We start from the raw sequence: 286,669 nt of genomic DNA, 5'->3' as shown, positions 1-286,669 counted from the left end.
CACGACTGGGGAGATACTAGCTGAGAATGAAGACTAGGCAAAAGGGAGACAGATCACTGAAAACATCTCCAAGTACCTAGACCCAACTGTGTCTGAAGCCAACTTACCGCTAGGCTCAGGAGAGTCAGCCAATTCTCTTTTCTGCTCTGGCCAATGGAAATTTGATTTGTCATTTGTGGCTAAAAGAGACTTGTAGGTGCCAACTATAATGGAAAAAATAAAAATCATTTAAAATTAAAAATTAAAAAATTAAAAATAAAAGAGACTTGTAGGAGTTCCCATTGTGACTCAGTGGAAATGAATCTGCCAAGCATCCATGAAGATGCAGGTTCGATCCCTGGCCTTGCTCAGTGGGTTAAGGATCCGGCATTGCCATGAGCTGTGGTGTGGGTCGCAGACACAGCTCTAATTTGACACTGCTATGCCTGCGGTGGTAGATCATCAGCTACAGTCCCAATTCGACCCCTAGCCTGGGAACCTCCATAAGCCATAGGTGCGGCCCTAAAAAGACAAAAGAAAAAAAGGAGAGAGATGTGTAGTTTTCACAAGTCTCTGTTACAAATATGGTTTCCTTCTTTCCAGACAAGTGATAAGTCTGTACTCTGCATCCTCTTTGAAGTTAGGGATGGTTACAGGACCTGCTTTGACCAATTATGTGTGAGCAGGTGTTTTAAGAGCCAATACAGGGGAGTTCCCATTGTGGCACAGTGGAAATGAACCTGACTAGGAACCATGAGGTTGTGGGTTCGATCCCTGGCCTCGCTCAGTGGGTGAAGGATCCGGCATTGCTGTGAGCTGTGGTGTAGGTCACAGATGTGGCTCGGATCCCGCATTGCTGTGGCTCTGGTGTAGGCCGGCAGCTGTAGCTCTGATTAGACCCCTAGCCCGGGAACCTCCTTATACTGCAGGTCCAGCCCTAACAAGCAAAAAAAAAAAAAAAAAAAAAAAAAAAAAACAATACAAAATCTACCACTTTTTCTCCTGGTGTGGCAACCAGCAATACTCCAAATAGCATCTCTCTGATCAGCCTGGTTCCCACAGGGAGGGTCAGGTGGGACAGAGCCTCCGGCTGACCTGCAATGGACAAGTAGCATGAGTAAGAAACAAACCTGTATTTTTTTCAAGCTACTGAGATTTTGGCATTTTTTGTTGTTGTTGTTACTCCAGCACTAATAATGACTAGTTTAGCGAAGAAAGAGATCACAGCTTTGTTAATTTGTGTATCGTTTGAAAATCGTCAGCACACACAATAATGTGGATGTACTTAATGCCACCGAACTGTACTCTTAAAAACGGTTAAAATGGCACAGCCCCTTTAAGGGGGTTATAGTACCATCACCTTTGTGCCTCCAGCTGTGGTCCTAAGTACTGGAGCTGTGACATCAATCATCTTCTGAATGATGCGCTTCACTTATACTTTAAAAGTGTTCCCTCTTTGGAGTTCCTGTCGTGGCTCAGTGGTTAATGAATTCGACTAGGAATCATGAGGTTGCCGGTTCGATCCCTGGCCTCGCTCAGTGGGTTAAGGATCCGGCGTTGCCGTGAGCTGTGGTGTAGGTTGCAGATGCGGCTCGGATCCCGCGTGGCTGTGGCTCTGGCTTAGGCCGGCGGCTACAGCTCTGATTAGACCCCTAGCCTGGGAACCTCCATATGCTGCAGGAGCGGCCCTAGAAAAGGCAAAAAGACAAAAAATAAAATAAAATGTTCACTCTTAGAGTTCCTTTTATGGCTCAGTGGGATAGGAACCTGACTAGTATCCGTAAAGATGTGAGTTTGATCCCTGGCCTCAATCAGTGGGTTAAGGATCTGGCATTGCCACAAGCCGTGGTGGCTGTAATGTAGATCAGCAGCTGCAGCTCTGCTTTGACCCCTAGCTTGGGAACTTCCATGTGTCACAGGTGAAGCCCTAAAAAGCAAAAAACAAACAAACAAAATTCAAAAAAAAAACAAAACCCCAGAAAGTTCCTGTTGTGGCTCAGTGGTTAACGAACCTGACTGGCACCCATGAGGACTCGAGTTCGATCCCTGGCCTCGCTCAGTGGGATAAGGATCCAGCGTTGCCGTGAGCTATGGTGTAGGTTGAAGACACGGCTTGGATCTGGCGTTGCTGTGGCTGTGGTGTAGGCCAGCGGCTGCAGCTCTGATTGGACCCCTAGCCTGGGAACCTCCATATGCTGCTGGTGCAGCCTTAAAAAAGACAAAAGACAAAAAAAAAAAAAAAAAACCAACACTCTCTCTTGGTGTTCCCACTGGGGCACAGCAGGTTAAGGATCCCACACTGTCTCTTGCATTGTTGGCTGCAGCTCTACCACAGATAGCTTTGGGACCTGGGAAAGTGACTTCATTTCTCTAGGCTTCCACCTCTTCATTTATAAAATGGAGGTACAGGAGTTCCCATAGAGGCTCAGCTGTATTAAACCTGACTAGCATTTATGAGGATGTGGGTTCCGTCCCACCTCGATCAGTGGGTTAAGGATCCGGCATGGCTGTGAGCTGTGGTGAAGGCGGGCAGCTGCAGCTCTGATTCTGCTCCTAGCCTGGGACCTTCCACATGTCACGGTGTGGCCCTAAAAAGATTAAAAAAAAAAAAATGGAGGTTCAAATAGTACCTGCCTCATGGTCGTTGTAAAGATTAAATGACCTATCTCACATAGGCATTGTTCAATGCCTGTACAGAGTAAACTCCGAATAAATATTAGTTACTAATATCAATATTCATTGCCCTGGGATGCTCACATATCCAGCCCACTAGCAGAAGTTCCAGTCAAAGATTCTGTATCCCAGGTTTCTCCATGTTCTTCACGTCTGATACTTAGAGCTGGGCTCACACTTCGTTTTGTGTGTGTGTGTGTCTTTTTAGGGTTGCACAGGACATACATGGAAGTTCCCAAGCTAGTGTGGAAAACTAATGTCTTTTCTATCAAAGGAAATCTTACTCCATTGTGCTCCAGTTTTGGCTGAAACACCTTCCTGCGGCCCCCTGCCCCCTTCTCCAGTAACAATTTGTTTCAAATTAGCCAACGGAGAAGAATGTGTGCCCTGACCTGACCAATGGGGAGGGGACAGGTACATCACCTGCGTGAGGGATAAATAGGGAGAATCTTTTCTTCTTTGGCGGTGCTTTTTGAGTATCCGCGTCCTTCGCAGAAGTAAGGAGCCTTGTCGAGATCTCCCCGTGTTCATGTGTCTCATTTTCCAACACTGATGATCCGAGCCATCTCCCCAACACTAGGGATAGAATCAGAGTTACAGCTGCCGCCCTACACACAACAATGCAGGATCCAAGCCACATCTGCAACCTACACCCCAGCTCAAAGCAACACTGGGTCCTTAACCCACTGAGTGAGGCCAGGGATGGAACCTGTGTCCTCATGAATAGTAGTCAGTTCATTACCACTGAGCCACGTCGGGAACTCCTGGGCTCACACTTCTTGCATCTCTCTGCAGGGCACCACTGCTGGTCCACGGCCACTGGGGAGCACCCTTGAGTTAGATACAACCTGTTCCTCTTGACAGTTGGCTCAGTTCCCAGCCAGCAGAATTCCGTCAGAAGCTTTCACTTTCTCATTTCCTCAGAGCCAGGAACTGGGTGTGTCCTCCAGAGGTTTGGCAAGAAGCTGGTTCCCAGCAGTTAGTGGAAGCCACCCTGCTGCAGGAAGGCTTATAGGGGCTCAGTATCCCAACTTCCCAGCCTGTCAGCAGGGTTTGTAAGCACGGCTGCGTTGATATTCCCAAGTCCGGGACTTCCCGTCGTGGCACAGTGATTAATGAATCCGACTAGGAACCATGAGATGGCGGGTTCGATCCCTGGCCTTGCTCAGTGGGTTAAGGATCTGGCATTGCCTTGAGCTGGTCACAGACGCAGCTCGCATCCCGCGTTACTGTGGTTGTGGTGTAGGCTGGCAGCTACAGCTCCGATTCAACCCCTAGCCTGGGAACCAAGAAAATGGCAAAAAGACCAAAAAAAAGAAAAAAAAAATTTCCAAGTCCAGAGTTCCCATCGTGGTGATAAGGGTGGAGTAGGCACAGGTAGGTACGGAAGTACCAATAAAGGACCACAGATAACGAGGGAAACTTAGGGGATGTCGGGAGATCACTGTAAGGAAATAAATTGCTCAAAAAAGCCATCAGAACAAGACAGGCTCACTTGACTAGTGGAGGTGCAAGAATTGCCTCAGGTCGTTGGGTGGGGGATAGGATAAGGCCTGCATTCAGATTCAGACCAAGGGCAAGGGTTTGAGGACTCCTCTTCTGCTGATTTGAATACACACCTAACCGGATACCAAGGAGGAGCTGCTACTCCCAGAAAGGAAGAGGCTGGCTTTTCCAACACCCACCCCCCTTGGAGGATAAAACTGTAGCCCACTGGATCCTCGGGGCAGCACTTCCTTGCCTGCCTGCTTGCATCTCTCACAAGCGTCCTATCCTAATAAATCTATTTCTTTCCCATCACTTTGTCTCTTGCTGAATTCCTCCTGTGTGGAGACAGGAAGACCCTGAACCTCAGGGAGTCCAGACATGGGTTGAGTGAGTCTCATTTAAAACCTTAGGTTTAGGCTGGGTTCAAGCCCCGGCACATGGGATCAAGTCCTAATCTGGGTTTGGGCTGGGTTCAAGTCTCGGCACATGGGTTCAAGTCTCAGTCTGTGTTCTGGCTGGGTTCAGAACGTTAATACTGTCAGTTTCAGTGGCTCGGTGGTTAATGAACCTGACTAGTATTCACGAGGACGCGGGTTCAATCCCTGGCCTCACTCAGTAGGTTAAGGATCTGGCTCTGCCGTGAGCTGTGGTGTAGGTCGTAGTCATGGCTCGAATTCCACATTGCTGTGGCTGTGGTGTAGGCTTGCAGCTATAGCTCTGATTCGACCCCTAGCCTGGGAACCTCCATATGCTGCAGGTGCGGCCCTAAACAAATTAAAAAATTAAAAAAAAATTTTTTAATTGAAGTATGGTTGATCCACTGTGTTGTGCTATGGGTTTTGACAAATGTGTAACGTCATGCAGTCCCAGATAGCATAGGTTCACTGCCCTAAAAATCCCCTGTGTTCTATTGATTCATTCCTCCCCTCCCTCCAACCTCTGGCAATTACTGATCTTTCAGTGTCTCTATGGTTTTGCCTTTTCCTGAATGACTATATTTAGAATCATACAGTGTGTAGCCTTTTCAGATTGACTTCTTGCATTTAGCAAGATGCATTTAAGTCTCCTCCATCCTTATTTCTGGCTTGGTGGCTTCCTTCCTGCCTCCCTGCCTGCCTTATTGAGATATAAACTGACACATAACATTGTGTAATTTGAAGGTGTACAGTGCGTTGATCTGATATATTTATAAATCATAAATTGATAAGCACCATAATATTAGCTACCACCTCCAATCGTCACATAGTTAACTTTTTTTTTTAGCTGTGACTGTAGCATTCAGAAGTTTCCAGGCCAAGCATCCAACCCGAGCCATAGCAGTGACAATGCCGAAGCCTTAAGTACTAAGCCACCAGGGAAAGCCACCATTTTTATTTTTACTTTTGTTTTTTTGTGGTGAGAACATTTAGGATCTACGCTTTTAGCAACACCCAAGTGAATGTGATGGTATTATTAACCATCATCACGACGCTCTACTTTGGACTCCAAAAACTGTTGATCTTAAACCAGACTTTGTACTTTTTGACCATAATTCCCCATTGCCCCTACGCCCACCTGCAAGTGGCTCATTTCTTATTTTATTTTTTTATTTTTGATCTTTTTGCCTTTTTTTAGGGCCGCTCCCGCGGCATATGGAGGTTCCCAGGCTAGGGGTCTAATCGGAGCTGTAGCCGCCAGCCTATGCCAGAGCCACAGCAACTCAGGATCTGAGCTGCGTTTGCAACCTACACCACAGCTCATGGCACCACCAGATCCTTAACCCACTGAGCAAGGCCAGGGATCGAACCCGCAACCTCATGGTTCCTAGTCAGATTTGTTAACCACTGCGCCAGGACGGGAACTCCTCTTTTCTTTCTTTCTTTTTTTTTTTTTTTTTTTGGCTTTTTATCATTTCTTGGGCCACTCCCGCTGCGTATGGAGTTCCCAGGCTAAGGGTCTAATTGGAGCTATAGCCACTGGTCTACACCAGAGCCATAGCAATGTGGGATCCGAGCCGCATCTGCAACCTACACCACCACAGCTCACGGCAACGCCGGATCCTTAACCCACTGAGCAAGCCCAGGGATCAAACCCGCAACCTCATGGTTCCTAGTCAGATTCATTAACCACTGCGCCACGACGGAAACTCCTCACTTCTTTTTTTATCATTGAATAATATTACAATGTATGTCTGTACCACGATTTGTTTATCCCTTCACCTATCCCTACATCTTGCTTCGTTCCAAGTTTGGGAAGCTAAGAATAAAACTGCCATTGAATGGCCTACCAACAAAATCTTTGCCAGACCTGAGAGTGAGTATTCCTAGCCCCATGGGACAAAATGGCCATGAAATGCCTCCCAAAACTAGGTCAAGGATTAGCAATGACATCCTGCTGTGTAGCACTGGGAACTATGTCTAGTCACTTATGATGGAGCATGATCATGTGTGAAAATAGAATGTGTACGTGTATGTGTCACTGGGTCACCATGCTGTACAGTAGAAACAAAATGTATTGGGGAAATAACTATTAAAAAACAACAAAACAAAACGATGGTTGAATTTATGACCATGGGGTAGCCCTGTGAACTGAGGTTTGGCACTTGCCATCAGCCTCTACATGGAGTAAAACATGAGCCACTGCAGCTGCGGATCCACAGCACCCCCGTGAGTGGAGCTCAGGGGGAGACCAGGAGTGAGGCACTCTGTGCTCCGGGAAAGTTGGAAGAATGAGATTTCACACAGTTAGATAGTTTCGGGAGAAGATTATATGAGCCCGACTGTGCATCTCCTCATATCTAGGAAAACACTAAAATCTGACAATGACGGCTGATGTCTGTGACTAGTAGTAACCTTTACGAGACCAGCAACAAACTTCTATAAAATGTGTGTGTGGCCACATGCACCTCCCCTGTCCCCTTTATGATTTATATCTTGATCTTTCCCCTTTCTTCTTCTTCTTTTTTTTTTTTTTTTGGTCTTTTTGCCATTTCTAGGGCCGCTCCCACGAAGTATGGAGGTTCCCAGGCTAGGGGTCTAATCGGAGCTGTAGCCACCGGTCTACACCAGAGCCACAGCAACTAGGGATCCCAGCCACATCTTCAAACTACACCGCAGCTCACGGCAACGCCGGATCCTTAACCCACTGAGCAAGGCCAGGGATCCCACCCACAGCCTCATGGTTCCTAGTCGGATTCGTTAACCACTGAGCCACGACAGGAACTCCTCCCCTTTCTTCTTTGCTGCAGTATTTCAGATAGTTCTGAGGCTGTAGTTAGTGGGCAAAACAAAAGATGTCAGGGTCACCTGCCAGAGCAGCCACTCCCAAGGGTGGGCCAATGAGCCCCGAGGGAACTCAGGAAAGCACATCAAAGGAGCGAGTCCAGAAAGCCCAGAACGTTACGTCTTCCATAGAAATGGTTTTCTGTAAATCTGGTGATCTGTAAATCTTTTATTTCTACTACCTCCTCATTGTTGCAAAAACTCATCCATCCACCCAACTGCCCCCTCTCCTCCAGGAACCGTTTTTTTGGGGGGCTACCTGAGATGCTGTCTCCCAGGCTTAAGTCCTAATTTCACCCCCCCCCCATAGAATAAAGCTGCTATAAACACTTGTAGGCAGGTGTGTGGGTGGACATAAGTTTCCAACACGTTTGGGTTAATACCAAGAAATGTGATCACTGGATCATAGGGTAAGACTATGTTTAGCTTTTAAAAAACTGCCAGACTGTCTTCCAAGGTGGTTGTATCACTTTGCCGTTCAACTCTTTTGGATTCTCTTTTTTTTTTTTTTCATTAATATCCAATGAGCATTTGCAGTCACTTAGAGAAAAATCTGAACGTAGAATCTTTCCAGATAATAATTATCATCTAGTCATTCACAGTTATTGGAATCAAATCTAATTCCCTTTTTTTTTTCTTTTTTTCCTTAGCAGCTCTCTCTTATTGAGAAATCCTAAAACATTAAATTTGGAATTTTGTTCTTTTCTCCTCCCTTATCGTCTGTTGAAACCCTTTTTATTTTTTTATCTTATTTATTTATTTATTTATTTATTTTGTTTTTTGTCTTTTTTTTAGGGCCTCACCCCTGACATATGGAGGTTCCCAGGCTAGGGGTCTAATCAGAGCTGTAGCTGCTGGCCTACACCACAGCCACAGCAATTCTAGATCTGAGCCACGTCTGTGACCTACACCGCAGCTCACGGCAATGCCAAATCCTTAACCCACTGAGTGAGGCCAGGGATCGAACCCGAAATCTCATGGTTCCTAGTCGGATTCGTTTCCACTGCGCCACAACAGGAACTTCTGAAACTCTTTTTATTATGGAGAATTCTGAACATAAGAGCAGGTGGGCAGTGTAATGAGCCCCCTGGGTAAGCATCACCACCCACCAAGCAGGAGGAACTCACGGCCAACCCTGTCGCATCCATACCCCCAGTGATGTCCCTTCTATGTTTTAGTATTTCAACTAGTCCTTAGTCCTTTTATTGAGACATGCCCTTGTTGAGGTTATACCTTTATTAAGGTAAAATTGACGTAAAATACATTGCATCCATTTTAGTGTACACTTGGTTGAGATTTAACAGATATATACATCCTTGAAACCCCTGCCATAATCAAAGTACGAAACATTTCTATCATGCTCCGAATTTTCTCATCCCCTTTGCTGTTCATCCTTCCCTCTGCAGCCATTCCCAGGCAATTTGGACCTGCCACCCTCTCCCCCTTTCTTTCTTCTTTGGTTGCCCCTGGGCATATGAAGTTCCTTGGCCATGGGTCAGATCTGAGCCTTTGTTGTGACTCAAGCCACAGCCTCAGCAACGCTGGATCCTTAGACCCACTGTGCAGGACAGGGGATCAAACCCGTATCCCAGTGCTCCCAGACACCAACGATCCTGTTGTGCCACAGTGGGAACTCCATGATTGGTCTTTTTTTTTTTTTTTGGACAATATATATTCCTTTCTCATTACTTTGAAGCAAAAGTCAGATATTTTATCTGTAAATATTTTAGACTATATCTCTGAGACAAGACCTCCTTTAAAAACACGTCATTGTTGGAGTTCCTGTCGTGGTGCAGTGGTTAATGAATCCGACTAGGAACCATGAGGTTGGTTCAATCCCTGGCCTTGCTCAGTGGGTTAAGGATCCGGCATTGCCGTGAGCTGTGGTGTAGGTTGCAGGCGCGGCTCAGATCCCGCGTTGCTGTGGCTCTGGCGTGGGCTCCGATTAGACCCCTAGCCCGGGAACCTCCATATGCCATGCGAGCAGCCCTGGAAAAGGCAAAAAGACAAAAAACAAACAAAAAACTCATGTCATTGTTAGACAACATAATTAGCAATGATTCCTTAATATTATCAAGTATCCAGTGCAAAGCAGGTGTGTATCCTGCACACTAGGTAGAAGCCCCCAAAGCCTGGCAAAGAGAACAGAAATGTGAGCAGATCAAGCAAGCAGTAACCACTGCTGGCTGTACAAAGCCCAGGAGCATTTTTCCTGCATCCAGTTATCCCTCCCTTTGCAGGATCCTCAGTACCCTCTTCCCTAGGGTTGCTAAATAAATATAAAAATAGAGGCGTTCCCATCGTGGCACAGCGGAAACAAATCCAACTAAGAACTATGAGGTTGCAGATTCGATATCCCTGGCCTCATTCAGTGGGTTAAGGATCTGGTGTTGCCATGAGCTATGGTGTAAGTTGCAGACAAGGCTCTGATCTGGCGTTGCTGTGGCTATGGTGTAGGCCGGCAGCTGTAGCTCCAATTAGACTCCTGAGCCTGGGAACCTCCATATGCAGTGGGTGCGGCCCTAAAAAGCAAAAAAAAAAAAAAAAAGAAAGAAAAGAAAAGAAAAAAAGAAAGTAAAGAAAAAAAATACAAGACGCTCAGTTGAGTAGTTGGATTTGAATTTCATATAAACAATGAATAATTTTTTTTTTTTTTTTTTAATGACCACACTCGAGGCATATGGAAGTTCCTGGGCCAGGGGTTGAATCCGAGCCACAGCTGCAACCTACTCCCCAGTGCTGGATCCTTTTATACAGGACCAGGGATCAAACCTGTGCCTCCTGAGCCACTGCAGTCTGATTCTTAACCCACTGCACCACAGTGGGAACACCAATGAATAATTTTTTTAGTATAGGTATATCCCATGCAATACTTGGGGCATTCTAATACTAAAAAGTTATCCATTATTTATCTGAAATTCAGATTTAACAGTTGTCCGGTATTTCATCTGGCAACCTCTCTTGTAATTGATAGTGGAAGGATGCTGTCCTGAGCCCAGGGCATCTAAATAGCTGGTAACTCAGAGAGAAAAGCTCCATTTGACCAAGGTGGGACTGGTCAAAAATCCCCCTAAAGAGATAGGAAATTTCACAGTCCTCCCCCTACTCCTCCACTGCCCTATTCCTCCTGGTGGACAGAGGCTGGCTTCTGAATCCCTCTCTGATTTCACAGCCTCAAAACGAATCCAACCTAAAAGATTCATCTACTTTTTTGACAGGTCCTGAAAGGGACGAAATAGAGCCCATTTTCTTTTTTCCATTTTAGGGCCACACACGTGGCATATGGAAGTTCCCAGGCTAGGGGTGGGGGGTTGAATCAGAGCAGCAGCTGCAGGCCTGCAACACAGCCACAGCAACGCAGGATCTGAGCCGCATCTGCAGCCTACACCACAGCTCATGGCAACACTGGATCCTTAATCCACTGAGCAAGGCCAGGGATCGAACCTACAACCTCATGGTTACTAGCCCGGTTCGTGACCATTGAGCCACAACAGGAACTCTGACCTGAGGTACCCTAGGAGTGAGTTTTCCTTCGCACTTTTTTTTTTTTTTTTTTTTTTTTTTTTTGTCTTTTTGCCATTTCTTGGGCCGCTCTCGTGGCATATGGAGGTTCCCAGGCTAGGGGTCGAATCGGAGCTGTATCCACCGGCCTACACCACAGTTCACAGCAACTCGGGATCCGAGCCGAGTCAGCAACCTACACCACAGCTCACGGCAACGCCAGATCCTTAACCCACTGAGCAAGGCCAGAGATCGAACCCTCAACCTCATGGTTCCTAGTCCGATTCGTTAACCACTGCGCCACGACGGGAGCTCCTCCCTCGCACTTTTATACACAGTTGCTCTTTGCTTTGTAACAGTGTAAGCGGCCCCTGTTACAATGGGAATCCGATTTCCATCTCCAGCAGCCCTTTAAGGAATAGAAAAACCCCACTTGCTCAGATATGTATCAGATGGCAAGATGATCTCATCCTGTGCTGTCCTTCTCAGAGTTTATTTTGGGTGTAACACAGGTGAAGAATATGGTAGTGAGCCAGACTGTGATTCCAACTGTGCCAAAGGCAAAAAAGGTCATATGACCCTTGTGTCTGTACTAGAGACCTCTGTACCTGCCACGACAGGTGCCTACAGCTGGCACATAGCGTCCCACTCACCACAATTGTTTTTTATTTTCATTTTACTTATTGCAAGATATCTGATATATACAGATGCCTAAATAAAGACCTATGCACAGCTTCACATATTGTTATAAATTGAACACCCACATAACCACCAACCAAATCTCCAGGGCACTCAGCCCCCCAGAACCCCCCCACCCCAAGTCACATTCCCCTCCCGCAAATCAACTATACTTCCATTTAAAGAAAGAGAAAGAAGTAGAATAACGGGCAGACTCTTTCTCAAGGCTTAGAGGTTCTGCATGAACTGGCCCCTCCCCCATGTCTAGCTTGCTCTTGTCTTAGGACCATCCTGCACACCATCCCGCAGGCACTCTCTGGGTCCGGAGCTCTCCTCCGCCCATTCTGTGCATTGCAACCTCCTCTTCCTCCTAAAAATCTGAGCCTCAACATCACCTGCGAACTGCCTTCTCCAGCAAGTTCCATCATGCACCACATCCACCATCACGCTCAACCACCACATGCATGTCATAGCTTTCGCTGCATGTGTCTTCACTTTGTCAGGATGAATTTGTTTGTTTATGGAAGGTTTTTTCTGTTGATTTCAGTTTCTTCTCTTTCTTTTGCTTTTGTCTTTGTAGGGCCGCACCCACAGCAAGGGGTTGAATTGGAGCTGTAGCCCCTGGTCTATGCCACAGGCACAGCAATGCCAGATCCGAGCCATGTCTGCAACCTACACCGCAGCTCACAGCAACGCCGGTTCCTTAACCCACTGAGTGAGGCCAGGGATAAAACATGCGTCCTCATGGATACGGATCAGATTCATTTCCGCTGAGCCACAATGGGAACTCCCTGGTTCCAGTTTCTTTTTTCTTTTTAGCTGCAGTTCAGCGGCTCATTGTAGGATCTCAGTTCCCAGACCAGGTGTTAGACCCAGGTCATGGCAATGAAAACACCAAGTCCTAGCCACTAGACCACCAGGGAACTCCCTGTTGCCGTTTCTTTGAGGGCAGGGGTCCTATCCCTTTTGTTCAGCCAGTGCCATGCCCAGTGCTGGGTTCAATACAGTATTGATAAACATCTATTGGATGAACCTTCTGGCTAAGAATATCACCTTTCTTGTTAACAATTATTTCTCCCCTATTGCAAAAGCCATATTTTCATTGTAGAAAAGATTAGAAAGTACAGACTTTCAAAAACGTCATCTCGGGAGTTCCCACTGTGGCTCAGCAGAAACGAATCTGACTAGTACCCATGGGGATGCAGGTTCGATCCCTGTCCTCACTCAGTGGGTTGGGGATCTGGCCCTGTGGTGAGATGTGGTGTAGGTCACAGATGTGGCTTGGAGCCCATGTTGCTGTGGCTGTGGCATCAGCCGGCAGGTGCAGCTCTGATTGGACCCTTAGCCTGGGAACTTCCATATGCTGCAGATGTGGCTCTAAAGGGCAAAAAAAAAAAAAAAAAAGAAAGAAAAAAAGAAAAAAAGAAAAAAAGAGTCATCTCCTATTTAGAGATAGCTGCCATTAACCTTCTGATGCATAGGTTCTAGTCTAGGGCTAGTTCAATGCATCTCTACTCGCATATATAGGGATATGTAGGCTCCTACGTCCTTCAGCTTTCTCTGGTTACTCTTTCAACAGCCAAACAAAATGTCTCAGTCCCCAGGCCACACACTAAGGGACATCAAGTTTTCTGGAGGGGCTGTAATGGGACCTGACATCCTGGCATTAACATTACAGAGGGTGGCAGTCAGTGACCAAAGCCTTTGGGGACCTGCCTGGAAGGGGAGGAGGGACAGCTAACAGGGAGACCCTCCCGAAGCTGGAGGAAAAGGGGAAACATTTGGCTCATAATAAACGTGTTTGATTTAGTTCATTCCACCTTAGTCAATTTAGTTTTCCTAGCAGTCTCAAAACAACCTTTATCGTGGAAACCAATCCCATCATATTTCAACCAACCTGCCCAGCAAGATGCAAAGAAGAGGCCAACTGGGTTTCCAGACCACACACAGGGAACAATTCTCACTGAGTGAGTTTAGCTTAACTTCAGTCAAACTTAACCACATGTGAGAAAAATCTGATGTCCTAGGAGACCCCAAAGCTGTTTAGAATATGTGCGTAGGAGTTCCCATTGTGGCTCAGCGGTTAATGAACCCGACTAGCATCCATGAGGATGCCAGTTCGATCCCTGACCCTGCTCAGTGGGTTAAGGATGTGGTGGCATTGGAGTTCCTATTGTGGCACAGTGGTTAACAAATCCGACTAGGAACCATGAGGTTGCGGGTTCAATCCCTGGCCTTGCTCGGTGGGTTAAGGATCCAGCGTTGCCGTGAGCTGTGGTGCAGGACTCAGACGTGGCTCGGATCCCTAGTTGCTGTGGCTCTGGCGTAGGCGGGGGGCTACAGCTCCAATTAGACGCCTGGCCTGGGAACCTCCATATGCTGACAGAGCAGCCCTAGAAAAGGCATAAAGACAAAAAAAAAAAAAAAAAAAAAAAAAGGATGTGGTGGCATGATACTAAATTACTGTTAGAAGTAATGGTAACAGGGAGTACCCTCTGTGGCTCAGTGGTTAACAAATCCGACTAGGAACCATGAAGTTTTGGGTTTGATCCCTGGCCTTGCTCGGTGGGTTAAGGATCCGGCATTGCCGTGAGCTGTAGTGTAGGTCATAGACTTGACTCAGATCCTGTGTTGCTGTGGCTCTGGCGTACACCATCGGCTACAGCTCTGATTCAATTCCTAGCCTGGAAACATCCATATGCCATGGGTACAGCCCTAGAAGGACAAAAAAAAAAAAAAAAAAAAAAAAAAAAAAAAAAAAAAAAAGAAAAAAGAAAAAGAAAAAGAAGTAATGGTAACAGGAGTACCTGTCGTGGCTCAGCAGTTAACAAAACCAACTGGCATCCATGAGGAGGCAGGTTCGATCCCTGGCCTGTCTCAGTGGGTTAAGGATCTGGCATTGCCATAAGCTGTGGTGTAGGTTGCAGACACAATTCAGATCTGGTGTTGCTGTGGCTTTGGTGTAGGTTCTGATTGGATCCCTAACCTGGGAACCTCCATATGCTGTGGGTGAGACCCTAAAAAGAAGAAAGAAAGAAAGAAAGAAAAAAAGAAAGAAAGAAAGAAAGAGAAAAATAACTAATATTTAGCGCATTGTGCTAAAATTCATACGTGTATATCTCAATTACTTCCCCTGACACGTCTACAAAGAAGGCACTATTGTTGTCTTGCCTTTGCAAATAAGAAGATTGAGGTGCAAAGAATCTGAAAAAACTTGCCCTCGGTCGCACAACTAGCAAAGGATGAGCTAGGACTCAAACCCAGAGAGTTTGGCTCCCAAACCCACACATGTATGCCCCATGCTAGGCTTCTCCTACCAGAAACAGGGCCAGCAGCTCGCAGACACTAATTCCCACAGTCCCAAAGCCCTGGGCTGGTGCAGGAGAGGGATGGGACTAATACAGATAATTAAAGTATGAGCTTTGGAGTCCGGCACTTCCAAATTCACCTCTACTTTCACGCTGGGCACTTCGAGCCTCCTTTCTCCATCCCCAAACCAACTTTGGCTGTGTGAACTGGAGCTTGGCACTTGCCATCAGCCTCTACATGGATTACATCCTGAGCCACAGCAGCTGCGGATCGGCAGCACCCCCTGAGCAGAGCTCAGGGTGCAAGTCAGGACTGAGGCACTCTCTGCCCTGGGAAAACTGGAAGACCTGTTGGTCTTCAGTTAGTCAGATATGTTTTAGAAATTTTTTTTTTTTTGCCATTTCTAGGGCCGCTCCCCTGGCATATGGAGGTTCCCAGGCTAGGGGTCGAAACGGAACTGCAGCTATTGGCCTACGCCAGAGCCACAGCAACGTGGGATCCAAGCTGCGTCTGCAACCTGCACCACAGCTCACGGCAACGTCGGATCCTTAACCCACTGAGCAAGGGCAGGGATCAAACCGGCAACCTCATGGTTCCTAGTCAGATTCATTAACCACTGCACCACGACGGGAACTCCTGTTTTAAAGAATGTTATGTGCCCAATTCTCGGATCTCCTCCTACGTAGAAAAACTCTAAAATCTTTCAAGGTAGCAGGAACAAAAGAGGTCTGGGCTCACTGAAATCATTCCTTTGATATGCAGGTCAGCTATTGGGGCTATTATCCTGAGTCTTCACAGCCCTAGGGGCTCCCCTGCTCACCCTTGAGGGTGGCTGCACTCACAGATGACTGTGACATCCTTTGTTTTGTCCACTTAACAATAGCTTGTGGGGGCAGTATTTCAGATAGCTCTGAAATACCGCCCCAGAGAGGCGAGGGGAAAATAATTATCAGTGTATATGATAAAGGTGAGGGGGAGGTGCATGCAGCCAGGCACACACTTTGTAAAGGTTTGTGGCTGGTCTCATGAAGGTTACTGATAGTCACGAGGAACAGACATCACCTTGAAAGATTTTAGAGTTTTTCTAGATATGAGGAGATCCAAAAATTGGGCACATAAAATCTTCTAAAAAAAGTATCTCACCTGGGAGTTCCCTTCATGGCTCAGTGGTTAATGAATCCGAGTACGAACCATGAGGTTGCGGGTTCGATCCCTGGCCATGCTCAGTGGGTTAAGGATCCGGTGTTGCCGTGAGCTGTAGTGTAGGTTGCAGACTGCAGCTCAGATCCTGCATTGCTGTGGCTCTGGCATAGGCTGGCATCTACAGCTCCGGTTGGAACCCCTAGCCTGGGAACCTCCATGTGCTTCGGCAAGCTGTGCTAGAAAAGGCAAAAAGACAAAAAAAAAAAAAAAAGAAAAATCTCATCCAACAGCCACCCAGCAACACAACCTCTATGCTGGATTCTTAACTTGCTGAGCCACCAGGGAACTCCATCCATTCCATTTATATTCGTCAACATTTCTTTTTTTTTTTTTTTTTTTTTTTTTTGTCTTTTTGCTATTTCTTGGGCCGCTCCAGCGGCATATGGAGGTTCCCAGGTTAGGGGTCCAATCGGAGCTGTAGCCGTTGGCCTACACCAGAGCCACAGCAACTTGGGATCTGAGCTGCGTCTGTAACCTACACCACAGCTCACGGCAACGCCGGATCGTTAACCCACTGAGTAAGGGCAGGGACTGAACCCGCAACCTCATGGTTCCTAGTCGGATTCGTTAACCACTGCGCCACGATGGGAACTCCTCGTCAACATTTCTTTCCACCTGATGACCCATTCATTTGTCCCCTGCCAGGCTCCCTTCCTACCCCAACACGTCCCATGCCTGGGGTGGCCGGTGGTACTCAAACAGGACCTCCTTCTCTGTGTCTTTCTTTCTCACTCACCCTCTCTCATTCCCTGGATACAGAGATTCCTCGTGGAGCCCCCGCTCAGAGTCAACACTGTCTTTTCTCATCCAGCGCGTTCTTTGCATGTCTCCCTCAAGTCCATATGGTTTGCTAAAGCATTTATTCCAAATAAGTCGTGTTCTCTCCCTTCTTGGAACCCGGGTTATTGCATTAGCTCCCTCTACCAACCCTCCTTCTCTGAAGCCCTTTGGAGAAAGGAAGACAAATGTTGAGGCAGAGCTAGGTGCCTGATTTGGGGGGTGGGTTCATGGGTTCAGCTTCGGAGCTGGCCTTTTCCCCACTTCCTCCATTTCAAAAGGTCACTGGTTTCCAAAGTCTCAGTAAATCTGTTCCAAACTCCTGTTTTCCCCTCTCGGGGTTCCTAGCTCATCCTAACAGCTAGAGGGGTTCGTCTCTGGTGACGGCTGCCAAAGGTAGGGGCAGGAATCTCTCTGAGAGCAATTACGTGGAAGAACCCTCCCTGGAGAAAAGGCTTGCTCGCTTCCAAATTGGAAGAATCACACATCGTGCCAATTAGTCCAGAGGGCACTTGGACCTTCACCAGCTGAAACACGAACAGCTCTTAAAGGGGAATCGAGCAAAGAACAAGGGCAACCTTCCTGCCTCTGGGGCAGCAGGCAGGTGGTTTCAGAAAAAGCCCAAAGTAATAATGAGCACTGTCGCTGGTGGAGCACACTGGAATGTAATGACAAAACCCATCACCAATTACAATTACATCCAACTCTTTTTGTATATGTCCTAACTTGGTTTTGGGGGGAAAAAAAATCAAGAAAGTATAGATTTCATTGCTGAGATCTACAATTACCCTAGAGGTGAAATACCTATTTTTCTTTCTTTCTTTCTTTTTTTTTCTTTTTTCTTTTTGTCTTTCTAGGGCCGCACCTGCAGCATATGGAAGTTCCCAGGCTAGGGTTCTGATCAGAGCTATAGCTGCTGGCCTACACCACAACCACAGCAACAGCTCACGGCAACCCTGGATCCCTAACCCACTGAGGGAGGCCAGGGATCAAACTTGCAACCTCATGGTTCCTAGATGGATTTGTTTCTGCTGCGCCATGATGAGAACTCCGAAATATCTATCTATCTATTTATTTATTTATTTGGTCTTTTTAGAGCCACACTTGCGGCCCATGGAGTTTCCCAGGCTAGGGGTCAAATCGGAGCTACAGCTGCTGGCCTACACAACAGCCACAGCAACGCCAGATCCAAGCTGCGTCTGTGACCTACGCCATAGCTCATGGCAATGCCGGATACTTAACCCACCGAGCAGGGTCAGGGGTTGAAAAAACATCCTCATGGATGCTAGTCAGATTCCTTTCCGCTGAGCCACAACAGGAAATCCAAGAATCGCAGATGCGGCTCGGATCTGGCATGGCTTTGGCTGTGGTGTAGGCTGGTGGCTACAGCTCCGATTCGACCCCTAGCCTGGGAACCTCCATATGCCACAGGTGCAGCCCTAATGACACAAAATAAAATAAAATAAAGACTCATGACATAAGAACCCTCCTAAAGTCCGCTGTTAATGGAAAATTGCACCTGCTGAAGGTTAGTTGTTTATTATGATAATAGAATGGCTGAGGATGGTTGTAGGTTCCTTTTTTTTCCCATTTTTTAAAGACTTATTAAAGTAGAGCTGATTTACAATGCTGTGATTTTGCAGGCTTATTTTTAATCACGTAGCTTTGAGAGACACTGTATGATTTTTTTAGAAATAGATTTGCTACCTCTGTTAGGCTTTGACCAAGACAACGTTCATAAGCAAACAGGTCCTACTGTACAGCACAGGGAACAATATCCAATTTTTTGGAATAGAACAGGATATGAGAAAAAATGTATATCTATGTATGATTGAGTCGCGATGCTGTGCAGCAGAAATTGACACAACACTGTAAATCAACTATAATCTAATTACAAAATTAAGTATAAAAAATTGGGAGTTCCCTTTGTAGCTCAGCAGAAATGAATCCAACTAGTATCCCTAAAGATGTGGGTTCGATCCCTGGCCTCGTTCAGTGGGTCCGGGATCAGGAATTGCCATGAGCTGTGGGGTAGGTCGAGGATGTGGCTCAGACCTGGTGTTGCTGTGGCTGAGCTGTAGACCAGCAACTGTGGCTCTGATTTGACCCCTAGCCTGGGAATTTCCATATGCCATGGGTCGGGCCCTAAAAAAGAAAAAGAAAAAAAAGAGAAAAAAATTACCAAAAAAAAAAAAAAAAAGGATAGCATTCATCTTTGTTTTCTCTAACATTAATTGGAATATCTCGGATGTGTGCAGGCAGGAAGAAGCTGGCTTGGGTTCACCTCTGGCTATGTAATCATGAACTGGATGACCCTTCTCCAGCTCCCTTGAGAGGTGACTGCAAGCATCCAAAGCTTCGATCCAGGGTGAGTTAGAGGGAAAGAGTGGATCTTGCAGCAAGTGGCCAGACCCATCACGTGTGGTTTGGCAGAGAGGACAGTGGGCAGGGAGATCTGGTCCAGAGAGGGTTCTTTTCATCAGAGGACATCAAATTAAGAGACATCATTGATGACACTGTTTCATTCTGAGAGGGTCACCTACATGCAGCTCTTAGCTTTTGAATCTGATCATGATATTGACTGGGACAAATTACAATGTCAGGAAAGAATATGGGTAAGGACTGCTTCTAAACACCACAGCAAAATATTTTACCCCCCCCCCCCGAGAGGAACATTGTTTTTATTGTTTATTTATTTTGTCTTTTCTAGGGCCGCTCCCACGGCATATGGAGGTTCCCAGGCTAGGGGTCTAATCAGAGATGTAGCCGCCGGCCTGCACCACAGCCACAGCAACTCGGGATCCTTAACTCACAGAGCAAGGCCAGGGATCGAACCCGCAACCTCATGGTTGCTAGTCAGATTCGTTAACCACTGAGCCATGACGGACCCTCCAGAACGTTGTTTTATTGAACAGCAAGAACTTCAAAAAAATCTCTGGGAACTCCCATCGTGGCGCAGCAGAAACGAATCCGACTAGGAACCATGAGATTGTGGGTTCCATCCCTGGCCTCGTTCAGTGGGTTAAGGATCTGGTGATGCCATGAGCTGTGTCTGTGCCGTGTAGGTCACAGACACAGCTTGGATCCTGTGTTGCTGTGGCTCTGGTGTAGGCAGGCAGGTGTGGCTCCGATTTGACACCGGAAACCTCCATACTCTGTGGCTGGGGCCCTAAAAAGCAAAAAAATAAAAAATCTCTGATTCCCTGTTCCCAGCTTTGTGCCCCAAAGTGTCAGTGTTTCCACCAAAGTACATTCCAACACAACTCTCTTTTGACTTGGTATTTTGTTTCTCTTTTGTAGATGGACACTGTTTTGTTTTGTTTTGTTTATTTTTATGCACCAGCAGCACATGGAAGTCCCCAGGCTATGGGTCCAATCAGAGCTGTAGTTGCTGATCTACACCACAGCCAAGCAATGCCAGACCCGAGCCATGTCTGCGACCTACACCACAGCTCACAGCAGTGCTGGATCCCTAACCCACTGATTGAGGCCTGGGATCGAACCCTCAACCTCATGGTTCCTGCTGGATTTGTTTCCACTGCGCCACGATGGGAACCCCTTGGCATTTTTGTTTTGACTATTTCCTCAGTGATTTCTTTGTCCCAGCTCAGAGGTAAACAGGGCTAGACTTGGGCTTTAGCAAATTAAAACAGGTTATTCTTCTGCAGGGTTAAATACATACCCAGAGAGATGACAAATGCCACTTTATTTGCAGTTGCAGTTTTCTCAAGAGAGTATTTTGATGGTTCTTAGAGTAGGGTTGGTCATCTCTGGAAATAAGATAAATTTGGCTCCATCTCCCTTCTTTTCTTTACGCTAAACTGAAAGTTGGACAACACGAAACTTATAGTTTGACTTGGGTTTTCCTGCTGCTGACACGAAAGTTTTCTTCTCTTCCCCCTTTTTTTTCTCTTCCTTCCTCCTTTTCTCTCCCTTCCTTTCTTTCTTTTCTGTATCAGGAATGCTTAAGCCAAACCTAGTGACATGATCTCAAAGTACTTTTGAAATGCTTTTTCCTGGAGTTCCCATCGTGGTGCAGTGGTTAACGAATCCGACTAGGAAACATGAGGTTGCGGGTTCGGTCCCTGCCCTTGCTCAGTGGGTTAAGGATCTGGCTTTGCCGTGAGCTGTGGTATAGGTTGCAGACACGGCTCGGATCCCGAGTTGCTGTGGCTCTAGCATAGGCCAGTGGCTACAGCTCCGATTCGACCCCTAGCCTGGGGACCTCCAGATGCCGCGCGAGCATAAGAAATAGCAAAAAGACAAAAAAAAAAAAAAAAAAAGAAAAAAAAAAAAGAAATGCTTTTTCCCATGGCAGTAACTGTGCCCTTCTCTAGGCTGATGAAAAAGAGTAGCAGTGCTATTCCCAGCTTCTAAAACCACACTGTACTGAGTTAGAATTAGGTTTGGATGTGTGTAGTAGAAAACTCAAACCACCAGTGGCTTAAAAGGTGGAAATTCCTCCCATGCAAAGAGAGGGAAACGGAGGAAAAGTGGGATGGTGGGTTAACTCCTCAGAGTTATCAGATACCCTGGCCTCTTCCAGCTTGTCTCCCCATCAAGCGTATGCTTTTGTCCTTATGCTTCTTATCCCAAATGATGGCATCTATACTACTAGTCCATAACGTTTTAGAAAGAAGAACAAGGTGGCAAAAGACACCCATTGGGGAAGGCTTCCAGCAACTGCCCAGAGAACACCTCTACTGATATCCCATTGGCCAGAACTTAGTCACATGATCACACTTAGCTCCAAAGGAGGCTGGGAAAGGTAGTCCTTTATTCTGGATGCCTGTGTGCCTCATTAAAAATTATATTTGGGAGCTCCTGTCATGGTGCAGCAGAAATGAATCCGACTAGGAACCATGAGGTTATGGGTTTGATCCCTGGCCTCGCTCAGTGGGTTAAAATCCAGCATTGCCATGATGCGGTGGTGTAGTCGCAGATGAGGCTCAGATCTGGTGTTGCTGTGGCTATGGTATAAGCCAGGCGGCTACAGCTCTGATTAGACCCCTAGCCTGGGAACCTCCATGTGCCGCTGCTGCGGCACTACAAGGACAAAAAAAAAAAAAAAAAAAAAGAATTATATTTGTAGGGGTTCCTATCATGGCACAGCAGAAACAAATCTGACTAGGAACCATGAGGTTGTGGGTTAGATCCTTGGCCTCACTCAGTGGGTTAAGGATCTGGAGTTGTCGTGAGCTGTGATGTAGGTTACAGATGTGGCTTGGATCCTGCATTGCTGTGGCTGTGGTGTAGACTGGCAGCTGTACCTTCAATTTGACTCCCTAGCCTGGGAACCTCCATATGCTGCGAGTGAGGCCCTAGAAAGAAAAAAAAAAAAAAAATTATAGTTTTATAACATACATTTTAGGTCCTATGTTTATAAAATTCATCAATTTCTATCAATTTTACCTTAAGAATTTTGAATAACCTTGTGAGATAATATCATGAGATATTGTAAAATCAATATTAAAGAGGAATTCCCTGGTGGCTCAGTGGGTTAAGGATCTAGTGTGGTAACTCCTATGGCTTGGGTCACTATTGTGGCACAAACCTGTGGCCCAATCTTTGGCCTGGGAATTTTTTTTTCTTTTTATGGCTGCATCTGTGGCATATGGAAGTTCCTGGGCTAGGAGCTGAATCGGAGCTGCAGCTGCCAGCCTACACTGCAGTCACAGCAACACTAGATCTGAGCTGCCATCAGCAACCTACACCACAGCTTGTGACAACACTGGATCCTTAACTCACTGAGCAAGGCAGTGATCAAACCTGCATCCTTACAGACGCTATGTCAGGTCCTTTTTTTTAGGGCTGCATTCGCAGCACGTGAAAGTTCCCAGGCCAGGGGTTGAATCTGGCCTATACCACAGCCACAACAACACAGGATCTGAGCTGCATCTGTGACCTACACCACAGCTCAAAGCAACACTGGATCCTTAACCCACTGAGGGGGGCCAGGGATCAAACCTGCATCCTCATGGATCACAGTCAAGTTCCCTTCCACTAAGCTACAACAGGAACTCCACTATGTCAGGTTCTTAACCTGCTAAACTACACGAAGGGAACTCTAAGGCCCAGGAATTCATACACACACACACACACACACACACACACACACACACACACACACAATATATATATAATTATATCTCTATATACAAAAAAATTAGTAAATTATATCTCTATATACAAAAAAAATCAGTATTAGAAATGCCCCACTCTATAATGTTCACAGTCTTTCAACAGTAATTTTGCTTTTGGTGATCCCCACTAATTAATTAAGGCAAAAATTCGAAGTTTTTTTTCATTTTTGAAAGAGTTTATTGAAATATAGTTGATTTACAATGTTGGGCTAATTCCTGTTGTAAAGCAAAGTGATTCAGTTATACATATACACCTGTCAAATTCTTTTTCTGATTATTTTCCCATATAGATTATCAAGAATATTGAGGAGAATTCCAGTGCTATACGGCTGGTCCCCACTGGCCAGTAGGTTCATACACCATGGTGTGCATAAAGTTTTTCTTTCTTCCTTCCTTCCTTTCTTTTTCTTTTCTTTTCTTTTTTTTTTTTTTTTGTCTTTTTTTTTTTTTTTTTTGTCTTTTTAGGGCTGCACCTGCAGCATATGGAGGTTCCCAGGCTAGGGGTCAAATCAGAGCTGAAGCTACCAGCCTACACCACAGTTCACAGCAACGCCAAATCCTTAACCCACTGAGCAAGGCTAAGGATCGAAACTGCATCCTCATGGATATTAGTTAGATTCATTTCCTCTGAGCCACGATGGGAACTACAAAATTATATTTACAAAGAATCCACAGTAATTTAGAAAACTGCTTACCTTGCTAAAGAAAAGTATAGGTAGAGGGAGTGGGATGGACTGGGAGTTGGGGGTTAGTAGATGCAAACTATTGCATTTAGAGCAAATAAGCAATGAGATCCTGCTCTATGGATGGAACATTGTATATGTGTGTGTGGGTGGGTGTGTGAGACTGGGTCACTTTGCTGTATGGTAGAAATTGACAGAACACTGTAAATCAACTATAATGGAAAAGATAAAAATCATTAAAAAATTAAAAAAAAAACTATTGCATTTGGACTGGATAGGCAATGAGATCCTCCTGTATAGCACAGGGAACTATATACAACCATAAGTGGTGGAACATGGTGGAAGATTATGTAAGAAAAAGAAAAAAATATATAAAACTGGGTCACTTTGGTGTACAGCAGAAACTGACAGAACATTGTAAATCAACTGTAATAAACATTTTTTAAAATACAGGGGTATAAACTTGCAGTAAGTTACAACTGTTGTTAGACATAGAAAAACAAACAAACAAAAACAAAACAAAAGATACGCATTAAAATCCAAACACCCATGGCCTTTTGGTTAATAAGAATTTTAATGACTATTTTTCCTACATTCTTTTCTTTCCAATTTTTCTTACTATTACATTTATTATGTAGAAATTAAAAATAAATCCTATTTTTTAGTCTCTCTAGGTATCTATATTCTACTCATCTCACAGAGCTCAGTTTGATCCTCCTTCCTATACAAAAGCTTTTCCTGGGAGTTCCAGTCACAGCTCAGTGGTTAACGAATCTGAGCAGCATCCATGAGGACACGGGTTTGATCCCTGGCCTCGCTCAGTGGGTTAAGGATCCTGCATTGCGCTGAGCTGTGGTGTAGGTCCAGACACAGCTCAGATCCCGAGTTCCCCTGGCATAGGCTGGCTGCTACAGCTCCCATTAGACCCCTAGCCTGGAAACTTCCATATGCCAGGAGTGTGGCCCTAAAAAGACAAAAGGCAAAAGCTTCTCCTGACTACTTCCTCTCTCTTTTGCATCACTGTTAATACTACTAACAATGGAAAGTCAACTTTTTCTGACTTGCCACCATCAAGAGGGATCTTCTGCTTGGAGGAGGCTTGGGGTCTGAAGGGGTCTAGACTTTCCCTCTCCCTGCTCCTTGGAGATCATAGTCCTATGACCCAGGCACACTAATCAGACGAAATTAAGCATGGGATATGCTCTAAAATAGTCCATTTCAGGAGATGGAGGATAGAAGAGGTGAAACAAGTTTGTTCATGAATTGATGATTGTTGAAACAAAGAGATAGGAACGTAGCGGTTCATTACACTATCATTTATACTTTATTATTTGTTTGAAATTTTCCACAGTGTAATTTTTAAAAATAAGGTATCTAGGATTTACTCCAGTTTCTGAAACTGGCTAACTCTGCAACGTCAACAGTTCATTTAATTAGGCATTAAAGACTACAAAGAAAGCAGTTAGTAAATTTTAAAACAGGAGATTAATCGAATCACTTGCGTTATTTAGGGCTGTTTCAGTGGCAAGTGAAGGCAAATCTAACTCAAAATGGCTTAAGCAATTTATTGGATTCCATAAAAGAAAAGTTAAAAAAATACTTCTCTTTTCAGCTCATTAGTCTGAAACAATAAACGGCTATTTTTATCAGCAAAACAAGTTTATCTGGGAGTGGCAAAGAATTCCAATTTGGTACATGCAACTTTCGTAAACCACATGCAAGCCCAGGCAAAGCAAAGGAGAGGAAATTCTTTTAAAGAGAAGGGGAATTTGAGAGGAGGTATTACAAACAAAGAGTCCATTGGAGGAAAACTGGAAGTTTGAAGTATAGTGGCTTTTCATTGGCTGAGTTGTGGCAGACTCTCATTGGCTGAGCTGTTGCCAGGCAAGGAGAATCTTTTTCTTCCTTCTGGCAGTGGTAAAGCAGTATCACTTCCTGCTGGAGATGCAAGGTCCATGTCTTTCTGTTGGGATCCAAATTGCATATGTACAATATCTCCCCATTCTGGCCTCCTGACTCCCTTTTGGTAGGGTTTTCCTTTTTAACGATCACAAGGTAGTGATTGATCTAAGGCTCAAACATTCCACTGCACTGGGACTCTATGTCTCTCTCCTTCGGCTCTGCCTACGGCCAAGTTTGCTTCATCCTCAGGCTTTATGAGGTGCTTCCTCACGTTCATACTTGCCCTGGTTCATGTCCAGCAAAAACAAGACAGTAGCTGTTAGAGTTCCTGTCATGGCGCAGTGGTTAACGAATCCTACTAGGAACCATGAGGTTGAGGGTTTGATCCCTGGCCTTGCTCAGCGGGTTAAGGATCTGACGTTGCCGTGAGCTGTGGTATAGGTTGCAGATGCGGCTCGGGTCCTGCGTTGCTGTGGTTCTGGCGTAGGCTGGTGGCTACAGCTCCGTTTGGACCCCTAGCTTGGGAATCTCCATATGCTGCGAGAGCAGCCCAAGAAATGGCAAAAAGACAAAAAGACAAAAAAAAAAAAAAAAAAAAAAAAAAGACAGTAGCTGTTGCTCTTGCATCCCGCCCCCCACCGCCAACATGCATGCATTCACACAGACACACAGACACACACACACATTATATTACATTCATCTTTGTTTCCCACCATCATCCAACACAATCCTTTTGAGGCAGAATAATAACTCAGGTAGTCAGTGTAGGAGCATGGGTTTCGATGCATTCTTTGATATGGCCATTGATTAACATTTGCGGCTTAAGTGTTCTAGGGAGTAACATCCCCACAGGGATGTTTACTACAGGGATTGTACCTACGCCCAGATGGGCATTAATCCCTAACTCCCTGTGACTCAGTTTATGGGAAGAAAAGGGCAAAGAAACCATGAGACTTATGGGACATTTCCACCCCTACGACACCTATTGGACGAGGACTGATACAGGTAATTGGGCAAGGCCAACAGGAGAAAACCACATCTTTCTGGACCCAACGTTTGTACCCCCATCTTTTTTTTTTTTTTTTTTTTTTTTTTTTGGCTTTTTGCCTTTTCTTGGGCTGCACTACGGCATGTGGAGATTCCCAGGCTAGGGGTTGAATCAGAGCTGTCGCTGCCAGGCTATGCCACAGCCACAGCAACGTGGGATCCGAGCTACGTCTGCGACCTACACCACAGCTCACAGCAACGCCAGATCCTTAACCCACTGAGCGAGGTCAGGGATCGAACTCGCCACCTCATGGTTCCTGGTTGGATTCGTTAACCACTGCGCCACGATGGGAACGCCTATCCCTTTTATTGGGATAAAAACCCCTATAAGACAATGGGGGGGGCTCTTCTCCCCCCTCCCAGCTGTTTTGGGAGCTATTTGCTTTCCTGTAATAAAGACTTTGCTTGCTCACTGCCTGTGTGTTCGTTCAGTTCATTCTTTGGCTGTGTGAACAACAACCAGGATTCTGGCAACATCTTTCCGGCATCACTTGCACTTGAAAGGGGTTCAACAGATGCTTCTAAACGCTTCATTGAATGGAAAACCTGTTGCCAGGGCACAGCTACAGAACCAGCCCAGCTGACTGGGGAAAGGAATTTTGCCACAACATAGAAATTTCATCAGACTTATCTGATGACTAAAGTCTGATAATCCCCTGGAGGATAATACTATTTGCCAGGCTTCTCTAGAGATTAACCTTTATTAATTAAAAAAAGAATGTTTTTGTCTTTTTAGGGCCGCACCTGCAGCATATGGAGGTTCCCAGGCTCGGGGTCCAATCGGAGCTGTAGCTGCCAGCCTACACCACAGCCACAGCAACTCGGGATCTGAGCCACGTCTGTGAACTACACCATAGCTCATAGCAATGCCAGATCCTTAATCCACTGAGTGAGATCAGGGATCAAACCCATGTCCTCATGGATGCTAGTTGGGTTTGTTAACCATTGATGGGAACTCTTGTTAACCTGATGGGAACTCTTTTTTTTTTTTTTTTTTTTTTTTTTTTTAATCCACACAAAGTACAGGTCATTTATCTCCCTTCTAATCTTGGGCTCAGTCCATTGATGGCTTCTCCCCCCACGTTGGGCTGACAATTTACTCCAGGTTGCTGCTGATAATATGGTCAAGTTCAGCATAGAAGGTCCTCAGGTTCAGCACCATGGCCCTGAGCTCCTCATAGGCTGCCTCGTCTCGCTCGGGCACCAGGGCCCAGTGATCCACTACGTTGGTCTCCTTAGGGGCCTTGGCCGCAGCATCCCTGCTTTCTGAGAAGTACTTGGAAATGGTGTCTAGAAGGGCTTCTACTTTGGTCTTGACTTCATTTACCCCCTCCAGCACGTTTTCCTGGACTGCCACCCCAAAGTCATTTCCATCCTCAATTTTGGGGGTCAGGTGCTGGGTCCCTGTGCTCACCAGAATGCATTTTTCTTTGAGAGTCCAGACTTCTGGCTGAACCGGGGCAAGCCAGGCCAGGACCTTCTCATTCCCAGGGAGAAAGCCACACTTAGGGACTTCTTTCTTCTCCTGCTTCTCTGTTTCCATCTCATCATCCTTGGGTGGGAGTCTGGGATGGGGAGGTCCAGAGGGGCCCCGAGAGAAGTGAGGTCAGTCACATTGAGGGAGTCCTCTTGCAAGAGCTGATTCAGGTACATGATTTTCTTTTTTCTTTTTTTCTTTATGGCTGGACCCAAGGCATATGGAAGTTCCTAGGATAGAGGGTCAAATTTGAGCTGTAGCTACTAGCCTATGCCAGAGCCACAGCAACGCGGGATCCGAGCTGTGTCTGCGACCTACACCACAGCTCATGACAATGCCAGACCCTTAATCCACTGAGAGAGCCTGGGGATCGAACCCCTGTTCTCACGGATGTTAGTTGGATTCGTTACTGCTAAGCCACACGGGGAACTCCAGGTGTATGATTTTCTAAGGCAAAAATCTGTAGAGGAATTCCTCCGCCTCCTCGAAAAGATTTTACCCGGAGCCATCCATCTGTTTGGGGGCTTCCTTGATCAGACACACCCCATGAGGCTTGGCCATGCTCTTCCAGTTGCTGCTAGATCTCTGGTCTCCAATTATATCTCAGCTGAAAAAAAGAAAAAAAAGAAAAAAAATTATATTGGGGAAGCACCATGTATGTACCACTGACCCCAAACTTGTAATTCTATCTCAGACACCTGCACTAATTGAAGTTGAGTTCAGTTTTGCTCTTCCCTCTCTTCCCTGTTGCAATAGTATTACTGAATAAAATCTATGCCCAGGAGTTCCCGTTGTGGCGCAGTGGTTAACGAATCCGACTAGGAACCATGAGGTTGCGGGTTCGATCCCTGCCCTTGCTCAGTGGGTTAACGATCCGGCGTTGCCGTGAGCTGTGGTGTAGGTTGCAGACGCGGCTCGGATCCTGCCTTGCTGTGGCTCTGGCATAGGCGGCTACAGCTCCGATTCGACCCCTAGCCTGGGAACCTCCATATGCCGCAGGAGCGGCCCAAGAAATAGCTAAAAAGACAAAATAAAGAAATAAATAAAAATTAAAAAAAAAAATCTATGCCCAGCAGTTCAGCTAGTGTTCAGCTTTGCTTATCTTTCTTTCTCTTCCTTTCTCTCTCTCTTTCTTTCCTTCTTTTTTTCTTTCTTTCCTCTTTTTGAAGCCACACTCACGTGCATGGACGTTCCTAGGCGAGGGGTCGAATCAGAGCTGTAGCTGCTGGCCTAAGCCACAGCCACAGCAATGAAGGATGCGAGCCACAGCCTGAGACCTACACCGCAGCTTGCGGCAATGCTGGATTGTCGGGAGACATGTTTCTACCGTCTTTTCTTAGTCTCTCTGCTTCTGTTTTCTATGCTGAAAACACCATCTTGTCCTGATTTACTTTACCCTATATTCCTGCTGAAAGATAGTCGCAGTGCTGGTAAATAACTTAAGCTTAAGAACAAAGACCAAAAGGCATGTTATTCATGTGGTCAGCTGAACATGACATAATGCGTTGGTCTAGGCACGCAGGACCTGGGCAGATGCGTTGGTCTAGGCACACAGGACCTGGGCAGATAGGCATGCCGTTTGCACAGCATAATATGTCCTGTTAAAATAAGAGAAAGAGGAGCCTCGAGGCCCCAGAGGGTTTATGAGGGGTCATTAGTGGGATATGCATCAGCAAGGAGAATGAGGTGCAAACCTAGGCACACTCAGGTTGCTACAGATAGGCACCCCGTCTGTGGAAGCACAATGGTGATTCTCTAGATGCCATGCATAGACAGCTGATGCCAAGCTTCCCCAATGCTAATGATTGTTAAATGCCTAAAGGTCAGAGTAAAAGCTTAGCAAGCTACCAGCTATGTGACTTTTAAAATAATAAAAAAGCTATATCCTGCACCTGTAGCCCCCTCCTCACTTGACGTCATCTTATAGAGCACAATAACAACTTCGTGGTTTCTTGAGGCAATGCTCTTGGTCCCTGAGACCTTGGGTCCCCCGTTTCCCCCATTTGGTTAAGGTAAATGTCTCTGTGTCTTGTTTTATGTTCACCTTTTTTTTTTTGTCTTTTGTCTTTTTTGTTGTTGTTGTTGTTGCTATTTCTTGGGCCGCTCCCGCGGCATATGGAGGTTCCCAGGCTAGGGGTTGAATCGGAGCTGTAGCCACCGGCCTACGCCAGAGCCACAGCAACGCAGGATCCGAGCCGCGTCTGCAACCTACACCACAGCTCACGGCAACGCCGGATCGTTAACCCACTGAGCAAGGGCAGGGATCGAACCCGCAACCTCATGGTTCCTAGTCGGATTCGTTAACCACTGCGCCACGACGGGAACTCCTGTTCACCTTTTCTTAAGTTTCACAGCACCCCTTCTTCAGCCCTCACCTGCTGAGCTGGTCTGGGCACTGGATCTTTAACCCACTGAGTGAGGCCAGGGGTCAAACCTGCATCCTCATGGATAGTAGTCAGGTTTGTTACCGCTGAACCACAGCAGGAACTCCCCACCTTTGTTTAACTTTGATACCATCTACTGTTCAGGCACATATTCTCTGCCCTTTTCTTTTTTTTTTTTTTTTTTTTTTTTTTTTTTTTTTTTTGTCTTTTTGCCATTTCTTGGGCCGCTCCCACGGCGTATGGAGGTTCCCAGGCTAGGGGTACAATCGGAGCTATAGCTGCCAGCCTACGCCAGAGCCACAGCAACGCCGGATCTGAGCCGCGTCTGCGACCTACACCACAGCTCACGGCAACGCTGGATCGTTAACCCACTGAGCAAGGGCAGGGATCGAACCCGCAACCTCATGGTTCCTAGTTGGATTGGTTAACCACTGCGCCACAACGGGAACTCCTTCTCTGCCCTTTTCTTACAGGATCTTTTTGATCCTCAAGTGTCCTTTTCTTTACTTCCTTTCTTTTTTTTTTATAGCTCAGCTTTTTATTATTGAATGTGTTATAGAAGTTTAGTCAAAAAGACCAAAGCCCATATCATCATCAGACTCCTCAGATTTTTCTTTCTTTACGTCTACTTATTTCTCCTCAACTGGGGCAGGACCTCCTGCTGAAGCAGCACCAGCTGCTGGGGCAGGTCCACCAGTCCCCACATGGCAGATGAAGCTCCCGATGTTGACATTGGCCAGAGCCTTTGCAAACAAGCCTGGCCAGAATGGCTCAACATTTACACCTGCTGCTTTTTTTTTTTTTTTTTTTTTTTTTTGTCTTTTTGTCATTTCTTGGGCCCCTTCTGTGGTATATGGAGGTTCCCAGGCTAGGTAGGGGTCGAATTGGAGCTGTAGCTGCTGGCCTACACCACAGCTCACGGCAACGCTGGATCCTTAACCCACTGAGCAAAGCCAGGGATGGAACCCACAACCTCATGGTTCCTAGTAGGATTCATTAACCACTGAGCCATGACGGAAACTCCTACACCTGCTGCATTAATGAGGGCATTGATCTTATCCTCCGTGACCATCACCTCATCGTTGTTATGCAGGATGGGGGCAGAGTAGAGGCAGGCGAGCTCCAAGACAGAGGCCATGGTGCAGACAAATGTTAGATGGGGGCTGCCGGGTTTGGTGCTAGTCGCCGGATGAAGTGAGGGCCTCACCCCAACTTGGCCTTAGCTTCCTTGGAAGGACCGAGCACATTAGCGGCAGCTGAGAAAAGGTCAAGTGTCCTTTTCTATTGTAAAATCAAAAGTTGTGGTTTCCCAATGTGTCTTAGGTACACTTCTGGAGCTTAAGTTGGGAAGTCAAAAGCTAACTATTTCTTTCTGTTTACATTCCTTTCTTTTTCTTTTTTTTTTTTTTTTTTTTTTTTTTTGCTTTTTAGGGCTAAACCCATGGCATATGGAGGTTCCCAGGCTAGCAGTCCAGTTGGAACTGTAGCTGCCGGCCTACACCACAGCCACAGCAATGCCAGATCCAAGCTGTGTCTGCAACCTACACCACAGCTCACGGCAATGCCGGATCCTTAACCCACTAAGCAAAGCCAGGGATCGAACCCGCAACCTCATGGTTCCTAGTCGGATTCTTTCCCGCTGCACCACGACGGGAACTCCTACATTCCTATTTTAATAAATCCAATTCTTCCCAAGCCATTTAAGATGTCTCTGGATGATTAGCTGAAGGATCGCATACTCAATAGAATAGAGAAGAAAACCACAAAGATTAATATTTCAAAATATTATCTTGCTGTAGCTATAGAATGATTGTGGCAAACAATATAAAGAGAAGCTCACAATGGATGGATGACATAAATCATTATGCATCAATTTCATGGAATTACTATGAGTCAGTAAATTACAGGAGTTCCCTCATGGCTCAGTGGGTCAAGGATCCAGCATTGAAATGTCATTGCTCTGGTTACACCAGTGGCACAGGGTCAATCCCTGGACTGGGAATTTCCCAAGCCTTGGGCTTGGCAAAAATAAACAAATAAATAAATTACAGAAATTACATAGATAACTAGAAACATGGTTGTGGTTTTACTATTATTGGTTTATTATAAAGGCTACAAGCAGGAGCAGCCAGATAGAAGAGATGCACAGGGTAAAGCATGGAGCGAGGGGCACAGAGCTTTCGACCTGCTCTGGAGGTGTTGCCCTCCCAACACCTTCATGTGTTCATCAGTCTCGAAGCTCTCAGAATCCTCTTGTTTCTGAGGGGTTTTTTTTGTCTTTTTTTTTTTTTTTTGTCTTTTTGCCATTTCTTGGGCTGCTCCTGCAGCATATGGAGGTTCCCAGGCTAGGGGTCTAATCGGAGCTGTAGCTGCCGGCCTACACCAGAGCCACTGCAACAGGGAATCTGAACCGTGTCTGCAACCTACACCACAGCTCACGGCAACGCCGGATCCTTAACCCACTGAGCAAGGCCAGGGATCAAACCTGCAACCTCATGGTTTCTAGTTGGATTTGTTAACCACTGAGCCACAACGGGAACTCCTGATGTTTCTGAGTTTTGCAGAGGAATCATTACACAGGCGTAGGTCTTCGCCCATGAGTAGCTAGAACTGGAAACACAGGGGCTTTTTATCATTGTTCAGTTCTTCCATCGCTGCTAGGAAATCAGCATGCAAGTGAGCTGATCTGTTGTCACCTTCTCTGGTCGGAGTGGTGGCCTTCCAAACAATGTTGCCCATTCACCTTGGAGCTGCCATCCCCAAGCCAAACAGCTCTCTGTCCATCAGTTGAAAGCTGTTTGTGGGACACTGTCCAAGGGATGAGAGAATCTGGCAGCTCCTCATAGAGTTTCAAAGCCAGTCCTAGGAGGAATGAGGCTCCCTGCCTATGGGAACGTGATCCTTGCATTCCACAGATGGGATGATGCTGCGTAAACTATTGCTGCCATTTTATTATGGAACCTTCCTGGGTATTTCCCTCACCAAGAGAGGATTTTTCTGACATCATCCAAGACATGGTAGGTATTTCAAGTTTCAAGAGTATTTTTCCTCCTTCAGTCATAAGAGCAGTTGTAACCAAGGTCTCAGAGCAAGTTCCATAACTGCCCCTCGGATGAGAATCCTCTAGCCTAAAGACCTGGTAATTAAGGCTGAGAAGGGCTCGCAAGCTTTTGCAATAAACTCCAGTCTTGCTCCACACAGTTTCTGCAAAGTGAACTTGTCCATGTCAGCACTTCGGTTTGTACTTTATGGTATTTGAGCTCAGGCAATCTTATTGATTACCTCTTAGCATGTCCCATTAATACTGCCGGAAGAGCAGGAGTCCTTGCTGGGGTGCAGTGGATTAAGAGTTCAACTGCAGTGGCTCAGGTTGCTGCAGAGGTATAGGTTTGATCCCTTGCCTGGTGCAGTGGGTTAAAGGATCTGACACTGCTATAGCTGTAGCATAGTTTGCAATTGTGGCTCAGATTCAATCCCTGACCTGGAAACTACCATATGCAGTGGGTGTGACCATTTTAAAAAAATACTGGATTTCCCTTTGTGGTTCAGCTATAACAAACCCAACTAGTAACCATGAGGACGCAGGTTCGGTCTCTGGCCTTGCTCAGTGGATTAAGGATCTGGCTTTGCTCTGGCTGTGGCGTAGGCTGGTGGCTGTAGCTCTGATTCGACCCTTAGCCTGGGAGCCTCTATATGCTGCAGGTGCAGCTCTAAAATAAAAAATAAACAAAAACCGCCTGAAGGATGGATTTACAAACTTTCTGTTTTCAGAAACCGTGTCCTAGTTGGGCAAAATAATTGTAATCAAAATCCCCGTAATCATTTAGGTAAAAGATTCGATCACTTCAAACATACAAATTTTCATCTAAACTTTCACTATAAGACCAGTAATTCTTCATATTCCTATCTGGAGCTAGGGGAGGCATTCCCCAGCTAGACATGATATCCTCCCACAGGGCATTCATGTAGAGGAGACACAATCTCTTTACACAAAGCCTGTTTCAACTTTAACACTTTTCATCCATTCCTCCTTCTTATTCTATCAATCCTTTTGTTTCTATGTCCTCTCCATCTAACTGAAGCTGGCACCAGGGCTTCTCTGATGAGTTTTGATACCACGGCTCTTGGGGCTTCCATGACAAGGAGATCATTCTCTTTCACTCCCTCGTCATTTGACCCTCTCAACTCAAAAAGGTTTGAGTCTCCAGTAAGGAGATGAGCCTAGGGACCTTGGCCTATTACGAGTCATGTTTAAGGACAAAGTTCAACAGAGAACATTTTAAACATCTTGTTGGTTTTATTCAAAGATTCGTAACTTGCGGAGCATCAGTCAAGCAAGAGATAGGAACCTCAAAGAACTATACAAGCAAGACATTTTACAGGCAGAAGGAGCAGGAAGAAGGAGGTGAGTGTGGGCATTTGCTGATTGGGTAAAGCCCTCACATGGAGAAAATCGAAGGACTGGGCTAGGTAACTCATGCTGAGCAGGCAAGAGCTCCAGGCTTGGGCTAGGTTCCCCTTTGCCAAGAGAGTGCACTGTGAAAACTTAATGAAGTTTCGGTTTGCAGACCTATGGTTCAGCAAGAGTGACTCCATCTTGGGCCTAATCTGTTTACTTTAACAGTCTTTATCTTGGTTGCACCAACCTATTCCAGGTCAGGTTTCTCACTGTAATCTTTGTCTTCCAGCTTCTTAAATTAAAAAAAAAAAAAAAAAAAGTTCAAACTATTCAAAAGAGTGGAATTTGGCCTATCCAGACTTCGGTAGGGATGTTTCAATCCCATCAATATCCAGTTTTATTTATCTCGTTTCTTTCTTTCTCTCTTTCTCTCCCTTTCTTCCTTCCTTCCTTTCTTTCTCTCTCTCCTTTCTTTCTCTCTCTTTCTTTCTTCCTTCCTTCCTTCCTTCCTTCCTTCCTTTCTTTCTTTCTTTCTTTCTTTCTCTCTCTCTTTCTTTCTTTCTTTCTTTCTTTGTCTTTTCTAGGGCCGTACCTGTGGCATGTGGAGGTTCCCAGGCTAGGGGTCTAATCGGAGCCGTAGCTGCCAAGCCTTTGCCAGAGCCACAGCAATGTGGGATCCGAGCCGTGTCTGCAACCTACACCACAGCTCACGGCAACGCCAGATCCTTAACCCACTGAGCAAGGGGATCCTTAACCCACTGAGCAAGGCCAGGGATCGAGCCCGCAACCTCATGGTTACTAGTTGGATTCGTTAACCACTGAGCCCATGACGGGAACTCTTTATGATTCCTGGTTTATTCTAAAGGCTTCAACTCAGGAACAGGCAAATGGAAGAGACCTGTAGGGCAAGCTGTGGGGGTGGGAGCTTGGAGCTTCCAGGACTTTTCCAAGCACATCACCCTCCCAGCACCTTGATGTGTTCACCAATCCAGAAGTTCCAATAAATGGAAAGTTTTATATGATATATTGTTGTATGAAAATAGAGGGCAGGGCATAAAATAGAACTACAGGATGATTAAAAACGTAAAAATTAAATTTCCACATGGTGCATGAACTTGATCTCTCCCTCTTGATTCTAGATGGTAAGGTTGAAGTTAAGAAAGAAAGTGTGAGGCTCAGTGGATAAGGAATCCGACTAGGAACTATGAGGTTTTGGGTTCGATCTCTGGCCTTGCTCAGTGAGTTAAGGATCCGGTGTTGCTGTGAGCTGTGGTGTAGGTCGCAGACGCGGCTCGGAACCCACGTTGCTATGGCTCTGGCGTAGGCTGGTGGCTACAGCTCCGATTAGACCCCTAGCCTGGGAACCTCTATATGCCATGGGAGCAGCCCAAGAAATGGCAAAAAAAGAAGAAGAAGAAGAAGAAGAATAGGAAAGAAAGTGTGAAACAGTACCATGTATCCAGGGAAAGTATTTGGGGAGTTGGCTCTTCTTTACGACTGTTCCTGGACAGCACTCACCAAGTATAGAGATGGGTCACTGAAGAAATAATAGAGGAAATCAAAAAGAACCTGGAAACAAAGGAAAATGCAAACACAACAATTCAAAATCTGAAGTTCCCTTCGTGGCTCAGCAGTACCGAGCCCAACTAGGATCCATGAGGATGCGGGTTTGATCCCTGGCCTCACTTGGTGGGTTAAGGATCTGACCTTGCCGTAAGCTGTGGTGTAGGTTGCAGACACGGCTCAGATCCTGCATTGCTGCAACTGTGGTGTAGGCCGGCAGCTGTAGCTCCAATTCGACTCCTAGCCTGGGAACTTCCATGTGCCACTGGTGTGGCCCTAAAATGCAAACAACAACAAATAAAATCTATGGGACACAGAAAAAGCTGTTGCTTTTTTTTTTTTTTTCTCCTTTGGCCATGCCCACAGCATGTAGAAGTTCCCAGGCCAGCAAGCTTGAACCCACGCCACAGCAGTGACAATGCAAATCCTTTGCTGCTAGGCCACCAGAGAGCACCCAAAAGCAGTTCTAAAAGGAAAGTTTATAGGGAGTTCCCATCGTGGCACAGTGGTTAAAGAATCTGACTAGCAACCATGAGGTTGCGGGTTTGATCCCTGGCCTTGCTCAGTGGGTTAAGGATCCGGCGTTGCTGTGAGCTGTGGTGTAGGTCACAGACACTGCTTGGATCTCATGTTGCTGTGGCTCTGGCGTAGGCCAGTGGCTACAGCTCTGATTCAACCTCTAGCCTGGGAACCTCCATGTGCCATGAGAGCAGCCCAAGAAATGGCAAAAAGACAAAAAAAAAAAGGAAAGTTTATAGCTAACCTCAGGAAACAAGAAAAGTCTCAAATAAACAACCTAACTTTCTACCTAAAGAAACTAGAAAAAGAAGAATAGGAGCTGCCATTGTAGCCCAGTGGAAATGAATCCAAGTGGTATCCATGAGGATTCGAGTTCTTTCCCTAGCCTAACTCAGTGGGTTAAGGATCCAGTGTTGCTGCAAGCTACAGTGTAGATTGAAGATGAGGCTCAGATCCCACATTGCTGTGGTTGTGGTGTAGAATGGCAGCTGCAGCTCCAATCTGACACCTAGCCTGGGAACTTCCATATGCCATGGGTGCAGCCCTAAAAAGCCAAAAAAAAAAAAAAAAAAAAAAAAAAGTTAGTAGAAGGAGTGAAATCATAAAGATCAGGGCAGAAATAAATGAAATAACTGAAAAAAAAAACCCATAAAAAGAAGTTCCCACTGTGGAATCTGACCACAGAGGTTCAGGCTACCTCAGAGGCATGAGTTCAACCCCCAACCCAGTGTAGTGGGTTAAAGGGTATGGCAATGCTGCAGCTTCAGTGTAAGTTGCAGTTGTGGCTCTGATTCTCCCTGCCCTGTGAATTTCCTTATGACATGAATGCAGCCATTAAAAAAATTAATGAAACCAAGAGCTAGTTCTTTGAAAAGATAAACAAAACTGATAAACCTTTAGCCAGACTCATCCAGAAACAAAGAGAGAGGGTCCAAATTAATACATCAGAAATGAAAAAAGATGTCAAAACCAACACCACAGACATACAAAGGATCATAATAGAATTCTATGAACATTTTACACCAATAAAATAGACAACCTAGAAAAAATGGACAGATTTCTAGACATGTACAACCTCCCAAGATTGAATCAGAAAGAAATAGAAAATATGGACAGACCAAACCAGTAATGAAATTGAATCAGTAATTTAAAAACTTTAACAAATAAAAGTCCATGACCAGATGGCTTCATAGGTGAATTTCACCAAATGTTTAGAGAAGAGTTAACATCTATCCATCTCAAACTATCCCAAAAAATTGCAGAGGAAAAAATGTTTCTGAATTCATTCTACGAGGCCAGCATCACCTGATACCAAATCCAGACAAAGATATTGCAAAAAAAGAAAATTATACAGGTCAACATCACTGATGAACATAGATGCAAAATTCCTCAACAAAATATTAGCAAACTGAATTTAATAATACGTTGAAAGGATCATACACCATGATCAAGTGACATTTACCCCAGAAAGGCAAGGATGTTTCAATATCTGTTAATCAGTCAATGTGACAGATACCACATTAACAAATTGAAGAACAAAAATCCTAAAATCAGAGTTCATGTTATGGCTTAGCAGAAACAACTCTGACTAGCATCCATGAGGACAGAGATTTGATCCCTGACCTCGCTCAGTGGGGTAAGTATCTGGTGTTGCCACGAGCTGTGGTGTAGGTCACAGATGAGGCTGGGATCCTGTGTTGCTGTGGCTATGGTGTAGGCCAGCAGCTATAACTCCAATTTGACCCCTAGTCTGGGAACCTCCATATGCCTTGGGCATGGCCCTAAAAAGACCAAAAAATAAAATAAAATAAAATCATCTAAATAGATGCAAAAAAAGCTTTTTAACAAAATTTCAGGAGTTCCTGTCATGGCTCAGTGGTTAATGAATTCGACTAGGAACCATGAGGTTGTGGGTTCAATCCCTGGCCTTGCTCAGTGGGTTAAGGATCCAGCATTGCCGTGAGCTGTGATGTAGGTCAAAGACACGGTTCAGATCCCATGTTACTGTGGCTCTGGCATAGGCTGGTGGCTACAGCTCTGATTAGATCCCTAGCCTGGGAACCTCCATATGCCATGGGAGCAGCCCTAGAAAAGGCAAAAAGACAAAGAAAAAAAATCAAAATCCATTTATGACTAAAAACTCTCGAGAAAGTGGGCATAGAGGGAATATACCTCAACATAATAAAGGCTATATATAACTAGTTCACAGCTAACATCATGGTCAGTGGTTAAAAGCTGAAATCACGTCCTCTAAGATCAGGAACAAGACAAGGATGCCCACCGTCACCACTTTTATTCAACACAGTATTGAAAGTCCTAACCACAGCCACTAGAGAAGAAAAAGAAATAAAAGGAATCCAAATTGGAAAGGAAAAAGTAAAACTGTCACTGTTTGCAGACGATGTGATACTATACATAGAAAATCCTAAAGATGCCACCAAAACTAATAGAAATCATCAGTGAATTTGGTAGAGTTGCAATATATAAAATTAATATGCAGAAATCTGTTGTGTTTCTATACACTTACAAAACAAATGATCAGAGTGAGACATTAAGAAAATAATCTTAAAATTACTTCACAAAGAATACCTAAAAATAAATCTAACTAAGAAGGTAAAATATCAGTAGCTAGAAAACTATAAGACACTGATAAAAGAAATTAAAGACAACACAAAGAGATGGAACATGCTCATGGATTGGAAGAATTAGTATTGTTAAAATGGTCATAACACACAAAGCAATCTACAGGTACAATGAAATCCCTATCAAAATACCAATGGCATTTTTCACAGAACTAGAATAATTCTATAATTTTTAGGAAAACAAAACAATCTTGAGAAAGAAGAATGAAGCTGGAGGTACCATGTGCTCTGATTTCAAACTACACCACAAAGCTGCAGGAATCAAAACAGTATGGTATGGGCACAGAAACAGACACATAGGTGAATGGAACAGAATAGAGAGCCCAGAAATGAACCCACATTTATCTGGGAAATTAATCTGTGGCAAAGGAGGCAAGAATATATTTTGGGGAGGAGACTTTCTTTTCAATAAATGGTATTGGGAAAGCTGGACTGGTACATGCAAGCTGGAGTGTGTTCTCACACCATGCCCCAAAATAAACTCCAAAGGGATTCGAGACCTAAATGTAAGACTTGAAACAAAAGTCCCAGAAAAAAATATAACCAGTACACTTATACAGGAGTCTTAGTAATTTCTTTTGGATATGTCTACTCAGGCAAGGGAAACAAAATCAAAAAATTTTTTTAAATGGGCTATATCAAATTAAAAAGATTCTGCACATTGAAGGAAACTATCAACAAAATGAAGAGTCCACAGGAGTTCCCTTGTGGCACAGTGGATTAAGGATCCAGTGTTGTCACTATAGCATCCTGGGTTGCTGCTACAGTGAAGATTTGATCCCTGGGAACTTCCACACGCTGCAGGTGCAGCCAAAAATCCCGCAAACAACTCAACTGAAAAGTGGGCATTGCCGGAGTTCCCATTGTATCTCAGTGGGTAACAAACGGGACCAGGATCCATGATGGATCCATCCTTGGCCTCACTCAGTGAGTTAAGGCTCCAGCATTGCTTCGAGGTATGGTGTAGGTCGCAGATGTGGCTAGGATCCCACACTGATATGGCTGTGGTGTAAGCCTGCAGCTGTGGCTCCGATTCGACCCCTAGCCTGGGAACCTCCATCTGCTGTGGGTGCGGCCCTAAAAAGACCAAAAAAAAAAAAAATCAAATAAATAATAATAATAATAAAAAGACAGCAAATACCAAGTGTTGGAGAGGGTGCGTAGAAATGAGAGCCCTCATGAATTGTTGGTGGGAATGTAAATTGGTGTAGTTACTATGGAAAACAGTAAGGAGCTTCCTCAAGAAATTAAAAATAGAACTACCATATGACCCGGCAATTCCACTCCTGGGTACTTTTCTGAAGAAAACAAAAACACTAATTTGAAAAGATATATGCACCCCTATGTTCACTGTAGCACTATTTATAATAGCCAAAATATGGACGCTACCTAAGGGTCCATCCACAGATGAATGGATAAAGAAGATGTGATACATATACAATGAAATTTTACTTCGCCATAAAAAAGAATGAAATCTTGTCATTTGCAACAGCCTGGATAGATCTAAAGGGTATTAGGCTAAGTGAAATCAGTCAGACAGAGGAAGATAAATACTATATGATTTCACTTATATGTGAAATCCCCCAAAACAAGTGGACAAGCATGACAAAACAAAAGCAGAATCACAGATACAGAGAATAAATAGGTAGTTGCCAGATGGGAGGGGAGAGGGGGAGGGAAGAATTAGGCGAAAGAGATTAAGGTACATACTTTCGGTTGCAAAATAAATGAGTCACGGTGTGAAACGTACAGTGGGGGCAATCTGGTCAATAATTGTGTAATATCTGTGTATGGTGACGGATGGTAACTAGACATTGTAGTGATCGTTTTGAAATACATAGAAATATCAAATCATTATGTTGGGTAACAGGAACTAACATCGCTTCATAGGTTAATTACACTTCCAAACCAAACAGGCAATCTCATAGAGAAAGATCAGATCTGTGGTTACCAGAGGTGGAGGAGTCGGATGGGAACTGGATTAAAGCAATTAATTGGATTAAAAGTTACAAACTCCCAGTTATACGTAAGTAGAGGGATATAATGTACAACACAATTAACACTGTTGTATGTTTTATGTGACCTTTATGTGACACTTTTTTTTTTTTTTTTTTTTGTCTTTTTGCTATTTCTTGGGCCGCTCCCACGGCATATGGAGGTTCCTAGGCTAGGGGTCTATTCAGAGCTGTAGCCACCGGCCTACGCCAGAGCCACAGCAACGCAGGATCCGAGCTGCATCTGCGACCTACACCACAGCTCACGGCAACACCAGATCCTTAACCCACTGAGCAAGGGCAGGGATGGAACCCGAAACCTCATGGTTCCTAGTTGGATTCGTTAAACACTGAGCCACGACGGGAACTCCAATGTGACACTTGTTAAGAGAGTAAATCTTAAGCATTCTCCTCACAAGGGAGAAGCAATTTTTTTTTTTTTTTTGTCTTTCTGTCTTTTTTTTCTTTTCATTTATTTTTTATTTTTTGCTTTTTAGGCCTGCACCCATGGCATATGGAGGTTCCCAGGCTAGGGGTCCAGTTGGAGCTACAGCTGCCGGCCTAGGCCACAGCCACAGCCACAGCAACACCAGATCTGAGTCGCATCTGCAACCTACGCCACAGCTCACGGCAACCCCGGATCCTTAACCCACTGAGCGAGGCCAGGGATGGAACCCACAACCTCATGGTTCCTAGTCGGATTCATTAACCACTGAGCCACGACAGGAACTCCCCTGTCTTTTTGTCTTTTTAGGGCCGGCACCCACAGCCCATGGAGGTTCCCAGGCTAGGGGTCCAATTGGAGCTACAGCTGCCAGCCTACACCACAGGCACAGCAACACAGGATCCAAGCCATGGCTGCAAACTACACAAGAGCCCACGGCAACACCAGATCCTTAATTCACTGAGTCAGGCCAAGGATCAAACCTGCAACCTCATGGTTCCTCATCGGATTCATTTCCACTGCGCCATGATAGGAAGTCCTTGAGTCAGCTTTTTGAGACTGAGGGGAGGCCTGAGGGGCTAAAGGAAAAGCTTTTTCCTTCAAAATAAGGACACGGAGGCTTGTACATGGTTTCAACTCCTTCTCTGATGCTCCTTAATCTTGAGGAATAGGTGCGGAACAAGAAAGGTAATAAAGGCGTTCCCACTGCGACTCAGCAGAAACGAATCTGACTAGTACCCATAGGATGCGGGTTTGATCCCTGGCCTCGCTCAGAGGGTCAGGGATCCGGCGTTGGTGTGAGCTGGGGTGTAGGTCACAGACACTCCTTGGATCCTGTGTGGCTGTGGCTGTGACGCAGGCCGGCAGCTGCAGCTCCGATGCGACCCCAAGCCTGGGAACCTCCATATGCCATGGGCGTGGCCCTAAGATAAAACAGCAGCAAAACTAACAAAGAAAAGAAATAAAGTTTTAGGTTGAGAGGTTAATCATAAACTTAGCAGAGTATCTCAGTTTTAGCCCCATTTCTGTTTTGCCTGCAACAGAACAAACGCAAGTAGGCACAGAATACAGCTCAAAATTTGGAGGTGGGCCACTGTGTTCATGCCTCCATTGCCGGCCTGGAAGGCCAGCCACTGAAAGCCTACTATGTGCCAGGGCCAAAGGACGTAACCACAAGAAGACTGCGCATCAGGAAGTGCGGGTAGAGGGCTGTGGGAGCTGGAAGGGGGCTGCCAAGCCAGCCCGGGGGCTCAGGGGAGGTGAGAGAATGCCATGGCCTGAAAGATGAATAAGGTAGTAGCTGTGTGGGAAGGAACAAGAGGCTGAAATGGCACAGGTGAAGTCCAGCGCTGGGTGTGGAAGAGTGAGGATGGGAAAGGCCTCTTCCCTGTTGCTGGCTAAGCTGAATTATCAGATGGGTCTCTGTTTTGTGTCCATCTCAGCCTATTGAGAGTGATGCTATCTACCTGCTAGAGATGCCTGAGGGCCCTCACCTGGACCCCTGCTCAGTGTGGTGAGCCTTTTCTCTCCGCACTGGAGCTGATATTGTGGCTGGACCAGCTCTTGTGGTTATTTTTTTAGTTTTTTTTTTGGTCTTTTTGTCTTTTTAGGGCCACAACCCGTGGCATATGGAGGTTCCCAGGCTAGGGATCCAATTGGAGCTATAGCCGCCGGCCTACACCAGAGCCACAGCCACGTGGGATCCGAGTCACGTCTGCAACCTACGCTACAGCTCTCGCAGTGCTGATTCCTTAACCCACTGAGTGAGGTCAGGGATCGAACCTGCGTCCTCGAGGATGCTAGTCAGGTTCCCTAACTGCTGAGCCATATCGGGAACGCCTCTTCTGGTTCTTATTATGATTACAAGATGCACCTCATGACAACTTTGAAAAACAAGGTTGATTACTCGCAAGCCCTGGAGGGTACACAGCATGCCCAGGGCCACACACCGAGGTCATAGATGAAGAGAAGAGACTACTAACCTGGGTTCTGCCTTTACTGGGGTCAAGGTGGGGTGCCTAGGGTTTCATGAGTTCACTTTCTGTCTCTCTCTTTTTATAATTTAAAAAGGTGTACTATATGTTTGTTATTAAGCAACCATCAATCCTCCTGAATAATCTTATTTTTTTTTTAACTTGAGCAAAACCTTTAAATTACAAAAACCAAATATATCAACATAATACAATCATTATAATGCCAATGTAATTATTATAGTAAGCATAGATGAAGTACCTGCTTATCCTAAATACTGTGCCAAGTGCTTTACATTTTCTCATTTAATCCTCAGAACTAAAGAAAAAGGCTTAGGGAAGCAAATGATTTGCCCAAGGTCACACAACTGATTGGTGGTAGAAGTGACATTCAAACCCAGTTCTGTTGTCAAATGGCTCAAACAAATCTCTACTTTTATAAGAATGCTCCCTTTTATTTTCAACAGTTATCTTCATGCCTTTTCAGCTGCTCTATCCAACCTTAACAAACAATAGGCAAGAGTTCCCATTGTGGCTCAGCAGTTTAAGAACCCAACATAGTGTCCATGAGGATATGGGTTCGATCCCTTGCCTCCCTCAGTGGGTTAAGGATCCGCCATTGCTACAGGTTGTGGCATAGATCACAGATGTGGCTCAGATCCAACATTCCATGGCTGTGGCATAGGCCTGTGGCTGCAGCTCCAATTCAACCCTTAGCCCAGGAATTTCCATAGGCTGCAGATGTGGACCTACCTCCTGAATAATCTTAAACCAGGGAAAGATGTTACTGAAAAGTTAGAATCTACAAAAAAAAATATTGATACATTTATTTTCATTGATTGTGGAAAATAAGTGTAGCACAGAAGACGAATACATGCTATTCTTTTTAACATAGAAAGCATCCTCATATCAATACAAAAATAGTGACAATAGGCATTCCCATTGTGGCTCAGTAGAAATGAATCTGACTAGCATCCATGAGGACGTAGGATTGATCCCTGGCCTTGCTCAGTGGGTTAAGGATCTGGCGTTGCTGTGAGCTGTGGTGTAGGCCGGCAGCTGCAGCTCCAATTTGACCCCTAGCCTGGGAACATCCATATGCCTCGAGTGCAGCCCTAAAAAGAAAAAAAAAATAGTGACAATACAATACAGCTTTTATTTCCTTAGGATAAATTAGCAGGAGAAGATTTCTAAATCAAAAGAAATGTCAAGTTAAAAATATCAATATGTTTCCAAAATTATCCCCAGACATGTATGAATTTCTGTTTCACAACTTCATAATTATGGAATATTTGTTCTCTATTTCAAAAATTTCTTGCTACTTTTTTGGTTCCAAATATCATCTGGTTACTAGACAGACGTTACAGGGTACACATAGTATGTAGTAAATGAAACTACTAATTTCTACTTATTACTAACGAGATAATAAATTTCCAATTTTTTGCTAGTCATATTTATTCGTTGATGAATTTTGCATTAAATACTTATATTTTCTACTGAAGTATGAGTTAGCTCTTGGCAAATTAATTAATTTTGTCTTTTGTCTTTTTAGGGCTGCACCCGTGGCATATGGAGGTTCCCAGGCTAGGGGTTGAATCGGAGCTGCAGCTTCTGGCCTTCGCCACAGCCACAGCAACGCTGGATCCGAGCCACATCTATGACCTACACCACAGCTCATGGCAACGCCAGATCCCTAATCCACTGAGCGAGGCCAGGGATCGAACCCTCGTCCTCATGGATACTAGTCGGGTTCGTTAACCACTGAGCCACCATGGGAACTCCTCACTCTTGGCAAATTTAGAATCTTAATTTTTTATTGCATATAGATGATTTACAGTGTTGAGTTAATTTCCATTGTACACCAAAGTGATCCAATTATACACATATATACATCCTTTTTATATTCTTTTCCACTATGGTTTATCATAGGATATTGAATATAGTTCCCTGCACTATACAGGGCTTTGTTGTTTATCCATTCTATATATAATAGTTTGCCTCTGATTAACACCAAACTCCCACTCCACCCCTCCCCCATCCGCCTTCCCCCTTGTCAACCACAAGTCTCTTCTCTGTGAGTCTGTTTCTGCTTTGTAGGTAAGTTCATTTGTGCCATATTTTAGATTCTACATATGTGATATCATATGGTATTTGTCTTCCTCTTTCTGATTTACTTCACTTGGTATGAAAATTTCTAGTTGCATCCATGTTGCTGCAAATGGCATTGTTTCATTCTCCTTTATGGCTGAGTGGCATTCAATTTTATATATGTGCCCCATCTTCTTTATCCATTCATCTGCCAATGGACATTTAGGTTGTTTCCATGTCTTGGCTATTGCGAATAGTACTGCAGTGAACATTGTAACGCATGCATCTTTTCTAATCATAGTTTTTTCCAGATACATGCCCAGGAGCGGGATTGCTGGATCATACAGCAACATCATTTTTATTTTTTTGAGGACTGTCCTACTGTTTTTCTTTGTGGCTGCATCCACTTACATTCCCACCAACAGTGTAGGAGGAGTCCCTTTTCTCCACACCCTCTCCAGAAATTTGTTATTTGTAGACTTTTTAATGATGGCCCTTTTGACCAGGAGAAGTAGTACCTCATTGTAGTTTTGATTTGCATTTCTATAATAATTAGCGATGTTGAACATATTTTCATGTGCCTGTTGGCCATCTGTATGTCTTCTTTGGGGAAATGTCTATTTATTCCTTCTGCCCATTTTTGTTGTTGTTGCAGAATTGTATGAGCTGCTTGTATAGTTTGTAATTAAGCGTTTGTTGGTCAAAATATTTGCAAATATTTTCTCCCATTTCATGGGTTGTCTTTTCATTTTGTTTCCTTTGCTGTACAAAAGCTTGTAAGTTAATTAGGTTCTGTTGGTTTATTTTTGCTCTTCTTTCTTTCTTTCTTTCTTTCTTTTTTTTTTTTTGTATTTTTACGGCTGTACCCATGGCATATGGAGGTTCCCAGCCTAGGGGTCAAATCGGAACTGCAGCTGCCGGCCTATCTGAACCTCATCTGAGACCTACATCACAGCTCATGGCAGTGCTCAGTGGGATCCTTAACCCACTGAGCGAGGCCAAGGATCAAACCTGCATCCTCATGGATATTAGTCAGATTCATTTCCACTGAGCCATGATGGGAACTCCCACTTTTATTTCTATTGCCTTGGAAGACATTGGTTTTATTGGTGAAATTAAAACATGGGAGTGGGAAGTAATAAGCAGAAAGGGAAAAAGCAGAAACACTGAGGACTTATCCAGGTCACCCAGAGCTTTCTAAAGGGAGAACTTCATGGGTGGGGTGGCCTAGCTCTTTATGTAGTTGTGTAGCTGGTGATGTGTTTATTCAATCAAAAGTTGAGTGTCAGGCATTTAAGTTACAGTCACACAAGCTAATGTCAGCCCCTTAAACTACAGACTCATTCAAAGTGTAGTGCAGGAGAAAGCCACGGTAGATATTTTGGGGAGGAAAAGATTTATCAGTATCAATACTCGTCATTGGAAAGATTATAAGGAAGATAAGGATGGCGTGAGGATAAGCGTGAGGATAAGCTCTTCAGGGGTGAGTTCAGGAACATGGCAGAACTGGTCTACTGATGTTGCTCCTATCTCTGAGCCCTCCCCTGGAACCACTGATCAATAGAGAGCCCCCCTGCCCAGTTGTAAGTCAGGGTCCAGATGCCCTCAGTCAAGAAGCTACCACCACAGCACCCCTTTCTTCATAGGCAGGGAGGTGCTGGAATGTTGCTGCAGAAAAATCTCATGATGCTACAACCTGGCTTGCCAGGGGGAAAAAAAAAGAAAAAGAAAAAAAGGGCCACTATCTAATTTCCACATTATTTACGATCAGCACCCTAAGCTACAAAGGCATCTGTTGAGTACAGTTCTGGCTTTGGAGCTCTACCTTCAGGAAGGGGTTTATGAGTGTGGGCTGGAGCTTGAAAGCTAACCCATGGTATTTATCACGATGGAGCATGGATGTTGGTCTCGATTTCTTGCCTGGACAGAGCCAATCGAGCATCAATTCTGGCTTGGGGATTTGGGTTTTTTCCCCTCTCTCCCAGGATGACCAGGAGGCAGTGCGTGCCCTACAGGCAGCACCTTTTGCTTGGAGGGGCTGGTCCAAGATCAAGACCAGGGACAGGGAGTTAGCAAGTGCGTTTTGATGCCAACGCTGGGTTATGTCCTCTACTCTATTTTGGTTTTCTTACCTGCTGACTTTATCGTGTGGTTTTCCATTGTTTTGGAAGTTGGCTAAAGAAGAAGGGTACATGGGAGTTCCCATCGTGGCGCAGTGGTTAATGAATCTGACTAGGAACCATGAGGTTGTGGGTTCGATCCCTGGCCTTGCTCAGTGGGTTAAGGATCCGGCGTTGCTGTGGCTGTGGTGTAGGCTGACGGCTACAGCTCTGGTTAGACCCCTAGCCTGGGAACCTCCATATGCCGTGGGAGCGGCCTTAGAAAAAGGAAAAAAGATAAAAAAAGAAAAAGAAAAAAAAGAGGGGTACGGTTTCTAGGGCCCTCTCAAGGAACCCAGCTTCTAATACGGCTGCAGTGAAAAGAGCTAAGTGTAGACAGACACCAAGGAGCGGAGGAGGGCCCTGGTTCTATTAGGTCTTCTGGGTCTAGTTAAGGATTTTGACTAGAATCTAAGGCCATGGGGAAGCCCACTCCTCCACTGCAGGAGTGTGGGGCGTGGGGAACGACTACACATCACCATACTTTCTCCTCTGACCCTTTTCCTAATAAGAAAAGTTCACGGATGAGAAAATGAGTGTTGGAGTTCTTCCCATCATGGCTCAACTAGTATCCATGAGAACGCCGGTTCGATCCCTGGTCCCGCTCACTGGGTTAAGGATCTGGCATTGCTGTGAGCTCCAGTGTAGGTCACAGATGCAGCTCAGATCCCATTTGCTGTGGCTGTGGTGTAGGCTGGCAGCTGCAGCTCTGATGCAACCCCTAGCCTGGGAACTTCCATATGCCGCAGGTACGGCCCTAAATGAAAAGAAAATGAGTGTTGAGTCAACTGGTAGAAAGCCTCTAAATGGGCCCCAGTTGTGTTGGCCTCCTGTGTTCATGTGCCTGCATAATTCCCTCCACTTCAGCAGGGGAAGGGCCTACTGCCTTGCTTCTTAAGACAAGACCAAGCTGAGTTCCCATCATGGCTCAATGGTTAGCGAACCCAACTGGCATCCATGAGGATGTGGGTTCGATCCCTGGCCTCGCTCAGTAGTTTAAGGATCCGGCATCGCCGTGAGCTGTGCTACAGGTCGCAGATGCAGCTCGGATCCTGAGTTGCCGTGGCTGTGGTGTAGGTCAGTGGCTACAGCTCCAATTCGATCCCTAGCCTGGGAACTTCCATATGCCATGGGTGCAGCCCTGCAAAAAAGAAGAAGAGAATAAGCTAGGAGTTCCTACTGTGGCAAAGTGGGTTAAAGATCAGGGTTGTCTCTGTTGGGGCGCCCGTTCAATCCCCAGTCTGGCGCAGTGGGTTAAGGATCCAACATTGCTGTAGCTGTAGGTCACAGATATGGCTGGGATTTGATCCATGGCCTGGTAATGTCCATATGCCATGGGTGCAGCAGAAAATGAAAAAAAACAAACAAAAAAAAAGGAAGACTAGAATGGGCAAAGGTGATAAGATAGGTGCGCTGGGATTGGATAGTGACAAGTCTTGCTCACTTTCTCTCTCTCCCGCGTGCTCTAATGAACAAGCTGACCCATTGTGGGCTGACCTCTGAAGAGATTCACAAGGCAGGTAACGGAGGGAGGCCCTCAGTCCAACAGCCTGTGATGAAATGAGTCTTGCCAACAACCCCGTGAGTGAGGTTGGCAGCAGATCCTTCTCCAGTTGAGCCTGGAGCAGACTGTGACCTTGACTGACATCTGGCCAACACCTCGATGGCAACCTCCTCCTGAGAGACCCTAACTCAAACTTCAGAAACCGGCAGATAATAATGTCCTAAGTCGCTATATTTCTGGGTGATTCACTGCGCCACAATAGATAACTCATACTAACTCCTCAGATAAGGAGTCCCTAGGTCTCCTGGACTTTGCTTTTTACCAAAGCTGTTGGTCCATCCTGCAGCAGGGGACCACCACAAAATCTAGGTGGCGCTGCCATTAGTGAGTAAGGGCCACAGGGAATGTTCCCAATATAAAGTCCCCAACTTACAGTGGTCTGACTTATTTTTCAACTTTGGGTGGTGCAAAAATGATATGCATTCAGAGAAACCATATCCTGATTTTTTTTTTTTTTTTGGCCATACCTGTAGCATGCAGAAGTTTAGGAACCAAGGATGACACCTGCAGCACAGTAGCAACCTAAGCCACAGCAGTGAAAAATGCTGGGTCCTTAACTCTCTGAGCCACCAGGGAGCTCCCATATACTGAATTCTGAATTGTGATCTTTTCCAGGGCTGGCAACACCTGGCACAACACTCTCTTGTGAGGCTGGGCAGCAGCAGCAGCCACAGCTCCCAGCTGGCCATGTGATCCTGAGACTAAATAACCCTTGTGACAACCATTCCATTTTTCACTTTCGTAGTCAGGATTCAGCAAATAACACTTTATTATAAAGTAGGCTTTGTTTTAGATGATTTTGCCTCGCTGTAGGCTAAGGGAGGTGTTCTGAGCACGGTTAAGGTGAGCTAGGTTGGTTAGGTGTATCACATGTATTTTCAATTTATGGGAAGTATATCAGGTCCTAATCCCATCCTAAGTGGAGGAATATTTGTTATGACTGCCAAGACCCCAGCATCTACCTCCCTTAGGCAGCTGAAAGACTAAACAGACCATAGAGATCACAACATCCAACCTTCCTGAATAAGGACCACGTGGGAAATCTAAAAAGTGACCAAATGAACAGGATGGGGAATTAGACAATTCTGTAATGACCCTCATTCAAAGATACGTACGCATAAACAAACAAGCATGAAAAAAACATCTCAACTAAAATGGAGGAAATTAACATAAAATACAAAAGATGGATGAAACTGGAGTTCCCTGGAGGCTTAGCGGGTTAAGGATTGGCATTGTTAGTACAGTGGCTTGGGTTGCTGCTGCAGTGTGTGCCCAGTCTCTGGTCTGGGAGCTTCCACATGCTGCAGGCACGGCCTAAATAAATAGGGTTGTTGGAGTTCCCATTATGGTTCAGCGGTAACAAACCCAACTAGGATCCATGAGGATGCAAGTTCCATCCCCGGCTTCTCTCAGTGGGTTGAGGATCCGGCGTTGCCTTGAGCTGTGGTGTAGGTCACAGACACAGCTCAGATCCTAAGTTGCTGTGGCTGTGGTACAGGCCGGCAGCTGTAACCCCGATTGGATCCCTAGCCTGGGAACCGCCATATGCCGCAGGTGCGGCCCTAAGAAGGCAAAAATAATACATACATACATACATAATAGCGTTGTTGCAGTTTTCTCTTGACCATAATCAGAGGATCGGGGAGTATGAGGCACCCCAAAGGGTCTCCTGCAGCATCCCTTCTTGTCCCCATTGTGCAGTAGTCACCCAATTTCCCCTTGAGAGTCAATCACCCCAGCCAGTACTTTGCCTGCTGATTCAGTGCCCAAAAAGGCCAGATGGCAGCTTCAAGTTCCAATTTAATGCAATCTTTGCTGTGTCTCCTGGGGAAAACATTTTTCCCTTTGCAACTAAGACTTCTAGACCAGCAGATGCTAAAGCCGCAGAGATGGGAAGCAAAACTTTGGTGATTGGATCATTAGGGTTAATAGTGAGGACTGACTTTCTTTCTTTCTTCTTTTTATTTATTTATTTATTTTGCTTTTTTATGCACCTGCAGTATATGGAAGTTCCCAGGCTAGGGGTCCAATCTGAGCTACAGTTGCCGGTCTATGCCACAGCCACAGCAACAGCAACGAGAGATCCAAGCCACGTCTGCGACCTACACCACAGCTCATGGCAACGCTGGATCTTTAACCCACGGAGTGAGGCCAGGAATCGAACTCGCAACCTCATGGATGCCAGTCAGGTTCATTTACTGCTGAGCCACAAAGGCAACTCCCTTACTTCCACTTTTATCCCCTGATTCTTGAACTTCTGAATCCAGGGTATGGGAGAAACATAATCCTGATTTAGAGCATTTACACAAACTGAAGGACACCGCCCCAGCCCTGCACGTCGTCACCAACTGGCACTGTAACTGAATCTTCAAAAAGCCACTCAACCATCTGTCAAAGCAGTTGCTTCAAGATGACAGGGGACATGGTCAGACCAGTGAGTTCCAAGAGCATGAACCCACTGCTGCATTTCATTTGATGCGAATGCCATGATGGTGGATGAGGCATTCTGTAAGGCCACAGATGGTAATTTTGGCAGAAGCGCCATGGGCAGTGAAGCCAAATCTATGTCCAGAGCAAGTGTCAGTCCCAGCAAGAACTTGCTGCTTCTTCGTTATGAAAGTGGTCCAGTGTCATCAACCGAACACCAGGTAGCTGGCTGATCCTTTCGGGCAATGGTGCCACATTAGGGGCTTGGTCTTGGTCTCTGCTGCTGGCAGATTGGGCACACAGTGGGAGCTGTAGCCAGGGCAGTCTTGGTCAACCCAAGTTCATGTTTCTGAGCCCATGCATAGCCTCCATCACTGTCACCAGGGCCACTTGGTTCCCGAGTCCTCAGGAGTTGCTGGGGAAGGAAGCTACCTGAATGGCTACAGAATGGGTCATCAACCCACCTAATTATTAAAGCCTTTTCCTACCCTTTAGGGAGCATTCACGTGGAACCCAAATATCTCTGTATCCTGCCATTCAGAAAGCTCTACCCTCATCCCTCTCCTTCTGACCTTTTGATTTTCCAGCTGCGCTCCTTCCACTCCAACAACCCAGCTCAACTGTGACTCAGGGCACACCCTTTCTTCTGGCCATCTCTTCTTGGTGGCAAAGTGAAGAAACAGGTGCACTGCTCCAAGTGCTGTCCCCCGGGAGGTTCCCCTTCACCACCATCATTCAGGACGATCCCAGAGAGATGTTTTAGTGCCAAAGCTGATGCATGCATATCATGTAGAACCATCTATAAACCAAGCCTTAGCTTTTTTTTTTTTTTTTTTTTTTTCTTTTCCTTTTTTAGGGCTGCACCCACGGCATATGGAGGTGCCCAAACTAGGGGTTGAAGCGGAGCTATAGCTGCCAGCCTACACCACAGCCACAGCAATGCCAGATCCAAGCCGTGTCTGCGACCTACACCACAGCGCATGGCAATGTCAGATTCTTAGCCCACTGAGCGAGGCCAGGGATCAAACCTGTGTCCTCACGGATGCTAGTCAGATTTGTTAACCGCTGCACCATGACAGGAACTCCCCTGAGCCTTTTCTTCTTCTGCCAATTCAGCACAGGGAATCCGCACAGAAGGAAGGGGTGTGGATTGAGACTATCACGTGGCAGGAACAGGGGCCTCAGGCAAGTCTGGGAACTGGTTATAGGATCTCAGGGCCAAAGAGGAGATTAACTTGCTCAAGCAGCTTCCAGGTTCCAGTAGCAAAAAAGCTTGGGGTCCCAGTTTCCCTGGAATCTGCCCACATGCCACATCCTAATGTTCAAATTCGCATTCCTTCCCAACCAATACCCTAACCTCTAACCAAAAAGAGGTTGGGGAGTCAAAGGGGGTTGTAATTCAATGCCAGAAGGACTCACAAGACTCAGGAACTAGTTATACTCATAGGTAACGTTTTTTTCCACAAAGATACCCAGCAAAGTGATAAGCGTTGATGGAGCCCAGGGGGACACAGCACAAGCCTTTCATATTGTCCCTGGCCCGAGGGTACACAGGAGTACAGGTGAGCTTCTTCCCAGCAGCAAAACACAGGGCAAGGGTGGAGCAGCATCCAGGGAAGCCTGTCCTAGTCTCGGACCAGAAGTGGCTGGTCACGTGGGAATAACCTGCTCATCGCTCTTTCCTCACGCTCTGTAGGAAGAGACGCAGGGTTTGGTTTTCTATAGCTCAGCCCTGCAATTACAAGACGTAGTGTTTCAGGGTCATCATAAAAGGCCATCGGGTCCCTTCTGGAGACCCCTGGCCATGAATTAAAACTTAAAAGTCCCAAATTCAGGAGTTCCCATCGTGGCTCTGTGGTTAACGAATCTGACTAGAAACTATGAGGTTGTGGGTTCGATCCCTGGCCTCGCTCAGTGGGTTAAGGATCTGGCGTTGCCGTGAGCTGTGGTGTAGGTCGCAGATACAGCGTGGATCCCGCGTTGCTGTGGCTCTGGCGTAGGCTGGCGGCTACAGCTCCGATTTGACCCCTAGCCTGGGAACATTCATATGCTGTGGGAGCGGCCCAAGAAATGGCCAAAAGACAAAAAAAAAAAAAAAAAAAGTCCCAAATGCATCATTGTAATGTTAAAGAAATGTTGTAATCCTTTGACGAAGTTAAGTAGGCTTTTAGGAATTTATTGTAAGAAAATAAGGATGTGTTTCAAAACGTAATGATTAGGGAGTTCCCTGCTGGCTCAGCAGGTAAGAATCCAGTGTTGTCACTGCAGTGGCTTGGGTCACTGCTATGGCACGGGTTCAACTCCTGGCCTAAGAACTCCCGAATGCCATGGGTGCAGCACCCCCCCTCAATTTTTTTTAATTGAAAAAAAATATATAACTATCAGGATGAATCACTAAAGTACCATTTAGAAAGTGACAAACTAGGCATTGCTCATGGGAAACAACTGGGCATATGGCAGATAACATACGGTACATTCATAAAATGGGATGCTCGGAGTTCCTGATGTGGCTCAGCCGGAATGAATCCAACTAATATCCATGAGGACATAGGTTCGATCCCCAGCCTCACTCAGGGGGTTAAGGATCTGGCATTGCTGTGAGCTGCGGTCACAGACATGGCTCGGATCCCGCGTTGCTGTGGCTGTGTCATAGGCTGGCAGCTACAGCTCAGATTTGACCCCTAGCCTGGGAACCTCTATATACGCGGGTGCAGCCCTAAAAAAGAGACAAAAAACAAATAAATAAAATAAAATAAAATGGAATGCTCAGCAGATAAACATGCTATAGAAGAACATTTATTGACATGAAAAGGTGTTCAGGACATAGGGATGAGTGAAAAATGAAAGACCGTAAAATAACATAGCAATGACTCCGTTTTTGTAAAAAATAGATATGTATATATAGCAACAAAAAAGATTTGCAAGGATATATACTAAAGTGGTAACAGTGCTTATCCCTGGAAAGGGAGCCTGTGGGTGTTCATTTGTTCTTTGGTTACCTGTGTTTTCCTTTTTTCTATAAATCACATAATTGGCTTTTGTAAAGAGAAAATGTTCATCTATTTCAGCCCTTCATTCTGATTAAAACAAAACCAGTTGGAAAAAAAAAAAAAAAGGGCAAAAAAAAAAAAAAAACCCTTAGTTTTCAGAAACAGAAATGATTTCCAAGTTGCCACAGAGGCAACAATTTTGTTCTCTGTGGGAGCTGATGATAACCTTCACAATCACAGCCAAGGTCAGGTTCTTCCCCCAAGTCCGATTCAAAGGGAGAAGGATGCTTCCCGAGACCAAGAGGCTCACCTCCAGCCTGGGCCCCCCTCTTCTTGCTGAGTCACCAGCCTCAACATCTTCAGAGCCATGTCTCCTTGGTCGGAGGGAACCTAGAAGCAAGCAGTATTCGAGTTAGTGCTCCTGGTTCCATTTGGGGCCAGGTTCAGGGGCGGCAACCTGAGACTCTGCTCCCAAGAAAGGGGCCAGCTCTGTGACAGCAACCTGGGAGGACAGCTGCCCTTGGGTGCATCCCTTAAGAGAGCTTCCCGGAGTTCCCATTGTGGTGCAGTGGTTAACAAATCCGACTAGGAACCATGAGGTTGCGGGTTCGATCTCTGCCCTTGCTCAGTGGGTCCCTAGCCCCGGCGTTGCCGTGAGCTCTGGTGTAGGTTGCAGACTCGGCCCAGATCCCACATTGCTGTGGCTCTGGCGTAGGCCGGCGGCTACAGCTCTGATTAGACCCCTAGCCTGGGAACCTCCATATGCCACAGGTGCGGCCCTAGAAAAAGGCAAAAAGACAAAAAAAAAAAAAAAAAAAAGGAGAGCTTCCCTTCTGAGAAATGACCCTGAACTAGACAAAAGCTCTTCTGGGTCCCTACCCTGCTGGGCTCCAGGGGCTTAGAGAAGTGAGCATTTAGGAAAGCACCTTCTATTCCATTTTGGGCCGTTCTGTTGATTTCTTTCTTTCTTTATTTTTTTTCTTCTTTTTTTTACAGCCGAACCTGTGGCATAGAGAAGTTCCTGGGCTAGGTGTTAACTCAGAGCTATAGCTGCTGGCCTACACCACAGCCAAGGCAACACAGGATCGGAGCCACACCTGTGACTTTGTGGCAACGCCTGATCCTTAACCCATTGAGTAAGGCTAGGGATCAAACCTGCATCCTCACAGAGATCATGTTGGGTTCTGAAACCACTCAGCCACAGTGGGAACTCCCTGATTTCTTTCTTCCTTCCTTTTTCTTTCTTTCTTTCTTTTTTTTTTTTGTCTTTTTAGGGATGCATCTGAGGCATATGGAGGTTCCGAGGCTACGGGTAGAATTGGAGCTGTAGCTGCCAGCCTAACGCCACAGCCACAGCAATGCCAGATCCTTAACCCATTGAGCGAGGCGCAGGGATCAAACTTGTGTCCTCATGGATGCTAGTCGGGTTCATTAACCACTGAGCCACAAAGGAAACTCCCCTGATTTCTTTCTTTCTTTCCTTCTTTTTTTTTTTTTTTTTTTTGGTCTTTTTGTCTTTTTAGGGCCTCACCCACGGCATATGGAGGTTCCCAGGCTAGGGGTCTAATCGAAGCTGCCAGCTTACGCCAGAGCCACAGCAATGCCAGATCCAAGCCGCATCTGCGGCCTACACCACAGCTCATGGCAACACTGGATCGTTAATCCACTGAGTGAGGCCAGGGATCAAATCTGAAACCTCTTGGTTCCTAGTGTACTTGTTAACCACTGAGCCACGACGGGAACTCCCTGATTTCTTATACAAGGGCCCTGTGCTTGTGTTACTAAGGACCCAGCTATTCAAGGAAGAGGGAAGGTTCTGAACATTTTAAACATTTTAAAGGATTCTCTGTGTGGGAAGAATCCCATTCTGAGAAGGGGTAGGAAACAGCCATGGGGGAGGCTACCAGCAAATCTGTAACCAAATACAAACAAGACCCTTTGTTTGGGTGGCACTCCCACTTTTACATTGTTAAAACAATGGTTTATATTGTTCAGCTTTTGTTTTTCTCTAAGACTTTTCTTTCTTTTTTAAAGCCATACCCGGGGCCATTGGAGGTTCCCAGGACAGGGGTCAAATTGGAGCTGTGACTGCCAGCCTCACCACAGCCACAGCAATGCCAGATTCAAGCTGCGTCTGAGACCCACACCACAACTCACAGCAACGCCAGATCCTTAACCCACTGAGCAAGGCCAGGGATCGAACCTGAAACCTCATGGTTCCTAGTCGGATTCGTTTCCGCTGTGCCATAACGGGAACTCCTTCTCTAAGATTTTTCAAAGGATTCCTTAACAAAAAAAAACTTCCCCTAATGGATGAAAAGGAGGGGGGTGGGGTGCGCACAAGGCTCGGTTTCTCTTCCACAAAGATGGTGGGTAGAGTTGAGGGCTCCAAGTTCTGAAATCCTTGGGCTCCACGACTCTCTCACCCTCCTGCCCGGCAAGATCCTCAGAGAGCACATGCACGGTGAGGTAGACCAAAATGACATTTCATCAACTAAAAGGGAAGTGGTTGGGGATGATTTAGTAAGACTCTCCATGAGCTATTTTAAGGCTGCCCCCAACTGACGTCTTGTTCTGTCTGTGACAAACCAAGAGGAAAGGGGCCTGACCTCCAAGCACCCCTGACAGTCCACGGCTAGCTCCTCCCAACCCCCGCAGGGACCCCTCCAGACAACAGCGCTGTGCATTAAGACTTCCTCCTGCCTCTTCCGAGTCAATAGCGCAGGTACTCAGAGCCTGGACAAAAACACCTTCTTTTGTCTTCTAGGGCTGCACTTGTGGCATATGGAGGTTCCCAGGCTGGGGGTCAAATCAGCCTCCAGCCTATACCACAGCCACAGCAATGCCAGATCCAAGACGCATCTTCGATCTACACCACAGTTCACAGCAATGCCAGATCCTTAACCCACCAAGCAAGGCCAGGGATCGAACCTGCATCCTCTTGGATACTAGTCAAATTCATTAACCACTGAGCCAGGATGGGAACTCCAGAAAGATTTATTTTTTAAATGAAGTGCTAATAGCAGAGTTTCATTAGAGACACCGCCACGCCAAACCCAACACACTTCTAAGACCAGCCCAGGCAGTGCACACACACACCACCAATGCCTGCAGCTCCCTGTCCCCCCCTGATCCCGGCCGCTGCAGTAAGCCTAGAATAAATGCTGACTCTTACCATGTGCCCAGCTCTGAGAATCCAGTAGAAAGCCAGGTTCTTGTAGGACTTGACAAAAGCAGATGTTTCCGAAGACTTAGGGTCACTGTACAGCGGCTTCCATCTCAGCTGATTGAATTTGGGCAGCTCTGCCCACTTCAGTTTTCGTAACCAGGCCTCCTGACCTGGCCAGAGGGACAAAGAAGGGTGCGGCATTAAGAGCTGGGTGGAGCAGGAACAGAAATCTGGGTCCTATATCTTGGTGTGGAATTCCTAGGCTGGATGAGTTTCCTAGGATGAAACTCACGAATGCAAATTTCGGTGCAGTGGGTGTGGGCGGGGCCTGAGACCCTGTAATTTGCAGCTCGGAGTGAAAGGTAACACTGTGACCACTTTTTGCCTCTGACTCTCCCACTGCCCTACACTCTGCAGAAAGGAAATCTGGAGGCGGAGAGGCTGCCAGAAGGATGGAGAAGTCTCAAGGCAACGGACGGTCTCATGGATCACGTGGGTCAAACAAGGAAGAAACGCAGAATCTTTTCAAATGGCCCTCAGTGCCTTTGGCTTAAGAGTCGTAAAAACATCCAGTTCTGCTGATGCTGAGAAGCACTCGCACCTGCCAGACCACGTGCCTCGATTTGCCTGCCAGTTCTGAGAACCTGCCTGAGCCTCTCCCTGGCCCTCCTGAAACCTCCGACAGCCAATACGGCAGGGCCCCCACAAGGACCATTTCACTTGCATCCTCAGGTTTACAGAGTCACCTGGGTCTAGTGCTTATTCACTTGCAGAGCCTACTAGCTCCGGTGACACTGCCAAAAACAATGAGTTTTTTGTCCCCTCAGGTCCATGGTGCCTTTGTCCAGCGGCCAGGGAAATGTCCTCTTTTTGACTTTGGGGTGTCCTTTTCTTTAATCATATTTAAGTCCTCAAAAGCTGGCCAGGCCAGGCTTCTCTGAGGGGGTCACTACCTTCAGCTCTGCCCTCTTCAGAGAGTGAAGGTCAAGGGGTGGCGGTAGCAGGAAATGGCCTTCCTCCTGCATTTCAAAGTCACCAGCCCCAAAGGGCCACTTCCCCTGGAGCTCAAGCCATGACACTGCCTTCCCGCACCCCTCCGAGTGGTTCCTACCCATGGTGTCCACGATGAGGTCGAGCTGTCCGTTATACACGGTCACGTTGACCCCGGCTTCTAGCAACTCGTCTACAATGCTGATGACCGGCTTCATGAAGTCCCCCTCCATGTTCAGAAACACATTGGTAGCCTGGCCTGCACAAGGGGAAGGAGACAGAGGCAGCAGCTTGGAACTTGCCAGAACAAGAGGCATCTTGCAGCCCAGGGCACCCAGCATCCACAAGGAACCACCGGGTAACACCTAAGAAGACTGACATCCACCGACCCACCCAGAAATCTGTGCCTCGAGCTGGCTGTGTGCAAGGAAAGCACAGAGGGAGCTTGTGATGACAGCAGATTTGACAGCTTGTGAGGAAGGTTAATGAAACAGGGAGGTTCAGAAGATACGCTTTGGGCTGGTCCTCTCAGGATACAAGTCTCTTTGGAGCCACCATTGGTTTTCCTCCTTTGCTGAGTAACATGAAGGCCAAGTTGTTTTTTTGTGGGATTTTTTTTTTGGCTTTTTAGGGCCACATCTGCGGCATAGGGAGGTTCCCAGGCTAGGGGTCTAATCAGAGCTACAGCTGCCAGCCTACACCACAGCCACAGCAATGCCAGATCGAAGCCGCATCTGTAACCTACACCACAGCTCAGGGCAATGATGGATCCTTAACCCACTGAGCGAGGATAGGGATCGAACCCGTGTCCTCATGGATGCTAGTCGGGTTTGTTAACCACTGAGCCACAAAGGAAACTCCACGAGGGCCAAGTCTTAAGTTCTGAATGAGTAGGGCTGCCTCAGTAATAAAAAGGTCAGCTCGAGACCAATTTGGAGCTGGTGTTGGTAAAGTCACACGGATGACCACCCCAGGTGAGAAAGGAATTGGTCTGCGAGGCATTCTTGCTGGATCCCTAACTGATACCACCACGATGCTGAAAAACAACAGCACTTGCCATTGTTGATTTTTTAAAAATCTTTTTTGTCTTTTTAGGGCCTTACCCACGGCATATGGAAGTTCCCAGACTAAGGGTCCAAATGAAGCTGTAGCCACCGGCCTTACGCCATAGCCACAGCAATACCAGAGCTGAGTTGTGTCTGCGACCTACACCACAGCTCACGGCAATACCCGATCCTTAACCCTCTGAGCGAGGCCAGGGATCAAACCCGCACCTTCATGCATACTAGCCAGGTTCATTACCACTGAGCCACGATGGGAGCTCCGGGTATGGCTTTTCTAATCTCAATGGTTTCTTATGGAAAACATCAAACTGATACAGCAGTAAAGAGCAGACAGAGTGTGATGACTCCCGTGGACCCGCTCCTGCCTTCAGCCACGAGCAACTCATACCCAGTGGTTTCATTTCTCTCCCCATCCACTTCCCTTACCAAGCCCTTATTATGAACCAATTTTCAGTTGTTCTTTCCTGTCTCTGTGTGTGTGTTTGCTCCTCTATGAGTCATGGGTAGTGATACTGTTCTACCCGTAACCCACCATCGCCATCACCAAAACCCATCCTACAAATTAACTATTTCGAGTCTTTGATGTTTCACCTCTCTCGCCCCCCACCTCTACAAAAGGCACTTAATTAGGTCACACTAGTTACCTCCCCAGAAGCAGTCTTCAGGAATGATTTTGAGTTTCTTTCTGATGGGCCCATTCATGAGCTGACTCAAGGCATTCTGTTGTAGGTGTCTCACGTGGCGCTGGAAAAGACGAACTAAGACCAGCGGGTAAGCGGTGGGTTAAAGGACTGGAAATAAGACCAAGAGGAGCTCTTTTCTAAGCTGGGGATGCTATGCCTAAGAGGATGCTGTGCAAAAGGGGAGGCCTGCACCTGGAAAAGGAAAATCATCCACTCCCTGGCTCCCCGCCCCGGCTGGGGGGCAAAAGTCAGGAAGGTGACCAAAGGGGAGATGCTTTGTTAGTTTTGATTGCTGCATTTTATGTACTTGGGGGCCATGGAGATTATCTAGCACGGCCAAAGGCAATCAGCTGGGTGGAATCTAGCGGCCTCCGGCAGCTTCCATATGGAACGAGGATGCAAAGAAGTGGGCTCAGCTGGAAGACAACTCAATCCAGCCTTTAGATGATTGACACTCTAAATCAATGCGCAAGAGCAGGTTTTCCAACTTTAAAAACACTAAGGGCAAGAAGCCAGATGCAAAAGACTACCTAGGGCATAATTCCACTTCTATGAAATGTCCTGAAAAGGCAAATCTAGAGACACAGAAAGCAGATCAGTGGTTGCCTGGGGCTGGAAGTGGGAAGACCAATCGACTGCAGGCAGACATGTGGGTTCTCTCTGCAGTGATGAAAACCTTCTAAAACGCTCATGTGGGGATGAGTGTACAACTCCGTACGTAAACTAAAAGCCACGGAATGACACACTTAACATGGGCGAATGTTATGGCATATAAGCCATAAAGCCTTCTAAAACATCGGTTTCCTCTAGCATGGAGGCTGCGACAGGGTCTAGCAACTTCAAGGTCCACTCACCTAGGTGGCTCTGGGTGAATTCTAGACTCGACTCCACTGCAGACATGGGGGAGCTCTTCGTTAAGATGTTATAGAAGTTCACCCCATCTGTGTTCTGAAATACAGAAGCATGTTTGGCTGTTGGCTTTATTTATCCACTACCAGCGGGTAGGCGGTGGGTTAAAGGACTGGAAAGATGCGAAACAGACAGGCATCTGGCTCTCCATCCTATCCAAGGACAGGCTGCACTCGACATTTGCTCGGACCAAGAGAAATGCAGCTCTGGGAGTTCTCAGTGTAGCTCAATGGGATGGGTGGCGTCTCTGCAGCACCAGGATGCAGGATTGATCCCTGCGCTGGCACAGTGGGTTAGGGCATCCGGTGTTGCTGCAGCTGTGGCGTAGGTTGCAGCTGCGGCCCGGATCTGATCCCTGGCCTAGGAACTCGATATGCTGAGGGCTGGCCAAAAAGGGGAAGGAAGGAAGGAAGAAAGGTAGGAAGGAAAGAAGATATGCAGCTTTGAAGGGTCAACGACCAGGGGTGTGGTGTCAGCCTGGTTTCCTGAGGGGTAGTGAGCAGCTCATCTGAGTGGAATTCCGATGCTGCAGGAGCAAACCAAGGGCCTGTGTGTTCATTTCTGGGGAGAACTGCGAGGGTCCTATACACTCAAGTCATCAGCCTGTGCATTTTGCCCCCCAACTGGGGCCAGAATGTTCCTTGGCAAGGATTTAAACAGTGGCCTCTGCAAGACATTTTCTTTCTTACAGAAGGCGTACTTTTAATCGAGGGGCAGACAAGTCTTGCAGGATAGGGTGGCTTTCTCACCCTGTCCCTGCTCAGCCCCATCAGATTTCTCGTTTCTCTTCACATTATCTCCAGACTTGTGGGCAGTCTCAGGACAGACCCCAATCCTGACATCACCAACCAAGGTCCCTTTATTCCTGGGAGAAAGCCAAGCAGGTTGGCCCCGAGTGGGTCCCCTGTTACCTGTTCGACAACCATTTCGGCTTTCCCCCACAGGTCGGTGGCCTCTCTGTAGAGTCCCTTGTTGATGGCATCCAAGACTTGCTCTGCAACCTGAGACACCTCTGCCAGACCTTGGTCATCGAGAAGAGACTGGAAAGCAAACCAAGAACCAAACGGCCCACTTTGCTAGAGACACACATCTGGCACTGCTCCAGTCAGGGACAGGTAACAGAAAGGGGGGGGAGGAAGGAGAAAAGGGGAGCATCCATGCGAAAAGCACAGCTTTACAAGTGATGCGTTTACTGCTGAAGGAAATACAGCAAAATGTCATCTGAGTCTGGGTGATGGCTAGGTGGGTGTGGACCACAATGTTTCAACTATTCTGAGCATTTGAAAATGTATAATCAAAAGCTGGGGGGATTTTAGGAGTTCCCGCTGTGGCGCAGCGGGAATGAATCTGACTGGGAACTGTGAGGTTGCTGGTTCGATCCTTGGCCTTGCTCAGTGAATTAAGGATTCAGGGTTGCCGTGAGCTGTGGTACAGGTTGCAGACATGGCTCAGATCTGGCCTTGCTGTGGCTGTAGCCTAGGTTAGAGGCTCTAGCTCTGATTTGACCCCTAGCCTAGGAACCTCCATATGCTGCAGGTGCGACCCTAAAAAGCAAAAAAAAAAGCTGGGAGATTTTAAAATGTGCATTTCTGGGGAGGGGGAGGGAGTGGGATAGACCGGGAATTTGGAGTTAATAGATGCAAACTATTGCCTTAGGAATGGATAAGCAATGAGATCCTGCTGTGTAGCACTGGAAACTATATCTAGTCACTTATGATGCAGCATGATAATGTGAGAAAGTAGAATGTATACATGTATGTGTAACTGGGTCACCTTGCTGTACAGTAGAAAATTGACAGAACCCTGTAAACCAGCTATAACAGAAAAAAATAAAAATTATTAAAATCAATATCAATAAAAAATTAAAAAAAAATAAAATGTGCATTTCTTTTACGTGGAGAGATGGGATAATTGTGCTGATGTTTCTTTAAATTTGTCCCCAAGGTCAGCTTAGGGGCTTCAATTTGCTATGGATTATTTGATATATCCTTAGGGAACAGTGTCAACTGTAGGCAAACCCAGCTAGCACTGTCCTTCCTGGGGACAGAAGAGGTCAGCTGGGCTGTTTACCGGGGTGCAGGGTTGCATCTACTTACCATGCTGTACAGGTAAGGCCCCCAGGAGACCACCGAATCTAAAAGAAACCACATACTAGAAAATAAGTTGGTTGTGGCTCTGTCCTCCCAAAGAAAAACTTAATTCGATTTTCTCCCAAAGCAGGAGGCAGAAGTAAGAAGCCCACTGGTTGAAGTTTTCTGGTGGCCTACTGGTGAAGGATCCGGCGTTGCCACTAGTTCGATCCCTGTGCTGGGAACTTCTGCATGCCATGGGCCTGGCCAAAAAAGGAAACTCATGGCTTTGGGCTTGAAGCCCCCACACACTGCTTTTTGCTTTTTTTTGTTTTGGGCCACACCCACGGCATGTGGAGGTTCCCAGGCTAGGGGTCAAATCAGAGCTACAGCTGCTGGTCTACGCCACAGCCACAGCAACGTGGGATCTGAGCCGAGTCTGTGACCTACACCACAGCTCATGGCAACGCTGGATCCCTGACCCACTGAGTGAGGCCAGGGATCGAACCTGCATCCTCATTCCACTGAGACACAACAGGAATTCCTTTAAGGCCCTTTAACTCACCAGTGCCCATGCAGGGCTGATGTCTCAGTGGGAGGTGGGGCGAGGCTGTGGGGGCCTTTCTGTTGACTCAGGACTAATGGCACATTAATTTGGCCTGATACTGGCCCAGCAAGTGAGTCATGGCTGGTGATGGCACCACAGACAGGCTGTGCGTGTGCAGTGGAGGCTCTTATCTGCAGACTTCTAGACTTTTTGACAGCTTAAAATATTTCCCCGCCCCCACAGCTCTGCTCTGCATCCTGCCTGCTCCTCCAATTTGAGGACACTAGCTTCCGCCAAGGAGCTAATTAAGGAAGAAGATTAATGATTTCGCAACTCAAGTGTCTGTGGCTATGCTGCCAATCAACTCAATCCAAAAATATTGAGAATTTACTAAGAGACTGAAGCCAATAAAAAGCTTTATAAAATAAAGTTGGGCTTGGTTTGAACAAGTTCACAATCACCATAACGCTAAGAAAGGTTAGTGCTGGAGTTCCCGTCGTGGGTCAGTGGTTAACGAATCCCACTAGGAACCATGACGTGTGGGTTCAATCCCTGCCCTTGCTCAGTGGGGTTAATGATCCGGCATTGCCGTGAGCTGTGGTGTAGGTCGCAGATGTGGCTTGGATCCCGCGTTGCTGTGGCTCTGGCGTAGGCCGGGGGCTACAGCTCCGATTCGACCCCGAGCTTGGGAACCTCCATATGCTGCGGGATCGGCCCAAGAAATGGCAAAAAGACAAAAAAAAAAAAAAAAAAAAAAGAAGAAAGAAAGGTTAGTGCCATTGAGAGATGTCCCAACAAAGTATCAAGGACCATAAGCTTTTTTTTTTTCATGGCCACACCTGCGGCACATGAAGTTCCTGGGCTAGGGGTTGAATTTTGGAGCTGTCAGCCTATGCCACAACCAGTCTATGCCAGCAATGCCAGATCCAAGCCAAATCTGTGACCTATGCTGCACCTTGTGGCAATGTTGGATCCTTAACCCACTGAGCAAGGCCAGGGACCGAACCCGCAACCTCAGGGTTCCTAGTCAGATTTGTTAACCCCTGCGCCATGATGGGAACTCCTTTTTTTTTTTAAATTTTTCTTTTTTGGCTGTCCTATGGCATATGGAGTTCCAGGCCAGGGATCAGATCCGAGCCGCAGTTGTGATGCAAACTGCAGCGAGGTAATGGTTACGTTTGTGGATTGCTTGTGGCCTGGATGTGAATCCTGGCTTTAGCTGCGTGACTTTAGGAAAACTGCTTAACTTTTCTGAGTCTCAGTTTTATCATCTCCAAAACTGGGATAGTAACAGCATCCCATGGATGCTATTGTAAAGCAGCTGTTAAATGAAATGAGCACATCCTGTTATGGAGTTGGGATGAGCCCTAGAAGGAAGCGTGAGACTGTCACTCAGAGTGAGGCACGTGGCAGGCAACCTGCTGGCCCCTCACACCACGGGTCAAGGTCTCTGCAACACTGGGAAGTCCTAGGAGGTACATCCAGGAAGGAACACCAAAGAGCAGCTCTTCTCACCGTAGAGACTCTGCTCTCTGTTCTGTTCTTTCAGTCTTGCCCTGAAGATGCTGAGAATGAGGGCAAGAAATAACCATCCCAGGAGTTCCCGTCGTGGCGCAGTGGTTAACGAATCGACTAGGAACCATGAGGTTGCGGGTTCGGTCCCTGCCCTTGCTCAGTGGGTTAAGGATCCAGCGTTGCCGTGAGCTATGGTGTAGGTTGCAGACGCGGCTCAGATCCAGCATTGCTGTCGCTCTGGAGTAGGCTGGCGGCTACAGCTCCGAATAGACCCCTAGCCTGGGAACCTCCATATGCCGCGGGAGTGGCCCAAAGAAAGAGCAAAAAAAAAAAAAAGAAATAACCATCCCAAATGCCATCGGAATAACTTGAATCCAATAGGGACATGGCTCTGGAACAAACCAAATCTCCATCTTTTAGGGTGAAAATAGTACCTCTTCTAAATCATTTTTTTTTTAAAATGAGGCATAAGCAGCACACCTCACAAACCATAAACATACATTTAGAAAAGGTGATTAACATATACACTCATGGGAGTTCCCGTTGTGGTGCAGAGGTCACGAATCTGACTAGGAACCATGAGGTTTCGGGTTTGATCCCTGACCTTGCTCAGTGGGTTAAGGGTCTGGCGTTGCCGTGAGCTGTGGTGTAGGTCACAGATGTAGCTCAGATCCCACGTTGCTGTAGCTGTCTCGTAGGCCGGCAGCTGCAGCTCTGATTCAATCCCTAGCCTGGGAACTTCCATATGCCATGGATTTGGCCCTAAAAAGCAAAAAAAAAAAAAAAAAAAATGCAGTCATGTAACAACTACCCCAATGCAAGTATAGACCACAGAAAGCCTAGAAAGTTCCTTTGGCCCCCTTCTCCTCCCGCCTCAAGAGGCAACTTCTCTTCTAAAGGCTTCTGAAACAGTTTGGTTTCACCTGTGAACAGTCATGTTTTGTTAGGTAAGAGCAGTCTTTTTTCTTTTTTTCTTTCTTTTTTTTTTTTTGCCACACCCGCAGCATGTGGAAGTTCCCTGGCCAGGGATTGAACCCAAGCCACAGCAACAACCCAAGCTGCTGCAGTGATGCTGCTGGATCCTTAACCCACTGCACTGCAAGGGAGCTCCCTAGAGCAGTAATTCTGTTTTTTTTTTCTTTTTTTTCTTTTTTTGGCCATCCTGTGGCATATGGAGTTCCAGGGCCAGGGCTCAGATCCCAGCCACAGTTGTGACCTACACTGCAGCTGCAGCAACGCTGGTGCCTTTAACCCACTGCACCAGGCCAGGGTTCGAACCTGCATCATGGTGCTGCACCACAGCGGGAACTCCCAGAGTAGGGATTCTTAACCAGGGGTGATTTTGTCTGCCAGAGGACACTTAGTCATGTCTGGAGATATTATTGTCCACTGGCATCTAGATAAAGGGTAGAGAGGCTAACATCCTACATTGCATAGGACACCCCCCACAGCAAAGAATCACGTGACTCAAAATGTCACAGGGCTGAGATGCTGACATCCTCGCTAGAGTTAACCCCACCACGTGACTGTTTCCGATGCCTGAAGCCACATCCTGGCTGTCTGGCAATACAAGAAGCTTTAACCTAAACTCCCAACAGGGACACGTAGGTTATGAAACTGCAAGCCTCAGAGTTTTAGAACCAGATGGTAACCCTGTCCAGTAGCTGGGAACTTCACCCCAAATGTTGATGGAGGGGACAAGATGACAAACACCTGGGTTTGATTCCTGCCTGGGCCACTCATCCTGTGCATCAGAGAGCAAATACCATCACTTCCCTGAGTCTCTGGAATGTCTTTAGCTATAAAATTCAATGCTTTGGTTGAGAGAATTAAGTACGAGAATTCGGTCCAACCTGTAGCACCCCATGGTAAATGCTTTGTAAATGAGTTCTCACCCCCAAATTCTTTGGAAACTCCTGGGGCAAACGCTTCCTGTGCTGATCTCGCCAAGAACCCAGAAAATTCCACTGCCTTCTTCTTCGATCTGGACAACACAATCCAAAGCCCCAGCGAGGGGTAGAGAAAGGGAATTTTGAAATGTTTGAGTTTTCGTTGTGGCTTAGCAGGTTAAGAACCCAACATAGGCATTTCCGTCGTGGCTCAGCAGTAACAAACCCGACTAGTATCCATGAGGACTTGGGCTGGATCCCTGGCCTTGCTCAGCAGATTAAGGATCCAGCACTGCCATGAGCTGTGGTGTAGGTTGCAGACTTGGCTTGGATCTTACATTGCTGTGGCTGTGGTGTAGGCCGGCAGCTATAGCTCCGATTCAACCCCTAGCCTGGGAACGTCCATATGCTGCAGGTGCAGACTTAAAAAGAAAAAATTACAAAAAATAAAAAAACAAAATGTCTGAAAATATCCTACTTACCAAGGGGAGAGATCCAGGAGTCACCTAAAGCAACGCCGGCAAAGTTGCACTGGATGGTCCCTTGCTGAATGGCCTGAAAGAAGAAGAGCCAAGAAACATCCTTGTCAAGGGGGCCCAGGAGCCTCCATCCCTTTCTTGGCATGAAGGGTGCAAGCCTTTATCCACTGCCTTTCCTGAGCACAGAATACTCTGCCTACCTGGGGTAGTCTGGGCACCCAAAGGCATCAGACACCCAGAAGAGGGAGGCGTAACTCTTGCCATTTGCAAAATGAGTAGGACCTGTTTGAGTTTTTCTGCACTGTGTTCACAAGGGTGTTGGCAGGATGTGTGGGATCTGGTATGGCCCCTATCTTCCTTGCAAGGGACACGGGTCCCCTTCCCCCTTGAGGCCTGTGATTTCTCACAAGAAGCCCTGGGGACACTCTGGGTGAATGGTCACTGCCCAAGTGGCCATCATCAAAGAGCTGGGAGACCTCCTGGGGAGGTCCTCTCGGGTGGGATGGATGCCTCAGGACTGCAAGCTCATGCCCCCCTACTCCTTTTATTTATTTATTTATTTATTTTCTACTTATTTTTGTCTTATTCGGGCTGCACCTGCAGCATATGGAAGTTCCAGGGGGCTCGAATTGGAGTTGTAGGTGCCGGCCTACGCCACAGCCACAGCAATGTGGGATCCCAGCCGCATCTGCGACCTACACCACAGCTCATGGCAACGCTGGATCCTTAACCCACTGAGCGAGGCCAGGGATCAAACCTGTGTCCTCATGGATACTAGTCAGATTCGTCTCCACTAAGACATGGAGGGAACTCCTCCTTTTATTTATTTAAAAGGAATACATCTGCCCAGAAGCAGAACACTGGAAACAATCTAAATCAGTAGGATGGGCTAAAAGAATTATGGTTATTTTCATGCTGTATGATGCAACTTAAAAAAAGATTAAGAAGGTTTAGCTGATTTACTTCTATAAAGTGGAACACTTCCTCTTTTTTTTTTTTTTGTCTTTTTCTAGGGCCGCATCCACGGCATATAGAGGTTCCCAGGCTAGGGGTCGAATCGGAGCTGTAGCCACCGGCCTACACCACAGCCACAGCAACTCGGCATCTGAGCCGTGTCTGCAACCTACACCAGCTCACCGCAATGCCAGATCCTTAACCCACTGAGCAAGGCCAGGGGTCGAACCTGCAACCTCATGGATCCTAGTCGGATTTGTTAACCACTGAGCTACGACAGGAACTCCAAAGAACATTTCCTCTTCATCTGGGACTACTGATGTAACAAATTAAGTTCCTTTTGGGAAAGCCAGATAGGCATTCTCCTGCGTCGCAGCAGGTTAGCGACCTAACGTTGTCACTTTAGTAGACTGATTTGCTGCTATGGCTCAGTTTCCATCCCTGGGCCAGCAACTTCCATGTGTCGTGGGTCCAGCCAAAAAGAAAATGGAAAAAAGCAGATAAATGCCCAAATCTTCCCCTCTTATTACCCATGTTCAAAGCTGGTATATTCATTATTTTCTTATTTTAGATCTCTGATGTGGTGATCTCTTTCTTCATTTGTGCTTGCCGTATTTTCTTTTTTCTTAGATTTTTTTCCTAATTTTTGAATTTTTTTATTGTTATTTCCCCAATACAATTTTTTAACAGACAGATGTAGTTTCTAATTTCCTGTTATGTACATATACTGCTTCTTATCAAAGCTTCCATTTTAAAAAGAATTAGTAAAGTTTAAAAAAACATAGCTTAGGAGTTCCCGTCATGGCTCAGTGGTTAACGAATCCGACTAGGAACCATGAGGTTGCGGGTTCGATCCCTGGCCTTGCTCAGTGGGTTAAAGATCCGGTGCTGCCGAGAGCTGTGGTATAGGTCGTAGACGTGGCTCGGATCCCGCGTTGCTGTGGCTGTGGCATAGGCTGGTGGCTACAGCTCTGATTCGACCCCTAGCCTGGGAACCTCCATATGCCATGGGAGCGGCCCAAGAAAAGGCAAAAAGACCAAAAAAAAAAAAAGTATATATATATATATATATATATATAGCTTATATTATGTAACATGGAGAAGACAGGCAATGTTTTATAACTATCAATGGAGTCTAACTTTTAAAAATTATGAATCATGGAGTTCCCGTCGTGGCGCAGTGGTTAATGAATCCGACTAGGAAGCATGAGGTTGCGGGTTCGATCCCTGGCCTTGCTCAGTGGGTTAATGATCCGGTGTTGCCGTGAGCTGTGGTGTAGGTTGCAGACGTGGCTCAGATCCCACGTTGCTGTGGCTCTGGGGTAGGCTGGCGGCTACAGCTCCGATTGGACCCCTAGCCTAGGAATCTCCACATGCTGCAGGAGCGACCCAAGAAATGGCAAAAAGACAAAAAAAAAAAAAAAAAAAATTATGAATCACTATATACACATAAACCTGTAACTTACATAATAGTGTACATTTATAATTCAATTTTTAACAAACCTCATATAAGCTCACTATAAAACAATGAATCACAGAAGGAGACAGGAGAAAATGTGAAAAAACTTTTTACCTCTGCCCAACTACACCTTCACACTCACTAGTGAACCACAGTTAACGTGGTGTATGTCCTTCTAACTCCTTTTTTTGTGTTCACAGGCAAATATACACATACAAATAGGTATGTATACACAGATCTACCCATTCTTTCTGATGGCTGCAAAGTGTCCATACACATTCAAGTAACCCTCTATGAATAGCCACTGAGCTTGTTTTCCATTGATGGACATGATAAGCAATGATGAACTAAATATCCTCTGACACAAACGCATGTATAAGTATTCCCACAGGACAGATTCCTGGAAGTGAAGTTACTGGGTCAAAGGACACACAGACTTTTTTTTTTTCTTTTTTTTTTTTTGCTATTTAGGGCTGTAACCATGGCACGTGGAGCTTCCCAGGCTAGGGGTCAAATCAGAGCTATAGCTGCCGGCCTACACCACAGCCATACCAATGTGGGATCTGAGCCATGTCTGCAACCTACACCACAGCTCAAGGCAACACCAGATCCTTAACCCACTGATCGAGGCCAGGGATCAAACCTGCATCCTCATGGATGCTTAGTCAGATTCGTTAACCATTGAGCCATGACAGGAACTCCAAAGGGCACATACACTTTAAAAGATGATAGTACAGCCAAATTGCCCTTTTAAAATGATTTACCAATTTTCATTCCCATCAAAGATGCATGAGAGCATTTATTTCTCTGACTTCTTACCAAAACTGGGTGTTATTGATCTTTTAAATATTTGCAAATCTCATAGATTTGGCTAACAAAGGTTGAAGACTGTTCACTTGTCTGTTTGCATTTCTTCTATAAACTGCCCATATTTTTTGTCAATTTTCTATTAGTGTATTAGCCTTATTTAATAGATTACTAATATGAATGTTTTTTTCTATTATAGATTTGTATGTGAATGTACATCTATTATTTTCTTTCTTTCTCCCTTTTTTCTTCCTTCCTTTCTTTCTTATTGTCATCTTTTTAGGGCCACACCTGTGGCACATGTGCCATATGGAGGTTCCCAGGCTAGGAGTTGAAATGGAGCTACAGCTGCCAGCCTGCACCACAGCCACAGCAATGCGCAATCCAAGCCCCATCTGCGACCTACACCACAGGTCATGGCAACGCTGGATCCTTAACCCACTGAGCGAGGTCAGGGATCGAACCCGCATCCTCATAGATATTAGTCAGGTTCATTTCCACTGAGCCACAGCGGGAACTTCCCATGTTCACCTTTTATTTATTTATTTATTTATTTTTGTCTTTCTCTCTTTTTAGGGCTGCACGCACAACATATGGAGGTTCCCAGGCTAGGGGTCCAATTGGAGCTGTAGCCGCCAGCCTATGCCACAGCAATGCAGGATCAGAGCCGTGCCTGCGACCTACACCACAGCTCATGGCAATGCCGTATCCTTAACCCACTGGGCCTGAGCGAGGCCAGGGATCAAACCTGCATCCTCATGGATACCAGTCAGATTCGTTAACCGCTGAGCCATGACGGGAACTCCTACCTTTTAAATTTATTTGCGGAATTCTAAGAAGTTTTCAATTTCACTGTGGCCTAAAAATGTCCAAGTTATCCTTTTCGGTTTTTGGCTTTTTCATCTTATGAAGGAAAGCTTTTCCTACCCAAGATTAGACAACTTTTTTTCTATATGTTCAGGTTCTCTTATTGTTTTGATCTTTATGTTAAATTTTTTAAATCTATTGAGGACAGCTATTTTATGGAAGGCAAGAATCTAACTTTACTATTGTCCAAAGTGATAGCCATTTGTCTCCAAACCACTTATTGAATAGTCTATTGTTTTCTCAATGATTTGCAATGTCATCTTATTTATATATGATCATTTGTGAGATATATATGTGAGTTACATAAGACACATAGATGTATATACACACATATACATAAGTGTATATAAAATACGTTTCTAGATTCTTCAGCCTGCTGCATTTATCTGCACTTGCTTGTGGCCACACCAATACTGCATTGCTTTACTGGCTGTAGCTGTATAGCTTATCTGATATCTGATGGGACAACCTTCATTGATCTTCTCGAAACTTTTCATGGTTATTAATGACAGACTTACCCTGACTCTGTATGTACCAGGTCCTGCCCAAAGCATATTCCATTATCATCTGAGTATAACAAGGGGTAGAGTCAGTTTCTGGCTGAAACCGAAACGAAGTCATTGTCCCCATTACCTTGTGAAGTTCTAGAGCAATGCCCGCAGCCATTTTTCCTCCATAGGACTCTGAGAAAATGTAGAATGGAATCGTCTAGGAAGAAGAGGAATTTACAGAGAATTAAATACCCTGAATGCCTTTTAACTCATGTGAATTGATGTCAATTTTTTAGTGCACCGAACGGCCAGGCGAAACAAATCTGCTTCTGCTGGGCTTTCCTCCAATCCCCTATATCAGATTATTATGTTTGACCAAAATACTGGCTCCAGGGTCATGCTTTCAAGCCAAAACCACCTTTCTAGATGACTGAAATGAAAACCCACAACCTGATGCTGGATGCAAAAAGGCTTTCTCTGGAACCATCTGGGCACGGAGCCCTGGGGGAATTTAAGTGCCCTCTGATGGATGCAGTGCTGCAACTGTTAGCCCCTGGCTGAGCTGTTCCCGGCTTACCTGGAATTCTTTGTGGCGATCAAAGAAGGTCTTCAGGAGCACCATCATGTCTGATGCCACCGTGGCCAGGTCTTTGGCGTAGGCATTACTCCTGTTCACGTAACTGAACCCAGTGCCCACAGGGTTATCCACAAACAGGAGACTGGCTGCCTGAAGCTACACGCCATAGAGGAAAGTCAAATGTTGCAATCAGCCAGGCACTCATCAAGTTATCTTTTTTATTTTTTTCGTTTTTGGGCTGCAGTCAAGGCATATGGAAGTTCCCAGGCCAGGGATCGAATCTGAGCCAGAGTTGTGACCTATGCCACAGCTGTGGCAATGCCAGATCATTAACCCACGGTGCCACAGTGAGAACTCCTTTTTATTTTTGGTGCCCATGGCATGTGGTGGAAGTTCCCAGGCCAGGGATCAAGCTCTCGAAAACACTCAAGCTACTGCAGTGACAATGCTGGATCCTTAACCTGCTGTGTCATAAGAGAATTCCCACACCAATAATCTTTTGATCATCTTATATGAGCTAAAAACAGTAACAACAACAACATTTGTGAGAATATCAGTATGGTTATGATTCTGTCTGTAAAACAGACTTTTAGAAATTTGGAATGGGGGAGTTCCCTGGTGGGTCAGCATTAAGGACTAATGGTTAAGGATTCAGCATTGTCACTGCTGTGGCTCAGGTTGCTGCTGTGGTGCTGATTCAATCCCTGGCCCAGGGAACTTCTGCATCCCGTGGGTGCCACCAAAAAAAAAAAAAAAAAAAATTGGAACAGGAACACAGAGTACTATGGCAAAGAAAAGGATGACCCATGAGGTTGCAGGTTCAATCCCTGGCCTCACGCAGTGGGTTGGGGATTCGCTGTTGCTGTGAGCTGTGGTGTAGGTCGTAGATGCGGCTTGGATCCCATGTTGCTTTGGCTGTGGCATAGGCCAGTGGCTACAGCTCCAATTGGACTCCTAGCCTGGGAACCTCCATATGCCACGGGTGCAGCCCTAGAAAAGATACTCTTAGGTATATATGGCCCCTAAAATTGAAAATAGGGGCCCAGGAGTTCCTGTTGTGGCTGGCCCGAGAGGGGTTAGGTAAGAATGATGGGGCGGGGTGACAACTAGACGGACAACTAGAGAGACATTGAAAGGGCAGAGGACAGGAGTTCCCTTGTGGCACAGCGGGTTAAGGATCCAGTGTAGTCACGGCAGTGGCTGGGGTCGCTGCTGTGGCACAGATTCAATGCCTGCTCGGAAACTTCCACATGCTGCAGGTACGGCCAAACAAAAGGGAAAGGGGGGCCTGGGGAGAGGGCAAGGGGTGTGACGTCTCGATGAAGTCAAGAACCGAGGTAAGAGAGTAGGAGAGAGAGGAGAGGACTGGAGGCTCTGGCCAGAGGGTGGGACCTGATGTCTCGGATTGCAGGAATGGCTAATACATGGGTAATATTCAGGTCAAGGGTATCTGCTACAGTCGACAGAGGTTCCTGCAGGCAAGTGGCGCCAAAGGTCACTGAGTCAGGGAGGTGACTGTCCCAAGAAACAGAAGAGGCTGGCTAGAGAGGAAGCCCGCGTGGACAAGTGCCCAAGGCCCCGGGACCCAGAGGCAGAGAGGGTGGAGCGGCTCAACTTGGGACCCCACCCAGAGTGGGGCAGAGCCGGGTGGGGCTCCCTCTCTGGAAGGGCCACGTGGCAATCAGAGTGAGGGGCCTTCCTCACTGTACCCAAGTAGTTCTCCGTGGTTTGAGATCACTGTCAAGGGGCCCGATTTCCTCAAAGTTCCCGAATCCAGTGCTGGAACCACCCGGACCGCCCTGTGGAAGGAAAAACAGAGAAAACGTTACTCAAACCTTGGTCATCACAATGGTGACCACATGGGAGTTCCTGTCGTGGCACAGTGGTTAACGAATCCGACTAGGAACCATGAGGTGGTGGGTTTGATCCCTGGCCTCGCTCAGTGGGTTAAGGATCCGGCGTTGCCGTGAGCTGTGGTGTAGGTCGCAGATGTGGCTCGGATCCCGCATTGCGTGGCTCTGGCATAGGCTGGCAGCTACAGCTCTGATTAGACCCCCAGCCTGGGAACCTCCATATGCCACGGAAGCAGCCCTAGAAAAGGCAAAAAGACAAAAAAAAAAAAAAAAGATGACCACATTCACTCCAAATGATTTATGATTTAGTGATGGCCAGGTGAGCCAACCTTACATATAAGACACAATTGATCCAGTGAACCAGGTCCATCTGTACTAACTAAGCCCCCCTCCCAGGGACTCGAAAGTCTTTCTGAGAAAAGGAACCAGCCTGGGCTGAGAGTCCCCAGAGGGAACTATCCTAACTCTATTCTCTGAGCTTGAGCCTTGGCCTAATACAGGGCTCGCTGGCTTCCAACGCCTCTCATTTCAGAGATGAGAAGTAAGGCGCTGGAGTAGACAGGGCAATTAGGGGCTCTGCCAGGACTGGACCCAGGGCCTTGTGACTCTCAGCTACCCTCTCCTCAGTGTCTCTGAGGATATCTAAGGACCCTGACTGAGGGGCAGTTGGAGCAAGCTGGTCCCCCAGTGAGAATGAACAAATCCCAGGGCACGAAGCACTTCAATATTTCGGGTGTCCAGGACCAGGGGCGAGGCAGGATTCTGAATGTAAGCTCGGTGCTAGGGGCCTGGGTAGTGAAAGGCAGAGATTCTGCGGATTCTAAGGGCTAAGAGAGGGGAGGGGGCCTTTCAGAAAATGGTCAGGGGAAAGGATGGTGAGGCTTTTCTGGACCAGTTGAGCCAGGATACTGCCTCCCTCTGCAAGATGGGCAGGAAAGGGACATACACAAAGACGGAAGGGAATGGCTCAGGCAAAATAGAACTCAGAAAAAAATTTTTTAAATTAAAAAAAAATTTTTTTAGAAAGGTAAATTTGGGAGTTCCCACTGTAAAGCAGCAGGTTAAGAACCTGACTGGTATCCATGAGGTTGTAGGTTCAATCTCTGAGTGGGTTAAAGGATTAACCATCAAGTATGGTATAGGTTGCAGACATGGCTTGGATCTGGCATTGTTGTGGCTGTGGCGTAAGCCGGCAGCTGCCAGCTCTGATTTGACCTCTAGCCTGGGAACTTCCGTATGCCATAGGCCCTAAAAAGGAAAGAAAAAAGTAAAAAGAAAGGTTAAGTTTGGAGTTCCCTGGTGGCCTAATAGCTAAGGATCTGGCATTGTCACTGCAGTGGCTCAGGTTGCTTCTGAGGCGTAGGTTGGATCCCTGCCCTGGAACTTCCACATGCCGTGGGTGCAATCAAAAAAAAAAAAAAAAGGAAAAAAAGAAAAAAAAAGAAGACAACATAGAGTCAGGGCTCAGGGGTAGCTAGAGGACCTCAACAAGGAAAGACTATGAAACTATTTAATGTTTTGCATCTACACTAAGCTGACTATTATAAAACTGGGAGGCTATAAATCCCTCTAATTAATTACATGTACTCTGTATCTTATGATTTCCTAACACAGTAGTAAAGAGTCACAAACCAGAGGGAGCTGTTCATTGCAGTGTATTAATTACAGCAAAAGGATGCAATTCCAGTGTCTCCCATTAGGGGAATGAACTAGTAAATCAGGACATGTCTACAGGATGGAATGTGACACTGCCATTTGGAGTCACAAACTATGAGAATCTATGAGGCAACAGTGAAAAATGCTTATCATGTAACAGACAATAAATTAGGAGCAAGTGTCACCGCCATTAACAAAATGAAAAGACGAGCTACTGAATGGGAGAAAATATTTGCAAGTTATATGACCGATAAAGGATTAATATCCAACATGTATAAACAACTTATGCAACTCAACATCAAAAAAACAGGATTTCCCTTTTGGTTAAGGATCCAGTGTTGTCACTGCAGTGGCTCGGGTCACTGCTGTTGCGTGGGATCAATCCCTGGCCTGGAAACTTCCACATGCCTTGAGCATACAGCCAGCCCCCCGTCCCTCCAAAAAACAAGATCCAAAAATGGGCAGTAGAACTCAACGGCTATTTTCCAAAGAGAAAATGCAGATGGCCAGCAGGCACATGGAAAGATGCTCAACACTGCTAATCAACAGGGAAACAAATCAAAACTACAATGAAGTATCACCTCACATCTGTCAGAATGGCTATCATCAAAAGGAACACAAATGACAAATGTTGGAGAGGATGTAGAGAAAAGGGAATCCCCCTACACTGTTGGTGGGAATGTAAATTGGTGCAGCCACTATGGAAAACAGTATGGAGGTTCCTCAGAAAACTAAAAATAGAACTACCATATGGCCCAGCAATACCAGTCCTGAGTATCTATAAAGACACTAATTTTGAAAAGACACAAGCACCCCAAAGTTCGGAGCAGTATCGTTAACAATCGCCTAGATATGGAAGCAACCTAAGTGTCTATGAACAGATGAATGGATGAAGAAGACGTAGTAATACACGTACACACAGTGGAATACTACTCACACACAGTGGAATACTACTCAGTCATAAAAAAGAAATTTTGCCACTTGCAGCACCATGGATGGACTTGGAGAGTATTATGCTAAAGTGAAATAAGTCAGACAGAGAAAGACACATACACTATGATGTTACTTGCATGTGGAATCTAAAAAAATAAAACAAACTAGTAAACAAAACAAAAAAGAAACAGATATATAGACATAGAGAACTAGTGGTTACCAGTGGGGAGAAGAGAGTGGAGAGGGGCAAAATAGGGGAAGTGATTAAGAAGCACAAACTACTATGTATAAAATAAGCTACAAGACTATATTGTACAACACAGGGAATATAGCCAATGTTTTATAGAACTATAAATGGAGTATAATCCTTAAAATTGTGAATCACTGTATTATACATTTGTAACCTATATAATACTGCACATCAACTACAATTTAAAAAGAGTGGGGGGGTTCCCATCATGGCTCAGCAGAAATGAATCTGACTAGTATCCATGGGGATGCAAGTTTTGATCCCTGTAAGTCACAGACACAGCTCGGATCTGGTGTGCTGTGGTGTAGGCCGGCAGCTACAGCTCTGATTCGACCCCTAGCCTGGGAACTTCCATATGCCGAGGGTGCAACCCTAAAAAAAAAAAAAAAAAGAAAGAAAGAAAAAAGGAAAGAAAAGAGCAATGTTCTCAAGTAAAAGCTAGGCCCCCTTTTTCTGGTGGACTTAATGGGCTGAGATAGGACCAAAGTGAAAGGAGGGAAGCTGGAATCCTAGGAGCGTGGTCTGGGGAGAAATCCTATTTTCCTCTTCTATTCTATTTGAGAACATTCTATTCTTCTTTTGTCTAGAACTTTTGGATGGGCTTCTGTCATGGCCTGGGGCTATCCAATGACTCTGAAATATGGCAAAGGTGTCAGAGGACCAAGTGAAACGCTTAAAATGACTTGAAGGCATACCTACAGTAGCATGCGACATCACTCAGAGCTATTCCACGCAGATGGCATGACCTTGGTTCTCAAAGACCTGCCCTGAGAAGTCAATGCTTGTGTTCTCAGCAGGCTGCTAACATAGATCCCCTTTTAATCTGAATTAATGATTCCATCTTTAATTATACCCTTTTCCTCCTCCCTTGGGCCTCTGGGGAGATCAGCAGTGGTTGATAACCATCAAATAGCATCTCATAGTAACCAAAGGTCACAAACTGAATGGCCTCCAGGGGCCACAAGTGGTGCGGGCAGAGGGTCCCCTCCTCCAGGAGCTCCCACCTCTGTAAGGGCCCCTCCCCCGCCACTCAGCTCTGGGATCGCAGGTTCAGGCCCCAAGATGTTACACCTCCTGATTTTCTGGAAAAAGGAAGGAAATGTCTTGATTGTAAAGTACTGGCAACTCATTCAAATAAAACAACCATGCTGCTCCGCAATCGACTGAAAGGAAGGTTTGCAACTTCTGAAATTCAGTGGTTTTCAAGCTGTGTTCCTGGAAGCTCAGAACCTGCCCAAGGAACAGCATATGACAAAGGGGAGGCTGAACGGGTGAGACTTGGCACCCTGTCCCCACCGCAGCCCCAGGGCACTTACTTCTTCTGCTTTAGTTGGTCTGTAAGCTTTCACTTGGGGGTGGAAAAAGTTCTGCTGATTAATAAAAAGTTTGAAAACCACCGGAATCCCCCATGTGAGAAAACAAAGCCCAGAGAAGGGAAGTGTCTTGTTGCGGCTGTAAGTGGCAGGAAGGCACCAAGGACCCAGCTCTCCCTGGTAACCCTGCCACATCCTCATCTCCAGCCACTGAGGAGGGACAGAAGTTCCCTCGGGGACACAGCGGGCCTCTTCATCTGAGCCGTATCTGCACCCTCAGGCTGAGCCTCTCCCCAGCCTTGAAGGAAATACTTGCGATAATCCTAAGAGATAAAGGCCCCTCCCTGCAAACTGCTCCTCTCACTCTATCTCGCCAGAAAGTCTGCATCCACTGGCCTGGGAGGCAAAACTGGGGGCACCAACAATGCCTTTTTTTTTTTTTTTTTTTTTAAGAGCCTCACCCACGGCACATGGAAGTTCCCAGGCTAGGGGTCCCATCAGAGCTACAGCTGCTGGCCTACGCCAGAGCCACAGCAACAGAGGGATCTGAGCCACATCTGCGACCTACACCACAGCTCACAGCAACACCGAATCCCCAACCCACTGAGCGAGGCCAGGAATCGAACCCACATCCTCATGGATACTAGTCAGATTTGTTTCCACTGCGCCACAATGGGAATTCCCAATAATGACATTTTTGGAGAAAGTGACATTTACACCTCATGCAGGTGAGTACCAGGGTGCCCTATTTAGGAGGTGAACAACCTGGAGCCCCAGCCGGGCCATGCATAGAGTTTCCAGAAGCTGAAGCAAGACCTCGTTCCTCAACCCCTCCCTAGACCTTGGTCTCCCAGGAGGGTGTGGGCCACTTGGGGACAGATATTTTAGGAATGCAAGGAAGGCTCTTCTGCCTGCCCCCACATGCTGTTCAACCAGTTTTCCTGTCTTCCATTCTGCCACCAGAATTCAAGGTTAAGTTGCAAACACACTTTAGGGAGAAGCATAGGGCCCAACACTTAATGCAGATACAAAAAAGCTGAGTCCTTTCAAAAGATCAGGTTTTCTGGGGGCAAGGAGTTCGGTATTTCAGTCTTTCTTTGGAAGAGTCCATAAACTTTTTATTTATTTATTTATTTTTTTTGTCTTTTTAGGGTTTGTTACCTGCAGCACATGGAGGTTCCCAGGCTAGGGGTCCATTTGGAGCTATAGCCACCAGCCTACGCCACAGCCACAGCCACAGCCACTCAGGATCCAAGCCACATCTGTGATCTACATCACAGCTAATGGCAACACTGGATCCTTAACCCACTGAGCGAGGACAGCGATTGAACCTACGTCCTCATGGATGCTAGTCAGATTCGTTTCCGCTGAGCCACGACGGGAACTCCTTCATAAACTTTTTTTTTTTTTTTTTTGTCTTTTTGCCTTTTTCTAGAGCCGCACCTGCAGCATATGGAGGTTCCCAGGCTAGGGGTCGAATCAGAGCTGTAGCCACCGGCCTACACCAGAGCCACAGCAACATGGGATCCGAGCCATATATGCGATCTACACTACAGCCCACGGCAACGCCGGATCGTTAACCCACTAAGCAAGGGCAGAGATTGAACCTGCAACCTCATGGTTCCTAGTCGGATTTGTTAACCACTGTACCACAACGGGAACTCCTCCTTCATAAACTTTCTATCAGTCTATAGTCAAATGTGTCTTCAGGAGCTTCCAGTTAAGGTTCCTGCCACTGCCTGGCCTGGGTTCAGCAGAAAAATACCCCTGCAAAAGGCTAGAACTTCCCACTCTCTGATTTGGCTTCCTTGGCCTTTGCCTGCCTCAGAAGGATGCCAAATCCCCAAGCCTAGGAGATTCCTAGCAGGCTGCACCAGATCAGTTCTTTTTTTTTTTTTTTTTTTGTCTTTTGTACTTTTTAGAGCTGCACCTGCAGACATATGGAGGTTCCCCGGCTAGGGGTCCAATTGGAGCTACAGCTGCCAGCCACAGCCACAGCCACAGCCACGCCAGATCCGAGCCACGTCTGTGACTTACACCACAGCTCATGGCAACGCTGGATCCTTAACCCACTGAGTGAGACCAGGGATCGAACCTGCAACCTCATGGTTCCAAGTCTGATTCATTTCTACTGTGCCACGATGGGAACTCCCAGATCAGTTCTTTTTTTTTTTTGTCTTTTTGTTGTTGTTGTTATTGTTGCTATTTCTTGGGCCGCTCCCCCGGCATATGGAGGTTCCCAGGCTAGGGGTTGAATCGGAGCTGTAGCCACCGGCCTACGCCAGAGCCACAGCAACGCGGGATCCGAGCCGCGTCTGCAACCTACACCACAGCTCACGGCAACGCCGGATCGTTAACCCACTGAGCAAGGGCAGGGACCGAACCCGCAACCTCATGGTTCCTAGTCGGATTCGTTAACCACTGCGCCACGACGGGAACTCCCCAGATCAGTTCTTTACTGCTTAGCTGTGAGCCTTTAAGAGCAAGCAAAGCTGTGGAAACCTGGCCTCAGCCTCAGGCCAGGCAGTGAAACCTCTTTTACCTGAAGCCACATGACCAGGGGCAGTTCTGTGAAGTTCTTGCAGGGGTTGGTGGCATAATAGAGCCACCAGAACATGTGGGCATCTTTCCGGACAGTCACATAATCCCATGCTTCCTTGCCTTCCTCTGTGGACCAGTTGAGGACTGCTCCTGAAACAGAAGAACAATTTGATTTTCCTGAAGAATGTCTATGATCAGGTAAATTCCAAGCCCATTCCTAGTCTAGGGATGATCTGGTTTATATTTCAGGCAATTTACTTGTTTTCATACAAACCTCAGCAGTGAAAAAACAAACCAAACCCAGGGTAGTGGCACAGGGGGTTTGGATTCTGATGTAGGATCCTGAGATCCCGGGATGGAACCTGGGCTGCAGCAGTGAGTCCTAACCACTAGACCATTAGGGAACTTCCATGTAACATTTGGATTCTTAATAGTGAGCATGAAATATGTTTATAATACTGTTTTATTTGTCTTTTTAGGACCACACCTGTGGCATATCGAGGTTCCCAGGCTAGGGGTCCAATTGGAGCTGTTGCTGCCAGCCTACGCCAGAGCCACAGCAATGCAGGATCCGGGCCAAGTCTGCAACCTACACCACAGCTCACGGCAACGTTGGATCCTTAACCCACTAAGTGAGGCCAGGGGTCAAACCTGCAACCTCATGATTCCCAGTTCCGCTGCGCCACAACAGGAACTCCCTGTTTTTAAAAAGAGAGAGACTTACATTTTGCGGGGGCGGTGGAGGGGGGGAGTAAAAAAAAAAAAAATCTCAAAATGCAGCAAGCTGATTTTTCTTTCTATTTAATATAGGATTAAAGAGGAAGCACAAATTAGTTGGGCCAAGACTATTCGGTATGTTATGCTGGTGTAACTGTTAGCTTTTTTGAACGGAAAAAAAAAAAAAAGAATTGTAGGAGTTCCTGTCACGGCCCAGGGGTAATGAATCCAACTAGGATCCTTGAGGACATGGGTTTCACCCCTGGCATCGCTCAGTAGGTTAAGGATCCGGTATTGCAGTGAGCTATTATGTAGGTTGCAGATGCGGCTCAGATCCAGCATTACCGTGGCTGTGGTGTAGGCTGGCAGCTGCAACTCCGATTTGACCTATAGCCCAGGAACTTCCAAATGCCACAGGTGCAGCCCTGAAAAGCCAAAAAAAAAAAAAAAAAAAAAAGAAGAAGAAGGAAAAAAAAAAAGAAAAAAGAAATGTTGGTTTACTCTTAACACTATAAACCAAAATAAATTCCAAGTGGATCAAGTATTTTAAAATTCTGATGTGAAAAATAATACGAAAATACAGTTGAATGTTTTTCTGACCTCTGCATGGGGAAATGATTTAAGCATACCCCAGAGATTAGAAAGTAAAACATCAAGAGTTCAGAACAGAAACTTGTTACATTTCTGAGCAACAAAAAAGCCAAAAGAGCAAAGATCGGCAACAAATATGAAAAAGAGTAGCTCCTTAATCATTAAATCAATTAGAAATGTAAGATCTTGGAGTTCCCACTCTGGCGCAATGAAATCAGCAGCATCTTGGGATCGACAGGACACAGGTTCAATTCCCAGTCCTGCAGAGTGGGTTAAGGAACCAACGTTGCTGCAGCTGTGGCTTTGTGACTGAGGCTCAGACCTGATCCCTGGCTCTGGAACTCCATATGCTGCAGGGAGGCCAAAAAAGAAAAAGAAAGAAAAAAAAAAAAATCAAGCTCTTAATAATGAAATGGATAATTGCTGCGAGAAAGTAATTTATGAAAAAATAAATACATGCAGACTATTGCCTTTGGAATGGATTAGCAATGAGATCCTGCTGTGTAGCACTGGGAACTATATCTAGTCACTTATGATGGAGCATGATAATGTGACAAAAAAGAATATATATATATATATAAAACTGGGTCAGCATGCTGTACAGTAGAAAAAAAATAATATATTGGGGAAATAAAAAAAGAAAAGAAAACACACTTCAAAAAAAAAGAAAAAGGAAATACGAATGCCTGATAAATATGTGAAAGAATGTTTAACATCACTAATAAACACAGAAATTAAAATTAAAACAATAATGAGATCACTAAAAAAATCTTTGCTTATTTGACAATGCAGGGGTTCCGTGTCCACAAGGAGACAGGAGACGAGCCCTCAGCACTGTCAGCATAATTTCCTGGGAAGGCAATTTGGCAGAAAATTTATCAAAAGCCATATCTAGATTATTTCATCCCACAACTCCAATTTTCCTTAGCTAACTTTTCTAGCACCTGTAAAGCATACATCAGAAAAGAGTAGGTGGGAGTTCCCGTCATGGCGCAGCAGAAATGAATCCGACTAGGAACCATGAGGTTGCAGGTTCCATCCCTGGCCTCGCTCAGTGGGTTAAGGATCCAGCGTTGCCATAAACTGTGGTGTAGGTCACAGACGCAGCTTGGATCTGGCATTGCTGTGGCTGTGGTGTAGGCCTGCAGCAACAGCTCCGATTGGACCCCTAGCCTGGGAACCTCCAAATGTTGCAGGTGTGGCCCTAAAAAAAAAAAGGACAAAAGACAAAAAACAAACAACAAAAAAAGAGTAGGTGGGACACATTTTTTTCTTTTTTTTTCTTTTTGGCCACACCTGCAACATATGGACGTTCCAGGGCCAAGGATCAAACCCAAGCCATAGCAGAGACCTGAGCTACTGCAGTGACAATGCCAGACCCTTAACTCACTGCTCCACAAGAGAGCTGTTAAACACATTTTTCTATTTCACTTCTGCTGACTTAACAACTTCCAAGTATCTTTTTTCTCAAAGACTACTCTGTGGGTAAAAAAGGCTGATGTCAAAACGTGATGAGAGAGGAACCCTTGGGGACCGGAGTTTTTCTGTCTCTACTTCCTCCTTTTTTGAATTTCATGTTCCCGTGGCAAGCAAAAGGACAAAAACTGGTCCCAAAAAGGAGAGAAGGGAGTAGATGAGGAGACAATACTATTTTGTAACTTGATAAGGATGGACAACCAGAAAGTGGTTGGATGAACAAAACAGAATAGTTAGAATATTTATTACAGATGTGGCTATAAGGTGCTACATACAAGTAACACAAGATTACAGTTCCCTTGATAATGACAAATAAGGCTTGGTCCCTTTTGACCTAACCCCGAGCACTTCTCCCTTTCCTGCCAGTGATCACTGTTAAAATATGGGGGGCGACCTAGTTGCCATTTCCCTGACACAAGCTGAAGGGTCACGAGATCCCCATTTTACAAAAGGGAAAGCAAGTTAAGCAACTTGCCTAAGATCACAAGGCAAGTTTATGGCCAGAAGGAATTCTCAGTTCTTGATTCAGGCCAGGAGTCATTTTGCTTGCAAAAAAGACTGAAAATCAACGTGCAAGTCATCCTATTTAACACGAATTTGTTTTTGCCAGAAAGAACTGCGGTGAGGGGAGCTATTATCCTGTCTGTTCTGATCAAACAGAGGAAGAAAGTTTAATCTCAGTGAAATGCCCCACTCGTGGTAAGACTTTTCAGGGCCGTTTGGACCATGTGTTTCAGTTCAGTTCAAAGTAAAAAGACCTTATAACCTCATTTATCAGTCAATCACGACAGGAAAAGGGAGATGGCCTTAAGAGCATGGAAATCGCATTGATCAGCAGCTTCTCCTAATCTTTGAGAAACTACTTCTACATAGGTGCGGGGGAAAAAAGGAAGCACAGACCACCTAGGGCCAGAAAATAAAGTAGAAAAAGAACTTTGAATGAAAGAAAAAAAAAAGAGTGAGGTTCAAAAGCAAAATAATTATGCAAAGCAGAAACAAGGGGAAAGGAATGTGCTTTAAAAAGCACAAATCCACTAAAAGATTCTCATCCCTGGATAGAGGAGGCACCAGCCGCTGATGGACCTTTTGTCCGAACCTACCGGTGCTCAGGCCCAGAAGCAGCAGTAGCAACGGCACGGGACAGCTCCGCTGCGCCAGCTCCATGGCGAATACCCGGCGTCAGCATCAACTACAAGGCTGGACCCTGCGCCCCACCACGTGATCGTGGAGGGCGGGACAAGGCTGGGCGGGGCCTGGGCGGGTGGGCAGGGGCGGGGTCTGGTCTAGGGGCGGGGCTTAGGCGGTGACTTGGGCCAGGAGAGTCCCACGTGCCCTCTGCCAAGCGGGCCCACAGGGATCCGTGCAGCGGCGCCGCCTGGATGATCTTTTTACCTTACCCCGTCTTTCTTTGCCGTTTTGAGGACAAGCAGAAAAGAAGAGGTGTTTAATGCATTGATTTGACCTGGGTTGTGTAACAGGAGTGAGACGCTACAGAAAAATTATCAGGAGGACCGTCCTTCCTGCCCCGCCCATCTCTTCCCTCCTCAACAAAAGACCTGGCATTTCAAACTGCTGCATCTGCCCCAAATCAAGTTAAGCCTGATCAACTGGTCATTGGTAACTGGGGGATTCCATTTTCCCAGATTTATTTTTTAAATTGTTTTTCCTATAACATTACATATATTACGGTCATTTTGGAAAATTGGGAAAATTTTAGATCCTACATAACCATTGTCGGCATTTGGGATTATTTTTTGTCTCTAATGTTTTACATCATCATTTGAAATACAATAATAAAATGTTTTATTCTGTTTTTTTTTTCTCGATAAATTGTTATTGGCCTAATTCTGTGTTGTTAACATTACCTTCACAGCCGTCATTTAAAAGTGGGAATTACAGGTTTGGGAAGGAGAAGGGAGGGAAAGGATGGTAGAGATATTTTCATGTGTGTGTGTGTGTGTGTCTAAAGGTCATTTTTATCTTAGGGTGTCCTGAGTAACTTAACCTCAGCTAGGAAGCAAGCAGGGCTGTATGAGGGACAGATTACTTCTAAATACTCTGTTTCAAAAGTGCACAGGACAGAAAAACAAAGGACAGGTGACATCTCTGCCTTTCCCATCCCCCTCCCTAGCCCTCTGCCCCTGCCATCAAAAACAGAGGTTTTTATCTGCAGCCTTGTGAAATGACAGAGCCCTGGGAATGAAGGGGGACGGTGCTGAGATTTGGGCCAGAAAAAAGAAATATGCAACCAGGTTCTCTTAAGCTTTAATGTGGGGTGCTCCTTGAATGCTTACAATCCTATAATGCTGGTATTGGTGATAGCCTCTGGAAAAAACATTTGAGAGATACACTGTATATAAAAGGTACACCCTTAGGCAAACAGAAGTAACTTCGTAACAAACATTAACCTACACTTTTGGTATCTAAAGATTCAAAGTCTTGCGTTGCCAGGGTCTCACATACACATAACTAGTCCATAGTTAGACTTCTAGAGCTTCACTTTGTCACAGCAAAATAACACTATAATACCTATATTTTTTCAGATGGTATTTTTCATACTGGAATTATTTCTCTAAGGTAAAATAGAAGTGATACTATTACATTAACAGGAGTGATACTATTACATTAAAAGCTGCCAAGGTTATTACAGTCTGCCCTTGCTCACTATTCTACATCTGTGATTTTCACATCTGTGAATTCAACCAACAGTAGATCAAAAATATTTGGAAAAAAAATTCTAGAAAGTTACTAAAAGCAGAACTTGAATTTGCTGCATTCAGACAGCTATGTACATAGCATTTACATTGCATAGGCATACCTCGGAGATATGGTTTGGTTCCAGACCACCACAATAAAGGGAATATCACAATAAAGAGAGCCACCCAGGTGTTGGGGTTTCCCAGTGCAATAAAAGTTATGCCTACACTATATTATAGTCTATGAAGTGTGCAATAGCATTATGTCTACAAAAGGCATATGCCTTGGAGTTCCCATCGTGGCTCAGTGGTTAGCGAATCCGACTAGGAACCATGAGGTTGCAGGTTCGATCCCTGGCCTTGCTCAGTGGGTTAAGGATCTGGCGTTGGCCATGAGCTGTGGTGCAGGTTTCAGATGCGGCTCGGATCCCACGTTGCTGTGGCTCTGGCGTAGGCTGGTGGCTACAGCTCTGGTTCAACCCCTAGCCTGGGAACCTCCATATGCCACGGGAGTGGCCCCAAAATGGCAAAAAGACAAAAAAAAAAAAGTACATGCCTTTGAGTTCCTGCTGTGGTGCAGTGGGTTAATGATCTGGCTTGTCTCTAAGGCACTGCTGCTTTGATCGCTGGCCTGGAATAGTGGGTTAAGGATCTGGCATTGCTACAGCTGTGGCGTAGGTTGCAGATGTGGCTCAGATTCCATCCCCAGCCTAGGAACTTTCAAATGCTGCAGTTATGGTCAAAAACAGGAAAAAAAAAAAAAAAAAGCACCAACCTTAACTAAAAAAATTTGGGGGCATTTCCATGGTGGCTCAGTGGGTTAGTATCTGACTAGTATCAATGAGGATGTGGGTTCGATCCCTGGCCTTGCTCATTGGGTTAACTGGTGGGGGTTGGGAGGAGCTGTGCACTGTGGTATAGATTGCAGATATGGCTCGGATCCTGAGTTCCTGCGGCTGTGGTGTAGGCCGGCAGTTGCAACTCTGATTCGACCCCTAGCCTAGGAACTTCCATATGCCACGGGTACGGCCCTAAAAAGACAAAAAAAAAAAAAAAAAAAAAAAAAAAGTCCTTGGAATTCTCTTGTGGCACAGTGGGTTATGGATCTGCCATTGTCACTGCAGCAGTTCAGGTTGCAGATGTGGTGTGGGTTTGATCCTGGCCTGGGAACTTGCACATGCTGTGGGCATGGCCCTGGCCCAAACCCAAACCCAAACCAAAAAACTTTATTGCTTAAAATAATGCTAATCACTGGAGTTCCCTCATGGCTCAATGGATTAAGGACCTGGAGTTGTCACTGCTGTGGCACAGGTTTGATCCCTAGCTGGAAAACTTTCACACGCTGTACCCACCGCCAAAAAAAAAAAAAAAAAATGCTGTCATCTGAGCCTCCAGCGAGTCATAATCTTTTTGCAACTGTAATGTCAAAGATCACTGATCACCATAGCAAATAAAATAATAATGGAAAAGTTTGAACAATTGCCAAATGGTGAAGAATTACCAAAATGGGACGCAGAGATACAAAGTGAGAAAATGCTTTCGGAAAAATGGTACCAATAGACTTGCTTGAAACAGGGTTGCCACAAACCTTCAATTTGCGAAAGGCAATACCTGCAAAGCACAGTAAGTTGAAGCATATCTGGATTTACAACTATTTACTATTTACTGTGAGATTAGTTTTCACTGAGCCACTACACAATTTTATGTGAGAGAATTAATTATCCCTGGGATTTTGGTATGGGGGGGGCATTCTGGAACCAATCCCCCACAGACACCAAGGGATGATTGGTTACAACATGATAAATATTATTATTTTAAAATCTTGGGATGGGGAGTTCCCATTGTGGCTCAGCAGGTTAAGAATCTGACTAGTATCCATGAGGATGTGGAGTTGATCCTTGGCCTCTCTCAGGGGGTTAAAGGATCCAGCATTGCTGCAAGTTGTGGCTTAGACTGAAGATGCAGCTCAGATCCTACGTTGCTGTGGCTGTGGTATAGGCTGTTGGCTGCAGCTCCAATTCGACCCCTAGCCTGGGTATTTCCATATGTCATGGGTACAGCCCTAAGAAGAAAAAAATAAAAATAAAAAATAAATAAAGTCATGGGATGGGCTTATTTAGTAGAAAGGATGGAGGGGAGGAAATTGTCTAATAAAACACAGGAGTGAGAATCAACTAGAGGAATTCCCTGGGAGCCTAGATGTTAAGAATGTGGCCTTGTCACTGCAGTGGCTTGGGTCACTGCTGTGGTGAGGGTTCGATCCCTGACCTGGGAACATCTACATGCCAGGGTCTTGGCCAAAAATTAAAAACAAAAACAAAAATGACAATAACTAGAAAATATAGTTGATAAAAGGTGGAGATGAAAGGGGAGAAAAGTTGGTGAAGTAGTGGTAATGTGTATTTTGACAGGTGTGTTAATAAACAAAATTCAACTGGGTAAATTTTTAAGATCTTATTGGCTTTATTTTTTTTTAATTTTTTTTTTTCTCTTTTTGCCTTTTCTAGGGCTGCTCCCACGGCATATGCAGGTTCCAGGCTAGGGGTCTAATCGGAGCCGTAGCCTCTGGCCTACACCAGAGCCACAGCAATGGGGGATCCGAGTCAAATCCGCAACCTACACTACAGCTCATGGCAACACCGGATCCTTAACCCACTGAGCAAGGCCAGGGATCGAACCCTCAACCTCATGGTTCCTAGTTGGATTCGTTGACCACTGAGCCATGACCGGAACTCCTTACTGGCTTTATTCAATGTTTCATGAATCAGGCATCATCCAAGATAGCAGATAGAAAGGCGCTTCAAGGAGATGCACAAAATCAAAGACTCTTACAGGTGGAAGGGAGCAGAATGAGGAAGTTCTACTATGCAAAAACATAGGGTGGTTACTGCCAGGTTACTTGTCTTTGGGGGATGACAAGGATCTATCAGGCAAATTAATTAACTAGTGCTGGTTAGGCAATTCCTGAATGACTGGTTTAAAATTCCATTTCTGGGAGAGCCAAAATTGTAATTGTCTCAGTTTAGTGATGTGGGGCTTAGCATGAGTGACTCCATTTGGGGCCTGGTGTCTTGTTTTTATTAGGAGTTTGGATTACACAGATGTATACATATGTCAAAACTCAGTGTATGTACACTTAAGATTTGTACATTTCATAATAGGCAAATTTTGCTTGAAAAGGAAAAAAACTAGGAATTCCCGTCATGGCTCAGTGGAAACAAATCTGAATAGTATCCATGAGGATACAGTTTCGATCCCTGGCCTGGGCTCATCATAATTGTTTTGAGGTTTTGTTTTGTTTTGCTTTGTCTTTTTTTTAGGGCTGCACCCATGGCATATGGAGGTTCCCAGGCTAGGGGTCTAATCAGAGTCACAGCTGCCGGCCTATGCCACAGCCACAGTAACGCCAGATCTGAGCCGCATCTGCAACCTACACCACAGCTCTCAGCAATGTCGGATCCTTAACCCACTGATCGAGGCCAGGGATCGAGCTCACAACCTCATGGTTCCTAGTCGGACTTGCTTCCACTGCACCACGACAGGAACTCCCATAATTGTTTTTATTTTTATTTTTATTTATTTATTTATTTTGTCCTTTTGCCTTTTCTAGAGCCGCACCCACGGCATATGGAGGTTCCCAGGCTAGGGGTCGAATCAGAGCTGTAGCCACCAGCCTATGCCACAGCAACACGGGGATCTCATTGCATCGCCGGATCCTTCACCCACTGAATGAGGCCAGGGATCGAACTCACAACCTCATAGTTCCTAGTCGAATTCGTTTCCACTGCACCATGACGGGAACTCCCATAACTGTTTTTAAATAACCGTGTGTGGTTATTTATTTTAATTTTATTTTCCTTGCTGAACTGTGACCTCCACGTGGTTGAGGATCAAGGCTGTCCTGGGTAGTTGACTAAACAGACCCTGACCACAGAGCAGTATTTGAGAGTATCAGATGAGCCATGTGGCTTTGTGGAAACCACTCTACCATGATCTCAGAGAGCCAAATAGTCAGCATTTTGCCTTTTTTCCAAGTTTGGGATAAATTATTCTTTCATTGTGTGCAGAGTCCCAGAGGCCTCGGCATACTTAGGAAGCTACAAGTAACAGGGGAGTTGTTGGAGGATAAAGTATGAGGGCACTTGGGTAGAAATGCATGAGAACACAGGGTCCTGGAGTTCCCTTCATGGCTCAGTGGTTACCTAAACCGACGAGGAGCCATGAGGATGCAGGTTCGATCCCTGGCCTCGCTCAGTGGGATAAGGATCCGCTGTTGCCGTGAGCTGTGGTGTAGGTTGCAGACGCGGCTCGGATCCCGCGTTGCTGTGGCTGAATCCAGGGAAGAGGTTTGGGCCTGCAGTCACATGACCAATCTGTGGCTCAGGCAATTTTGTTACACTTTGGAGCAACAGAAGTGTCTTTTCTCTTCTTTAGTGCTAGTTTCTTGAAGGAACAGAGCTAATTGCCACAGTGAGTAATTGCCAAAACTCCTGGGATGCTTGCTGTCAGGGATTCATAACAAAGCCTCCAAGCCAAGGAGGAGGCAAGACATAAATGTGCTCCACAAAGCAGAGCGAAGGAAGGAAGATACCTGAGAAGAAAGGAAGTTCCCAGGTCAGGGATGGAATTGGAGCTACAGGTGCTGGCCTACGCCACAGGCACAGCAATGCCAGATCCTCAGAGCCATGTCTGAGACCTATACCACAGCTCACAGCAACACTGGATCCTTAACCGACTGACCGAGGCCAGGGACTGAACCCCCATCCTCATGGATACTAGTCAGGTCCTGACAGGAACTCTCCCACCCCCTTTTTTTTTTTTAGCATAAACATGTTTGAAATGAATGAAAGAATAAAAAATCTTGACAAAGGAATAGAAGATGCCAAGAAGAACCAAAGGAAATTCTAGAACTGAGAAATATAATTACCAAAATAAGAGGGGAGGGGACAGAGGAAATAATCAGTGATCTGAAAGACCAAACATGAGTTCCCGTCATGGCGCAGTGGTTAACGAAACCGACTAGGATCCATGAGGTTGCGGGTTCGATTCCTGGCCTTGCTCAGTGGGTTAAGGATCCAGTGTTGCTGTGAGCCCTGCTGTGGGTTGCAGACGCAGCTTGGATCCCACATTGCTGTGGCTATGGCGTAGGCCGGCAGCTACAGTACCAATTGGACCCCTGGCCTGGGAACCTCCATATGCCACAGGTGCAGCCCTAGAAAAGACAAAAAGACAAAATAAATAAAAATAATAACAAAAGACCAAACAATAGGGAGTTCCCATTTTAGCTCAGAGGGTTAAGGACCCAATGTGAGGATGTGGGTTTGATCCTGGCCTGGCTCAGTGGATTAAGGATCCAGCACTGCAGTAAACATAAGTCAAAGATGTGGCTTGGATCCAGTGTTGCCGTGGCTGTGGTATAGGCTGGCACAGGTGCGGCTGTAAAAAGGAAATAAAAATAAAACATGAAAGACCAAACAGTAGGACATACCTAGCCTGAACAACTGAGAGAAAATGAAGCTTAAAAGGAAAAAAAAAAGAGCCTCGAGGATCTGTGGGACTATTAGAGATCTAACATTTATAGCCACTGGAATCTTAGAAAGAGAGGCTGAAATAGTACCCAAAGAAATAATGGCTGAAAGTGCCCCAAATCTGACAAGAAGCATAAACTTACAGATTCCAGAAGCTGAGTGATTTCCAATAGGATAAACCTAAAGAATTCCATACTGGGACACATCATAATTAAATTTCGAAAACCAAAGACAAAACATCTTGAAAGCAGAGAAAAAATGATCCCTTATCTATGAGGTAGAAAAAATTCCAAAGATCAGAATTTTCACCAGAAACCACAGAGGACATGCTCAAGGTTCCCATACCAGGGGGAATGGTGGTGCTTTGCCTGTCTCCAGGAAGGAAACAAGAATAGCCAGGTAGGAGTTCCCTGGTGGCCTAACTAGTAAAGGACCCAGGATTGTCACTGCTATGGCACGAGTTTGCATACCAAGGGCACAGCCTAAAAAAAAAAAAAGGAGTTCCTGTCGTGGCTCAGTGGTTAACGAATCTGACTAGGAACCATGAGGTTGTGGGTTTGATCCCTGGCCTCGATCAGTGTGGGTTAAGGATCTGGCATTGCCGTGAGCTGTGGTATGGGTTGCAGATGTGGCTCAGATCCCATGTTGCTGTGGCTCTGGTGTAGGCTGGCGGCTACAGCTCCGATTAGACCCCTAGCCTGAGAACCTCCATATGCCATGGGAGTGGCCCTAGAAAAGACAAAAAGACCAAAAAAAAAAAAAAAAAAAAAAAGCCAGGTAAACAGTATTTAGGTAATTTTCCATGTTTTGGAGTAACAGTCTTCAGACTTGGGGGGTAAAATGTGTGGTGAAAATTGCTCACCAGTCTCTAAGGCAAGACAGCATATGTGGTTTTGTGAGAATCCAGTTCCTGGAGTTCCCGTTGTGGCTCAGTGGAAATGAAACCGACTGGGAACCATGAGGATGCAGGTTCAATCCCTGGCCTTGCTCATTGAGTTAAGGATCCAGTGTTGCCATGAGCTGTGGGGTAGGTCACAGACTCGGCTTGCATCCCATGTTGCTGTGCCTGTGGCAAAGGCTGGCAGTTGCAGCTCCAATTTGACCCCTAGCCTGGGAACTTCCACATGCCTCCGGTTCTGCTATAAAAAGCAAAAAATTAAAATTGAAAAAAAAAAGAAAAAAAAAAGGAGAGAATCCAGTTCCTCATCTCTTTCGCTCCACCTCCTTCCTAGATCTGATTGCCTGAGACTCCGCCTGTGCACTGCTTCTCTTCTCCCCAGAGAGAAATATCTTTCTCTCTTCTGATCCCATCTCCATGGCCTTATGACACCTACTATATTTATTTGTTTCCACCAGCTGCTACTAAATTTAGGTTAACTTTGGGGAAACGTGTACTGGATTCTGCTCTAAATCACGTTCCTGAGAGCAATCACTGATACATAAACTGTGGCAATGCCCTGAATTTGAGAAACCAGCTTCATTGTACTGGGATTAACTCTTCCTTCTTAGATGTTGATATGCTCTTCCAATTCTATCGAATGCTAATTTGTACACACAATTGACTTCAACTCTCAGATTAAACTGCTAACAAACCTATACATAATAGCTTATAAACATCCATCTCTCTGCCCTAAGTCTTTGATCACAATCCTCATTTTTACACAATTGGTATTTTTACGGAATGGTCATAGTTACTCCACTTTCATCTAATTTTAGCTGCATAGATAGGCATCTCCAAGTGTCAGAGATAAGAATCACTTATGTCTTCTGAGGTGTCCCAGATATTGAGAACGTGAACTCTAATGGCTGGATAAATATTTCCTTTGAAAGGCAAATAATTCTTTTTCTGGATTCTGCCCATGGCCCGTAGGAGTTCTGACCTGAGCCACAGCAGTGACAACGTTGATCCTTAACTGCGTGAACTGGAGTTTGGCACTTGCTGCCCCTTCTCACTCACCTCTACGTGGATTAGATCAGGAGCCGCAGCAGCTGCCGACCCACAGCGCCCCCCAGTGGAGGTCAGGGTGGAAATAGGAATGAAGCACCCTGTGCTCTGGGAAAACTGGAAGAACAGGTTTTTGGGTTTTTTCGTTTTTTTTTTTTTCTTTTTTGGATTTTCAGGGCTGCACCTGAGGCATATGGAGGTTCCCAGGCTAGGGGTCTAATCGGAGCTGTAGCTGCTGGCCTACGCCACAGCCACAGAAACGCAGGATCCAAGCCGCATCTGTGACCTACACCAGGGCTCATGGCAATGCCAGATCCTTCACCCACTGAGCAAGACCGGGGATCAACCCGCAACCTCAAGGTTCCTAGTCAGATTTGTTTCTGTTGTGCTATGACGGGAACTCCAAAACAGGTCTTCAGATAGATCTTTTCAGGAGAAGATTTTGTGTGCCCAATTCTTGCATCTCCATGTATCTAGAAAAACACCAAAATCCTTCAGGCGATGTCTGTTTCTATGACTAGTAGTAACTAGTAGTCACAAGACCAGCCACAAACTCTTGTAAGATGTGTGCACAGCTGCATGCATCTCTCCTTCACCTTTATCATATACGCTGATGTTATTTTTCCTTGCCTCTTTGGGGCAGTATTTCAGTCATTTGCAAATGCAGCCACCTGCAAGGGTGAGCCAGTGAGGGGTGGGGAAACTCAGGATACCCCCCACCCCCGATAGCTGAGGTGCATATCAAAGGAAATATTTTAGTGAGCCTAGACCACTTTGTTTGGAAAATTCCTGTGTATCAGCCCTTTGTTTGGAAAATTCCTGTGTATCCTAGCTCCCTCCTCGCCTTCTCTGAGTGGCTTCTCAGAGCTACCTGGGATGCCGTCTTCTGGGATTAAGCCCTAATTTTCCCACAAATAAAACTTAACTCTCAACTTTCAGGTTGTGTATTTTTTTTTTTTTAAAGTTGACAACTGCTAGGCCACCAGGGAACTATAATAATTATAACAATAATAATAATTTGAACCTAACTGAGTTTTTGGCTGATGGAGTACTGGGCATGAAGAGGCATGGCTTGGAATCTCAGTTCACAGACCAGGGACCACATTGGACCATACCTCTGGACCACAGTCCAAACCCCTGGACTACAAGGGATCCCCTCGAAAATAATTTTTAAAGAACAATCTCTAGGCGATTTTAGCATATAACTTGGAAAGAGTTTAAGGAATTGACTGACACTGCCAAAGACATATCTTTCCATTTTCATCTACTTATATAAATGAACAAGCTTTCTCAGGACTTAACATCAACTGAAAACAAACAAACAAAATAGGTCCAGAAATGATGGAAAGCCCTGTTTCAGTTAGCAATATCCATCCATAGAGACATGGATAGTTAAAAAACCCCCACACAGCTCCTTTTATTATATATATATATACATACATACATATATATACACACACACATAAATATATTTTTTTCTTTTTTAGGGGTGCACCCGCAGCATATGGAGATTCCCAGGCTAGGGGTCTAATCAGAGTCACAGCTGCCAGCCTATGCCACAGCCACAGCAATGCAGGATCCAAGCCACTTCTTCGACCTACACCACAGCTCACAGCAACGCCAGATCCTTAACCCACTGAGCGAGGCCAGGGATCGAACCTACGTCCTCATGGTTCCCAGTCGTATTCGTTTGCGCTGCACTACAACGGGAACTCTGCTGAGGGCTTATTTTTTATATTTTACTTAGGTATTACCGCTAAGGTATTTAAATTCCCCTGGATCCATTTGAAAGATTAATAGTGTTGCTTCAAAATGCCAATATTTACATTAGGAATTCCATCTTTTGCAACTCTGTATGATGAAAAATTTTGTGAACGAAATACATGGGGAGTCAATTTTTTGAAGTTATTTTATGTATATGAGTAAATACCTTAGAAGATCACCGCTGAGCGGTGCTGTTTTTATCTAGAAAGTTGCCTAAATTCGGACCCTACATAGCGCTTAGTCGGAAAAGAGTGAAGACATTTAGCTTATACTTTTGCCCTGCCTTGAACAATCGCATTGAATCAATCCCGTATCGCCTCCTTGCCCGTCCCCAAGCCTGTAGCAGTCGCTTGCCACCAACAGGTGGCACACGTTAGCAGGCTCTAGGGGGCGGGCCCCCGAGCACGCCTCTCGGTAGCCCGGTGGTGTCTCTCGGCTTCCGTTGCGCATCGAGCAAGATGGCAGCCTCCGAGACGGTTAGGCTACGGCTTCAATTTGATTACCCGCCGCCGGCCACCCCGCATTGCACGTCCTTCTGGCTTCTCATCGACTTGAACAGATGCCGATTTGTCACGGATCTCATCAGTCTCATCCGCCAGCGCTTCGGCTTCAGTTCTGGGGCCCTCCTGGGCCTCTACTTGGACGGGGGGCTCTTGCCCCCAGCCGAGAGCGCGCGCCTGGTACGAGACAACGACAGCCTCAGGTGCGCGGGCGGGCGGGCGGGGCGGGGGCGCGGGGCGTCGGGGACGCGCCTGCGCACGCCCGAGGCGCCTCAGGCCTCTGGAGACCGTCAGGGGAGGGGGGGGGGTGTGCCGGTTTGGGTGGCTGTCAAAGTGCACTGCCCCCAGAACCCCGGAGATTCTGATTGGTCTAGTCTGGTATGGGGGGCTCAGGAGTCTGCACTGTAACGAGCATCCTTCCCCAGGATGCTGCTGGTTCTGGAGGTTGTTGGACCAAACTTGGAGAAACCTTGATCTTGGGTTTGGGCAGAGCCTGCGTTCTTCGAGCTTTGGTTTAGTAGATGCTTCCTTCGCTAGGCACTGTGTTAGGCGTGCGGGGGTGCCTTCCCCTGGAGGCTAGCAGGGTCAGGTGCCTGAGACCCAAGCAAAAGGACCAGCAGTCTTGTTTTCGTCACCACGTGCGGCTCGTCCAACCTCAGTGCTCACGCGATACACCCCCCCCCCCCCCCGCAGACTGGTTGTGTGTCATTCTGGGTCTTACCTGGGTTCCCTTAAATAGGTGTTTGGGACCCTTTTGGGTCAAAATCGTTTTAAATATGCCTCTGGAAATTTGTTAAAAATGACACTGAGATGAGTATCAAGGAGCAGCTGTGGTATAAACTGCCTGCGTGTGATTGGTTTGTCTCAATAAAATGGTGAGACACGATCATTTCAGTTCGGATTCAAATCTTGGATTGATTTATTCAGGGTTGTTTTTAAAGCTTCAGCTACGTGAAAAAAATTCTAGAGCTGTGAACCAGGCTATTTCCTCCCTATGTTAAAGGCTGCGTATTCCTTTCCCCAGAGCATGTTCAGATTCCTAAGATTTCTTCAGAACATCAGGGAATTTCATTTCAAATAATTACTACATCTTTGAGTCTATGTGTGTATCTTTCTTTTAAAATCAGGTACACTATGATTGTCTAATAATGTTTAGGTGTTTCCAGTGACAATTTGAAGTAGTCCAAGTTTCAAAAAGTTCTTTTTCCTTCTAGTTCCCTGTGGAATAGGTTTTCATTCCCTCTGCAGTTCAGGGGCTCTTTAAATATTACAGTTGTAAGGACTGCAATGTCTCCTGTTTACTTTCTGATCTCCTGCCTAGTGAATTAATGACTTACCAATAACCAGCTGCAGTTACACTTCAATTCATGAATCCTCTAGACATGACACTCTTTATGATTAATGATGTCAAAAGCACACCTTGAAGACTGTTATAAGAAATAAATACAGCATAATGGCAGGCAGAATTCCTCCTGAACACCAAAATGCAAACTTGCATATGTCAAGAAATACCCGTGCAACTGGCTTCAGTAAGGGCAAGTCTTAGGAGAGGTTGCACTTGGAAGTTTTGTGTGTTTTTGTGGTTTGGTGTCCCCAGCCACTCACTGTCTTCCCGACAGACTCACTCTTCTTCAGAGCTACGGAAGGAAAACACTCTTTTCTCTGGAAAGTACTTAACATTGTTGGAATAGATCGAAAGAACCAGTGTTGTGTTTCTGTATGCTATCTTCTTGTGTCGTATGGACACTGCATAATTAAACCAGGTTTTGCTGCTAGTGGGGAAGATGGTTGAGAAAGGAGAGATCTTCGTGACACACAGATGGTCAGGGAATCTAGCAGTACCTTGAAGGATGAGTAGGAAATGTTGGGTGGCCCAGTGTGGTTGTGGAGGCAAAAGCTACCCTGGCTTGGTGAGGAGAGGAGAGTTTGTTTGTTTGTTTGTTTGCTTGTTGTCTTTTGAGGCTGTTCTGTGGCACATGGAGCTCCTAGGTCAGGGATCAAATCCCAGCCACACTTGCTGGGATTTGGCAAGTGGCAACGCTGGATCCTTAACCCACCCCTACGCCGGCTGGGATTGAACCTGCATCCTGGTGTTGCAGACCTGCCGCTGATCCTGTTGCACCACAGAGGGAACTCCCAAGAGAAGAGTTGGACCTTCAAAAGGACTTGTCGGGATTGCCAAGAGTGCTGAGAGGACTCTCTCGAGGGGCGTCTTCACACTTGTGTGTCTGTCACAGCCACTTCTTCACAGCCCCTTGTCTTGAGCCTCCAGAATCTTCCTTCCTCTGCTCCCAGGCTGCCGACAAACAGGGAGCTCCTGAAGGCCGTCTCCAACTCTCCTGGGAGGAGGAAGTGCTCCTGTTTGTCTGGAGCCCCAGAGTTCGTTTGCTAGGGCTGCTGTAACAGCATACCACCGATGGGCTGGCTTAGGCGACCGAAATTTCCCTCTCACATTTCTGGAGGCTGGAAGTCCAAGACCAAGATGTTGGCAGATGCAGTTTTTTTCCTGAGGCCTCTTTCCTTGGCTCACAGACATCTGTCTCCCTTCTTCCTGGGTTCTCACGTGGCCTTTTCTCTGTCCTCACAGAAAGACACATGACCTGGTGTCTCTGTGTGTCCAGATTTTCTCTCTCCTGAGGACACCAGTCAGACTGGATAAGGGCTCACTCTCACAGCCTTGTCCTCACTGTATTATCTCTTCCAAGGCCCTGTCATAGTCACAGGTACTGCGGGTTGGGGCTCCACATACACATTGTGAGGGGACACAGTTTAGTCCATGGCACCCCCTGAAGAGAGCGTCACAGAGGCCTGGGCGCAGCACCTGGTTTGGAGAAGGACCAGGTAGAGTGAGCCCTTCTGTGAGGAGACAAAGTGCCTTCTCTCCTCTTTCGCTCTTAATGCTGTGGCATTTAATAGTGATTCTTTGACACGGAACATTCGAGTTCTCCTTGCACATTGCTGTGATCAGTAGCTCCTTGGATAGTCAGCCAGCCCCCTCTGAAATGTCTGTGAGGCTGGCACTGGGCATGAAGAAGACAGTGTCTGAGCCAGGCTGGGGGCACATTGGGTTTCCTGAAACCTCACGTGCCAAAGCAGGTCCTTGCCGTTGAGACTGCTGATCTTTGTGCAGCTCTGGGTCTCTTGACATTAAGCCTCGTTTCATAGCCGGCTGATGGTTTTGGGATATAAAATACTGAGAGCTCTTCTCTCTCATACTGAGCAGCATGTTTGTCCAATGCCCGTGGGTAAATAGAGACCAATGGCAGGTAGGCCTGGGCTGCTTTCATTCTGGAGCGTTAGTCGTCCTTTCCTGTTCTTTTATTTATTTGATTAATTAATTAATTAATTAATTTTTGGTCTTTTTGTCCTTTTAGGGCCACACCCATGGCATATGGAGGTTCCCAGGCTAGGGGTCGAATTGGAGCTGTAGCCGCTGGCCTATGCTGGAGCCACAGCAACGTGGGATCCGAGCCATGTCTGAGACCTACACCACAGCTCATGGCAACACTGGATCCTTAACCCACTAAGCGAGGTCAGGGATCAAACCCACAACCTCATGGTTCCTAGTCGGATTTGTTTCTGCTGCACCACGACAGGAACTCTCCTGTTCTTTTATTAAAACAAACAAAAAGAAGGCTTGCTGTTTAGAAAAAGAGTTATACTTCATGAGTTCCCTGGTGGCTCAGTGGGTTAAGGCTCCAGTGTTGTCACTGCTGTGGCTTGGATCACTGCTGTGGTGCAGGTTTGATCCCTGGCCCAGAAACTTCCTCATGCTGTGACTGTGGCAAAAACAAAACAAACAAACAACAACTTGAAAATAGTTCACAGTGGGGAATTCCCATTGTGGCTCAGTGGAAACGAATCTGGCTAGTATCCATGAGGACGCAGATTCGATTCCCTAGCCTTGCTCAGTGGGTTAAGGATCCATTGTTGTGGTATAGGGCCCAGATGTGGCTCGGAACTGGCCTTGCTGTGGCTGTGGTATAGGCTGGCAGCTACAGCTCCAGTTTGACCCCTAGCCTGGAAACCTCCATATGGCCTGCGTGTGGCCCTAAAAAGCCAAAAACAAAAGTTGAAATTATTTCTTTTCTCATGTACTCTTTCCATGTCCCACTCTCCAGAAGTATCATCATTAAATTTGGGGTGTCTTTTCTATACATGTACAAACATATATAGTTATACTTTTTTTTTTTTGCTTTTAAAAGCCACACACCCGGCATATGGAGGTTCCCAGGCTAGGGGTCGAATTGGAGCTGTAGCCGCCGGCCTGAACCACAGCCACAGCAACACCAGATCTGAGCCACAACTGTGACCTGCACCATAGCTCACAACAATACTGGATCCTTAACCCACTGAGTGAGGCAGGGCTTGAACCTGCATCCTCACGGATCGTAGTCAGATTCGTTTCAGCTGTGCCACAACAGGAACTCCTATACTTTGAAAAGACACATGTCATTGTAACATAGACTTTGTCCGGAATCTTACTTTTTAACCTAATGTGTCTTGGGTATCTTTCATTTTAGTATGTATAATATGTGACATACATCGTTCTTTTTATTATTTACTTGTTTAGGCTGTGGTGTGCAGTGGCTTGATGTGGGATCTCAGTTCCCTGACCAGGGATTGAACTGAGGCTACAGCAGTGAAAATGCCACTAGACCTCCAGGGAGTTCTAACCATGATGTGCCTCATTCTTTTTCAGTGCCATATAGTATTCCTTTGTACAACCATATCCATTTAACCAGCCCTTTATTAATGGATACTTTAGGTTGTTATCATAGCTTGATTGGCCTACTATAATAAAAATACCATAAACTGGGTAGCTTATAAACAACAAAAATTTGTTTCTCACAGTTAGAGGCTGGGGAGTCCGAGATTGGGGTGCCAGCAGATTCACTGTCTGGTGAGGGCTTGCTTCCTGGTTCATAGGTGGCACTTTCTCCCTGTATCCTTACATGGAGGAAGAGGCCTAGGGAGCCCTGGGGGTCTCTTTTATAAGAGCACTGATCCCATTCACAAGAGCGCCACCTTATGAACAAATCACATCTTACTGGCCCCACCTCCTAATACCGTCACATTGGGGGGGGTTAGAATTTCAACATAGGAATGTAGGGGGGCACAAACATTCAGACCTTGGCATCAGTTGTCTGATTTTCCCTGTAACATACTTGTGTATCTTTGTGTACTTGGCAGTGATTCAGTAGGTACATTCCTGGAAGGGGCACACCCTCGTCAAATTTTAAAATTTGATGGGTACTGTCAAACTGGCCACTAGAATAGTTGTATAGGTCTGTATTTATGTCAACAATATATGAGCTACTTTGTTCAATATTGTATGAAAGGTAAGAGAGCAGAGTGATTAAGAGCTCAGGGCCTGGAGTCAGAGCCCTGGGTTCGAATCCAGGCTCTGTGCTCATTAACTGTGTGCCCTTGGTCAAAGAACTTAATTCTCTGAAGCTGGTAATGCAGGGCGCTGAGAGCAGCAGCCAGGCAGGAGGGAGGCTGCAGGGAACAGATGGGACCCAAAGAGATCTCAGATCCCTGCTTTCGAGCTCTTAGTTGAATTTCACCTCCATCTGATGGTGCAAGTTCACTGAAAACCCACCACCTCCTGCCCTCAGAGGATTAATCATAGTATTAATAAAAATTAGAGCTAACATTGGAAAGCACTTGCTCTGAGCCCAGCACTGCTCTAACTGAATATGAAAGCTCATTTGAGTTCTGTAATTATTTTATTTTATTTATTATTATTATTTTTTGTCTTTTTGCCTTTTCTAGGGCCACTCCCATGGCATATGGAGGTTCCCAGGCTAGGGGTCGAATCCGAGCTGTAGCCACCGGCCTACACCAGAGCCACAGCAACGCGGGATCCGAGCCGCGTCTGCAACCTACACCACAGCTCACGGCAACGCCGGATCGTTAACCCACTGAGCAAGGCCAGGGACCAAACCCGCAACCTCATGATTCCTATCGGGTTCGTTAACACTGCGCCACGATGGGAACTCCGAGTTCTATAATTGTTATCATAACCTCTGTTTTTACTGACAAGAAAGGTTTAGGTAACGATATTTTTAAAATGTAACGAAAGGCAGAAGAAGCATTTGAATCTAGACAATCACTTTGGCCTTGGCAGGCAATGGGGTGTGGGGGTGTGTGTGCCAGGCAGTGAGGATAAGCATGTCTGTATCTCTGTCTGATAGAATCCTAGAAGCAAAATCGCAAATGTAAAGGGAATACCTTGCATTTTGATAATACTACCCAGTTTGTCCTGTAAAGAGTTTGAATGGACAGTGGAGAGTCTGAAAACTTTCTTGGAATCAAATCTGTTTCATTGCTAATTGTACAGTTAATTTCACTTTTCGTTGCGAAAGAATGGCTAGAGTCACCTTTGTTTGTAAAAAGACAGTGATCCAAATGGAAAAACAAGGAGCATTGCCAGGGAAACTGTCCACCCCGAAAAGAATGGTACCTGAGCAGGCCCAGGTTGCCTGATCCTTGTTCTGCAGATGGCCTTTTGTTTCTCAATCTTAATATGTCCCAAACTGAAATTAGTCTCTTCAGGAATAGCCGATAGCAAGGCTGCAGCAATCATACGTCCAGTATCCACAGATCCACGGTCTGCACAAGCGGGTGAGATGATGCCAAGAGCTGCGTTTGAAAGCATGATGGTGTTGCAGACCCTTCTGAAAGCCACAGGTCCTGCCTACACCACAGGCAGCACGTGTGGTGTTCCAGTGAATTAACAGCCCACAGTGGCTGAACAGAAGGTCTTGCTGTCATTTTCAAAGTGTGATGGAAAGTTTGGCTCTAATTGAGCATCTCAGAATCGAAACTTGAATCGTAGCATTGCTACAAGTGAAAACAAATTAATCAAGAATGTTCGTATCAGACACAACTTAGAATAGATTTACAAGGAGATCCTGCTGAATAGCATTGAGAACTTTGTCTAGATACTCATGTTGCAACAGAACAAAGGGTGGGGGAAAAAATGTAATTGTAATGTATACATGTAAGGATAACCTGACCCCCTTGCTGTACAGTGGGAAAATAAAAAAAAAAATAAAAAAAAAAAAGAATGTTAAGGAAGGGAGTGCCCGTCGTGGCTCAGTGGTTAACGAATCTGACTAGGAACCAGGAGGTTTCGGGTTGGATCCCTGGCCTTGCTCAGTGGGTTAAGGACCTGGCGTTGCTGTGAGCTGTGGTGTAGGTTGCAGACACGGCTTGGATCCCATGTTGCTGTGGCTCTGGCGTAGGCTGGTGGCTGCAGCTCCGATTTGACCCCTAGCCTGGGAACCTCCATATGCTGCGGGAGTGGCCCAAGAAATGGCAAAAAGACAAAAAAAAAAAAAAAAAAAAAGAAAAAGAAAAAAAGAAAAAAAAGAATGTTAAGGAAGGGAAGGGTTGGATTGGGAGTTTGGGATTGGCATATGTACACTGTGGTATGTGAAATGACTGGCCCACAGGGACCTGCTGCATCGGGAGCTCTATTCAATATTCTGTGATAACCTATGTGGGAAAAAACTCTGAAAAATGAAGGATATGTGTATGTGTATATGTATAACTGGATCACTTTATTGTACAGCAGAAATTACCACAATATTGTAAATTGACTACACTTCAGTAAAATTTTAAAAAATGAAAAAATAAGGAGTTCCTGCTGTGGTGCAGTGGGTTAAGGATCTGATGTTGTCTCTGCAGCAGTGCAGGTTCAATCCCTGGTCCAGCACACAGTGGGCTAAGGATCCAGTGTTGCTGCTGCTGTGATGTAGGTCACAGCTGTGGCTTGAATTTCATCTCTGGCCCAGGAACTTCCACATGCTGTGGTATGGCTAAAAAATAAATAATTTAGGAGTTCCCATCATGGCGCAGTGGTTAATGAATCCGACTAGGAACCATGAGGTGGCGGGTTCGATCCCTGCCCTTGCTCAGTGGGTTAACGATCCAGCGTGGCTGTGAGCTGTGGTGTAGGTTGCAGACGCGGCTCGGATCCCGCGTTGCTGTGGCTCTGGTGTAGGCTGGCAGCTACAGCTCCGATTCGACCCCTAGCCTGGGAACCTCCATATGCCGCGGGAGCGGCCCAAGAAAGGCAAAAAGACAAAAAAAATAAGAATAAAAATAAAAAAAAATAAAATAATAAAAAAATAAATAATTTAAAAAGCAAGAAAAAAAAATTAAAGAAAGTTCCATATTCTAGAAATTCCTTAGTAGTTCTTAGAATCAGAGCATGCCAAACCAGCTTTTGCCAGTTTAAGAATTACTTCCTTGCTGCTAGATGCCCACGTCCACATTCGAGAATGGGGGGTGATGTGTTTTTATAATTTAAATCCCTGTTCTTTCAGTGTTTTATTTCTCTCTCCATCTTATTCCTCATATTGGTAGCTCTTATTTTGCCTCGATTTGCATGTGTCTGTGTGTTTGTGCATTCTGAAGAATAATTAAAGATTTTTTTCAACTATCACACTGAGATGAAGCTATAGGATTATTATACCTTAAAAAATTTAAAGAATGACGATAATAGATTTTCTTATTCACCAGTTGTACTTTATTTTCAAATATGATTGTCTACATCTTTCCCTGTAAAAGAAACTTGATGAAAGATGCAACTGGATGTAAATGTATTGAAAGAACAGTGTATGTTTTTAGCAGGCATTTTTTTAAGCACCCTCTGTGTGCTTGACACCAGGAACACTCCCTCACTTTCTGTCATTGGGCTGTACCTATTAGAATTGCCATTGTCAGCTCATGGAGGAAGAGAATTCCTTTACTGTAGTGAAGTAATTTTGGATGAATTGTGTATTAGGCTTCTCCAGAGAAACAGAAGTCATAGGAGACAATATAGATACATACATAGCTATGGCTATAGCTATAGATACGAGATTTATTATAAAGAATTGGCTCATGAGATTATAGAGGCTGTGAGGTCCCAGGGTCTGCAGTCGGCAGGCTGGGGAAGAGGGGAGGCTGCTGATAAAGCTCCAGCCCCAGTGCAAGCGCTGAGAACTGGGAGAGTTGATGGTGTGTTTCAGTCTGAGTCCTAGTCTGAAGGCAAGAGAAGCACTACTGATGTCCCAGCTTAAAGACAGTCAGGGGGAGTTCCCGTCGTGGCGCAGTGGTTAACGAATCCGACTAGGAACCATGAGGTTGCGGGTTCGGTCCCTGCCCTTGCTCAGTGGGTTAACGATCCGGCGTTGCCGTGAGCTGTGTAGGTTACAGACGCGGCTCGGATCCTGCGTTGCTGTGGCTCTGGCGTAGGCCGGTGGCTACAGCTCTGATTCAACCCCTAGCCTGGGAACCTCCATATGCCACGGGAGCGGCCCAAGAAATAGCAACAACAACAACAACAAAAGACAAAAAGACAAAAGACGGAAAAAAAAAAAAAAAAAAAAGACAGTCAGGGATCACGAGTTCCCTCTTATTCCATCTTTCATTCTATTTAGGCGGTCAATGGATTGGGCAAAGCCTACTCACATTGGGACCATCTGCTCACAAAGGCCATCTGCTTTATATAGTGTACAAGTTCAAATGTTAATATCACCCTCACAGACTCATCCAGAGTGGTCTATCCTCATTGTCGGAGTTGTTTCTGCTGCGCCACAATGGGAACTCCTCTATTCAGGTCGTTTGCCCATTTTTCATTTGGGTTGTTGGTTTTCATTTGGGTTGCTGTTGAGTTGTATAATTTGTTTTTGTTTTTGTGTTTTGCTTTTTTAGGACCACATATAGAGGTTCCCAGGCTAGGGGTTGAATTGGAGTTACAGCTGCCAGCCTATACCACAGCTACAGCAACATGAGATTTGAGCCATGTCTGTGACCTACACCACAGCTCACTGCAATACCGGATCCTCAGCCCACTGAGCGAGGCCAGAGATCAAACCTGTGTCCTCATGGGTGCTAGTTGGATTCATTTCCGCTGAGCCACAAGGGGACTCCTTGTGATCTGTTTTTATTTTATTTTATTTTATTTATTTTATTTTATTTTTGTCTTTTTGCCTTTTCTAGGGCCGCTCCTGTGGCACATGGAGGTTTCCAGGCTAAGGGTCTAATCAGAGCTGTAGCTGCCAGCCTACACCAGAGCCACAACAACGCAGGATCTGAGCCTCGTCTGCAACCTACACCACAGCTCACAGCCACGCCGGATCCTTAACCCACTGAGCAAGGCCAGGGATCGAACCCGCAACCTCATGGTTCCTAGTTGGATTCGTTAACCACTGAGCCACGACGGTAACTCTGTGACCTGTTTTTAAATGAAAGAGTGATGTTCACCACTTCGTGGTGGTATTCAGATTAGAGAAGATCTATAGAAAATGTTTAGGATGCAGCAGATGATCAGTGTGTAAAACTAGTCATCTGAAAGTTGACCATAAGTGATGCCATATGGGCCATTTTGTTAAAAAGAGAATTTTGTGGGGAATTCCCGTCATGGCTCAGTGGTTAACGAATCCAACTAGGAACCACGAGGTTGCAGGTTCGATCCCTGGCCTTGCTCAGTGGGTTAAGGATCCGGTGTTGCTGTGACCTGTGGTGTAGGTCACAGACATGGTTTAGATGTGGCATTGCTGTGGTTGTGGCATAGGCCAGTGGCTATAGCTCCTATTCGACCCCTAGCCTGGGAACCTCCATATGCTGCGGGTGTGGCCCTAGAAAAGACAAAAAAAAAAAAAAAAAAAAAAAAAAAAAGAGAGAGAGAGAGAGCCTTTTGTCCTTTTTAATTTTTTAGATTTTAAAACTTTTTTTACTTTTTAATTTGGTTTTTTTTTATTAATTGATGACAGTGACAGTTTTCAGTAATCTTAGTTTATAGCTACATCCTGGAGCCCTCTTACGAATTGCCTACTGAAGTTTTCTCTCTCTTGTTCTTTTGATAGAGTTAAATTAGAAGAGAGAGGAGTTGCTGACAGTCCTGTAGCAGTTAGTAATGGTGATAGTACTCCTTTAGTACCTAGAAAAGCCAAGAAGCGGGCATTTAAGTCGGAGGAGGATGAAGAAACCGAACTCGATTGCAGAAATTCAAAGAAGCCCTGGAAGAGGCACGAGAACATCAACAGTGAGAAGAACTTGGACCTGGAACCAAAAGCTGTCACAGATCAGAGTGGGAGTCAAAAAAACAAGAGGAGAAATAAAACTACGTGTAGTGTCATGGATGATGACAACGACGACGACGACGGAGAGACCGAAAGAAAATCCTCAAAGAAAAAGGAGAAACGTGAATACAAAAAACAGGCAAAGACGCCCAAGGCTCCTAAAGCACAGTCGGTGAAAGAGTGGCCCATCCAGAAGGGCACGTCCCCAAAAGGTCCTCCTGCCAGAAACAGCCTGGTGAAAGCCAAAAGGAAAAGTGGCGCAAGCCTTCGAACAAAAGATAGTCCCGCTTCCTCCTCAGAGTCCGAGTCCTCTGGCGAATCCACCAGTGATGGTCTCAGCAATGTCATCTCGGAGGTGCGACGTTCCTCGGGGAAAACGTCGACCGAGGCGTCAAAGGAAGGACCCTCTGTGCAAACCACAGCTGCAAACAAAGTGACGGCAAAAGCTGGCTGTACCTCTGCGCCCATCAAGGGCAAGACCACCGGCACATCCTCGTCTAGTTCCGACTCAAGTTCAGAGTCCGATGACCCGTGCGTGAGGGCCAAGAACGCCCGCGAGTGTGCGGCGGAGTCCTTAAAGCCTGGAGGCTTCTTGACGGGAAGAGCGTGCCCAGGGCCATCGTCGCAGATTCCAAATGCCCCTGGTGGCAGGCAGGCCCTTGGTCCTCCTCCCAACGTGACTGTCCCCACCAGTATGGGAAGAGGCTGGGGCAGAGGAGAGGACCTTCTTTCTTGGAAAGGGGCGAGGGGTCGGGGGATGCGGGGGCGAGGTCGAGGCCGGGGGCCCGCCGGTCCCTGTGTTTTAAATAGAAATGCTGAGTATCAGAAGCAACAGCAGTTGAATGAAATGGTGACAAACTCCTCTACGATTATCCAGGTTAGTCTTATTTATTGTGGGTTTACCTCTCCCCCTTCCCACACATAGTGCGTCTGGAGTTGATGTGGTGGGTTCACATTCTTCTCACCAGTAACAAATCACATCGAGAATCTGTTTTTCAGAATCCCGTCGAGACACGGAAGAGGGACTACAGTCTCTTACCGCTGTTAGCAGCTGCCCCTCAAGTTGGAGATAAGATTGCATTTAAGGTACAGTTTAGGAGGCCCCATTGTGGCTCAGTGGTTAACGAATCTGACTAGGAACCATGAGGTTGAGGGTTCGATCCTTGACCTTGCTCAGTGGGTTAAGGATCCGGTGAAGCTGTGAGCTGTGGTGTAGGTCACAGAGCGGCTTGGATCCGTGTTGCTGTGGCTCTGGCGTAGGCCGGCAGCTGTAGCTCTGATTAGACCCCTAGCCTGGGAACCTCCATATGCTGCGGCAGCAGCCCCAGGAAAGCCAGAAAAAAAAAAAAAAAGGTACAGTTTAAAACAATAGCAATTACAGCAAAAAAGATTATCTCCCCTTCCAGATAAACTTACTCATCAGCACATCAGATTACATTTATATTTATAATTTAATAGAATTTATAAATTATATTAATAAAATTTAAGACTTATTAAACTGTAATTCATAATTTTGTCATATTTATAAAAACCCTCCCTGGAGCATATTTTTCATATTCTCTTACCTGGCATGTAGTAGGTGCCCAGGAATTGTTTCCCAAATGAATAATAGTGGATCAGCCTGGTGTCTGGAACATAGAAGTGCTCAGTAAAAAAAACGTCCCACAGGAGTTCCCATCGTGGCTCAGAGGAAGCGAATCTGACTGGGAAATGTGAGGGTCCAGGCTCGGTCCCTGACCTTGCTCAGCGGGTTAAGGATCCAGCGTTGCCTTGAGCTGTGGTGTAGGTTGCAGACATGGCTTGGATCTAGCATTGCTGTGGCTGTGGCGTCGGCTGGCAGCTGTAGCTCCTATTAGACTCTTAGCCTAGGAACCTTCATATGCCGCAGGTGCAGCCTTAAAAAGCAAAAAAAAAAAAAAAGGGGGGGGGTCCCACATATCATCCAAAAAACCACCCAAAACCCCAATAAACCTTTCCTACTGGAACCCCCATTTTGCCATAGGCTCGCAGTAGGGCCCCTAGAGTGTCTAGGGGGCACCCAACACTGCCTGTTTTGCTTTCTCAGGAGTAGAAGGAAAGGAACCACAGGGCTTGGGTATTGATGAGGTTTTCTTCTTTTTTCAGCTTTTGGAACTGACATCCGATTATTTTCCTGATATCTCTGACTACAAGGTAAGATTCTTTATTTGAAAATAATCGTGTCAGTATGTTAAGAGAAGCTAAAGTCAGATTTAATACTGTCACTATGGATAATATGGATTTTTATGGAGTAAATAATGCCATAAAGTAGAAAATTAAAGTATTATCAAAATGCGAACTTTTTAATTTCATCACTTTGAAGTCTTCCAGTGTCATTTTTCTTAACACTTGGGAAGAATGTAGAATGGGAATGGCAGGTTATTTTTATTTACTCACTTGTTTAAAATAATCAGCTTAGATGCACAGTTGTTTGAGTACCTCTTCCCCATGATCCTAAACTGAAAGAAAATGATAAATAATCTCAGCCAGAAAATTTGATTATTTTCAGCATTGGAATCTATTTTGTGTATTTGTGAATTACTGCTGGTTATTATGGTCTATTATGTTTCTTTTGCATTACCAGTTAATCACAAGTGATTCACAAATATTATCCTTGGCATTTATTAATTTAATATTTATATGGAACTTCATATTGACATAAGAACTTTATCCAGCTGAGTAAAAGTTTGACTCAGTCAGTGGGATTATAGCATCACCTGTTTCCTTCCCTTTCTAACCCATTCAAAATTCTGTTAAAAATCTTGTTAAAAGGCACTTTTTTAGCTCAATGTGAGATTCAGTATGTAAGTCCATTTTTAAAAAGGTAATATAATAATTGGTAATATTAATATAGTAATATAGATAAGGTACAAGGAGATGTGATTTCATCTGAGTTGATACCTTGGAAGCCTTTTAAAATCTTGGTAAGAACCTTTCCTCAGAAGCAGGCTAGGAGTTCCTGTTGTGGCTCAGCGGTTAATGAATCCGAGAGCATCCATGAGCATCCATGAGGACTCGGGTTCGATTCCTGGCCTTCCTCAGTGGGTTAAAGGATCCAGCATTGCCGTGAGCTGTGGTATAGGTCGCAGACGCGGCTCGGATCTGGTGTTGCTGTGGCTCTGGTGTAGGCTGGTGGCTATAGCTCCAATTTGACCCCTAGCCTGGGAACCTCTATATGCTGAGGGTGCAATCCTAAAGAGACCAAAAAAAAAAAAAAAGGTGGGCTAGAAAAAGAATCAGTTCGTGAAGGGATCTGGTTGGTTAGTTCTGGGTAATTGGTGTTTCATCATCTTTTTCATCATCTTAGTTCCTTTATATAGGTGAACACATAATTTATCATTTAAATCAGCAGGCTCGTGAGTGAAAAGGATTAATGTTATATTAATAATTATACTGAAAGGATATGTAAATAGACCTGTCTCGGGCAAACCAGGATGTTTTGTCACCCTACCACAGATGGCTAATTTAACTCTGTGATATGTGAGGAAACGGAAATAAAATAGAATTGATACATTCCACAACCTCTCCCAATTATGATTCTAGATGATGTTGGTTATTTTAAAACATATTAAATGGATGTTGGTCATTATAGTTATATTAGAAGGCTCTTTGCCTTATTTACAGTATTTTTAGAACTTTTTGGAAATTGCTATCAAAACCATTTCAAGAGTAAAAATCAGTACCATTTTTTTTTGTTTTAATTGCGAGTGCTATTATCTAGCTCCATCACCACCTTTATTCATTGTTTTCCTTATTTTTAAAATCTATTAATGTTTATTAACATTGTCAAATTTGATTTTCATTAAAGTATCTTTAAATACTAAAGTTAACTTTTTTAAAAAATATTTTTAGTTTTTAAATTAAAGCATAATTGACTTACAATGTTGTGCCATTTTCTGCTGTACAGGTTTGTCTTTGAAAATTCAAATCTATCTTCAAAGAGTGTAGTCTTCTCAGTCCCTGACCTTTTCTCATTTGTATCTGTGGGATTTTAATTTATGGAGGTGACTGAGTGATGACGCAGAGACGTCAGTACTATTGAGAGAGGAATTTGTTATTCAGCTTTCTCAAGAGAAGGGGGAGTGTCCAGCCAGGCGGGACCACAAGGGGACAGTACCCAGGTGTGGCCAGGAGGCAGAAGCAGGGGTGAGGAGAAAGCCTAGGCTATAGCTTTGTTGGGGAGAGGGGGAAAGACTATTTAGGATTGGCTAGTTTGAATCATTAGCAGGCTTTGGGCTCTGGGGGCTGTCCTGAGTTGTGTGGTACCTACTCCTGGGATGACTTAGCCAAGGGAATACTGGCTTGGTGTGAGGGAGTTTTATTTCCCCTACAGGTTGATTTATTTAAAAACCTTTAAAAAATTTTGAGATAAAATTTATGTAACATAAATTTCACCACTTTGCCTATTTCAAAGTGTACAATTCAATGGTCTTAGTCTATTCAGGATATTGCACCTGTTGATTTTTAACTTGGACTTTTATTTTTGAAAGGAAGGAAAAATATTAAGCCATAATCCGGAGACCCAGCAAGTAGACATAGAAATTCTTTCATCCTTACCTGGTGAGTCTTCTAGAAAAGAATTAGAAAATGTAGGTTCTTCATATCTATGTTGGTTTTCTAAATAAGTTGTTGGATGTGTTCCAAAGCTGATAAGAACGTTGCTTTTATTACTGTAATTATGTAATTTCATAAAAATTACATAAATTTATGGAAATTGACAGCAAAAAAATATTTCTCTGAAACCCGAGTTGATTGCTGACTCAGGATTGTTACTGAAAAATTGGCTCTTGCATTCTCTGTGCGTGGTCAGCTATAAGAGATTGGGAGGAATTTGGGAAAAGTCTGGGAAGACTCTGCACTTAGATTGCACTCATAGCTTCTGCATTCTCGCATCACTTTAAACCTCAGAACTGGAGTTCCCGTCATGGCTTCAGTGGTTAACGAATCTGACTAGGAACCATGAGGTTGCCGGTTCGATCCCCAGCCTTGCTCAGTGGGTTAAGGATCTGGCGTTGCCATGAGCTGTGGCATAGGTCGCAGATGCGGCTCAGATCCCGAGTTGCTGTGTCTCTGGCGTAGGCTGGTGGCTACAGCTCCGATTTGACCCCTAAGCCTAGGTACCTCCATGTGCTGCGGGAGCGGCCCTAGAAAAGGCAAATAGACAAAAAATAGATAAGTAAATAAACCTCAGAACTCAAACATTGTGGAAATGCACGTAGATATTAAGGGTATGGTTTATAAAAGAAAGACAGCTCTCGTTTGTGGACTTATAAGACCTACCAGCTTTATTTCAAAAGATTGGCAAATGAACACGCTTCTCTGTGTTAAGTCAAAATAAAATGTCTAAAGTGTAAGTGTATACATACTCGCACACATTATTTTAAATCGTTCTCTGCTTTATCCCTGGTTTACCCCATCTATTATTGGTTCTGAAATCCTGGAATAGGGAGGCTTTTTCCTGTATGTGGCTTAACTTGGATTGTGTTTATAGAGGCCCCTGGCCAGAGAGTAGAGCAAGTCCCCCTTTTTATTGTTTGGCCATACCCATGGCATGGGGAAGTTCTCGGGCCGGGGATCGAACTCACACTGCAGTTTTGTCCTGTGCCACAGCTGCAGCAACACTGGATCCTTAACCTGCTGCAGCACAAGGGAACTTTCAAGATCCTTTTTTTTTTTTTTTTTTTTTAGCAGATTCTAAGGAATTATTTTATTTTCTGTTCATGTTTAAGTAAGGTAGTAAGTAAAAGATTCAGAACTCCAGTACATAGAAATCACTCAAAAAGGTTTTCCAACAAAGTCCCTTTATGGTATTAAGGAAATTACTAGATACAACTTATACTGGTTTTTCAGCTTTCTTGTGATTGAGCTTCATTTTAATTCATCCCCATCCCCACTTCTTAGGAATGGTGGACAGAGAAGTTTGTCTGTGGTCAAATTCTGGGGACGCAGCCTGATCACTTGTCAGGTGATTGACAGTGATGATGTCCAATTAGAACTTTTCTTCTTGGGAACATCAAGAAATAGTTTATCTGGAGTTCCGTTGTGGCGCAGTGGTTAACGAATCCGACTAGGAACCATGAGGTTGCAGGTTCCCTCCCTGGCCTTGCTCAGTGGGTTAAGGATCCGGCATGGCCGTGAGCTGTGGTGTAGGTCGCAGACACGGCTTGGATCTGGTGTTGCTGTGGCTCTGGTGTAGGCCAGTGGCTATAGCACTGATTAGACCCCTAGCCTGGGAACCTCCATATGCCGTGGGAAGCAGCCCTAGAAAAGGCAAAAAGACCAAAAAAAAAAAAAAAAAAAGAGTTTACGTGTTCTCTAAGAGAAATACAGGTAGTCCTCACTTTGCATGGTTCTGATGTACATGAACTTCAGTTACCCTGGTTTAGTTAAAGAAAAACCAGTCCCCCAGGGACATTGGGTATGTTACCTATTAACTGTAACTGCATAAAACACCGCTAGTTCACCATTGACTGCATAAATAGGATGCCCATCATGATGAGTGACCAGCGTCGCTTCTTTCAACGTCTCTTGGAGGTTGGTCACCGTGCATCTGCTACTCAGTTTCCATAACACCCTACGCAAAAATGCGTAGCTCTTTCTCAGTGATAAATCCACGTGACTTTTTACAAAAATGGATTCTTGAAATAGGAATTGGCCGACAGAGATGAAAACCACAACAAAGAAACAAAAGGGGATAGAATGCTAAAAGTGACATCCAGATCGAGTTTAGGTGGGATCATAGAAGAAAGAGCGAACCGTGGGAATGTTGACAGTGCAGTTGACATGGACTTCTTGACGTAAATGAGGAAAGTGGTTGTGATGAAAGGGTCGAGAAGTGACACCAGCAAAAAAACTTAGAAAGCTGTGAAAAAAAAAAAAAAAAAAACCGTCTCTGAGCTCTATCATGACGTCAGCAGCTCAAAGGATAACATACTGCAAGCTGTTCCAAACTGAGAAAGGAGGTATAGCAGAGATTCCCACTCTGTACTGTGGTTACATAACAAGAAGGCGAGCATCGTTCCACCTACCCTCGACATGTCTCTGACAGAGAAATAGAACACTTTAGGAGTTCCCTGGTGGGCTGGGGATCCAGTGTTGTCGCCACTGTGACATTGGGTCATGGCTGTGACATGGGTTCCAACCCTGGCCTGGGAACTTCTGCACTCCACGGATGCAGCTAAAAAAAATAATTTAAAAAGAAGTAGAGGAGTTCCTTTTGTGGCTCGGTGGAAACGAATCTGACTGGCCTCCCTGCGTGGGTTGAGGATCTGGCGTTGCCGTGAGCTGTGGTGTAGGTCACAGACATGGCTCGGATCTGGCATTGCTGTGGCTGTGGTGTAGGCTGGCAGCTACAGCTCCAATTGGACCCCTAGCCCAGGGGTAAGGCCCTAAAGTATAAAAAGAAAAAAAAAAAAAAAAAAAAAGAAAAAGCATTTTAATTCTCACTATCCTGTTGTAAATCACACCATACTACATCAATAGGCATCTACATAAATTGTATTTTTTTCATTTTCCCATAAAGGTTTTAATGTTTTGACAGAAGATTGTAAAGATCATAATTTTTCCCATTGATTAAGATGATTTTGCACGATTTTACCCTGCATGGTCACTTTAATGGCCCCACCCTACCCCGGGAAGTGAGGCCTTTATTCACACCTGGTAAGGTTGTGAGGGCACAGCAAGATACAAGAATTTTACAGAGGAGTTCCTATTGTGGCTCAGCAGTAATGAACCCTTCCAGTATCCACGAGGACACGGGTTCAATCCCTGGCCTTGCTCAGTGGATTAAGGATCCAGCGTTGCTGTGAGCTGTGGTGTAGGTCGAAGATGCAGCTCAGATCCCAAGTTGCTGTGGCTGTGGCTGTGGTGTAGGCTGGCGGCTACAGCTCCAATTGGACCCCTAACCTGGGAACCTCCATGTGCTGCAGGGTGCAGCCCTAAAAAGACAAAAAAAAAAAAAAAAAATGCAAACTCTTGTTTTTGGAATGGATTAACAATGAGATCCTGCTGTGAGAACTATGTCTAATTATGACGGAGCATGATAATTGGGAAAAAAAAGTATGTATACATGTATGTGTGACTGGGTCCCCATGCTGTACAGTGGAAAAAAGAAAATTGTGTTGGGGAAATAACAATTAAAAAAAATAATAAAAAAAAAGAATTTTGCAGAATTCATATTCCTTTTCCCATTGAAACATATTAGTTATTTGGGGGATTATCTCTGCTGGGACTGCTATTGGGAGTGCATGAAACTCGTTTCTTTATGATGAAGGAAAGCTTGCTGCTGATCAGTAGCCCAGAAGCTACTGGGGGTGCAGGGTTTTCAAAGGGTCTCCTGTCACCGAGCACTCCATGCTTTCATGTGTGTACCCAGCCTCCACATCGATGGCCAATTTGTTTGTGGTTGTTTTTCTAATGGTATGAATTCCCCGTAGAAGAACACTTTCACTACTGGGAAATGACTTCTTGTCTCTCCTCCCTGCCGTCTGGTTTCAGCCATGAAAGAACCTGGGAAATTTGATTTGGTTTATCACAACGAAAATGGAGCTGAGGTAGTGGAGTACGCTGTGACGCAGGAGAAGAGGGTAGGCGTGCTTCTCTTCTTGGGGTTGCTTGCTCGTCCATTCTCTCGACTGGCTCCTGGTGGTCTGGAAGGTGATGGTGCAGCTTCCGGAACTGCTTGGATTAAAAGTGTAAAGGATCTAGGCCTTGGGGCTCTCTGTCATGCCTACGGGGTGGCCATGACAGTGCCAAGTGCAAGCTAGAGTGTCATCTTGAACCTCAGAAAGCCCACATGACAAAATACACCGATGACAAATTGTATTTAAGACAGTTGCGTAAGTCACAGTTTTATAAAGGCTTCAGTAGAAAAGCGTAGTATATTTAAAAAATTTTTTACCGACGTGTACATTCAAAAAGGACACATAAATGTATTGTTTGAGTGATTTTCATGAAAGAACATGTAGGAACCAGCACCCAGATCGAGAAATAGAACATTGGCGTTCCTGTTGTGGCTCACTGGTAGTGAGCCTGACTAGGATCTGTGAGGACGCAGGTTCAATCCCTGGCCTTGCTCAGTGGGTTAAGGATCCCGCATTGCTGAGAGCTGCAGTGTAGGTTGCATACGCACACAGCTCTGGTGTTGCTGTGGCTCTGGTGTAGGCCAGCACCTTCAGCTCTGATTTGATCCCTAGCCTGGGAACTTCCATGTGCCGTTTCCGTGGCCCTAAAAAGCAAAAGAAAAAAAAGAAAAGCAAAAAAAAGAAAGAAAGAAAGCAAAGAAAAAGAACATAAGCAGACCTTCCAGAAATCTCCGTCACATCTCCTTGCATTCGCTACTCCCTCCCAAATGTTGCCACAATCCTGACCTATAATAGCACAGATATTTCTGAAGAATGAGGTAAAACGATGAATCTGTCTTTTAACTTTCTTTAAATCCTTAAGTTGCCATTTTCAGAAATATATGGTTTAAAGCTTTGGCAGCAGCCAGACTTCCAGAGTTGCTGGAATGGCAGCCACGGTAGAATATGGTAGCACTAAAGTGAATAGAATTTATATTTAAGAAAATTCTTCTTCTTAAGGTGTTTATACTTGACATGTTATGATATTAGTCTGAGTTTTAGTATTGCAAAGTCACGTTTTATCTAAAGTGTAAACCTGTGGAAACCCTCACCAGACTATATGTTTTGCTTTGTCTTTGGGATACATGACAGTCTTAGGGATTTATTCCAAAAGCACATTTTTAGGGTCTGTGGTAGGTTCAGCAGATTTGGCCCAGGCTCCTGTATTTCTTTATTTGCCATATACGCAGTCCCACTTTTTTGGTTGAAGTGTATTCTTGGAAACTACACTGGAACATTAAATGTTGGAGGTTTTCCTCTTAGAGGCCTTATTAAACAGAGGCCTGCAGAAGAGGCTGTAATTGCCTTTTCTGACACTAGATGGCCCTCGTTATTCATCCGTGGGGCCCATGTTCGCTTCACTTTCTCTTGGTAAAATGTGAACTACCTCCTGTTTTTAGGCAGCACAGGATAAAAACTACAGAGCTGCACGAAAGGGCATCCCCAGTCTAGCAATAACCTTTCTGGGCCAAGTCTGCTTCCCACGAGGTCTGCCGGCTGCCTGTCCGCAGAGGCTTGTTGGGCAAATCCTCCTGACCCCTTTGTAAGGAGCAACCCCACCCCCCGACAGCCCCTGCCCTAAACCAAAGAAAGATGAAATATGTTTAATGTAAAATTTAGCTGCATTCCAGGTAAACAGATTCTTCTACCCCCATGGAACTGCGTTTACCGGGACTCAAGTCACTCCGGGTCTTGGCGCATTCTGCACGAATGGAGATTGACTTGACTGAAGTTTTTAACGGACAGATTCATGCGATCTCAAAATGAAGTCTCTAAACTGAATATTTTCTGTTTTTTCTCAGATCACCGTTTTTTGGAGAGAGTTAATTGATCCAAGACTGATCATTGAATCTCCAAGTAACACGTAAAGCGTGGAGCCTGCCTGAGTATGACCTCTCCACCTTATGGTTTATAAATGTCTTATTTGTGAAAGTGACTATAACCTGAACTTTTTTTTTTAAAAAAAAAAAAGAAGATTTGAGAGTTGTATGCATTTTTGGTTATCTTCACTTTACTGCATAGAAAAAACTACCTCATTGTTTAAAAATAACAGGTGTTGCTTTTGTAGCACATCCCCCCACCCCTTCCAGGCTTAATTTTAGTAACAAAATCTAAAACGTGACGTCATTCCTTCAGGCATTGTTTATAAAGCAATATGTATGGTTTCTTCTCTTTCTCTCCTTTTTTTTTTTTTTTTTTTTTTTTTTTTTTAACCAACAAGTAGCCATCCTCATTAGGAGTTTATAACACCAAGTACAATAAATGCTGCATATCTTGTCTTCATAAGTTTTACTAAGTAACATTTTAAACCACAAAAGCATGTTGCTTAATTTTTGTTCACTTAAGTTGTTCCCTTCAAGGTGGGACATCTTATACCTTTCAAGTATTTGATACTTGTAATTGTCAAAAGTTGGCAGGTAGTTGGGTTTGTGGCAGGCGTTGAGTTACGGAATCCTTTCACACTTTGCTCAGCTTCGGAATGAAGGACTCTCAGGGCCTGCGGAGAGCAGTGGACATAAGAGTTCCCGTGTGCCTGGGGAAGAACAGGGGCGCCACTCGGGTGAGAGGATTGACCATCAGCTCAGACCAGGGTTCTCTTCCTGCAAGATCTTGAGCACCTGGCTAAGCGTGCTGGAGTGAGGATCTCACACAGAAACTTCCTTTTCTGTTATTATTCACACAAAGTGCTAAAAAGGCTAAAATATATACTGTGAAAATTGTTTTAACAAAACATCAGATCCCTCCTTCAGCTTTGCGTATTTTCAAATAAAATCATATTGAACTGAACTTCCATGCTGAGTCATCTATCAGTTGAGGTTTGCAGATTACCATCTTGTTTTACAATCATGAAAGGATTTTCTGGAACAAGTTTTGCCTTGACTAAAAGAAAAAAGGGGGAGTTCCTGTCGTGGCTCAGCAATAATGACTAGTATCCATGAGGATGCATATTCGATCCCTAGCCTTGCTCAGTGGGTTAAGGATCTGGCATTGCCGTGAGCTGTGGTGTAGGTTGCAGATGTGCCTCAGATCTGGTATTGCTGTGGCTGTGGTGTAGGCCGACAGCTGCAGCTCCGATTTGACCCCTAGCCTGGGAACTCCCGTATGCCTTGAGTGTGGCCCTAAAAAGCAAAAAAAATAAATAGAGAAAAGAAAAAAAGTGTAACCAAGTTTAGTCTAGTGGAGTTTGTAACATCTGGGAGCTATTGCAGCAAAAAAGATGCTGTCCAGTTTTAATTTGCATGGCATCGATGTGTATGAACATGTGTACTTAATTGATTTGAAATGAGAAGTATTACTTCAGAAGGAGTGAGATTGATGATGGATCTTGCCACTGGGGTTCTTGTATAGCACGATTTCTTTCCAGGGTTTGGAAAACAAGACAAATAATAAACACCAACAGGCCCACTCACAAGAACACATGTTCAGCATCCCTCCCCGTCAGGGAAATGCAAAATGGAAATGCAAATCAAAACCACCATGTTAGGATGTCTCTTCTCAAAAAACCCAATAACGCTTTTTGGAGAGGATGTTGAGAAAAGAGAACCCCATGCACTCTTGGGAATGTAGGTTGGTACCTCCACATGGAAAACAGTATGGAGGTTCCTTAAAAATTAAGAGCCGAACTACATATGGTCCAGCTTCTGGGTATTGATCTGGAGAAAAAAACGCTAGCTCGACAAGATATAATGCACCCCTGTGTTCATTGCAGCATTCCGTAACAGGCAAGATATGGAAACATTGGCGATGTCCATCCGTGGATGACGAGATGGAGAAAACGTAGTATGTGTGTACATGCATTACTCAGCCAAGAAGAAAATGAAGGCGCTCTCTTGCAGTGCAGTGGGTTAAGGCTCCTGCATTGTCATTGCAGCAGCTTGGATCGAAGCTGTGGCATGGGTTTAGTCCTTGGCCCAGGAACATGCCTATGCTGTAGGTGCAGCAAAGAAAGAAAAAGAAATCTTGGCATTTGTGATAACATGGATGGGACCTTGAGGGTGTTATGCTGAGTGAAATAAGTCAGAGAAAGAAAAATACCATATGAAAGCCCCTACACGTAGACTCTCAAAACCAAACAGAACACATTGGTGGTTGCCAGAGCCAAGGAGTGGATGGTGGACAAGATGGGTGAAGAGGGTTAAAAGATATAAACAACCACTTAAAAGATAATTAAGTCCTGGGGATGAAATGTACAGCGTGGTGACTCTAGTTACTAATACTGTATTGCAGGGAGTTCCTGTCATGGCACAGTGGTTAATGAATCCGACTAGGAACCATGAGGTTGCGGGTTCGATCCCTGGCCTTGCTCAGTGGGTGAAGGATCCGGCGTTGCCATGAGTTGTGGTGTAGGTCTCAGATGCGGCTCGGATCCCATGTTGCTGTGGCTCTGGCGTAGGCCGGCAGCTATAGCTCCGATTCGACTCCTAACCTGGGAACCTCCATGTGCTGTGGGTGTGGCCCTAAAAAGAACAGAAAGACAAAATAATAATAATAATAGTACTGTATTGCATGTTTGAAAGTTGCTAAGATAGTAGATCTTAGAGGTTTTCACAAGGAAAAAAAACTGTTACTACCTCTGGTGACAGATGTTAACTATTTGTGGTGATCAGTTCACAATGTCTACAAATATTGGCTATGGTATACCCCTGAAACTAATGTTATATGTCATTTGTACTTCACTTTTACAAAAAGATAACTAGTGAACCTTGACTAGATGAAAGGAAAGTGTTGACCTCAGCGTGTCTTTTCTTCAGATTATAATCAGTTTATGAGTCACCTTTGTCCTCTGTGTTGGTGTTTTTCAAACTATGAATAGCCATCTACCAGAATAGTCATGGTATTGACTTAGGGGAGCATGACTTGCATTTTGAAAAATGAAATACAATAGAAGGGAAAAATAAATAGTGCGGCACATTCAGCAAATTTGTTTGCTTTCTGAAACCTAATTTACATACAGCCGTGCATGTCCTGGATCACCAGGTAAAATGGAAGTGTGTTTCTTTCTGCTTGAAATCAGAGCTATAATCGTCAGACATGGAAATGCTAAATAATACTGTTTATTCTAGGAGTGGGAGAGGAGAGGTGAAAACATAGGTGCCAGGCGAACAGTCCATGCCAGGGACTGGATCTGCCTCTGCTCCTGGGCTAGGGGTTCACTGCCCTAGATGCCAGCCGCTATTATTCTAGGACTATTCCATAGGCTCCAAGTAGTGACTCATCTAACTCCCTCAACTCAGTACTGGAAAACTTGGCCAAGAACACTCAACCAGAAGCGTGTTGGTTGAGACACCAGACCAGCTGGTGTCTTTTCAGGGTGGCTGTCCCTAAAGTGCCTCTGTCCCGACCTGAGTGTAAGCAGCAGTGCCTCACCTTCTCCTGCTGCCTTCGTCCTTGGGAGCTCATAGGAACCTCTGGCTAATGACCTTTCTGCCCCACGACCCGGTTTTGTCCATCTTCAGGGTATCTGCTCACCATTAAATTCATTAAATTCTTTTTTTAAATTGAATTTTTATTAAAATTAAAAACAGCCAACTATAATAACATTTTACAATTAGATAAAAACATAGCTTTATTGAGATATAATCAATACATCAAAACCTGCACACAGTTAATGTATTCACTTTGATGGGTTTAGACATCTGCATCCAGACTCAACCACACCATCACCGCAACCAAAGTAATATCACCTTCAAAAGTTTCCCACACCCTTCTATTTTTGTTTTTGGGTAAAATCACTTAACATGAGGAGTTCCTGTCATGGCTCAGTGGAAACGAATCTGACCAGTATCCTTAAGGACGAAGGTTTGATCCCTGGTCTTTCTCAGTGGGTTAAGCATCCAGCGTTGCCATGAGCTGTCCTGTAGGTCAAAGATGCAGCTCCAATCCCACAGCTACAGCTCCGATTTGACCCCTAGCCTGGGAACTTCCATATGCCTCAGGTGCAGTCCTAAAAAGACAAAAAACCTAAAACCTCTTAACATGAGACCTACTCTCTGAACTTTTTTTTTTTTTTTTTTCTGCTTTTTAGGGCCGCACCCATGGCACATGAAAGTTCCCAGGCTAGGGGTCTAATCGGAGTGGCAGCTGCTTGCCTACACCACAGCCACGGCAATGCAGGATCCAAGCTGCATCTGCAAACTACCCCACAGCTCATGGCAATGCCGGATCCTTAACCTACTGAGTGAGGCCATGGATTGAACCCGAATCCTCATGGATACTCGTGAGGTTCGTAACCCTTTGAGTCACAACAGGAACTCCCTGAGCAAATTTTTTAAGTACACAATCCAGTATTGCTATCTATGTTGTAAAGTAGATCTCTGGAACGCAATTATCCTGCATTTCTGAAACTTTATATCCACTGAACAACTCCCCAATTCCCTACCTCCAGTCTCTGGAAGCCACCATTCTCTGCTTCTTGTTTGATTATTCTAGATACCTTATGTAAATGGAGTCATGCAATATTTGTCCCTCTGTGACTGGGTTAATACACTTAGCAAAATGCCCTTTGGTTCATCTATTTGTCATGTAAGGCAAGATTTCCTTCTTTTTTTATTTATTATTATTATTAATTTTTTGTCTTTTTAGGGCCACACCCGTGGCATATGGAGGTTTCCAGGCTAGGGATCGAATCAGAGCTACAGCTGCCGGCCTACACCGCAGCCACAGCAACGCAGGATCCGAGCCTCGTCTGTGACCTACACCACAGCTCACGGCAACGCTGGATCCTCAACCCACTAAGCGAGGCCAAGGATCAAACCTCATGGTTCCTAGTTGGATTCGTTTCTACTGCACCACAACGGGAACTCCAAGATTTCCTTCTTTTTAAAGCAGAATAATATGCCATTGTATGTATTACCACATATTTTATCCATTCATCCACGAATGGACACTTAGGTTGTTTCCACATCTTGGCTTCTATAAATAATGCTGCAGTGACCAGTCACCATTAAATTCTTTGTCTTCTTTTTTTTTTTGGCTGCATCCACAGCGCGTTCCCAGGCTAGGCATCAAACCTGCACCTCAGCAGTGACCATGCTCAGTCCTTAATCTGTTAAGCCACCAGGGAACTCCCACCATGAAGTTCTAAACTGCTTTAGTTCTCAGCTGTCCAACCTGACTTAGTCCAATATCACACTGGATCTTTTTTTTTTTTGCCTTTTGCCTTTTCTGGGTCCACTTCTGCAGCATATGGAGGTTCCCAGGCTAGGGGTTGAATCGGAGCTACAGCTGCTAGCCTACGCCAGAGCCACAGCAACGCAGGATCTGAACTGCGCCTGCGACCTACACTACAGCTCACGGCAACGCTGGATCATTAACCCACCGAGCAAGGTCAGGGATCGAACCCGCAACCTCATGGTTCCTAGTCGGATTCATCAACCACTGCGCCATGATGGGAACTCCCCCTTTAACTGTTCTGAAGGGATGATGTCACAAAAACTCTTCACAGGCAAAAGAACTAGCCCACTTGCGATGTGGGTACTATTTAGTTCTCATTTTCAAGTCATTATTTATATCTGAAAGCAGCCGTTTCACACATTCACTGTCCACCCCCTGCTTCCATGTCAAAGGTCTGTCTAGTTCTTGCTGTTGACCAGGATGGCGGGACGTGTCCCTCTCCTTGCTCCCTTCATAGCAGTGACTCTTCCAGTTGGGTTTTCATCCCAGGCAACTATCCTCAGCTCTTGCTTGCAGGCTCCGCTGTCTCAGTTTCAATCTTATCGGGAGAGAGACACCACACAGGAATTCAAACAGGAAAAATTTAAGATAAAGAATTACTATAGCAGAGGCAGGATTAATAAGGGACAAGCTATTAGGAAATAAAGGGAACTCTAAAAAAAATATGGGAATAGCAGATATGAGGTGTGGCTACAACCCCTGGGGCTGAGATAGAGCCCCCAAAGGAAGCCACCCCCGCAAGCTCCGAAACCCCTGGTTGTGATCAGACCTTACTGGGAGGGTTCCTGGAAATTCAGCATCTTTCAAAACCTGGTGCATTTAATGATTCAGGATTTAAAAACTACTTTTATTGGAGTTCTCTTTGTGGCTCAGTGGTTAACGAATACAACTAGGAACCATGAGGTTGCGGGTTCAATCCCTGGCCTCGCTTAGTGGGTTAAGGATCTGGTGTTGCCATGAGCTGTGGTGTAGGTTGCAGGCGTAGTTCGGATCCTGTGTTGCTGCGACTCTGGCATAGGCTGGAGGTTAGAGCTCCGATGGGACCCCTAGCCTGGGAATCTCCATATGCCGATGGTGCGGCCCTAGAAAAGGACAAAAAATAAAAATAAAAACTACATTTATTAATATTACCAAATGTCTGATCTCATCAGAAAAGTTTTGTTTTGTTTTGGCTGAGCCCTCAGCATATGGAAGTTCTTGGGCCACGAACCCAAGAAGTTCTTGGGCCAACTAACCCTAACCCTAACCCTAACCCTAACCCTGTGCCATAGCAGCGACCCCAACTGCTGCAGTGACAGTGCTGGATCCTTAGCCTGGTGCACTACAAGGGAACTCACCAAAATTCTAGTTTTTGCTCCAAAGCTCAATTTTTCTTCATTGGCAACTAATGCTGTCTGTTGTTTTCCTTGAAGTGGAGGTTCACTGCATTTATTGTCAAGACAAGCTCTGCCAATACCAATGTGTGAATGACCACTGGTCTTCCATCGGTAATGGTTTCAAGGAACACTGGTGTTCCACGGAGGATGGGGCAGTTCAGCTCACAGCATGACCAGTGGCATGAGTGGCTTTCCTTGAGACAACCATTGTACTATGGCATGCCGCAGAAGATGTGCCTTTAAGGGTTTTTTTTTTTTTTGCTTCACCTGTGGAATGTGGAAGTTCCCAGGCTAGGGGTAGAATCAGAGCTGCATCTGTGACCTACGCCACAGTTCACAGCAATGTCAGATCCTTAACCCACTGAGTGAGGCCAGAGATCGAACCCAAATCCTTAATGGGTACTAGTTGGGTTCTTTTTTTTTTTTGGCATTTCTTGGGCTGCTCCCACGGCATATGGAGGTTCCCAGGCTAGGGGTCTAATCGGAGCTGTAGCCACCAGCCTACGCCAGAGCCACAGCAACGCGGGATCCGAGCCTCGTCTGCAACCTACACCACAGCTCACGGCAACGCCGGATCGTTAACCCACTGAGCAAGGGCAGGGACCGAACCCGCAACCTCATGGTTCCTAGTCAGATTCGTTAACCACTGCGCCACGACGGGAACTCCTAGTTGGGTTCTTAATCTGATGAGCCACAACACGAACTCGTCATCATTTTTCCTTAAGACAAGTTATCTAACCTCTCAGAACCCCAGTATCCTTATCACGGTAACCACCAATAGGAGTGTGGTCAGGATTAAATGAGATAATGATGCCTCCAAAGCATTTCGCACAGGCCCTGGCGTGTGGTAAGCACTTGATGAGACATTCGTTATGATTTATGTTTCTATTATGTGATTTGCCCAAGGTCCTACTCCAAATTTTTGGTGGAATTTGAATCCCCTTCTTTTTAAGTTGTTTTTACCTGTTCGGAAAAACTTGTGCCGTATTTCATACTGTAATTGTCAGGTTGAGATTCTCTTTAATTACATCTTTAAGTAGGAGGAAGTCAATCACCTAATGCTCATTTGTGATGCTTGTTAGAATAGGAGGCTTGGGGATTTTTGCCAATGACTACATCCACCCATTATCTCCAAACTGTTATATCTTATCCTAACATTTGAGTGATACAGCTTTTTTCCCAGGGCTCTAGCCTCTTAGAACACATGAGCTCCACTTTCAAAGAGGTTATATTAAGAAAGAAATTCTGGGGAGCTCCTGTCATGGCTTAGTGGTACCAAACCTGACTGGTATCCATGAGGATTCAGGTTCAATCCCTGCCCTTGCTCCGTGGGTTGGGGATCTGGCGTTGCCCTGAGCTGTGGGTGTAGGTCGCAGACATGGCTCAGATCTGGCATTGCTTTGGCTGTTGTGTAGTCCAGCAGCTGCAGCTCCGATCTGAACCCTGGCCTGGGAAATTTTATATGCAGTTGGTGTGGCCCTAAAAAGGCAAAGAAAAGCCACTCTGGACTTTCCTCGTGGGACAGCTGGTTCAGGATCTGGTGTTGTCACTGCAGTGCCTTGGGTTGCTGCTGTGGCTTGGGTTCAGTCCCTGGCCTAGGAACTTCCAGAGGCTGCAGAGTTATGGCCAAAAAAAAAAAAAAAGCAACTCAAGTGGTTTTTTGGTTTTTGGTTCTGTTTTCAGCTCACAGAAAAGTCATCCAGAGAGGAACTGGTGACAGATTAGAGGGACATAAGAATAATGAAGCCCTAGAAAAAGGCACTTGGGATAGAATGGGATTGGCAGTTGGCTCTGCAGGACACTTGGGCCAGGCCAGTGGTTTTGTTGATCTTGCGGTAATGCAAGCCTGTGTGTTACGCCACAGTATGTACTGCGAGCAGTGCTTCGTGACCTTTTTACACACTAGGACTCACATCGAAGATGCCACTGGTAGGGCACCCTGGGAGAAGCAAATGATGCTGTTAGGGCCAGAGGCGACCACCCGTGGGTTCTGGCTGCCCCAGAGCCGGGGCGGGGGGGAGGATCCATGTCCTGGAACACAGATGCCATGTGCCATTTGAGTGCCCCACCTATTTGGACAGCAGTTCCTGACACAGCAGTTAGCTGAGGAACAGGAAATGGGCCCAGCTTGGCCTGAGCAGCTCTGAGCAGCTCCACCATCATGCTGGCCCGGTGACCTCAGAGCCTAGGAGGGGCCACCAATGCCATTCTGGCTCCTGACTGAAACCCACAGCTGCAGAGGCGAAGATCATGACAAAGCAGTTTGAGAGGCTGGGAATGATGGCAATCGCTCTGTGCCAGCTCTTTTTCTGAGCACTTTACTTGTGTGAATTTACTGACACAAGAACCTGATGAGATAGGTGTTGCTATTATTTCCATTTTACAGAAGAGGAAACTGAGGTACAGAGGGGAAGTTCCTGGCCCGTGATCACACAGCTTAGTGGAGGAAGGAACTGGGGTCCACCTCCAGATTGTTCCAGAGTCTGTCCTCTCAATCACCAAGTGTCACCATCTCTCCAGCAGTAGAAGATTCCAGGTGAAAATGCAAATTGTGGCACAATATATATTTATAGAGTGTATTTCCCACTTGCATTAAAAAAAGAGGCTCCTGAAAAAGTATGTATATATGTATGTGTAACTTGGTCCCCAGGCTGTACAGCGGAACAAATTTAAAAAAATAAAAAAAATTTAAAAAAAAAAGACAAAAAAAAAAAAAAAAAAAAGAGGCTCCTGATGCAGAATATGTAAAGAACATTCTGGAAGGACATTTGTGAAACTAAGTATAGTCATCTCTATACGTAGGAACTGAGGAAGAGGAGGCGTTTCGATTTTTTTACATCCTTCCTCTCTGTAACTTCTTGCCACAAGCATGCCATACCTGTGTAGTTTTGTAGTATGTTTGAAAGAGATATGGTATCCCTAGAACTGTTTCTTAGGAAAACATCAGCAAATAGAACTCTTGGGCAACAGGAAATAGAGAAGTTGTGTCTAAGGGGAAGCGGGATAAGAAGAGGATGCAGAAGTAGCTAGTAACATAGACCCTGATGGATTTCCAACATGAAGTAAGAAATGTACAGCACATCTTGACCTGCTGCTTCCCTCTTCCCAAGGCCCAGGGAGTGGGAGTGGGGGGGGGGGGAGAGAATAAGGAATCTGCAATTGTCCAAAAGTGTAGCCCTTCTGTGGGGGTGGAGAGGGTGGGAGCATCAAAGAAATGCAACCAGGGTCAGTAGCTGCCTCCATCATGCTGCCTCTGCAGACACCCAGGTGCCCCAGGTACCAGCTGAGACTCCATCTGCTCCCTGGGCTGATGGGGCGTGGCTCCCACCTCCCCATCAGCTGGTTAGAAACTGAGTGGGAGGAAACGAACACAAAAGTCCACCCTTAGACTGTGGGTTCAATTGAAAGAATGGGCTAGGAGTTTCCTGGTGGCTTAACAGTTAGGGATCCAGCGTTGTCACTTCTGTATAGGTTCAATCCCTGGCCCAGGGAACTGGCATGTGCCCTAGTGCAGCCAAAATGAAAAAAATAGAAAGAGAATGGGCTAATGTTCTAAAGATGGATGAACTCCAACAGCCTGGCTTTAGATGGCTTCATAACCAATGCAAACAACACATCTGCCCAGAAATTTCCCTAAGTTTCCTTTAGAGGGAGTTCCCTCTAGCATTTGTTTCATCCAGCACCATTTTGACTCCTAATGCACTTTTCAAAATAGACTTTTTGAAAAGTCTAGAGCAGTTTTAGGTTTACAGCAAAATAGAGCAGAAAGTACGAGAATGCCCAGGTATCTTCTAATGCTGCACAGGCACAGCCTCCCCACTGAGGAATTTGGGACCACAGTGGTGCATTTGTTACAACAGATGAACCTACATCAATGCATCATTATCACTCCAAGTCTACAGTTTTAGCACATTAGGGTTCACTTCTGGTGTCATACAATCTTTGAGTTTTTCTAAATGTATGACATGTACCCACCATTATGGTAACGCACAGAACGGTGTCACTGTCTTAAAAATCCCCTGGAAACCACAGTAAACATGTTTTTCCTGTCTCCGTACATTTTTGCTTTATCCGGACTATCACCTAGTTGGACTCAGATAATATGCAGCCTTTTCAGAGTGACTTCTTTCACTTAGCACACATTTAGTTCCTCCATGTCTTGACTCGATGGCTCATTTCTCTTTAGCACTGAATAATATTCCAGAGTCTGAAGGCATCAAAATTTATTAACCCATTCACCTACTGGAGGACTTCTTGATTGTTCCAAGTTATGGCAATTATGAATAAATACCTGTATGCAGGTTTTTGCGTGAACATAAATTTTCAAGTCCTTTGCGTAAATACCAATGAACAGGATTGCCGAATTGTATGGTAAGCGTTCAGTGAGAAACTGCCAACTGTCCTCCAAAGTAGCTGTACCATTTCTGCATTTCCATTGGCAACGAAGGAGCATTCCTACTGGACGTTGTCAGGGACCTAGATTTTGGCCATTCTAATCGATGTAGACTGGTAACTCATTGCTTTAATTTGCATCTCCCTGAAGATAGATCATAGGGTGTGCCTTTCCATATGCCTATTTGCCATCTGTGTATCTTCTTTGGTAAAGTGCTTGTTCAGCCCTTTTGCCTCCTCCCCCCTGCCTTTTTCCTTTTTAGCGCTGAACCTGCAGCATATGTAAGTTCCCAGGCCAGGGGCTGAATTGGAGCTACAGCTGCAGGCCTATGTCACAGCCAGATCTGAGCCACATCTGAGCAATGCTGGATCTTTAACCCACTGAGTGAGGCCAGGATTGAACCTGCATCCTCATCAACCCTATGTCAGGTTCTTCACCCACTGAGCCACAGTGGGAACTGCAACTTGTGCTCATTTTTTATTTGGGTTGTTTTTCTTTCTTACTTACTTTTTTTTTTTTAAGTTGCAGGTTTTATTTTTATTTATTTATTCATTTATTTTTTTGCTTTTTAGGGCCATACCCAAGGCATATGGATGTTCCCAGGCTAGGAGTCGAATAGGAGCTACAACTGCCAGCCTACACCACAGCCACAGCAAAGCGGGATCAGAGCTGCATCTGTGACATACACCACAGCTCACAGCATTGCCCATCCTTTAACCACTGAGCGAGGCCAGGGATCAAACCTGCATTGTCATGGATCCTAGTCAGGTTCATTACCAGTGAGCCACCGTGAGAACTCCTGTTTGTTTTCTTATTGTTGCATTTCAAGAGGTCTTTGTACATTTTGAGTAACAGTCCTTTGTCAGCTATGTGTTTTATCAATATTTTCTCCCACTCTGTGGCTTGTCTTCTTATTCTCTTGATACTAATCCATTTTTAGGATTAGAAGATGGAGAGAAAAAATGGAAAGAAAAAAAAGAATAGGAGACAGGATGGGGCTGGATTATCCAATTGGTGGACTAGGCCTAAGTTTAGGGCCTCAGTACAAAGGAGCATCAGACACGTGAGAAACAAAAAGTTCTGAAAGAAACTGATGTCAAAAAAGACATAATAGGGGAGTTCCCATCGTGGCTCAGTGGTTAACGAATCCGACTAGGAACCATGAGTTTGCGGGTTCAATCCCTGGCCTTGCTCAGTAGGTTAAGGATCTGGTGTTGCCATGAGCTGTGGTGTAGGTTGCAGATGTGGCTTGGATCCCATGTTGCTGTGGCTGTGGTATAGGCCCAAGGCTGTAGCTACGATTTGAGGCCTAGCCTGGGAACGTTCATAGGTGTTTCCCTAAAAAAGCAAAAAAAAAAAAAAAAAAAAAAAAAAGACATGATTATGTCATGTCCACCTCTGGACAGAAAGAGTAATTGGTTCAAGATTTCCTCCCCCTGAACAACAAAAGAACTGAACAAATATGTAACGCAAATTTTTTTTTTTTTTGTCTTTTTGCTATTTCTTGGGCCGCTCCCACGGCATATGGAGGTTCCCAGGCTAGGGGTCGAATCGGAGCTACAGCTGCCGGCCTACGCCAGAGCCACAGCAACACGGGATCCAAGTCGCTCTGTGACCTACACCACAGCTCACAGCTTCGCCAGATCCTTAACCCAATGAGCAAGGCCAGGGATCGAACCCGCAACCTCATGGTTCCTAGTCGGATTCGTTAACCACTGCGCCACGACGGGAACTCCAACGCAAAATTTTTTTGCAAGCAAAAAGTGGGTTGTTGTGGGCATATGACCCTGGAGAGATGGGAAACACGTGAGGTATGCTTCACGATTACTGCAGATTTCTGCTGTGATGCAGGGATGTGGGTCCTAAGTGCAAAAGCATCTTGCGGAGCTGGGGGCAGGTGGGGGGGGGGCCAGGGATGGGGTTAGTGAGCAGTAGCTTCAGGAGAGGCCGCTGAGAACTGGGGGCAGGTTACTGAAGAGGAGGAAGCTACGTAGGAATTCACCGTGGTCCTTGGCAGAGGGCTAGGCGGCAGAGGTGCAAAGCAAGGCTCTGTGAGACTGAGCAGAGCTAATCTGTTGGAATGTGGAGAGCCGAAAGTTGATCCCAGAGGCTGTGCAGTTCTGAGTGATGAGTTTCTGGCCCAGCCAGAGTACGGAGAGTTCTGTGAGCACCTTGGGCTTTGGGGTGAGACTCCAGAAAAGATAAGATTTAGGAATCAAGAAGGTGTCCTATTTTTTTATTTTTATTTTTTTAAGGTGGCACCTGCACCATGGGGAAGTTCCCAGGCTAGGGGTCTAAGCTGGAGCTGGAGCTGCTGGCCTACGCCACAGCCACAGCCATACCAGATCTGAGCTGCCTCTGTGACCTACGCCACAGTTCACAGCAATTGCTGGATCCTTAACCCACTGAGCAAGGCCAGGGATCAAACTCGAGTCCTTATGGATACGAGTTGAGTTCATGACTGCTGAGCCATAGTAGGAGCTCCAGAATCTGTCCTAGTTTAAGAGCTGAGCCCTAAAAAGACCTGAATAGACATTTCTCCAAAGAAGATATACAGATGGCCAACAAACACATGAAAAAATGCTCAACATCGCTGGTTATAAGAGAAATGCAAATCAAAACTACCATGAGATACCACCTCACACCAGTCAGAATGGCCATCATTAATACATCCACAAATAACAAGTGCTGGAGGGGCTGTGGAGAAAAGGGAACCCTCCTGCACTGCTAGTGGGAATGTAAACTGGTACAGCCACTATGGAGAACACTTTGGAGATACCTTAGAAATCTATACATAGAACTTCCATATGACCCTGCAATCCCACTTTGGGCATATATCTGGACAAACTCTACTTAAAAGAGACACATGCACCCGCATGTTCATTGCAGCACTGTTCACAAGAGCCAGGACATGGGAACAATCCAAATGTCCATCGACAGAGGATTGGATTCGGAAGATGTGGTATATATACACAATGGAATACTACTCAGCCATAAAAAAGGATGACATAATGCCATTTGCAGCAACATGGATGGAGCTAGAGAATCTCATACTGAGTGAAATGAGCCAGAAAGACAAAGACAAATACCATATGATATCACTTATAACTGGAATCTAATATCCAGCACAAATGAACCTTTCCACAGAAAAGAAAATCATGGACTTGGAAAAGAGACTTGTGGCTGCCTGATGGGAGGGGGAGGGAGTGGGAAGGATCGGGAGCTTGGGCTTATCAGACACAACTTAGAATAGATTTACAAGGAGATCCTGCTGAATAGCATTGAGAACTATGTCTAGATACTCATGTTGCAACAGAAGAAAGGGTGGGGGAAAAAATGTAATTGTAATGTATACATGTAAGGATAACCTGACCCCCTTGCTGTACAGTGGGAAAATTTAAAAAAAAAAAAAAAAAAAAAAGAGCTGAGCCCTAAGAGTAGAATCAAAACTAAAATACAGTCACTCTAATAGAAAATAAAACCAATGCTGACATGGCCACAAGGATATGCCTATAATTTAACTGCCTACCAAAACAAAAATCAATACCCTTCAAAGGCAGATAATATAATCCAGACTTCTCAAAATATATTGCCCATAATGTCCAGCATAAATTTTTTATTGTGAAAAAGTATTTATTTTTATTTTATTTTTTGTCTTTTGTCTTTTTAGGGCCACAGCTGTGGCCTACAGAGGTTCCCAGGATAGGGGTCTAATCAGAGCTGATGCTCCCAGCCTATGCCAGAGACACAGCAGTGCCAGATCCATGCCGTGTCTGCGACCTACACCACAGCTTATGGCAACGCCGGATCCTTAACCTACAAGTAGGGAGATGTGATCCCTGATTAAGAACAATAAACAACTAAAAATCAATAGAACAAGACTCCAAGTTCACCCAAATGTTGGCATTACAGACAAGGAAGTGAAATAACTATTATAAATATTTTATGGACTTAAAGGAAAATATAGTATGAGTACAGGGATGGTAAATTTCAGAAAAGCAATGGAAACTATAAAACAAAAAAATGGAGTTCCCTCTTGGCCTGGTGGGGTAAGGACCTGGTGTTGTCACTGCCGTGGCTCAGATTGCAGCTCTGGTGCAAGTTCAGTCCCTTGAACTTCTTCATGCTGTAGGCATAGCCAAAAAAATGTAAAAAAATAAAAATGAAAATAAAAGATGAAAAATTTTTAAAAAGAAATAAGTGGAAATTCTAGAATGGAAACATAAAATATTTGAAAATAAAATTTAATTGTAGGGGATTAAGAACAAATTGGAAACTTCAGAAGAAATGATTAGGAAACCTGAAATCAGATCAATAGAAATTACCTATGTAAAGAAGAGAAAGAAAGAAAATAAGAATTAGGAGTTCCCGTCGTGGCTCAGTGGTTAATGAATCCGACCAGGAACCATGAGGTTGTGGGTTTGATCCTTGGCCTTGCTCAGTGGGTTAAGGATCTGGCATTGCCGTGAGCTGTGGTGTAGGTTGCAGATGTGCCTCAGATCTGGTATTGCTGTGGCTGTGGTGTAGGCCGGTGACTACAGCTCCGATTAGACCCCCTAGCCTGGGAACCTCCATATGCCACGGGTGTGGCCCTAAAGAGAAAAAAAAAAAAAAAAAAAAAGAGAGAGAGAGAATCTCAAAACCCAGCAGCGGAAATATAATACATTACATAGGGAGTTCTGGCTGTGGTGTAATGGGATTGGCAGTGTTTTGGGAGCGATGGGACGCAGGTTCGATCTCCGGCCCGGCACTGTGGATTAAGGATCTGGTGTTGCCACAGCTGTATCATAGGTCACAGACGCTGCTCGACCTGGCATTGCTGTGAGCTGTGGTGTAGGCTGGAAGTTGGCAGCTCTGATTAGACCCCTTGTCTGGGGACTTCTATATGCCATGGGCGTGGCCCTAAAAAGACAACAACAACAAAAGGATGAAATAAAGACCTTTTCAAATAAACAAAAGCTGAAAGAATTCATTGCGGGCAGATCTGTACTACAGGATATGCTGATGTAAATTTGTAGCTGTAGGAAGGATGAAGAGTACTGGAAATGGTAAATATCTGGAGAATATAACTCTCTTTTTATGTATAACTGTATTATTATTATTATTATTATTTGCTTTTTAGGACCACACTTGCGGCATATGGAGGTTCCCAGCTAGGAGTCTAACTGGAGCTACACCTGTTGGCCTATGCCACAGACACAGCAACACGGGATCCGAGCAGAGTCTTTGACCTACACCACACGGCAACACTGGATCCCTAACCCACTGAGCAAGGCCAGGGATCAAAACTTCAACCTGGTGGTTCCTAGTCAGATTTGTTTCCACTGAGCCATGACAGGAACTCTGAGTTTTGATTTCTTAACCGTGAGGCATTTACAGGAATTGACTCTGGCTTAGGTTTTGGCGTGCTTACATTGGATGCTAGAGCATTAGAGTCATTTAGGCTAATGACTGCCTTGTTTAATGACTTTCACAGCCGTATGGGGTTTATGATGTATGCACATGTAAAATATATGCCAGCATTAGCAGAAGAGGTGGTAAATAAAGTTTTGTTTTGTTTTGTTTCTTTTTAGGGCCCCACCTGCAGCATCTGGAATTTCCCAGGCTAGGGGTCGAATCAGAACTGCAGCTGGGGCCTATGCCACAGCCACAGCAACACCAGATCCGAGCCTCATCATCTGCAACCTACGCCACAGCTTGCAGCAGCGCTGAATCCTTCACCCAGTGGATCTTCAGCACAGAACTGAGGCCAGGGATTGAACCCACATCCTCAGGGATACTAGTCAGGTTCTTAACCTGCTAAGCCACAATAGGAACTCAAAGAGGTGGTAAATGAAGTTGTTTTTTTTTTTGCTTTTGTGAATGAAGTTTAAATGTAATAAGAGTCTCCTATTTTATATATTCATTCTAAATACATTGTGGTAAATTAAGGATGCATTTTATAATCCCTAGAACAACCATCAGAAATATAATAAAAAGAAGTATGGGCACATGGCCCATAAGAGGAAATGAAAATGAAATGTATAGCCTACCTGATTAGTCCAAAGGAAGACTGGAAAAGAGGGACATAGGAACAAAAATCAAAGAGACAATGAAAGAAAAAACAGATAGAGTTTTATTAGGCCTAAAATTTATATGTTGAATACAAATGGACTAAACAGGAGTTCCCGTCGTGGCGCAGTGGTTAGCGAATCCGACTAGGAACCATGAGGTTGTGGGTTTGATCTCTGGCCTTGCTCAGGGGGTGAAGAATCTGGCATGGCCGTGAGCTGTGGTGTGGGTCGCAGATGTGGCTCGGATCCTGCGTTGCTGTGGCTCAGGTGTAGGCTGGCAGCTACAGCTCTGATTCGACCCCTAGCCTGGGAACCTCCATATGCCGCGGGAGCAGCCCAAGAAATGGCAAAAAGACAAAAAAAAAAAAAAAAAGAAAAAGAAACCACCAAAAAACAAAAAACAAAAAAAAAACAAATGGACTAAACACTCTAATTAAAAGGCTAAGATTGTTAGACTGAATAAAAAAGCAAGACCCAACCATGTTCAGTCTAGAAGAGACACATTTTAAAAATAAAGACACGGAGAAATAGAAAATTAACAGTATAGGAAGCTAGATCATGCAAACCATAAAAAAATTAGTGTGACCATATTGCTACAGGACAAAGTAGTTTTTTTTTTTTTTTGTCTTTTGTCTTTTGTTGTTGTTGCTATCTCTTGGGCCGCTTCCGAGGCATATGGAGGTTCCCACGCTAGGGGTTGAATCGGAGCTGTAGCCACCGGCCTACGCCAGAGCCACAGCAACGCGAGATCCGAGCCGCGTCTGCAACCTACACCACAGCTCACGGCAACGCCGGATCGTTAACCCACTGAGCAAGGGCAGGGACTGAACCCGCAACCTCATGGTTCCTAGTCGGATTCGTTAACCACTGCGCCACGATGGGAACTCCCCACAAAGTAGATTTTAAGTGAAAGATTATTGTGAGAGATAAGGGGCGACTTTTAATAAGAAATATATCAAATCTGTGATGTGTGTGTACTTGTATTAATTTCCTAGGGTTGGAGTTCCCATCGCAGCTCAGTGGTTAATGAATCCAACTAGGAACCATGACGTTGCGGGTTCGATCCCTGGCCTTGCTCAGTGGGTTAAGGATCTGGCATTGCTGTGAGCTGTGGTATGGGTTGCAGACTCGCCTCGGATCCCTCGTTACTGTGGCTGGGGTGTAGGCCAGGGGCTACAGCTCCGATTTGACCCCTAGCCTGGGAACCTCCATATGCTGAGGGAGCGGCCCAAGAAATGGCAAAAAGATAAAATAAATAAATAAATAAATAAATAAATAATTTCCTAGGGTTGCTATAACAAAGCACCACAAACAAGGAGACTTAAAACAGAAATTTATTCTCTCACAGTTCTAGAGGCTAAAAGTCTGAAATCAAGGTGTCAGAGGGCCATGCTTCCTCTGGGACCTGCAGGAAAATCTTTCTTGCTTTTTCCTTGCTGCATCCAGCGCTGCAGGGAAACGGGGAATCCTGGAAGAGAAGAGGGACAGCATGATATAAACAGAACACACAAGACTCTTACATTTAGAAAGTGGGGGACCAGGGGGCACTCTGTTCCGTAGAACAGAGGCGCCTAGGCTTTAGCCCACATGATTTTTATTAAGGAAGGTGATGAGATTATTATTATTAAGGGGATTAAGAAAGGTGACAAGATTAGTGGGCAGAGAGAGGCATTGGCAATAACGAGATTCTCATCTTAGTAACAGCAAAGGGGGTAGCCTTAGGACATAGTGGAGCTGTTTATAGAATAACATGGTTAATGCATAAGTCCTTCACCTTGTCTTTGAAGGAGACTCTGTACTTAAAACTCTGAGTCCATAGATATTTGCCTTCTGCAGAGTTCTGCTGTTCCGTGGTCTCCAACATTTCCCAGCTTATAATGATTTTCCAGTGATCTTTGGTGTCCCTTGGCTTGCAGCTACAGCTCTGCCTTCGGTGTCATCTGTGTTTGTCTCCAGATGGCATTTTCCATCTTAATTGATTACAACAGCAAAACTATTTTCAAATAGGGTCATATTTACAGATACCAGGGGTTAGGACTTGAACATATATTTTGGGAGGATACAATTCAGGGCATAATAGTGCCTAATAACAAAGCTTATAATACTTGGGGAGGGGGCACAAATACAAAGTGAGAAGGAGACAAGCTGTTATCATATCGGAGATATTAACATCCTGTCAGTCTCAACCTATTTCAAAAGACAAACATCTTAGGTCGTAGAGCTGGCTCAAATAGAATTGTGTTAGAAATCAGTAACAGTAAGATACCCAGGAAAGTGTTAAATATTTGGAAATGAAGCCATCTCCTTATAAGTAATTACAAATAAATAACAAAGGAAATTAGAAAATATTTTGAGTGGGAGTTCCCGTCGTGGCACAGTGGTTAACAAACCCGACTAGGAACCATGAGGTTGAGGGTTCGATCCCTGGCTTTGCTCAGTGGGTTAAGGATCCAGCCTTGCCGTGAGCTGTGGTGTAGGTTGCAGACGCGTCTCGGATCCCGCGTTGCTGTGGCTCTGGCGGAGGCAGAGGCTACGGCTCCGATTCGACCCCTAGCCTGGGTGGGAATCTCCACATGCCTCGGGAGCAGCCCTAGAAAAGGCAAAAAAAAAAAAAAAAAAAAAAAAAAAAAAAAAAAAAAAAAATTTTGAGTGAAATGATAATGAAAACACATATATCAAAACTTGTGGATGGAGTTCCTGGGTGGTGCAGCAGGGTAAAGATCTGGCGTTGTCAGAGCTGTGGTGCAGATTCAGTCCCTGGCGCTGTAACTTCTGCAGGCCAAGGGAGATTGACAATCTAGATTTATAGTTGTAAACATTTATATTAGAAAAGAAAAAAGTTTAACAGCAGCGATCCAATGTGCCAACTTAACGAATTTGAAAAAGAGCAAATTAAACCAAAAGTAAATAGAAGGAAATAAGAGACATGAGAAGAAATCAATGAAAAAAAGAGCAGAGAAGCCAAAAGTTGGATTTTTGGAAAAAATTAATAAAATCCATAAAATCTATTAGATGGCTTAAGAAAAGAAGGGAAACCCAGATTACTTAGATCAGGAATGAGAGAGCGGTGATTACTACAGATTCTACTGACATTACCCCCGGGTGTGACCCTGCCTGCAGAGATTGAAGGCCGATATGCCAGAGCCCAGGACCAGGGAAGAGGAAGGATGGGGTTTTTTTAAATAAGAAAAGGCAGCGAATACTTTACTGTTCCCACAGTTATTTTTGAAAGACCTGTCTTGATGAGACAGCCTTGCTCGCGGGGGCGGTGGGACAACTTGGGTCTGGACGAGTTTTCGGAAGGAACGGATCAGATCCAGGCGCGTTTGTGCTGTAGTCAGTCCCCTGACTGCTGGGATCCCGGCTTCTCCACGCAACGTGTCAGTTTTCTCATCCGCAGAGGGGCCGTAAGATCCCCCCTGGTGGTCCAGAGTCTCGTCTGAAACCCTGAGCCCAGCGCCCCGTACCCACACTCCGCGGGAGCCACCGGGATTCGAACGTCGCCAGTCGGACCTCAGCGACCCCTGGACCCCGCCCGCCCCGGGACCCCATGGGGCCCGTTCCACCTCCGCGCTCAACCCCACCCTACCCCACGTGACTTCCTGAAAGGCCGGGGGACCGCCCCTCCTGCAGCTCAGTTTCGTTTCCTTGGAGGCATCGGGGTGATAGCGCAGCAGTCGCGGCAGTTCCCGCGCGTCACGTCGGGTCCCCTCACGGAGCGCCATGGCGGAACTGTGCCCCCTGGCCGAGGAGCTGTCATGCTCCATCTGCCTGGAGCCCTTCAAGGTGCCGGTCACCACGCCGTGCGGCCACAACTTCTGCGGGTTGTGCCTGGATGAGACGTGGGCCGTCCAGGGCCCGCCGTACCTGTGCCCGCAGTGTCGCACGGGCTACGAGACGCGGCCGCAGCTGCGCAAGAACACCGTGTTGTGCGCGGTGGTGGAGCAGTTCCTGCAGGCCGAGCAAGCCCGGCCCGCGGTCCTCGACAGCGATGGCTGGACGCCGCCCGCCCGCGCCGCCGCCTCCAGCCCGGCCGGCCAAGTGGCCTGTGACCACTGCCTACAGGCGACCGCCGTCAAGACTTGTCTCGTGTGCATGGCCTCCTTCTGCCAGGAACACCTGAGGCCGCACCTCGACAGCCCCGCCTTCCGGGACCACCCGCTGCAGCCGCCGGTCCGAGACCTGATGCGCCGCAAGTGCCCCCAGCACAACCGGCTTCGAGACTTCTTCTGCCCTGAGCACAGCGAGTGCATCTGCCACGTCTGCCTGGTGGAGCACAAGACCTGCTCGCCTGCACCCCTGAGCCAGGCCAGCACCGACCTGGAGGTAGGAAGTGGTGGCCGAGGGCACAGAGGGGCAGCCTGGGGCTACTGGGTTGTGCAGAGGGCACCACAGTGGGCTACCTTGGATCACCCCGGGGCGAGGGAGGGGCCTTGCTGGGCCTGAGATGGGGCAGGGGCTTGGGGGTTTCAGGGTAGAAAGGGGCTGGGAGAAGGTACAAACTTCCTCTCATTCCGGGTTCACCTCCCCTATGCCCACCCCACTCACCCATTTTACAAAGGGAACCACTGACGACTCATGCTTGCCTTAAGCCTAGCACTTGTCTGATGATGTTTAGAAGAGGGTTTTGAAGGTCAGATATAGCGCTGGAGGTTACCTCTGTTCTCTCAATAAATCCTGATAGCACCTGGGAGGTGGGTACCATGAGTTCCATTTTACAGCTGAGGAAGTGGAGGTTCAGAGAAGGTCATTTAGCCTGAGCTAACCCTAGTGGCCAAGGGGGAATTGGGCTGCCATCTGGGCTGCCTCCACAGTTGCCTTTTCTCCCCATGGACCAGCCTCAAAACCAAGTCCGCAACATTCAGAGTGTGAGACACTTCTGGAGGTTTGTTGGGGGTCATGTGCGAAAAAGCCTTTGGTGAGCCAGAGACTTCTAGTGACCAGGGAGGATCGTGTTGAGTGGAAGGGTGGGCAGCGTCCCAGGAATTCTTGGATATGATGCACAGGGAGAGCCAGACTCTTGCGCCATAGAGCCCTCTCTCCTGCCTGGCCACTTTTCAGTCCGGGATTGGTCTTCATTCCTAAAGCGAGGAGGTGGGGCCAGGTGGATTCTTAAGAGGGCTTTTGGATCTGTGATGCTTTCAGTGGTTTTGGGATCATAATTTCTCCCTGTGGACTCAAGGCAGAGGCTGAAAAGGTGTAGGCAAAGTTTTGTTATCTAAGCTCAAAAGTGAGGCCTGATTTCCTTTCTCTCATGAGGACTTGTTAAGGGGAGCAAGAAGGGCTGTCCTTATGCTGGCAAAGGAGATATAAGGCCTGTGGCACCAGGACCTGGGTGCAGGCCTTGCTCCCAACTGGCCGCAGCCCACCCCTGGCCTGGTCTGCTTCTCCAGTCTGCCCTGGGTTCCTGTGGACTTTCTCCCTGAGTCCCAGGAGCCAGGCCTCAGGCAGTGCCTGGCCGGTGACTTTGGAGGTACAGTCATCTCAGGTCTGGCCCGCCCAGGTCTCCACCTGCTGCAGGGAAGACCCTGGCTGGTCTTTGGAGCCTGGAGCCCTGCTCTGCCCTGCCAGCGGTGGTTCAGGGCAAGTCCCTGTCGTTCTCTGAGCCTCAGCTTCTTCATCTGTAAAATGGGATTCCTAGCATTCCCTCCCCTGTTTTGGGTCATCTTGAGCTGTGTGGGAAGTGCTTTGTAGGCAGGCCCTACGGGTCAGGCTGCTTAACATGGGCTGTGACCAGAGCTGGATGTTGAGACCTGGGTTTGGATTCTGGCTCTGCTTCCTAGCTGGGAACTCATAAAAGGGGCCAATAGCAATACCTATCTCAGAAGGCTACCGGGAAGATTGAATGAGGCGACCCATAAGCTGGGTTTTACAGTGAATGCTTTGTAGAGCTGCCGTTATCATTTAAGCTGCTCAGAAATGCCCGGAAGAGAGTTTGCTGTGTGGACGGTGTCAGGCTGCCTGGATCCTCTTTGCCTCAGGGTGTGTGAGCCTGAGTTCTAGGGCAACCCGGCTCCTGTGGAGTGGCCTTCTAGGAAGTTCCGGTCATGGCTTAGCAGTAACGAATCCAGCTAGTATCCATGAGGACATGGGTTCGATCCCTGGCCTTACTCAGTGGGTTAAAGATCTGGCGTTGCCATGAGCTGTGGGGTAGGTCGCAGATGTGGCTCGGATCTGGCATTGCTGTGGCTGTGGTGCAGGCCAGCAGCTACAGCTCCAATTAGACCCCCAGCCTGAGAACTTCCGTATGCTCCTGGTGTGGCCCTAAAAAAAAAAAAAGAAGAGCCCTTCTAGAAGTTTTTGTCCAGGAGGCAGAAGGCAAGTAGGGGCAGAAAGGCCCTTCTCAGCCTGGTGTGGAGCCTCAGCTTCCTCAGCCTGCAGGGTCTGGAGCTGGAGTCTGTCACTGGATTATTTGTGTGCCCTACACGCTTGGCTTTTTAATCCTTGTCACAGGCCTTCCTCTGCCACCCGCCCCCCTCCCCCCACCTCCACTACCTCCCAGTGTCCTAGCTGGCTGTGACCTTTAACCCTCTCCTTTTCCAGCCCTACTGCTGGTCCGTACTGGTGGTGGAGCCAAAGCCGGCCCAGCTTGGCTCGGTCACTGGTGCGGGGTGGACTCGGGCCTCTGGGTCCCACATCGAGGCATCAAATCCCCAGTTTGTGAAGGGATCCTCAGAACTTCGAAAAATCCCCTTCCCTTGATTCGGGCATTGTCGCTGCTATCAACATCTTGGCGGCTTTCTTTTTGTCTGTAGCCGTCTACCATCAGGGAACTGTTGTATACAGTTGATTAATGGTGGGCAAAATCTTTCAGAATAATAAGTTCAGGGTCTTGCTAACAGTGGATCTTGGAGGTGAAACCGTTGGTAGCTCCCAGGTGTCCTGAGGTCTCTTCCAACTCCAAGACCAGTGAGACCAGATCTTCCTGGGCCTGACCTTTTTTTTTTAACGGCCACACCTGCGGTTTATGGAAGTTCCCAGGCTATGGGTGGAAGCGGAGCTGCAGCTGCTGGCCTACGCCACAGCCATAGCCACACAGGATCCCAGCCATGTCTGCGACCTATACCACAGCTCACGGCAACGCCGGATCCTTAACCCACTGAGCAAGGCCAGGGATCGAACCTGTGTCCTCTTGAATACCAGTGGGGTTCATTACCACGGCACCACCATGGGAACTCCTGGGCCTGACCTTCTGCCTTTGGCAATAGTTTATCTTGGCCACTGTTAGAGGCCAGGTCAAAGCACACTGTTACAGAGGTCACATCTGAAATGTCATCAGTGACTTGGGCTTTTGGGGTTGAATTAGGTTGGCCTTGGTCTCTTCCAGCTGTTACATGTGACTGTCACTGGGTTGTTCAAGAGTCAAGGTCAGGTTCAGCCCTGCAGAGCTCTGGTGGAGTGGGAAAGGCCATGAAATGGAAGAGAGGGCCAGAGTATTGTTGAGCCAGCCTGTTAGGGAACATATATTTTTTTTCCCTAGAAATTTCCCGTGTGCTTAGTTTGGACATGAGTCTGTAATTGTAACACCCATGAATCGCGATGTGACCTGGGGCAAGCCACTTAAATACTCTGTGCTTCAGTGATCATCTATAAAGGATGGATAACCCTTACCTCCTCGTGTTGTTTTTAGCTTTACATAGTTAATATGTGGAAAACCCGAGAACAATGCCTGGCTTGGAGTAAGTACATGATAAACATTAGCTGCCATTATTGTGGTGGTGATTTTCCTGCTCAGTTCTATGCCCCAACATTTTGCCTGAGAAGGGTGAAATTCAGATACTGATTATGGAAATTTATGGAAATACTAAGAGGCTTCAGATAGTATTAACTTCCATCTTGCATAATCTACCTTTGTATCTGAAGGTGGCTAGGGGCTTAGCAGCGATGCTGAATCCCCTTAATTCAGTTTCAGGGATTGAGCTGTTGGTGAGCCGGTCTTCTGCCGCTTCATCCTTATTCCTATGGTGTAGCCCTCCCTGCCTGTGGCCCTTACAAGTGAGCTTTGGACTCTGATTTGTGTCTCCCTGCCTCTCTGAGGCTGACATCGGAACGAGCAGGTGGTTCTGGGAGAACAACCCCTGAGGCCAGGCTTATCTCTGGGTTTCCTTCTCTTGGATTTTTTTTTTTTTGTCTTTTTAGGGCCACACCCACGGCATATGGAGGTTCCCAGGCTAGGGGTCGAATCAGAGCTCTAGCCTCTGGCCTAGACCACAGCCACAGCAACGCACGATCCAAGCCACGTCTGCGACCTACCCCACAGCTCACGGCAACACCAGATCCTTAACCCACTGAGTGAGGCCAGGTATTGAACCCACAACCTCATGGTTCCTAGTCCGATGCGTTTTCACTGAGCCCCAGTGGGAACTCCTTCTTGGATCTTATCACATAATCCTTCCCTGCTTTGTTAGCTCCTCACTGGTTTTTAGTAGGACCCCCTCCCCCCATATTGTGTCTGCCTTTCTGGCTGTTTGCAGTGGGAGGGTTGGTTTGAACACCCTCCTCTGCCCCTCACTGAAGCAGCTGTCCCAGCTCATTCTGTCTCTGTGAGCTTGGGCACCTTGCTGTCTTCTTTCCTCAGTTTCATCATCTGTGGAGAAGTCCAGAATAACCCAAGCTGAGATTTACTAAGGACATTTGTCCTTGTAGATCTAGGTGCTGTGCTACGGCCTCAGATAATCCCCCTACTAGCCCTGCAGGGTGGAAACAGTTGCATCTATTTCATGGCCAAGGACATAGGTGGGAGGCAGCTGGATAGCTGGGAGTCTAGACTGTCTGGCTCCAAATCCTATGCTTGTAACTTCTTTATTGTCCTGGCCCCCAGAAAGGATGAAGGGAGGGGGGTAAATATGAGAATGTTCCCCCCCTCCAAAAAAAAGCTACAACAGTCAAGACGTGGAAACATCTGTGGGGTAGACTCGGGGTGGTCCCTGGCGTCCAGTGCTGGTGGCGTCTGGGACGAGGTGTTTTCTCACCTGGTTTGTTTCCTCCATAGAACAAGCTGAGGCATAAACTGACTATCATGTACAGTCAGATCAACGGTGCATCGAGAGCGCTGGAGGACGTGAGAGCTAAACAGCAGGATGTGCGGGTGAGTGACGAGGCTTCCCACCAACAGCCTGGCTCTGCAGCCTCCCTCCTCCTCCAGGCAGGACAGGCTCAGCCCTGACTGCCCCATGGCTCATGTTGGGTTCACTCACAGTGTCAGACGTAAACATCAGCCTTTGAAAACATGCAAAAAGCTATGTGCTCAGAGAGATCCTTGACAGACCCAAAACCTTCCTACAGCCCAGCTTTGGGTGGAGGGAATCATTAAAAATTAGGGTTAGGCATTCCTCTTGTGGCTCCAAGGGTTAAGGACCCGATGTAGTCTCCATGAGGATGTGGGTTCCATCCCTGGCCTTGCTCAATAGGTTAAGCATCCCTCGTTGGCAGTGTAGGTCAAAAATGCGGCTTGGGGAGTTCCCGTAGTGGCTCAGTGGTTAATGAATCCGACCAGGAACCATGAGGTTGCGGGTTTGATCCCTGGCCTTGCTCAGTGGGTTAAGGATCCGGCGTTGCCGTGAGCTGTGGTGTAGGTCGCAGACTCGGCTCGGATCCTGCGTTGTTGTGGCTTTGGCGTAGGCTGGTGGCTACAGCTCCAATTCGACCCCTAGCCTGGGAACCTCCATGTGCCGTGGGAGCGGCCCAAGAAATGCCAAAAAGACAAAAAAAAAAAGAAAAAGAAAAAGAAAAAAAGAAAATGCGGCTTGGATCTGGCATTGCTGTGGCTGTGGTGTAGGCTGGCAACTGCAGCTCTGTTTTGACTCCTGGCCTGGGAATTTCCACATGCTGTGGGTGTGGCTATAAAATTAAAAAAAGAAAAAAGAAAAAAAAGTAGAGTGAAAACAGTAATATAAAAAGTGGTAATGAGTTAAGTGGGAGAAAGACAGGAAGGAAAAGTTGCATCTGTTTATTTTTTAAAGTGTATTCATTTTCTAGGGCTACTGAAACAACTTAGCACAAACTTGGCTTATGACAACGGAAGTGTGGTCTCTCACAGTTTTGGAGGCCAGACCTCCTAAGTGTCAACAGGGTCATACTCCTTCCAAAAGTTCTGGGGAAGAGTCCTTCCTTGCCTCTTGCAGCTTCTGATGGTTCAGGCGTTCCTTAGCCTGTGGCCGCATCACTCTAATCTCTGTCCTCATCTTCATATGTCCTCCTCCCGCCGTGTCTTCTCTCCTTTTATTTCTTTTTTTCTTTCTTTCTTTCTTTTTTTTTTTTTTTTGTTTGCTTTTTAGGGCCACATCCACAGCACGTGGAGGTTCCCAGGTGAGGAGTCCAATTGGAGCTACAGCTGCCGACCTACGCCAGAGCCACAGCAACATCAGATCCGAGCCTCGTCTACAACCTACACCACAGCTCACGGCAATGCCGGATCCTTAACCCACTGAGCAAGGCTAGGGATCGAACCCACAACCTCATGGTTCCTAGTCGGATTCGTTTCTGCTGTGCCATGACAGGACCTCCCATCTCCTTTTATTTCTAATAAGGATACCGGCCATTGGATTTAGGGTCCACCCTGGTAATCTAGGTGATTTCATCTGGGGATTCCTACTTTAATTGCATCTGCAAAGACTCCTTTTCTAGGTAAGGTCCCATTTACAGGTTCTGGAAAGTGGATGTATCTTTGGGGGCCACTATTCAACCCATTACAGGAAGTAGAGGAAAAAAGACTAGAAGGAAATAACGGTAAAGGAGGAGTAGTGCAAAGGTTGGAGTGGTGGGAATAGGGATGTTTTTTCCCCTCTAGTTTTCATAATTTTTGTAAAGTTATAATGTTCTTATATTGAAAGGAGAGTTGATTTTTAAGCAGCTCATTCTGAAGCTGCAGCATCCAGTTCTATTGCGGCAGCTGTGGTTCCATTAGATGACATCTGGGCTAGACTACTAGCCTCTGATACTTTGGTCATATCGGCAAATCTCCGAGCCTTAGTTTTCCCATCTGTGTGAAGGAATCACAACTTCTGTCCAAAGGTGACTCTGTGGGGAGTTCCCATTGCAGTGCAGCGGAAACAAACCTGACTCATATCCATGAAGATGTGGGTTCGATCCCTGGCCTTGCTCAGTGGGTCAGGGATACAGTGTTGGCATGAGCTGTGGTGTAGGTTGCAGACGTAGCTCAGATCCCGTGTTGCTGTGGCTGTGATGTAGGCTGGCAGCTGCAGCTCCAATTCGACCCCCAGCCTGGGAAGTTCCATATGCCACAGGTGCGACCTTAAAACAAACAAACAAACAAGCAAGCAAAAAACCAAAAAAAAGCCCCAAAACAAAGATGACTATGTGGCTTAAATGAAAGGATGCACATGAAAGTAGTTGTATCAGTCGGGGGGGGGTGGTGGTGCAGGCTAAACTGCTGTAACAAAGATACTCCCCAAATTCAGAGACTTAAGTTGGATAGATGTTTATTTTGCTCACTGTGACCATTCAAGGCCAGACCAGAACAACTCAGGCTAGAGGGGTAGCTCTGCTCCGTGTGATCTTTCAGGTTCCGGATCTTTCCTTCTTATTGTCCTTCCTCATCTCTTTGGTTGCAGCCGAATCACCATTACATGTTTTTTTGTTTTTTTTTTTTTTTCCCTGGCCTGTGAGCCTTGTCACAGGCTAGAAAGAAGGAAGGACGCTAGGAGGAAGAATATTGCATCTTATTATCACTTTTGCTTCTGTTTCATTCAGAACAGCTTAGTCACATGACCAAGCCCAGCTGCAGGGGAGGCTGGGAAATGTAGTCTGTGGTGGGACAGCCTCACGCCCATCTGAACCCCAGGGGCTGTTCTCTTACGGAAAAGAGGAGAAGGAGGATGAATCCTCAGGGGCATTGGTAGGCACACTGGGAGTGGCAAAGTGTTGGATAAAGAAATAATTAAATTCCAACCTCTCTGCCCCTCTTGTGTGTGTTTCTGTTTGTGATGTTTCATTCTGAGCTGCTGAGTTACCCAATGTGTAAAGTGAAACGGAAGCTTCTAGAGCAGAAATAGAAATAGAAAGTGAGCCATATATAACTTTAATTTGAAAAGCACATGAAATTAATTTTAATAACATATTTTACTTAACTCAGCATACCCCAGATATTTTAATCAATAAAGTGTTGAGATAGTTCATATTCCTTTCTTTTGTACCAAGTCTTTGAAAACCAGTGTGTGTTTTACACTTAGAGCACAGCTTGATTTGCATGAGCCATGTTTCAAGTGATTTGTAGCTAGAGGTAACAAGTGGCTATAGCATTGGATAGTGAAGTTCTAGAGGAAATTTTCTGAAGCAGCTTCATACCCTTAAAACTGCCCATGTACTGCTTCCCAGCTTGAGAAATAAAATATCACCGGAGTTCCCATCGTGGCTTAGTGGTTAACGAATCTGACTAGGACCCATGAGGTTGCGGGTTTGATCCCTGGCCTTGATCAGTGGGTGAAGGATCCGGCATTGCCATGAGCTGTGGTGTAGGTTGCAGACACGGCTCGGATCTGGCATTGCTGTGGCTCTGGTGTAGGCTGGTGGCTACAGCTCTGATTCGACCCCTAGCCTGGGAACCTCCATGTGCATATTTTCTGGAAAAAAAAAATCACCAAGGAAGATAAAACCTCCACTTTGCTTCTCCCTTTTTATATCCCCTTCCACTCTTCCAGAAGCAACTACTATCCTGAATTTATTGATCCATTCCCATGTGTTCCTCTCTGCTTTTATTACATAGTTTTCCTTTAGCAATAAATGATATCATTGTTTGTTTCTTTTCTTTTTTCTTTTTGTCTTTTTGCTATTACTTGGGCCGCTCCCACGGCATATGGAGGTTCCCAGGCTAGGGGTCCAATCAGAGCTGTAGCCACCGGCCTACGCCAGAGCCACAGCAACTCGGGATCCAAGCCGTGTCTGCAACCTACACCACAGCTCACGGCAACGCCGGATCGTTAACCCACTGAGCAAGGGCAGGGACCAAACCCGCAACCTCATGGTTCCTGGTCGGATTCGTTAACCACTGCGCCATGATGGGAACTCCCATTCTGTTTGTTTCTAAGCTTTGTATAAAGGCATCATACGGGCTGTCTTCTTCTACAAGTTGTTTCGCCCTCATTAGTGTTTAATATTCCATCCTGTGAATAATTTTCAGGCTTCCACTGAAGACATTCAGGTCGTTTCTAGGGTTTTGCTAATTCAGACAGTGCTGCTTCGAGCAGTCTTGTTCGTCTCAGGGGCAGAGGTCTGAGATTTTTTTTTCTCGAGTCTGTTCTTTGGCTTGAGTTGGGATCTTAGGGGATAAGCCCCTTCAAATCTACCGGATATTGCCAGATTGCTTTCCAGAGTGGTTGTGCCCATTTGTACTCCCACCAAGGACAGGTAGAGTTCCTGGTGCTCCATGTCTCACCAGCCCCTGGTCTTGCGGGTTAGCTTTTTTGCCCATCTAATGGGTTCCCTCTTGTTCTGGCGTCTCAGGAGGTTGCGCACAGGAAGATGGACCAGCTTAGACAAGAATACATGGAAATGAAGGCTCACATTGATGCTTATGAGGCCAACTCGACTCGAAAAATAAAAGAAGAAGAGAAGAGGGTCAACAGCAAGTTTGACCACATTTACCAGGTCCTCCTCAAGAAGAAGAGTGAGATCCAGACCCTGAAGGAGGAGGTGGAAGTTGCCCTGACTAAGGGGGACGAGTTTGAGTTTCTGGAGGTGGGTTGTAGGAGGACCTTGTTGAATCCTCTTTCTGCTTGGCGTGATGGTGTGGACTAGGCGGGTGTGGCGGGAGACCCTCCAGGACTTGGGGCTGTGGGAGGTCACGGGAAACATCCCTGGGACACATGCTGTCTTAGTTTTCAACATTTCTTTTTTTTCGTCTTTTGTCTTTTTAGTGCCGCACCCACAGCATAGGGAGGTTCCCAGGCTAGGGGTCGAATCGGAGCTGTAGCCCCCAGCCTACGCCAGAGCCACAGCACTGTGGGATCTGAGCCGCGTCTGCGACCTACACCACAGCTCACGGCAACACTGGATCCTTAACCCCCGGAGCAAGGCCAGGGATCGAACCCGCAACCTCATGGTTCCTAGTCAGATTTGTTAACCACTGAGCTACGACAGGAACTCCAGTTTTCAACATTTCATGACAACTTCCCACACATTGAGTGGCTCAGAAGAACGTCTGTCTGTTACCTCACACTTTCCATGGCTCAGGGTCATGGCTTAGGTCTCACCAGGCTACATTCTTTATGGAGCTCAGGGTTGTCTTCCAAGCTCACAAGCTTGTTGGCAGAATCCAGTCTCTTGTGGTGCAGGACCAGGGTCCCTGTGTCCCTGCTGGCAGTCAGCCAGGTCCCCTTAAAGTTCCTATAGACTGCCTTGATTCCTTGCCCCATGACCCTCTCTCAGCTTGGCAGCTTACTTCAAAACCAGCAGAAAGGAGTTCCCTGGTGGCTCAGTGGGTTAAGGACCTGGCATTGTCACTACTGTGGCTCGGGTTGCTGCTGCTGTGTGGGTTTAACCCCTGGCCTGGGAACTTCCAACTACTAGGGGCACTGCCAAAAAAAAAAGAATTTCTCCCTCCAGCCCAGTCCCTCTTTTAAGGACTTTTACCTGATTAAGCGAGGCCCACCCAGGAGAATCATCTTTCTGATTAACTCAAAGATTCAGGATCTTAGTAATATCTGTAGCTTTTTCTTTTTTTTTCTTTCTTTCTTTCTTTTTTCTTTTTTTTTTTTTTTTTTTTTGCCTTTAGAGCTGCCCAGGCTAGGGGTCAAATTGGAGCTGCAGCTGCTGGCCTATGGCCACAGTCACAGCAACACGGGATCCAAGCTGCATCTGTGACTTAACACCACAGCTCATGGCAACACCGGATCCATAACCCACTGAGCGAGACCAAGGATCGAACTTTTTTTTTATTATTATTATTACTCAGTGAATTTATTACATTTGTAGTTGTACAATGAATATCACATCCAATTTTATAGGATTTCAGGAATCGAACTCAAAGTGATACTTTAACCTCCAGTGACTTCTGGCTATAATTTGAGAGACCGATTGGACTTAGAACCTGTGGCAAAGGGAAACTCCTTCTGGGGCTCTCATATGAAGCCTGAGTCCTGGCCCCAGCTTCCCCAAAGTGGCCTGGACTAACCCCCTGGCTTGTTGCAGAAAGCAGCAAAACTACAAGGAATCACCACGAAGCCTGTCTACGTCCCCAAGGTGGAGCTGAACCATGAGCTGATAAAGGGCGTCTGTCAGGGCACCTCCGACCTCAAAAACGAGCTGAAGTGGTACCTCAGACAGTCCCAGGACAAGAAGCCCGAGGAGCCCACTGCCCCAGGTAGCCATCGGCAACCTCCCGGGCTCTCTCCCAGCACCCCAGAAATGGGGAGGGGTCCCTTTGGCGTCTTGGGGTGGGAGAGAGGCTCTTGATCTGAAGAACTGGGGCTTGAGTTTCAGGGGTTACAGGACAGTTGTCCTCCATCTAGGAGAGTCCTCCATCTAGGGAGTCTTGGCCTCATCCTGAGATTGTAGCCATCCTTCCTAAAACCTTTTTGGAGGCTGGATGTTGTGATGGGACTTTCTAGATGGGCTCTTTCTGTCTGAGTCATGTAACGGAACCAAACTTGGGTCTGCTTACCCGAGTGCGTTCAGGCCAAGTGACGAACACGGGGTCGTGATGATGGAAAGTGCGGTGTGTGTTGCAAGATACCAAACACGGAGTCTGGCTAGACTGGTAGCTAGTGCTTAAAAGGCCCCCCACTCCCCAAAGGCTTTCAGGGAAAGGTTTTTAAGAACAAAGTGAGGGAGTGGGGTTGTGGGCTGTGTGATTAGCTCGTGGACATCGTTTTGATTGGTGGGTGGTGAGATAAACATCAACCTTTTGGTTCCTGCCTGTCTGGGGTTTATGTGTTTGTGGGCAGCACACAGTTAACTTCCTCCTTCCAGTGGGGGTTTCAGTATCTGCAAAACAGCTCAAGGATCAGGCTCAGATTATTGTCTGTAGCCCTTGAGGAGGAGCTAAATGTCCTTGACTTTGTTTAATGACTAAACTCTTTTTTTTTTTGGTCTATTTTGTCTTTTTTTTTTTAGGGCCACACCCGAGGCATATGGAGAGTCCCAGTCTAGGGGTCCAATCAGAGCTACAGCTGCCAGCCTACACCACAGCCACAGCAACGCGGGTTCTGAGCTGCATCTGCAACCTACACCACAGCTCACAGCAACACCAGATCCTTAACGCACTGAGTGAGGTCAGGGATTGAACCTGCAACCTCATGGTTCCTAGTCGGATTCGTTTCCGCTGTGCCACAACAGGAACTCCTAAACTCTTATTGTTTTGTCTTGCTTGACTGTTTGCCTTTCTTTCTGCATTGTCTCACTTCTATGATTAAATTTACTCTTTGAGGGAAGGCCTAGGAGGTTAAAGGTTTTCTACAGAAGAGAGACCGGTGGAGAGTGCCTGTTTGGGTGGGGAGAAGGGTCTCTTTTGGGAAGAAGGACCCCATGGGGTCCTGCTCCATTACTGAGTCTGAGGTTGGCTCAGATGGGTTTTGAATGGATTCTGGGTTGTGGGGTGATTTGGTAGGGAAATGGCTAATTTGGGGGTCAGAGAAACATGGAATTCTTCCCCTACTCTTCCGCTTATATCCAACCCATTATCAGATTTGGCTTCTAAAATATATCCTGATGGAAGTTCCCATTGTGGCTCAGTGGAAATGAATCCGACTAGTATCCACGAAGATGCAAGTTCAATCCCCGGCCTCACTCAGTCGGTTAAGGATCTGGTGTTGCCGTGAGCTGTGATCTAGGTCGCAGACTGACTCGGATCTGTGTAGGCTAGCAGCTACACCTCGGATTTGACCCCTAGCCTGGGAACGTCCATACACTGCAGGTGCAGCCCTTAAAAAGCAAAAATAAAATAAAGCCCCAGTCCACACTGGCCTGCTGTCCATTGCAGCACCTGCGGTAGCTTCTTAACGAGCCCCTTCTGCGTCCACCCACCCCTGTTGCAGGTGGAGAGAGCTTTTCAGGATACAAATCTGATCTCTCAGGACCTTCTCCTCTACCTCCTCTTCAGAGAACTTCCATTGCTTTTAGATTATGGACCCGACTCCTTGACCCCAGCTTTCAAGCCCCTGCCTGGTCAGGCCCTGTCTATCTGTCCAGCCCCGAAGTACCTCCTCTTCCCATACATCCCTCTGCACTCAGTTCCTCAGATATGTTAAGCTCCCTGCCACAGGGCCTTTGTACGTGCTCCTCCTCCGGCCTTGAGGGCTCAGCTCAGACTCCACTATCTTCACCAAGCGGCTCCTCTCAGCCTTTAGAGATCAGCTGAAACATTACACTTAGCAAACTTCCTGTTGCCACTCTTGCGCTTTAGACTAGGTCCCAGGTTCCTTATCATACCCTGGGGCCCTTGGCACCCCTGGCATTTTTTTTTTTTGTCTTTTTTTTTTTTTTTTTTTTTTGTCTTTTTTGGGCCACATCCATGGCATATGGAGGTTCCCAGGCTAGGGGTCTAATTGGAGCTGTAGCTGCCGGCCTACGCCAGAGCCACAGCAATGCGGGATCCGAGCCGCATCTTCGACTTATACCACAGCTCACAGCAACGCCGGATCTTTAACCCACTGAGTGAGGCCAGGGATTGAACCTGCAATTTCATGGTTCCTAGTCAGATTCACTTCTGCTGCACCATAACGGGAACTCCCTGGCATTTTACTCTTGCCTGCCATTCCTGTCCCCTGCCAGATCGCGATCAGTGAGGGCAGGGGCTGGGTCTGTTTTCAAGCAACACTCCCTGGCGCCTGGCACAGAGCCTGGCACATGGTGGATCTTTGCTGTATAATCCAGAGGATGGGCCTGAGTCTTAGCCTGGACAGCTGGGTGGCTCTGCAGAAGGCATGACGCAGCCATGATGGAGGGGAAAGCTGTTGGTGAAGTAGCTGTGGTGTTTGCTTTAATGAGACATCAGCGATCACTGGTCTGGGGGAGGAGGGTTGAGAGAGACCAGAGGGCGGGAAAGGAACTTCTAATTACTGCCACTCACCAGGCATCTTTTTTGTTTGTTTGTTTGTTTTGGTTTTTTCTAGGGCCGCACCCACGGCATAGGGAGGTTCCCAGGCTAGGGGTCTAATTGGAGCTGTAGCCGCCAGCGTACACCACATCCACAGCAACGCGGGATCCGAGCCACATCTGTGATCTACACCACAGCTCACGGCAACGTCGATCCTTAACCCACTGAGTGAGACCAGGGGTCGAACCCGCAACCTCATGGCTCCTAGTCGGTTTGGTTAACCACTGAGCCACGATGGGAATGCCACTCACCAGGCATCTTGATCTCACTGCTAAGAGATTGTCTTACGTTGGAAGAAACCAAAGCTCCCAGAGGGTTCAGAGGTCACGGTCTGGGTGTTGGTGGGGAAAAGACTCCACCTTGGCTACATGTCAAGGCAGAGAAAAGAAGGAACACACCAGATTTGTCTGTTACCTTGTTTCTAGCGCTTGTAACTGAGTGGATGGGGAAGGCCAGCAGGGAGTATCTTTGTAAACCTCTCCCCTCCCACCCATGGCGAGGCGGTCCCTAGGCTTGGAGTGGAAGAGCCGTAAAAAATAACCCCTTCTTCTTTGGCACAGGGGACCCTGGAGGGTACAGCCTGCCGTCCATGCCGAAGCCTGCACGACCTGGGAAGAAGGTTCTGAGTAAGTAACCCCATAGCTGTTCCTATGGCAGCAGCATGGCTGTGGCTGGTGGTGCTCAGGCTGAGGCAGTGGTGGGTATCCGGCTCCTTGCAGGTGGGCACAGCCCATCCCGGGCACCGAGATGCAAGGGCCGCCCAGCCCCACTGAGGAGAGCTTGCAGGGCTGTTGCAGGAGTGCCCCTGGGGCACATGGGCTGACGGGCTATCAGCACTGGATTTTTTTTTGAGGGGGGTTTGGTCTTTTTAGGGCCACACCCACAGCATATGGTGGTTCCCAGTCTAGGGGTCCAATCAGAGCTGCAGTTGTCTATGGCAACAGCCACAGCAACGCAGGATCCGAGCCGAGTCTGCAACCTACCCCACAGCTCACGGCAACGCCAGCTCCTTAACCCACTGAGTGAGGCCAGGGATTGAACCTGCATTCTCATGGGTACTCCTTGGGCTCATTACCGCTGAGCCACAATGGGAACTCTAGCACTGGATATCTGAGGATCTGAACAGCGATACGACAGAAGCTGGCCTGTCTTGAGAAATACCTCTGACACCCGAGTTTGGCACTTGGATGGGGCCCCCGGCCCCTGCCCTGAGCAGAGGCTGAGCCTTGCTTGCTGTAGCACAGTGTTCGTCAGTCTCCCCCCGGCCCCCCTTGGCCAATTTATCCTTTATTACAATTTTTGAGATTTGAATCATTTCCTCATTGATCAGGATGATAAAATGATGGTTTTTGAAGATTCTGTGTCCTGAGAGGAAAAAATGGACTTCAAACTATAGTAAAATTTGTCTTTATAACTGCCAGTATTCACATAAAAGAACATCTGTATGTGGGGAAACTGTTTGTGTTAAATGATACCCACAAAGCCCACCAGAGATGCAGGGTGGACTTGCCTTGAAGTCTCTTTGAGTTCAGGCAGATCCAAGAGGGAGCACTTGAATGTTGATTAGGCTTCATGGGAAGGGACCTCTTTTTGACAGGGCTCTTTCACAGGCTGCTGTGGGAACTGGAGGTATTCTTTTCGTAAAAGCAGAGAGGCAATACCCTTGAGGCCATCACAGAGCTGATTTCTGTGTATCATTCTCGGTGGCTTGGGGGACGCTCAAGTTGCTCACGTTGTGTGCCAGTGCCTGGGCTGTCTCCAGAGCCTGAGTAATGCCTTCATCTTTTTTTTTTTTTTTAATATGTTAATTTTTTATTTTATTTTATTTTTTACCAGTTTATTTTTTTATTTTTTATTTTTTTACAGAATAACATACATATATTTAAACGCAATTTCATTCACACAGATGATTATATCATGGATCTTAAGAAACAAATTAAGTGACTCCCTCTGAAAAAGTAGAATGGAAAATATGCTGAGACAAATAGGAAATTTATTCTATACTTTATCCCATTTTGTATGGCTTTCGTCTTTACTATTTAGTATTACCTATTACATTTGAATTTTTCTTTAAAAATTAGCATTATATTAAAATGGTGTATATTATGCAACTAAAATTTATAAAGAAGAAAGCCTTATATACTATTAAATATTTTATATAGCATAATAAAAAGAATAACTGGTAAGAATAACAAAAATAATACACCCTCTGAAAATAAGTAAAATATAAAATGCATAAATTGGTTAAAAAGTAGTATAACTATACAAATATGTCCTCACAATTTGTTACATCTTATTGATTCTTCAATATAGGCATTACACCATTCTAGGTGATGTGATAAACAAGACATTATAGACCTTACATTGTACCATGGAGAGAAATGGTTATTAATAATACAATTATAGAACTGTATTATTTAATTGTACAGTTGCATTCTTTAATTATAATTATCATAAATTCTTTGATGGAGAGGAAATCAGAATCAGATCTAAGAAGACTTCAGCATTCCAAGAATGATGTCAAATGACCCCCTTCATGGTGGATTATGCACTTATTTACTAAGTGATATATTTCTTCTCCAGAGATTCCTTGTTTGAGTATCAATTATAGATTTTTGGTTTGCAGTTATTCTGAAGTTTTGGTATAAGAGTCTCTATGTATATGAGATTGTTTTAAGTTGTTGGTCTCTTAATTGTAAGTTCATCTCCAGTGTCTTGCATTTGTACCCACCTCTTCTCATGATTTCTGATTTTGGTGGTATAATTGTGCACGGATGATTTCATACCTTTACTGGTGAGCCTTGTTATTTGTGGAATTTTTGTTCCCTGTTGCGGCCTTTTCTTTTCTGCTTAGAGAAGATCCTTTAGTATTTGTTGTAAGGCTGGTTTAGTGTTGCTGAATTCTCTCAACTTTTGCTTCTCTGTGAAGGTTTTGATTTCTTCTTCAAATCTTAATGAGAGCCTTGCTGGGTAGAGGAATCTTGGTTGGAGGTTTTTCCCTTTCATCACGTTAAGTATATCATGCCACTCCCTTCTGGCCTGCAGAGTTTCTGCTGAGAAATCTGCTGATAACCTTATTGGAGTTCCCATGTATGTTACTTGTTTCTTTTCCCTAGACACTTTCAAGATTTTCTCTTTGTCTTTAATTTTGGTCAGTTTGATTAATATATGTCTTGGTGTATTCCTCCTTGGGTTTATTTTATATGGTACTCATTGCGCTTCCTGGATTTGAGTGAGTGGTTCCTTTCCCATGTTAGGGGCATTTTTAGCTATTATCACTTGGAATATTTTTTCTGTCCCCTTCTCTCTCTCTTCTCCTTCTGGCACCCCTATAATACGGATGTTGGTGTGTTTAACGTTGTTCCAGAGTTCTCTGAGACTCTCTTCATTTGTTTTCAATCTTTTTTCTCTTTTCTGTTCTGTATCCATAATTTCCACTCATCTGTTCTCCACCTCGCTTATTGGTTCTTCTGCTTCCTGTATTCTGCTGTTAGCTGCTTCTAGTGAATTTTTTTATTTCAGTTATTGTATTTTGCATCTCTTTCTTGTTTAAGTTGTATATCTTGTATCTCTTTGGTCAGTGTTTCCTGTAAGTTATCCATCTTTGCCTCCAGTTTATTTCCAATGTCTTGCATCATCTTTATCATCAACAATCTAAAGTCTTTTTCCTGGATGCTGAGAATCTCGTCATCACTATTCTTCAGTCTTGATGTGTTTCTGCCCTCACAGAGCTTCTCAACCTTTTCTCTGTCATTGTCCTCCTTTGCTCTTACCCCTCAAGCCCTTTTAGAAATTTTAGCCTCTAATCACCCCCATCCATGAAATTTTAATACCACACCAGTAGTATATCTGTTTATATAGTGTGCTTTTATACATAAAAAGAACTAGTTTTTTCATCCTTCCCTCCTTTGTCTCCTAAGAATCAATTTTTGTACTTCTTGGGGACAGCAAAGATCACCCTTGTTGAGGTGGGGGGTGGGGCGTCGGATGGTCCCCAACTTCCTCATCTATCAAATTTGGGCCATAGTGATGTCGCCCTTACAGGATTACGGAGACACTGATTTTATGTTCCATGGTGTGTCCCTCATGAGATACTGTGAAGGTTTTTGTTTTTGTTTTTCCTTTTTACGGCCGCATCTGTGGCCTATGGAAGTTCCCAGGCTAGAGTTGAATTGGATCTGCAGCTGCCGGCCTATGCCACAGCCACAGCAACCCCATATCCGAGACGCATCTGAGACCTGAGCCACCGCTCACGGCCACGCCAGGTCCTCAACCTACTGATGGAGGCCAGGGATCGAACCCGCATCCTCACAGAGACAAAGTGGGGTCTTTAACTCGCTGAGGCACCACAGGACCTCCTGAAAGCTCTTTAAAGGCCATGCACATAGCCCTGAACCGTTGGCCAAAAGGTCAGTGGGGATGTCGTAGTGATGCTTTCAGAGAACTCTGGGTTGGTTTTTGTTGTTGTTGGCGTGTTGTTCGCGTTTAGACTGTTTTCGGCAGACACATGGGTGGTACTAGTTCCTGAGTGGAGTGAAGTGGATTCTGAGCCTTCGGGGCCTGGGGCAAGTGGAGGAGGAAGCTGGCAGCTCAGCTGGAAAACATGGAAAGGCTTTTTGTGTGAAGGAGGAAGTGGAGGAGTGGGTGTCTCTAAGGCTGGGTCCTTCTCAAGGCACAGCCCTGAAAGCCCCCTGCCCGCTGCCCCACATCCCAAGCCCCACTCTTGGTGTGACTGAGCTGTGGATGCGGCGAAGTTGGCAAGGAATGCGTGGTGGGCTCGTCAGAGTGTGGATAAGGCTCCTGAGAATTGTGATGACGGGGAGGGGGCCCTGTGCCTGAGGCCAAGGTCATGGCCCGCGGTCTGTTGAAGATGCTGGTCCAATGGGAGTGGTCGAGAAAGGAGTAGAAGGTGGGGAGGTGATGGGGATTGAAATGGCTAAGAAATAGCGCTCTGAGGTGGGAGGCAGGGGCAGCCAGGGGCCCATGAGGGGCCGAGGGAGAGTCTGATGGGGAGACAGCAGGCTTGGTCGGGAAGCTAAAGGATCCTACAGGTAGGCAGGCAGGCAGGTAATGTTAGCATCTAAAACACCCCCCCCCCTTTTTTTTGTCTTTTTAGGGCTGCATCTGTGGCGCATGGAGGTTCCCAGGCTAGGGGTCTAATCAGAGCTACAACTGCCGGCCTACACCACAGCCACAGCAATGCCAGATCTGAGCCATGTCTGTGATCTACACCACAGCTCACGGCAATGCCAGATCCTTAACCCACTGATCGAGGCCAGGGATCGAGCCCCTCAGCCTCACGGTTCCTAGTCAGATTCGTTTCTGCTGCACCACGACGGGAACTCCCCAAACACCCCTTTTCATTTCAGTGGTGGGGACGGTGGCAAAGAAGGAACCTGAAATCTTCTAGCCCGCTTGAACTTGAGCACCTGCCAGAATCCCAGGGAATCTGAAAACCATAACACCAGTTTCTATCACCATAGATTACTTTGCCTTTTGACCCTTTATTTCTTTCAAGTTAAAACATCCTAGCTTTATTCGTATGGGTCACATTCATGCAATGATTGAAAATGATCGAAAGAAAAGTATCACTGTGCTTTAAAATATCTTAATTCTGAAAATTGTCTTTTTCGGAAGAAAAAGAAAAGTTCCATAAACTCCTGGGCCTCACCCCCACACTCAGATTCAACAGGTCTGGGTGGGCCTGAGAATTTGCACTCCCTACAGCTTCCCAGCTGATGCCGATGCTGCTGGTGTGGGGATCACACTTCGAGGACCATTGTTTTAGCCAAATTCAGTTCCCATGCGCGCATACGCCAGCTACTTTTTAAAGGCCATTATGATGGGAGTTCCCTTCGTGGCTCGGTGGTTCGTTAACGAACCCAGCTAGGATCCATGAAGATTCAGGTTCGATCCCTGGCTTCACTCGTGGGTTAAGGATCCGGTGTTGCCGTGAGCGGTGGTGTAGGTGGCAGACGCCGCTTGCATCCCATGTTGCTATGACTATGGTATAGGCTGGCAGCTGTACCTCCCATTGGACCTGTAGCCTGGAAACTTCCATATCCCATGGGTGCAGCCCTAAAAACAAAAAGCAAAAAAAAAAAAAAAAAAAAAGCCTTGTGATATTTGGCAAGCACATTTTGTTGGCTGACTCCCTATGTGTGTGTGTGTATATATATATATTTAAAATATATTTGGTTTTGCATTGTGTTTGTGTGTGTGTAGATATCCTTTACCTACAGTCAGGTGTTCCTTGATGGCCTAGTGGTTAGGACTCGGCATTTTCACTGCTGCAGCCCAGGTTCAATGCCTGGTCTGAGAACCAAGATCCCACGTCAAGCCAAGGCGCACCACAGCCAAAAAGAAAGAGAGAAACGTGTTAAACATTATTATTAAAAAAAATTAGGAGTTCCTGTTGTGGCTCAGTGGGGACAAACCAGCTGGTATCCATGGGGACGCGGGTTCGATCCCTGGCCTCCCTCAGTGGGTTAAGGATCCAGCATTGCTGTGAGCTGTGGTGTAGTTTACAAGGCTCACATCTGGTGTTGCTGTGGCTATGGCATGGGCCGGCAGCAGCAGCTCTGATTCAACCCCTGCCATGGGAACTTCCACAGGCTGCCCTTGCAGCCCTAAAAGACCCGCCCTCAAAAAAAAAGTTACTTAAGGAAAATGCGCAGATCCTAAATGTACAGTTCGATAATTTTGACACACGCATATTTCACTGTTGCCATTACCCAAATCAGGATAAAGAATTTTCATTACCCCACTAAATTCCTTCAGCCCCTCCCACCAAAACCATGATGCCAGTTTCTATCGCGTAGATTAATTTGTCCACTGACCCTTTCTATTTTTCAGGTGAAAACATCCTAGCTTTATTTGTATGGGTCACATTCATGCAGTCATTGTTGTTATTCTGGTGTTTTGAGAGTGTCACTGTGCTGTGCTTTAAAATATCTGAATTCTGGGAGTTCCCGTCGTGGCGCAGTGGTTAACGAATCCGACTAGGAACCATGAGGTTGAGGGTTCGGTCCCTGCCCTTGCTCAGTGGGTTAACGATCCGGCGTTGCTGTGAGCTGTGGTGTAGGTTGCAGATGCAGCTCAGATCCTGAGTTGCTGTGGTTCTGGCGTAGTCTGGCAGCTACAGCTCTGATTGGACCCCTAGCCTGGGAACCCCCATATGCCGTGGCAGCGGCCCAAGAAATAGCAAAAAAGACAAAATAAATAAATAGAACACAAAAGGAAAGTTTAAAAAAAAATATCTGAATTCTGAAAATGTTCTTTTTCAGAAGAAGAAAAGAAAACCAAGAAACCTGGTAAGTTATGCATTTCTGCATCTTTGTGTGTCCTGAGTGCCCGGATGCAGAACTCAAGGCCTGCAGGGAGAGCTGAGCAGGGGGGTTGGAGGTCTGTGATGGGGGCCTGGGCTCCGTGACGGTGTCCTGTGCTGGCAGCCGGGCCTGGGCTTGGACGAAAGGACAAGTGTAAATGCATAAGACTAGCCAGATGAGGGTCGCCCTGGGCGGAACGGTGTCGCCCTGGCTGTCCAAGTGTGTGTTTGCAGAAGCGTGGGAGGGAGGGAGGCCATCAGAGAGGTCCCTGTGTCATGTCCTCAGCTCCCACTTCTCCTCCCTCCTCCCCAGCCACTGCCTCATCCAGCAAGATCAGCTTTGGTGCCCCGGAACACTTGGATATCAAAGAAACTGGCCAGGAGGGTGAGTGACGGTGGGCTGGGGGCCGTGGGGTGCCTGCTCTGAATTTGTTCTGAAAACGACGCTCTGTTCCTCATGCAGGTGCAGCCAAAGTCCCCCTCGAGCCATCGACCTCGGTGCCTCTCAGCGGGAAGGTGCTGGAAACCTTTCTCGCCAAGTCCAGGCCCGAGCTCCTGGAGTGTGAGTAGCTTTGAGCTGCTGGCTCGCTTGCCCTGGCCTCTGTCCTACTTGGTGTGTCTCTCCCCTAGTGGACTTACTGTCCTCTGCTTTGTTATGCCTCCCTTCCGGCTTCCTGGCCAGCAGAGACACTGCCCAGAAATGGTGGGAGTTCCTTCCTCCAGGCCAGGCCTCGGGGCCTCGCCTGGTACCTTTCCCCATGGGCACCTTCCTCTCGTGCCCACTTCACAGGCAGCGGGCAAGACCCATCTCTGCAAAGTATGCTCTGGCCCTCCTCTCCCCACAGCCGCAGCAGGCTTGCCTGGGAGCAGTGGGTGCCTGGGTTCTTGGTGCTGGCCTCCCCAGAGCTTCCTGCAGTCCTGGCCCCTGGACGAGGGCCAGGCCTGGCCCGGGGCTGGTGTCACCGTGCTGCCAGGCTGCTGGTGGCGGTGCTGAGTTTCGTGTTTCAGGAGCCCCCGGTGCTTCGTGGCACTGCCATGTAAGCAGGGAAAGTAAGGGCTGGGGACTTAGGGCCATAGTGGACATTTTGCCAGGCCATTCCTTTTGCCCAGAGGGAAGCCCAGGACCCGGTGAAAAGGACCCTTTGCAGAGCCACCGAGCCAGCGAGTGGCAGAGAACCCCAGTCTCTCGTTTCCCAGGTTCCCAAGCTAGGGATTGTCTACTGTCTCCCCCTGGTCCGGGGTCCCCTGTGAGGGGAGGGGCAGAGATGGGTGTGTCCTGGGAGCAGGTGGAGGAGAGTGGGGGTGGCACTCAGCTTGGCTCAGGCTTCAGACTTCCCTGACTTGGCTGGAAGGGTGGCAGGAAGGGCAGGGAGGCCATGCTCGTGTCCCAACCGAAGGTCATATTCAGGTCCTCAAGATTCCGATGGGCTCCGTGCTGCCACCACCTAAAGTCTAGACCCCTTAGCTCTCCACTCTGTGGCCCCACGTGTCCCTCTGCCCCTGCTGTGGCCTCTGTGCTCCCAGCTGCCCAGCCTTCCCTGAGGCCAGCACGTGTCCACCATCCCCTTGACTCTGCATTTGACTCTTGTCTCTGCCCAGCACAGGCTTTCTCCCTCCGCTGCTCTCCTCCGTTTCATTCTCATCTTTCTATTGCTTGGCTCAGATTCCAGCCCTCTGGTGAAATGTTCCCCTGGGCTCTCCCCAGTGTTCAAGGAGCGTTTGTGGCCCCGTGTCTGTGTCCCTTTGACAGTGTGCCTGCCCTTGCGCAGAGTGTGGGGCTCACAAGTGTTGTGACTTGACGGGTTTGCTTTGCGTGGGGGAGGATGACCTCCAGGAGGCCAGACACCACGTCTGGCTCATGGTTGTGCATCCAGCACAGAATGTGGCGATGAGCCAGGGGTGCAATAAATGGCCTTGGATGGCGGAATAGACAGAATAGATGGACAGATGGTTGGACTGATGGATAGACGGATAGACAAATGTCTGTCTGGACAGAATGGATGGCATGTGCCAAGGGCTCCATAAATAGTTTTGGATGGGAGTTCCCATCGTGGCGCAGTGGTTGACGAATCCAACTAGGAACCACGAGGTTGCGGGTTCGATCCCTGGCCTCGCTCAGTGGGTTAAGGATCCAGCATTGCTGTAAGCTGTGGTGTAAGTCGCCGACGAGGCTCAGATCCTGCATTGCTGTGACTCTGGCATAGGCCGCTGGCTATAGCTCCGATTCAACCCCTAGCCTGGGAACCTCCATATGCCGTGGGAGTGGCCCTAGAAAAGGCAAAAAGACAAAAAAAAAAAAAAAAGACAAAAAAAAAGTTTGGATGGTGGAATAGACAGAGAGATGGACAGATGGTTGGATTGATGGATAGACAGGTGGACAAATGTCTGGCTGGCTGGACAGGATGGATAGATGGATGGATGGATGGAAGGATGGATGAATAGATAAAACCAACGAACAAATATTACATTTAGGGAAAGTTTGAAAAGTGAGAGCCCTTCGGGCACCTTGTCCCTGACCCCTTGGGGTGATGCTTTCTTAGATGCCGTTAAAGTCATCCTGGACTACAACACCGCCCACAACAAGGTGGCCCTGTCCCAGAACTTCACCGTCGCTTCTGCGGCCGACACGTCCCAGGACTACCAGCCACATCCCCAGAGGTTCACCTACTGCTCGCAGGTGTTGGGCCTGCACTGCTACAAGAAAGGGATCCACTACTGGGAGGTGGAGCTGCAGAAGAACAACTTCTGCGGGGTAGGCGTCTGCTACGGCAGCATGCCGCGCCACGGCCCCGAGAGCCGGCTTGGCCGCAACAGCGCCTCCTGGTGCGTGGAGTGGTTCAACACCAAGATCTCGGCCTGGCACAACAACGTGGAGAAAACCCTGCCCTCCACCAAGTCCACGCGGGTGGGGGTGCTTCTCAACTGCGATCACGGCTTCGTCATCTTCTTCGCCGTGGCCGACAAGGTCCACTTGCTGTATAAGTTCAAGGTGGCCTTTGCGGAGGCGTTGTACCCGGCCTTCTGGGTGTTCTCCGCAGGTGCCACGCTCTCCATCTGCTCCACCAGGTAGGCAGGCTGGGGACCCTTGGCTTGACTGCCTGGGCTGTGCTGGAGACCCTAATGAAATTGCTGCAGGTGGGACTCTCAGGGAGCTGCCCTGAGCGTCCCCAGGGGTTGCAAGGATGGGAGGGGAGTGGGTGAGGGTGAGAGGGTGGGAAGACGGGGTAAGAGGAGGCTGTTGGCCAGGGCAAGGGGTGGGGTGATTGTGATGTGGGCAGGGAAGCCCTTCTGCTTCCTGGTGCCCTTCAGGGGAGGGACAGGATGTTTCCCCCCCGACACCCCCGACTTGTTCTCTGGACAGCTGGGTGGGGCTTTGAGAATAAAATCATTAGCACCCTTTTCCTCTTAGAGATAATCCATAGCCACTCTGGGTTCTTCCTTAGGCTGCTGGTGTCTGCCTCTTTGCTCTCTGGAGGAGCCTTCAAATCTTAGTGTTCGGATGACTCTCTGTAGAGCTGTTCGACTCTCTAGATTTAAAAAAAATAACTTCCAAAGTCACTGAGTTTCAATATGACTCGCCCTCCACTACCTACACGTGGAGGTTGGGGTGAATGCTCAGACTTCTGGTTATTGGCTGTGCCCGAGGGAAGTGACCCACAGGGGGTCTCCAGCCAGACCAGAGGATTCCCAAAGAAGGATGGCCTCTTTCTGCACTGGCACATAGCCCTGTTTCCCTTCCTGTCCTGCACATCTCATCACCCCATCCGTGGTGTTAAAATGTGTAGGCAAACAGGAACCTTTTCAGTGTCAGATTTCAAACCCTGATCTGAATCAACCTGGGTTGAATATGCGATTCAAGGTCAAGGTGACCCAGGTCCCACGTGGATGGAAACACCCCCTCCCCCACTTGCGCCCCGTCAAACATTACGAAAGGCATCTTGGCCGAGATGCCTTGGCTGCAGCCATGGAGCCTTCTTCCCCTAGCCCAGGCTTTGGGGCAAAGGACTCCGCTAGGCAAGAGGGACCCTCACGGGGTTCACAGTTGGTGGTCTTGCTCTCGTTAGCGTCTCTTGCCTTCTAACTCATCACTGTCCTCAGTGAGAGCCTCCCCTCTCCTGGACTGTGAGAGTCTGGACTGGCTGGGAGAGCCACATCCACTGTGGCCAGCACTGTTGAACAGTCAGCCTAGCCTGCTGTCACGCAGACAGGCCCTCTGTCTCGGGGACCACACTAGGTCACCTGCTGGGGTGACTCCCTACGGCCAGAAGGGCCTTCCAGTGAATCCATGGGAAATGGCACCATGCCTCCCCAACCCAGGCGGTCCTTGCATGAGACAGAGGCCTGTCACCAGCCCTAGCCCCGTCCGTTCTCCTTGGCTGAGCCAATTCCAGGTGTAGATTGTCTTGACCTGGTGAAGAATCAGGAAGACTTAGGGACTTAAGCTGTCAGGCTTAAGCACGAGGGGCTATTTTTCCTGCAGGGTTTCTGTGCAGTGAAAAGACCCCTGGTCCACTAAGGGCGGGAGTGAATGGATGCTGGGATTTCCGCAGCTCTTTATATCCTGATGTTTTCAGGACATACATTCTCATCCCCAGAGTGGAAGAACTTTCACCCTTTGTGGTGAAATGAGTCCTGCTCTGGGCTTTTCCCCAAGAAGAGAGCCGAGGTCAGGCTTCTTGTGGAAAAAAGAGGGTCCCACTGGGGCAGGGAGGACCCCAGACCTTTTCCTAGGGGTGTTTGAGAAGTTAGCGCATCTCTGGCCTTGTGCCAGGCCTCCAGGACGCTCTGGTCAGAGGACTTGCTGTTCCTGACCATTGTGTAGATCTGTGTCACCCAGAAATCAACTTTGTAGGGAAGACCTCCCAGCAATGGCTGAAATGTGGTTTCGAAACGTTTTCTTCCCTTGCTCCTGGGAAGGAAAGTTCTTGGGTGATTCTCCTCTGCTTTGGGAGATGGTCAAAGGCATCTTCGTTGACCTCCTGAAACCAAAGCCTGATTCAAAGCCAGTTCACCCTCGGGAACCGGCTGGGTTGAGAGGAGGAGAACACCGAAGGTTAAACCACGTGTCCTGCTCTGGCTCTTCTGCAGAAACAAGGGCCGCAGAGAGGGCTTGTTCCCTGGCGATCTGTGGGACAGCTCAGGAGAGGCAAGCCCGAGCCCCTCTGTTGAAGAGAGGCAAGCAGGTAGCCCAGGCTGAGCACTGTGCAGGTGCTTTGGAGCCAGGAACTGAAGGGGCACAGCCTCACTGTCTCTAAACCATTCTGTTTGCAATGGCGAGACTTAAGGTCCTCTCCCTGGCCTGGCGGGGCTGCCGCCTGGCACTAGATCCTAGAGCTGGAGAGACTTTGTATTCATCTGACTTCCTGTTTTGCAGAGCAGGTCAGATGGGGAGGTATTGAAAGACTCCGCTCACTACTCCAGCTGTCCCATGATGGAGGAGGTGCCCCCTAGACACCCCTGGTCCCCTGGGGAAAGATCAGACCCCCTCCAGATACATAAACATAAAAACAGTCTCCCAGCCCAGGTATCAGGGGCTGTCTCAGTCACTCGAGCATGATAAACCGAAGATCAGGGTCAAATTTTTGTGACGATTCAAGACTGGTCTATCGGCTCCCCTGTTTTGATCACTCTAAAATGGGTCTGTGATCTATAACTAATACTACTCCGTTATCGCTTAGTTTCTTCTGCTCCCTGTGCTGATTTTAATTAGAAGTATTTGAGCTTCTATGCTCGAGCTTATAGTTTTAAGAGTTGATTCTTTAGAAGATAATCAGGATTGTAGACACGGATCTTTTGAGATGCTAGGGCCAAGGCTGGCTAACCTGCCTTGGAAGCTTTAAATGCAATAACGTGGGCGTTTGGTATTCTTTCACACACGTGTGTAGAAAGCATTACATCTGTCATACTGGAGTCAGAAAACAAGGTGCCCAAGGGCCCCTGGAGGCCCCCACCCAGCTGCCCAGGGGCTGAGATTTCAGCAGAACCGTAGCCCCTTTGAAGTCTGTCATGGGTGTGGCAGCCCCTCAGGAAGCTTTTGTTTTGGCTGAGCCCACAGCACGTGGAAGTTCCCGGGCTAGGGGTCGGACCTGCGCCGCTGCAGTGACTAGAGCCTCAGCAGTGGCCTGATAAGGCCAGATCCTTAACCAGCTTCGCCACAAGGGAACTCCTCAGGACGCTTCTGATAAAGAATGCTCAGGCAGATAAAATGTCCTTCTGAGCTTTGCTTCAGGAGGATCCGAGGATGGGGGGGTAGGAGGGGGAGGAGGAGGAGTAAAAAGGTAAATAAACCACGAGTGGAAAAATCCGAGGAAATGTGAGGGTCCATTGTATTATTCCTTATACTGTGGCCAATGTTTGAACATTTTCTATAATAAAACGTTTAAATAGTGAAACAAAACTCAGCCAGCAATGGCCCTGTTTGTGGATTTTCTCCTTGTTTGGAGAGGGGTAAGGGGTGTGGATTTGAGGGTATTCGTTTGACTGCTGTTGGTTGGTGTCTGGTTCCTGGTGGGGAGATTAAAAATCCTTGGGGTTTCCCCAGGACTGGGAGTGTCCTTGTTCTTTGTGAACCCCTGGAATCACACCTGAATTTATGCTAAGAGGTGAATTGACCCAGAATGGGGGCTGGGCATCAGGAAGACCAGCCAGGAGATGAGAAGGTTGGGACGTTGAGACAGCCTGACCTGCAGGAGGAGAGAGGGGCTGGCAAGTGAGTTGAAGCATGTATGCGGTTGGAGTTCCCGTTGTGACTCAGTGGTTAACGAACCCAACTCATAAACATAAGGTTGAGGGTTCGATCCCTGGCCTCACTCGGTGGGTTAAGGCGTTGCCGTGAGCTGTGGTGTAGGTCATAGATGTGGCTCGGATCCCACGTGGCTGTGGCTGTGGCATAGGCTGGCAGCTGTAGCTCCGATGGGACCCTTAGCCTGGGAACCTCCATAGGCTGCAGGTGCAGCCCTAGAAAAGAGAAAGAGACCAAAAAGAAAAAAAAAGAAAAAGAAAGAAATATGTATGTGGTCCATGATTCAATCGGTCACGCCTGATCAAAGCTGGGGACTGAGTGCCACCCAACACCCTGATTCCACAGGGAGAGGAACAGGAGCTCCGCCTTGGTGTCCCCTCCTGGACCGCGCTCCATGTGTTTCTTCATTGGGCTGGTTTTGATCTGTCTCCTTTACGGCAACACTATAATCATAAGCAGAGTGTCAAACTCCCTGAAGCTTGGGCGGGGTGGGGTGGGGGTGGGGTCATGTGCTTTAAAATGGAGGTTTGTGTTGCCCCCAAATTCAGACATTAAAACCTCACCCCTAGTGTGATGGTATTTTTAGGTTTGTCGAGGGAGGCTTGCACAAGGCCAAGTTGGTAAAGCAAGAGAGATTTATTTATGTATGTATTTGTTTAATTAATATTATTTAATAAATAATTTATCTTTTTGTCTTTTTCTAGGGCCGTACCCGCGGCATATGGAAGTTCCCGGGCTAGGGGTCCAATCAGAGCTTAGCCGCCGGCCTACACCACAGCCACCGCAACTCCAGGATCTGAGCCGCCTCTTCGACCTACCCCACAACACATGGCAGCGCCACATCCTTAACCCACGGATCAACGCCAGGGATGGAACCCGCGTCCTCATGGATGCTAGTTGGGTTCGTAACCCGCTGAGCCATGATGGGAACTCCCAAGAGAGATTTATGAAGGCATCAGAGGGGCAGAGGCTGAGCTCAAGACGGCGCCAGCCCTGACTGTATGGAGGCTCTAGGCTTATAAAGGAGCCGGCCGTGGTGGGAATCTCTGGCTGGAGTTCATGGTGGGAACTTGCGGCAGGAACAAGGCAGAAGGAGGAGGGGAGGGTCAAGGGAGGGGAACGGGTCGGGTCCCATGACCGAGGGCAGTGAATCTTTGTAGGTGGTCATCCATGCGGGGAGTTGTGTTCCCCAGGCCGGGCCATTGTTTCTTGCTGCCCAACTTGAGAATCCACATTCCGGGAGAGGGTGTCCACAGCAGGTCTCCAAGGTGAACAGCCACATTTGGAGGGGGGCGGGGGGGAGGGCAGTCCGTCTCCACCCTCCTGGGAACCTATCAGGTATTGGAGGTGATTAGAGGCTTGGACCCCTCATGCATGGGGTGAGCCCTTATAACTCCCAGAGACCCCAGAGAGCTGCCTTGCCCCTTCTGCTATGTGAGGACACGGGAAGAAGACAGCTGTGTACCCATTAGAAAGTGGTTCCTTACCAGGCACAGCATCTGCCAGGACCTGCACCTTGAACTTCAGCCTTCAGGAGGAGTAAATGATTGGTGTTGAAGTCACCCAGTGTATGGTATTTTTGTAACAGCAGCCCAGACTAAACCATCCTGGATGGGAGCCTTCTGGCTGTGTAGACAGGTGGTCCAATGTGTAAGTGGCCTGGGGACCCCTGAAGTGTGGCTGAAGTGGGGTCTGAAGTGAGGGTGTTCTTGTTGGGATTGTGTCCTCTGGCCAGTGGAGCCTGACCCAGACTCCAGGGATTATCCATGGAACTCTACTGTGGGATGCCAGCTGGTGTGCGACGGAGATGGCAGGACTTGCAAACTTTGTTTTGTCTTTTTGCTATTTCTTTGGGCCGCTCCCGTGGCATATGGAGATTCCCAGGCTAGGGGTAGAATTGGAGCTGTAGCCGCTGGCTTACACCAGAGCCACAGCCACATCGTTAGATCCAAGCCTTGACTGCAACCTACACCACAGCTCACGGCAATGCCGGATTCTTAACCCACTGAGCAAGGGCAGGGACCAAACCCGCAACCTCATGGTTCCTAGTCGGATTCGTTAACCACTGCACCACGACGGGAACTCCAGGACTTGCAAACTTTGAATAAGCCCTTCTCTACCGAATTGTGGGCATAAAGCACACTATTTTTTTTTTTTTTAATTCTCATTGCAGGTTTATTTGCAAAAACTGGAAACAACCCAAGAATCCATCAACAGGGGGAATAGAAAAACAAATTCGGGGGTAGCCAGACAATGGAAAATGGCCCAGCAGTATAAGGAAGGAACTATTGATGCATGTGACAACATAGATAAATCTCATTCTAATTATGTGGACTGAAAAAAGCCAGACACGAAAGAGTACATAGTGTCTGATTCCATCTACGTAAAACTCTAGGCAATGCAAACTAGCTACAGTGACAGAGCGGTGCACGTAGTGCCTGCGAAGGGGATGGGGCAGGAGAAGCAGGAGGGAGTGTTCTTTTTGGTTTTGTTTTGTTTCTTTATCTTTTGTCATTTTAGGGCCACACCCACAGCATGTGGGTTCCCAGGCTAGGGGTCAAATCAGAGCTGCCAGCCTACACTACAGCTCACAACAATGCCGGATCCTTAACCCACTGAGCGAGGCCAGGGATCGAACCCGCAACCTCATGGTTCCTAGTCGGATTCGTTGACCACTGAGCCACGATGGGAACTCTAATCTGTTTCTGTTTAAAACCCAGTGTTCTTACAAGGAGCTTCCCAAGTTTCTTCTTTCCGATGTCCGGTCTCCAGGGTTTACAGTCTTGGGTTTTGTTTTCTCTTGCCCCCATTCCTCTTGCAGTTTTTTCTTCCTCACTGTCCCTGTCCCCACAAAAATACTCAGGATGTCAGCTATAAAACTGTCCTCCTGGAGTTCCCGTTGTGGCTCAGTGGTTAATGAATCCGACTAGGAACCATGAGGTTGCAGGTTCGATCCCTGGCCTTGCTCAGTGGGTTAAGGATCCGGCATTGCCGTGAGCTGTGGTGTAGGTTGCAGACTTGGCTCGGATCTCGCGCTGCTGTGGCTCTGGCGTAGGCCGGCGGCTACAGCTCCGATTCGACCCCTAGCCTGGGAACCTCCACATGCCACGGGAGCAGTCCTAGAAAAGGCAAAAAAGACAAAAATAAAAAAACAAAACTGTCCTCCCACTCAGAGATGCCACTTATGTTGTCATGGGACGCTTCCGTTCCAATGAAAAGTTCAGGACAGTAACCCGAGACTGCTCAGTAAAGCACAGGAGAGTGGGGAGTGCGTGTGCATGTGTGTGTGTGTATGAGGGGCTGTTTTTTTTTTTGTGGGGGGGCATGCCCATGGCTTGTGAAAGTCCCTGGGCTAGGGATGGACCCCATGCCATAGCAGCAACCCTGGCCGTAGCAGTGACAACGCTGGACCCTTAACAAGGGAACTCCTCTCCTTGAAGTTCCATCAGTCTTCATTTTATGTAGTTTGAAGCTCTCTTATTAAGTGTATGAATATTTAGGATTTTTACATTGTCTTGGTGATTTGAGTTCTTTATCATTGTAAAGTGATTTCTTTCTGTCTGTCTGTCTGTCTTTCCTCCTTCCCTTTCTCTTTTTTTTTTCTTTTCTTTTTTCAGGGCCACACTGTGGCATATGGAAGTTCCCAGGCTAGGGGTCGAATTGGAGCTACAGCTGCTGGCGTACACCATGGCCACAGCAATGTGGGATCTGGGCCACGTTAGCAACCTACACCACAGCTCGTGGCAATGCCAGATCCTTAACCCACTGAGTGAGGCCAGGGATTGAACCCGAGTCCTCATGGATACTAGTTGGATTCGTTCTCACTTAGCCACAGTGGGAACTCCCATAATCTGTTTTTTTGGTTTTTTTTGTGTTTTTTTTTTTGGCTTTTCCAGGGCCACTTCCCGCGGCATATGGAGCTTCCCAGGCTAGGGGTCTAATCGGAGCTGTAGCCACCGGCCTACACCGCAGCTACAGCAACACAGGATCCGAGCCACGTCTGTGACCCACACCACAGCTCATGGCAACACTGGCTCCTTAACCCACAGAGCGAGGCCAGGGATCGAACCCACAACCTCATGGTTCCTAGTCGGATTTGTTAACCACTGCGCCATGATGGAAACTCCACCCATAATCTGCTTTTAATTGATGTGTTTAGACCATTTGTTTACATTTAGTGTAATTAAGCATATGAAATGGGAGATAAATGTGGTGGTCATCTTTGGGGAAAAAATGGCCATAATTCTCCAAGTCTTTTCTTTCTGGTTTCAGCTTGGCCAGTACCTATATTAATCTACTGCTATTCTGTGAAATTACTGTTGTTTTGCTCTTGAGGATAGGGGAATGTTCATGTGACAAAAAGGACTCAGGACGTCCCCTTGTGGCACAGTGGGTTAAGGACCTGGTGTTGCTGCAGGTGTGGTGTAGGTCAAAACTGCAGCTTGGTTTCAGTCCCTGGCCTGGGAACTTCCACATAATGTGGGTATAGCCAAACAAACAAACAAACAAACAAAAAACCCCAAAACTACTCAGTTTGCAGCTTTCTATTCATCTTTCTCTGTGTAAAAGATTCACAGACACATACAAACAGCATTTGACCTTTGATACCAATATCCATTAATAATATTGGATATTAATCCAATTGGATATTAATATTAATCCAATTGGATATTAATAATATTGGATATTAATCGCCCTCTGATGCCACTGGGATGCAATAACTTTTGAAGAAATACAAAGAAAAGTGTCACCTTTTTAGAGCAGAAAAGCTGAATTTCTAAAATGCCACACAAAATCAATGCTTCTTTAACAGAAAATACTTCTTTTTTAAAAAAGCTCAAAAACGTATTCCCACTATATAAAGAACTCATAGCTTATCTGTAAAAAATGACACCTTTTATACAACACTTAAAGAAAAGGCTGAATGCAGTCTGCGCTGTAGTCCCTTTTTGGAAAGTTATTTTTTAACCATAGAAATCTATGAGTTCCCGTCGTGGCTCAGTGGAAACGAATCCAACTAGGAACCATAAGGTGGCGGGTTCGATCCGTGGCCTCGCTCAGTGGGTTAAGGATCTGGCATTGCCGTGAGCTGAGGTGTAGGTTGCAGACATGGCTCGGATCCTGTGTTGCTATAGCTGTGGTGTAGGCCTATGGCTACAGCTCTGATTAGACCCCTAGCCTGGGAACCTCCATATGCCACGGGAGCAGCCCTAGAAAAGGCAAAAAGACACACACACACACACACACAAAATTTCTGTGAAGGAGTTCCTGTTGTGTCTCAGCAGAAACGAATCTGACTAGTATCCACGAGGACGAAGGTTTGATCCCTGGCCTCCCTCAGTGGGTTAAGGATCTGGAGTTGCTATGGCTGTGGTGTACGTCGCAGATGCAGCTCAGAGCTAGCGTTGCTGTGACTGTGGTGTTGGTCAGTGGCTACAGCACTGATTGGACCCCTAGCCTGGGAAACTCCTAGGCTAAAAGTGCAGCCCTGAAAAGACAAAAAAAAAAAAAAAAAAAGAAAAGAAATTCTATGAAATGTAAACAAAAAAGCTTCTGCATTTGTTTCCCTGTTGTGAGGTTGCTACACAATTGTGTACTATTCTATGAGCAGCTCTTCACTCTGCTAACAGAAGCCCTACCTGTTAGGTGGAGTGGTTTCTGTTTTGCATAGTTTTGTGACTCATAATGAGTCACAACCCTCTACGTCTAGCTGTTTAATATGCTTCAAGTCAGATTTTTTTTTTTTTAGCTCATTCTAACAATGGCACACATTGACCTTTCATTTGTCACTTTTCTGGAAGGTAGCCAATTACCAGAAACTAAGCACAACAGTGCCATTCAGCACTCTTGAAACTTGTAGGAGATGGCAGTCTTTACCACTGGGGAAAGGAAAGAGTCCTAGAAAAGTGGTAATTCCCAATATTATGGCAAGATGGAGACTAAAAGAAGCCGAAAAGTAGAGGCTGAAATTCTGTCTCACAGCTGTCTTTTCTATTGTGTATTATTTATTTATTTATTTTGTCTTTTTGCCATTTCTTGGGCTGCTCCCACGGCATATGGAGGTTCCCAGGCTAGGGGTCTAATCGGAACTGTAGCCGCCGGTCTACGCCAGAGCCACAGCAACGAGGGATCCGAGCCATGTCTGCGACCTACACCACAGCTCACGGCAACGCTGGATCCTTAACCCACTGAGCAAGGGCAGGGATCGAACCCGCAACCTCATGGTTCCTAGTTGGATTCATCAACCACTGCACCACGATGGGAACTCCATTATTTTTAAGATTATTTATTTATTTTTTTGGCCCTGCCCACAGCATAAGTTGTTCCTGGACCAGGGATCAAATCCTAGCCACAGCAGTGATCCATAACTGCTAGGCCACCAGGGAACTCCTCTCTCGTGGGTGTTTAATCTTTCCCTTTCCATTACGTGGTCCCTTTCCCCCGTGCTGCCAAACCGATTATGCCACTGTATTTCTTTCTCTTTTTTCCTGCTTTTTCGGGCTGCACCCAAGGCATATGAAAGTTCCCAGGCTAGGGGTCCAGTCAGAGCTGCAGCCTACACCACAGCCATAGCAACGCAGGATCCAACACCTGGGACCTACACTTCAGCTTGCAGCAACACTGGATCCTTAACCTACTGAGTGAGGCCAGGGATCGAACCGCCATCCTCATGGATACTAATTAGATTAATTTTCGCTGTGCCAAGATGGGAACTCCCCCCATTTGCATACTTTCTTACCGCTCTTGAAATAATAGATCCTTACTCGTCTTATCTCTCCCTCCTGTTTCGTTTGTTCAGAGTCTGTTGCCATTACCTGAGTCATGGTTACAAGTTTTGGTATCAGATACTAAAGGTCACTGCTCCTCTCACTGAATTAAAGCAAACCTCCTGCAACATGTTAGTCAGAGTTTGTTTCTAAGGAACAGAAACTCACTACAGCTGGGCCCCCTCCTTTTCCAAAGGAAATAAGCATGGTATTTATTTATCTGTTTGTCTGCCACGCCCATGGCATACGGAAGTTCCCAGGACAGGGACTGACCCCTTGGCCTGAGCAGCACAGCCTGAGTTGCTACAGTGACAACTCTAGGCCCTTAACCTGCTAGGCCACCAGGCAACTCTACAAGCATGTTATTTAAAGCAGTATTTCTAAAATCATCCCTGGTGAAAAATCAAGTATTCTGTTGTTTGTTTCTTTTTTCTTTCTTTCTTTTTTTTTTTTTTTTTTTTTTTTTGTCTTTTTAGGGCCACACCTGTGGCATGTGGTGGTTCCCAGGCTGGGGATCTTATCAGAGCTGTAGCTGCTGGCCTATGCCACAGTCACAGCCACGCCAGATCCGAGCTGCCTCTGCGACCTACACCTCAGGTCACAGCAATTCCAGATCTGTAACCCACTGAGCGAGGCCAGGGCTCGAACCCGCAACCTCATGGTTCCTAGTCAGATTCGTTTCCGCTGTGCCACGATGGGGACTCCTGTTTCTTTCTTTTTTAAAAAATGTCCTATACATTGTAAAAATGAACAGGTGGAAACCTCAATCAAATAGAAGACAAGAAGAGACCCTGAGAATATAGCAGAGCCCAACAGGAAGAAGAGAGTCCTCTTCTTCCCCAGCAAGGGCTCGGCCAATGGAAAGTCCTGGACTCTTTGTTTACATAATCCTCCCAACTTCCTCCCCCCCCCATATATATTTTTCCCTTTAGGGCACACTAGCGGCAGGCAGAACTTCCCCGGGCCCGGGATGGAACCCACATTGCAGTTGCGCCCTATGCCACAGCTGCAGCAATGCTGGATCCTTAATCTGCTGTGCCATAAGGGAACCTCCATCCTTTCCCCGCTGTGAAAGTCTTCCTCCCTTGCTGTGCAGATGCCCGTGGCTCGCCCTGGTGGCAGACCACGAATTGCCATTCTCTACTGAGCTCGGATAAACCCGTCTTTGTTGGAGAAATAACTGGCTGTTTGTTTTAAATCAACGGCATCATGTAGCAACATTTTTATAAAATATAGTAAAGAGAAAAATGACATAAAAAGACATACAAAATACCAGCCACATTTTTATGATGATTAGAGCCAATAGTCACCTGTCAGAAATAGCTACACAGTTTCTAAGCTTTTACTCTGTTTCTGCAATTTTGTCCTGGTGGATGGCAAGAAAACTCAGTGGGCCAAACGAGGAGGACAGATTTCGAGCTTACCAAAGCATTTTGTAGAGTTCCCGTCAGGGCTCAGTGTTTAATGACTCCAACCAGCATCCATGAGGACGTGGGTTCCATCCCTGGCCTCGTTCAGTGGGTTAGGGATCCGGCATTGCCATGAGTTGTGGTGTAGGTCGCAGAAGCGGCTGGAATCCAGTGTTGCTGTGGCTGTGGTGGCTGCTACAGCTCCAATTCATCCCCTAGCCTGGGAACCTCCATATGCCTTGGGTGCGGCCCTAAAAAAAAAAAAAAAAAAAAAAAGCATTTTGTGAAGACAAAGTCCAGTGGAGAATCCGACTGCTTGCTGGTTTATGAATGGGCTCTCTGGGTCCAATTAGCTACAAGGGAGGAATGATCACATGATCTAGATGTGGCTGTAGGGATGGGCAACTTTTATCTTCTTGGTTCTTCAGCTGGCTTACTCATTAAATCGATATAAGACAGATTAACGGGGAACAACAAAATTACATACATTTGGGAGCCCCATAAAGATGGAAGCTCCACAGGGCAGCCAGGAGAGTGAAGCTTATGTAACATCCTAAGGAAAAGGGTACAAAGGGGAAGAAGGCCGAGACGTTTGGGAAATAAAAGTTGCCTGTTATGCGGATGCATTTCTTAGGTGTATCTGATGTTAGCTCTTCCTGGCACAGGCCCCTTTCCAGTGTAAATGTAGGCAATTGAGGGGGAAGGAAAGAACGTTCCTGAATCTACTGGGTTTTTGACCACCTTTAGCCCGAGCTAAAACTCAAGCCAACGTGGTCTTTTTGGGGGTGACAAACTCTGCTTCAGTTCATGGCCCTTTGGCACTTGGATGGGGCATGAGATGTTCAAAGACAGGTTCCAGGAGCACCCAGCCCAGCTGTTTGCTGGGGCTGCTCTTGGAGGCTGCTCGGCAACTTCATTTATTCTAAGACTGCTTGGTGCTCCCCTATGCTAGACTCTGGAAGCTAAGCTAAGAATAATGCTCTGCTAATTTAGTGTTCTATTAAAAGATTTTTTTTTTTTTTTTTTTTTTTTTGCTTTTTAGGGCCACATCCGTAGCTTATGGGAGTTCCTAGGCTATTCAGATCGGAGCTACAGCTGCCAGCCTACATCACAGCCACAGCAATGCCAGATCTGAGCCGCATCTGTGACCTACACCACAGCTCATGGCAATGCCAGATCCTTAACCCACGAGTGCTGCCAGGGATGGAACCCGCATCCTCATGGATCCTAGTTATGTTCATTAACCGCTGAACCACAAAGGGAACTCCCAGAATTTTCAGCATACCCCAATACTCATTAATTTGAATGTTCAGATGACCAAGGTAAGCAACCTGTCCTCGAGAAGCCCACAGGGCACACAGCTTTCTTCAAGACGGATTTACTTTGCCTAGTAACAAAGGCAAAGATGTTTGGGAAATAAAAGTTGCCTGTTATGCGGATACATTTCTTAGGTATATCTGATGATTAAAATGCCATTTCCATTTCCTAGTCCTGAAACTACTCCCCCCCAATTAAATCTCTATTTATAGGCACGTGTAACACTTTCTGCTCCTCAAGATCTCTGAATTCCTTCCACATATCTCACCAGTTTCTTTGTGTGGGGAGGACTTTTTGGGGCTGTATCATTCTAGTGTAGCATTCTGAGTGCCCAGCACAATGACATGTCTGCCTGTATTCAACCTTGTTTTTATTCTGTTGGTGGTAGGCGTGTTGATGATGCTTAGCATCAGGGATGAGGACCTGGGAGCAACATCCAGCCCCGAGTTACTAATCTGTAAAATGGAATTCATAACATCTGCCTCACAAAGTTGTAGATGATGAGACAAAAATAAAAGCATCTAGCACAATACTCAAGCGCCCAATAAATGTGTGTTAAAGCTGCTTAAGAAGTCAAAACGTGGAACTGTCAGGGGCTATTTTGTTACTAGAGAGCTTTCCTTTGTGAACTTCTCTAAGTACTACTGCCAAACGTGGAAACTCAGGTTTAAAATGACTGACCAAGAGGGAGTTCCCGTCGTGGCTCAGTGGAAAGGAATCTGACTAGTGTCCATGAGGATGCAGGTTCGATCTTTGGCCTCGATCAGTGGGTTAAGGATCCAGAGTTGCTGTGAGCTGTGGTGTAGGTCACAGACTCGGCTCAGACCCTGCGTTGCTGTGGCTGTGGCATAGGCCAGTGGCTATAGCTCCAATTTGACCCTTTGCCTGGGAACCTCCATACGTCGCAGGTGCTGCACTAAAAAGACAAACAAACAAACAAATAAAATGATTGACCAAGAAAAGGTGCATTATGCTTGGCATTACGTTTGGAAAAAAAAAAGGCAGGCAAATGAGCAATGAATTTTAAATTGTTTCAAAACATTTGTGAAAATGGAATTCTGAGCAAAGAGGACATAGTGAAGGTGGACCACAGAATCTCCTTCTTCTAATACCTAGTGGAATGAATAAAAAAAAATGTTATTTGCCACCTGATGTCTTGTGAAATCCAGATCACAGTTGTCATACCATAAAGCTTTATAAACATTCAAATGGGAGGAAATTTCTGCTAAATGTGGGAGGACTGCACCTTTCCCTCCCACCCTCATCATCATACAAGCTGGTGCGAGACTACATGCAGGTAATTAGCTGCCAACCCTTATTCTGAAATGCGGTTTAATAGAAAAGTCCGCGTTGCTGTCTTCTCTTTTACGATGAGTTTTGGGCTTACCAGGCCTGCTCCCCTGTGGTCAAGTGCTCCAGTTTGCCCCGCCCCCATCATTCCCACCTTCCCCATCGGACTCCTTCCTCGAAGCATTCGTGTGTGCAACCTCTATGCTGGCACACTTCCCACTTGTATAAAGAATGTCTCTGGGGCTCAGGCAGAACAAGAAATGTGCCTAATGTTAAACAGTGGCAGAGACTGGGTTTTCAACCTAGATATTTCAAATAAATTTTCTACTCGTTCCACTGCACCAACTGAAAAGGAGATGGATTCACCTCATTTAATTGGTTCGCTTTACTCCTCTGTCTCCTCTGTCACGAACTGGTCTATAAGTATATTCTCCTTGCCTTCCCCATGTATTGACCCAGAACTTGCCACAGACGGGAGTGATGTTTGTCCTGCTGGAGACCGAGGACTGTCTTCTATGAAACTAACTCAGAGCAGTTTTCTTAGTGTGTCAAAACATAACCCAGGACTGTACTTTTCAAGTGCTGCACTTTAAATTTTATTTAAAAAACAAGCAAACATCTTCAACATGTCAAATGCTTTAATTCACATTTCTCTGTCTGTAGCACTGAACACAGCAATACAGACCCAATACAGCAAAAGCAATTAACACAAGGTAATTAGTGATAGGGACATAGTACTGTGGCCAAGCAGAGAGAAGGTGCACGTGGCCAGCTGGCTGCTTGAGTGGAGCCATCACGTGTATTCTTGACCCTGTGGGTTCCCAGAGCCCCTTTGGTCAGTGCACCTGCAAGCGATCAGGGCCACGGATCTGGCTGCTCTAAACGTGCATAAGACAGAACTAAAATCAGAGTACTGATTTATCTGTAGGGCTCATTCAAGCCCATCACATCTGAGAGAAAGACAGTTGGCTGAGCCCAAGTGAGTGATGAGAACAAATCTTCTTATGAGCCATGATCACCCAACTATACAAGGTGCCCTTCCTTACCCCAAAATTTGCTCAGAGAGCTCTATCTCCTCATCCAATCAGGATGCCCCCTTTGCTTGGACAATTTTAGAGGAACAAGGAGAGCAACCTAACTTTCCAGCTCTCTTTTCAATATTGTGTCATGAAAAAGTACCACACAGTGGTGACTGCCTAGATTACAGCCACCTTGTCAGGTGCCTTCAGCTGTGACACTCTCCTTTAGTGGGGAAGTAGCCTGGGCATCTTTGCAGAGACCAAGGAAGTGTCCTATGTCTCATATCAGCAGTCCACTTAAACTTAGAGCTTCTATTTATGTATTGTTTTTGGCCATGCCTGTGGCACGAGGAAGTTTCTGGGCCAGGGACGGAACCCACATCACAGCAGCAACCCAAGCCACTACAGTGACAATGCTGGATCCTTAACCTACTGTGCCACAAGAGAACTCCAAACTTAAAGCTTCTAGATGACATTTTCTGCAGAAATTTCTGTAGATGACTAAGTTCACCATTTTAGTTAAGTTTTGCGACTTCTGTATTAGAGGGCAACATTTTTTGATTCTTTTCTCCAGAACCTAAGAATGCACTATTTTGAGATATGGCAGCCTCATGCACTGACCGCACAGTCAGGGCCATGGGGGTAAATGTGTGTGTAATTTACATAATAACCAAAATCAATTAACTACACAAACCATTTCCATACTTCACTAAAATTAGAAACACAAGGAACAGAAGCTGTCAGTGCTTTAACATTCAGCAGAATGCCTCAAAACTTGTGCAACAGCCAAGTGGACATATTCTAAGCAGCAACTGAGACATCCGAAATATTCTTTTTACAAAAAAACATGAGGTTTCTAAATATGTAAAAATCAGTAGAAAATTAACCCCGGTGACAGAGTCATTATAGTGGCTTCCGAACCCTTACTAAAAAATAGTGGATTTTTTTTTTTTTAAAGGAAGTGTATTATTTACTGAAATCTGATCTGAAGCTGCACACACCCTAGCCTGGGGAGAGGGCAGGAGCCCCCACGGGGGTCCACACCACTGGCCCTTGAAGCACTGCCTGTCCTCCAAGCCTCCATGAAGCATAAAAATCTGAGGCTACCAATATTTATGTAATAGAGTTCATCAATTTGGACAGGACAACAACACATTTTTCACAGAGTTCCTTTCCAAGACAGACTGGGGGGAAGAGGGCAATTAGTGGAGTAAAGAAAAACAGATTTAAGAATATCCAATTAAACTCAAATTTCCTGCATGGTATCTACATGGCAAAAGCCCTGGGTGTGAGGGCACAGAAGCCCTACGTGAGGTACAGAACGGTAAACTTTAAAATTTCAGTGTACATCAGAAGCACCTGAGGCACCTGCTAATGAAACCAGAGATGCCTACATCCCATCTCCAGAGACCCCGATTCATGAAGTCGAGGGCTGGCTGTTGGGTTTAGGCATCCACACTGTCAACCCAGCTCCCGAGGTGGTTCTGATGCTGCAGCCTGCAGATCACACTCTGAGAAATGGGAGATAGGCAGGCCTTCATGGGAAAATCAGAGACAGGCCGGGGCTTACTTTTAAAAAGCAAAACCAAAACAACCTCCTCTGCCTTGTTGCTGAGAATACACTTTCATTCGGATTGGGATAGAGTGGCAACACTCTTTTTTCTCTTCAAAATTCTAGACCTTTTTTTCATAAATCTCCCTACATTCCATTGTCCCAAATCAGGTAGAATAAAAAAAAAAGCCTGAATATAAAGTGCTGGTTCTTGTTTCAATAATATCATTTTGAGGGAAAAAAAATCACACAACACTATCATCCATTGACCTTTCTGGCTGAACAAATACAAATTATGTATTCGGATCCACGTGAACCTGTAAATTAATATCACCTTTAAAGTTTTCTAGTTAGTGCAAATTTAAAATTCTGTAATATACATTAAATATAATTTTGCTTCATATTACAAATGCACACTATTTTTCTTTTGACATGCTGGTAAGTATTCATTTTTACAGCGCAAAAAGGATTGTTTACAATTTCTGAATCACAGTAAATTTTCCAACTCTAAGTAGGCAAACATATTCCAAAAAGCAAATACTACATGTTTTTGACACACCCTAAAAAATAAAAATAAATAATTCTGACTATAAAATTTTTATAAACATTAGCTACATTAAGGATTCACAGCTACTTGTTGCAGAAAACCTAAAACACATTTAAGATCATATAATCTTACCATTAGACAACTTGTATTCAGAAGCACAAGTTGGTCTGATTTCTATAAAACATAATAAAGCACTGAAAATTATCGCCATCTACTTATGGGATCCATAAGAGCTGCCAGGTATTCGGTATTTAAGCTATTAAGTTTGCGAGGAGTTAGGAATGTATAGGACATAAAAGACGAGAGAAATCTGAAAATAGACACGGAACCATGCTTTACCTATTTCTTCCTGAGAATGTAGAAATTGTTATTTTTAAAAAATCAAGACAGTTTGAAATGCAAGAGAAAAATCCTGTGACAAAAATCATTTTTTTTGTAAAGTGTGGAATCCCTGGTAAGGTCAACAATTGCTACCCTAATATATAACTTGCAAACACAAGCCCTGTAAATTGTACTTATGAAACAAGGCACATTTATTTGAAATGCTGGGTAAATGTGCCAAAAAAGTTAAGTGAGTTTTTCTAAAATAAGACAGCACGATTATGATATGGTATTCTGAAAGAACTTTCCCAAATAAAAATTAAGTCAGAATGAGTGAATAAGGTAACAGAAAAATTTCATGAAATGTCAGGTAGGGGAAAAACTTTCATTGGATTATGACAATTGAAAAACCAATTTTTAAAAAAATTACTGAGGACGGTATACATAAAAGCCTATTCTAAATCCAATGGAACATTATGGTTAGTGTCCAGGTTTACCAATTAAAAAAATTATAAGAGTTATTTTGATTATTTTAATTCTGATACTCCAAACTATTTACCGTGATTCTATAATTAGCACTATGAATTACACATAAAATACAGCTCGAAGAAAAGTGAATTTAACCATACTTGTAAAATGTGACATCTCTGACAATTCTGACCATGAATTAAAAAATGAAACTCGTTATACGCAAAACATGATCAGCCCGTGAAAGATATCTACACACTTTCCCACCACCTGCAGCAGGTAACCTACTGTGAAAGGTGCACGAATAAGGTAAAAACGGCTTTGCTCACAAAATCTTTCATGACTAGAATTTAGCTGCTTCCCCTGAGATCTGTAAGAGGTTAATTTAAGCAAAGGAAAAGCATTCTGTATAATGGATTGACTACTGTATATACTACCTAGTTGTTCCTTCAATACATGGCCTGGGGTTGAAGTGACCAAAATCTAAATTTCTGGCAAATCATAACAGATGACAGATTTGTAACGGCTCCTTAAAGGAAGCTAATGGAGTCTTCGGGGGATACATTCTAATCTTTCAGAGATTAATGCCACAAAAGACCATCCAGCCCACAAATGGGTCATCTGTCCTAGAAACACCAGGCTGGAGGCCCCCTGGGGTGGCCTAACTGCGTAGTGGGGAGTGGGTGCCGTGGGAATAGGTTCGGGGAGCAACAGAGGAGCACCCTCTGGTTGCTAACCTGCCAACCACCAGACCGGCTCTCAAATGAAACAACGCCAGCTTTCAGCTATCCAAGAGCAGTTGCCCAGTGCTTTCATTTCCCTGTTTTTAAAAATATTGAGGAGGACTTCTGAGACTATCTAGGTAATACATCTGTCAGGAGAATTAAACTACGGTTTTAATAGTTACTTAGTCAACAGGCTACACTTCTATCTGGTTGCGAGTAGCAGAATTTCAGTGAGCAAGACATTAAATAAAGCAATATATTATAAACACTAAACACACGTATACCACAATGCAGAAAATAAATAAGTAAAAAAAATATAGCTCTCATTTTAAAATAAATATGATAGAAACGTTTCAGCAGAGGATCCTGTCCACTCCCCCGAAGGGAAATTCTATTAAGTACTTTGGATATAAAAAACTAGTATAGTTCAAAATACTACAAGACCACTACATTTTAAAAACTTACCAATGCTGAACTTTTTTAGGCAATTAACGTGACTAGAAAAATTTTCTTGAGTACATTTTTTTTTTTTTTTGAATTGTTGACTCTGCCCTTTTAATCCAAAACGAAGCCGGTAAACTGTCCAGCTCAAAACTTGTAACTTTCAACCCAAAGTGCTCTAAATGTTAATTTTTACAATTCACCCTATGCGGTCCTCTATGGAGATCTACAGAATATGCTGAGTTTCACCTCCATGCATTAACAGAGTTAACCAAACAACATCTGGGGGTCTGAAAATGCTCCGAAAATAAAACTTAAAATAACAAATTTCAGCGTTGTCTTTCTTTTACATTTCCCCTCTTAGGGCTTCTCAGAAATCGGTGTTATGGATCCACTAGGGGCTGGGCCGGAGGAAACCGTAGGAGGCGTGCTGCAGGAGGATGTTCAGCAAGAACCAGCTGGTCTGACAGCGGACATCTCCTTTCAAAAAAGCCGGTAATTGTTCAAATATTACCATGTGGCCACATCGTGAATTAGAATGGAGATGATTTTCCCACCCTCGTCTTGCTGGAGGTACACGTCCATCAACTGTGAGGTTCAAGACTAAGGAACAAGAGTGCACACTTGAGCGGGCCCACTCTCTTCATGGAACATCCCGTGACGTTTAAAAGTTAATGCTCTAAGATCACAGCGTTTGCTGAAAAAAAGACCAAGGCATTTGTAAATAAGCAGAGTCCGGCTGTTTTTGGAATGCGATGTACACACATGCATACCCTTTGTACTACGGAGGAAATGAAGACTGAACTGGTCGACAGGGAAGTTCTATTTCGGAGGAATGTGTTATCTACTCATTTGCGAGGACCTCATGCTAAGTTCTCGTTTCCTCCTCCATCTACTCGGCTTCCTTGGCGTCCTCGGGATCTGAAGTGCTAGAGGCGTCATCATCTGTTTGCTCTCCAGAGAAATACAACATCAGCGCGTGAGTCTTATGGGTTATGGTGACAGTGCAGGGCCCTTGGGCCCAAGGCTCCCCGTCTACCTGCATTGGCATCATCGAGCATTTCAAGATCAGCTAGAATCAGGGAACAAATAATCAGAAAACGGTCAGTCCCCCAAAAAGTTCAGGAAAAAAAATCTTCCTTAATAACATCCAGCATCCCTTAACCCTTCTCAGGGATATTTTTTTAGCATTTCATTCTTAGAAAATTAATCTGAATGTATCTTTATTCCTTGATTGTTAAAGGGATTCTTTTTCACTAAGAGCTTAATTTCTTCGACTGGATGGAGGGCTGTATTTCCTGTTTCTTCCGCATCCCACTCAGCCCTGCTGGAGGGTGATCAACAGCCTGGGTTGTAAACCCCTGTTTAAGACAAGCTATAGCATGTGTATTTACGTCTACACATCAATGGCTTCTAAATGGACAAGTGAGTCCACTGCAGCAGTATTGCACCTACCCGAACTGTATGTGCTTGTCCTATTCGAAAAGGATTCGCCAGTTTCACTTGAATCTGAGCACAGTGGAAAGACCCATATACTCCAACAACTTCCAATAAGCCATCATCATGCCTAAAATTGGACCAAGGAAATATGGATGATGTGATGCAATAAAATAAAATCAGTCACATTAGGACAATTACCTTTTCCTTTTTTTTTTTTTTCCTTAGGGCCACACCCACGGCATATGGAGGTTCCAGGCTAGGGGTCTAATCGGAGCTGTAGCCCCCAGCCTTCTCCAGAGCCACAGCAACGTGGGATCCGAGCTGCATCTGCGACCTACACCACAGCTCACAGCAACGCCGGATCCTTAACCCACTGAGCGAGGCCAGGGATTGAACCAGCAACCTCATGGTTCCTAGTTGGATGTGTTTCCACTGCACCATGACGGGAACTCCAGGACAATTACTTTTTAACAAAGTGGACCATCAGCTTACTAAATATTGATATTAACAAGACAGACAAAAAAGAAAATGTGAGGGGAAAAATGTTACATGTTTATAAAGAACAACAGACTGCTTTAAAAAGAAAAGTGATGGAGTTCTCATCGTGGCTCAGTGGTTAATAAACCCAACTAGCATCCATGAGGACTCGGGTTCGGTCCCTGCCCTTGCTCAGTGGGTTAAAGGATCCCGCATTGCCGTGAGCTGTGGTGTAGGTGGAAGACGTGGCTCAGATCCCACATTGCTGTGGCTGTGGTGTAGGCCAGCAGCTACAGCTCCCATTCCACCCCTAGCCTGGGAACCTCCATGTGCCTTGGGTGAGGCCCTAAAAGAGACAAAAAGAAAATAAATAAATAAATAAATAAATAAATAAATAGTGACACGAAAGAACAGATTGCAAATGGACATGCCTGGCTAGAGGGTAGGTCTCGTCGCCCATCCCTTCCCACAGTCTGCAGCCACCGCCCCAGTAGCCGATGTTCAGGACAATAATACCTTCCAGGTTCGGCAGCTCTACTCGCTCACCGTCCAGCTCTAGCTTCAGAGAAACACACGCAGTGAGTTACTACAGGGCACGCTATTTGCAGTCACATCTGCTTAGTATCCCCATCCGTTTTCATACATACAAGAAGACTACTTCCTACCCCTCCCTCCAGGTAATCTGGCCTTTCCCACCTATTCAATGTTTATTATAGTACAAGAATTGCAACAAGTGAATTGTTTTAACCAAAGTCATCAAAGACATCCTTTCTGCCAAGCCCAATTATTTTTTTCAGGCCTTATCTTACTTTCGGTTTTAGTGTCAACTGACAAGGCTGACCCCCCTCTTTTCCTGAAATAGTCTCTTCTTTTGCTTTCTGGAACCCGACTTCTCATGATGTTCCTCCTCAGTCCCTACTGAGAGCTCCCCATCCTGCATAACCACGTCCAGGCTCCTTTCTCTTCTCAAACAATACACTCTGGATTGAAATCTGAGCCACATCTATCGTGTTAATTGCCATCTCTGTGCCGACAGCTCTGTTGTGCTGGTCCAGGAGAGTGAATTGGGCTAGATCCGAACACTCCCAACTGCCTGTGGCACCTACAGCTCCCATGCACAGAACCGAGTTGAGCATCTTCTCTGCAATCTACTTTCCCGGTAGGAACAGCACTCTCCAACCCCCTGTGGCCTAACCAGAAACCTGGGAATTATCTTTGACTTCTGTGCCTATACCCTCCATATCCAGTTAACCACTAAAAACACCTGACTCCACTTCTAAGCCCATCCCTCTCCATTATCCTGACAGCACCCTAGCCCAGCATCCCATCAATTTCTCAAGCTTTCCTCTCCTCTTATGTATCCTTCACAGATCAGTTAGAGAGACACCTATCCCCTTATTATAACCTTCAATTGCTTGACTCAGTGGTCATGGTGAAATCCAAGTTCCTTAACACAGGAGCTCCTCTTGTGATTTGGCCTCTGTCCATCTCTCCAGCCTCAGCTTCTGTCACCTTCTCTCCTGTGGGCTCTGCGCCAGCTTAAACACACTCAAATAAGCTATGTCCTCTCTTGCCTCTGGGCCTTTGCACATGCTCTTCTTTGCCTAGAATAATTTCCACCTCTTTCTTCATTTAGCCAAGTTTTATTTAATTTTCAGATTCCGGTTTATCACTTCTTCCAGAAAGACTTCCTCATCAAGTCACTTTCCCTAGACAGCTTCTCTGGCCGCTGGGTCATGTACTGCTCTTATTTATTCCTCTAAGACTGAATATTTTCCTTAATGTATCAATTCTCATGCCACACTGCAACATGGTTTAAATGTCTTTCTTCTCTCTAGGTTATAAACTTAGTGAGAGCGAGGGGTTTGCCACTGTATCTCCAGTACCTAGAGCACTGTCTGGCATTTTGAAGGTAGTTTCACAAGTAATTTTTCTATAAATAAACTATTAGATCAAAAAAAAAAAAAGGGTGCTTCCTTGAAAGCTTCACTCTACCCATGATATCAAAGCATAGGAAAAAGGAAATATGATAAAGCAGAAGACTACTTTTTTAATGGAAATTCTTGCCATTTGTTTGTGCCGTGGCAGCAGAGGCTGTGTGTGAGCCCAGCGTCTGCCTGGAGAGCAGCTCTCCTTCGTGTGGGTACAGTCAGGCTCCCCCTCTTTCTGCTCATTTTTTACTCTTTTCCCAAGTTGTTTATTGTTTGGCTCTTCCTTTTTTCATTTTACTGGTTCTAGGTTTCTCCGTATTAGTGTCTTTGTGGTTGCTATCAACCATTACAGACTCTTTTTAGAAGCAAGCAATGAATGCATACAAAACGTTGCCATATTACATCAGAAACATTGTAGCAATAAGCAGCCATGAATGTCCTATCTTTACTACTCAGACATTTCGATTCTGCCTTAAGATGTCAGAGTGATACATCACAGCCATAAGAGGAATTCCACTTCAGGCTTAAACTTCCTCTGATGGATGTGGCACTGTGTTAGATAATGTCTCACTGCTCATCGTGTATGAATGGACATGGTTCAGCCTAAGAGTTAAACAGACCCTGGAATAACATAAACCCGGGTTCAAATCCTGGTTACTTGTGTACTTTGTGACAGTTGTGAATCTGGGCAAGTTATTTAATTTCAAAGTTTGTTTTTTCTTTCTTTCTTTTTTTTTTAGTTTCTAGGGCTGCACCCATGGCATATGGATGTTCCCAGTCTAGGGGCTGAACTGGAGCTGCAGCTGCCAACCTATGCCACAGGTACAGCAATGAGGGATCCTTAATCCACTGAGTGGGGCCAGGGATTGAACCCACCCTCATGGATACTAGTTGGGCTCATAACCTGCTAAGCCATAACGGGAACTCCTCAAAACAATTTTCTGCATGATAGGATTATAAAAGTTGCAGCTTTACAAGTTGTGGTGAGAATTTAGTGGGAAAATGTGTATTAAACACTTAGCAAAGTTCTTGGCACACAACAAATACTCCATATGTGTTAGTAAAATATGTTGATAGAAAATTCATCATTTTGTTAAAAAAAGTTCATAGCGGAGACCACCTAAAACTTTAAAAGCTTACCTCAACTTTTTTATTCAAATCTTTACATTCTTGCACTAAACAATCTTTGGTTCCATAAAATAAGTAAACAGCCTATGAGAAATGGACAGAAAATATGATATAAAGGCAATTTAACAAGACCCATAAGCAAGAGAAAGACACTGAACTGAAGCTTCCCGACGTGACCGTTGAGTTGTATTTCCAGAGTGGACGAGGTACTGACGGGAGAAGGGGTACCATTACTTCTGAGTTTAATTACCCCATTTTTTTTTCAGGGGAATGTAGGATGTGGTGGTTTGTACTTAAGTGGTATTGTCCTCCAATTTATCCCCAAAGCTACATTTTATAACTTTATATCATATTAAAATTAGAAAATTCCACCTTTTCTAGTACTTCAGATTACTTAATGAAAGAAATACAGATAAATCTAGCAAACATTTTATTTTATTTATTTATTTATTTACTTTTTGCCTTTTAGAGCCGCGTGTGCGGCATATGGAAGTTCCCAGGCTAGGGGTCGAATTGGAGCTACGGCTGCTGGCCTACGCCACAGCCACAGCGAGTCGGGATCAGAGCTGCATCTGCTCACAGCCCACGGCAATGATGGATCCTTAACCCACTGAGAGAGGTCAGGGACCGAACCTACATCCTCATGGATACTAGTCAGGTTTGTTCTGCTGAGCCACAATGGGAACTCCTGGCAAACATTTTATAGTCACTTTTGAATATGGAAAGGTTGATGGAAGCACTGAGATGTTAATTACCAACAATAAGCAGCAATACTTGTTGCCTTAGTAATTCTATTAACAAATGGGAGCTATTTGTAAATTTGAGATATTTGTAAAACAGACGCAGGAACAAAATTGTTTTGCATCTATTTTTCACATCCTGTTGCTCAATCACAGGAAGTCATTAAAAAAATTCCAAGGCAAAAATTCCACCGAAGGAATTAATTATACTAGAAACCAGAGCAATGGTCTCAGTTAAAACTGTGGTAAACACACTGCTCCTTTTCTTAACCTCATCTGCCTTTTTGAGTTTTTTCAAGTCAATGGAATCTATTTTTCCATTAATAATTTCACCAAAAATTTATCCTGCCTAAATTTTCTTTCCCATTCTAGTTGCCATTTGAGTAAGATAAGCTATCATATATTCCTTTTAGTTTCATTCTAAGCAGAATATGCTGTAAAACATTCCAACTTTGAATTAAAGAATTTTTATCACAGTTTATAAAGTACTTTAAAAAATACACTAAAGGATCTAATTTGATAGTTTTACACAAAACAGAGCAGGTAAATGTTTTTCTAAGTTAGTTCTATCTCAATCTACTGGAAAGAATGCTAGATGTAATTGAACTTTTGATTTTTACTGTACCTTTAGTGATAAGCAGGAAATGTTATTTTATCCAACACACCTTATTAAGAATTCTGCTAGAAAACAGAGATGGTGCCTTCTCACGATGAGCGTGAAAATTGAGGGCCATGAGAGCATCCGGTCCAACAGAAAAATAGTTGTTCATTGTGAATTCCTGTGGAAAAGGGTCAGAATAAACAAGATTATGCTTCCAGCCCAGCCTGTGCCATATATTAAATATGTAAACCTTAGTGTTTATGACAATACTTTCTGCATTTACTTTTCATAGAGCTGCTTTATGCTGTCCAGTGAAGTTTCCAGAAATAAACTTTTAGTTCAAAGAACGATCCTACAGATAGAAATTTCACTTTCCATTCCTGGTTAATATGCTACATCTAAATGGCTCTACTTTGCACCCAGGCTTCCTGCTCCCGTGTTCCCACTACATGTGATTTTTTTCCTTCCATCACAACTCTTGGGTTCTCAGCCTCTTCAGGCTATTGGTCCCCTCTTAGTTCATCTAACTTCTCATTCCAGCTTGGATTCCTCAATCTAGCTCCACTCAGTCTTCTTCCTGAGCAATAAGCTTGAATTTCTGACTTTTTATTCAGTTGTCCACAGATTCAAGGTTGACATATCCAAAATCTAACTCATTTTCTTCTTGAAACTATTTTTCTTATCTTGGGTAATGTCATCTCCATACTTCCCATCATAAAAACTAGAAATCTGGGAGTAACGTGTGTTTTCTTGCTTCCCCTAATCCCAATCAGCTGCCTAGTCTCGATCAATTCTTCCTCAAAAATGTCTTTGAATTGTCCTATAGTGCTGGCTTCAAAGTTTTTCTTCATACTACCTCCAGAGCATCCTTTTAAAAATACATATCCACCAGCTCTGTATTATTTGCTGCTATTATTATTTTTTTGTCTTTCTAGGGCTGCGCCTGTGGCATATGGAGGTTCCCAGGCTAGGGGCTGAATCGGAGCTGTAGCTGCCGGGCTACGCCACAGCCACAGCCATGCCGGATCCTAGCTGTGTCTGCAGATCCTAGCTGTGTCTGCAAACTGCACCACAGCTCATGGCAACGCTGGATCCTTTAACCCACTGAGCAAGGCCAGGGATTGATCCTGCATCCTCATAGACGCTAGTGAGATTCGTTTCCACTGAGCCACGACGGGAACTCCTATTTGCTATTTACTAACCATGGTGCACATCCTCTAGTCTCTATCTAGCCTTTATCTTCTCTCCCTGGAAAGTCTTTCATTCCTTTGTCTGTGATCTAGATTGCATTTACTCTTTAAGGACCAACTCAGTCACTTCCCCTGAAGTCTTTCCAGTCTGATACCAGGTTGGAACCAGGAACACCTTCGGATAACCAGCCCCTGGAGATAATTATCTTGTCGCTGTCCCACCACAGAACCGCACCTTGTACAATGGAAGCGCTCCATCGTGTCTGCTGAAACCACTCACAACTGCGGCCCTAAAGACATACCTTGGGTTTCCTTAAGTTGTAGTATCCTTTATTTGTTACTTGAACTTTCCATCTAAAAAACAGAAGTTAAAAAAAAAAACCACAGTAATTGTTACCAAATTAACTGCCAATTAACTATAATTATTACAAGTCAACTCTGGATGCCTGGTAGATGAGGTTCTTCTATTAAAATAGCATTTGGAGGAGTTCCCATTGTGGCTCAGTGGTTAACGAATCTGACTAGGAACCATGAGGTTGCGGGTTTGGTCCCTGGCCTTGCTCAGTGGGCTAAGGATCCGGCGTTGCCGTGAGCTGTGGTGTAGGTTGCAGATGTGGGTCAGATCCCGTGCTGCTGTGGCTGTGGTGTAGGCCGGCAGCTACAGCTCTGATTCGACTCCTAGCCTGGGAACGTTCACATGCCAGAGGTGCAGCCCTAGAAAAGACCAAGAAAAAAAAAAAAAAAAAGACATTTGGAGAAATAAGCAAATTTAAAGAAATGTGTATATGAGTATGTAAATTTATTACCTCAGTCCTTATATAGCAACAAAATATATAGCAACAAGATAAAACACCAGCACCCATGTATAAGTACAACTAACAGTCTTTTAATTTTTGCTCTCTTTTTTTTTTTGGTCTTTTTAGGAACACACCCGCAGCATATGGAAGGTCCCAGGCTACGGGTGGATCGGAGCTGTAGCTGCCGGCCTACACCACAGCCACAGCAACACCAGATCCAAGCCACGTCTGTGACCTACACTGCAGCTCATGGCAATGCAGGATCCTTAACCCACTGAGTGAGGCCCGGGAGCGAACCTGCATCCTCAAGGATGCTGGTCAGATTTGCTTCTGCTGAGCCATGATGGGAACTCCTAACACAGTCTTCACATTTAAATTACATTTAACTTTATGACTACACAAGTCTTCATTTATAATCCAAACAATATTCCCAAAGCTCAAGAAATCCACTTTTGGGGGGGAAGTACAACTCACCTGTCTAGTTTAATTCCATCTGCTTCCATCACATTTCTTAAGACTTGTGCCACTGGGATTTCTCCTGCATAACCTGTACCCCAACCCAAGGTATTGGATAGATCGTTGCCTGTTCCCAGAGGCAAGACTGCAACTTGTGGAATGTATTTCTCTTGTCCCTATAATACAGAAGCTATATTTCAGATTTTTCTCTTCGGACTATTTTTAGGGTAATAATATTCGGTAAAATTTAAAGCCCAAAGCAATAAAGATACAAATATTATAATAACTGCTCTATCATGATATTCAAAATTGGCAATGTTTCCCACTATTCTTCTGCTTAATAAAAAATATAACCAGGAATACTGTACAACTGTGTTGGAAGGGCTTCTATGAAAGGCAAATAGGTCCTCAAGACGGATACCTTAATCTTCATTTCATCAACTGCATCCAGGACCCAGCCCACCGTCCCATCTCCTCCGCAAACAAGTACTCGAGCTGAGTGAAAGGGAAGAAGAGTACAAAGCTGTAGCGCTTTGATGGGGGGAGTTTTAGTTACATCAAACACCTAGGAGTGAAACAAAAGGAAAAAATGTATTTTTATTAAACACTGTCATCCATCCATGAGGAAAATTTCCTTCTTAAAGAAATGCTTAAATAACTTTACTCGCTATGATGCATTTATCTTTATCAATATGCCAGGCACTCTGCCAGACTCGTTATATTCACAGTGACTCATCCCAACCCCAACCCTACAAAGCATGAGAAATCCTCATTCTAGTGACCAGGAAATGAAGGCACAGGAGGTTAAATAACTTGCCTTTGCTTCCCCAGATAATGAAGTGGTGATACACATATTTGATTCTAGAGTCTAGCTACTACACAATACTGCCTCCTTCCTGTTCACATCAAACCAGGCGGTGCTAAATTCACCTTTAATTATATTTTATGATGGATTAAAAAAATCCATTACTAGTGTAAGGTACTATAAATTTCTGGAAAATAATTTTGCAATATGCATAAAATGACATAAGGATGAAAGGATCTTTGATACCTATAACTCTACAAATAATCTAGGAAAATATTTCCAAAGATGAAAATACTCCATGTATAAAGATATTCAGTGTGGCAATTGTACAACCTTAGAGACAAACTCAAGCTCTGACAGCAGGAGACTGTTGATTCCATTTGGTGATTTTTTTTTTTGCCTTTTCTTGAGCCACTCCCACGGCATATGAAGGTTCCCAGGCTAGGGGTCTAATCGGAGCTGTAGCCACCGGCCTACACCAGGGCCACAGCAATGTGGGATCCGAGCTGCATCTGCGACCCACACCACAGCTCACGGCAATGCAGGATCCTTAACTCACTGAGCAAGGCCAGGGACTGAACCTGCAACCTCATGGTTCCTCGTCGGATTCATTAACCACTGTGCCACGACGGGAACTCCATTTGGTGATTTCTTAGTCATTACATCATAATTATGAGGACTATGTCGCAACATGGGAAAACACAATTTTAGGTTAAAAAAAAAAAGCAGAATACCAACTCGTATCTAGATTACTGTTAGAGTAATGCTAATACGTAAATGCATAGACAATTCATGGAAAAAACATGCAGCAATAAAAACACCTGATTTGTTTGTATTGTGTAGAGATACTGCAGGTGATTTTCTCTTTCCTATTAAAATTATTTTTATAGCTTCCTTAAGTTGTGTAATGTTGAAGGGCAACTTACAAATTAGAAAGAAAAAAGTTACTGCACTTATCATTGTTGCACAGTGGGTTGCTTAGTTTTTTAAAGTGGAAGCTGCTAGCATGTAAGCTCAACCTTTCTTTTTTTTTTTTTTTTTGTCTTTTTAGGGCTGCACCCAGGAAACATGGAGGTTCCCAAGCTAGGGGTTGAATCAGAGCTGTAGCCACTGGCCTATACTTCAGCCATAGACATGCCAGATCAAGCTGTGTCTGTGACCTACACCACAGCTCACAGCAATGCTGGATCCTTAACCCACTAAGCGAGGTCAGGGATCGAACCTGCGTCCTCATGGATGCTAGTTAGATTCATTTCCGATGAGCCACAACGGGAACTTTCCTGTAAATTCAGTCTTAATGGTGTGTCTTTTATTCTGACATTTAAAGTTGAGGTGTCATCTACATACAATGAAATGCACCCATTTTAAGTGAACAACTAAATGACTTTGAGTAAGCTTACTCAGTTGTAAGCTCACTCCCACTATCAATCAATTTAGAACATTTTTGCTGCTCCAGTAAGATCCTCCAGTGCCTCCCAACTACCAGCCTAGAGTTAGGCCACTGATCAACTCTGTTTCTATAGATTTACTCTTTTCGAACAGGTTATATAAATGGAATCATACAATATGGATCCTCTGCGTTGGGCTTCTTTCACTCAGTGTGTTTTTGAAGTTCATTAATTATGGTATGCAGGTATGTAGCAGTAGTTCCTTCCTTTTCATCACTGAATATTCTGTTTGTATGGGTACATCACCTTTTGTTTCATCCGGACGGACGGACAGTGGGCTGTTATGAATAATGCCGCTATGAACATTTGCATAAAAGTCTTTGTGGGATATATGTTTCGCTTCCTTTGGGTGGACTCTTAGAAATGCTAGGTGGTATGGTAAATTTGTATTTGCTTTGTAAGAAACTGCCCGAGTGTTTTCTAAAGTGTTGCATCATTTTCCATCCCCGCCATGAGAACCCCTCTTTCTTCACATCTTCGAATGGCTTGATACGTTCATAATTCTTCTTCTGCTTCCCTAATCAGGTGATTACTGGTTTCAAGCATTAATAATCATTATGATTCAAGGAAAATGTAACACTAAAAATGAAAAGATTAATACAGAAAGGAAGGTTTTCCCTTTCGTTACCTGGACTGGATTTAGGAGGATCCTAAATTCTCCCAGCAGTCCTTCTCCCATGTTAGTTCCACTACGAGAGTTGGCCAGGACTATTAAGGGAGTCCACTGCTTTCCAAGCTTAGAGGCTAGCTGAAAAAGGAACGTGAGGGAAAAGCGCTTAATATCGCAAAGACGGTAAGCAACAAGTTCTGCATTTCTCAGTGACGGCTAGGCTGTAAATCTGCTGAGAGAAAAACAACTATCCCAATCAATACAACATGAAAGTCAAAGAAGTCTAAGAATGGACAGGGTCCTTAGAGATGAACTCATTTGCCTTCTGCTTAATACATACTTTTCTTCTACATTGCTCTAGACGAAGTCATCCAGCATACACTTCTCCCATGTGAGTACACGGAAGAAGAAACTCACTAAACAAGGCAGCCTATTCCACTGCTAAATCAAATCCTTAGAAAGTTCTGACTTAAATTGAGTTAAAATTTGTCTTTTAAGGAGTTCCCGTCATGGCTCGGTATTAACGAATCCGACTAGAAACCATAAGGTGGCGGGTTTGATCCCCAGCCTTGCTCAGTGGGTTAAGGATCCAGCGTTGCTGTGAGCTGTGGTGTAGGTTGCAGACACGGCTCGGATCCCGCATTGCTGTAGCTCTGGCGTAGGCTGGTGGCTGCGGCTCCGATTAGACCCCTGGCCTGGGAATCTCCATATGCTGTGGGAGCGCCCCTAGAAATGGCAAAAAGACCAAAAAAAAAAATTGTCTTTTAATAACTTTCATTGTTTCACTTTTGATTCCTGAAGCAAGGACTAATTTCAATTGTTCTTCTGTACAACTGCTGCGCTCAAAAACCTAAAGCATTAGCTCTCTCATTAGTCTTGTCTCCTAGACAATATATTTCACCTTTCATAGAACAGACATTGATTTTCTTTGATCTCTTACAACTGACTGCTCTTTTCTGGATACATTCTATTTTCAAGCTTTTTTTTTTTTTTTTGAATGGAATAGTCAGAAATAGACGAAAGAATCCAGATTTCTTCAAAGGCCAAAGAAAAATGAAATGAATGTTTCTCTAATTTAAGCACTTCTTTCCTTTCCCCTTCTCCTTGTGAATGGAAACATTAATGATGTTCCATGGTTTTACTTGGTGATTCTCATCCCTGTGATCTCAGATTACATTCAGATACATCAAGGGTTGGGCATTAAAAAAATAAATATCACAATACTATTAATGTTTTTAAATTTTAAAATGCCTCTTTTGCAGGAATACTGACAAAGATGATATTTAGATAGAAAATCCTGGAGTTGGGTTCTGAATCCAACTGCAGCAGCTTAGGCCACTACAGAGGTGTGGGTGTGATCCCCAGCCTGGCACAGTGGGTTAAAGGATCTGGTATTGCTGCAGCTGTGATATAGGTCTCAGCTATGGCTTGGAGTCAGCCCCTGGCCTGGGAACTTCCATAAGAAGATATAAAATCCTGATTTGGAAAAAACACAATTTATTTTAGAACAAAGCAGTTCAACTACTTTGGCATATTCAAGTAGATAATAAGTGTAAATTTAGTTATTCCCTCCTTAAGAGCTACATAAAAACTGAAAGATAATGTTTATTTCAATTTTCACACACATACATACTGCAAAGTGCTGTCAATAGCTTTAATGTTCACCATTATTTGTGGGAGCATCTAATGAGCAATATAAACATATCTCTCAAAATGCTTTTAGAACAGTGTGTGAGGAAAATCTGTTTTCATTGACAATAATCATGAATCCCCAATCTGGCTGTTCACTAGAATCATGTGAAGACTTTAAAAAAATACAGATTCCTGAGACTAACACCTAGATCTACTAAACCAAACGTGGTGATGGAGGTGGGCTCAGGAGTCTGTATTTTTAAAAAGCTTCTTAAATGACCTGGATGCAGGCAGTGGTTTAGGCACCACCAACACCACATTTCCAATTTCCCTTCAGACATTAAAGAACTCAAGAGCCCAAATCTGTGGCACATCTCTAGGAAGTGCACATGGTTAGCCATGCTTACCTTAGTGATTCTCCCCCCAACACACACAGCTGTTTTCACACACTTTTTGGAAATCAATCAATATGAGGAAAAATAAACTCTGCTTACCATTGCATAATCTGTTTTTTTGTCTTTACGCATCTGATTAATACAGGTTAAATAACTTGGTGGAATGATGAGGTTTCTGAATTCTCCAAAATCACACTTTTCATTCCTTAAGCTGCTTTTCATGCACTCATCATGCACTGTTTTCTGACACCAAATGCACCTGAGGGAAGGAAGATATAAAGACAAATATTAGCTTTAAACCATTATCTTACTTACCTGCAAACCAATCATTACTGTCAAAAAGAAAATTAAAACAGTAATTTCATCACCAATGAGCATAAACTCTGGTAAATAAAAGATTTATAATTGTATCTGTGCACTGAAAATAGAGCAATAAAGTTGAACATTTGGCAGATTCATTTAACAGTGGTTCTTACAGTGTGATCTGGGGAAGATCCCTTCAGGGAGCCTCTGAGGCTAAATTTTTTTTTTTTTCTTTTTTGCCACACAGGCAGTATGTGGGAATTCCTGGGCCAGGGATCGAACCTATACCACACAGAGGCAACCAGAGCCACACTGGTGAGAATGCAGGAGCCTCAGCCCTTTAGGCCAGCAGAGAATGCCCTGAGGTTAAAATGATTTAAATGACAAAGTAATGTTATTTCACCTTTGTACTCTCAAAAGTGTACAGTGGAGTTTTCTGGAAGCTATGTGATATGTCCTAAATCAACAGACTGAATGCAGCAGCAGACAGGAGACTCTAGCTGACTTCCACGTCAAAGAAAAGTACCAAAAATGTAAAACTATGTCAATCTTTTACGTTGTCACTTATTTTCATAAAACATTTGACCATTATTGTTATTTTAGAAATGATTATTTAAACAATTTCTCAGTTGTAAGTTACGATATGGTAAATATTAGTAGATATAATCCACATAAACAAAAGATGGTCTAAAACAAGGGGTTTGTGTCTTATTTGTTTGTGCTTTGGTTGGAACAGTTTGTGAGGCCTAAAGGCCTTGCTGCTTAAATGCCCCACTGGCCTTGGTCCTTGAAGCACTCTTCAGGGTCAGTTAAAAAACCTGATTTATAGCCATCTGTGAGCACTGTAGCAAATACAGGAAAATAGTCATTTTCTTTTTGTTTCCCTTTTATGGCCACATCCAGGGCATATGGAAGTTCCTGGGCCAAGGACTGAATCTGAGCTGCAGCTCTACTTATGCTGCACCTGCAGCAACACTGAATCCTTTAACCCACTGCGCTGGGCTGGCATCAAACCTGCACCTCTGTGGCGATCAGAGTCGTTGCAGTTGGATTCTTAACCCACTGCACCATAGTTAATTTCTTTTTTTTTTTTTTTTAAATTTTTTTGTCTTTTTGCTATTTCTTTAGGCCGCTCTCGCGGCATATGGAGGTTCCCAGGCTAGGGGTCGAATCAGAGCTAAAGCCACCGGCCTACGCCAGAGCCACAGCAACACAGGATCCGAGCCGCGTCTGCAACCTACACCACAGCTCACAGCACAGCAACGCCGGATCGTTAACCCACTGAGCAAAGGCAGGGACAGAACCCGCAACCTCATGGTTCCTAGTCGGATTCGTTAACCACTGTGCCACGACGGGAACTCCAATTTCTTTTTCTTAAATATGATTTTTATTTTTTCCATTATAGCTGGTTTACAGTATTCTGTCAATTTTCCACTGCACAGCAAGGTGACCCAGCGACATGTACATGTATATATTCTTTTTTCTCACTTTATCAGGCTCCATCACAAGTGACCAGACATAGTTCCCAGTGCTATACAGCAGGATCCCATTGTTTATCCATTCCAAAAGCAATAGTTTGCATCTGTTAACGCCAAATTCCCAGTCCATCCCACTTCCTCCCCCTCCCCCATAGTCAATTTCTTAATGACAGTTAATATAGACTAACTTTTATGTTTGCACCTGAAGTACAGAGACATTTATGTTTGACTCTATGTTTGAATGCATTTGTGAAACAAGTAGAAAATAGTGCTAGTAAAGGTCAGGAGTTTCTATTATTAATCTGCTAAGTACTTAATCCACTCACAGATAAAGCAGATCTGAGGATACAGACAAAAGCAGGCCAACAGAAAACAATGGTCATAATTAAATAAATAAAATTGAAGAAAAGCGGATAAACACTCCTTCATCCCAAGGCTAACTCTCTTGGACTTCTATTTTAAGGTTGTTTTTTTCCCAGTAGGATGCTCAGATTTGTCAAGAAATTACTGCTATTTACTCAGGAGTCCTATATACTGCTGAAATCCAAATTATCTGTGTGATCTGTTAAAGGGAAGACTGTAAAATTACTTGCATGATAAACTTGCTTTCAACCTAAGCTTGAGGAACACTAGGTTGCTTGTGCAGCCAAAATATACCACCTCCATGTACTGCTCTACTATTAATTTTAAAATAGTGTATTATTGTTGAAAATAATCTGAATTATTGAAAATAATTTCACAATTTTTTCCTCTGGGAAGGAAGAACGTTTACTTTTTTTTTGTTGTTGTTGTTGCACTTGCAGCATATGGAAGTTCCTGGCCAGAGATGGCATCTGAGCCACAGCTACAAGCTCTGCCACAGCTGCAGCGATGCAGGATCCTTAACCCGCTGCAGGTGGGATGCGGATCGAACCTGGCGCTTCAGCAGCTACCTGAGCTTCTGCAGAGATAAGGCTGGATCCTTAACCTGCTGTGCCACAGCAGGAACTCCATAATGTTCACATTTTACTCTGTTCTTTTGTATTGCTTGAGTTTCTAAATAGCAGAATATATTCATGAACTACATGCATAAATTTTTAAAACTGTATTTTAAGTAAGATTATATTGGCTTATTTTGAGAATTTAGGAAATGTGGAAAAGCATAAAAGTCATCCAGAGATACTCTTCTTGATATGTTTACTCTCAGTTTTATAGTCTATTTTTTTTTTTTTTTTTTTTTTAGGTTAAGGATACATCTGGACAGTACTTTTCTTTGGAAATTGTATCATGAATTCTGTCCTATGCCATTAAGGACTTTTTAAAAAAACATGGTTTGTAAAGAATGTATAATATCACATCATATGGATATGCCATAATTTATTTAAACCCACCCTTTGAAAAACCACTTAGACAGTTTCTCTAAGTATAAAAAACATGATGCACAACCTTAAATATAAATGACATTATTTTCCTGGAATCTAAGGAGTGACTGAACCAAAAGGTGTGTGTTTTCCTAAGGTTCTTGAGATGTCTGTCCAGTAGGCCTGATAACCAGCATGTGAAAAAGTGTCGGTCACATTTAACACTTGCTAGTACTGCTGATTAGTACTTAAGACACCTTTCCTGGATACTTTGATGGACAGAAAGATATTTTGTTGTTTTAATTTGGAGGTCTTTGATCACTAGGTGAAGCTGAATAGTTTTCTGCCTTCTGTGAGTTAACTTGTACTCATCTTTTGCTAGGTTTTAATAACTGCATACACTTTTTATTTATTTAGGATATCAACCGCTTTTTTCCCATTTTATTATTATTATTATTAAAGTATAGATGATTTAGAATGTTTTATCAAGTTCTGTTGTACAACAAAGTGACCCAATCACACACATTTCCCTGTACTGTACAGCAGGATCCAACTGCCCATCTATTCCAGATATAACAGTCTGTATCCCCCCAAACCCCCAAAATGCCTGTCCCTCCCTTCCGACCCCCCTTGAACCCCAAGTCTGCCCTGCCATGCTCTGTTTCTGGTTTTTGTTTGTCATAAGATCTCATACCAACCTCTTTTCGATCAGTTACTACAAACCTTTCAGTTTTCTTTTCGTTTTTAATATTCTCAAGTTTATTTTTTGCTAGACAGACCTGTATTTCCCTTTGTGGTTTACTTAAATGCTTTCATGCTTTGAAGTCCTTTACCTTTCCAGATTAGATAGTCACCTTGTAGCTATTTCCCCTCACAATTCAGCTTTCATATTTATTCCCTTAATTCAGTGATTTTTTTTTAACCTTCTGGGGCTTCATACAGATTCCACTGACAATCTCATGAAAGTATCAGGCTTCCTGGAACCTTATCTATCTATGAACTAAAAACCCCTGCTTCAATCCTCTGGAGTTTATTCGGGTACAGAGTGTGATACTGGTGTATAGTGTGATATGAGGAGTTAACTTTTGCCCTTCAAAGAGCACTAGTCCTAGCAGATTTATAATCTTTCCCATTCCCACTGTTACGTGCCATTTTTATCATTTACTAAACTCTCATAAATTTAAGAAAAGACTTTTAACCAAGATGATGGCTACTACCAGCCTTTGTTCCGTAAGGATAAAGCCAAAATGTTTACTCCTTATTCAGCACTATATTGATTCTTAGCAATACCATGATCAAAATTAAGATCTGTTCTCTGTACATATTTTGCCATTCGTATTTAACTAGATCGAGATTTCAAACCTGATGGGAAAATAAGATATCTTGATGTTTTAGTTTTACCCATTATGTCTCTGAATGTTTATGATCTTTTTTCTTTCCCCAACTTTTTATTTTGACAAATTTTAAACAGAAGTCAAAAGAATAGCAAAATGAGGCGTTTCCATCATGGCACAGAGGAAATGAATCCGACTAAGAACCATGAGGTTGTGGGTTTGATCCCTGGCCTTGCTCAGTGGGTTAAAGATCTGGTGTTGCCGTGAGCTGTGGTGTAGGTCGCAGACTTGGCTCGGATCTGCAGTTGCTATGGCTGTGGTGTAGGCCAGCAGCGGTAGCTCCGATTTGACCCCTAGCCTGGGAAGCCCCATGTGCGGCAGGTATGGTCCTTAAAAAAAAAAAAAAAAGTATAACAAAACGAATGCCCTTAAACCAATATTTAATCTGATTCTTAATTAACATTTTCTCCCATGTTTGCCTTCTCTTTTTCAAAATAAACTCCTATTTTGATGAATCATCTGAAAGTAAATTGTGGACTTTATGATGTTTCACCTTTTAATATGACAGCAAGTATTTCCAAAAAACAAGGGCAGTCTCCTTGCTTTTCTAAACGTTTTGCATTAAAAAAATTTTTTTTAATAGGAACACAAGTATACCCACCATCTATATTCTGGCATTAATATCTCTCTCTCTTTTTTTATTTTTTTGGTTTTTTAGTGCTGCACCCATGGCATATGGAGGTTCCCAGGCTAGGGGTCCAACTGGGGCTACAGCTGCCAGCCTACACCACAGTCACAGTAATGCATAATCCAAGCCGAGCCTGAGACCTACACCACAGTTCACGGCAACACCAGATCCTTAACCCACTGAGCAAGGCCAAGGATTGAACCTGCAATCTCATGGTTCCTAGTTGGATTCCTTTCTGCTGCACCATGATGGGAATTCCTGGCATTAAAATCTTATTGTAATTGCTTTGTTACATTTCTATCCATCCATTAATCTATCTTATTTTTGATGCATTAAAAGTAAATTGTGGGGGTTCCTGTCATGGCTCAGTGGTTAACAAAACCAACTAATATCCATGAGAACGTAGGTTCAATCCCTGACTTTGTTAAGAACCCCACTAATATCCATAAAGCTGTGGGTTCGATCCCTGGCCTTTGCTCAGTAGGTTAAGGACCCGGCATTGCCATGAGCTGTGGTGTAGGCATATGGAAGTTCCCAGGCTAGGGCTCAAATAGGAGTTGTAGCCACTGACCTACACCACAGCCACAGCAACACCAGATTCAAGCTGCATCTGTGACCTACACCATAGCTCATGGTAACAATGGATCCTTAACCCACTGAGCCAGGCCAGGGATCAAACGTGTGTCCTCATGGATACTAGTTGGGTTCTTAACTGCTGAGCCACGATGGGCACTCCTGATGTAAAATTTATGTACAATGAAATGTATGTACATTTGCTGAGTTTTGACAAAATGAACATAACCATGGAACTTGCGAAGACAAAGAATATTACCCTATGTGTCATTCTCGTGTAGCAGTATGATTGCTTTATTAAAGAAAAAAGTTCACAAGGGTAGAGAAGCTCTGCTGGAAATACTGCTTATTATTTTCTCTCAAGTGACCTGTTCACAATAGCTCTCTTCTTTAGTATGCTGGAGGAGGCAATGGTATTATATGTGAAGCGGAGAAGTCATCTATGAAACTGCTGCTAGAACAGGGATGGAAAACTACAAATACATCTGCCTCCTACTTTTGTGAATAAAGTTTTATTGGAATATAGCTACCTCATTCATTTATGTCCTGTCTACTGCTAGTTTTGTATTGTGACGGTCTGTAGAAAGCAATTATGACAAACCAAATACTTAGTTTTGGCTCTTTACAAGAACAAGTTTGCCTACCTCTGCTCCCGAAGATGATTTGGTATCTTTCATTGGCTGAGATAATTAACAAAATGAATAAACACATAACAAGAGAACACATAATCATAAAATTTAAGAACAAAGCCTAGACTAAAGCTGCTACTGTAATTACCTTCTATGAGTCAGAAGCTTTGTTTTATTAATGACAGTGTGTGCCTGTGTGTGTGTGTTTGGGATATAATGAAGAAAAGGACTTACAGATGAGACATAAATAAAAAAGGCTTTGAGGCGTTTCCATTGTGGCTCAGTGGGTTAAGAACCCCACTAATATCCATAAAGCTGTGGGTTCGATCCCTGGCCTCGCTCAGTGGGCTAAGGAGTCAGTGTTGCCGTGAGCTGTGGTGTAGGTCGCAGACATGCTTGGATTCCGTGTTGTGTGACTATGGCATAGGGCAACAGCTGAAGCTCCAATTCAACCCCTAGCCTGGGAACTTCCATATGCTAAGGAAGGGCCCTAAAAAGCAAACATATGTATATAAATATAATATAAACCAACAAGTTTTCTTTCTTTCTTTTAAAAATGAGAGTTGTGGAGTTCCCATCATGGCTCAGTGGTTATGAATCCGACTAGGAACCATGAGGTTGCGGGTTCAATTCCTGGCCTTGCTCAGTGGGTTAAGGATCCGGGTGTTGCCATGAGCTGTGGTGTAGGTCGCAGACACAGCTCGGATCCCGTGTTGCTGTGGCTCTGGCATAGGCTGGCGGCTGCAGCTCTGATTAGACCCCTAGCCTGGAAACCACCATATGTCGTGGGTGTGGCCCCAGAAAAGACAAAAAAAAGAAATAAAATAAAAATGGGAGTTGCAATGTTTATTTCAGGTTCTTCCTTGGTTTTTGTTTTGTATTTTTTTTTTCTTTTTTGCCACCCAGGCAGTATGTGGAAGTTCTTGGGCCAGGGATGGAACCTGCTCCACACAGCAGCAACCAGAGCCACAGGAGTGAGAACGTAGGAGCCTCAACCTAGTAAGCCATCAGAGAACTACCCAAAGTTTTCTTAATGAGAGACAGAATGCTATGCCGAACAAAGATTTATTTCATAAATGTAACATTAGGACACTATACATAGAACTACCACACAACCCAGCAATCCCACTCTTGGGCATATATCTAGACAAATTTTCCTTGAAAAAGACACACGCATCCACATGTTCACTTCAGCACTATTCACAACAGCCAAGACATGGAAACAACCCAAATGTCCATCGACAGATAAACGGATTAAGAAGATGTGGTATATATACATAATGGAATACTACTCAGCCATAAAAAGAACAAAATAATGTCATTTGCAGCAACATGGACAGAACTAGAGACTCTCATACTAAGTGAAGTAAGTCATAAAGAGAAAGAAAAATGCCACATGATATCACTTATATCTGGAATCTAATATAGGGCACAAATGAACCTTTCCACAGAAAAGAAAATCATGGACATGGAAAACAGACTTGTGGTTGCCAAGAGGGAGGGGGAGCGGGAGCGGGAGGGAATGGGATGGATTGGGAATTTGGGGTTAACAGATGCAAACTATTGCCTTTGGAATGGATAAGCAATGGGATCCTGCTGTATAGCGCTGGGAACTCTATCTAGTCACTTATGATGGAACATGACAATGTGACAAAAAAGAATGTATACATGTTATGTGTGACTGGGTCACCTTGCTGTACAGCAGAATATTGACAGAACACTGTAAACCAGCTATAATGCAAAAAATAAAAATCATTACAAAAAAATACAAAAACACTGAAAAAAAAAGAAAAAAATAAGTGTAACGAATGCTTAAAAATAGAACTTAGTTTCCTATTTTAGTCAGAAGAGAGGTTAGAAGAAACAAAAGAAGCAACCAGGAGTGATCAGATATAATGTTAAATGTGGACATACTCTGTCAGGGTTGGAGTAAAGGCAGGAAAACACAGAAAAGTCTACAGGGAAAGAAAACAAAATCCAGCACAGTGCCTGGCCCAAAATAGATGCTTAATATGTGAAAATAAATAATGACTGAATGAGTATAAATTAAAAGGCCTTTGTCACTTATTCTGCAGAGTTTAACTGGGCTGCAGGCCTTACAGTCATGCCACTATGGCCCTCGGAAATGCAACCTTGTTGAACAGTCTTCATAGTACACTTGAAATCTTGGACGTGGACAATGAAGAAGTGACACGGAAGGGTGTGACGCAGACACAGAAGAAGCCCTCCCCAGGGCTGGATCAAATCCAGAGGGGGACAGTCTGGTTTCTACTTAAAGGTTCTAAGTATTTATTTTGTTTCTTTTTCCAAAATCTCTCATCCCTCCAGAAGGTCATAGCAGATTGCAATCCTGCATGAAATTCTTGGCTGAAATAAATCAGAACATTGCAGAATACATACTACTTCAGGCCACTGGCCTCTTTTCTCCTGGGAATGCTAAACACTTCCTAAATTATATAGGAACAATTTTAACCATGGATGAGAGGTTCTAGCATGCTGGGAACAGACTGCTCAGTAGCTGGTAAGAACAAGCTAACGAGGAATAAGCTATTACCACCACATTAACTGCTCAAAAGGGAGAACACACACTTAAGGACAAAGGCTCATGTTTAACATGTACATAAATGGACATTTATGGGCGGTGTCTTTGCAGCGCCAGAATGTGTCTTCCATCCCTGGCCCAGCCAGTAGCTTAAAGGATCCAGAGTTGCTGCAGCAGCTGGGATCAGATCCCTGGCCCAGAAACTCCATATGCCATGGGACGGCCAAAAAAAAAAAAAAAAAAAGTACGTAAATATAGCGGTGATTCTTAAACTTCAGAATTACCTGCACAGCCTGTTAAAGCAAAGACTGTTGGTCCCCAGGCCAAGTTTGTGATTCAGTGGGTCTGGAGTGGGGTTAGCCATGCCAGGAAACATAGAAGATGCTTAGTTAAATTTGAATTATAAATAATACATAATATTTTGGTCTAAGAATGTCTCAGATATTGCAAGTATTTTATTTTTATCTTTGTGGGCTAAATCTAAATCTGTGTTAGAATTTGCATTTCTAACAAGTCACTGAGTGACAGTGATGCTGCTGGTCTGGGAAAAACAGGGGCAGGGGGTGAGTAGAAGGGAAGAGATCCCCGGGGAAAGGGCACGAGATGAGTCACTGAGGATGCCTAGCAGCTAGTGAAGAGGAGGATACTTAAGCCCTGAAGAAAAGAAGGGTGGTCGGAAAAAGCTTGATATTTTAAGAAAAACCACAACTAGCCTGATGTTGCTGGTGCATAAAGCTGAATGCAGATGGTGGCGGATAAGACAAGAGGGGCAGGCAGGGTCCAAAAAGCATGAGAACCTCGTGTGCCAGGTTAAGCACTTGGAGTTTATACTGAAAGGCCATCAGCACAAGTGATGTGGGTAACTGAAGGGTTTTAAACCAAGCAGGGACTCCATCAGATATGCATTTCTAGAAAGACCATTTGGTTGGAGAATTAGAGCACTGTGATTATTTAAGAAGTATACGAAATGCAATGAAGATATTTATAGAAGCCATTTTAATCCAATTTTGCACAGACACAAAGAGGGGGAGGAAATAAAATAATACTCAATTCGTGTCTTCTTTCCAACTAATCTCAATTCTCTAAGACTAAAGCTTACCTAGGGAGAGAATTATGAAATTTTTAAAGATACTGATAACCTAGCTTTCACTGATGGCAAAAGGAGATCCAAATTTGAAAGAGAGAACATAAAAATGAATGGTTATAAAACTGCAGATATTTAAAATATATTTCTCGGAAAATTTTTAAGTCTATATCTGATGTGTAAAATTATTTAAGATTTAAAAATAAATGTGGATACTATTAGACCATGCTCATTTAAGAGAAGCACTTTCATTTATTCATTTTTTTGTCTTCGCACCCTCGACATATGGAGGGTCCCAGGCTAGAGGTTGAATCGGAGCTATAGCTGCCAGTCTACACCACAGTTCACGGCAATGCCGGATCCTTAACCCACTGAGTGAGGCCAGGGATCGAACCTGCATCCTCATGGATACTAGTCGAATTTATTTCTGCTGAGCCATGACAGGAATTCCAAAAAAAGAACATTTAAATAAAATAAAACAGAAACAAAAAAAAGTAACTTGCTATCTCATGCAAGTTCTATTTCTGTTCTTAAATATGTTTAGGGACTTTTCAACTTGTCAGAAACAGGCCAATCACAATGAAGATGTCTAGTCTTAAGGCAGGAGATAAGGCGGGGGGGAGGGGGGGGGTTAGTATTCCTAACCTTGTCCTGGGAGTTAGAAATGCTGGATGCCAGTTCTACTTTACCACTGAGTAAAACCCGCTGAACTATAATTCTCTCAAATGTAAAATAAGTTCAAAGAGATAAACTGCAAAGAAGCACCCCCTGCAAAGCAGCACCCCCTTTTATTACCAATCTCTACCATGTGCAAAGGACACCGTCACTTGTTTTCAGACAATGTTTAAGTACCCCAATGTGCTGTCCAGTGTGTATTTAAAAGCTATTAAATTATTCTTGGTTTAAAGTCACTTGTCTAAGATGCTACAAGTCCTGAAAGACCATCTGGCAAAAGGAATATCACTTTAAGTGTTCTTTTAGAGTACATTTCACTAGGGCACCAAACCTATATTAGATACTTAAAGGGCTGACCTGGAATGAAACTTGTTTTCATTGTACATTCACAATGCAACACACAAGATGAATCAGTCTTGTGACTCTAGTGAAAAGATAATTTGTCCATACTTCATTTTTCCTTATGCAAAATGGAGCCTGAGTCAGTAGTAACAAAAGCTAGGATATAACATACAGTGCCTACAAAGTGGGCAGCACTTAGACTGCCTGGATGAAAGTCAAGAACCAAGTTTTATTTTTACCAAAAACGGCAGGTTGGCTAAGGAGTGTAGCCTAGATGCACCATCTCACAAATGACTTCTGCCAAGCTGCCTCGATCTACAATATCAGGGCTATTTATTAGCTTGTTTCCTCAAAGTGGCCAGTTTAGGCCATTTGTGGAGATCAAAGCAGGCCTCTATGCCCACTCGTAGAATCCTGACCCCACCAAGCATTCTGTAACAATCAGTACCCACAAAGGCCGTACCTGTAATCACAGAGCTTGGGTTGACTGCCGCACTGCTGCTTGCAAACCACACAGTAACTGCACAGGGGGACATTACCCCGGATCCAGTGGTGGTGCATGGCGTCCAGGGCCCTGCTGTCATTCTTGAGCATGATCTCCTTGCAGTGGAAACGCTTGTCGGCCTTCTTGAGGCAGCCCTCGTCCACGCGCAGCCCGCAGCAGTCGCAGAAGGCGCCCTGCAGGATGTGCTGCGCGCACACACAGCAGTAGGTGGGATGGCTGAACAGGTCCGTGTCGCGCCACCCGTGCTTACTCTTGCGGAAGATGTCCCTGCGGTGCAGCTGCCGGCGCGATCGCTGGAGGCTGCACCAGAAAGTGATGAACACCGGCAGCAACACCGAGCACAGCGTGTACAGGACCAGGTGCCCGTCCGCGAACAGGCCCTGGTAGGGCGCCGGCCGCTGCTCCCCTTCCATCTTCTCCAAGGTCGATTTCTAACTAGAAGAAACACGGGCAGGTCCACTTTGGGATCGCTGACCCCGTCCTCCTCTCTTCCCTGCCTTTTAGGGGATCCTGAGGTCGCCGTCTGTCCAGGTGGTTTCGCTCTAAGGAGCGGCACGCGCACCTTCTTCTCCGCAGGGCAACCCCAGAGGCTCCGGGTCGCCGGGCCGCGGACCTGCCGCGCAGAGGGGGTGGCACCCAGAGCTTGTCACGCTTCGTCCCCTCCCTCCCCCTCGGCCCCGGCCGCCGCCTCCTCACCTCCCCCGGCACCGGAAAGGGCGCAATCACAACATATGGGGAGCTCCGCACGGAGGAGCTGGCGTGAAGCTCTGGGCTTTGGGCGCGACGGCACGCGTGGGCCGCGCGGCGCCGGCCAGCTTCTGTAACGGTTAGTCCAGGCCTGCTCGCCTCTCCCCGGCGCCGGGAAGCAAACAGACATCTCCGACCGCTTCGGGCCGGGCACCGCCTCCCGCCCGCCAGCCCCTGCCCACCGCCCAGTCCCGCCCATCTCGCGAGGCCTCGGGGACCAGGGCCTCCGCCGCGCCCGCCCCTCCGGCCCTACCTCGTCTCGGGTAGTCGCGCGGCCCCTGGGCCAGGCCTCGGGCCTTCCTTCCGTCCTAGCGGCTCCGCTAGACCTGCCAGGCTTAGGGACCGACGTCAATGAAGAGGCCGGCCCCACTGGGGCGGCGGGCGGGGGCGGGGCCTGCGGCGAGAGCTCCGGGGCTCAGCGGAGGTGGGAGGTGCGAAGAGAAGGCGGAGGGGCCGTAGGGGGCGGGGCGTTGGGGAGAGGGAGGAGCTTGAGCGAGAGGGGCGGATCTGTGGGCGTGGCTTAGGGAGAACAGTGGGCTGGGTAACAATAAGGTGGGAATGCCAGAGCTGATGGTGAGTTGAGATCTCTAAGTCTAATCATAGAATGTTCTAACATGAATGATATACACAGTAGGAGTTAAGTTTGCATAAGCCCTTCTCCTTACTGCCTGGGAGAGGTGGAAGCTGGTACGGTTTTAAACATTGAAAAGGAGAAAACTGGAAGTTTCGAGAGTTTGATATCTTGATAGAATGGGACAATCCCAGGCAAAAAATTGATAGCTGTCACCTCCGCTCTCGCTAGTTACTTATTAAACACATAATATCTGAGGACTTACTGTGTGCCAAGTACTTGCGAGAAGCCCCAGCTCTCCCAGAGCGGCAGGCCTGTTGAAACATGCCTACAGGAAGAATTTTTTGGCGCCATTCGTAATGGCTTACTGCATCCCAGCTTCCATTTCTGCACTTACTAGGCGCCTTGCTAAATTTATCACCCCCCTTTTATGGATGAGGCAAACCGAGTACAGAGAGGTTGAGAAACATGCTTGATGTCACAAAGTCAATGTTGGGACTCAGAGCCCTTTATTTAACTTAATCATCCAAGTTAGCTTGAATCTAAACCATCAAAGAGAGATTTTTCTCTTGTTTTGTTACTTTTCTAAGAAACTTTCCCTGGAGATTTAGTTAAAATGCAGATTCTGATTCCCCTTTTCAGAGAAGAGGCCTGAGAGTCTGCATTTCCTCCCTCCCCCCCTCCTTCTCTCCCCCTCTTTCTTTGCCGTGACCGTTGCAGGCAGAAGTTCCCAAGCCAAGGATGGAAACTGAGCCACAGCAGTGACAATGCCAAATCCTTAACTGCTAGACCACCAGGGAACTCCCAGAAAGTCTGCATTTCTAGTAACTGGGCAAGGGATGCTGATGCTAATAGTCCCCATGACATATTTTGAGTAGCAATGTTGAAATATTAGACAATCTAGATTGTAAAGGTCGGTGGAGGAGGGCATGTGGTGAAATTGGACGAGCCTTAAATGGCTTTGAGAGGATGGCCAGGATCAGACCCCTGCCCTCCCACATCTAACTGAGTCTCATGTGCAGGTCAGGTCATCTCTCTGGGCCTCAAGACCCTCACCTGTCACATGGTATGGTTGGATGAGATTTCTTTTTTTTTTTTTTTTTGGTCTTTTTGCTATTTCTTTGGGCCACTTCTGCGACATATGGAGTTTCCCAGGCTAGGGGTCTAATCGGAGCTGTAGCCACTGGCCTACGCCAGAGCCATAGCAACTCGGGATCCGAGCCGAGTCTGCAACCTACACCACAGCTCACGGCAACGACGGATTGTTAACCCACTGAGCAAGGGCAGGGACCGAACCCGCAACCTCATGGTTCCTAGTCGGATTCGTTAACCACTGCGCCACGACGGGAACTCTGGATGAGATTTCTAAAGCTTCCCTTCTGCTCTGTTAGCCTGCACATGTATGGAAATGTCTTCACCTTTATTTATTTATTTTTTTTGTATTTTTAGGGCCACACCCATGGCATATGGAGGTTCCCAGGCTAGGGCTCCAATCGGAGCTTTAGCTGCCAGCCTACACAACAGCCACAGCAATGCCAGATCCGACCTGCATCTGCGACCTACACCACAGCTCATGGCAACGATGGTCCTTCACCCACTGAGTAAGGCCAGGGATTGAACCCGTGTCCTCATGGATGTTGGTCAGATTCATTTCTGCTGAGCCACCATGGGAACTCCTCTTCGTCTTTTACCAATCCTAGCTGAGGCTGAGCCCTTGTTAGCTTAGACTTGGAAAAGTAACAAAATATGCTTTTAAATATAAGTAAATATTATGTTTATAAAAAGGTGTATTATAAAAGTTATACTATAAATAATATAACTTTTAAAAAGTAAGGGAGTTCCTGCTGTGGTGCTGTGGGTTAAGAATCTGACTGCAGTAGTTTAAGTTGCTGCTAAGGTGTGGGTTTGATCCCTGGCCTGGGAACTTCCATATGCGGAGGTACTGCCAAAAACAGTGAGGATTCCGCACCCCCGCCCAATTCCCATCATAGAACATTTGGAAGATACAGAAAAATAATAAAGTAGAAAAAGAATCATCCATCTCTCACCCCAAAGATACCCTGTCTTGGAACATTTTGGCTTGTTTTCTTCCAATTGTTTTGGATGGAAACAATGGTTTACTTTTTCATAGATATCATATAGTAGATATATTCTCTTTCTGGCTATTTTTTTTCATTTAATGTTACAAAATAACTTTCATATGATTTTTTAAAATAAATTTGTGCTTAATGGTTGCATAATATTCCATTCTATAAATACACAGTTTTTGTATCTCATCTCTGTTGCTGGTTATTTAAATTGTTTCTAATATTTTGCTGTTATATACAAATACTCTATTTAGGATTATTTCCTTTGATTCTCAAGTTTAACTAAAGGGTATCAAGAGTTTAAGCTTATGGGAATTTTTTTTTTTTAAGGAATAATAATTTCTCTTTCCTGAGAGAAAATTATCTGGAAATTTTACCGGTATAGGGACAGACTAATAGAAATTACCATGTCTGAGGAAAACACTTTTATTCCACTAAAAGCAATCATAATTATTATTTTTATATATAATTATTATTCCATTATTTTATTTATTATATATTTTATATTTTATAATTATTATAAAATATAAAATATATAAAAAATATAAAATTATAAAATACAAAATATATAAAAAGATAAATTATAAAATATAAAATATGAAATATATAAAATATTAAATTATAAAATATAAAATATATAAAAAGATAAAATTATTGTATTATATAATAAACTACAATGTTTATTATATTATTTTATGAATAATCATTTTAATAATTATTATAATAGTAATTATTTTTTTTATCCACCATGGGTTGCCTGCTTTGTAGATCATAGATGCTGAGCTGAGTTAACTATTCTCATTCTACAGATGAAAAAAACATGCTTGGTGTCACACAGCAGGAGCAGACTGAACTGGGCTTTTTTTTTTTTTTTTTTTTTGTCTTTTTGCTATTTTCTTGGGTTGCTCCCGAGGCATATGGAGGTTCCCAGGCTAGGGGTCTAATTGGAACTGTAGCTGCCAGCCTACGCCAGAGCCACAGCAACGCGGGATCCGAGCCGCATCTGTGACCTACACCACAACTCACGGCAACGCCGGATCATTAACCCACTGAGCAAGGGCAGGGACCGAACTCGCAACCTCATTGTTCCTAGTCGGATTCGTTAACCACTGAGCCACGACGGGAACTTCTGAACTGGGCTTTTGAACCCAGTTAGTCTGATGCCAAAGCCTGTGATGTTCTTAAGCCAGGCAGTTACCCCAAGGCGTGATCTTTGACCACCTCCAACATCATCATCCCACGTCTTTTTAAAATTTTTTTATATTTTTTTTAAGGGCTGCACCTGCAGCATATAGAAGTTCTCAGGCTAGGGGTCAATTTGGAGCTGCAGAAGCCATCCTCCTCCATGGCCACAGCAACACAGGATCTGAACCGCGTCTTCGACTTACATTGCAGCTCATGGCAATGCTGGATCCTTAACCGACTGAGTGAGGCCAGAGATCAAACCCACACCCTCAGAGATATTAGTTGGGTTCTTAACCCACTGAGCCACAATGGGAACTCTGGATTCCCAGGTCTTTTTTTTTTTTTTTTTTTTTTTTGGTCTTTTTGCCATTTCTTGGGCTGCTCCCGAGGCATATGGAGGTTCCCAGGCTAGGGGTCTAATTGGAACTGTAGCTGCCAGCCTATGCCAGAGCCACAGCAACGCAGGATCCGAGCTGCATCTGTGACCTACACCACAGCTCACGGCAACGCCGGATGGTTAACCACTGAGCAAGGGCAGGGACCAAACCCGCAACCTCATGGTTCCTAGTCAGATTCGTTAACCACTGCGCCACGACGGGAACTCCTGGATTCCCAGGTCTTGATCAGGTTTCCCGATCAGAAATGTACGGAAGTTAGGAATCTGCCTTCTTAGCATGTTACCCAGGGAATTCTTTTATTTATTTTTTTCAAACTTTTGTTTCAACTGTGAGGTATATTACACGCACAAAAGATTTTATGAAACATTTAAAAAATATTAAAAAAAATAGTAGACAGGCGTTCCCTTCATGGTTCAGCAGAAACGAATCTGACTAGTATCCATGAGGATGCAGATTTGATCTCTGGCCTCACTCAGTGGGTTAAGAATCTGGTGTTGCCATGAGGTGTGGTGTAGGTCATAGACATGGCTCAGATCTGGTGTTGCCATGAGGTGTGGTGTAGGTCATAGACATGGCTCAGATCTGGTGTTGCTGTGGCTGTGGTATAGGCCGGCAGCTACAGCTCTGATTTGACCCCTAGTCTGGGAACCTCCATATGCCTCAGGTACTGCCCTGAAAAGACCAAAAAAAAAAAAAAGTAGACACCTGTGTACCCGCCATGCAGGGTACCATACTGACCTGTAGGCATCTCTCTTGTGCCCACCTGATTGCTACTCCACCTGTCCCATCAGGGAACTGCCATCCTAATGTTTGTGTTCTCCATTCCTTACTTCTCTTTTTATTGTTTTACCCTCCCTGGAATTGTCTCTACACAATGTAATTTTGTTTTAAACAATACGCCCACGCCTGGCCGTGCTGGTGAAATAGAAATGAAGCCAGGAATCTATGAAGGCTTCCAGGAGGAGGTGTGCTACTCAGGGTCTGGGACAGAGTCTGGGTTCAGTCTGAGAAGACTCTACCTGGAGAAATTGGTGGACACAGGCTCGGGAAGACTGCTCGCCACAGTGGGGGACAACTGGGCAGGGCTGCAGTTTGAATGTCTGGCAAAAAAAAAAAAAAAAAAAATACAGCGAGGCTGTCTATCTCTGCTTCGCAGCTCAGGGAGACGTTCCTCAGGTTCTTAGAGCAAAGATCCACATGTGGAACACGTCTCAAGGAGAAATGAGATCTGCAGCTGATCCCTGCTGATCCAGGCAATACACGTGGTCCCTAAGATTAAACACGATGCAAACAGCCTGTCCCAGGCTCACCCAGCGGTCTGTCCTTGCTGTGTCTGCATCTCACGGTGCCCACCTGGACCACCCGCCCTCGTGTGAGGTCACAGAGGTCATCTTGGATCCCCTTCATTCCTCCGTCCACCCCCTCAATGGCATTTTCTATTTCCTGGGTCCTGTGATCTTCCCTTGCTTCGGGAGTTCTCCAGTTTTTGCGGAATACATCCTTCAGTAACTTTCAAAGTTTTTAAAAATTTTCCTAATTTTTTAGGAGCATGTAGTTGATTTACAATGTAGTGCTGTTTTCTGCTGTAGAGCAAAGTGACCCAGTCCTATATATACATATATATATATATTACATAGTCTCTTTCTTTTATGATCTTCCATCCTGGTTTTTTAGAACAAGGGTACACAGGAAGCATATTTTTGGGTCTTTGCACAACTGTAAATGTTGGTATTCAACGCTCCATATCTGAGGGTAGAATTCCAAGGTGCTTATCTGGGTCTGGAATTCTAAGTTTGGAGGAAATTTTCCTTCACGCCATTGAAGACGGTGCTCCGTCTCTGCTGGCTTTTTTTTTTTTTTTTTTTTTTTTGTCTTTTTGCCGTTTCTTGGGCCGCTCCCGTGGCATATGGAGGTTCCCAGGCCAGGGGTCGAATCAGAGCTGTAGCCACCGGCCTACGCCAGAGCCACAGCAACACAGGATCCGAGCCGCGTCTGCAACCTACACCACAGCTCACGGCAACACCGGATCGTTAACCCACTGAGCAAGGCCAGGGACCGAACCCACAACCTCATGGTTCCCAGTCAGATTCGTTAACCACTGCGCCATAACGGGAATGCCTCTGCTGGCTTTTAATGTTGCTATAGCGATGTCTGACGTTATTCTTATTCCTGATACCCAGAACACGACTTGTTTTGGCTTTCCTGAAGCTTGGAGAATCTTTTCTTTTTCTCCATTGTGGAGAAATTCCACAACGATGCGCCTTGGTATAAATCGGTTGGCATTTCTTTTGCCAGGATGGCTGAACCTTTTTCGCCCAGAAGCTCAGGTCCTTCAGGGATGGAATTACCTGGTTGATTTCTTCCTCTCTATTTTGTGTGTACTCCCTTTTGAAACGTCTGTTATTTGAGTGTTGGAGCTCCTAGACTGTCCTCTCTTCTAAACATAGACTTTATTATTATTATTTTTATAACTATAACCAACTGATCTTTATTGATTTTTTATTTTTTGCTTTTAAGGGCTGCACTCGTGGCATATGGAGGTTCCCAAGCTAGAGGTCTAATCGGAGCTGCAGCTGCCGGCCCAGGTCACAGCCACAGCAAGGTGGGATCCAAGCTGCATCAGCAACCTATACCACAGCTCACGGCAACCCACTCAGCAAGGCCAGGGATCAAACCTGCATCCTCATGGATACTAGTCTGGTTCTTGACCTGTTGAGCCACAGCAGGAACTCCAAAAGTCTCTCATTTTTAGCTCTAAGATTCTAAAAGCTTTCCATAGTTTTATCCTTGAATCTTTTTACCGAGGTTTTAAAATTTCTAAGAACTTTTTGGGTTGACTTTTTTCTGAATTTTCCTTTTTTTTTTTTTTCCCAGCATCCCATTCACATTTCATGGCAGCAAAATTTTCTCTCATCTCTCTGAGGATACTATTCGTTTTCACTTGATTGTTTTTTCCTTCTCTCCTTGCATGATCTGTGATTGCCCCAGGATGCTTTTTCCCTTTGGTTTCTTTTGCCTTCATTCTCTGTGTCAGAGGCTTTCTCAGCTGTCTGGTGAACCTTCTGGGGACGCTTAGGCACCTTAAAGTTTGAGGTGCCTGAGTGTCTCTTAATCACACCAGCGTATTATCCCAACCCAAACCCCACAGAGAAAAACAACACATATGCTTGAGTAGTTTTTTTCTCCGGAAGAACTGGAGCTTTTCTCTTCCTGTTAAAGGCCTGGCCCTTTTCCTGAATGAAATAGAAGATGACAGTAGCTGCAGAGGTGGTTCCAGAAGTTATTCAGCCCACGCTCCGTCCCTCGTGTGTTTATTTGTACTATCTCACATTCCTATACCTCTGCCAGTGGTCCTGTCACCCCTGTTTAGGCTGGAGAGAAGCCTGGCACTGGCCTCGGGAACCTGGTGCAGACCTTGGCTGTCCTTACCTGCTGGGCACACATGCGTGGATGCCAACATCCTGGCTCAGAGCAGAAGTGACAGCCTGCTGGGGACACATGCAGCAGGTCAGAAGGAGCCCTGCCCACAGCCGAACCATCTTACCATTGTATTGCTTCTCCAAAGAGGAAGGCGTGTTTGTGTAGAAGGCCTGAGGACTTGAGAAGGAAAGCCCAGGCATGGGGTGCAGTGACCAATGTGGGAAAAGCAACTTGGACTTCAAAGGGGCCATATTTTCTAAATAAAGTTTTTTTTTTTTTTTTTTTTTTTTGGGGGGGCGTCCTGCCTATGCTGTGGAAGTTTCTGGGCCAAGGGATTGAACCTGTGCCACAGCAGTGACCAGAGTCACAGCAGTGACAATGCTGGCTCTTCAACTTACTGAGCCATCAGGGAATGCTAAGACTAAAGATGTGTTTTTATTTTATAGTATATAAATTTACATATCTGAATATGTGTTGGCTTAATCTCTATACCATTTGTGGCCACTCAAAAAGTTTTTACTGCAGTTCTCATTGTGGTGCAGCAGAAACGAATCCGACTAGGAACCATGAGGTTGCGGGTTCAATCCCTGGCCTTGCTCAGTGGGTTAAGGATCTGGCATTGCTGTGAGTTATGGTGTAGATCACCGACGAGGTTCAGATCTGGCGTTGCTGTGGCTGTGGCATAGGCCAGCAGCTGTAGCTCCAGTTTGACCCCTAGCCTGGGAACCTCCATATGCTGTACCTGCACCTCTAAAAAGCAAAAAAAAGAATTTTTTTTTTTTTACAGACTTTCTATCATGTGTCTGAGACTGGGGAAGGGATGCAAATATTAATAAGAATTATTGCACAGAGGAGGAGGAATAATAACAACAGTAATAATGATAGTGTCCAACTATTAGATCCTTATGCTGTCAAGTATTCAGGTATTTTATACACATTTTCTCTTCTCAGTCTCAAAACACTTTAAGTGGTAAGTTTTGTTATCAATATTATTCTTTTTTATAATGGGTGATTTGAACAGTGATTTGGACAGTGAAGAAATGTGCCCAATGTCACACAGCCTCAGTGTAACACAGATAAGTTTCAGAGCCAGGATTCAAGCCCAGGACTATTGATAAATCTGCAGCTCACAAACTTGACCATGACACCCTGTGGCCCACACGGTAGATGTTCATTCATTTTGGAATGAAGCTTCTGGCAGCACGCTGTGATTAACTTAGACCCGAGAGCACCCAGATTTGGAAACACTGACCATTCCATTAGCACCCCTTGTATTCGTTTTCTGTTGTCAGAGTAATGCTGTGTAACAAACTGCTCCTAGGCTCAGTGGTTGGAAAGAACAATCATTTCATTTCAAGAGCCTGCAGGTTAATGGGAGGCTCTGCTTCAGGCAGTGGTAGCTGGAGGTCATCGGAGTGGGCCTGGGCTGGGCAGGTCTGCTGTAGCCTGCATGTCTGTGTAGGCACTTTCCATGTGAGTTAATTCTGAGACTCAGCTTGAAGGATGGTAGCTGCCCTTTTGCAGCAATGGCTGCAAAATGCAAGAGAGCCGGCTTAACTGGGCAAACACCTTTCCCACCTCTGTTTGTGTCATGTCTGCTACCATCCCATTGTCCAGAGCAACTCACTTGTTAGGGCCCCAAGTAAGGGACCAGGACTGCAAGGTCATATGGTAAAGAAAGTAGGTGTGCAGTGGGGATGAAGAACTGATGATAACAATTCAGTCTGGGAGTTCCTGCTGTGGCTCAGTGGTTAACAAACATGGCTAGTATCCATGAGGTTGCGGGTTTGATCCCTGGCCTCGCTCAGTGGGTTAAGGATCTGGCGTTGCAGTGAGCTGAGTTGTAGGTCACAGATGCGGCTCAGATCTGGCATTGCTGTGGCTGTGGTGTAGGCCAGCAGCTGTAGCTCCAATTTGACCCCTAGCCTGGGAAACTCCATATGCTGCAGGTGTGGCCCTAAAAAAAAAACAAAAAAACACCAAAAAAAAAAAAATTCCATTTACCTACCCCAAATCTAACATCTGCCTGCACAGTGTGCCTGTAAATGCAGGTGTGTGTGTGTGTGTGTGTGTGTGTGTGTGTGTGTGTGTGCAGATGCAGTTCATGGAGTTACAGTTATGAAAATTATATAAGAATTATACGTATGTAGTGAAAATATAGAATTTGTAGTCTGGAGGAAAAGGTAAACCAAAAAAAAAAAAAAAGAAAGAAAGAAAAAGAAAAGTGGAAACAACTATGAAAGAGAATATTAGAATTTATTTAATTGACTCTGAATCTAAAGAATGTGGACACATTGTAATTCTCTTGAGGCAGATTCAGCATTTTTCTATATGTTAAAAAAAAAAAAGATGTTCCCTTGTTCCTGATGTTTTTTTTTTTTAATTCTTATTTTTTTGGCTTTTTGTCTTTTCATGGCCGCATCCTCGGCACATGGAGGTTCCCAGGCTAGGAGTCTAATCTGAGCTGTAGCCACCGACCTACACCACAGCCACAGCAGCGCTGGATCTGAGCTGCATCTCCGACCTGCACCACAGCTCAATGGCAATGAAGGATCATTAACCCACTGAGCAAGGCCAGGGATCGAACCCGCCACCTCATGCATCCTAGTCAGATTCGTTTCTGCTGTGCCACGATGGGAACTCCCCTGATATTTATTTTAGCTCACAGAATTTGAAATCACTGTCTTATCCTGTCGCAGTGTGATGGTGTTGATGGTGTCGGCTTTATCACTGATCCTTAAAGAGTTAAGAATTCTTTCTTTCTTTCTTTTTTCTTTTTTTTTTTTTTTTGTCTTTTTTGCTATTTCTTAGGCCGCTCCCGGGGCATATGGAGATTCCCAGGCTAGGGGTCCAATTGGAGCTGTAGCCTCCGGCCTACACCAGAGCCACAGCAACGCGGGATCCGAGCCGCATCTGCAACCTACACCACAGCTCACGACAACACCGGATCGTTAACCCACTGAGCAAGGGCAGGGACCGAACCCACAACCTCATGGTTCCTAGTCGGATTCGTTAACCACTGCGCCATGACGGGAACTCCTCTTTTCTTTCTTTCTTTGTTTCTTTCTTTCTTTCTCTCTCTCTCTCTTTCTTTCTTTCTTTCTTTTGCTTTCTTGCTTACTTGCTTTCTTTCTTGCTTTCTTTCTTGTCTTTTTAGGGCTGCACCCAAGGCATATGGAAGTTCGAAGGCTAGGTGTTGAATATGAGCTACAGCCACTGGCCAAACCACAGCCACAGCAACATGGGATCTGAGCTGCCTCTTTGACCTACACCACAGCTCTTGGCAACTCTGGATCCCTAACCCACTGAGGAAGGCCAGGGATTGGAACCACGGTCTCATGGATACTTGTCGTTAACCACTGAGCCACCACAGGAACTCCAAGAATTCCTTTTTAAAAGAGATAGGAAACCCACCCAAATGGAAATATCAGTTATGTCAGGGTGCTGTGAATATGGCAGTGCATTCTTCCTTTAGATTCTGGTAGTGCAGCTTTCCCAGGACTCACCATCTGATGAGGACCTTTGGACCAATTAAAATCCTTGGAAAATAGCCTGAGGCACTGCAGCGCCATGTCTCTCCACCTCCAGTGGATTCTTGGCAACTTTTGGAATAGTGTACTTCAGTGGCTTTGAGTGTCTTTCTCCTGACCTTGGTTATCCCAAGTTCTTCTCTCTACTCTGCCACCTTGTGGATATGGGGGGAATTGCATCTTCTACTGTGAGCCCTATTGACTCCTCTAATTGGTCTGGCGGACACTATCCCTGGGAATGAATAAAAGGAGAGAGAAGAGAATTTACCCCATCAGAAGGACACTCACAACAAGGTCACCTGCTCTTTCAGTTTTGCTATAGTTCCGCCTTTGGGGATGATGTCCTCAGAGCCCCATCTGAAAGGCATTTGAATTACAGTATCACACCTGTCAGGTCCTTTCCACCTGAGACCTTGAACCAACATCCTAGGGTGGGATACAGGCTTTCTCCAGTATTGCCTCTTTTGTCCACCTGAGGTTCTCTTTAAAAAAGAAATTGCTTACTTAGAGCTTATAGTCTAGAAGAGGAGGCGTTATAAAAAGCAAACAAAAAGAGACAACATTTACACATTACAGGGAGTGCTGTGAGGTAGAGCGTCGTGGCGGTGGTAGGGGCAGGGGATCTTCATTAAATAGGCTAGTGAAGACCGGCTTGCTTGAGCAGGAGAAACTGCAAATTGAAACCTGAAGACTGAGAAGAATCCAGTCATTACAAGGGGGAGGAAGAGCATGTGCAAAGGTCCTGCCTGGGTGCTTGTTGAGTTGAAAGTAAGTGTGGCTAGATTGGACAGCGGGAGGTGTGCGGTTGGAAGGGACCACAGTCCCAAATGACACAGGGTCCTGTGGTGCACAGTAGGGGTTCCAATTTTGTCCTGAGCCACAGGGATGTTAAAGAAGGATACGTCATGTCAGGGGACACGTTTCTACGATCTTTTCTTAGCCTCTCTGCTTCTATTTTCTGTGCTGAAAACTCGATCTTGTCCTGCTTTACCTTTATATTCCTGCTTGAAAAACAGTCGCAGTGCTGGTAAATAACTTAAGCTTAAGAACAAAGACCAAGGAGTTCCTGTCATGGCTCAGTGGTTAAGGAATTCGACTAGGAACCATGAGGTTGCAGGTTCGATCCCTGGCCTTGCTCTGTTGGTTAAGGATCTGGCGTTGCCGTGAGCTGTGGTGTGGGTCGCAGATGCGGCTCGGATCCTGCGTTGCTGTGGCTCTGGTGTAGGCCGGCAGCTGCAGCTCCGATTCCACTCCTAGCCTGGGAACCTCCATATGCCACAGGAGTGGCCCTAGAAAAGGCAAAAAGCCAAAAAAAAAAAAAAAAAAAGAAGACCAAAAGGCATAAGTTATTCATGTGATCAGCTGAATGAGGACATAATGCGTTGGTCTAGGCACATGGGACCTGGGCTGATAGGCATGCCGTTTGCACAGCATGATATGTCCTATTAAAATAAGAGGAAGAGGAGCCTCATGGCCCCAGGGGGCTTATGAGGGGTCATTAGCGGGATATGCATCAGCAAGGAGAATGAGGTGCAAATCTAGGCAGGTTCCTGCAGATAGGCACACCCCCGCATCTGTGGAAGCACAATGGTGATTCTCTAGATGCCATGCATAGACAGCTGGCATCAAGCTTCCTCGATGCTAACGATTGTTAAATGCCTAAAGGTCACAGTAAAAGCTTAACCAGTTACCAGCTATGTGACTTTTAAAATAATAAAAAAAACCCCTATATCCTGCACCTGTAGCCCCCTCCTCACTTGACGTCATCTTATAGAGCACAATAAAAGCTTCATGGTTTCTTGAGGCAGTGCTCTTGGTCCCTGAGATCTTGGGTCCCCCGGCTCCCACCTTTGGTTAAGATAAATGTCTCTGTGTCTTGTTTTATGTTAACCTTTTCTTAAGTTTCACAGCACCCGTTCTTCAGCCCTCACCTGCTGAGCTGGTCTGGGCAGCGTAAGCAGGGAACTAATGAGGTCCAATTTATATTTTATATTTCTGTTTTAAGAAGGCCATCATTACTGCCCAATGGAAAATGGATTGGAGCCAACAGGGAGGGAAGGTGGGAGACCAATTGGGAGCCTGGTGCAGGAGACTGGGTGAGATGTCGCTGAAGCCTAGACATGGGCGGTAGCAATAGAAATGGAAGAATCTAGACCCAGGCTATTCAGTGTGGGAGGGCTACTGAGCACTTAAATTGTCTAAGTGTAAAATACATACCAAGTGTTAAAGATCTGGTACACAAATGTAAAATAACTCACTAACACTTTTTCTTGATTACATGCTGAAATGATATTTTGGATATTTCACGTTAAATAAAATATTATGATTTAAAAATTTTTCACCTATTTTTTTAATTTAAAAAACGTGGCTGCTAGAAGAATTTAAATTATGTGGCTTGCATCCTTGGCACATATTATGTTTCTTTTTTCTTTTTCTTTTTCTTTTTTTTTTTTTTTTTTTTTGTGCCAGCGCCTGTGGCATGCAGAACTTCCCAGGCCAGGGATCAAATCTTCACCACAGCAGCAGCCTGAGCCGTGGCAATGCCAGATCCTTAACTGCTAGGCCACCAGAGAACTCCACACATTATGTTTTTATTGGACAGTGCTGATATAGACAAAAGTTACTGAATTAAAAAATGCTTTTATAGGAGTTCCTGCCACATCCCAGTGGGCTGAGAATCTGACTGCAGTGGCTCAGGTTGTTGTGGAGGTGCAGGTTCGATCCCTGGCTCAAGAACTTCCATGTGCTGTGGGTGTGGCCTTAAAAAAACCTTTTACAGTAAATTACGTCGGGTACATTAGAAATTTTTAGCTAGCTGTAAATTTTTTTTTTTTCTGGTCCACAGAAAATGTTTATTTGATATAACGAAACAATACAGTTAGTGTTGGTTCTTACCACAAAGACGAAAAGGAATAAAAAACTTGGAGTTCCTGTTGTGGCTCAGTGGTAATGAACCTGACTAGTATCCATGAGGAGGTGGGTTCAAACCCTGCTTGGTGGGTTGAGGATCTGGTTTTACCATGAGCTGTGGCATAGTTCACAGACATGGCTCGGATCTGGCATTGCTGTGGCTGTGACGTAGGCCCACAGCTTCAGCTCCAGTTCAACCCCTAGCCTGGGAACTTTCATATGCTGCAGCTCTAAAAAGACAAAAAAAAAAAAAAAAAAAAAAAAAAAGGAATAAAAAACCTGACAATGCATATAAAAAAACCAAGATGTTTACTGTGACAAATGTGTATTCCTAAAATAATGCTCCTAAAATTTCTCCATTATTGAAAACAATATGAAAACAGAGGATGTTAATGGCAACAGAATCATAAAACCATGTCTAATTTTGAACACTAACACATGAGGCAGCTTTGCTAACAATGCTTGATTCTTTTCCTTGTTTACAGTCTGTTCAGAATATCTTTTTACCAACAGAGTGGGTAGAACACTTAGGTTTATTATCTGTTACACAGCATTAGCATAAACTTGAACAACTACTGATGGGGGGTTGTTTTCTTTCGAGCTGACAAAGTCACTACGGAACCATCAGGTCAGCTCTCTGAATTGAGAATTTTTTTTTTTTTTTTTTTTTTTTTTTTTGCCATTTCTTGGGCCGGTCCCGTGGCATATGGAGGTTCCCAGGCTAGGGGTCGAATCGGAGCTGTAGCTGCCAGCCTACACCAGAGCCACAGCAACTCGGGATCCGAGCCGAATCTGTGACCTACACCACAGCTCACGGCAACGCCGGATCGTTAACCCACTGAGCAAGGGCAGGGATTGAACCCACAACCTCATGGTTCCTAGTCGGATTTGTTAACCACTGCGCCACGACGGGAACTCCTGAATTGAGAACTTTATCTCAATAAATGCCACCTATCTTCCACACCTATTTCATAATATATTTAATGATTTATGTAACATATATTGGTGATTTGAATTTAGAAAGACTGCAGCTGATTGAGATTTTCTTTCTTTCTTTCTTTTTTTTTTTTTGTCTTGCCTTTTCTAGGGCTGCTCCCACAGTATATGGAGGTTCCCTGGCCAGGGGTCTAATCAGAGCTGTAGTCGCCAGCCTATGCCACAGCAACGCCAGATCCGAGCCTCATCTGCAACCTACACCACAGCTCATAGCAAAGCCAGATCCTTAACCCACTGAACAAGGCCAGGGATCGAACCCTCCACCTCATGGTTCCTAGTCGGATTCGTTAACCACTGAGCCACGACATTCCCCTCTCCGAGATTTTATTTTCTTTATACAAATAAACTTACGTGGGGAGGAAGGCAGCTTAGAGGCTTCCTGATGGCAGATTGCACAAGACTCCTTTGGGAGCATAAAGGAAAGAGTGCCAGGCTTTAAAGCAGGAAGAATCTGCCTCGACGTTTACATAATGTGTGAACTTGGAGGTCCTTTCACCTCTCTGAACTTGGCTTTCTTATTTGTAAAAGGAAGGTGGATAACGCCGAGCAGTGCTGTTCATACCTTAGTCCTCAACCTCAATCACACCTCACAGGGTAGGTACAGTTATTTCCTTTGTACAGGTGAGGAAACTCACATTCAGAAAGGGTAAGTGCTTGCCCGAAGGTTACATGTAGAAAGATGTGAACCCTGGTCTGTCTGGCTCCAAGGTCACCTGAAAAAAACACTTCCCCCCTCATTAGTCCCCTTGGTAATTCCCCTGCTTCTCTCCAAAATTATTGGGAAGGTCAGATTCGATCGTTGAGTGGGCTTTTGAAAAATACCGTAAATTCTCAGCGAAACAGTAGGAGCCTAAATTGAAGCTGCAGATAAACACAAAATAGTCCATGATATTTGGATACATTTATTTCGGTGAAATGATTGTCCTGTGTTGCTTCTCCAATTCAAGCTCTGGCATATGACCGAGGGTTAATTTCCTTCCTCAGGATGAAAATTTATAAGAATTCAGAGGAAAATATTTTCGTGATCATACTGAAAACTCAGCATCAGATGCGTTTAGCCTCATGCCCTGAGAGCTGTGAGTCAAAGCAGAAACAGCCTTCAGGCCGGATGTGGGTTCCCTTAAGGAGGCTGGCTTGTAGCGCGGGATTCATTCTGCAACAGGCGGAAAGAGGGACCACGGCGGGATGAAGAGGTTACTGGTCCTTGCGCTGTCTCTGGCTTTACTGATTGTCTTCTCAGGTGAGCTTCAACCTCCCTAAATCAACTGGAATACGTCTATTTTAGCTTTTAGAAGTATTTTTTGAAAATTTCAAATAATACGCCATGCATAATAACTCCGATGCTGCTTTTTTCTCTCTTCTAAGAGCAGGCTCCCAGATTACTGTCGTTAAGGATACATTTTTTTTTTTTTTTAAACAAGTCTGAAACACTAATTCTCAAAAAGGCTGATAAATCTTTAAACATACGGTCTTTCAGAGTTTGAAATCATCAACATTTGATAGATTTTTATGATAACAGTATCTGCCAGAGTTTGTGGGTGGTTATCTAAACAGCACACTTTTATGAAACTGTCTTCTCTGATACTATACTTTTAGGATCACGTGTGATTCTCAAGGTTGATAGAGTCTTGTTGTCACAGGGCATCTCCTAATAACAACTTTAACTTGATTTACTGTGTTGGGAATTTAAAAAAAATCTCACCAAAGTTAACCCTAAGAGACAAGGAACACACGGACCAGAGACCTGAAGAAAGCATGTTTTAAGAAACATATTTATTAAATTAACACATACTTTTGTTTTTGGTTTCTATAGAGGATTACACAACTTTATTTATGGGTCTGTTCCATATCTCAACATGTGTAAATGCAGCACCAGATCACAAAGAATGAAATGTTCCATTGCCAGAAGTTTTTCCAGGTTTAAGCATTCAAATACATGGAACACATTTGCTTTTAAAATTTTTATTTTATTTTTTATTTTATTGGCGTAGAGCTTTCTTTTTTCTTTTTTCTTTTTTTTTCTTGTCTTTTTGCTATTTCTTGGGACACTCCCACAGCATATGGAGGTTCCCAGGCTAGGGGTATAATCGGAGCTGTAGCTGCTGGCCTACGCCAGAGCCACAGCAACACAGGATCCGAGCCGCATCTGTGACCTACACCACAGCTCACGGCAACGCCGGATCCTTAACCCACTGAGCAAGGCCGGGGATCGAACCCTGGTTCTTAGTCGGACTCGTTAACCACTGCGCCACGATGGGAACTCTGAGGCGTAGAGCTTTCTTACAAGGTTGTCTTCGTTTCAGATGTACGGCCAAGTGACTCAGTTATATAAATATAAGATATGGATATATATGTATGTGTATGTATGCATATATACGAAAATACATATATTCATTCTTTTCAGATGCTTTTCTCGTATAGGTTATTACAGAATATTGAGTAGAGTTCCCTGTGCTATACCATGGGCCCTTGTTGGTTGTCTATTTTATATATAGTAATGTGTATATGTTAATCCCAAATGCCTATACATTTGCTTTTTAAAAAAATAACAGTTTGGCTGATGGCCTCAGAAGTATTTCAGCCTAAAGAAGGTGTCCAGAAATGAGCACCCCCTTTTAAAGGAAAGGCCATCGAAGTAGGTAAATAAATTGCAGCTGTGCAGCTTTGACTCTGAGAATATCAGAAACAATTAAACATTCTTCCCTGAGACCTCTGGAATGCCACCTCCTTTGGGACAGGTCCCCGTGAAAGAACCTTTGTGTGTTGACCCAAATTGAACTTGCAAATGCTTTGCCTTGGCCCGTGAGACGGAGCAGGGATGTGTGTGCCCCGGCGTCCCTAAGGTCCCCTCCTGACTTTTCCAGGGGCCTCCCCGATTCTGATGGAAAAGCAGGCCAAACAGCTCCTGAGATCCCGGCGCCAGGACAGGCCAAGCAAACCCGGGTTCCGTGATGAGCCCATGCGGGTGAGTTCTGGGCTCTGGGCTCTGGCTGTTGGAAGGAGGGGAGACGTTTGAAAGCTCGTTCATTAGGAAACCAGATGGGGTGCTGGTCCCAGCCCAGCGCGGTGGACATGCCATAGCGTCTCAGGTGCAGGGTGATTCCACCTTCCGACTCATGCCTTTCCTCCTCCCGAGGTGCCAGCTCTCTCCCTGACTGTTCTCAGTCCTTCAAGTGGGAACTATGGGGATGACATTGGGAGTCCAGGCACCCCAGTGGGCTGCTGGGTGTTACCCCTGAATGTGGTGCTAGGGAGACATGCCCTGAGGCTTTCTCCTTTTTCCCTTGGGCATCGGGCGAGCTGGACCAGCATCCCCGGTCGGTGCTGCTCTGTCTGGGTGGCAGAATCTCTGTCTCTGCTGCTGGTGGGCTTCTGCCCTCGCCTCTTGCCTCTGACCTTGGCCCTGGGCCTCATCTTGCCCCTTGGGTTCATAGTGTCCACCTGGTCTTTCTGAACCCGGACCCCCACCCCTGCCTTCATTTTGTGACTTGTGTCAGACCCTGCCACGCTGGCCTCCAGGGCCCTGGCTTGTCGCCCCCTCCCCTGACCGAAGTGCTAACATTCCTGGTACTTTTACCCCACACAGCGGAAGGTAAGGAGCAGGGCCCCCTGGGGAAAGTCAGCATGTGTGCGAAGCCGTGTCTGTGCCCAGGCTGGTCTCCCACCCACCCTGTGCCTGCCTCAGCCAGGCTCCACGCTGACCCTCTGCTCCCTGCGTCTCTGCATCGAGGCCCAGAGGACCTGCCACAGTGCTGACCTTTGCTCCCTGCAGAATCACGTGGATAGTCTGATTCGTTCATGTAACAGGCTCTCGTTATGATGCCGTGTGGCACAGTGGGGAAGGGTACGGACTCTGGGTCAGACCGTCTGGGTTTGCATCTTCCCACTTTTAAACTGCGTGACTTTGGGAAAGTTTCCTTACATTGCTGGGCTTCAGAATGCTCAACTATAAAAAGGGGGTAACTAATATTATTAATTATATTACTATAAATAATAACATAGAACAACCACTTTCTGAGAATAAAATAATTCATGGCAAGGCACGCCCAATACTACTCAGCAAGCAGTACTTGAGCATGAAGTACCAGGGAGGGGGGCAGGGGACTGAGGCTGCAGATGGTCCCCTGGGTTTCTGCTCAGAGGTGGTGGCAGACACAGAGGAGCCAGCAAATGGCTATTTCACAGAGCGGCTTAGAAATGAAGCCAGGGATTCGGGCTGTTAAGGTGTTGTTCTCTCTGGTAGGAGAAATCAGAGGTGGCTTGCATCTCCCAGCGCAGGGTGGTAAGGGGCTGCGAGGTGGGCAGGTGCCAGGGCAGGAGGGTACATAGGATTTCATCTTGTGTTCAGTGGAGAACAGTCAAAGGATGCTTCAGATGGGGGCGTGCAGATGTGGGCTTTAAACAGATGGTTTGGGGAGTTCCCGTTGTGGCTCAGTGGTTGATGAATCTGACTAGGAACCATGAGGTTGCAGGTTCGATCCCTGGCCTTGCTCAGGGGTTAAGGATCCGGTGTTGCCGTGAGCTGAGGTGTAGGTCACAGACGTGGCGGGGATCCCGCGTTGCTGTGGCTCTGGTGTAGGCTGTTGGCTACAGCTCTGATTAGACCCCAGGCCTGGGGAGCAGCCTAGAAAAGGCAAAAAGACAAAAATAAATGAATAAATAAAATAAAATAAAATAAAATAAACAGATGGTTTGAGAACCATTTAGAAGAGGATTGAAGTCTGAGCTGGTGCTCAGAGGTGGCCAGAGGCAGAGGATCCTGAGAGGCTGAGAAGGAAGGAGAGGCGATATTGGGGAACCACTCGTGTGGGGTTGAGAGCACAGAACACCAGGGTTGGGAGGGGGCTGGGTGGAGGGTGAGGGAGCCAGCCAGGAACAGGATGCTGAGCCCAACGGTCCCAGGGGGGGCTCCAACTGGCTGCTTATGCTTTGGGGGTGACATCTGGAGGCCAATTCCAGAGGCTCTTCCTCGGGGCCCTGGTCGGGGGGTGGAGGCTGGTTCAAGGTCTCCGAAGCAGCAGCCCCCTCCAGGTGCTCAGGAGACAGGATATAATCAACTCCAGGGTGGGCCGAGTGTTTTCTCGGCCAGCATCTGGCCCTGTGCCCCGCTCCCCCCGATCCCCAGCTCTGATTGGGGAGCAGCAACCTTGGCAGGGGTGGATAAGGAGGCGTTTTAGGCAGCTGGCCGCAGGTGGGTGTGGAGGTTACAGCTCTGGCTCCCTTCCTCCTCCCAGGCCAGCTACCCACCGTGCTAAACTCTGTCCCCAAACACCTCTTGGTATCCTTCCCTGCCCAGAACTTTTGGAAGCTCCTTCTCTGACCATTTCCTTCTTCCCGGCTCCTGGTCATCACCTGCGTTCATCCGTGACAACCCTCGGGCTTGCCTCCAGCTTTGCTCTTTTCCTGAATATCTGGCTTATGGGGTTTCATTGATTTGGATCATCTTATATAGGCTTGATCACCGCTGGTTCTTTACACCACAGCTCATGGCAACACTGGATCCTTAACCCACTGAGCAAGGCCAGGGATCCATCGAACCCACAACCTCATGGTTCCTAGTCGGATTCATTAACCACTGAGCCATGACGGGAACTCCCAACACTCAACTGCTTTCTAAATACGTTCCCAACTGGACCTGGAGTGGCTGTCACATGGGGCAGGTCTCTCCCAGAAGGCCTGGCCCTCATGGTTCTCAGCTTCACCTGCATATCAATGTCACCTGGGTGGGGCAGGGGGTTGCCCTCCAATCCCCACCCAACACTTTGGCCACACCTCAGGCCACCCCTCTGGGAAGGGGACCCAGGCATCCGATTTTTAACCTTCCAGCATATGGCCAAGGTTAAGAAACACACTCCTGGAGTTCCCATGGTGGCTCAGCGGAAACAAATCTGACTAGCATCCATGAGGACACAGGTTCGATCCCTGGCCCATGAGGGATGCTAGTGGTCTGACTAGCATCCATGAGGACATGGGTTCGACACCCTGCTCTGTGGGTTAAGGGTCTGGCATTGCTGTGGCTGTGGTATAGGCCAGTGGTTACAGCTCTGATTCAACCCCTAGCCTGGGAACCTCCATGTGCCTCGGGAGTGGCCCTAGAAAAGGCAAAAAGACAAAAAAAAAAAAAAAGCAGTTGAGTATTGAACTGAGTGGTCTGGAAAGGAAACGGGGTAGTTGTTTAGATACAGATCAGAGAGCGATACTGAGAGGGGCAGGCAGTGTGAACAGAGAGCTCTCCCTGCTGACCAAGATGGGCACTTAATTACACTTTACATCGCTGAGTACTGAGGACGTAGGCTAGACAGGCTTCTTTCATTTGAGATGCTCAAGTCTACTGCATGGAGACGACGAGCCAGAGCCTTGCTGCCTGATTCCAATTCTCTAACCAGGTTGTCGGGAACATGCAGTCTGAAAAAGGGCCTTGAGCTCCAACAGGAAGGAGGCAGGAGGCTGGGAAGGCTTCCTGGAGTCGGTGCCATGGAGCTGAGGCTTGAAGGATGAGGCGTTCACAGGCAACACAGGGATGAGCGAGGTGGGCAGAGAGCTCCCCCCAGTGTGATTCCAGGGCATAGTCTGTGCAGACTGGTTGTGGCCTTGGACTTTGGACAGAGAATGAGTCCTCTCCTTTTCCTGGAGCCCAGTTTTCTCCGTAAAATGCGGGGTTTGGCCCAGAGTCCGGCTAGAAAGTTTGTCTTCAGTCTCATGTTCTAGGGTCTGGAGAGAGCTTCAGGGTGACCATATTCTTGGCGCCAACCTGCTATTGGGAAAGGAGCCTGGCAGGGGGATGGGGGCTTGGCAAGGGGGTGGGGGGCTATTTGGAGAACCTGGAGGGGTTCATGGAGGGGTCTCTGCAACCCCTCCCCCTCTGCTGCTGCTGTGCCCAGCCTCCTGCCCTGGGTGCCTGACCTGATCCCACCTTGTGTCTCATTGTTTTTTTTTGTTGTTGTTGTTTTTATTTTATTTTTTTTTGTCTTTTGAGGGCCATACTCACGGCCTGTGGATGTTCCCAGGCTAGGGGGTCTAATCAGAGCTACAGCTGCCAGCCTACACCACAGCCACAGCAACACCAGATCTCAGCCACGTCTGCAATCTACACTACAGCTCACGGCAACGCCGGATCCTTAATGCACTGAGCGAGGCCAGGGATTGAACCAGCAACCTCATGGTTCCTAGTCAGATTCGTTTGCATTGTGCCATGACGGAACGCCTTGTGTCTCATTGTTGACTTTTCCTTATAAGTGATTGACTGAGAGCAACCAACCACCTGTTAGATAAAAAGAGCTGATTCACCCTTCTTAACTGAGCAGCTGACACCATAACCATCCCCTGCATCACTGTTGAATGTGAGTGTTGGACGCAGTGACCCCACCCCTGTCAGCAGGTCACCAGGAGGCCACAAGGTGGGACCTCTGGCCATGGGGACCACACCTACTTGCTCTGTACCTTTGCCCCCCACCTTCTACCCTCCTTCTTTCTTTGTGCAAATCATCTGTTTAGATCATCTGTGTTTTCAGGATGGCAGATATTGTGTGTGTCTGTGTGTGTATGTGTGCGTGTGCACTTGTGTTTGTGTATGGGTGCGTTTATGACTGTACATGGGTGATTGTGTGTGTATGTGCATTTGTGTATGGGTGTGTGCATGACTGTACATGTGTGAGGGTATTTGTGTATGAGGGTGTGTGTTTGTGTATGTGTGTGCATTTGTGCAGGGTGTGTATATAACTATACGTGTATGCGAGTGTGTGTAGGTGTATGAGCTTGTGTGTGTGTGCATTTGTGGATGGGTATGTATATGACTATATATGTATGACGGGGTGTGTGTGTGTTTGTGTATGGGTGTGTGTGTGATTCTGTGTGTGCCTGTGTGTTTTGTGGGATAATTTTTTCAGAAGCCGTGGGTTTCAGTTTCCTCCCTTTTGACCTTGACTTGAGTATCTGGGGGCCAGGTTGGAAAGCCTGGCAGTCACAGCGGAGTAGACTGTCATTCTGTGCTCTGTGGAAGCCACCAGGGGATTTGCAGTGGGCCAATGCTGTGATCAGAGCTGGGGTGTGTGAATGCTGGCCTTCACTTCCCAGCATTGGGAAACTACAATTTTGGACATATTTTTGCATCTCCTTGCCGTGGTAGCCTGGAGACAGAGGCGCTGAGATGGATGAGCAGAGGTAGCGATCTCTGGGGATGCGTGTGCCCTTGGGAGCTGAGCCTTGAGACTCATGTGGTCTCCACTAACTCAGAATTACCTCGAGATGACTGAGTGGGTCATTTCATTTTGCTTCTCCCCTCTGCCACTTTCAGGGAGGGGAGAGAACGTTGATGAGAGTAAACGGATGGTGCTTGGGGAGGTATCAGGAATTCAAAATGAAAGCAAATGTGAAAATTTGCAGGCATCTCTCTTCTCAGGAGCATCTTGTGAAGCCATGTTTATCATCTTGACCCTCGGCTTAAACATGGGCAGACATCTGCGGGATGCTAGGTGTTTTGGAAACAGGTTCAGACAAGCCGAGTCCACACATCCAGGGGGCTGGACTGTTTTGACAGCCTGTATCTTGCTGATGCGGCAACCCTTCCTTTCTGGGGTGGCAGGAAGGACAGAACCATACCTTGAAAAGACCACTGGCGTGCCTGCCTTGTGGGGAGGGCTGGCCTCCACCCCAGAAGAGTGGGAGTGCTGGCACCCTTGATGGAGGAAGGTAAGGTCCCAGTGAGGGTGGGGAGAGAGCAAGAGGGGACTGGGTGCTGGGGAAAAAGCACAAGGGGTTCTGAGTGCAGGGGGCAGGGAAGCCGGAGAGGAAGAGGATGAAAAACCCAGAGGTGAGGGATGTGATGAGGGATCAGAGAGAGAGAGGGCAGGTGGGGAGGCAGTGAGACCCCCACCCTGAGATTCCCTGGGGCAGGAAATAGCTGGCACAGTTATTTTATGGCAACGCCCCCCCCAACTCCCAACCCGGCCCGCCCCGGCCACAATGGCCTCCTTACTGTGCCTTGAATGTGTCAGGCTTCCATGTCCTTCATGATGCAGTTCGGGCTGTATGGAGAGCAGGGTTGAGTTTATTCTGCCACTTGCTTTTTTTTCACTCAATAATACATCTTGTTCCAGCTCATTTAATTAATTAATTAATAATTAATTGCATTTTTACGGCCGAACCTGTGACATATGGAGGCTCCCAGGCTAGGGGTCCAATCGGAGCTGCAGCTGCTGGCCTACACCATAGCCACAGCAATGGAGGATCCTGCCACCTACACTATAGCTCATGGCAACACCGGGTCCTTAACCCACTGAGTGAGGCCGGGGATGGAACCTGCGTCCCCGTGGATACTAGTCAGATTCATTTACGCTGAGCTACAAAGGGAACACCTTGTTCCAGCTTATCTTCGGTGGAGGCCTAGGAGGAATGTATTAGGCTATAGTCTGGGTATTTGTGTCCACCCCCACGCCCCACATTCATATGTTGAAATCTTAACTCCCCAGTGATGGTATCAGGAGATGGGGTGTTTGGGAGGTACTTAGTCCTGAGGGCTCTGCCCTCACAGATTGTAAATCGGATTACTGCCCTTATAAAAAAGGCCCCAGCAAGCTCCCTGGCCCATCTGCTGTGTGAGGATACAGCAAGAGGTCTGCGACCTGAAGGAGGGCCCTTACCCGCCCATGCTGGCACCTTGATCTTGGACTTCTGCCTCCAGAGCTGTAAGAAGTCAATTTTTATTGTTTGTAAGAGCCGTGTGTGGTACTTTTGTTATAGCAGCCCACATGCACTGAGACATGCTATGCCGTATTTATTTAGCCCTTCCTGGAAAAGTGGACATTTTAGGTATTTCCAATGATGAAGATCCTTGCACGCATGTATGTTTTGTAGGGTTCAGTGATAAGAAATGACATTTCTGAGTCAGAGGGTCTATGTACTTCCTGTTGAAATGGGTACTGCCAAATTGCCAAACTGACTTACCAACATCCACCAGAGCTGTGTGTAAGAATACCTGGTTTGCTGTACTCTTGCCAACACTTGATATTATCAGACTTTGTGTGCACAGCTTTCAAAGTGGAAGGAAATAAACTTTTAAGAGAAAACTCACCCATCTACTCTTCTGTCTGGTTATGTACATGGTGACATGTTGCCAAACAATGGCAATATTTTCTCTGTGATAAGATTTGGGGAAAATTTATATTTCAACTTTCATACTTTTTGCTGTTACTTAGTGTATTAGTGTCTTGAGGCTGCCATAACAAAGTACCACAAGCTAGATTGCTTGAAACAACAGAAATTTATTTTCTCACAGTTTGGGAGACTATATTATCTATACATATAAATATATTCTATATACTTTTCACCATGGACAACAGTTTGGGAGATTAGAGGTTTGGAACAGGAGTTGGCAAGGTTGGTTCCTTCTGGAAGCTTAGACAGAGAATCTGTTCCATGCTTTTCTCCTAGCTTTTGGCGGTTGCTGGAAATCTTTGGCATTTCTTGGCTTGTAGCTGCCTATTTTCACATGGTCTTCTTCCCTGTGTATCCCTGTGTCCAAATTCCTTTTTTCTAGGGATGCTGGTCTTTGGATTTAAGGCCTAGCATCATCCCGTTTGACCTTGTTTCCAAAGAAGTTCATATTCCCAGGAGCCACGTAGACATGAAATTTGGGGGGATACTACTCAGTCCAGTATACCCAATTTTTTATCTATGTGTATAAATATATTCTATATACTTTTCACCAAGGACAACACAAGAGAAGGGTTAGGAGAGGGACAGCAGAGTGCCAAATCTGAATCCCAGCTCACCACTGGCTATCACATCCTGGCCAAGTTGCTTAAACTCTACATGTAAGTCTCGGTTTTCTCACCTATAGCGTGGGCTGTGATAATCAAACCTACTTCAAAGGCGTATTGTGAGAAAAGGCATGCAAAGCACTCAGTGCAGCACCTGTCAGTGAAGACAATGGCTCTCCTTCTTCTTCCTCCTCCTCCTCTTCTTCTTCCTCTTCTTTTTCTTTCTACAAAGCAGCCGCTGAATAAACACTTTTTAAAATATAACAAGGAGTTCCCATTGTGGTGCAGTGGAAATGAATCCAACTAGGAACCATGAGGTTGTGGGTTTGATCCCTGGCCTCACTCAGTGGGTTAAGGATCCGGCGTTGCCATGAGCTGTGGTGTAGGTTGCAGATGCAGCTCGGATCCCGCATTGCTGTGGCTCTGGCGTAGGCCGGCAGCTACAGCTCCGATTAGACACCTAGCCTGGGAACCTCCATGTGCCATGGGTGCGGCCCTGAAAAGACAAAGGCAAGAAACACACACACACACACATATATATAAAACAAAACAAAACCCTCTTTGGCGTCTCACTGCTTATAGGATAAAGACTAAGTGTCTTGGTCTGAGAGACAGACCAGTCCCAAGCCACCACCGAGTGCCATTTCCTGCCACTCCTTCAAGGACTTTTCAGTTCCAGCCACCTGGAGCTTCTCATTGTTTTTCAAATATGCCTCTTCTCCTTGGTCTCAGTAGCTTTTCACACGTGAGTACCTGTACCTGTAGTGCTGTTCTCCATTATTTCTACCTGGTAACCTCCTCTTCAGTCTCAGTGTCACTTTCTCTGTCTCCTCCAAGTTGGTCCTGCTTCCTCCTGGTACTCACTTACAATACCATATGTTTATATAGGTACATCTATCTACATGTAAATTTCTAGAGAAAGTTCTAAAAATATGCTCAGTTGACTGTTAACTGTGTCATCTTATTAAGGAGGCTAAGATTGCTGATGACCTAGGGCATTTAACACTTGATGTTTAAATTTTAAACTGCAACACTACGTTCATATGCTACTTGTGTAATTACACATAAAATTTTAAACATGTATATTTATTACAAATAACTGGAAACCAAGAACAAGTCAAAAGAGGAAAAGAAAATCAGATGTAATCCTATTCCCTCTCCCCAAATACAGCATTGCCATTTTTTGAGATGTGTTCTTTTCAGTCTTTTTGTGTTTTTTTAAAAAAGTATAATCACACCCTACAATTTTGTACCCTAGTTTTGCTCTTAATAGTATAACACACACAATTCCTTGTATTATTATAAACTATAATCATACCCATAGTGAATTATCTTCTTTTGTTAGATCATTTCTACTATTTTTGCTTTTTTAATTTTAAAATTTATTTATTTATTTTCTTTTCTGGCTGCCCTGTGGCATATGAAGTTCCCAGGCCAGGGATCAGAACTGAGCGGCAGTTGCCAGCTACAGCACAGCTGCAGCAACGCCAGATCCTTAACCCACTGTGCTGGGCCAGGATTCGAACCTGCATCCCAGATCTCCCAAGATGTTGTGGATCCCATTGCACCACAGCGGGAACTCCATTTCTACTACTTTTAAAATTATGAACAACATGCAAAACATTTTTGTTCTTAAGGTATTTTTAATAGCTTGAATTATTTGCTCAGGATATATTCCCAGAAGATAAATTCCTGGATCCCCAGAGATGCATACTTTCCAAGCTTTTAGTATATGTCATCATATTGCTTTCTTAAAGTTTTTAAAAAACATAATTTATATTCTTATCCCCCAAGAAAATGTTCTAAAAGAAGTTTTAAGGTAAGCATGATTATGGATGCTTAAATTGGATGGTAGTTCTCAGGCTGGAGGAATGGATACAGTGAGAGAGGAGGAGGGATCAAAAATTACTTGTGGGTGTCTGTGTGGACACTTGAGTGCCATTCATTGTCACTAGAAACCTAAGAGGAGAAGCAGATTGTCTGGAATGATGGTGTGTTTGAAAGCCTTCTCTCATAGCACCTGCTTTTGCCGCCCCCCTTTTTTTTTTGCTTTTTAGGGCCACGCCTGTGGCATATGCAAATTCCCAGGCTAGGGGTCAAATCGGAATTGCAGCTGCCAGCCTACACCATAGCCACAACAATGCCAGATCTGAGCTGAGTCTGCGACCTAGACCACAGCTCTTGGCAATGCCAGATCCTTCACCCACTGAGTGAGACCGGGGATCGAACCTGCGTCCTCATGGATCCTAGTCAGATTCAGATTCATTTCTGCAGAACCACCATGGGAACTCCCACAAATTTGCTATTTCTGACTTAAAAAAAAACAAAACACATCAGTCTCTTCTTCTAGACTGCTCTAAACCGCTTGAGCAGATAGATTTGTTTCACTTCTGGGTCCCCAGCACGAAGACAGTGCTTGCCATTTACTAAATACTCTGTATACTTATTTCCATCCCTTTCTTTTCTTCTCTCCAGGGGAGAAATTTTGTAGGACATAACTCAACCATAGAATCTGGAGGTTATTTCAAAGAACTCTTCTTTGCTTCCCTTAAATTCGTTAAATTTCTTAGTCATCCCAAATTTTAGGAAAGAAATGGTGGCCAACTGCTGGGGTGAACCATGGAAATTCTCTAAAAAAGATGACATCCGAGCTAAAATTATGTCTTTCGTGACTGTATTTGTAAGCCTGTGTTCCTTGAGGGAATGTTCTTGTTGGGCAAGTATAAATCATATGAGCTTATTGTGAGCAGTCTTTGTAAAATACGCTTGCATATTCAGCTCCTTGACAAATGTATGTAATAATTCCGTTGCCCTTTTGTTCCCTGTGGTTTCAAAGACCAGTTCAGAGTGACTGAGGTATAAACGCGACACGTCTTTGATCTGCCTTCCTTGAGGGCTAAGCCTTCTGGTGGCTCCCAGTAGTAGCGTTCTAGCTCACCCCAAATAATTCATCCGCATGTTGATGGATCTTGAATTCCATGCAAATGTCACGGGAAGGATTTTTTCCTTCTTGGAAAAAGATCCCACCTTGATAGATTAACTGTCCACTTTATGATTCTCAGCTTAGATCAGTTTCCAGTGGGTATTTCATTTCATCATCACACCTCTCCAGGGCTGTCATAAAGGACCCCTTCCAATTTTTGCTCTAATTACTGAGAATTTATTTATTGAAATCACTACACTTGGCATCAGACATGGAACACAGATACTGGCTTTTGTTTTGCTTTAATTTTCCCCCCCCCCGTGAAGAGAGGAATGAAAAAAAATGAAAACTTATTTTTCCATATTCTCCTTCTTTCTTGATCCAGGAATATTTGAGATTATCATTAATGCTGGGTCATTTCTAACTCAGCCAACGCAATTGTTGAATTTGTGGTTTTCAGCAGATTTGCAGTTTGGCTTTTCATCTTTGACTAATGATCGCTTTTAGGCCTTTGTGGCGTATTCATTTCCCTAACATTTTAAATAAATAGTGAAATGTCATGGAAACCAGGGCTTGTTTCGTTCTCTTTCTCTGTGTGTGTCTGTTTTGGTTGTTTTTCTTCAACAATGATTTCAGCCCTTATTTAGGAGTGTGAAATATATATTCCTCTTTGATGCTTTTTATGTACAGTTGGCTGGGGCCATTGTAATGAGCTGATCGACACAGATGCCCAGGAACCTCCCAAGGAGAATTTAGCAAGATGATGGAGAGAGAACAGTCATGTCATTTATTCATTCACTCATTTGTATGTTTCTTCTGTGAGTTTTATTGAGTCCCTACCACGTGCCAAAGCACTAAGCCCCACACTAGGTACGCCTTCGTCACTCTCATCAAAAGCCAGTTGAATAAGGATGCAAATGAGCATGTAATTATAACAAGTATATACATGCTGTATATCAGTTGTGACATTTTTTTCTATCACCACTGATCTCATCGGGATAGTCTTTTAAGTATTGGGAAGCTGTTAGGTTCGTGGTTGCAAATATAAAGTTTTCCAGAGTTCTAATTTCCCATTACAAGCCTGAAACTTTTTTTTTTTCCTTTTTATGGCTGAACCCACAGCATATGGAAGTTCTCAGGCTAGGGGTTGAATAGGAGCTGTGGTTTCCATCAGAGCTATGGCAACACCAGATCTGAGCCGAATCTTCGAATTATGCTGCAGCTTGCAGCAATGCTGGATCCTTAACCCAGAGAGCGAGGCCAGGGATTGAACCCACATCCTCCCAGACACTATGGCAAGTTCGTAACTCGCTGAGCCACAATGAGAATTCCCTGAATTTATTATTTAGTAACAGGTGCTGTCAGTTGTCTTGTTGAAGTGACAGGCTCACTTCAGGCATTTTTTTTTTTGTCTTTTCTAGGGCCGTTCCCACAGCATGTGGAGGTTTCCAAGGCTAGGGGTCTACAAGGCCACTGGCCTACACCAGAGCCACAGCAACGCGGGATCCAAGCCGTGTCTGCAACCTACACCACAGCTCACGGCAACACAGGATCCTTAACCCACTGAGCAAGGCCAGGGATCGAACCCGAAACCTCATCGTTCCTAGTCGGATTCGTTAACCACTGCGCCACGACGGGAACTCCAACTTCAGGCATTTTGAGAAGACATCTGCCAAACATGCACATAAAACACACATACCTCGTTCGTCCCTTGTCATCAACAGTCAAAAGCCCAGGTGCTTTTCCTGGAGAAAATCGTTGTACTTCATTGTGCAGCAGAAATGCTGTCTGCGATGCTTCCCATCAGTCACTTTGGCTTCACCAGGGTGTGCTTTAGTGAAACTGGCATTGAAAGAGTATTTTATTTTTATTCATCTATTTTAACTGCAAGTGTGAGGAAGGCTATCAGGGCCACTAGGGTCGTTAGGTGACGCTGCCTTGACTGATGTCCAGGCATCAGTTTTACCCACCATTGCACACACCGAGTAGGTGAATGTCTTCATATACGTTTGAAAAATAGTCCTGACATCTCGGACCCCTGAGGGAAGCACAGACCACGCTTCCAGGACCGTAGCTTTACTCCCTCATTCAGCAAGTATTTATTGAACGTTTCCTCTGGACCAGTTCCTGGGAGAGATACCCCATCCACAACCTCCAGGCATGCTCAGATCCTCCGTATCTAATTGCAACCCAAATTAATTGAAGAGCGCTTCCTAAAGAGACTTTTCACAAAGACGTGCCAGGATGAAGGTGAACCGCAAGAGACGATAAAGGATGCAGAGCTGAGAGCCCGGAGGCATGAGGGTGGAAGAGGAGAGTGTGGTTTCTGGAACCTGCAACTGGAAGGGCAGCCCTCTGGGAGCTGAATCTTCCAGGAGGGAGACAGCCAACCTCCTCGGGGAGGTACCAGGGGAATGCAAGCTGCAGCCTCTTTTTTCCTGCCTCTTCTCCCCTGCTGGTGCCGCTGACATCAAACCTCACTGGAAGCCTCAGGACAAAAGGGTCTGTGGTTGCAGTTCACCTACCTAGGTCAGCCTCTCACTGTAGAGGGCCAGGTGAAGGAGGGGAGAGGGTGGGTTTAGAGGGGAAAATGGACACTGTGGATTTGGCACAAGGCTTTGTGTGCTTCATATCGTATAATCCTGGCAACCGAGGAAAAGACGTGCCAGTGTCATCCCGATGTTGCAGATGGACAAACTGAGGCTGGAGAGGTAAAGCAATAACATTGGTAGGGTCTGGATTTGAACCAGACCCTGATCCAGATCCAGACCCGAACCTCCTAACCTCTCCACCACATTGCCTGGCAAACATGCAGACGAGACCGCAATGTATTTCCGTCCTTGAGCCGCTGACATGGAACAGTTGATTCAGTAAAGCTATGAGCTTTGTTCCTTATTTACAAGACTCTGCATAGTCTTCCTGTTCCTTCCAATTTCTATTCTTCTGGCTCAAGATTCTCCCAACAGGGCAAGGCAGGGCAGGAGCCAGCCTCAAACACACAAATGTGTCCATCAAGCTGCTGGGGAATGCTCGTTGCTTCCCACAGGGAGCCCTCCCACCATCCGCCCCCTCCCTGGTTGCCCCGGAGACTCCCTGCCCAGGACACAGGGTGCATTTTGATGAGTTAAATGAAAATGATGATAATCAAATAATTTCAATCTGCCTGAGTCCCTGGGGGAAGGGAAAAACCATTTCAGGAAAGTTGGACACCTCACAATTCATTCCTTTGCACAGTTATTAAAATTTTTTAAAAAGTTATGTTTAGAATAGGTGTGTACTTCCTAGAGGATTTTCTTAAAACTTTATTTATTTTTGTCTTTTTTGTCTCTTGAGGGCCGCACCCGTGGCATATGGAGGTTCTCAAGCTAGGGGTAGAGTTGGAGATGTAACTGCCAGCCTGTGCCACAGCCACAGCCACAGCAATGCCAGATCTGAGCCACGTCTGCAACCTACACCACAGATCCTTAACCCACTGAGCGAGGCCAGGGATCGAACCCGCTTCCTCATGGACAGTTAATTAACTGTTCCTTGTTAACCACTGAGCCACAACAGGAACTCCTTCTTGAAACTTTAAAACTCAACGTTCTCAACTGACCTTCTATTAAAGCTTTACTGGTACCATAGGAGGGTTTTCATGATTTAGGATTTTTAGTAATATCTATAGAGATATTACTCAATATGACTACTCTCTTCCAAGGTGAAATGATACTTCACTGATTAATGGCCTGTAGCTTTGGGTTGTTTATATGGACTGTTTCATGCACATTTTGCAATGGTTCACATCCCATAATTTCAGCACCCAAATGTATTTCAGGGCAATATTCACAACATACATCTTCCAAATTAAAAATCACTTCTATATCTTTGGAGGGACATACCAAGTTCATGTGCCAACATGTGAATCAACACACATGGCACCTCCACCAAATCTGATGTGGGCCAGTTAAGTCCCTACTGTCAGTGAGAGGTCACTGCTAAACAGAGTAACCAGTGCTGTGTCGGTGGAAGTCCAGGGAGCTCTGGGGTCACGTGAATCCAAGAAGGCTACCTGGAGGAAGAAACACCGAAGATGAGGGCTGAAAAGTCAGGAGTGAGATAGGAAAAAAGAGAGGGGAGAGGGGTGTTCCGGGCAGAGAGAAGAATGTAAAATCCAAGAGCAGAGCAAGGGTGGTCCCTCCAGGGAAAGATGCTCCCCTCACCATGTGGGGCCATGACCAGATGTGCACCCGGCTACTGCTAGTAGTCTGGGCAGTGCCCACGGCCACTTCTCTGCTTGTACCAGGGGATGGAGAGACAAGGTATGGGGGGAAAGAAGAGACTTTTGTGACTGATTAAGACAAGGGAAGTAACACTTCCCTCCTTGAATTAATTAATTATTTTGTGGGGCTGTGCCCACATTTGGAAGTTCCCGGGCCAGGCATCGAACCTGTACCACAACAGTGACAATGCCGGATCCTTAATCACTGGGCCACCAGGGAATTCCTGTTTTGACTTTTTGGCTATGAGGAATAATGCTGTTGTGCGCACCTGTGTCCACGTTTTTGTGTGGACATATGCTTTCATTTTTCTCGTCTATATAGTTGTTGGGTCATATGCTGACACTCTGTTTAGCATCTTAAGAAACTACCAGGCAGTTTTCTACAAAATGCCCCTTTATCCCTAGTAACATTTTAGGGGCTTTAAAGTTTATTCTGTTTGATAATAGCATAACAACTCCAGCTTATAGTTATCACTCACCTTAAAAAAAAAGATGATTTTATCACAAATATGTCCCACCATAAATGATATATTTAGTTATGCATGTTTTGAGCTTTATAGACATGCTGTTAAACTATAAATGTCATCTTCTTGGACTTGCTCTTTTCACTTATCATGCTATTTCTAAGACTCATCTATGTTGTTGTATGAGCTGTAATTAATTTTATGTTCATTGCTGTATAATATTCCACCATGTGACCCAACCATAATTTATTTATCCATGTTCCTGTCAGTGGATATTTGACATGTTTCCAGTGTTTTGCTCCTACACATTTATTGCTGCTGTGAATGTTCTTATACACATCTTCTGATATAAGGGCTGCTCTTGTTCTCAAAGCTACTAGAAGCATCAGCATGAGCTGGGAACTTGTTAGAAATTCACCAGGAGCCTGATCCCAGACTTACTGAATCAGGAACTCTGAGGATGGGGTCCCAGCAATCTAGGTTTTAACAAGCCCTCAGGTGATTCTTATGCCTGATGAAGTTTGAGAACCACTGCTCTAGGGTTTGAACAAGGAGTGAAATTTCTGGATTGTAGGCAACCCATTGTTTGCCAAACTTCCTGTAACTCTCCATCAGTAGAGTCTATGAGTTCCCATGGATACACACTTAAGGTTGTCTCATTTCTTTATTTTGCCCACAAATGGGTCTGTCTGACTGATTTTCCCTGCAGAGAAGCAAGGGCGTGGAGGTTTCTTCTCCCTGGCTGCTCCCGGCCTCAGAACCACAGCCAGACCCCACTCATTGGCAGCTTGGCGTCACTGTGCCTAAAAATCTCTCTTCAATGCTGGTTGGTTTTGACAGGAGTACATGCACCACCTGCTCCTCCTGGAGCACCGTGCTGAGGAGCAGTTCCTGGAGCACTGGCTGAACCCTCACTGCAAGCCCCACTGCGACAGGAATGTGGTCCATCCTGTGTAAGCAGCTCAGAACCAGCCTCTGGTATGTTCCTTCTCCCAGACCTTCTGTTTTGGGGAGGGAGAGGTGGACAGCGCGGACATGGCTATGAGGCCTTCGAGAACACAGCATTAGGGGAACCAGTGGGTTAGCTGGTTAGGGATTGGGCAGTGGTGAGTTCAAGGTGGGGGGGCAGGTCCAGAGGACCACTGGGGACACACACGGGAGCCTGACTCCTACGAGTCACCAAGAGGTCCCAAGTAGGGGAGGGATGTGACTCTATTTGTCACCCAGAAAGGCTCCCTCTTAAATACAACTCTGGGGAAATGTGGCTTGTTGAGGCTTGGGTCTCCCCAGGGGGCAGTCAGCCTCCATGGGCTTGATCAGTGACATCCATCACAACCAGCACCATTGTCACCAGCATCAGCAACGTTACTGTCTCCCCACAGCCTTGCAGGCTGGGAGTCTGCCCAGTCCTCCCTGTCTTACCTCTTCCCCTGGCTTGGCCCTTTTGGTCCCCCTGAACTGCTGGGCTCCATGTTCCCAGCCTGCACCCCCCACCTCTGCACCTTCGTTCCTGCCTGAGGCTGTTTGCTGCATCCCGCATTCCGTCTGTATCCATCTTCTTGCCCCCTTTCCAAATTCTGCTAGATAACACAGCAAGATCCCTTCAGAGGTTAAAGCCAGTGAGTTTTATTTCTCCTCCGTAATTTGTGTGGATTCAGCAGGAGGGTATAACTGGGTAGGTAGTTGACCATCTGTGGTTCAGAGAAATCTTGTACCCTTGTTATTTTGTACTGCTGTGAATGGACAGAGAACACTCCCTTTAGAGGACTACTCTTCATAATTTTCAGGGTGCCATCTCATAAAACCCCTCATCTGGTTCTCTTAACACCCCTGTGTCATTGCCGGGCATGAGTTCTAACCCTGTTTTCTAGGAGACCTCACAGAGCGTGATTAAGCTACTAACTCACTGGAGTTCCCGTCGTGGCTCAATGGTTAACGAATCTGACTAGGAACCATGAGGTTGCGGGTTCGACCCCTGGCCTTGCTCAGTGGGTTATGGATCCGGCATTGCCGTGAGCTGTGGTGTAGCTCACAGACACGGCTTGGGTCCTGCATTGCTGTGGCTCTGGCGTACCCCGGCGGCTACAGCTCCGATTCAACCCCTAGCCTGGGAACCTCCATATGCCATGGGAGCAGCCCTAGAAATGGCAAAAAAAAAAGACAAAAAAAAAAAAAAGCTACTAACTCATGCCAGGCAGTGGTTGGTATGTTTGTCTTTTGCCAACTCCAAATCCTGCATGCTTTTCTGTGGACTGTACTGCTGGGTCGTGTGTGTGTGTGTGTGTGTGTGTGTGTGTGTGTGTGTGTGTGTGTGTGTGTAGGGGGGGGCACTCGGTCCTCTTGAGGGGAATTAGCCAAGAGCTAGAGGAGGGAGTTCCCTGGTGGTCTAGTGGTAGGGCTCAGTGCTTTCACTGCTGGGGCCTGAGTTCAATCCCTGGTCTGGAACTGGGATCCCACATGAAGCTGCTGCACACCCTGGCCAAAAAAAAAAAAAAAGGAAAAAAAATTTGAGAGGAGTGGAACAGAAGTTCTGCTTCTGAGGGCTGGTTGGGGGTGGGGGTGGAGGCTGACATCCTGTTCCGGAGCCCCATTCTAGGTCACAGCTGGTGTCCTGGGCTCCCCTCCCCCCACATCTCCCCTCCACCCCATCCCGCCTGCCCCCAGCTCTTGACACCAGGGACCTTTGTCCTTCAGCACCAGAAGCCCCGGTGTGGCTTCTTCTGGAACACAAAACTGTGGAGTACTTAAGAGCTCAGCCTCTAGAATAGGGAAGGCTTGGGTTCAGCTCTCTGTGTTCATGCTCTGTGACCTCAGACAAGTCACTTAACCTCTCTGAGTCTCTAGTTCTGCATTTGTAAATTGGGATAATGATGACTCCACAGAGTGAATGGTTCCGTGAACAGAGGCACTAAGCTCCATGGGACAGGCTGGGTGAGAGGAGAGGTTTCTGGGTTAAGGGAGACTCAGGGCAGCAGCCTCCGCCACCTCTGGTGGCTGTGGAAGTGGTGATGGTGGTGGTGAGGCTGCTCCTGCCAAACGGAGATGTCTGGGGAGGCCTCCATCCAGGCAACATCCATTTACGATGAAGCCAAGAAAGTAGTGGCTGGAGGCACGAGCGTGGACTTGGAATTTGGAGTCAGGTAGCATTCCGATGGCGAGTCCACTTCTGAAAAAATTCCTAACTTCTCTCTCACTTTCCTCATCGGTAAAATATAAGAAGAGTTCCTCCTGCCTGAGGCTGTTAAGAACATTAAAGACAAAGTCACGGCATGGAAAATAATGCTGCCCTGGCACGTGCTAGGTAGTGCTCGGGGAAAGGACAGCTTGCTAGCAGTTTCCTCTTCCCTCCCCCGCCCTCCTCTCCCCGTCTCCCCTCCCCCATCTCCCTTCCCTCTCCTCCCCTCCTCATCTCCCCCCTTCCCCCTTCCTTCTTCTTTATCAGCATCATCATCACGTTAACATTATTTTCTGGTTCTTTTCCAGCAAAGAACGTTTTGGTAAAACAACAGCCTGGATACTGTTGAAACTGGATGAGGCTCCTTTTTTCATTTATTTTTCGGCTGTGGAATGGATGTCTTCAGACCTTGTGAATTGTGGGCATAGCAAAGGTTGCCTTGGGGATTGATGGCAAATATTTACGCTACTTCATTTTACTAACCTGCACAACTCATTAAAACCAATAGCTTAAACCCTAGACCCCTGCCCCCCCTCCCCTGCAATGGCCCTCCTCCTGATTTGAAAGGGTGGGCAGAGGGGAATATTTCCTGGGGCTGGGACCTCTGGAAAGGAGAGGTGTTATCTTGGAGGCCTGAAGCATGCCACTTGGGGCTGCAGGGGTTTTGGCCCTTGCTTTTCTCTCTCTCTTCTTTTCTGCTCTAATAAACATCAGTGTTAAGCCTGCTTTCCGTGGTGTCTCCTGTCCTTTATCTACATGAAGAGAAGCAGAGGTTCCCCTCTCTTATTTCTCTTAGTGAATCCAGCATCAGAATGATAGGGATGGAGTCGGCACAGGTAGTTGCAGAAGTCCCAATAAGGGACCACAGAGGGAAACCTGGGGGACTTTGGGAGATCAAGGTTAAGTTAATAATTGCTCAAGAAAGCCATCAGCACAAAGCAGGCTTGCTCAACTAAAGGAGGTGCGAGAATTGCCTCTGGTCATTGGGTAGGGGATGGGATGAAGCCTGCATTCAGATTCAGGCCAAGGGCAGCAGTTTGAGGACTGCCCTTCTGCTGATTTGAAATGCATACCTGACCAGATGCTAAGGAGGAGCTACTGCTCAAAACAGCGGACGAGGCAGTCTTTTCCAACCCCCACTTCAGGATAAAACTGTAGCCCACCAGATCTGGGGCTAGAGCTTCCTTACCTGCCTGCTTGCATCTTTCACAAGCGTCCTATCCTAATAAATCTATTTCTTGCCGATCACTTTGTCTCTCACTGAATTCCTTCTGCACGGAGACAGGAAGAACCTGAACTTCAGTAAGTCCAGACATGGGGTGGGTGATTCTCATTTAAAACTGGGTTCAAGTCCCAATCTGGCTTTAGGCTGGGTTCGAGTCCCAGCACATGGGTTCAAGTCCCTGTCTGTATTCTAGCTCGGTTAGGGCTGTTAGTATTGTCAGTTTCAAGAACATTCACTGTTCTTTGAACAGATAAATGGATAAAAACACAAACACCCAGCAATTTTTCACCTCGGCTATTTCTTTTGTCAAAGAGATTATTTGCCTGAGGCCAGCTCTGGAAAAAGAGCCCTAATTTAGTACCAGTGGCACCCTCTGGTCTTCCTGCCAAGGGGGCATTTCTCATGGCGGCAACTTCTGTACCCCTGTGCTCCTCATCTGCCCACAACCCCCAGAACCAGAGGTTACACTATCAAAGACCAACAGAAGCAGGAATTGGGAGGCCAAGTGAAAGTGGGCCAGGTGGTCCTAGGAAGAATGTGGCATCCTTAAAAAAAAATAAGGAGAGAGTTCCTACTGTGGCTCAGTGTGTTAAGGCCCTGACATTGTCTCTGTGTGACCCCAGCCTCACTCAGTGGGTTAAGGATCTGGCATTGCCCTGAGTTGTGGTGTAGGCTGTAGATGAGGGTTGGATCTGGCCTTACTGTGGCTGTGGCATTGGCCAGCAGCTGCAGCTCCAATTCAACCCCTAGCCTGGGAACTTCCATATGCTGCAGGTTTGGCCCTAAAAAAAAAAAAAAGAAAGAGAAAAAAAGGATAAGGAGAGATGCCTGTCCACCCTGGGTTTCAGAGGAGGGCCTGGGTCAAGGGAGCCCAGGAAGGCTTGTCTAGGAGACAGTCACTCAGCCTCTCAAGAATGAAGATACTAACATTCATTTTCTGTGCACTATGGGCTGAACCCTGCACCAAGATTTTTACATACGGTACCTCATTTGATCCTCACACTGTGGACAAACAATGTGGGAGTTCCTGTTGTGGCTCAGTGGTAACAAACCCGACTAGTATCCCTGAGGTTGCGGGTTCAATCCTTGGACCCGTGAGTTAAGAATCAGGTATTGCCGTGAGCTGTGGTGCAGATCACAGATGCGCTAAGATCTGGTGGTGTTGTGACTGGGGTGTAGACCAACAGCTGCAGCTCTTATTCTACCCTTAGCCTGGGAATCTCCTTAGGCCATGGATGTGGCCCTAAATTAAAAAAAAAAAAAAAAAATACTGCCTGCCTTTTTAGAAAACAACGAATGTTGCCACCTTCAAGCCATCAGCCACTTGATGGTAAGCCCGGAGGGGAATGTGGGATGGAGAAAAACAGGACCCTGACCCTAGAGAGTTAAGATGCATATCTAAGGAATAATTTCAAGGAGGCCGACTCTTGCAACTTCCTGTCATACATAGAAAAGCACTAAAATCATTCACTTGAGATATCCGGTTGTTTTGTGATGAACTGTAATCTTCTGATCTTTGATTACCTGTACTTTTTTTTTTTTTTTTTTTTTTGCTCTGGCAACCTCTCCTCTATATCCTGGCTTATCCCTTTGGAGAAATTCCTCGGAGCTATCTGAAAGGCTGCCTCTCAGGCCCAGTCCTCAATCAGGTCCCTAAATAAAACTTAACTTGCAACTTTGAGGTTGTGCAATTTTCTTAGTCAACGACCCTTACTCTATTCTGTAGCTGTGATGAATATTCCCACTTTCTAGATGAGAAAACTGAGGTTTCTAGAAGTTAGGTAATGTATTAGTATTCTATCTCGGCTGTAATGAATTACCAGAAACTTAACACCAATGTATCACCTTACCTTCTGGAGGTCAGGCGTCTAGTGTGAGTCTCCCTGGGCTAAAGTCAGAGGGTCCGCTTCTCCAGAGGCTCTAGGGTGGATCTGTGTCTTTGCCTTTTCCAGCTTCTAGAGACTGCCTGCATCTCTCATCCTATGTCTGCCTCCACCTTCAAAGGCCAGGAGTAAATGAGTTGAGCCCTTCTCGCACCGTATCATTCTGACTGTGCCTCCCGCCTCCCTCTTCCACTTTTCAGGACCAGCGTGATTACTTTGGGCCCATGCAGAGCACCGAGGACAATCTCCCTGGCTTAAGGTCCATTGATTGGCAACCTTGATTCTCCACTGCCACCCACAATGACATATTCACAGGGTCCGGGGATGAAATGCGGGCCTCTTTGGTGGGATGCGGAGAGGGAGAGGGCGTTATTCTGCCTACTGCAGGCTGTTCAGGTTCATGTAGCTGGTGGTAGAGGAGCTGGAAGCTGAACCTAGGAAGCCCCTCACTACTCTGGGCCCCTCAAACACTCTGCACATCTGCCCTTAAACCTGAAATCCACCTGCCTTATGTGGTTTAGTGGTTTTCTCACTTGAGCTCCTTGAGGGCTCAAGGTGTGTCTTGGCACCTGCCCCCCGCCATGTAGCGGGGGCTTCGTTGAGAATCAGACTCTTCCCTGGGCTCTGATACTTACCAGGAACGTATATGGGACACAGTGGCAGACAGAAGAGTTCTGCTCAGGCCAGCACGTCACCTGTGTCTTAGGGTGTTTTCTAAGAAGCAGGGGCTACATAGGTGTGTGAGGGTCAGAATGCAAGGTGATGAATTTTCGAAAGAAGTGAAGGAATGAAGCAGAATTGAAAATAAAGCAGATCCACAGCGTGCCAGCAGCGAAGGAGGGGACACTCCTTGAATTTCCAGGAACTCCGGACACGGCTCACATCTCAGGGGCAAATACTCCTCTGATGATCAGAGGGGATTCTTTCTCCGTCAAATAGCCTCTGATGTTCCATCTCCTCCCCTGGCCACACATGCCAGCAGTGCTTACTTTACCCAGAGCACATGCCCCCAAGGCTACAGAGCCAGGGGCTAGAGCTGTGGGTTCCTAGGGTTCACAGCTCCCTGCAACATCACCTCTCCTCTCATAGCAGCTTCCCAGATGGCAGGGGAGTGAGAGCCAGGGCCCTGCAGGATGAGCGAGCTTGAGGGCAACAGGGAGCTGTGGTTCAGAATATAGGCTTGGAGCCTGCCTGCATTCCAATCCTGGCTCCACCACTGACTAGCTGTGTGCCCTTGGGCAAGTTGATGGAGCTCTCTGGGCCTTACTCTACTCTTTTAAAATGGGAATAATGAGAATAATACTTAGTTCAAAATGTTATTATGATGATGCCTTTATCCAGTAGCACTCTGAAAAGTAGCCTTTACTACTTAAAAAAATTCTTGGGCATTATTTTATTAATCAAGATAAAGTCTCTCACTACATATACTATCTGTGGAACCTGCACCTTTGCAGTTGACTTGAGCCACTGCAGTAGGATTCTTAACCCACTGTGCCACAGCGGGAACTCCAGAATAGTATTTTCTTGTCTGACCACTGTCTTTAAGGGAATAAGTACAGTTGCAGTAGCCTTTTGGTAGAAAACTATTTTCAAGTTTGGGAAGTTCCTTTCTGTTCTTAGTTTGAAAAAAAATTATAAAGGGGTATTTAATTTTTTTTTTTTTTTTTTGGTTACATAGAGGTTCCCAGGCTAGGGGTTGAATTGGAGCTGTGGCCGCAGGCCTACACCACAGCCACAGCAGTGCCAGATCCAAGCATCTGGGACGTACAACCACACCTCATTTCAATGTCAGGTCCTTAATCCACCGAGAGGCCAGGCATTGAACCTGCATCTTCATGGATACTAGTCAGATCCATTTCTGCTCAGCCATCACGGGAACTCCTAAAGGATATTTAATTTTTTGAATGCTCTTTTGCATTAGTTGAAATGACGCTATTATTTTTTGTAGTAATGTTAGTGTGATAATAATTAATAGATTTTTCTGGTTCTCAAACCTAATATTCTAATTTTTTTTTTTTTGTCTTTTGTCTTTTTTGTTAGGGCTGCACCTGCAGCATATGGAGGTTCCCAGGCTAGGGGTCTAATCGGAGTTACAGCTGCTGACCTATGCCACAGCCACAGCAATGCAGGATCTGAATCGGGTCAGCAAACTGCACCACAGCTTACAGCAACGCCAGATCCCTAACCTACTGAGCGAGGCCAGGGATCAAACCTGCAACCTCATAGTTCATAGTCGGATTCGTTAACCACAGCGCCATGATGGGAACTCCTCAACCTTAATATTCTTAAATTCCTGAGCTAGGGCAGCTCATCTGAGAAGGCTTCCAGGAGGAGGTGCCTTCAATGATTGAGACGTAATTAGCCAGACACAGGAGATGGATGTGGGAATGAAAGGGAGGGAAGGGTGAGGGTCAGAGTTGTTGCAGGCAGCAGCAGCAGCAAGTGCAAAGGCCCTGGGGTGGGGAAGGAGCCTCTTTGTTCCAGGAGCTTCCAGAAAGCCAGTGCGGCCTCACCTCCAAGGAGCTAGGGAGAGTGCATGAGATGAGATAGTAAGTCTCCTCCAGTCCAGGTACCCTCCCCCACCAAACCTGTAAACTCACCTGATAGAAAACGAGTCTGTGCTTCCGATTTTTCAACTGATTAAAACGGAGAACATCCTGTGTATCGTTTTGTTTTCCAGTGGTTTAAATCTGCTTCTCTCTCTCTCTCTCTTTTTTTTTTTTTTTTTTTTTTTTGTCTTTTTGCCATTTCTTGGGCTGCTCCCACGGCATACGGAGGTTCCCAGGCTAGGGGTCGATTGGAGCTGTAGCTGCCAGCCTACACCAGAGCCACAGCAATGCGGGATCCGAGCCGCGTCTGCAACCTACACCACAGCTCACGGCAACGCCGGATCGTTAACCCACTGAGCAAGGGCTGGGACCTAACCCACAACCTCATGGTTCCTAGTCGGATTCGTTAACCACTGCGCCACGACGGGAACTCCCTGCTTCTCTCTTAATTCAATATTGGCCCTGCCTTTCCCCTGTCCTGGGCATGTCAAGGTTCCTCTTTGGTGGCTTAATGGGCAGCAGAGAGCAGTTGTTCTCCAAGGGTGGCCCTTGGGGGCCAGGAGGGAACTTGTCCAACATGCAAATTCTCAGGTGCCAGGGCTTCAGGCTTGGCAGTCTGTGTTTTAGTGAGTCTTCCAGGTGAGTCTGTGACCTTAGAGGCCGAGAGACCACCAAGTTAGAGGTTCCTGAAGCTTCCTGATGCTGTGGAAAGAACCCAAGGCTGAGAACCAGGAGGCCTCGCTGTGGTCCCCTTTATTCGTTTCTCTAACAAATGTGTTCTGAGCACCTGCTGTGTGCTCCCACCCTTCTAAGCCCTGGGGACCCAGAAATGAACAAGGATGAGTTCAAACAAATCTAATTCAAATTCACACATATATAAACCACCAAACTTTATAAAAAGTATACAATTTGGTGGCCTTTAGTCCATTCGCAACGTTGTTCAAACATCATCGCTTTCTAGTTCCAGATCATTTTAACTCCCCAGAATCAGATCCATCAAGCAGTCATTCCCTGTGAGTCACTCTCTCCAGCCCCCAGCAGCTGTCAGCCTGCCTTCTGACTCCATGGATTTACCTATTCTGGACATTTCATGTGCATGGAATGATAGCATATGTGGTCTTTTGTGTCTGGTGTTTTTGACTTAGCCTGTTTTTATTTTTTATTTTTTTGCTTTTTAGGGCTGCACCCGTGGCATATGGAAGTTCCCAGGCTAGGGGTCTCATTGGAGCTACAGCTGTTGGCTTACACCACAGCCTCAGCAACTTGGGATCTGAGCTGCATCTGCAAACTACACCACAGTTCAGGGCAATGCCAGAGCCTTAACCCCGTGAATGAGGCCAGGGATCGAACCCACATCCTCATGGATACTAGTCAGGTTTATTTCTGTTGTACCACAACGGGAACTCCCACTTAGCCTGTTTTTAAAAGTCATCCTTTGGTCAGCACTTCATTCCTTTTCATGGCTGGATAATATTCCAGTCTGAGGATAGACTGCCTTTTGTTCACCCATTCATAAGTTGATGGACCATTTGAGTTGTTTCTACTTTTTAGTTATTGTGAATAGTGCTGCTATGGACATTCATGTACAATTTTTTGTTTTGTTTTGTTTTTGTTTTTTTTGCCTTTTCTAGGGCCGTACCTGGGGCATGCAGAGATTCCCAGGCTAGGGGTTGAATTGGAGCTGTAGCCGCTGGCCTATGCCACAGCCACAGCAATGTGGGATCGGAGCCACGTCTGCCACCTACACCACAGCTCATGGCAACACCGGATTCTTAACCCACTGAGCGAGGCCAGGGATTGATTGAACCCGCAACCTCCTGGTTCCTAGTCGGATTCATTAACCACTGCGCCATGATGGGAACTCCTACAAATTTTTTTTTTTTGAGTCCCTTTTTCAATTTCTTTGGGTGTATACTTAGACATAGAATTACGAGGTCATTCTAGGATGAAAAAATTTTTTTTTTCTTTTGATGATTGCCCCTGTGGCATATGGAAGTTCCTGGTTCAGGGGTCAAATTGCAGCTGCATCTGCAGCCTGCACCACAACCATGGCCACATTGGATCAGAGCCACATCTGTGAACTACGCTGCAGCTTGTAGCAATGCCAGATCCTTAGCCAGGGATTGAACCTGAATCCTCACGAAGACAACATCAGCTCCTTAACCTGCTGAGTCACAATGGGAACTCCCTTGAACTTTTTGAGGAATTACCAGATTTTTTCTACAGTGGCTACATCATTTGACAGTCCCACCAGCAGTGTATGAGAGTTCCAATTTCTCCACATCCATGCCAACACTTGCTATTTTCTGTTTTATTACAGCGATCCTGGCGAGTATGAAGAGGTATTTTATTACGGTATTGATTTGCATTTACTTAATGACTCATGGAGCATCTGTTCCTATGCTAATTGGGCATCTGTATATTTTCTTTGGAGAAATATCTATTTAAATCCTTTACCCCTTTAAAAATGGAATTATTTGTCTTTTTATGGTTGAAGGGCTGATGTTTTCGTAGTGGCTAAGAGCAGTGCTTACTACAGGTGGAATCTTGGCCACGCTACTCAACCTTCCTGCCTCAGTTTCCTCTTCTGTAAAATGGGGATAAGCATAGAACTATTTGTGCAGAGCTCTTGAAGCTGCTGGCACCTGGTAGGTTTGTGGCATGTAATTGATAGCCCATATAATACGAGAGAGGAGACTAACAATAGTAACGGAACATGAAATTACCAGAGATGAATAGCTGCTGGGAAGAAGATAAAACAGTGATGCAATAGAGAGTGACTGGAAGGCTATTTTAGGTTGGGTGGACAAGGAAGGCTTTTCGGAGGAGGTGACACTTGAGCTGACACCGGAATGACAGGAAGGAGCCAACTGCGTGAAGATCCATGTACAGGAAGAGCATTTCGGGCTGAGGGAACGGCTGGGGCAAGGCAGGAACCTGTCCGCCAATTCGAGGGGCTGCTTGAGAGAAGGATGGGGCTGCCAGGGTGGGGGCTGGGCTTTCCCTGCGTGGGGGGTCCTGGCTGAAGTGCTGGCATGAGGGGGCATGAGCTTGGGATCCAGGAAGCCTGGGCAGCTAGGTCTCTATGTATTAGCTGGGAAACTGGGGGCGAGTTACTTAGCCTTTTTGGAAAAGCCCTCTGTTTTCTCATGTTAAAAGTGAAGCTAGTTATATTGGTCTCATGGGCCTGCTGTGAAGCTCAAATGCAATACAATTCAGAGAGAAGGGAATACACATTCAGATGATATTAATCACAGAAGGGGCCCTCCGTTGCAGTCTAGCTAATCCCCTTGTTTTGGCCCCAAAAGTCATGGGCAGGCTTGAAAATACCTTTTGATGGGGTCAGTAATGGGAAGCATGACTGATGCTTTTCTTTCGCTCTCTCTTCTTCTTTTTTTCTTTTTCTTTTTAGGGGTGCACTAGTGGCATATGGAAGTGCCCAGGCTAGGGCTCAAAGCAGAGCTGCAGCTGCCAGCCTACACCGCAACCACAGCAGCTCGGGATCTGAGCCATGTCTGTGACCTACACCACAGCTCATGGCAACTCCAGATCCTTAATCCACTGAGCGAGGCTAGGGATTGAACCTGCAGTCTCATGGATACTAGTAGGATTCATTACCCCTGAGCCACAATGGGAACTCCATGCTTTTCTACTTCAACACTGTGGTTCAGGCAGCCCTCAGCAGCCTCCCTCCCACTTCCCACTTTCCTTCAAACTTTCTTCAAGGTCCTTGAATCTTCCTACCTTCTTTCTTTCTTTCATTCATTCATTTTTGTTTTGTTTTGGCCATATCCGCAGCATGCAGATGTTCCCGGGCCAGGAATTGAACCTGCGCCACAGCAGTGACAATGCCAGATCCTTAACCCGCTGAGCCATAAGGAAACTCCTTCAGCCTTCTTTCAAGGTCCAGTCCAGCTGAGATTTTACTGAGCACCTCTCCCACCCTCCATGTGCCAGGCATGGGGCTCTGAAGGTGAATGGCTTGGTCTGTGACTTCAAGGAGCTTCCACGCCGCCTCCTCCACAAGGCTTCTTCCTGCTCTGGCAGTTGGAAGGCTGCAGCCCTTTATCATTAGGTGACAAAGGAGGTGAGGAACAGAGGCTTGGATCTTGAGTCCTGGTCTCCTTCTTTCTAGTACAGGCAGCCGTGCAGTGACTGGGAGTGCTCTGAAGCCAGACTGCCCGGGCTGCGCCCCAGATCCACCACTCACTAGTGACTTAAGCTCTCTGTGCCTCAGTTTCCTCATCTGTGCAATGGAAATAATAGTAGTACTTACTTCATAGGATCGAGATCAAGAATCATTTTAGGTAATCGTAAGATGGATGAAGCCCAGAAGAATGCCTGGCAGGTGCTATGTCAATATGTGCTTATTAAAATGGATGCAATCAATAAAAACATTAGCATTGTAATGTGGGCAAGCCATTGGACAGCCAGAGCCTCGGGTTCCAAATGTGTGCATTAGGGGCTACTGTGCCTGGTGCAAGGGAGCCTCTCCACAAAGGCCAGCTCCCTTCCTCCATCTCAACCCTGTGTCCTGCTGGGGCCCTGTCTGCCTTTCCTACAACCGCTCAGAACCAGAGAAATAGTGAAATAGGCCTTTTTCTGCAGCCCAGGGCCTGCCCTGTGAAGGTTCTTAGGAAAGGAGAGAGGAAAATGGACATGTGTGCGTGTGTGTTTGTGCACGCGCACACATGTCTCTGTGTGTGTCTGCGTCTGTCTGCGAGCGCTGGGGCAGGCGGTGGAGACACAGCACCCGCCACCCACCACGAAGCCCATACGGAGCTGCTGGGAGAAAGGAGCGATTTTTACCCAGTCTGGAGCGAGGGCGGGGCGCTGGGCTGCGAAGGCCCGGCCGGCCACTAGGGGTCAGTGTGTCTCCGCCGCAGGCCGCTTACCTGATTGGGGCAGGCGCCCACGGACAGTTCCTGACAGTTTGCAACATCTCCTGCCTGAACATTTAAAAAAAAAAAAAATTAATTAATGTATCTTTCTCCCTAGCAAAGAAGGGAGCCCAGACAACCGAAATAACAAGCGGACTCTCTTTGCAGGAAAATGCAGGAGGTGGTTCAACCGTTGCGTCCTTCGCATTCCTGGGCTGAAGGAATAAGAATCCAATTGTGGTTTCTGCTCTGGTTATCTTGGTGCCGCCGAGGGTGCCATGGGGGAAAATCTGCTGAATTCTTCCTTTTCTATTTTCTGCCTCGGCGAGGAGGAGGGCGTTAATGCCGGCTGGCAGTTACTTGAAACTGAGATGAATGGTAATGGGGTGTGTTAACAAACAAGGGCAGGAAATAAAGTGTCATATTTTCTGGAGGGCGAACCGCTCCCCGGAGACAGAACGGCAGGATTCTAGCGAGGAGACACTTTGAAGAAAAAAAAAAAAAAAAAAAAAAAAGGAAACCTCTGCATAATCTGCTCTCTCTCTGTCTCTTTCTCCTTCCCTGACGGGTGCCTCTTTGGTTACACATAAATCTGTCTTCTCCCAGGGCTGGCTTAACAGGCAAATAACTGGGCACCAAAAACAAAAACAAAACAAAACAAAACCAAACCCCCCAAAACGACAACCACCCAAACGCAGATTCCTGCTTCAATATTTAGCTATTCCTTTGTCTCTGGCTGAGTCTGGAGATAAAGAGGACTTCAGGACTTGGATATAGACTTCACAACATCAGGGCTGCCTGCCTGGAACCCAGTCCCTGAGTGCCAGTGACCGCCCCCCTCCTCAAGCCCATTGACCCCAGGGTTGGCTGTCTGAAGCTGGCCCCCTTGTTGGTGCTTTTGCACATGCAGGAAACAACCTCAGTCCATTTCCTGCATCCTTGTCACCCTCCACGGTGGCACCTTCTTGATGCCTCTGCCAGGACCCAAGACTCCCACCTGCGTTGCATCCGCTCCCCCACTTGTGTAGACCCGTATCAGAGCATCTTTGAACAATGTGCTCTTTGTTAGAGAGGCTTCTATCTCTGTATGCCTAGCCCCTGGCACGATGCCTGGTACATTGTTAATAGGTGCTTGATACATATATTTGTGAATGAATAAACGGAGATGTCCCGAACCCTCCTCCTCGGAATAATAGGACCAATGTTTATTGAACATGTTTTCTGTCCAAAATGCTTTCTCTCATTCAATACTTACACTATCCCTGGGAAGTGGGAACTAGCTCATTGTCATCATTATCGTGACCAGATTTCCATTTCATAGATTTGCAAGTTGAGCCTCAGAAGAGGAAAGGGACTTGCCGATGACCATGGAACCAGCACCTGCAGAGCAGGGATGTACCGGGTGACTGGTGCTTTGGACCTCTGCCTACTTGGGTGGCCCAGCCCTTGACACCTGGATCCCTGCATGGCGCTTCACACTAGCTAACTTGTTCTCTTCCAGACATGTGTGCTCCTCGAGGCCAGGACTGTGCTTGCATCTTCTCGGTAGCTCTCAAGAGAACAGACCAAATCAGGGTGCTGGCTGGAGTTCTCTGAAAGCGGGCCCCTGGGTTTGGCTAGGGTTTGGGCAGAATGGACCCTCAGGGGGTCTGACTGCTCTGGACTCTGGAGCCAGGCTGCCTGGGTTTAAATTTCAGTTCTGGGAGTTCCCACTGCGACACAGCAGAAACGAATCGGACTAGGAACCATGAGGTTCCGGTTCAATCCTTGGCCTCGCTCAGTGGGTAGGGGGTCCGGCGTTGCTGTGAGCTGTGGTGTAGGTCACAGAAGCGGCTCAGATCTGGCGTTGCTGTGGTTGTGGTGTAGGCCGGCAGGTATAGCTCCGATTAGACCCCTAGCCAGGGATGCTCCATGTGCCGAGGATGCGGCCCTAAAAAGACAAAATAAATAAACAAACAAACAAATAAATAAATTCCAGCTCTGCCACGTCCTAATGGGGCTGATGACATAACCTCTCGGCCTCGATTTCCTCATTTGCAAAATGGGCATAATAGTGGCACCCACCTCACAGAGCTGTTGTGAGGACTGAATGAGTGGATGCATTTGCGCTGAAGGGTGCTGGGCGCCACTACCTACACCGTGTTCGTGGTTCTCGTTTGAGACAGGGACGCAGCATCTGTACTCTCTGCTGCCACTTCAGGACTGTATGCTTGTCTCTATAGGTCATCAAACGTCTATGGGCCTTCCAATGCCTTTGCTTCGTTTAAAGGGGAGTCGTTCCATTAACAGCAAATGAGGTACCCGCAAACGTGTGCCTTTGAGATCACAGGGGAAGACGCACCCTCGGCATTTCCCCTGAGCCCCCCACTTCATGTCACGTATTAATGTATAAAGCAGCAGGGGTTGCCCATATAAGGTCTGGTATTCAATACATTCAGTGTATGGCTGCTTTGGGTGGACATACGCTCACAATTAATGAAGCCAGCCGGCTTCTCCGGATGGATATAAATACTCTAGGAAGAGAAACCCAAGACCACAGGCTCAGGACACCCCACGCTGGCGGCACCAGCTCCGGCTCTTCCTGTGCGTGATGCAGCATGACTCGGCTCTTAGTCCTTCCTGAGGGCTGGGTGAACCCACCGCAACCACATTTTTGTCAGGGTTCCCAGTGGTGTCACCAGATCCCACGTCCTCTGAGACCAGAATGCCTGCTATGGAGGTTTCTTCGGAAGGTGCACCGAGAGGTGAGTGGGTGGGCTTCCCAGCCTGCTCAAGAGTGGTCCTCATAGCTCTTGCTCAGTCTCTGAATATCTGTGGAGCACCTGCTATACCCTTGAGCCCTGTGCTCAGTGTGGGGACACTGTGGGTCCCTGTCTCCAAGGAGAGGGCGGCCTAATGGGTGACAGCTAATGGCCAGGGAGTGCTCTAATGCGGAGCGCTGTGTGGGGGGAGGCCAGGGTGCTATGGGACTTATATGGGGTTGAGGGGGCCCTACTTTTCTTTTTCCCTTTTAGGGCCATACCTATGGCATATGGAAGTTCCCAGGCTAGGGGTCGCATCAGAGCTGCAGCTGCTGGCTTACAGCACAGCCACAGCAACAACCAGAGCTGAGCCGAAGCTGCAGCTTGTGGCAACATGGGATCCTTAGCCACTGAGCGAGGCCAGGGATCAAACCCGCATCCTCATGGATACTATTTGGATTCTTAACCCACTGAGCCACAGTGGGAACTCCCAGGGGGCCCTACTTTGACCTGGGGGTCAGGAAGTTTTCCCAGAGGAGTGCTGAGTGGTGAGGAATGAGTTAGGCAGAGAGAGGGCCTGTTCCAACCTGTGCCAGACCCTGAAGTGGAGAACCTGGGAGACGTGTGCGGGGCTGGAGTGAAGGCTCCCAGGGCAGAGCGCATGCGCAGCGGTGAGCCTGCAGGTGGCCTGTAGGAGGGCCTCACAGAGTCTTAGTTGCCATGGCCAGGACCTGAGGATTCATTGGTACCTGACCAGGTTCCTTTTGCCCGATGCACAGCAAACTGAGATGCCAAGACTCCCAGCCAAGAGAGGGTTTATTCGCGAGGCAGCCAAGGGAGGAGATTGGAGAACATATCTCAAATCTACCTCCTCGAAGCCTAGAGGCTCAGGGTATTTATAGGTAATGAATAAAGGAGCAGGGTGGTCCGAGGCATGGGGAACTTGAGGAAAGGTGACTGTCAGAAGGTGCAGTAATGTGTTTCTGCGCAGGCGTCACTAGGCTACAGGCTTCTACGCCTTCCACTTTCTGAGGGTGGAGTGTTCAGGCCTCTGATGTCAAAAAGCACCAAGCTGACACTCAGGGAGACTGGAGTACTCTTTTTTTTTTTTTTTTTTTTTCTGTCTTTTCGTCTTTTCTAGGGCTGTACCTGCGGCACATGGAGGTTCCCAGGCTAGGGGTCTAATCGGAGCTGTAGCCACGGGCCCACGCCAGAGCCACAGCCACGCCAGATCCTGAGCTGCGTCTGTGACCTACACCACAGCTCACAAGCAACGCCGGATCCTTAACCCACTGAGCGAGGCCAGGGACTGAACCCGAAACCTCATGGTTCCTAGTTGGATTCGTTAACCACTGCGCCATGATGGGAACTCCCAAGACTGGAGTGCTCTTGATGGCATTCTTCCTTCAATCCATGGTGGGGGAAGCCTGTACCCAGAACTTGTGCTGGAAATCTGCTTGGGGAAAGACCAACACGTGTGTGCATTGGAATATTTCCCATCGTCAAATTCCTGTGAGCTACAAGGATATATAGTCCAACACAGGGAATTGTGCATGCACGGTTGAAGGGTCGGTGGTCCCATCCAGTCTTTACCAGCTCAGCTCAAACTAGATGCACCAGCTTCAAGTTCCTGGAAAACAACTTGGCCAAACATCTCTTTGTTTAGGTTCCAACGTGCTGCTTGGAGGACATAGGAGTCATAAAATGACCTTGATTAGTGAAGGCAGGTGAAATGGATTTAAGCCAGTTTCAGCCGCCTTATCTTTTGATAATTTCTCAACCTTGAGGAAGAAAGGCAATGATTGCTCAGGCTACTTCCCGCTGATAAGGGGTGTAGACCTAACAAGGGCTTGAGGAATGAGAAGGCATAAACCAAACAGAGCAGTCATTCTGGTTACCTACAGCAAGCGATTTAAATTGCCTTCTGGGAGTTCCCATCGTGGCGCAGTGGTTAACGAATCCGACTAGGAACCATGAGGTTGCGGGTTCGGTCCCTGGCCTCGCTCAGTGGGTTAAGGATCCGGTGTTGCTGTAAGCTGTGGTGTGGGTTACAGACATGGCTCGGATCCCGAGTTGCTGTGGCTGTGGTGTAGGCCAGCGGCTATAGCTCCGATTAAACCCCTGGCTTGGGAATCTCCATATGCCGTGGGTGCGGCCCTAGAAAAGACACACACACACACAAATACCCTTCTTTCTTGAAGCTTCTTTCCAAAAAAGGTACTGGAGACTTGTTAGGACTTCACTTGCCCACTCGGAGAAGTCAGTATTGCAGCTATGAACACCTGAGGTTTGGATGATCTGGGCCAGTATTTTTTTCTGAGGCATCGTTCTGTATCCCGTCAAATTCTTCATAAGGTCTGCTCCATCGTGGATGGAGCTGATCTTCTGGATGTTTATTCTTCCAAGACGTCAGTCTAGATTTCATTGTCTCTATTTCTTTTTTTTTCTTTTTAGGGCCGCACCCATGGTATATGGAAGTTCCCAGGCTAGGGGGTTGAATCAGAGGTACAGCTACCGGCCTACACCACACCCATGCAAAGCCCGATCAGAGCCGCAGCTGTGACCTACACTGCAGCTTGTGGCAATGCTGGATCCAAACCCACTGGTGAGGCCAGAGATCGACCTGTATCCTCACGGACGCTTAGTGGGGTTCTTAACCCACTGAGCCACAACAGGAGCTCCACTTTCCTCTTTTTATTTTTGTTATCTTTTTAGGGCCACACCCTCCCCTCGACGTATGGAACTTCCCAGGCTAGGGGTTGAATCGGAGCTGTAGCTGCAGGCCTCCACCATATCTCACAGCAACGCTGGATCCTTAACCCACTGAGTGAGGCCACGGATCAAACCTGCATCCCCACTGACACTTAGTCGTGTTCTTAAGCCATGAGCCACAACGGGAACTCCTGTCTCCTCTTTACATTTTTTTTTTTAATTTTTAAATTTCATGGCCACACATATGAGCTATGGCTATGTCCTATGGAAAAGGCTGGATTCTTTTTAACCCACTGCATCTGGCTGGGGATCGAACCCGCCCCTCTGCAGCAACCTGTAGTCAGATTCTTAACCCACTGCACTATGGTGGGAGCGCCTCACTGTCTCCTCTTTTAAGAACTTCCTGCTTCAGTATGATCTTTTGGAATGGTTGCAGGCTGTTCTTTTCAAGATTGGAAGAGTAGAGCCTGCAGGATGGCAGCCGGCTCTGGTGGCACCTTGGGTCCATTTGTCCAGGTGCAAAGTCAATCCTTTTGCTGGGTCCCTCATGGAGGTCCTCAATTTGGTCCTTATCGTCCCTCTCTTAGGACAGTCACCAGCAGAGTGTCCTCTTCCATTCTTGGTTGTTCCCTTTTCTCCTGAATTTGGTCTCTGCCATGAAAAACTTTAAAGGCATTTTTTAATAAGTTGAGACACAGGCATCCCTAAAGCCCCTACTGTTACCAGAGTGGCCACCAGACCCTTGCTCCAAAATCATCAACCCCCTCCTTTGAACAGGAACTAACATATATTTTTAAGTCACAGAGTCTGGATACAAGGAAAAGAAGGTAGAAGAAGGGAAAAACGAAACCCAAATAGAGCCAGCTGAAACCAAGCTGGGGATGAATCTGACCTCCAACACACCCCGAGTCTCATTCTACACTGATTTTACTGCATTCGCCTGATAAATGATCCACCCATGGGAGGCCATGACCAGAAGTCACAGACCAAAAAGTGGTGGCACTCCATTTCCAGGAAAGCCCTGCTTCTCTCCCAGAAAATTAATGCATACCCCACCCCCCACCCTTAGTCTCCATCCTCCTCTCATTATCCTTACTCCTTAAAAGCAAATCCTTTTCGGAGTTCCCATCGTGGCGCAGTGGTTAACGAATCTGACTAGGAACCATGAGGTTGCGGGTTCGGTCCCTGCCCTTGCTCAGTGAGTTAAGGATCTGGCGTTGACGTGAGCTGTGGTGTAGGTTGCAGATGAGGCTTGGATCTGGCATTGCTGCGGCTGTGGCGTAGGCCATCAGCTGTAGTTCCGATTAGACTTCTAGCCAGGGAACCTCCATATGCTGTGGGTTCGACCCTAAAAAGACAAAAGACAAAAAAAAAAAAAAAAAAAAAAAAAAGCAAATCCTTGTTACTTAAGGTGAGAAGTTGATTTGCAAACTAAGTTCCTGCTTCTCCATGCTCTGGCCATTGAATAAAGCTTGCACTGCCTCAGTCTCAGCTTCAATTTTTTTTTTTTTTTTTTTTTTGGTTACATGAACCCAAATGGAAAGAGAACCCTCCCTACAGAGGCAGAGAGCCTCGGCCAGGCTAGGGTGCAAGCAGGGTCCATATGACTTAATTTGGTAACACTTCCACTGCTTGCAGTTTTCTAGGTATCAGGGGTACTCTGACCAAAAAGGTCATAGTAACGGTCTCTAAATTCTCTGGGGCCACAGGGCTATATCTCTATACTGCCTATAGGCTTCGAAGACGCTTTCTAGAAATTCCAAAAAGTACTCATTTGGTTTCTGTTTTACCTCCTGTACTTTATACAGCTTCTTTGTTTTGGCATCTCCCTTTGCAATCCTGAAAGAATGCAATCTTGAGAGTGTTCAACCTTTGGCCTCTCCCCAGCATTTACATCCCAGTGAGGATCCACTGCTGGTGTAGCTCTCCTTGCTGCAGCCCGTACCAGGTTGCCAGGTACTGTATGAAGCTGATCTGCCTCCTTCCTAGCTTTATCCAACACCATTCTATATTCTGGTGGCACATTGGCAGGAAATCCAGTGGATGGGCCCCTGGACTAGATGGGCCAGGTAATGGCTTGGACTCCTCTACAGGCTCTCAACACCAGCAAGGGGCCAACAAGCCATGAGCCAAAGAAGTGGAGAGAGGTAGTTTTTTGTTTTGTTTTGGCACATGGAAATTCCCGGGCCAGGGATGGAACCCATGGCACAGCAGCAACCTGAGCCACTGCAGAGACAATGCCAGATCCTTAACCCATTGTGCCACAAGAGAACTCTGATTTACTAGGTTTTGAACATCTGTCCAGGTTGGGTTATGGGCTGCAAAAAACAAAACAAAACAAAACAAAACAAAACCGATGAAAAGATTCTCCATTCTCTCTGCGCCATCTCTGTAAGTTGACATATTGCTCTTCCAATTAAATTCATTGAAAGTTGATCTGAGTCCACTCCCCTTTTTCAACCTCATCAGCTGCATAGTCTCCTGAGTGGGGACTTGCCTTTGTGTATTCTGCCCCAGCTGTGTTTGGGTAGCTCCCTGGTCAAACCAAGTGCCTTAGAGGGTATTAGAGGGGGAGACGATTGTTATGTCTTGACTCTCAGAGACTGGGGTGGCTCGGGACTGAGGCTGTGGTTCGGGCTCTGACAATGAAAGAGCAGCAACACCATCGTATGAGGGTGGAGGATGTGCAGTCCACATGTTCAAATAAATCAGTAGAAAGTCATATAAGTTGTCCTCCTTTTCATTAGAATCAAGCAAAACCAATTCCTTTGTCTTCCTTTCCTGCTGGATTATAAGGTTACACCTTCTTTTCACAGGTGTATTTTGATACAATAAGACTATACATAGGCTATTTCATCCCATTTTTCTTCCCATTTACAAAATAAATCTTGTTTCAGAATTATATTGAAATTTAAGGATCCATTTTCAGTCCATCTTGCTCTTGAGTCTAAAGGATACTGTGAGCAGGCAATGTTAAAAAAAAAAAATACCATCTTTTTCTTCATATGGAATCATAACTGAAAGTCATCCAGTTTTGGAGAATGTAGCCTAGAGGGCTGAAAGAGGGAACTGGATTCACAGTTTCAGTGCTGAAGGGGCTTTACTTCTAGATGGTAGCAGCAATGAAATCATTCAAAGGGTTCTTGCTATAGTCACCAAGAAGCTAAATCCCCAAGTGTCAATTCTTCACAGTTAAAACAATCAGTCATAGATGGGTAGACAAAGAAGACCAAAACAAACAAAACCAATAACTAGAGCCCTGGGTTTGTAACTCAGGTATGGAGTGCCTCAGTGGTGATAACCTTTTATGTTGTCTGCCAAAATCCTGCCAAGTGGGCCTCCAGTCTGCCATTTGGTCAGGATTGCAAAGAAAATCTAAGCATAAGTCCATTTCTTTAACAAAATTGCCCTTCCCCAAATGGCTTCTAAACTTTCAAACCTTCATACCTCAAAACTCTCTCTTTGCTGCAAAACAGAGCTAACCACTGAAAGTTGGTGGCACGTTGGCAGGAAATAGCTTAGACTCATCCATAGGCTCTCAGCACCAGCAAAGGGCCAACAAGCCATGAGCAAAACTTCCATCTGGTCTTACCACCTGGCTGGCTTGCTAAATGTTGAAACCCTGAGGTTTGCAGCGAAGGGAGGGTTTATTTGAGAGGTAGCCCAGTGAGGAGATGGGAAAACAAATCTCAAATCCACCTCCCTGAAGGCAAGAGGCCTAAAGTATTTGTGGGATGACAAATAAAGTAGCAGGGTGGCCTGAGGTGCAGGGAGCATGGGGAAAAGTGGTGTAATTATGGTTCTATGGAGATGTATATAACTAGGTTACAGGCTCTGCATGGCCTGAGAGTGGAGTTTTTGGGCCTCTGATGTCAAAAGGTCACCAAGTGCAGACGCTTGTCATATCCAGGTGAAGGGCGAGTGGTTCTATCCAGTCTTAACAGGCACAGCTTGAACTGGACACAACTGACTCCAAGTTCCTCGAACCAATTTGGGCAAACATCTTATTGCTTAGGCTACATGTGCTTGGATGACATGCAAGTCTTAAAATGACCTTAATCCAGAACCTTAGACTGCTTGGCCATGCTACCTGGTTATCTTAAAATGACCTCGATTAATGAAGGCAGGTGAGATGGATTTAACCCACAGTTTCAATGGTAAGAACAATAGGGTACAGTTGAAGGAAAATACGGTAATAAGATTTACATTTAAAAAAGTTGCTTGTAGCTGTGTTGTGGATTGGAAGGGATTAGAGATAAGGAAATGTGACCCTGGGAAACCAATGAGGAAACTCTGTAGTAGGCAGAGGGAGAGATGTGGGTGGCCTGCAGGAGGTGAAAGGGGGTAGAGATGGAGAAGGGAGATCAAGTCTACAAACATTTAGGTGGTAAGATTGGTAAGACGGGATTTGAGGTGACAAAGGAGAAAGCCCAGGGGTTGAGTTTGAGCAGAGGAGCGGATGGTGGAGGAGAAATGGCTTCGGGTGGAGCAGATTGTATATTCAATTTGGACGCATTGAGTCTGAGGTCTTGGTGAGACATCCACGTGGGGGGTATTGGTAGGGTCTGGGGTTTTGAGTGCAGCAAAAAGAATGGGCTGGTGTCAGACTGAGGATCACTGACCACTGTAGGTGGCATTTAATGCCGTGGAGTGAATGAAGTGGCTCAGCCCAGTAAGCAGGTCAGGGCTGGGATGGAGAAAGTGAATGATGCTCCTGGAATTGGAGGAGTGGAGAAGGGGAGAACGGAGATAACAGGGCTGGGTTCTCCTGCAGCACAATTGAGCATTTGCCTGGGTAAAAAAAATCTTAGGAGGCAAACCAATTTTGGTGCTATTGTGGCTTTGGAAGAAATAGCAGTGATGTAGGTACTTGAAATTTCAACCACATGATGAGAATTTACAGTCATTTCTCAATCTGTTTTGGGGACCCACCTAAACTTTATTGGAAGCTAAAAGTCATGAGTCCTCGCTGCTTTGCTTTTGCTGAAATTCTTCCCACCTGATCTTGTTGGAACAAGGACCAACAAGGGTAGTTTTTGTCTCATGGTACCCCTGGGCAGTGGTTGGGTAAGGTGGGATTCCTGATGAAAGAAAGGTTGGAGAGGGGGTCCCTTCTCAGCTGGTGGTCTGTCTGACTTGGTATTAATTACAGGTAAAATCTGCTTTGGAGGGAAGAGCGCTTCTTGAAGATGTGAGCATTTAAAATGCGTGACCTGGCCCCTGCCCTTTCACCTTTACGCTTTCTATGATTCTGTCTTTCCCAGTGTATCTGATGTCCTATGCTGGTAGTGTGGGTGTAGATAGACATGACATTAAATAACATTACATCACAGTAATAAATTTACTTCATTTTCAATCTTATTTATGGAAAGGAGAGAAATCCCAGGATCTTTTTATTTTACTAAATTTTTTTTTTCTTTTTTCTTTTTAGGGCTGCATCTGCAGCATATGGAAGTTCCTAGGCTAGGGGTTGAATCAGAGCTGCAGCTGCCTGCCTCCACCACAGCCATAGCAACTCAGGATCTGAGCAGCATCTGTGACCTACACCACAGCTCATGGCAATGCCGGATCCTTAACACACTGAGCAAAGCCAGGGATTGAACCCTCATCCTCATGGATACTAGTTGGGTTCGTTACCGCTGAGCCACAACGGGAACTCCCAGGATCTTTTAAATTCTTTGTGTGTGTGTGTGTGTGTGTGTGTGTGTGTGTGTGTTTTGACTTTTTGAGGGCTGCGCCTGCGACATATGGAGGTTCCCATGCTAGGAGTCTAATCGGAGGTGTTGCTGCCAGCCTACGCCAGAGTCACAGCAACACCAGATCCGAGTCGTATCTTTGACCTACACCACAGCTCACAGCAATGCCGGATCCTTAACCCATTGAAGGAGGCCAGGGATCGAACCCGCCACCTCAGGATTCCTAGTCAGATACATTTCCGCTGCCCACCATGCTGGTTTACTTTCATAGTTGTAGCCCTATTCCTGCATATTTCCACCTCTCTGCTCTGTGGGGTTTTGTCACCTCAGCTTACCTGGCCTATTCCAATGCCCACAGTAATGATATAAAATATTCTTTCAAAATAAGTGTACTTGAGTCATTTCACATTTGGAACACAGTTGTGACAAAATGGCTGAAGGTGACAACTTGGGTGGCAAAGTTTCCAGAATGATGGATGAGATCATAGAATTTTTTTTTTTTTTCTTTCTAGGGTCACACCAGTGGCATACAGAAGTTCCCAGGTTAGGGGTCAAATGAGAGCTGAAGCTGCCGCAGCCACAGCACACAGCAACCCCGGATCCCAGCTGCATCTGTGACCTACACCACACCTTGTGGCAATGACGGATCCTGAACCCATTGAGCCAGGCCAGGGATCCAATTGCAGACACTAGGTTGGGTTCTTAACCCAATGAGCCACAGTGGGAACGGCCATAATTTTTTTTTTTTTTTTTTAAATGGGGCTGACCGAATTAGTGTGATTAGCTGCCCTGATTTTCTTGGGATTGTGTTTCTGGGTTGAGGGACTTTCAGGTTTCGAATTGAAAAAGTCCCGGGAAAACGGAGATGAGTTGGTCAGCCTGATCCTAAGGGAAACGAATGGATTATCTTCACTCACTGGTCTTGATCCAAGTGGGGTGCCAGGTGTCTGCAGCAGAGTCTCAGAGGCTCTGCATCAGTGCGGGCGTCAGTGAGGCTTTGTCCAGCCTCCACTACCCAGAGTGGCTCAGCTCCCTCCCAACAGACAGATGAGGAAACCGAAGAGGAGGAGAGTGGTGGCTTTGTTCTGGTTGCACAGGTTGTAAATGGCAGAAGGGAGTGTGGAACCACCTCTCCTGACTGTCAGTCCGGTTAGTTGTCCTTTGCAGCTGGAGGTCTTTTCTCTACTCCTTTCCCGTCACAGCCTCTGTTTGCTTTCTTTTTTTTTTTTTTTTTGTCTTTTTAGGGCCGCACCCGCGACATATGGAGGTTCCCAGGCTAGGGGCCTAATCGGGGCTGTAGCTGCCAGCCTACACCACAGCCACAGCAATGCCAGATTGGAGCCGTGTCTGAAACCTACACCACAGCTCACAGCAACGCCAGATCCTTAACCTACTGAACGAGGCCAGGGATCAAACCCACAACCTCATGGTTTCTAGTCGGATTCATTTCCTCTGCGCCATGACGGGAACTCCCTGTTTCCTTTTAGATGCCTCTACGATTACGTTAAATGCCTGAAAAATTAGATGGCATTTGTGGTGTAAGATGCCATCCTAAGAGCCCTATATTAATATACTATATCTAATCAGTATTCTAGATTATAATTAATGTGTAATATAATAACAAAATATATAACATATATCAACATAATGAACATACATTAGTCATTGATCTTCACAAAAATCCTATGAGGTACTTTATTATCCCGTTTTTACCCTCAAGGAACTGGAGGTGTCAAGAGGTTAAGTCGTTTGCCCAATGACTAGTACTTAGTAGGGACAGGATTGACTAATACTTAGTAGAGGCAGGATTTTGAACCCAGGTTTGTCTGGCTTAAGAGTCCATGTGTATAACCACTGAGCTCTAAGGTGCTTTGTGAGGCTGTCCTTTTCCAACCAATGCAGCCTGCTTTTGGGGGCCAGACCACTATTGGGGGCCAGCCCCCAGAGGGTGAGTCATGTTTAGGCAGAAAGGATTTGGGCATCATGAGACCTGAGTTTGAATCCTGGCTCCAGCAGCCTCTTGGAATGCTTGGGCTGCATTTTAAGTGTGTGTAAAATAGGAGAATAACAATCATAAAAAAATGTCATACCTGTTTCTCTTTTCTCGGCGAGGTTGTCATTAACCCTTGCACACAAGTCAGCAAGTCTATGGCACAGGACTCTCTGCACAGCAAAGCCCCAGAGTAACTTTCTGTAAAACAGACAGTGGCCTAAAGAGAGGCTTTTTTTTTTTTTTTTTTCCCATTTCTTAGGCTGCTCCCACAGCATATGGAGATTCCCAGGCTAGCGGTCATATCGGAACTGTAGCCACCTGCCTACGCCAGAGCCACAGTAACGTGGGATCCGAGCCGCATCTGAGACCTACACCACAAGTCACGGCAACACCGGATCCTTAACCCACTGATCGAGGCCAGGGATGGAACCCTCAAACTCATGGTTCCTAGTCGGATTCGTTAACCACTGCGCCACGACGGGAACTCCAAGAGAGGCTTGTTACAGGCATGATAATGATGGGAAAGCGCCTTGTGAAAAGGCCACGGGTGAGCTAATTACAAAGGTCCGGGCTGGAAGTCTGGATGGCCCTGAGGTAACTATGGACACCTCCATCATGTGTTGAATGGACAAATGAATGAAGAGCATTGGAAGTGAGAACCCTGATTGAAGTTGTTGTTTAAAGCATGCAGGCTTGGTTAAAACAGACACCACCCCCCCACCCCCGAACCACAAGAAAAAGTACACACACCCAAAAGACAAAGAAAAGGCTTCTGTCCTACTGCTGTTATCAGCTCTGCTTTACAGGTGAGGAAGCCAGGGCGTGGTCCAGGGACTTGCAGGGTGTCTCCCCAGGGCTCCTCCCAGCCAGCCCTGACCAGCTGCAGACTCTGGGCAGGTCCGTGACCTCTTCACCCCTCATCGTCCTCCTCTCGCTTTCAGGGTGGCCAGGCCCAGATGCATTTATGCAGCCGAGGGCTCAGCCCAGGGCCTGGCACCTGGGAATCCCTCAGTCAATATTAGCTATTATTATTAGTGGTGGAACCTGCTTTTTAAGGTGAACCCACAGCTACTACCCGGAAGATGTGGACTGTATTTCTCCATCTCCATTGAGACACTGGAAATGGGTGGCTTAGGAGTCATGAAATCTCCCTCTGATTTCAGAATCCCGTCGATCTTCTCTGGAGGCAGAGGGATGGCTTTTAAGAGCCCTGGCAGCCTGTCTTTGATCCTGGCCCCTCCTCTGCCTTTGAGCCTCTCTTTCTGCCAACTTTCTACCACCTCCGTGCTTTAGTGAAGGACTCGTGAACAGGAGTGAACGTTCCCCCAGATCTCTTGCTGCTTCCCTTCAAAAAAAAAAAAAAAAAAAAAAACCGAAATGCTTCGTGTTAACAAAGTGTCTTTCAAGCAACCAGAGGCAAAGGACGCCCGGCTGCGGGCATGAGAGCTGGTTTCCTGTTCTGGGGGGCAATGGCGGGCTGTCCCCCCTCGGCCTCCTTTCCATGTTATCTATGGGGGTTGGAAAACATTATCAAGACAGGCCCCATCTGTTCCTGAAGTTGTGGAAGAATACTCGTGTGATAAATTTACAGGGTCCCTGGAAGACCCTCTAATTTTCTGGGAAATGACAAGGCGTCTGTGGCCACGTTGTGTAAAATTTCCTCTTTTATCCCCAAGTTACATGCCATGGACTATTTACTTGGAGTCTGAGGGTATATTTACCATTCAGGCAACATCACAAGCCGTCAAAGAAATCTACTCAGAGTAGCATGTGTCGTTGGGTGTCTCGCCTTTCTAAAAATGACACTCAGCTCTCTCTCTCTCTCTCTTTTTTTTTAATAAATCTTTTTAGGAGCTATGTTCACAGTGCAAAATAGCCCAAGAAGGACACAGGTAGGGAGTCAAAGTTCAAGTCAGGGCAGACGTCTTGCACGGAAACAAGACTCCACCCCGCAGATTTGCCAAGACAGGAAGCTGGATAGATACTGGATTCCCTCTGCATGCTCTTCCCAAGGGAGTTATTGATCTATTGATCGGTGCAGGGAGCACCTTGCCTGTCCGAAGCCTCACTGTGTCCTTCAGAGCTACCAGTGGACAGCCATACTGAATAGAGGACTTGCCTCTAAGGCTGGTAGCCAAAGGAATGCTTTGGGGAGAGATTGAAGAACATGTTTTCCCAAATTTTAATTTTAATTTTTTTTAGTATAGTTGATTTACAGTGTTCTGTCAATTTCTGCTGTACAGCAAAGTGGCCCATATACTTTCTTTTACCCACATTATTCTCCATCATGTTCCATCACAAGTGATTGGATATAGTTCCCTGTGCTCTAGAGCAGGTTCTCAGGGCTTATCCACTCCAAATGCAATAGTTTGCATCTACTCACCCCAAACTCCCAGTCCATCCCACTTCCTCCCCCTCCCCCTTGGCAACCACAAGTCTGTTGTCCACGTCCATGAGCTTGTTTCTTTTCTGTAGATTGTTTTCCCAAATACAGAACCCATTCATGGAGCTCCCGTCGTGGCGCAGTGGATAACGAACCTGACTAGGAACCATGAGGTTGCGGGTTCGATCCCTGGCCTTGCTTAGTGGGTTAATGATCCAGCATTGCCGTGAGCTGTGGTGTAGGTTGCAGATGCGGCTCGGATCCCACGTTGCTGTGGCTGTGGTGTAGGCTGGCAGCTACAGCTCCGATACGACCCCTAGCTTGGGAACCTCTATATGCTACGAGAAGGGGCCCTAGAAAAGAAAAAAACAAAAACCAAAACCAAAACCAAAAAAAAAAAAAAAACAGAACCCATTCACATTTCGTGGATCTGGACATTAATATTAAACATAATGTTCTGGCAAAGTCCAATTTCCTGATATGAAACCAGATGCCAAGGGAGCCTGCAAAGATATCTTGGAAGTCCTTGGTCTCTTTCAAACAGCCCATTTGAGGACTCAAGTCTAAAGGAACCAGGATTGTGCTGATTCCATTTCCCTTGATATCCATGCAGATTTTATTTTATTTTTTTGTTTTTTTGTTTTTTTGTTTTGTTTTGTTTGTCTTTTTGCTATTTCTTGGGCCACTCCCGTGGCACATGGAGGTTCCCAGGCTAGGGGTTGAATCGGAGCTGTAGCCGCCAGCCTATGCCAGAGCCACAGCAACGCGGGATCCGAGCCGCGTCTGCAACCAACATCACAGCTCATGGCAGCGCCGGATCGTTAACCCACTGAGCAAGGGCAGGGACCGAACCCGCAAACCTCATGGTTCCTCGTCGGATTCGTTAACCACTGCGCCACGATGGGAACTCCCGATTTTATTTTATTTTATTTCATTTTATTTATTTCTTCTTTTGTCTTTTTAGGGGCGCACCCGCAGCATATAGAGGTTCCCAGGCTAGGGGTTGAATTGGAGCCGTAGCCACCAGCCTATGTCAGAGCCACAGCAACACCAGATCCGAAAATCTTCTGGGACCTACATCACAGCTCATGGCAACGCCAGATCCTTAACCCACTGAGCGAGGCCAGGGATCGAACCTGCAACCTCATGGTCCCTAGTCGCATTCATTTCCGCCATGCCAGGATGGGAACTCCAGATTTTATTTTATTTTTTAATTTTTTCTTTTTAGGGCCATATCTGTGGCATATAGAGATTCCCAGGCTAGGGGTCGAATTCGAACTGCAGGTACTGGCCTACATCATAGCTACAGCAACACCAGATCCAAGCCTCCTCTGCGACCTACACCACAGCTCGCGGGAAGTGGTATAAACGAAGGCCTGGAAGCCCGAGGGGGAAAGACCCGGTCGGGAAATGGCAAGGAAGTGTGTGTGGGGGGTTGGAAAACACATTGGGACAGAGGGAATAGGGGAGAGTGGTACAGCTGGAGAGTTTTAACCAGGGGTCAGACCCTGAAAGGACCCTGCATCAGTCTGAATCTTTGGCCATTTTCCTGAGAGCGATGGGACCAGTGAAGGCTTCCATGCAGCATTTGGAACAACTGCATTCTACTCTTTCCTTCTCTCTCTCTCTCTCTTTCTTTCTTCCTCTCTCTCTTTCTTTCTTCCTTTCTCTCTCTCTTTTCTTTCTTCCTTTCTTTCTCCCCTTCCTTCCTTTATCTTTTTAACGCTGCACCCTCAGCACATGGAAGTTCCCAGGGTAGGGGTTGAATAGAAACTGCCGCTGCTGGCCTACACCACAGCCACAGCAAGACCAGATCCAAGCCATGTCTTGACCTGCACCGCAGCTCGCAGCAACGACAGATCCTTAACCTACTGAGCGGGGCCAGGTATTGAACCCACATCCTCATGGATACTAGGTGGGTTCATGACTGCTGAGCCATAATAGGAACTCCTGACTGCATTCTATTCTACTTTGATGTCTACGTCGCTTTCAAACAGTGCTTAGAACTGCCCTGCCAGGAAGATAGCCCGGAGCAGAAATACAACCCAGAGCAGAACTGTATCCAGCCCTATTTCACCAGGAAGCCTCCTGGACCTGAAATCAGAAGGCCTGGGTTTCTTTTGAGGCTCAGTGTTTCAGTTGCCAGCTGAGTGACACTGATAAAATCACTTTACCTTATGTCTCAGTTTCCCCACCTGTAAAATGAATGAACTAGAATTTTCCCAGGGCTGGCTTCATGGATATGCAACTTGTGCAGTCACACGGGACCCCATCCTTACAATGATCTTGACCTTCGTTTAATGCTCTGCTGCCACTGTCATGAAATTCTTATTATTATTTTTTTTTGTCTTTTTAGGGCCACACTCGAGGCACATGGAAGTTCCCAGGCTAGGGGTCCAATCAGAGTTCTAGCTGCCAGCCTACAGCAACATGGAATCCGAGCTGCACCTGTGAGCTCCACCGCAGCTCACGGCAACACTGGATCCTTAACCCACTGAGAGAGACCAGGGATCGAACCTGTATCCTCATGGATGCCAGTTGGATTCGTTAACCGCCGAGGCATGGGGAACTCCCTTATTAATTTTGAACAAATAGTCTCATGTTTTCATTTTGCACTGGGGCTCATAAATTATGTAGCTGGTCATGAATCTACCTCCCAGGGATGGTGTGGGAATAAAATGAGATCCAATAAGTGGAAGGTCTTTGAAGACAGTAAAGCACTAGGAGTTCCTATTGTGGTGCAGTGGGTTAAGAATCCAATGGCAGGAGTTCTTGTCGTGACGCAGTGGTTAATGAATCCGATTAGGAACCATGAGGTTGCAGGTTCGGTCCCTGGTCTCGCTCCAGTGGGCTAAGGATCCGGCATTGCCGTGAGCTGTGGTGAATGTTGCAGACGCGGCTCGGATCCTGCGTTGCTGTGGCTCTGGCGTAGGCCGGTGGCTACAGCTCTGATTAGACCCCTAGCCTGGGAACCTCCATATGCCACGGGAGCGGCCCTAGAAAAGGCAAAAGGACAAAAAAAAAAAAAAAAAAAAAAAAAAAAAAAGAGAATCCAATGGCAGTGGCTCAGGTTGTGGAGGTGACAGTTCAACCCCCGGCCCAGCACTGTGGGTTAAAGATCTGGCATTGCTGCAGCGCTGAGGTAACAGCTGTGGATCAGATTCAATCCCTGGACGGAGAACTTCCATTTGCCATGGGTGTGGCCTTTAAAAAAAAAAAAGAAGACAGTAAAGCACTAAACAGATGTCAGACCTTACTGATATTTTCCAAAGTGACGTGATTATTTTAAGTTGACCCATCCTCCCAAAGGTACATCAACTAGTTGTTGTCCTCAAGGAACGCTGCGTAGAACTCTGGGCTCTTCAGTAAAGGGCAGAGCTGGGACTAGGACCTTGGTCTTCAATATCCAGCCCAGTGTTCTTTCTTCTGCAATGAACCACTCCTCCCAGTCTAGTCTGTTCCACGGTTCCAACAGAGGCTTAGTGCCCAGGCCGTCTACTCTATTCTCATGGTGCCTAGAACAGAGTTTTGTACATATAAGGTAACTGGCAAATGCTTGTCGAATGACTAATACATTTGAGAGAATGACATGATTACATTCCAAACACCCCTGCTAAGTGTCCTTTCAGGCTTCCTACTATTCTCAGGATTAAACCCAAGCCCCTTATCTTGGCACAAGGCCCTCAGTGGTCCAAGCCCTTACTTCTGTCTCCGTCCTCCTCCACGGATGGGCTCCTCCCCTCTGGCCGCCACTCTAGGAACTCACACCCACCATGCTTCGCCACCCCAGGACCTTGACACTTGCTGTTCCTTCTGCTGGAACGCTGTTCTTTGTTCTTATCAATTGCCTGGTGACCCCCAATTCACGTGGCTTCCTAAGTCCACTTTCTCGAGGAGGCCTGGGCTGACCCTGCCAACCAGATCACCTTCCTCCTGTCTCCCAAAGCCCCGTGACTTGCCCTGTCCTGGCACTTTCTGCAATTGCGAGTGTGGACGTCCCAGTGTGGTTATGTCCATAGTGGCCCATCCTGTGCCAGGATGACGATGCGTGGCTTCCATGGATGTCTGGTTTCTCTTTTACCACCTCCTGTAGCTCTTGCATTTTCCCAACCGACTTCTCCCAAGTGAAGTGTCGTGTAGGTCTTTGTGGGCAATACATGCATAGGGACCTGCTGGAGCTTGTGCTGTACACATGTGAGCTGTGACACATGACATGGCACAAACATGGACAAGACTGTCACAGGTACAGGGACCAGTCCTGGCTCTATTCTTGGTTACTTTTTTTTTGCTTGTTAGGGCAGCACTTTTGGCATATGGAAGTTCCCCAGCCAGGGATCAAATTGGAGCTTCAGTTGTTGACCTACGCCACAGCCACAGAAATGCAGGATCTGAGCCAAGTCTGCTGCCTACACCACAGCTCACGGGGTTAAGCTTACCAGATGCTTAACCCACTAAGCGAGGCCAGGGATTGAACCTGCGTCCTTATGGACACTAGTCAGGTTTGTTTCCCTGAGTCATGATGGGAACTCCCTCGCTCTATTCTTTTTTTTGGTCTTTTTTGTCTTTTTGCCATTTCTTGGGCTGCTCCTGCGGCATATGGAGGTTCCCAGGCTAGGGGTCGAATCGGAACTGTAGCCACCAGCCTACACCACAGCAACAAGGGATCTGAGCCACGTCTGCAACCTATACTACAGCTCACGGCAACGCAGGATCCTTAACCCACTGAGCAAGGCCAGGGATCGAACCCACAACCTCATGGTTCCTAGTCGGATTCATTAACCACTGTGCCACAATGGGAACTCCCTGGCTCTATTCTTAAGTGCTGTGTTACCCTGGGCAAGTCACGTTTGTTCTCTTTGCTCTGTGAGCCTTTCTTTTCCAACTGTAAAGTTGGAAACTGGACTTGCGAGCTCTATATTTCTTCCTGGTGCTAATTCTCTACATAGATGGTTCTTTCTAGCTCTGCCCTTGCCATTCTCTAGCCATGCTGTGCTTCTTCCTGCTTCTTGAACACATCGAGCTCCTTCCAGCCCCATGGCTTTGACACCCTTCAGGCCCTCTGCGTGGAGCATCCTCTTCTGATTTTCGTGGGGCTGGCTGGTTCCTTGGACGCAGGTGTCAGCTCAAGTACCACAGAGAGGCTTTCCTACTCAACCGAGCTAATGTTGGGGCCCTACGCCCCTCACTCCCTTGCCTGGTTTGCTGCATAGCACTCATCACTATTTGAAATTGTATGTAAATACATATGCACATACACACATACACATGCATACCTTTTAAATCTATTTATAATACATATAAAAGCCTTATCTTTCTCTCTATTATCTATCTGTCCATCTATCTATCATCTATTATCTATCTATATGTCCATCTATCTATCTATCTTTCAATAGTTGTTCATTGACTGAGTCTCCCATCACAGGCTGTTAGGTTTATGGGGTGTTGGGGGGGTCTCATTCATTCATTGAACCATTTTTTTTTTTTTGGCTATGCCTGTGGCATACAGAAGTTCCTGGGTCAGGGGTCAAACCCACCTGACCCGAGCCACAGCAGTGACAACACCAGATCCTTAACTGGCCGAACCACCAGGGAACTCTTTTTTTTTTCCTTGCTGCAAGTTTAGCTCTTGGGAGGAGCACCGTGACTATGTACTGAATGAATAAGAGAATCAGAAGCCTAGCCCCAACCCCCAAAGCTCATGGAGTAAGGTGCCCCATATCTAGTCATTAAATACATGAAGTCATTTAACCAAATTGTTTGTGGCATCGGCCCTGGTGTGGCAATGCTGGCATTTGCCAATCCACTAAAAATTGTCCTGGAGAAGGATCACAAATCCCCAAAGGCCCAGATGGAAGGGTCACCTCCTAACCACCACCCCCCCATCCCCACGTATTCTTTCTTCAACTAGAGAAGGTCATTGTCCAGCTGCTAGGGAGACACACCCTGTTTGAATCTGGCCGTGCCACTTGGGGAGTTTGTATTCAAAGCCTGCGGGGCATTTCCAAAGCTCTCAGATGGTCTGCGGATATAAAATCTATAGCTCTCATGGGCTCTCATGTCTCCAAGCTACTGTTTGAGAAAATGTTTCACAACACGAAGAAAATGTACTCCCTCCCCTCCCGCCTCCCCTAGCACCCTCCCTCCCCCAACCCTCATTTACCATCTGATACGTTAGAATTTCCCAGGACTGGTGAGGAATGGATTTTATTTTATATCCTACAGCTGTCACAAAGCTGGAGAAACCCCACATATTTAAAATAGTCAAATGGCTTCCAGGCTGCGAGAGTATTTCTTAGGCGGTGTTTGCAAATCTGGAGCCCGCTACCCAGCTGACCTATCTCCAAAAAATAAAATCAAAAACGTAAAATGTGAAGACTTTATCCTCTACCTGTCGCCCCCACCTGCTGAAAAGCAATCTAGGCAGAATATAATAGTAGCTGCCTGGATCTGCTTTCTGGACTCAGCTATCCACCCAGACATGCAGAAGAAACCTGCGTTCTTAGATGGGAAAGTGTCAGCCGGGAGGTAGAGGAAGCGGCTTGAGATTTAATCAGGCCTCTCTGCCCGGCCCTGGGCTGGCCCTCGACCCACCGCCCCAAAGAAACAAGAAGAGAAGGCGATTTCACAGTCTCCCTGGGAGTCCTCTTTCATGGGCCAATAGGCTCTTACAGTCAGGAAGTCGTTTCTTGGTTTGACCCACGGCTCTTATGCTGCATTAGACCGTGTTGATCTTAAAGAGTCTGGGTTTCCTGGATGGCACCTATTTGGGGCTTTCCTGGGGCCCGTGAAGGTAAATGAGCTGCCTTTAAAGGCACATTTTAGAGGAAATCTGTCTTCCACTGTCGAATGGCTGGGGTTTTCCTGCTTCTGCTGCCTTTGATGATTGTCTTGCTCGCCCAGGATGCCTGCCCCACAGCAGGGAGGCTGCCCGAGTTCCCCGGTGTCCTGGGGACGGTCTCCGAGGCCAGGTTTCGATGGGGCTCTGTGCTGTATTCCCATCCTTCACCCTCCTTGGGGGCCGCTGCTGAGAGTGTTCTTAATTTTGTTTTTAATTGCTTTCCTAACCTACTGGCTCCCTCTCATTCTTCACGCCCGTCTTTAGGGTCTAGCTGGTCTCCAGGCTAGACTCAACGGCACCATCGTCGTGGAAGGCACATTCCCTTCTTCTAACCACGCTGGCCCCCGTCGGTTCTCCTTCCCGGTTTTGAATGAAGCTCCCAGACCTGCAGTCTTTGCACTGCAGCTGCAGGCGGCGGCCCGGCCCTGGATGTTTGTGAATGGAGATATTAATGAATGAAGGGGTTCGTGCATTGCCGTGTCCCCGACTAGACCCGTGGGCATTTTGGGGTTTCAGTTGCTTCCCTGTTTAGCAGTGGGTTTTCTGCCTCCCACTACCTGAGATCACAAAGCCCATTTAGTAAGGAGAGCAGATGCCAGGAACCCAGGACAGGGGAGCCCCGGCTGGGAATCCGGGAAAGAGTTTGACCAAATTTTGGCTTCGGCACTCAGCCATGAACCAGGCAGGACCCAGGCAGAGGAGACAAAACTGCCTCTTGTATGGGTGGCATCCGCTCCGAGGTGCTTTGACGACTCCACCTTTGGGATCCAGGAAACTCTACTGTCCATAATCCTCTGAGCCCCCCACGTCCACCTCAAGCCTAACAGAGCCAAGATGAGGAGGGTAGTTTAAGGTCCTCTGAACTGAGAGGTCAGCTCATTTTCCTGGAATTCCACAGGAGGGCTATGCCTGAAAATCAGTGTCCGCTTCTCCCTGTCCTCTCCTGGAAAAGCAGGCCTGGAACTCGGAAGCCTGGCTTCTAGAATGAAACCTGTTCATACAAATTAGTGACCGGAAGGGTTGACATTGTTTTTACAAAGGCCACGTGTAAGCAAGGCGTTTAGTTCCAGGAACGAAATCCCACTCCATATGATAAAAGGGAATTTCAACCAAAAAAGCTTGTCTCTTTAATAGTTTCTATTATTAAGATCATAACTCTCTTTCTGCCCCCCCTCCCCCCCATGCCGCCCTTCCAGGCCAGAGGGGACACTGCAGGGGACACTGGATGAAGCCCTTGGGGCTGGACTGGGTCCCCATCCCCTAGACCTCAAGTGGGACCACCAGGGATCTTGGCCTCCTGACACCCTCAAAAAAGAAACATCCACATCAGCCCTCAGCTCTCAGAGCAAATAACACCCGCAAGGTCACCACAGGACAGGCAGCAACCAAGAGAATTAACAAGTCAAGAAGCTAGTGAGCTGATACATCTTCTACGTGCTCTCTAGTTAAGGGAGTTAACTAATTTGCAGTTCTCCTCAGCCTTTTTCTTTTTCTTTTTTTTTTTTTTTTTGATTTTAGGCCCACACTGCAGCATGTGGGAGTTCCCAGGCTAGGGGTTGAATTGGAATGGTAGCTGCCAGCCTACACCACAGCCCACAGCAATGCCAGATTCGAGCCATGTCTGCGACCCACACCACAGCTCACGGCAATGCCGGATGGCTGACCCGCTGAACGATGCTAGGGATCGAACCCGCATCCTCACGGATACTAGTCGGGTTTGTTTCCACTGTGCCACAAGGGGAACTCCCTCCTCAGCTTTTTGCAGCTTGAAAATAACATCAAATCCAGTTGAATCAATCTTGAGTTTCTTTCCCTTGGAAGGGGATTAAAATTCCTTCTCTCTCTTTTTGTTGTCTTTTCTTATTCTTTAATTTTTTAGTACAGTATAGTTGATTTACAATGTTGTGCCAATTTCTGCTTATAGCAAAGTGACTCGGTCATGCATATACATACTTTTCTTGTTTGTATTCTTTTCCATCATGGTCTATCTCAGGAGATTGGATATAGTTCCTATAGGATCTTGTTTAAACATTCCAAATCTAAGAGTTTGCATCTATTAACCGCAAACTCCCAGTTTATCCCACTCCTTCTCACTCCCACCTTGGGAACCACAAGTCTGTGAGTCTGTTTCTTAAACTCCTTCTCTTTGCTCACCCTGACTGCCTCTCTCTTCCAGGAATCAGGATGCTGTCCTTCGGCTATGATGCCTTCTCTTGAAGTCCATTTGCGCACTGAAATGCCCTCCTTTTAAATTTTAAGGTTGTTGTTGAGTTTGCAGGCCTGTGGTAAGCTGCCTTTACTATGGAAAGCTTTCTCCATTTGAATTTTACCCTGCTTACTGTTCTTGATGGTGCCTAGGGAAAAAACTGTTGCCTTGCCCAGGAAACTAGCATTAATTTTTTAATGGTGCATTTTATTATTTTTTTTCCTTTTGCCTTGGCCACTAGGAAGCTCAGTGACCTTTTTTGCTCAATTGCACTAGGTTTCCTTAGTTTAAGCTTTTTGCTATGGACTCCGATTCTGCTTCTTCTGCCTGGAAGTGGACGGGATGCTCCAGAAATCATAGACATTATAAAGAGATTGCCACGCCTGCCTTAAGCATGTGCCTGAATTTGCACACACTTGAATATTGCTTTCTGGGAGTTTCCATCGTGGCCTAGCAGTAACGCATCCCACTAGTATCCAAGAGGACGTGGGTTTGATTTCTGGCCTTGCTCGGTGGGTTAAGGATCTGGTGATGCTGTGAGCTGTGGTGTAGGCTGCAGAAATGGCTCAGAACTGGTGATGCTGGGGCTGTGGCGTAGGCCTGCAGCTACAGCTCCAATTTGACCCCTAGCCTGAGACCTTCCATATACCATGGGTGCAGCCCTAAAAAAAAAAAAAGAAAGAAAAAAAGATAATTACTTTCCATATTCACCTCTGTCTCCTTGGCTAAGCCACAGCTTTTCTGAGTGAGGGGAAATGTCTGATGTATCCTTCCAACTAGACAAAAAGATTTCCTGGAAAAACTAAAAATGTGTGTGTATGTGTGTGTGTGTGTGTGTGTGTGTGTGTGTGTGTGTATGTGTGAGTGTGAGTGTGTGTGTAGAGATAGAGATGAAAGACAGAGAAACTCCGAAAGAATTGTGGATATGAGAGATCCCATTGTGGCTTAGCAAGTTAAAAACTAGTATCCATGAGGATGCGGGTTTGATCCCTGGCCTCTCTCAGCGGATTAAGGATCTGGTGTTGCTGTGAGCTTCCATGTAGGTTGCAAGCTCGTCTTGGATCTGGCATGGCTGTGGTGTAGGTCGGCAGCTGCTGCTCTGATTCATCCCCTCACCTGGTGACTTCCATATGCCCCAGGTGCAGCCCCCAAAAAAAAAATAAAAAGGAAAAAAAAAAAAAGGATTGTGGATATGGCTTCCGTTGCTTAGGGTTGAATAGTATAAAATTCACAGAAAATGTAAACATTTTTCAGAAAGCTTATTGCCAACACTGCTACCAGACTGATCTAAAAGAAAAGAAGGCTGTTGGTGATGTGAATACACTTATCTCCAGCTCACTGTCAGGACGGGATAAGATCTTTGGAGTGTCTCGGGGATGGAGTGAGTGTATTTTGCATGGGGGAAAGAAATGAATATTTTTGACCCAAAGGGCGTGAGGTGGGATTGCTGGTAAATATCCCCTCTGTCCCCTTTCCTTCTATCTCTGAGGGGTGAGTATACTTTCCTGTCCTTGCTCTGGGCTTCATCATTTTACTTATTTTGGCAAATGAGATATTACTGGGTATGACATGAGCAGGGGCTTGAAAGGGGCTTGGGCTGTTGAGCCTGCTGTCTTGCTTCTGCAGTGGCCACAAATAAAACATGACACAGGTCTAGGAGAATGAGAGGTACGCAGAGCTGGCCTGGGTGACTGTCGCTTGAAGCAAAGCCACTCCTGCTGACCCTCAGGCATAGGGTGAGAAATCCTTCCTGTTGCATGCCACTGTGATATTTATGTTTGTTATACAGCAGTAGCTGACTGAGACAAGCCCCACAGCTTCCCGAAAGACGGGAAGTGAGCAAATAAATGCCTAACGAATTGGGAGTGAGTCTGTGCCACCCAGAAGGAGAAATAACAACAACTTTTGGATGAGCTGAGAAAGTTCTCCTGACTGCCTTGAGAACTCAGCATGACTAGTGGGTCCTGGGAATGCGGGAGGCGGTTCAGAAGGGTAGATACCGCGAGGTCTCCCATGCTGGTCAAAGAAAAGCAATGAAGAGTCTGTTGAGGTTGTAGGTGAGGTGAATGGGTTAATAGACTTAGGCTGCCCAGGAATTTTCCATGTACATATACAGTATCCATACTTAATATTTGATGTATTTGTTATGCAGCAATTTTATGGTAATTAACCTTCTTAATATAACTTTGTGGTAAAAGTGCTTTTCCTACATTCCAGAGATTACCAGGAGTGTGACTTAAAAAAAAAAAACTTGTTGTATTGTATGTATTTTTAGAAGGATGTAGAGTAAAAATAAATAAACTGACTAGGAATGCTAGGAAAGGGGGTTGGGGTGGGAAAGAAAAAAATGCCACTCAGAAATAGACTGTGAAACAAATTACCTAGATAAACCAATGAAAAAAATGATTGTTTAAGAGTGGGGTCATAAGCTCAAATACCTTAGGGGTCAGGCAGGTGAGATTAAACAAGTGAGGCAGCCCAGCTGGGAACTGTGGTGACAGGAAGTATGTGTACCCATCCGAAGAGGGCAGCTATAACTTGGCTCTCTCCTGTTGTTGCTGGGTGGGAATGGTGCCTGGGGTGGCCAAGTCTTCTATGTTTTCCCAAGAAGCAGACCTTCCATGTACACTTGTGCAGGTTGTAGACTGCACAAGATGCTCAGCTGATAAGGCAACTGGAGACTGAAATAGAGTCTGAGCGCCGCTTAACAAGCCCTGGCCAGGACACGGAATGGGGGCAGCAGGGGCAGGCTGGGCCTCAGTCTCCCTTTGTGTGGTGCATGATCATACAGGGTGGGCTGGGATGGAGGATCTGTTTTCCATTAAGGAGATAGAACTTGCCCTTATTCCTGCCCCTAGCTGCCCCGGACGCAGGTGCACTTCCAAGCTCAGCCGATTAGATGTTCCTTCCCAGGAACCTGGAGTCTTAGGTGAGTGACAACGGCACAGATGTGGAGAGATGACAGGGAGTCATATCAGCTTTGGTGTGTTTGAATGGTGATGGACGGATCTCTTGACAATACTGAGCTGCCAGACAAAACTCACCAGAGGGTCTCCAGCTACGCACTTGGAAATCAGGACATTCCAAGTGCAGGAAAGGGACTGTGAGTGTAGCATCTGTTCTTAGTAACCTTTGCATGTGCATAGGTTTCTGCTCCATGCAGGTTCCCTAAATTGTGCATTTTACCACAGTGAGGTGTCTTTCCCGGGTATGACAGAACTGGGCATGGAAATATCCCTTTCTCGGAAGGCTGGCATTTGGTCCCAGTTCTACTAATGCTTGGTCCTGGGATCTTGGTCAAGTTTTCATCATGCTCAACTAGTATATAAAAATGACAGGGACACTGTAAGGATCAAATCTAATGAGATAATGGATCAGAAAACTGCTTTGCAAGCTCTGACATACCAGTAAACATGAGGTATCACTTTATAGTGGCTGAGACATGAGAATGCATGTGGTTGATATTTTAACCAGAGATGGGGGAGGGATCTGGCATGGAGCAAGCAATTTGATGATCATCAAAATGCTGAAAAGAGACTTTGCCGTCCATTGCCTCCTCAGGCTACCCATCCTGTCCACTGCTGCAAATCTGTACCTTTCCCATAATAATAGATATTTATAAAGTATCTTTTTTCCTCTCTCTTTTTAGGGCCACACCTGGGGCATATGAAATTCCCAGGCTAGGGGTCGAGCAGAGCTTAGCTGCCTGCCTACACCACAGCCACAGCAATTCGGGATCTGAGCCACCGCATCTGCGACCTACACCACGACTCACAGCAAAGCTGGATCCTTAACCCACTGAGGGAGGCCAGGGATTGAACCCTCATCCTCATGGATACTAGTCAGGTTTGTTACTGCTGAGCCACAATGGGAACTGCTCTAATGCATCTTAACATTATTTTATTTGATCCTCAGAACAGTCCAGGGGGGTAAGGATTATTATTTGCATTCGCTGATGAAGAAACTGCGGCTCAGGGAGGCTCAGATTATGCAGTTGGGAAGGAACAGAATGAGGGAGTGACTCTAGGTCTTCCCATGGTGGAAGCTGTAGCTCACAGTGCCTCCTGATAATCTCCTGGGACCGTCAGAGGCCATGAGTGACAGTAAAGACTCCTACAAAGCATTCAGAGGTCAGGAGGAACCCACTAAATGGCTGGCGAGTGGAGGAGCCCTGGCCCAGAATCCTTTCTCTCCATCTTCTGGAAACTACAGCCTCTAACCTGCCCCCACCCCAACCCCCAGCCTTTTTTTTTTTTTTTTTTTTTTTGTCTTTTTGCTATTTCTTGGGCCGATCCCGCGGCATATGGAGGTTCCCAGGTTAGGGGTTGACTCGGAGCTGTAGCTGCCAGCCTACGCCAGAGCCATAGCAACGAGGGACCCGAACCGGGTCTGCAACCTACACCACAGCTCACAGCAACGCTGGATCGTCAACTCACTGAGCAAGGGCAGGGACCGAACCCGCAACCTCATGGTTCCTAGTTGGATTCGTTAACCACTGCACCAAGACGGGAACTCCCCGACCCCCAACTTTTAAGAAGACTGCCTCCTACTCTTTTTCATTTTAATGATCTAACATTTATTGATCTTTAGCGAGTTTCTAAGAATTATTCCAAGAACTCTACAGAAATCTCAATTAATTCTCATTATAGCCCTCTCATATATATACATGTATCTTTTGTCTTTTGTCTTTTTAGGGCTGCACCCGTGGCATATGGAGGTTCCCAGGCTAGGGGTCTGATTGGAACTGTAGCCACCGGCCTATGCCAGAGCCACAGCAACACCAGATCCAAGCCATGTCTTCAGACATACAC

General features: G+C 45.9%; 5 protein-coding genes, 2 long non-coding RNA genes and 2 pseudogenes across 32 annotated transcripts; 3 read left to right on the top strand and 6 right to left on the bottom strand.

Moving 5' to 3' along the window:
* Positions 1–27,697: 27,697 nt before the first annotated feature.
* Positions 27,698–28,296, bottom strand: LOC100526243 (proteasome activator complex subunit 2 pseudogene; annotated as a pseudogene).
* A 2,765-nt stretch (positions 28,297–31,061) lies between these two features.
* Positions 31,062–31,717, bottom strand: LOC100525005 (large ribosomal subunit protein P1-like; annotated as a pseudogene).
* Positions 31,718–55,054: 23,337 nt separating this feature from the next.
* Positions 55,055–86,234, bottom strand: SCPEP1 (serine carboxypeptidase 1). Its single transcript, XM_005656968.4, has 13 exons — positions 86,164–86,234; positions 82,281–82,429; positions 75,443–75,532; positions 73,734–73,889; positions 73,299–73,373; positions 68,582–68,654; positions 64,176–64,213; positions 62,991–63,119; positions 62,025–62,118; positions 61,132–61,245; positions 59,545–59,682; positions 58,440–58,603; positions 55,055–55,654 (listed from the first exon to the last, which is right to left on the bottom strand). The coding sequence occupies exons 1-13, from the start codon at positions 86,225–86,227 to the stop codon at positions 55,571–55,573; spliced, it is 1,368 nt and encodes a 455-aa protein (XP_005657025.1). The 5' UTR covers positions 86,228–86,234; the 3' UTR covers positions 55,055–55,570.
* An 11,196-nt stretch (positions 86,235–97,430) lies between these two features.
* COIL (coilin) lies at positions 97,431–120,003 on the top strand. Of its 2 annotated transcripts, XM_003131625.7 has the most exons (7): positions 97,431–97,699; positions 108,362–109,454; positions 109,577–109,663; positions 110,702–110,749; positions 113,086–113,155; positions 117,092–117,180; positions 119,019–120,003. In XM_003131625.7, the coding sequence occupies exons 1-7, from the start codon at positions 97,455–97,457 to the stop codon at positions 119,082–119,084; spliced, it is 1,698 nt and encodes a 565-aa protein (XP_003131673.6). In that variant the 5' UTR covers positions 97,431–97,454; the 3' UTR covers positions 119,085–120,003. The 2 variants fall into 2 exon arrangements, 1 of the variants encoding a protein (XP_003131673.6); XR_014821235.1 differs by lacking the exons at positions 117,092–117,180; positions 119,019–120,003 and adding an exon at positions 114,855–115,481 and having other exon boundaries at positions 113,086–113,736.
* Positions 98,395–105,140, bottom strand: LOC146398173 (uncharacterized). Its single transcript, XR_014821236.1, has 3 exons — positions 104,791–105,140; positions 101,834–103,279; positions 98,395–101,399 (listed from the first exon to the last, which is right to left on the bottom strand). It is a non-coding gene; the product is annotated as an uncharacterized LOC146398173 (long non-coding RNA).
* Positions 120,004–137,527: 17,524 nt separating the features above from the next.
* On the bottom strand, positions 137,528–139,737 carry LOC110256032 (uncharacterized). Of its 3 annotated transcripts, none has more exons than XR_014820442.1 (3): positions 139,420–139,737; positions 137,986–138,181; positions 137,528–137,679 (listed from the first exon to the last, which is right to left on the bottom strand). It is a non-coding gene; the product is annotated as an uncharacterized LOC110256032 (long non-coding RNA). The 3 variants fall into 3 exon arrangements; XR_002337192.2 differs by having other exon boundaries at positions 139,446–139,737; XR_014820443.1 differs by having other exon boundaries at positions 137,986–138,204; positions 139,446–139,583.
* Positions 139,738–139,847: 110 nt separating this feature from the next.
* On the top strand, positions 139,848–167,987 carry TRIM25 (tripartite motif containing 25). Of its 6 annotated transcripts, XM_084983130.1 has the most exons (9): positions 139,848–140,537; positions 145,204–145,299; positions 149,673–149,906; positions 151,359–151,530; positions 154,824–154,889; positions 161,550–161,576; positions 161,904–161,975; positions 162,054–162,152; positions 164,131–167,987. In XM_084983130.1, exons 1-9 carry the CDS (start codon positions 139,935–139,937, stop codon positions 164,658–164,660), a joined length of 1,899 nt encoding a protein of 632 aa, XP_084839256.1. In that variant the 5' UTR covers positions 139,848–139,934; the 3' UTR covers positions 164,661–167,987. The 6 variants fall into 6 exon arrangements, 1 of the variants encoding a protein (XP_084839256.1); XR_014820439.1 differs by lacking the exons at positions 161,550–161,576; positions 161,904–161,975; positions 162,054–162,152; positions 164,131–167,987 and adding an exon at positions 161,426–161,491 and having other exon boundaries at positions 154,824–155,155; XR_014820440.1 differs by lacking the exons at positions 161,550–161,576; positions 161,904–161,975; positions 162,054–162,152; positions 164,131–167,987 and adding an exon at positions 161,408–161,491 and having other exon boundaries at positions 154,824–155,155.
* Positions 167,988–179,687: 11,700 nt separating this feature from the next.
* DGKE (diacylglycerol kinase epsilon) lies at positions 179,688–210,406 on the bottom strand. 18 transcript variants are annotated; one of them, XR_014820185.1, is made up of 12 exons: positions 210,332–210,406; positions 209,290–209,944; positions 197,938–198,097; positions 195,830–195,949; positions 193,370–193,513; positions 192,967–193,124; positions 191,998–192,049; positions 190,530–190,683; positions 189,177–189,248; positions 186,537–186,664; positions 185,644–185,755; positions 179,688–185,260 (listed from the first exon to the last, which is right to left on the bottom strand). XR_014820185.1 is itself a non-coding variant. In XM_013989941.3 (12 exons), exons 2-12 carry the CDS (start codon positions 209,742–209,744, stop codon positions 185,081–185,083), a joined length of 1,695 nt encoding a protein of 564 aa, XP_013845395.2. In that variant the 5' UTR covers positions 209,745–209,944; positions 210,332–210,406; the 3' UTR covers positions 179,688–185,080.
* A 15,753-nt stretch (positions 210,407–226,159) lies between these two features.
* C12H17orf67 (chromosome 12 C17orf67 homolog) lies at positions 226,160–247,792 on the top strand. Its single transcript, XM_021066322.2, has 4 exons — positions 226,160–226,415; positions 228,040–228,140; positions 244,418–244,555; positions 247,061–247,792. The coding sequence occupies exons 1-3, from the start codon at positions 226,361–226,363 to the stop codon at positions 244,532–244,534; spliced, it is 273 nt and encodes a 90-aa protein (XP_020921981.1). The 5' UTR covers positions 226,160–226,360; the 3' UTR covers positions 244,535–244,555; positions 247,061–247,792.
* The last annotated feature ends 38,877 nt before the right edge of the window (positions 247,793–286,669 follow it).

The sequence above is a fragment of the Sus scrofa genome, chromosome 12, assembly GCF_054392235.1.
Source record: "Sus scrofa isolate SSC_HxYL_T2T_F1_AM1 chromosome 12, Sscrofa_HxYL_maternal_Yorkshire_Landrace_v2.0, whole genome shotgun sequence".
In the NCBI taxonomy this organism is placed as follows: domain Eukaryota; kingdom Metazoa; phylum Chordata; class Mammalia; order Artiodactyla; family Suidae; genus Sus; species Sus scrofa.
The sequence above is the reverse complement of the archived record's forward strand: the minus strand, read 5'-3'. Positions and strand labels throughout refer to the sequence as shown.

What these genes read in the sequence shown, in the direction of transcription:
- DGKE (XM_013989941.3), bottom strand. Translation starts at nt 209,744, where the DNA reads ATGGAAGGGGAGCAGCGGCCGGCGCCCTACCAGGGCCTGTTCGCGGAC. An exon ending in ACAACTTAAGGAAACCCAAG is followed by an intron (nt 190,684 to 191,997) that starts GTATGTCTTTAG and finishes CCTTTTCCACAG; the next exon opens with GAATTCACAATGAACAACTA. An exon ending in GACAAGCACATACAGTTCGG is followed by an intron (nt 185,261 to 185,643) that starts GTAGGTGCAATA and finishes CCCTGATTCTAG; the next exon opens with CTGATCTTGAAATGCTCGAT.
- TRIM25 (XM_084983130.1), top strand. Translation starts at nt 139,935, where the DNA reads ATGGCGGAACTGTGCCCCCTGGCCGAGGAGCTGTCATGCTCCATCTGC. An exon ending in CTAAACAGCAGGATGTGCGG is followed by an intron (nt 145,300 to 149,672) that starts GTGAGTGACGAG and finishes CTGGCGTCTCAG; the next exon opens with GAGGTTGCGCACAGGAAGAT. An exon ending in ACGAGTTTGAGTTTCTGGAG is followed by an intron (nt 149,907 to 151,358) that starts GTGGGTTGTAGG and finishes GGCTTGTTGCAG; the next exon opens with AAAGCAGCAAAACTACAAGG.
- SCPEP1 (XM_005656968.4), bottom strand. Translation starts at nt 86,227, where the DNA reads ATGGAGCTGGCGCAGCGGAGCTGTCCCGTGCCGTTGCTACTGCTGCTT. An exon ending in CTCCTGGATCTCTCCCCTTG is followed by an intron (nt 64,214 to 68,581) that starts GTAAGTAGGATA and finishes GGTTTCTTTTAG; the next exon opens with ATTCGGTGGTCTCCTGGGGG. An exon ending in CCGAAATGGTTGTCGAACAG is followed by an intron (nt 62,119 to 62,990) that starts GTAACAGGGGAC and finishes TCTGTATTTCAG; the next exon opens with AACACAGATGGGGTGAACTT.
- C12H17orf67 (XM_021066322.2), top strand. Translation starts at nt 226,361, where the DNA reads ATGAAGAGGTTACTGGTCCTTGCGCTGTCTCTGGCTTTACTGATTGTC. An exon ending in TTTACTGATTGTCTTCTCAG is followed by an intron (nt 226,416 to 228,039) that starts GTGAGCTTCAAC and finishes TGACTTTTCCAG; the next exon opens with GGGCCTCCCCGATTCTGATG. An exon ending in TCCGTGATGAGCCCATGCGG is followed by an intron (nt 228,141 to 244,417) that starts GTGAGTTCTGGG and finishes TGGTTTTGACAG; the next exon opens with GAGTACATGCACCACCTGCT.
- COIL (XM_003131625.7), top strand. Translation starts at nt 97,455, where the DNA reads ATGGCAGCCTCCGAGACGGTTAGGCTACGGCTTCAATTTGATTACCCG. An exon ending in AATTCTTTCATCCTTACCTG is followed by an intron (nt 113,156 to 117,091) that starts GTGAGTCTTCTA and finishes GTCTGGTTTCAG; the next exon opens with CCATGAAAGAACCTGGGAAA. An exon ending in CTGTGACGCAGGAGAAGAGG is followed by an intron (nt 117,181 to 119,018) that starts GTAGGCGTGCTT and finishes GTTTTTTCTCAG; the next exon opens with ATCACCGTTTTTTGGAGAGA.